The sequence below is a fragment of the Staurois parvus genome, unplaced genomic scaffold, assembly GCF_062004578.1.
Source record: "Staurois parvus isolate SC_StPar_1 unplaced genomic scaffold, SC_StPar_1.0 ptg001719l, whole genome shotgun sequence".
Taxonomy (NCBI): Eukaryota; Metazoa; Chordata; class Amphibia; order Anura; family Ranidae; genus Staurois; species Staurois parvus.
In genome coordinates, this window is record NW_028319515.1 from 189550 (window position 1) to 445520 (window position 255971).

At 48.1% G+C, this 255971-nt stretch overlaps 1 protein-coding gene across 4 annotated transcripts; it reads right to left on the reverse strand.

Annotated features, from left to right (window-relative positions):
- Positions 1-24171: 24171 nt before the first annotated feature.
- On the reverse strand, positions 24172-220787 carry LOC149434651 (protein mono-ADP-ribosyltransferase PARP14-like). Of its 4 annotated transcripts, XM_089663559.1 has the most exons (27): positions 220535-220787; positions 218485-218618; positions 216500-216533; positions 212230-212433; positions 209168-209404; positions 207173-207616; positions 206607-206740; positions 204549-204582; positions 193508-193699; positions 192003-192239; positions 178265-178708; positions 177224-177357; positions 174088-174121; positions 160007-160210; positions 158504-158740; positions 145458-147709; positions 120702-120938; positions 115534-115755; positions 115356-115419; positions 114845-114994; positions 113640-113702; positions 112605-112781; positions 108225-108431; positions 64801-65421; positions 62229-62368; positions 29015-29189; positions 24172-24659 (listed from the first exon to the last, which is right to left on the reverse strand). In XM_089663559.1, the coding sequence occupies exons 1-27, from the start codon at positions 220722-220724 to the stop codon at positions 24370-24372; spliced, it is 7491 nt and encodes a 2496-aa protein (XP_089519685.1). In that variant the 5' UTR covers positions 220725-220787; the 3' UTR covers positions 24172-24369. The 4 variants fall into 4 exon arrangements, with proteins under 4 accessions (XP_089519685.1, XP_089519688.1, XP_089519687.1 ...); XM_089663562.1 differs by lacking the exons at positions 206607-206740; positions 207173-207616; positions 209168-209404; positions 212230-212433; positions 216500-216533; XM_089663561.1 differs by lacking the exons at positions 174088-174121; positions 177224-177357; positions 178265-178708; positions 192003-192239; positions 193508-193699.
- Positions 220788-255971: the final 35184 nt, after the last annotated feature.

A 255971-nucleotide genomic window follows, 5' to 3' on the forward strand; every position in this document is an offset into this window, starting at 1 on the left:
TCAAGAGAACAGCAAATCCTGAGACCGAAAGCAATATAACTCACTTTTACACTCAGGCTGCTTTCAGGGGATTCCAACCATGAATAACCCCAAGAGCAGAGGAAACACTTACATGGCGCCCTCAAAGTGGGTCTAAACGCCTTTACATAAATTTGGCTCTATGATGTCCAAGCAGGAGGAGAGCAGAAGAATGACTCTCTGTGGTGTCAGACTTCTCCCTTCTAACCCCCGACACCACAAGCCCAATAGGCAAACACTGCGCCCAAATGATGCTTAATAGCTACTTTCCAAGGTAAAGCTATTCCCTCACACACCATGCAATATAGAGGCCTGACTACGCATGCGCGTGCCCGTATGGCACCAGTGACTTCAGTCTCTTTGTAACAGGATGAATCTTGGGATCTTCAGCTAGCCACTTTCATTGGTGCACTTAAACTCCTTAACCCCCCTGGCGGTATTCCTGAGTGTTGCTCGGGGTAAGGTTTCAGTACCACAAGCGGTAACCCCGAGCTACACTCGGGAATACCATGCAGCGCTGCTCCACGATCCCTGTATCACTTACCTTGTCCTGCGCTCCCGCGATGTCCCTCCTGCAGTGTCCCCGACAATGTAATCCGGCGGATGACAGCATCTGTCATCTGGGTTCCGTCCCCTGTGAGCGTCGGGACGTACGGGGGACGGAACTGGCGGGAAATTCAAAAATGACAAAAAGTGACATTCACTAAAATCACTAAAATCACATAGTATAACATTCCTGTATCAAACCATTTCACATACATTGTGTCCCGAGTGCTTTGTCCGGCGCCCTGCCTTCATTTTTACTGTTCTTTCTGCCTGGAAACTGAGAAACGTCCATGGCGTCCAAAAAGCGTCCCTTTAGGTCAGACGCGGTTTTAGACCGGCTAGAGAACAGCGATAGTAAATCAGAACCACTTGCAGAATTGAGTGATAATGATTGGTGGGGGAAATTCCTCATCAGACACTGAAAACGATTCTGCAACTGAGCTCAGCGATGTGCCAACTTGGCGCTCTATTTCACATTTCAGTGTTTGTGGTGATTATATTATTAAATTAAATTTATTATTATATTATTTTTATGATTATTTATTAAATTATAATTTATGATTTAGTGTTTCAAGTTTTATCCTCCCCGGGATGTTTACTAGACTCTTGTCCGGACAGATTTCAGGGAGTTATTCCTAAAAATTACAGGCCGACAATAAAAAAAAAACATATTTCCATGCAAAAAAATGGTACCGCTTTCAGCACCAAAAATCTGAAATAATCAGACCGCCAGGGAGGTTAAACACTTAAAGTATAATTGTAATCCTGTGGCAGTATGTGTGCCGTGTTCCTGTCATCTGACAGTGGGAGAAATCCCTCTCACCAGATCCTGTGACTAAGGCCCAAACGATGGTCCTGGAAATGACAGGCTCCTCTGGTCACCTCACCATGAGCACTTCACACTGTCAGTGTAGGCACTGTACTGTAGACCACTTCTCTCAGTTTGGATGTTCCTTTGTCTGATGCAGATCACCAAGCATGCAGTGCACTGCCCATCAGCACTTCTTTGCCAGGTCCAATCTCTCTCCTGCCACATGCAGTCTCCTCTCCTCAGGAGAAACCCCAAGATGGATCCCTTCACTCTGCTCTCCCTAAGCATGATGGCTTTCGTAGTTCTTTTTTAATTCTATCTCCATATCAGCCTATAAGGCCGTTTCAGTTCAAGACTCCATTGTCCACAATGCTTTGCACCTGCACTTCCTGTTTGACAGAGTCCTTGTCATTGGCTCCTTTAATGGCTCTTGTAATTGGCTCTCTCACTCTCTTACAGTCTGAGAGGAGAAGGGGGGGCTGAAATCCCTCACTGCTTTGTCTGTGTCAGGGCGAGGGTCAGGTTACACAGGAGAGGCCAGTCAGCAGATCACAGCCATGAGACAGGATTAATCTCTCCTGCTACATATACACACAGTAGGTACAGTAGGTACAGTAGGTACAGTAGGTGCGCTAGAATCTCCCTCTAAACCAACATTTGCATAAACGATACAGAAACTGCAGTTTGCATCGTTGTTCATACATTCCTCTACCGAACGTAATCATGTAACAGAACGATGTTCGGGACCATGAAAGTCCGAACTCCGGATTACACTTTTCTTAGCACATATGCAGCACAAAATGTACAATTGTTCCCGAAAAAAAGATCACATTAGAACATTTGAAATTTTGTTCCTTTGGATGAGAAATAAGGAAAATAAAAAAATGAGACTTGAATGAAATCCTACCGGTGTATGGCCAGCGTTTGTCTTCAGGACTCAAGCGTCATAAATCCCATAGAACTGAGCGTCCTCAATCATGGGAACCATTGTCCATCCACAAAGTGGGTGACGTTACCCATCTCACAAGCCTGACTCACCCCACCACTGTGTCCTTCTACACCAGTGGTCTTCAAATAGCCGCCTCGGGGGCCAGATGTGGCCCTTTGCTTGCTTTTATCTGGCCCTTGGGGCATTATTTCATCCACTGATTCCAACAATGAGGCATTATTTCCCCCCCCCACTGACACCAAAGATAGAGCACAATTCCTCCCACTGACACCAATGATGGGGCCCAATGACATCAATGATGGGGAACAATTCCTCCCAATGACACCAATGATGGGGCCCAATGACATCAATGATAGGGAACTATTCCTCCCACTGACATCAATGATGGGCCCAATGACATCAATGATAGGGTACAATTCCTCCCAATGACACCAATGATGGGGCCCAATGACATCAATGATAGGGAACTATTCCTCCCACTGACACCAACAATGGGGCCCAATGACATCAATGATAGGGAACAATTCCTCCCACTGACACCAATGATGGGGCCCAGTGACATCAATGATAGGGCACAATTCCTCTCACTGACACCAACAATGGGGCCCAATGACATCAATGATAGAGAACTATTCCTCCAACTAACACCAACGATGGGGCCCAATGACATCAATGATAGTGAACTATTCCTCCCACTGACATCAATGATGGGGCCCAATGACATCAATGATAGAGAACTATTCCTCCCACTGACACCAACGATGGGGCCCAATGACATCAATGATTGGGCACAATTCCTCCCACTGACACCAATGATGGGGCCCAATGACATCAATGATAGGGCACAATTCCTCCCACTGACGCCAACAATGGGGCCCAATGGCATCAATGGTGGGGCACAATTCCTCCCACTAACATCAATGATGGGGCCCAATGACATCAATGATAGGGCACAATTCCTCCCACTGACGCCAACAATGGGGCCCAATGGCATCAATGGTGGGGCACAATTCTTCCCACTGACACCAATAATTAAGTAATTACCAGTAATTACACCCACTGAAACAAGCAATGGGGCGTTATTTTTTCCTGCTGATGTTGGAACCTTTTCCACTCCCACTGGCCACACAGCCCAGCCCTCCAAAAATCTGAAGGAGTGTAAAATGGCCCCTTGTTTAATCAATATTTCCTTCACGCTCCATAGCCCTGGAGGAGAGCCCTTTATGCAGGAATTCACTTAAAGTGTAGCTACACTTTTGTTGTGGGAAAAAATAAAAACAATCCCCTCTGGGTGACGGCCATGTGACCACATTAGGTCAATGATGTCCGCCAGCATCCCCTCCCGTTTGCATGCATGGCGCTGTAGGTCAGGGAATCGCTCGCCCGCAGCTCGTTGGTCCAGCAATGACAGCAAAACTCACAGGTTCAGGCCAAACTCAAGCTCATTACTACTAGGAACCATATAGATCAGGGGTCCCCAAACTTCCTAAACAAAGGGCCAGTCTACTGTCCTACAGACTTTAGAGGGTCCGGACAGTGGCCAGTGGTAATAGGAAATGTTCTAGCGTCAGTGGGAGCAAACAATGCCTCATCTTTGGTATTGGGGGGGAAATAGTGCCCTATCATTGGTGTCAGTGGGAAGAATACTGCTCTTTTGTTGGTGTCAGTGGGAGGAATAGTGCCCCATCATTGGTGTCAGTGGGAGGAATAGTGCCCCATCATTGGTATCAGTGGGAGGAATAGTGCCCCATCATTGGCGTCAGTTGGAGGAATACTGCGCCATTGTTGGTTTCAGTGGGAGGAATAGTACCCCATCACTGGTGTCAGTGGGAGCAAACAATGCCTCATCTTTGCTATTGGGGGGGAAATAGTACCCTATCATTGGTGTCAGTGGGAAGAATACTGCTCTTTTGTTGGTGTCAGTGAGAGGAATAGTGTCCCATCATTGGTGTCAGTGGGAGGAATAGTGCCCCATTGTTGTGTCAGTGGGAGGAATAGTGCTGCATCATTGATGTCAGTGGTTGGAATAGTGCCCCATTGCTGGTGTCAGTGAGAGGAATAGTGCCCCATTGTTGGTGTCAGTGGGAGTAATAGTGCCCCATTGTTGGTGTCAGTGGGAGTAATAGTGCCCCATTGTTGGTGTCAGTGGGAGGAATAGTGCCCTATTGTTGGTGTCAGTGGGCGGAATAGTGAGGGGTGTGAGGCCAGGTGCAAAAACAATGTTGTGTCCACTGGTTGACCTGTGAGCTGAAGGTTACCAAGCTGCAAGGGTTAAAGTTTTTATCACCATGTTTAGCAAGGTTGCCAACTTCTACAGGTCAATCCATATAAAAGGTTCCACTCTACACCCCTAAAGAGTTCCTATGAGTCTTGTCTGAAATAAAACGCCAAAATGCAGCTTGTTACTCTGCTGGAGTGATCACCCCTATGGGGGGTGAGTGATGGGAGCCCAGTCGGGGTTCCTGGTGGGGGTCTTGGGCCTAGGGACCCTCATGGACTTGTAGCTGGCAACCATGGACTGACTGCCTTTGTGGATCATTGCCAACTGATGGACTCTAAAGGACTTGCACTACCTCTTGTGGATTTGTTGCCTGAATGGACTTCTGACCTGCCTTCTCCCTAAGGTTTGCACACTTTATGGGGCACTTGGAGAACATTGTACAGGGATGTATGGAAAATGTCTCTTTGAGAACGGTCACTGTTTCTGCAAACTACATCAGTAAAGGATCTCTGTTTATTCTCTTGCTTTGCCTGGTCTGAAGTCTCTTAAAGGGTGTGCATGCGCAGCGTATCACAAGACCACGCCTTGCAACACAACTAGGGAGCTGAGTTGGAGGAAGATACAGTACATGGGTCTAACACAGAGTGCTCTCCAGAGGAAGCGAATGTGTTGTTGCTAAAGACTACAGTGTCTGTGTCACATGCAATGCAGCCAATCAGCCAGGAGATAGGTGACATGACAAAGGTGAGGGTCACTCTGGTAGTGGAGGGGTTTAAGGGCTTAGCACCTCCACTAGCAGCTGTCTCCCCACTCTTTGGGACCGGACTGAGTCCCTAGGGACATTAAGGCAGGGCAAAAGGGGCAGCTGCCCTGGGCCCAGTGATTTTGTGGGGCTCAAAGCAGCTTTCCCATATTTGCCAGTTGTCCCAGGTTATACCCTTCTCCCTTGAAGTCTTCCTCCTGCGCTGTGTCCTGATATCTCAATGTGAAGCGCTGTCACTTAAACTTCCTAGCTCTGTCCTATTGTAGTGTACAGATGACCCAGACTATGTCAGCATTCACATGTACTGTAAATAGCTGGTACTGATATGTAAATACCGGCGGCATTCATGTGTACAGCATATCATGCCCCCCCCGAGGTTCCATCCACCATCACCTCTGCTGAATGCTTCCCACTGTGGAGGTAAATGGGCATGCTTAAAAGTCCTACAAAAAGGGGGATTTGTGAAAAGAGATTCACAGAAAAGCGGCTACATAGTGAACAGAACGTGACACTCAGAAAAATTTCCAAAAATTATGCTTTATTACACACATATAGATATGACATATGGGCAATCGCCCTGGTTTACCATCACCTCAGTATGAGACAATACACACAGACCTAAAACCATATAAAATGACACCAAAACCGGTCTGAATGCATGTGCAGCAGAAAAATGACTACAAGAGTCTAATGTCCCTGTAGCACAGACACATAGGTGAACACTTCCCAAAGGAGGTGTATCCAAAAATTATACCATAGGCATACCATAATATAAGATATAATAGATTAAGCTATTACCATGATGGTAAATCCCAATCAGGGAATCCAAAAATTATACTATGGATATGAATATCACATGTATGCAATACAGCAAGCACAATATGCGTCAAAAAGAGAACAACATGCCTCAGGCCTGTATGAAGGAAGACATAAATGTCAAATATGTAATGCAATACATTCCTGTGCCGGCACAAGTGGTTGGGGCCCATTCATCTGTAATATAAACAGCTGTTTCCTAGAGCTCTTGAATGAGAATATGCCCCATTTATTCCCAGGATGGAAGAAAAGATGCACAAAGCAGCACTCTGCTTGAAATGGTTTCTTCACCACTATATGTGGACTACACACCACTTTTCGTAGGAAAAACAAGACACATCCCAATAGATCTTCTGCCTGTTGAAATATATATGGTATATCTTGTTTCCTATACAAAGCACCATGATGTCCCCATCCTGTAGTGAAACAAACAATATGTGGGAAGTCACTGACAGAGCTTACACTCTATATAGGATATATAGGTCATATAGATCACAGAGGACCATATATCTAATGTCCTGTAACAGTCCACTCACCACCTGTGCTGTGGATAATAGGAATGAAAGAGAAGTCCTTCATAGGTACTGCCATACAGGGCCAAAGAGGCCAAGGAACCACCGCTGACATCCGCCGATATACCGCGGGTTCCAGCCCCTTCTTGGCGCTTGTGCTGCTTAAGCTTGCCTCATGGCTTGTGAAGATGGCTTCCTCCTTATGGGTCAGCGTGCGTTCCACCTAGTGCGCATGACCGGAAGTGACGTATCTGACGTATGCTTAAAAGTCCTGCCTGTAACTGTGGTCATTGAGCCTACCATCAGTCTGTTCTGCAAAGGTAAGCAAAGTGGTGCGGGTGGGGTGTACAGAGGTAGGCAGAGAAGGAATTACAGTTTGGGGTGCACAGGTGAGCAAGGAGGGGATATACAGAGGTAAGGAAGTAGGGTGAATAGATGAGCAGAGCAGGCATGTAGAGTTAAGGTGGGGGGGGGGTGCAGAGGTTATAAATTGTGAACCTTATTCATGGGCTGTAACCTCTAGAACCAAATCAGTGAGCTGTAATGATGCGCTGTAACCTCTAGCAACCAATCAGTGAGCTGTAATGATGCGCTGTAACCTCTAGCAACCAATCAGTGAGCTGTAATAATGTGCTGTAACCTCTAGCAGCTAATCAGTGAGTGCAAATGATGTGCAGTAACCTCTAGCAAGCAATCAGTGAGCAGTAAGGCTGTGCAGTAAGCTCTAGCAACCAATCAGTGAGTAGTAATGATGTGCAGTAAACTATAGCAAGCAATCAGTAAGTGGTAAGGCTGTGCAGTAAGCTCCAGCAACCAATCAGTGAGCAGTAATGATACGTAACATCTGGCAATCAGCCGCAATCACTGCCGATCTGCTGCAATAAACTGACTTTGAGTCTAACTGCTATTTATTGTTTGTCTCAGAGCAGTTGGAGAGCAAAATTGCATGGGGGGGGGGGGGGGGCAATAAAATGTCCAAGCTATAATAAAGATGTCTCCGGATGTAGAGGAGCCCCGGGAGAATAGGAACAAGCACAGAGAATGGACAAAAAGAGAGCGTCTCAGTATCCCATAGCAACCATGGGATTAGTCCCTGGTAGAGGGGTGACATTTCTTGCTGGATTGGTGGAGACCGGTACTAATATGAAGAGATATTTGGGAATGGTTCTGTATTTGTTGGACAGAACGTTGCATGGAGTTTGTGTACTTTGTTCTTCCTGTTTATGAAGCCATCTTGTACAATAAAAGAGATAAAGAGGGCCGCTTTGCCTCCATGTAATGCTGGGCGTCACCAACCGCAGAGAGTTGGTGCAATTGCTGCAAGGTGGCCGGTAGGTGGGCACAGCGGTAAAGCTCTACAATGGTGCAAGCCCAGGAAATGGAACATGTTGACTCTCCTGCTCCTGGACTTGGTCTCTACCTGGAGGAAAACTGAGAGCAACCGGTTTCGGAGGATAGAGGAGACAGAAAAACAACAGGTTGTACACCAGAGGGGTATGGAGGAGGCATAATAGCAAAAGGTTGTGGACCCAGGGGGGAGGGGGTATATAGAAGGTATAGAAGAGGCAAAATGGCAACAGGCTGTGGACCAGGGGGGTAGAGTAGAGAGAAGGCAGAATGGTAACAGGTTGTGGACCCTGTGTGTGGGAGGTGTATAGAAGAGGCAAATGGCAACAGGCTGTGGACCAGGGGGGTACAGAGGAGGCAGAAGCCAACAGGTTGTGGACCAGGGGGGTACAGAGGAGGCATAAGGCAACAGGCTGTGGACCAGGGGGGGTACAGAGGAGGCAGAAGGCAACAGGCTGTGGACCAGGGGGGTACGGAGGAGGCAGAAGGCAACAGGCTGTGGACCAGGGGGGTACAGAGGAGGCAGAAGCCAACAGGCTGTGGACCAGGGGGTTACAGAGGAGGCAGAAGCCAACAGGCTGTGGACCAGGGGGGTATAGAAAAGGCATAATGGCAACAGGCTGTGGACCAGGGGGGTTATAGAGGAGGCATAATGGCAAAAGGTTGTGGACCTGGGGGGGGGGGGGGTGTATAGAAGGTATAGAAGAGGCAAAATGGCAACAGGCTATGGACCAGGGGGGTACAGAGGAGGCAGAAGGCAACAGGCTGTGGACCAGGGGGGTACAGAGGAGGCAGAAGGCAACAGGCTATGGACCAGGGGGGTACAGAGGAGGCAGAAGGCAACAGGCTGTGGACCAGGGGGGTACAGAGGAGGTATAATGACAACAGAGTGTGGACTGGGGTATGGCGGAGGCAGAGTAGCTGGAGGTGGAAGGTGGAGAGGAGAGACAGCTGACCATGCAACATTGGGAGAGGGAGGAGACTACATGTGAGAGAGGAAAGATAGAAATACAATACACACACAGTATGTTGAAATGAGTTTTTATTACAAAATATATGAAAAATATTTAAAAAAATACATTTTCAAATATACTGTATGTCTTTAAAAAAACATGTAAGCTACATTTTTGGAATGCATTTAAAAATATATGTTAAAATGACTTTTCTATATGTTAAAAAAATTCTGAAGAATATATTAAAAAAAAAAAAATGTTTAAATATTTTTCATATATTTTGTAATATATAAAAATCGCATTTCAACATGCAGTATATATATATATTTAATATGGCCAAAATATGTCCATATATTTGGGAATTATATGTTTTTTAAATATATTTAAAATATATTTTTCTTCCATGTGGGGTGTAGGACAGTGATTGGGCCATGTATGTGGGGGGTGTGGGGGGAGAGGGGGGGGTGTAGCATACACTTCCAGTTATTTCCTATAGCAAACACTAGGATTGTACAACCAGAATCATTACATTTGTGAAAAATTCTTCTCATCTCTTCCTACCATCGCATAAAAAATATCCAACTGTAGAGAAAAGAAATCAGAATAGTGAGGAGCACATTTTAAAAGTCACGGCGAGGTTAAAGGGGGATCTTCAATGAAAAACAAAAATACCTGTGTGATCGGCGTCAGATGGAGGCTGCCACCGTCCGGCTCCCAGATTTTATACAACTTTCAGGACTGTGCAGCTTCCATCGGACCCTCTGCAGATCAAACCTTTCTTTACTCCACATCTGTCCCCCTGTTAGGTGTCATTGATTGCCGATTAGCCATCTATTATTATACAGGATTTATGGCGCCAACAGTGTGCTCAGCGCTGTACAATATAACGGGAGACAATACAGCAACAATACAGATCAATACAAGAGGGATAGGAGGGCCTGATCCTGGGAGCTTACAATCTAAGAGGGAGGGGCTGATCCTGGGAGTTTACAATCTAAGAGGGAGGGGCTGATCCTGGGAGCTTACAATCTAAGAGGGAGGGGCTGATCCTGGGAGTTTACAATCTAAGAGGGAGGGGCTGATCCTGGGAGCTTACAATCTAAGAGGGAGGGGCTGATCCTGGGAGTTTACAATCTAAGAGGGAGGGGCTGATCGTGGGAGTTTACAATCTAAGAAGGAGGGGCTGGTCCTGGGAGTTTACACTCTAGGAGGGAGGGCCTGATCCTGGGAGCTTACAATCTAAGAGGGAGGGGCTGATCCTGGGAGCTTACAATCTAAGAGGGAGGGGCTGATCCTGGGAGCTTACAATCTAAGAGGGAGGGGCTGATCCTGGGAGTTTACAATCTAAGAGGGAGGGGCTGATCCTGGGAGTTTACAATCTAAGAGGGAGGGGCTGATCGTGGGAGTTTACAATCTAAGAAGGAGGGGCTGGTCCTGGGAGTTTACACTCTAGGATGGAGGGCCTGATCCTGGGATTTTACAATCTAAGAGGGAGGGCCTGATCCTGGGAGTTTACAATCTAAGAGGGAGGGGCTGATCCCGGGAGCTTACAATCTAAGAGGGAGAGGCCTGATCCTTGGAGTTTACAATCTAAGAGGGAGGGGCTGATCCTGGGAATTTACAATCTAGGAGGGAGGGCCTGATCCTGGGAGTTTACAATCTAGGAGGGCGGGGCTGATCCTGAGAATTTACAATCTAGGAGGGAGGGCCTGATCCTGGGAGTTTACAATCTAAGAGGGAGGGCCCTGATCCTGGGAGTTTACAATCTAAGAGGGCAGGGCTGATCCTGGGAGCTTACAATCTAAGAGGGTGGGACTGATCCTGGGAGCTTACAATCTAAGAGGGAGGGGCTGATCCTGGGAGTTTACAATCTAAGAGGGAGGGGCTGATCCTGGGAGCTTACAATCTAAGAGGGAGGGGCTGATCCTGGGAGCTTACAATCTAAGAGGGAGGGGCTGATCCTGGGTGCTTACAATCTAAGAGGGAGGGGCTGATCCCGGGAGTTTACAATCTAAGAGGGAGGGGCTGGTGGAACAAAAGGTAATAACTGTCAGGGATGAATGGATGGGAGAAATAGAAAATCTGGTTATTAGCTGAGGGCAGGATAGGCTGAAGAGATCGGTTTTCAGGGATCGCCTACAAGTGAGCAGAGTAGGGGATAGTTGGACAGATTGGGGTAGAGAGTTCCACAGGATGAGAGAGGCTCTGGAGAAGTTCTGGAGGTGAGTGTGGGAGGAGGAGACACCTACTGTGTTTACATCACTCGTAGGGATATATTTATTTTACAAATTGCTGGACTAACGCACAAGCATTCACCCAACCGTCATGAATAATCCCCATAATTCTCCCCAACCGGACCCCGACTGCACTGGGGTATTTCCGTTAGACTCCCACCTCCCTATCCGAACACAGATCCACGGACACCACCGCTGACCATACAAGAGGAGACAGCACCAGACTTGAAGGATTCCAGGAGATAGACTGCTTTATTTTAACACAGATACAAGATATATACACAGGGCGGGGCAATACATTTAGTAACAAGAGATGCACAGCAGACACCCCCCAGCAAGCCAATACACAAACACATACATCCCATAATAGTTTGCTCCCAAGCAAGACACACAATAGAACAATGGGACAACCACATGGCATTGAACAAGGAACAACCCCCACCCCACCTATACATGTCTACTCAATAGCAGGACATTCCACCCTGTACCCCTAACAGGCACAGGGTAACTTACACATAAGAGGTATATGGGGAGCTGAGACAGGGGTCTCCCCACCTCTCTAAAGGGGGCAGTGTTCCATGGGGCCCCCACCCAAAGTGACTCCCGTCACAATCAGCAGCTTCATCTAGTGGCCATCATGAGACTCTTTCTGAATTGAGGGATTTCAGGAAAGTACCCCACTATGACCACTAGTTGGAGAGGACGATCATAGGAAATTTAACACCTCGCCGATGTGACTGGGCGTCATATGACATTCTGTCAAAACGAGCCGCTCACACGGCCGCGGGGCAACGCGATCTGTCACTGGCTGTGTCCTCTGGATGACATATCACTACACCGGCGCGTTGCCAGTGTCATGTGACTGCTGTGACCAATCACACAGATCATATGACAATTGTATACAATGAAGGGCTTCCCGTCATGCCATCCATTGTATACAATTATGTTGTTAGCTGTGACTGGTCAAGGCAGTCACATGATACAGACAGGGCCAATCACAGCCCATCTGTACCATGTGATCAGCTTTGCCCAATCACAGCTCATCACAACAAAAGACTGAATGAATCGGTTTCATTCAGTAACAATGATTGCAAATATCAATGAAATACATCGGTATCAGCAATCATAATGGGTTAAAAAAAAATCCTGATCACTTCCCCAGAGTAGTTCCGTGTTGCTATGGTAACGTTGTATTGCTTTGGTCACAGTGAGCTGAAAAATAAAATGGTAAAAAAAGAAAAAAATGCAATAAAAAACTAAAAATAAAATAGAAACATTTGAAAAATAAAAAAAATACAAATTCAGTTATTATTATTTTCACCAAAGAAATGGAGCAGAATACATTTTGACCAAAATTTATGAAGAAATGTTATTTATTTTCAAAATTTTATAACAGAAACAAAGAAAAGCGCGTTTTTTTTCAAAAGTTTCAGGTGATTTTTGTTTTATTTAGCAAAAAAAAAAAATTCAGAGGTGATTAAATACCAGCAAAAGAAAGATCTATTTGTGTGAAAAAAAAATGAAAAAAAATGTCATTTGGGTACAGTGTTGCACCCTGTGAACCTGAAAATTGCCTGGGCAGGAAGGGGGTAGAAGTGTTCGGTAGGCAGGAAGGGGGTAGAAGTGCCCGGTAGGCAGGAAGGGGGTAGAAGTGTCCTGTAGGCAGGAAGGGGGTAGAAGTGCCCGGTAGGCAGGAAGGGGGTAGAAGTGCCCGGTAGGCAGGAAGGGGGTAGAAGTGCCCGGTAGGCAGGAAGGGGGTAGAAGTGTCCTGTAGGCAGGAAGGGGGTAGAAGTGCCCTGTAGGCAGGAAGGGGGTAGAAGTGCCCGGTGGGCAGGAAGGGGGTAGAAGTGTCCTGTAGGCAGGAAGGGGGTAGAAGTGCCCGGTAGGCAGGAAGGGGGTAGAAGTGTCCTGTAGGCAGGAAGGGGGTAGAAGTGCCCGGTAGGCAGGAAGGGGGTAGAAGTGCCCGGTGGGCAGGAAGGGGGTAGAAGTGCCCGGTAGGCAGGAAGGGGGTAGAAGTGTCCTGTAGGCAGGAAGGGGGTAGAAGTGTCTAGTAGGCAGGAAGGGGGTAGAAGTGCCCTGTAGGCAGGAAGGGGGTAGAAGTGCCCTGTAGGCAGGGAGGGGGTAGAAGTGCCCTGTAGGCAGGAAGGGGGTAGAAGTGCCCTGTAGGCAGGGAGGGGGTAGAAGTGCCCTGTAGGCAGGAAGGGGGTAGAAGTGCCCGGGGGGTAGGAAGGGGGTAGAAGTGCCCGGTGGGCAGGAGGCGGGTATAATTGCCCGGTGGGCAGAAAGGGGTAGAAGTGCCCGGTGGGCAGGAAGGGGTAGAAGTGCTCGGTGGGCAGGAAGGGGGTAGAAGTGCCCTGTAGGCAGGAAGGGGGTAGAAGTGTCCTGTAGGCAGGAAGGGGGTAGAAGTGCCCGGTAGGCAGGAAGGGGGTAGAAGTGTCCTGTAGGCAGGAAGGAGGTAGAAGTGTCCTGTAGGCAGGAAGGGGGTAGAAGTGTCCTGTAGGCAGGAAGGGGGTAGAAGTGTCCTGTAGGCAGGAAGGGGTAGTGTCAGGAATGGACTGGCCAGCAATGGTGGGACTCACCTGCCTTTTGATCTGCAGTACCAGGGCTGGCCAGCGGGTGTTCCCAGCAATCAGAGACTCAACTCTGCAGCCAGCTAACACCTGTAACTGATGATGCTGGGGTATTTAAGGGATGGCCAGACCCACAGACTCTGCCTTGGTGTTGTGTTTGTCCTGGGCCCTGTATCTGTCCTGCATCCTGTTTCTGTTCCTTTGCTACCTGTTCTGATCCCTGGCTTGTGACCCTGACCATCCCTCTGCCTGACCCTCTGTACTACGCTGCTTGCTACCTGTTCTGATCCCTGGCTTGTGACCCTGACCATCCCTCTGCCTGACCCTCTGTACTACGCTGCTTGCTACCTGCTGAACCTGGCCTGTGACCCCGACCATTCTCCGCTTGCTCCCCCTGTACCTACCTGCCCAATTGATATTGACCCGGCCTGCCTGACGACGCTTGCTTGTATGTACTGTTATCTGTGGGTGGTTGGTTGGGTTTGTTTGCACTGTATTATGTTTAGTATTGCACTGCGTTTATGTTTGTATTGTTAGTGTTAATAAATTACATTGTTAATCACATATCTGAAGTCTGCGTTTCCCTGCGTCAGTCACACACCTCTGGTCATACCCGGGAGCCCTGACATTACACCAAGGCCAATCCTGACCAGAAGTGGCTGCACAGGGAAGCCATCTTGGCTTGTTGCTGGGAAGGATGGATCTGGATGAGGTTGTGTATTTATATCTGCTAGTGTTTGATGACAGGGAGTATGCTTATCAGACTCTGAAGGAGTATCCCCGGGATGAACTACTAGAATGTATACGGCTCGCTCATGTTCTAGTAGATCAGGGCACAGTGTTCTCTGAGGTGCAGCCATTGATTGAGGTTTGTGCTGAGTTGGTTTCATCTGGTTCCCCCGAATGCAGGGATGAATTTTTGCCACCATTTAGTGCAGACCAGGTAGAGTCCCTGGTGTGGTTATTAGAGGATGATGTGGGTTACTTTCTGGAGCGTTATTCCACATGTTCACCACAGACACTAAGAGATTGTATAAACGCAGTGCAGTCATTGACCAGACAGGCTTTGTGTAAGCTCAGCTTTGTTCAACCCATACTGCAGACATGGACAGACTTGTTGCACCCAGCCTAAGTCAGCTTACAAAGACCCAGTCCTGCTTCTAATCTATTTCCTCAAAGCTCTATTCCTGCATTCCCAACAGCTCCTCCTGCCCTGCTATCTACCGCATGTCAGTCCCCTGTTCCCACTCGCTGCACCTATCCTGCCTTTAACCCTGTAAAAAAGCCCTCTGTAGCAACCGCTCCCTCCTCTGTTCCATCCTCCAGTTCTTCTCTGTCTCCAGCTGCTCCATTCGTTTGCAGACCTGCGTTTACTTGCAGTGCTCCAGTAGTTAAAACCAGAAAAAAGCGAAAATTCTTTCCAACCAATACCATCCTGCCAGTATCCAAACCGGTGAGCCTGCCTTCCGTGATCCAGCCTGAAGCCTCTACTCGGCCTGAAGCCTCTACTCGGCCTGAAGCCTCTACTCGGCCTGAAGCCTCTACTCGGCCTGATGCCTCTCTTCAGCCTGATGCCGGTACGCGGCCTGATGCCTCTCTTCAGCCTGATGCCGGTACGCGGCCTGATGCCTCTCTTCAGCCTGAAGCCTCTACTCGGCCTGAAGCCTCTACTCGGCCTGATGCCTCTACTCGGCCTGAAGCCTCTACTCGGCCTGAAGCCTCTACTCGGCCTGAAGCCTCTACTCGGCCTGATGCCTCTACTCGGCCTGAAGCCTCTACTCGGCCTGAAGCCTCTACTCAGCCGGACGCCGGCATTCAGCCTGATGCCTCTACCCAGCATGATGAACTGATCCAGCCTGACGATCCTATTAGGCCAGTTGACTCGATGCCCGCTGTTGATCCAGATGATCCGGTACCTGATCCGGTGCCCGCTGTCGTGCCAATTGACTCAGAGCCCGCTGTCGTACCTGGTGACTCGGTGCCCACTGCCTTGCCAGATGACGCGGTGCCCGCTGGCGAGCCAAATGACCTGATGCCTGGTGACCCAGTGCCCGCTGTCATACCTGGTGACCCGATGCCCGCTGTCGAGCCAGACGATCCAATGCCTGGTGACCCGGTGCCCACTGCCTTGCCAGATGACGCGGTGCCCGCTGGCAAGCCAAATGACCTGATGCCTGGTGACCCAGTGCCCGCTGTCATACCTGGTGACCCGATGCCTGCTGTCGAGCCAGACAATCCGGTACCTGATGACCCGGTGCCCACTGTCGTGCCTGTTGACTCGGAGCCCACTGCCTTGCCAGATGACGCGGTGCCCGCTGTCGAGCCAAATGACCTGATGCCTGGTGACCCGATGCCCGCTGTCCAGCCAGACGATTCAATGTCTGCCCCAGTGCCCGCGGTCATGCCAGTTGACTCGGAACCCACTGCCTTGCCAGATGACGCGGTGCTCGCTGTCAAGCCAAATGACTTGATGCCTGGTGACCCGATGCCCGCTGTCCAGCCAGACGATCCAATGTCTGACCTAGTGCCAGCGGTCATGCCAGTTGACTCGGAGCCCACTGTCGTGCCTGGTGACTCGGTGCCCGCCGCTCCGCCGGGGGGCCCGATGCCTGTCGCCCCGCCTGGGGGTCCGATGCCTGTCGCCCCGCCTGGGGGTCCGATGCCTGTCGCCCCGCCTGGGGGCCCGAGGCCTGTCGCTCCATCTGGGGGTCCGGCGCCCGCCGCTCCGCCTGAGGGCCCGAGACCTGTCGCTCCACCTGGGGGTCCGGCGCCCGCCGCTCCGCCTGGGGGCCCGAGACCTGTCGCTCCGCTTGGGGGCCCGAGACCTGTCGCTCCACCTGGGGGTCCGGCGCCCGCCGCTCCGCCTGAGGGCCCGAGACCTGTCGCTCCACCCGGGGGTCCGGCGCCCGCCGCTCCGCCTGAGGGCCCGAGACCTGTAGTTCCGCCTGGGGGTCCGGCGCCCGCCGCTCCGCCTGGGGGCCCGATGCCTGTCGCCCCGCCTGGGGGCCCGATGCCTGTCGCTCCACCTGGGGGTCCGGCGCCCGCCGCTCCGCCTGAGGGCACGAGACCTGTCGCTCCACCCGGGGGTCCGGCGCCCGCCGCTCCGCCTGAGGGCCCGAGACCTGTAGTTCCGCCTGGGGGCCCGGCGCCCGCCGCTCCGCCTGGGGGCCCGATGCCTGTCGCCCTGCCTGGGGGCCCGATGCCTGTCGCCCTGCCTGGGGGCCCGATGCCTGTCGCCCCGCCTGGGGGCCCGATGCCTGTCGCCCCGCCTGGGGGCCCGATGCCTGTCGCCCCGCCTGGGGGTCCGATGCCTGTCGCCCCGCCTGGGGGCCCGAGGCCTGTCGCTCCATCTGGGGGTCCAGCACCCGCCGCTCCGCCTGAGGGCCCGAGACCTGTAGTTCCGCCTGGGGGCCCGATGCCTGTCGCCCCGCCAGGGGGCCCGATGCCTGTCGCCCCGCCAGGGGGCCCGAGGCCTGTCGCCCCGCCCGGGGGCCCGAGGCCTGTCGCCCCGCCCGGGGGCCCGAGGCCTGTCGCCCCGCTCAGGGGCCCAAGGCCTGACGCCCCCCCGCCCGGGGGCCCGAGGCCTGACGCTCCGCCCGGGGGCCCGGTGCCTGCCGCTCCGCCTGGTGGCCCGCTGCCTGCTGCTTCGCCTGGTAGCCCGATGTGCCTCTGCCCGGAGTCTAGCCCGATGTGCCTCTGCCCGGAGTCTAGCCCGATGTGCCTCTGCCCGGAGTCCTGCCCGATGTGCCTCTGCCCGGAGTCCTGCCCGATGTGCCTCTGCCCGGAGTCCTGCCCGATGTGCCTCTGCCCGGAGTCTAGCCCGATGTGCCTCTGCCCGGAGTCCTGCCCGATGTGCCTCTGCCCGGAGTCCTGCCCGATGTGCCTCTGCCCGGAGTCTAGCCCGATGTGCCTCTGCCCGGAGTCCTGCCCGATGTGCCTCTGCCCGGAGTCCTGCCCGATGTGCCTCTGCCCGGAGTCCTGCCCGATGTGCCTCTGCCCGGAGTCCAGCCCGATGTGCCTCTGCCCGGAGTCCAGCCCGATGTGCCTCTGCCCGGAGTCCAGCCCGGTGTGCCTCTGCCCGGAGTCCAGCCCGATGTGCCTCTGCCCGGAGTCCAGCCCGATGTGCCTCTGCCCGGTGTGGCTCTGCCCGGTGTGGCTCTGCCCGATGTGCCTCTGCCCGGAGTCCAGCCCGATGTGCCTCTGCCCGGTGTGGCTCTGCCCGGTGTGCCTCTGCCCGGTGTGGCTCTGCCCGGTGTGCCTCTGCCCGGAGTCCAGCCCGATGTGCCTCTGCCCGGAGTCCAGCCCGATGTGCCTCTGCCCGGTGTACCGCTGCCCGGAGTCCTGCCCGGTGTGCCAGTCTTTGATATCCCACCAGTTACCAGACCCGGGCGGTGGAACATTTTTCCCAGCTAGGACTGTTTGGAGCGTCCTGAGGCCGCTCCTTGAGGGGGGGGTACTGTCAGGAATGGACTGGCCAGCAATGGTGGGACTCACCTGCCTTTTGATCTGCAGTACCAGGGCTGGCCAGCGGGTGTTCCCAGCAATCAGAGACTCAACTCTGCAGCCAGCTAACACCTGTAACTGATGATGCTGGGGTATTTAAGGGATGGCCAGACCCACAGACTCTGCCTTGGTGTTGTGTTTGTCCTGGGCCCTGTATCTGTCCTGCATCCTGTTTCTGTTCCTTTGCTACCTGTTCTGATCCCTGGCTTGTGACCCTGACCATCCCTCTGCCTGACCCTCTGTACTACGCTGCTTGCTACCTGTTCTGATCCCTGGCTTGTGACCCTGACCATCCCTCTGCCTGACCCTCTGTACTACGCTGCTTGCTACCTGCTGAACCTGGCCTGTGACCCCGACCATTCTCCGCTTGCTCCCCCTGTACCTACCTGCCCAATTGATATTGACCCGGCCTGCCTGACGACGCTTGCTTGTATGTACTGTTATCTGTGGGTGGTTGGTTGGTTTGTTTGCACTGTATTATGTTTAGTATTGCACTGCGTTTATGTTTGTATTGTTAGTGTTAATAAATTACATTGTTAATCACATATCTGAAGTCTGCGTTTCCCTGCTTCAGTCACACACCTCTGGTCACACCTGGGAGCCCTGACAGGTAGAAGTGCCTGGTGGGCAGGAGGCAGGTATAAATGCCCGGTGGGCAGGAAGGGGTAGAAGTGCCCGGTATTGAAGTGGTTAAAAAAAAATTTGCACAGCCTATTTTTTTTAGCTAGACCCCTGAAAGCATATATGTATAAAAAGGTGCAGTGCTAAAAACATAAAGAAAATGTATCAATTGGAACAATAAAGTGCAACATATAAATATATATAAAACTTGGGAATATATATAAAAAAAACAGGAAATCAGCAAACGGTAGGAAAATAATGTCCGTGAGTAAATGTGATAATAAGTGCACTAAAAATGACAGGTACCAGGGTGGAGCCACATTGCTGACATCACGCTGTCGCTGCCGAAGGACGGAGCGGCGGCCATTTTGGTACCTGTCATTTTTACCTTTTATCACTCCATGTGGATGTTTTAACTCTGCTTTAAGTATTCAATAAATGACTACACTAAATACGAATTTCTGGCTCTTGTGGTTGAGCGATCTTCCCTCGGACAAGGGTTCCTCCTTCCACCTACAGAGAAGGAAATGTGTATTTGCTCCCCGGCTGATGCTGAATGTTCGCCCCTCACACAGAAATGATCGGTCTAACAATGGAATGTTCGCCCCTCACACAGAAATGATCGGTCTAACAATGGAATGTTCGCCCCTCACACAGAAATGATCGGTCTAACAATGGAATGTTCGGTGTAACACTGAGAGACAGAATACAACAACAAATTCAGCAGAAATGCGTCTAACAAATGATGACGGATCTGCATGTTCATGAGGGAAAGAAGGATTTGATCCCCTATCATTCAGCAGGATTTCTGGCTCCCAGGTGTCTCTCATACAGGTAACAAGCTGAGATTAGAAGCAGTCTCTTAAAGGGAGTGCTGCTAATCTCATTGTGTTACCTGTATAACAGACACCTGTCCACAGGAGCCATCAAACCATCAGATTCCAAACTCTCCACCATGGCAAAGACCAAAGAGCTGTCCAAGGATGTCAGGGACAAGATGGTAGACCTACACAAGGCTGGACTGGGCTACCAAACTATGGCCAAGCAGCTTGGTGAGAAGGTGACAACAGTTGGTGCAATCATTCACAAATGGAAGAAACACAAAACAAGTGTCAGTCTCCCTAGGTCTGGTGCACCATGCAAGATCTCACCTCGTGGAGTGTCAATGATCATGAGAACAGTGAGGAATCATCCCAGAACTACACGTGAGGATCTTGTCAATGATCTCCAGGCAGCTGGGACCACAGTCACCAAGAAAACAATTGGTAACACACTACGCCGACAAGGACTGAAATCCTGCAGTGCCCGCAAGGTCCCTCTGCTCAAGAAAGCACATGTCCAGGCCCGTCTGAAGTCTGCCACTGAACATCTGAATGATGCAGAGGAGGACTGGTGGGAAGTGTTGTGGTCAGAGGAGACCGGTGTGGCTCTGCCCGATGTGCCTCTGCCCGGAGTCCAGCCCGATGTGCCTCTGCCCGGAGTCCAGCCCGATGTGCCTCTGCCCGGTGTACCGCTGCCCGGAGTCCTGCCCGGTGTGCCAGTCTTTGATATCCCGCCAGTTACCAGACCCGGGCGGTGGAACATTTTTCCCAGCTAGGACTGTTTGGAGCGTCCTGAGGCCGCTCCTTGAGGGGGGGGTACTGTCAGGAATGGACTGGCCAGCAATGGTGGGACTCACCTGCCTTTTGATCTGCAGTACCAGGGCTGGCCAGCGGGTGTTCCCAGCAATCAGAGACTCAACTCTGCAGCCAGCTAACACCTGTAACTGATGATGCTGGGGTATTTAAGGGATGGCCAGACCCACAGACTCTGCCTTGGTGTTGTGTTTGTCCTGGGCCCTGTATCTGTCCTGCATCCTGTTTCTGTTCCTTTGCTACCTGTTCTGATCCCTGGCTTGTGACCCTGACCATCCCTCTGCCTGACCCTCTGTACTACGCTGCTTGCTACCTGTTCTGATCCCTGGCTTGTGACCCTGACCATCCCTCTGCCTGACCCTCTGTACTACGCTGCTTGCTACCTGCTGAACCTGGCCTGTGACCCCGACCATTCTCCGCTTGCTCCCCCTGTACCTACCTGCCCAATTGATATTGACCCGGCCTGCCTGACGACGCTTGCTTGTATGTACTGTTATCTGTGGGTGGTTGGTTGGTTTGTTTGCACTGTATTATGTTTAGTATTGCACTGCGTTTATGTTTGTATTGTTAGTGTTAATAAATTACATTGTTAATCACATATCTGAAGTCTGCGTTTCCCTGCTTCAGTCACACACCTCTGGTCACACCTGGGAGCCCTGACAGGTAGAAGTGCCTGGTGGGCAGGAGGCAGGTATAAATGCCCGGTGGGCAGGAAGGGGTAGAAGTGCCCGGTATTGAAGTGGTTAAAAAAAAATTTGCACAGCCTATTTTTTTTAGCTAGACCCCTGAAAGCATATATGTATAAAAAGGTGCAGTGCTAAAAACATAAAGAAAATGTATCAATTGGAACAATAAAGTGCAACATATGAATATATATAAAACTTGGGAATATATATAAAAAAAACAGGAAATCAGCAAACGGTAGGAAAATAATGTCCGTGAGTAAATGTGATAATAAGTGCACTAAAAATGACAGGTACCAGGGTGGAGCCACATTGCTGACATCACGCTGTCGCTGCCGAAGGACGGAGCGGCGGCCATTTTGGTACCTGTCATTTTTACCTTTTATCACTCCATGTGGATGTTTTAACTCTGCTTTAAGTATTCAATAAATGACTACACTAAATACGAATTTCTGGCTCTTGTGGTTGAGCGATCTTCCCTCGGACAAGGGTTCCTCCTTCCACCTACAGAGAAGGAAATGTGTATTTGCTCCCCGGCTGATGCTGAATGTTCGCCCCTCACACAGAAATGATCGGTCTAACAATGGAATGTTCGCCCCTCACACAGAAATGATCGGTCTAACAATGGAATGTTCGCCCCTCACACAGAAATGATCGGTCTAACAATGGAATGTTCGGTGTAACACTGAGAGACAGAATACAACAACAAATTCAGCAGAAATGCGTCTAACAAATGATGACGGATCTGCATGTTCATGAGGGAAAGAAGGATTTGATCCCCTATCATTCAGCAGGATTTCTGGCTCCCAGGTGTCTCTCATACAGGTAACAAGCTGAGATTAGAAGCAGTCTCTTAAAGGGAGTGCTGCTAATCTCATTGTGTTACCTGTATAAAAGACACCTGTCCACAGGAGCCATCAAACCATCAGATTCCAAACTCTCCACCATGGCAAAGACCAAAGAGCTGTCCAAGGATGTCAGGGACAAGATGGTAGACCTACACAAGGCTGGACTGGGCTACCAAACTATGGCCAAGCAGCTTGGTGAGAAGGTGACAACAGTTGGTGCAATCATTCACAAATGGAAGAAACACAAAACAAGTGTCAGTCTCCCTAGGTCTGGTGCACCATGCAAGATCTCACCTCGTGGAGTGTCAATGATCATGAGAACAGTGAGGAATCATCCCAGAACTACACGTGAGGATCTTGTCAATGATCTCCAGGCAGCTGGGACCACAGTCACCAAGAAAACAATTGGTAACACACTACGCCGACAAGGACTGAAATCCTGCAGTGCCGCAAGGTCCCTCTGCTCAAGAAAGCACATGTCCAGGCCCGTCTGAAGTCTGCCACTGAACATCTGAATGATGCAGAGGAGGACTGGTGGGAAGTGTTGTGGTCAGAGGAGACCAAAATCCAGCTCTTTGGCATCAACTCAACTCACCGTGTTTGGAGGAGGAGGAATGCTGCCTATGACCCCAAGAACACCATCCCAACTGTGAAACATGGTGGTGGAAACATTCTGCTTTGGGGGTGTTTTTCTGCTAAGGGGACAGGACAACTGCACCGCATCAAAGGGGCGATGGACGGGGCAAAGTACCCTCAAATCTTTGGTGAGAACCTTCTTCCCTCAGCCAGGGCATTGAAAATGGGTGGTGGATGGGTGTCCCAGCATGACAATGACCCAAAACACACGGCCAAGGCAACAAAGGAGCGGCTCAAGAAGAAGCACATTAAGGTCCTGGAGTGGCCTAGCCAGTCTCCAGACCTTCATCCGATTGAAAATCTGGGGAGGGAGCTGAAAGTTCGAGTTGCCAAACGTCAGCCACCAAACCTTAATGACTTGGAGAGGATCTGCCAAGAGGAGTGGGCCAAAATCCCTCCTGAGATGTGTGCGAACCTGGGGGCCAACTCCAGGAAACGTCTGACCTCTGTGATTGCCAACAAGGGATTGGCCACCAAGTACTAAGTCATGTTTTGTGAAGGGGATCAAATCCTTCTTTCCCTCATGAACATGCAGATACGTCATCATTTGTTAGACGCATTTCTGCTGAATTTGTTGTTGTATTCTGTCTCTCAGTGTTACACCGAACATTCCATTGTTAGACCGATCATTTCTGTGTGAGGGGCGAACATTCCATTGTTAGACCGATCATTTCTGTGTGAGGGGCGAACATTCCATTGTTAGACCGATCATTTCTGTGTGAGGGGCAAACATTCACCATCAGGGGGGGCAAATACGCATTTCCTGCACTGTATGCCTATGATGGAGCAGTGTGATTGACCCCCTGGCTGCCTCTTCACCTCCAGATGTGACATACCATACGCCTGATATCATATACCTTCTGGTGAGTGTACATCCGTCCGAGGTGGAGGATTCCCCTGTGTGAATGATCTCACCTTCACATCCTGCACTTTATGAATAGAAGGACATTATTTGAACGCAGTTGTTTGATGGACTTATTATCACATTTACTCTCGGACATTGATTTCCTACCGTTTGCTGATTTCCTGTTTTTTTTTATATATATTCCCACATTTTATATATATTTATATGTTGCACTTTATTGTCCCAATTGATACATTTACTTTATGTTTTTAGCGCTGCACCTTGTTATACATATACTTGTGGGGATTGTTACCTATACCTTGCATGTTAGCTGCTTTATTATCATCACTATCGCTCGCCTGTATACAATATATTCACATTTACTCCCTGAAAGTGTATGTCAAGACAAATTTTTGGGTAGACTGAGGATGGCTTAGGACCTCCATCAAGTTTTTATCACTCATCCCTCTCCAATAAAGATAGTTCCCTTCACCAGACAGGGTACAAGACAGAAATCTGACTAGGGGGAGGGGAGGGGGAATGGGGGGGGGGGGTAGGGGGGGCACGCCTTCCTCTTCTATTCTGTATTGCTTTTCTGTTGCCTGGCTACAGGTTCACTTTAAAGTCGAAGAGTTCCATGTGAAGCTGATCAGAGATGGATCTAAGGGAGTCAACAGGCAATTTATTGGAATTTAGTGCAAACCAGAAGAAGAAAGAAGGAAGATGCAAGTGGCAGTCAAAGAAAAAAAAAAGGAGTATGCCCCGGGAGGAGTCTTCTTGTCAGGTGATGCCGTGAGCTGCGCAGGGAAGCTGCTGAGAGTCTTGACACTTCCCCGTAGCCCTCGTTGTGCTCTCTGAGGTCACTTGGTGAAGGTGATGAGGTATTCCGGATAGGCCTGGATGTCATTAAATATCACGAACACCGAGGGTCCTGATACACGGTCTGTGACGCTGTCATACAGGTCGGTGGGGTTCGATGGGCTCTTGGCTGGAGGGGCGATCATTGCTTTATTACCAACACAGTACACACCGGTGAGGACACGGGCCAGATACATGTATTTGTATCCATTTGTATCCGGTTTGGAGTACGTGTCATCCGAAGAGTAAATGGCATCAGCAGCGAAATACGTCCCTCTTCCCAACATCGCAGCTGGACTCATAGAAAGAGAAAGGAAATGATTATCCTGAGATCAGAAATACAACACGGAATATACAGGATATCTACATATGAGGGAACACGGAATATACAGGATATCTACATATGAGGGAACACGGAATATACAGGATATCTACATATGAGGGAACACGGAATATACAGGATATCTACATATGAGGGAACACGGAATATACAGGATATCTACATATGAGGGAACATGGAATATACAGGATATCTACATATCAGGGAACACGGAATATACAGGATATCTACATATGAGGGAACACGGAATATACAGGATATCTACATATGAGGGAACACGGAATATACAGGATATCTACATATGAGGGAACACGGAATATACAGGATATTTACATATGAGGGAACACGGAATATTCAGGATATCTACATATGAGGGAACACGGAATATTCAGGATATCTACATATGAGGGAACACGGAATATACAGGATATCTACATACGAGGGAACACGGAATATACAGGATATCTACATATGAGGGAATACGGAATATACAGGATATCTACATACGAGGGAACACGGAATATTCAGGATATCTACATATGAGGGAACACGGAATATTCAGGATATCTACATACGAGGGAACACGGAATATACAGGATATCTACATACGAGGGAACACGGAATATTCAGGATATCTACATATGAGGGAACACGGAATATTCAGGATATCTACATATGAGGGAACACGGAATATACAGGACTTCTACATATGAGGGAACACGGAATATACAGGATATCTACATATGAGGGAACCTGCAGTATCTCCCAGAAGTGAGTCCACCTCTCATGTTTGTAAATATTTTATTCCATCTTTTCATGTGACAACACTGGAGAAATGACACTTTGCTACAATGTGACGTAGTCAGTGTACAGCTTGTATAAGCGTGTCATGTGACTCGTTGGTGTTACAAGGTCTCAGGTGTGAATGGGGAGCGGGGGGGTTACATTCGGTGTTATCGCTCTCACTCTCTCATACTGGTCACTGGACCTTCAACATGGCACCTCATGGCAAAGAACTCTCCCATAGAGCCCATAGAGAGTTGGGGCCCGGGAGTAATTCCCCTTTGGAACGCCAGAGGGGCCCAGTACCTCCTGATTTGAGCGAATCTACCTTAGTCTGGCCAGGGGCCGGGAAGGCAGAAAGTCCGCAAACCAGTGCCCTCTGAGTGGTCGCCTCAGGGGTGCTCTTAGTATCACTTGGGTGTGGGACCCCAACGTGAGAAACGGCACATGGTCACTGTGTTTAAACACTTTCCTGCACAGCGCCCTCGGGACCGGGCCTTCTGGCTAAGTTCGGGGCAATTTTTGCTACAGGCCTCAGGGCCTAGTCTGTGCACATTTGGCACGACCACTTTTTTTATTTATTTATTTATTTATTTACCTCCCACGTTTTGTCACTTTCACTCTTATGTGTGTGTTTTATTTCCTCACAGGATGGAGGGTGGGGGTCCTCGGGCCTGCCCTGAAGTCTAGGGGGAGGATGTGTGGCCTTTTGGTTCCTTCCTCCCCTGTCCCTAGGGGGTTTTCTCTTCGGGAGAGCCCCCTGGCCAAGTACTGTGTGGCTGGCTTCGGCTGGCCACAAGGAAGGGGGTCCGCCAGGCCTTTTGGCTAGGTGGACCAAATGGGAACCTTGTCCCTGTCAGGAGCTTCGTGCCGCGGGGGGATCAGGGTAGAGGTCCATCCCCTTCGGGGGAAGGACAAAGCACACCGCTAAGTGCACGTTTTCGTGTGGTGTTTTGTACTTGCACTTTTTTTGTGATTCACTTACGGGTTTTTTCGTTATTCGCACGTTTGCAGACTTAAAAAAAAAACAAAAAACTGGACGTTCAACATGGCACCTCACGGCACAGAACTCTCTGAGGATCTAAAAAAAAGAATTGTTGCTCTACATAAAGATGGCCGAGGCTATAAGAAGATTGCCGAGACCCTGAAACTGAGCTGCAGCACGGGGGCCAAGACCATACAGCGGTGTAACAGGACAGGTTCCCCTCACAACAGGCCTCGCCATGGTCCACCAAAGGAGTTGAGTGCACGTGCTCAGCGTCATATCCAGAGGTTGTCTTTGGGAAATAGACGTATGAGTGCTGCCAGCATTGCTGCAGAGGGTGAAGGGGTGGGGGGGGTCAGCCTGTCAGTGGTGCCAGCATTGCTGCAGAGGGTGAAGGGGTGGGGGGTCAGCCTGTCAGTGCTCAGACCATACGCCGCACACTGCATCACATTGGTCTGCATGGCTGTCATCCCAGAAGGAAGCCTCTTCTAAAGATGATGGACAAGAAAGTCCGCAAACAGTTTGCTGAAGACAAGCAGACTGAGGACATGGATTACTGGAACCATCTCCTGTGGTCTGATGACACCAAGATCAACTGATTGGGTTCAGATGGTGTCAAGCGTGTGTGGCGGCAACCAGGTAAGGAGTACAAAGACAAGTGTGTCTTGCCTACAGTCAAGCATGGTGGTGGGAGTGTCATGGTCTGGGGCCCCATGGTGGTGGGGGTGTCATAGTCTGGGGCTGCATGAGTGCTGCCAGCACTGGGGGGCTACAGTTCATTGAGGGAGCCATGAATGCCAACATGTACTTTGACATACTGAAGCAGAGCATGATCCCCTCCCTTCAGAGACTGGGCCGCAGGGCAGTATTCCAACATAATGACCCCAAACACACCTCCAAGACCACCACTGCCTTGCTAAAGAAGCTGAGGATGAAGGTGATGGACTGGCCAAGCATGTCTCCAGACCTAAACCCTATTGAGCATCTGTGAGGCATCCTCAAACGGAAGATGGAGTAGCTCAAGATCTCCAACATCCACCAGCTTCATGATGTCATCATGGAGGAGTGGAAGAGGACTCCAGTGGCAACCTGTGAAGCTCTGGTGACCTTCATGCCCAAGAGTGTTAAGGCAGTGCTTGAAAATAATGGCGGCCACACAAAATATTGACATTTTGGGCCCAATTTGGACCTTGTTACTTAGGGGTGGACTCACTTTTGTTGCCAGCGGTTTAGACATTAATGGCGGTGTGTTGAGTTATTTTGAGGGGACAGAAAATTTCCATGTTATACAAACTGTACACTGACTACGTCACATTGTAGCAAAGTGTCATTTCTTCAGTGTTGTCACATGGAAAGAGAGAATCAAATATTGACACAAATGTGAGGGGAGGACTCACTTCTGGGAGATACTGTATATATATATACATTGTATACAGTCCGGGGGAGGGGAGACTCACTTTTCCTCTCTCTGATCACCACCTTATTAGCTCCACCCTCTCCCTGTCTTCCACCTCCTTTCCCTCCAACCCCCGAATGTTTACCCATAGAAACCCTTCCCAGTTTAACCATTCTGCTCTCTATTCTGCAACAGACCTCCTCTATGGCCTCATCCCCATGGGGTGTGTGAGTTCGTACCGGGGCTGTTTTAATGCATGGGCACCCCTGGGCACTGTCCAGGGCCTCCACTTAGCTGCCTACATCTGCATGCTGGTGGGGTCTCTGGTTCCCATGCCCAACTGCTCTAAGACTCCCCCCAGCCTGGCTTATATAGGGGCGCTAACCCACCCATGATATCACCTCAGGAGTGCTCTAGCTAAATGCAGTGGTTGCACAGACACAGTCGCTGATCCCAATGTGACATCCATGTGGGTGAACGCATCCTGGCTCCTGGGGTGATCCGCTAAAGCAGTAAAACTGATTTGCCTATTTTAAGTCCTCATATGGGTCCCAGAAGTTGGAGACTCAAAGAGTTTTTGGTTGGAAAAGGGCCTCCAACCCTGTCTATCGGTACTTTGAACCTGAAAAGGTTAACTCGCCTGCAAGAAGTGTCTGAAAAGGGAAGGAAACAGCCAGCAGGTGTCCATGAGGAGTGATGTGGAGCAGGACACACTTGTGGGAGACGGCTGTGTGCTGTTCGGCTACTAAGACACTGCTGAGCTGTGGTGACTTTATGTAGACCCCTGGAGCAGGCGGGGACACTAATCCCTGTTATGGGACACATTTATGCTGGCGGTGAGCCGAAGTTTTGCTTTGTACCTGAGGTTGGTGGACCATTTTCTTTGATCTATGCTGAAGAAAAACTAGTTTTTGTTTGCCTGTCTTTAAAAGAAATAAAAACTGTTTGCTTTTACAAAACAGCTGGCTAGTGATCCAGACCCCCAAATATCACAAAGCAAACAAACTCCATGCAGATATATTACAGCCTTGCTGAGAATTGAACCCAGAATACCACAGAATCAAGCAGGTATTGTACTGCCCCAATGATATCATACTTTCTGCAATGTGGTGAGGGGAAGGGGGAGGGGGGGTCTCTTCTCACCATTGCTCCCGGCGTAGGCTCTGTTGAACCCATAGTGATTTATATTATCGGTTGTCCCGCTCTCGGTGCCATGGAAGAGCCTCTTCTCATTGGTCCTGGTACCGTTCTTGGTATCGATACTGCTCTTCTTAATTTGGTAATTTTGATACAAATGTTTGTTCTGTATTCTCTCAATCTGGGAGGAAAGGAAATAAAATTGCTGACAAGTTTTGGACAAATTCACCATTAATGTTCCCCAATCCCGGCATTCAGCCGGAAGAGCGTTCACACCAATTTCATCTCATAACATGGGAAATCAGATGTGAAAGGTCTTCTCCTGCACTGTATGGGATCTAACTGGAGGGATCTACAGTATGCTGGATGGGGGGTGACACTACTGAGGTGCTTCCAGGGGGGGAGAAGTACAGATGTGAACTAATCATGGGTGTCCACAGGAAATTTCCTACAAGGTGCACCTAGCAGGACTTCCATTATCTCCTGCACCTCCTCTCCCTGAATTAAATGGCCACTTTAGTAAAAAATATCTATTCTACTACCCGGATGGGGTATACCTGTAATTATATTTAGTATATGAGTTCCTTTTTTTAATTTCAGCCCCAAATTTAATAACTGTCAAAAGATTGTAGACTTCACCTCCGTAACGTCTCTAAAATTTGCTCATGTTTAACTAATGAAACCACCAAGTTCCTCATTGTCTCCCTTGTTATCTTTTGCCTTGACTATTGAAACTGCCTTCTCATAGGCCGACCTCTCCATAGGCTTTCCCCTCTTCAGTCTATGAATACTGCTGCCAGACTCATCTACCTTATCAACTGCTCAGTGTCCTCCACCCCTCTCTGCAAATCCCTCCACTGGCCTCCATTTAGTATCCTCCACCCCTCTCTGCCAATCCCTCCACTGGTCTCTATTCAGTGTCCTCCACCCCCCTCTGCCAATCCCTCCACTGGTCTCTATTCAGTGTCCTCCACCCCTCTCTGCCAATCTCTTCACTGGCCTCCATTCAGTGTCCTCCACCCCTCTCTGCCAATCCCTCCTCTGGCCTCCATTCAGTGTCCTTCACCCCTCTCTGCCAATCCCTCCACTGGCCTCCATTCAGTGTCCTTAATCCCTCTCTGCCAAACTCTCCACTGGCCTCTGCAGTCCACCTAAACTGACAGGCTGGGCAAGGACAGCATTCATCAGAGAAGCAGCCAAGAGGCCCATGGGAACTCTGGAGGAGCTGCAGAAATCCACAGCTCAGTTGGGAGAATCCGTCCACAGGAAAACTATCAGTCGTGCACTCCACAAGCGAACACTGAACATCACCCTGAACACACCATCCCCAAGGTGAAACATGGTGGTGGCAGCATCATGTGGTGGGGATGCTTTTCTTCAGCAGGGACAGGGAAGCTGGTCAGAGTTGATGGGAAGATGGATGGAGCCAAATACAGGGCAACCTTAGAAGAAAACCTGTTAGAGTCTGCAGAAGACTTGAGACCGGGGCGGAGGTTCCCCTTCCAGCAGGACAACGACCTGAAACATCCAGCCAGACCTACAATGGAATGGTTCCGATCAAAGCATCTTCATGTGTTAGAATGGCCCAGTCACAGTCCAGACCCAAATCCAATGGAGAATCTGTGGCCAGACCTGGAAATTGCTGTTCCCAGACGCTCTCCATCCAATCTGACAGAGCTTGAGGGATTCTGCAAAGAAGAACGGGCAGAAATGTCCCTCTCTAGATGTGCAAAGAGACATCCCCAAAAAGACTTGCAGCTGGAATGGCAGCCAAAGGGGGTCCTACAAAGTATTGACTCGGGGGGGCTGAATACAAATGTCCCCACACGCCTCACAGATTTATTGGTCACATTGGAAACCATTTCTCATTTTCCTTCCACTTCACAATTATGTGCCAATTTGTGTCGGTCCATCACATCCAATCCTGATAAATACATTGTAACATGGCAACATGGGGGGGGGGGGGATACATTGTAACATGACAACATGGGGGACTGTTAGGGATCCGAGTATGACCAGAAATGTGTGGACTGACACAGGGAAGTAGCAGGCTTCAGGAACACAGGCATAGTCAGGCTGGAGAGGTGGAATGGTCAGGCAGGCCGTAAGGTACTGTCAGGTGCCACCTGGCAGTGTCTCTAGCAGCCCACAGCACGGAATTCCTCAGGGCGCGGGGTCTAAGTCCCAGCCTGCTATTCACCAGGGCCTCTGATGGTGGGGATGGACTTGGTGTAGACTGGAACCAGGTCGCGACCCCTGAGTGCGTCCAGCTGTGGTAGAGAGTACTGGCAGGGGAGTGCAGTACGGAGTCTGATGGGAAGAGGCAGGCAGACTTACCAAAGGTGATCCGTGTGGGATGGATGGATCGTCGGGTGAAGTAAGCGTAGTCAGACAGGCCGGGTCTGTATCGTGCGGGCAGTGTGGTACAGGAGGAGCAAGCAGAGAATGGTCGGGGTCACAAGCCAGGTTCAGCAGGTAGCGGGCAGCGCGGTACCGAGGATCAGGCAGAAGGATGGTCAGGAAGCCAGGGGTTCAACAGGAGACGGTCAGCAGAGGTCAGGATCAAAGCAGGGTCAGCAACGAGGCAGGAACACAGGATACCAGGTACAGGGGCTTATGGGAAAATATTACACCAAGGCCCTGATCACAGGCCTGGTCATGCCTTAAATACACCTCCTGCAATCAGCCTCAGGTGTTGGCTGACTGCAGGAGTGAGCTTCTGGCTGCTGAGAGCACCCGCTGGTCAGTCCTGGTACTGCAGCCCACACGGCAGGTGAGTCCCACCACCAGTGCTGAGTCCATTCCTGACAGGGACATTTTAGGGGGAGGGGAATACATTGTAACATGGCAACATGGGGGGCATTTTGGGGGGGAGGGGAATACCTTGTAACATGACAACATGGGGGGCATTTCGGGGAGGAGGGGAATACATTGTAACACAACAACATGGGGGACATATCAAGGGGTAGGAATACTTTTTCAAGGCACTGTACATCATCAAATATCTCCCAAAACCATCCTCTCTGCTCCTCTCATGACCTCCTGCTCTCTAGCTCCCTTGTCTCCTTCTGCCATGCTCATTTCCAGGACTTTCATCAGAGCCTCTCCCATCCTCTGGAACTCTCTACTTCAATCTGTCTGAATGTCTCCTACTCTGGCTGCCTTTAGGGAATCTCTGAAAAGTTATCTCTTGATGATGAGCGCACCTCGCCACCTAGACATTGACCCTCGCCACCTAACTACTGAACGTTTATTTTTCCCATCAGATCATTCTCCACAGTTAGGACCTCTTGTACCACTTGCCCCACCCTATTAGATGGTAAGCTCTTATGGGCAAGGCACTCCTAGTGATTGTATTGTAACTGTACTGTCTCCCCTTATATAGCAGAGCGCAGTGCATACAGTTGCTGCTATATAAATCCTGTATTATAATTAGAGATGAGCGAAGTATTCAAAAATTCGATTAGACTGATTCGGCGAATTCGTGGAAAATATTTGATTCGAGTCGAATATATTCGCTGTGAATTTAACTTAAAAAAGGGTGTTTCTAGGCTTCAGAGAGACTTAATATTAGTGCAGAACACTGTACCTTTAATTTAAATGCCCTTGGAGTCTGCTGGGGAAGAGAAATAATACTGTCAGTCAGTATGACATGCAGATGAGTGCCGTCGATCTTAGAATCACCGCACATTTCACTCATTTGGCCAGTCACGGGGCCAAAACCAGAGTGTGGAGCCACAGTGTGGCGGTGGAGGCAGCAGCAATGGGAGGCCATACAGCAAACTATGACAAAATGGAAACCAGCAGGAGTGTGAGGAGACCTCAAAGTGGCACATGGCAGAGTGGGAGCAATGGGAGGCGGTACAGGGACCCATGACACACTCTGGACCCAGCAGCAGCGTGACCATGCGGTACGGGGGCCCATGGCAGATGTGGGGCCTGGCAGCACCTATGGGAGGCCTGTAATCTGCCAGCAACCTATGACAAAATGGAAACCAGCAGGAGTGTGAGGAGACCTGAAAGTGGCACATGGCAGAGTGTGGTGATGGAAACAGCAGCAATGGGAGGCGGTACAGGGACCCATGACACACTGTGGACCCAGCAGCAGCGTGACCAGGCGGTACGGGGGCCCATGGCAGATTTGGGGCCTGGCAGCACCTATGGGAGGCCTGTAATCTGCCAGCAACCTATGACAAAATGGAAACCAGCAGGAGTGTGAGGAGACCTGAAAGTGGCACATGGCAGAGTGGGAGCAATGGGAGGCGGTACAGGGACCCATGACACACTGTGGACCCAGCAGCAGCGTGACCATGCGGTACGGGGTCCCATGGCAGATTTGGGGCCTGGCAGCACCTATGGGAGGCCTGTAATCTGCCAGCAACCTATGACAAAATGGAAACCAGCAGGAGTGTGAGGAGACCTGAAAGTGGCACATGGCAGAGTGTGGCGATGGAAACAGCAGCAATGGGAGGCGGTACAGGGACCCACTGTCAAGGATTCGCTTAAAACGATCACCCTGTCACGTGTCCACCACACGCCACGCCCACAGCGACTAGCTAACCGTGACGCACACGTGTGGCCGCGACAGGGTGGTAAAGAGGGGATAATAAAGGGATTTACACTTGAATATCTCAAACCGTATATAAGATCAGCCGTGATACCTTTTCACAGCCCGCACTACCTCTGGCCACCACCAGATGGAGACTCCACTCCAATCCAGCTGGTCGGCCACACACTGGCAGATACGATCTTACATACAACCTGATGCCCTGATTAGAGTTGAGGACCAGCTTAGTAATCACACCCTTCTAAAGGTCCCTTCAGCTATCCTAGCTTGAACCCCGGTGTTGATAACCCTTCCACTGTCCACACACCCCCACACCAGACGCACCATAAAGGTAGCCTGCCACCACCCAACAGTTTATCCGCAGAATGGTCTGTTGAGACACCACACACATACAGATCTCCGTCTGGCAGATCTGTTACCTTTGCAATCTGCGTGCAATCTGCCCACTCACAGTGCAGTTGCATACAGATTGGCAATGAGCTTAACCGAGCGTTTTAAAGGCACTAAAATACAATACAATATAACCCAATCTAATCTCTCCAATCTAGTCTCTCTGATCTAGTCTCTCCGAAGATATGAGCACGTGCTTAAGTACACAGAAGTTCACCAATTAATTTTAAGATTTAATTTCCCAAAGTGGGCAGTGCATAAAATATGTACAAAAGATAAAAGGTTACAGCAAATACAAAGATATAAGAAGACACACAAATGACTAATTACTATAAAATAAAAGGGAATAAAAAGACAGAATAACACTTTACCCTGCGGCTGGAGCAAGCCAGAAACTTGGCAATCCGCTAGTCAATCGAACCAGCTCCGTACGAATCACCCTGTCCAAATGTCCATGCGTTCAATTTATTGCGATTTGGACATGGGCGGGACATTAGTCTTCGGCCAATTGACTCTGGGGGAGGTGGTCCTGACCTGCCCACAAGAGGTACTGTGTATGGACCTGCCCAAGTTCAATTGGGCCGAGACTGGCCTGAACAGCAAGTCGGGGATTGGATTTCTGACACCAGCGCATCAGCCCGATCGCAACAGTACCAAACACCATCCAACTGTCGCACCCCCGCGTCATCTAATCATTCCATGCATTTCCCTGGCTTCCTCCCCAAGCCACACATATGATTCTTATATGTAAATGTAGCGCACAGAATGGTCTGCACAAAGGAAGCATTTCCATCTCTCTCCAACTAATATTTTGGCTTTTATAAGAGATTAAACATACTTCTTTGATGTGAATATTACTTATAGAGCTTTCCACAAAAGGCAGACCGTCTGTCTGCTGTCACTGGTTTTCCTAGAAGGTGATAACCTGATTGACACACAAAAGGTGTCACCTCCAGGAACCTGGCTTTAGACTAATTAATGCTAAATGATGATTGGGTCTGTAAGGCCTATGGAGTAATTGTGTATACATACACATCTGACCCCAGACCATTTGTACCTTCTATTCATTTCCCTACTGCCCAGGGAGCTCAATGTAAATCCTTAATGACCAGACTGTTCCTGCACACACCTTTGTAATTAAGGGGCCTGACATAATCTAATCTTCTCAACCTGTCATGGCTATGATACCATATTTCCACTCAAATCTTACATGTCCGTTACAATAAATTTTACATGTCCGTTACATCTCCCCTCTTCCAGATGACGCATAGCTGAGCCTAAACGGGTCGGCTAACGCGTCTACATGGAAGGTTCCCTAGGTTGGGGGGGGGAAGTTCTCCCAACTAAAGTTTGACACCGCTGACAGCTCAGCCCATCCCCCTGCCGATGGGGAAGGGCTTCTGCCCAGCTCTCTGACTGATCCCAAAGGGTCTGGGTCACCACTGGCCAGCAGATCCCCCCGTGGATCCATTTCATCTGCTGGCCACCGACTATCGACTGGACGGGTACAGGTAAACCTGTCATTGTGCGCTGTCAACATTTTCAGCCACTGGCCAGGGTCATCTGGTGGTTCTCTATCAGCTGCAACACCCAGATGCCTGAGCCTGACATAAGGTTGTTCCTGGGTGATCTGGACCTGGTTCCATGGCTTGGATACCAGAACCTCCACCCTTGGACCTGTCTCCCACACTTCTGCTCTTTCTGCCTCAGCCAGAGACTGGTCAGCACAAACCCTGACTTCCTCTGGGCTGACATCAAACCTATCAGCCAGCAAGAATACAGGGCTGTCAGCTCCAACCTCTGAGAAAGCAGATTCAGAGGGGGTCAGTGTTCCCCCATCATCCTGTGATCCTTCCCTTGCTGTGCACAGCAATGAGTCCTCAATCATGATACTCATACCTGTGGGGACAAAGGATAAATCCACAGACTTTACTCCACCAGGGGTCATACTCTGACCCGTGCCACACCCTTCTACTCTGTCCTCCTCAGCAGAACATCTGCCAGCACCACACCTGAGCTCCTCCAGGCCAACCTCAAACCTATCAGCCTGGAAGGACTCAGTGATGTCAGCTGCAGCTGCTGAGGTGGAAGACACTGATCGGGCTGAATTTGCCCCAACATCCTGCAGACTTCCCTCTGCAACACACAGAAATGAGTCTGCACTGGCAGCACCCATGACTGTGGTGACAGAGGGGAAGGTTACAGAAGGAAAAATTCCACTAGGGGTTGTCCTCTGACCCAAGTCACACACTTCTACTCCATCCTCAGCAGAGCGTCTGTCACCACCCATGAGTTCCTCTGGGCTGGCATCAGATGTAACAGCCTCTGGAAACTCAGGGCCGTCAGCCACAGCTACTGAGGGGGTAGAGTCAGAATGAATCAGACTTAAACCCTCACCTTGTGGTCCCTCCTCTGTGCACCACAGCCCAGGATCCAAAGTGGCATTACTGGTATCTGTGGTGTCAGGGGAGCAGACAACAGAGAACTTTATCCCACAAGGGGCGAGGGGCACACAACACTGGTCTACTGAAACCCAATGTGCCTTTTCCCCGGGGACTTCAGAAGAACATCCTGTTGCTTTACATAGGGGTAAACAACCAAATTCCTTTTCCCCATGCACCCCCATCCTGCTATCCACCACTGGCGGTCCTTCAGCCAGACCCCTGAGATCCTCTGGGCTGCCGTCAATTCTCACAGCTCCAGGGGACTCAGCGCTATCTGCCACAGGTGCCAGGTGGACAACAGTCTGAGGAGACCTTAGGCCCTCTGGGCCATGTTCACAAGGGTCCAACCCAGCTAGATTGGGCCCTTCCACAGACAGTTCCTCTGTAGCAGTGGGCAATGACTGGTCCGGGGCCACCTGGTGGGCACCCCGAGTCACCACTGCACCAGAAGGAAGGTCTGCCTTGCACCTGTCATTACACTCATCATCACATAAAACATTATCAGTTGCAGAGTCCTCTGCGATTTTAAACTCTTCTCCAGGCCTTGACTCCAGACATCCACTAGAGCCAGGCCCTGGTACACAGTCCTTCACCCCCTCACCCTCCCCAGAATCCCCAGTCTTCATGGAGTCTTCAATCAGTCTTTTACATGAGTCCAGGGCCTCAGGTGGTGAGGTAGGTTCTAGGGGTGCTTGATATGGCTCATAATGGGCTACCAACCGTCCCAGGTCAGTACCCAATAATACTCTCGTGGGAATGGCATCTGTTACACCCACTTTTCTCATTCCTCTCCCAGCTCCCCAGTCTAAATAAACACAGGCCGTGGGGACAGCTGGGTTGATGCCCCCAACCCCCTTCACAGTCATGGTCTTACCAGGAATAAGATCCTCAGGGCTCACCAGTTCTGGATGCACTAAAGTCACCTCCGCTCCGCTGTCCCTCAGGCCGGTGGTAACTCTGCCACCCACAGTGACAGGCTGCAGGTTATCGGCGAGCCCCCTTGCATTCCTGGAAACACACAAAACAGTAGACTCCAGGTGGGTTGTCTTGGTAGAAGGTGGGACAGCCTTCTTTTTCTCAGGGCAGGATACACTGAGATGACCTATCCGGTGGCACAAAAAACATCTCCGGGTATCCACAGTTGTTGGGGCGGCTCCTAAAGGTCTGGATGCCTTGGTCTTCTGGATGTCCGGAGAAGAGCGGCCGGTTTCCTTTCCTCCCTTCCAGCTGCGTTCAGTAGTCCTCCGGGTGCTAGGCATTCTGTTAGCCGCATAGGAGTCAGCTATTTCTGCTGCTTGATCCACTGTCTTGGGATCTCGGTCAAGTACAAACTGCCTGACCTCAAAAGGACATGTCTGTAGGAACTGGTCCTTAATCATGAGTTCCTGTAGGGCGCCAAAGGTGCTTACGGACAGTCCCTTTAGCCATTGCTGGAAAGCAGTGCGCTGACTGCAGACGAGGTCCATGTAGCTGTCATTAGGACCTCGATGCAATGTCCTGAAACGCTTGCGGTACACCTCTGGCGTGAGCTGGTACCGTTTAACAATGGCCTGTTTAAGAGTCTCATAGTCCCTTTCTTGGCCCTCTGGAAGACTCAGAAGCACATCCAGGGCCTTGCCTTTCAGGCCTGGGATAAGGTACTGTGCCCATTGCTCCTTGGGCAGGAGGTATTGACGACAAGTCCTCTCAAACCCTTGTAAAAAAGTGTCCATATCACCATCCACGTCCATGGTGGGGAATTTGTCCAGGGAAACTCTGTGTATCCGTTCTTCCCTGGACTCAGTGTTACCAGCAGACCTGTTCTGCTGCATCCGGAGTTTTTCTAGCTCCAGTTCATGTCGCCATTGTGCTTCCCGATCTTTTCGTTTGTCCTCCCGCTCTGCCCGCCTGTCCTCCCGCTCTGCTTCCCGGCGCTCCGAAATGAACTTGAAGCGTAATGCTTCACTGACTGGGCCCAGCAGCTGTAGATCAGCCTGCAGGGACAACGAATGGGCTTCCAGTTGGCCCTCTCGGATGTCACCACGATCCACATCCAGTGACGGAGAAAGTGGCTGTTCCACATCCTGTGGCTCCACATCCAAGTCTCGCTCCTCCCCGTCTTTCTCGACCAGGGCATGTATCATCTGCTCCTTTGTCTGGTCCCTTGTGGTCGGGATACCTCTGATCTCGCACAGATTCATCAGGTCATCTCGACTTTGCTTCTTGTAGCTGATTACTGTCTCAGCCATTTTGCCAAAATAAAAGATAGAAAAGAAAAACAAAGAAAGGGGGGGGAGCAAATAGCCAAGTATGTCTTCTACAAAACAAAAATTATGCACTGAGTGAGCTTCTGTAGGTCAGTCACTTCTACCAAGCTTCTAACCTTTAGTACATGGGTTAAATGAATAAACCATGCACTAATGTACTAAGCAGATCCCGCACGCTGCCGCCAACTGTCAAGGATTCGCTTAAAACGATCACCCTGTCACGTGTCCACCACACGCCACGCCCACAGCGACTAGCTAACCGTGACGCACACGTGTGGCCGCGACAGGGTGGTAAAGAGGGGATAATAAAGGGATTTACACTTGAATATCTCAAACCGTATATAAGATCAGCCGTGATACCTTTTCACAGCCCGCACTACCTCTGGCCACCACCAGATGGAGACTCCACTCCAATCCAGCTGGTCGGCCACACACTGGCAGATACGATCTTACATACAACCTGATGCCCTGATTAGAGTTGAGGACCAGCTTAGTAATCACACACCCTTCTAAAGGTCCCTTCAGCTATCCTAGCTTGAACCCCGGTGTTGATAACCCTTCCACTGTCCACACACCCCCACACCAGACGCACCATAAAGGTAGCCTGCCACCACCCAACAGTTTATCCGCAGAATGGTCTGTTGAGACACCACACACATACAGATCTCCGTCTGGCAGATCTGTTACCTTTGCAATCTGCGTGCAATCTGCCCACTCACAGTGCAGTTGCATACAGATTGGCAATGAGCTTAACCGAGCGTTTTAAAGGCACTAAAATACAATACAATATAACCCAATCTAATCTCTCCAATCTAGTCTCTCTGATCTAGTCTCTCCGAAGATATGAGCACGTGCTTAAGTACACAGAAGTTCACCAATTAATTTTAAGATTTAATTTCCCAAAGTGGGCAGTGCATAAAATATGTACAAAAGATAAAAGGTTACAGCAAATACAAAGATATAAGAAGACACACAAATGACTAATTACTATAAAATAAAAGGGAATAAAAAGACAGAATAACACTTTACCCTGCGGCTGGAGCAAGCCAGAAACTTGGCAATCCGCTAGTCAATCGAACCAGCTCCGTACGAATCACCCTGTCCAAATGTCCATGCGTTCAATTTATTGCGATTTGGACATGGGCGGGACATTAGTCTTCGGCCAATTGACTCTGGGGGAGGTGGTCCTGACCTGCCCACAAGAGGTACTGTGTATGGACCTGCCCAAGTTCAATTGGGCCGAGACTGGCCTGAACAGCAAGTCGGGGATTGGATTTCTGACACCAGCGCATCAGCCCGATCGCAACAGTACCAAACACCATCCGACTGTCGCACCCCCGCGTCATCTAATCATTCCATGCATTTCCCTGGCTTCCTCCCCAAGCCACACATATGATTCTTATATGTAAATGTAGCGCACAGAATGGTCTGCACAAAGGAAGCATTTCCATCTCTCTCCAACTAATATTTTGGCTTTTATAAGAGATTAAACATACTTCTTTTGATGTGAATATTACTTATAGAGCTTTCCACAAAAGGCAGACCGTCTGTCTGCTGTCACTGGTTTTCCTAGAAGGTGATAACCTGATTGACACACAAAAGGTGTCACCTCCAGGAACCTGGCTTTAGACTAATTAATGCTAAATGATGATTGGGTCTGTAAGGCCTATGGAGTAATTGTGTATACATACACATCTGACCCCAGACCATTTGTACCTTCTATTCATTTCCCTACTGCCCAGGGAGCTCAATGTAAATCCTTAATGACCAGACTGTTCCTGCACACACCTTTGTAATTAAGGGGCCTGACATAATCTAATCTTCTCAACCTGTCATGGCTATGATACCATATTTCCACTCAAATCTTACATGTCCGTTACAATAAATTTTACATGTCCGTTACACCCATGACACACTGTGGACCCAGCAGCAGCGTGACGAGGCGGTACGGGGGCCCATGGCAGATTTGGGGCCTGGCAGCACCTATGGGAGGCCTGTAATCTGCCAGCAACCTATGACAAAATGGAAAACAGCAGGAGTGTGAGGAGACCTCAAAGTGGCACATGGCAGAGTGGGAGCAATGGGAGGCGGTACAGGGACCCATGACACACTGTGGACCCAGCAGCAGCGTGACCATGCGGTACGGGGGCCCATGGCAGATGTGGGGCCTGGCAGCACCTATGGGAGGCCTGTAATCTGCCAGCAACCTATGACAAAATGGAAAACAGCAGGAGTGTGAGGAGACCTGAAAGTGGCACATGGCAGAGTGGGAGCAATGGGAGGCGGTACAGGGACCCATGACACACTGTGGACCCAGCAGCAGCGTGACCATGCGGTACGGGGGCCCATGGCAGATGTGGGGCCTGGCAGCACCTATGGGAGGCCTGTAATCTGCCAGCAACCTATGACAAAATGGAAAACCGCAGGAGTGTGAGGAGACCTCAAAGTGGCACATGGCAGAGTGGGAGCAATGGGAGGCGGTACAGGGACCCATGACACACTGTGGACCCAGCAGCAGCGTGACCAGGCGGTACGGGGGCCCATGGCAGATTTGGGGCCTGGCCGCAGCAATGTGAGGCACGTAATCTTCCAGCATCCTTTGACAAAATGAAACACACCAGCAGTGTGAGGAGACCTGAAAGTGGCACATGGCATGACACACTGTGGACCTTGCAGCAGCGTGAGGAGGCGGTACAGGGGCCCATGGCAGATTAGGGGCCTGGCAGCAGCTATGGGAGGCCCGTAATCTGCCAGCACCCTATGACAAAATGAAACACACCAGCAGTGTGAGGAGACCTGAAAGTGGCACATGGCATGACACACTGTGGACCTTGCAGCAGCGTGAGGAGGCGGTACAGGGGCCCATGGCAGATTAGGGGCCTGGCCGCAGCAATGTGAGGCCCGTAATCTGCCAGCATCCTATGACAAAATGGAACCCAGCAGCAGTGTGAGGAGACCTGAAAGTGGCACATGGCATGACACACTGTGGATCTTGCAGCAGCGTGAGGAGGCGGTACAGGGGCCCATGGCAGATTAGGGGCCTGGCAGCAGCAATGGGAGGCGGTACAGGGACCCATGAGACACTGTGGACCTTGCAGCAGCGTGAGGAGGCGGTACAGGGGCCCATGGCAGATTAGGGTCCTGGCAGCAGCTATGGGAGGCCCGTAATCTGCCAGCACCCTATGACAAAATGGAACCCAGCAGCAGTGTGAGGAGACCTGAAAGTGGAACATGTTTGTGGCATGATTCATGGCGGATTTAGTTAGTTGTGTCAGGAACTGGTGGTTTGAAATTCAGACTAATCCACGCCTGATTCATTTTCACAAACGTGAGTCTCTCCACACTTTGGGTGGACAGTCGTGTCCTCCGCGGAGTTACAATACCTCCTGCCGCACTAAACACGCGCTCCGATGCCACGCTACTGGCCGGGCATGACAGCCTTTCAAGGGCAAATTCAGCTAGTTGGGGCCAAAGGTCAAGTTTCGTTGCCCAGTAGTCAAGGGGATTGTCTACCTCGGTTGGCAGGGTGCTGTCCAAGTAGGCCCAAGCCTGTTGTTTGAGGTCCTGCTCCAGGTCCACCTGATGCTGCTGCTGCTGCTGCGGCTGGTTAGTAGTTTCCTCACTGCGCTGGTGAAGAAAGCTACTCATCATCGACTGCAGACTGAGGCAGCCGCTGCTGGTGGAGCTGCCACTGCTCCTACCACCCCACCCCTCCCCTGCTGCCATGGCAGCGGAACGCGAGCGCACAGGGCCCACAGTGTCTGAGGATGGACGTTGGCGCAGAAAGGCAGAGACCAACTGACTACATAGGTGGTTTTTATAGTACGTTATTTTGGCCTCCCTCTCAGCAGGTGTGAAAAAGGCCACCATTTTGGAACGGTAGCGAGGGTCCAACAAGGCGGACAGCCAAAAGTCATCCCTCTGTCTGATGGTTATTATTCGGCTGTCGCTACGCAAGCAACCGAGCATGCTATGGGCCATTTGTGCCAAGGAATGCGAGGGACTCCCTGCATCCATCTCCACAGCATACTGCCACGGTGCGTCTGGGTCCTCTGTCTCCTCCTCCTCTCCCAGATGCTCCTGCTCCTCCACTCCTGTCCGCTGAGTGGAAAAACCACCCATTTCACTCAATAATTCCTGAGCACCAATGTCCTCCTCTACCTCCTCCTCTTCTTCCTGTCCTGCCCCCACAGGGTCATGTGGCGTTGAGATCTGTGCGCCACGTCTACCGCACCCTGACCAGCCATTGTTAACAGCATTTGTTCCAGGACGTGCAACAGAGGAATGACGTCGTTCATCCCATAGTCCTGCCGACTCACGAATAGCGTGGCCTCCTCAAAGGGCCTGAGCAAGCGGCAGGTGTCACGCATGAGCTGCCAATGGCTGACATCGAAGTTACACAGGGGAGTACCTTTATCCGCTTGTAACATCAGGAAATCGGTGATGGCCTTTCGCTGCTCGTAAAGGCGGTCTAACATGTGTAGGGTTGAATTCCACCTTGTTGCAACGTCGCAGATCAGGCGATGCTGTGCAATTCCGTTCTGCCGCTGCAGCTCAATGAGGGTGTGCTTTGCGGTGTAGGAATGGCTGAAATGCATGCAAAGTTTACGTGACATTTTAAGGATGTCTTGCAGTGGGATGGTGGATTTTAGGAACCGCTTGACAACCAGATTGAACACGTGAGCCATGCATGGCGCATGGCACAACCTTCCTTGACGCAGAGCAGACACCATGTTCTTTCCGTTGTCGGTCAACATGGTTCCGATTTTCAGTTTGCGCGGAGACAGCCATCTGTCGATTTCTCTGTTCATTACACTCAGAAGTTCCTCCCCTGTGTGACTACGTTCGCCAAGGCATACCAGGTGCAGCACAGCGTGACACCGTTGCGCCCTGCACATGTGATATGCCGGTCGGGTAATGGGACTTGGCACGGGGGTGGCGGCTGAGGACACGGCGGAAGAAGAGGTGGTAGAGGCGGACATGTTTGCTGGACCAAGGACGTGCAAACGTGGAGGCAAAAGCGTCGTGACCTGTCCAAGTTGCTGGTGCGGCTGTGCCGGCACCACGTTCACCCAGTGGGCCGTAAATGACATGTACTGTCCCTGACCGTAGTTACAGCTCCACACGTCGGCGCTGCCGTGCACTTTGGCAGAGACCGACATGCTCAAAGACTGGCCCACCATCTCTTCTACATGTGAATGCAGGGCTGGCACTGCCTTTTTGGCGAAGAAATGACGGCTTGGCACTCTCCACCGCGGCGCGGCACAAGCCATCATTTCTCGGAAAGGTGCTGAGTCCACCAGTTGGAAAGGGAGGGACTGCAGCACCAGCAACTTGGACAGGAGGACGTTCAGCTTTTGCACCGTCGGGTGCGTGCTCGCAAACTGTTGTCTCTTGGAAACGGATTCCAAGAAAGACTGTTGACGGAATCCGAGAAGAGGAGTAGCAGGAGAAGGAGCATCTGAACGAGCGGAAGATGCCAACGAGCGACAACTCCCCTCAGCAGAGGTGTTGGAGCCTTGACTGGCTGATAGAGGGTGATTGACGACGTCGGGTGACGGAGCAAGTAACGGAGCGGGTGATGGAGCGGGGGCTGGGGCAGGCAGAACCGCCGTATCTTTATCACGGTTTTCCCAGGCCACCGAATGGCGACGCTGCATATGCTGACGCAACGCTGTAGTCCCAACATGGGCCCCCTGGCCACGCTTGACTTTCTGGCCACATAGTCGACATACGGCTACGTTTACTTCCTCAGGCGGCTTGACGAAAAATTGCCACACCACCGAGTAGGAAACTTTGCCCCCGCTACTCCTCACTGGCTGACTGCTACTTCCTCCGTGCGCACCGGCACCACTACTGGCCGTGGTGGTAGGCTGCAGTGGAGCTGGTGCTCTACTCCGTGGCCGTTTGGCTCCACTGACACTGCTGCGACCCTGCTGCCTCCTGGGCAACCCACCGACTGTTTCGCTCGCTGCCAAGCTGGCACCCTCTTCTCCTGGTGATGCGGAAGAAATTGCCTGATGACGACGAGGCTGCCAAGTGCGATCAACCTCCTCATCATCAAGTAGGGTCTCCGCCTCACTACTAGCCCCCTCGGCTGCGTCTGGGTCAGGAGACAGACCTGTCTCTAGACCGGCTACTGAGCCACTCTCCTCGCCAGTACTTCTTCGTCTGGCTGCTGAAGAGGTGGATGTCTCCCCCCGTTCCTGACCGCCCTCTGTTAGCTCTTCCCACTGTACAGTGGGGCTGAGCCCACAGCATGCGATACTTCGCTTGGTGAGGGAACAGCAAAGGACAGGGGCAGGTAGAGGACACGTGATTTCAGTGGGCTTGCTCCCGGGCCATGCCAACTAACGGTTGTGTCTGACGTACACACCGACCGTTGGCTGTAGGTGTCAGAGGTGACCTGGGAAGAGGAAGACGACCGAGCCAACCAATCGATGACGGCAGGGTTGTCGGTGGAGACACGACCGCTGGATGACACCGGGAGCACTGGCCTCTGGCTGCGACTAGTGCTGCCTCGACCCCTTCCTCTGCTGCCACGTCTGCTCGCTCCTAAAACATTGCCTCCTCTGCCACTCCTCTGCATGTTGTCTGACATACTCTTTAATTCAACGATTCTGTGTCCCTGAGTAACAATTCTGTGTCTGTCCCTGAGTAACAATTCTGTGGCCCTGAGTAACAATTCTGTGTCCCTCAGTAACAATTCTGTGTCCCTCAGTAACAATTTTGTGTCCCTCAGTAACAATTCTGTGTCTGTCCCTGAGTAACAATTCTGTGGCCCTAAGTAACGGTTCTGTGGCCCTCAGTAACAATTCTGTGTCCCTGAGTAACGTTTCTGTGGCCCTAAGTAACGGTTCTGTGGCCCTCAGTAACAATTCTGTGTCCCTGAGTAACAATTCTGTGTCTGTCCCTGAGTAACAATTCTGTGGCCCTAAGTAACGGTTCTGTGGCCCTCAGTAACAATTCTGTGTCCCTGAGTAACAATTCTGTGACCCTAAGTAACGGTTCTGTGGCCCTCAGTAACAATTCTGTGTCCCTGAGTAACGTTTCTGTGGCCCTAAGTAACGGTTCTGTGGCCCTCAGTAACAATTCTGTGTCCCTGAGTAACAATTCTGTGTCTGTCCCTGAGTAACAATTCTGTGGCCCTAAGTAACGGTTCTGTGGCCCTCAGTAACAATTCTGTGTCCCTGAGTAACAATTCTGTGGCCCTAAGTAACAGTTCTGTGGCCCTCAGTAACAATTCTGTGTCCCTGAGTAACAATTCTGTGTCTGTCCCTGAGTAACAATTCTGTGGCCCTAAGTAACGGTTCTGTGGCCCTCAGTAACAATTCTGTGTCCCTGAGTAACAATTCTGTGGCCCTAAGTAACGGTTCTGTGGCCCTCAGTAACAATTCTGTGTCCCTGAGTAACAATTCTGTGGCCCTAAGTAACAATTCTGTGTCCCTGAGTAACGTTTCTGTGGCCCTAAGTAACGGTTCTGTGGCCCTCAGTAACAATTCTGTGTCCCTGAGTAACAATTCTGTGTCTGTCCCTGAGTAACAATTCTGTGGCCCTAAGTAACGGTTCTGTGGCCCTCAGTAACAATTCTGTGTCCCTGAGTAACAATTCTGTGGCCCTAAGTAACGGTTCTGTGGCCCTCAGTAACAATTCTGTGTCCCTGAGTAACGTTTCTGTGGCCTTAAGTAACGGTTCTGTGGCCCTCAGTAACAATTCTGTGTCCCTCAGTAACAATTCTGTGTCTGTCCCTGAGTAACAATTCTGTGGCCCTAAGTAACGGTTCTGTGGCCCTCAGTAACAATTCTGTGTCCCTGAGTAACAATTCTGTGGCCCTAAGTAACGGTTCTGTGGCCCTCAGTAACAATTCTGTGTCCCTGAGTAACGTTTCTGTGGCCCTAAGTAACGGTTCTGTGGCCCTCAGTAACAATTCTGTGTCCCTGAGTAACAATTCTGTGTCTGTCCCTGAGTAACAATTCTGTGGCCCTAAGTAACGGTTCTGTGGCTCTCAGTAACAATTCTGTGTCCCTGAGTAACAATTCTGTGGCCCTAAATAACGGTTCTGTGGCCCTCAGTAACAATTCTGTGTCCCTGAGTAACGGTTCTGTGGCCCTAAGTAACGGTTCTGTGGCCCTCCGTAACAATTCTGTGTCCCTCAGTAACAATTCTGTGTCTGTCCCTGAGTAACAATTCTGTGGCCCTAAGTAACGGTTCTGAGGCCCTCAGTAACAATTCTGTGTCCCTGAGTAACAATTCTGTGGCCCTAAGTAACGGTTCTGTGGCCCTCATTAACAATTCTGTGTCCCTGAGTAACGTTTCTGTGGCCCTAAGTAACGGTTCTGTGGCCCTCAGTAACAATTCTGTGTCCCTCAGTAACAATTCTGTGTCTGTCCCTGAGTAACAATTCTGTGGCCCTAAGTAACGGTTCTGTGGCCCTCAGTAACAATTCTGTGTCCCTGAGTAACAATTCTGTGGCCCTAAGTAACGGTTCTGTGGCCCTCAGTAACAATTCTGTGTCCCTGAGTAACAATTCTGTGTCTGTCCCTGAGTAACAATTCTGGGGCCCTAAGTAACGGTTCTGTGACCCTCAGTATCAATTCTGTGTCCCTGAGTAACGTTTCTGTGGCCCTAAGTAACGGTTCTGTGGCCCTCAGTAACAATTCTGTGACCCTCAGTAACAATTCTGTGTCTGTCCCTGAGTAACAATTCTGTGGCCCTAAGTAACGGTTCTGTGGCCCTCAGTAACAATTCTGTGTCCCTGAGTAACAATTCTGTGGCCCTAAGTAACAGTTCTGTGGCCCTCAGTAACAATTCTGTGTCCCTGAGTAACAATTCTGTGTCTGTCCCTGAGTAACAATTCTGTGGCCCTAAGTAACGGTTCTGTGGCCCTCAGTAACAATTCTGTGTCCCTGAGTAACAATTCTGTGGCCCTAAGTAACGGTTCTGTGGCCCTCTAGTAACAATTCTGTGACCCTCAGTAACAATTCTGTGTCTGTCCCTGAGTAACAATTATGTGGCCCTAAGTAACGGTTCTGTGGCCCTCAGTAACAATTCTGTGTCCCTGAGTAACAATTCTGTGGCCCTAAGTAACAATTCTGTGTCCCTGAGTAACGTTTCTGTGGCCCTAAGTAACGGTTCTGTGGCCCTCAGTAACAATTCTGTGTCCTTGAGTAACAATTCTGTGTCTGTCCCGGAGTAACAATTCTGTGTCCCTAAGTAACGGTTCTATGGCCCTCAGTAACAATTCTGTGACCCTCAGTAACAATTCTGTGTCTGTCCCTGAGTAACAATTCTGTGGCCCTAAGTAACGGTTCTGTGGCCCTCAGTAACAATTCTGTGTCCCTGAGTAACAATTCTGTGGCCCTAAGTAACAGTTCTGTGGCCCTCAGTAACAATTCTGTGTCTGTCCCTGAGTAACAATTCTGTGTCTGTCCCTGAGTAACAATTCTGTGGCCCTGAGTAACAATTCTGTGTCCCTCAGTAACAATTCTGTGTCCCTCAGTAACAATTTTGTGTCCCTCAGTAACAATTCTGTGTCTGTCCCTGAGTAACAATTCTGTGGCCCTAAGTAACGGTTCTGTGGCCCTCAGTAACAATTCTGTGTCCCTGAGTAACGTTTCTGTGGCCCTAAGTAACAGTTCTGTGGCCCTCAGTAACAATTCTGTGTCCCTGAGTAACAATTCTGTGTCTGTCCCTGAGTAACAATTCTGTGGCCCTAAGTAACGGTTCTGTGGCCCTCAGTAACAATTCTGTGTCCCTGAGTAACAATTCTGTGACCCTAAGTAACGGTTCTGTGGCCCTCAGTAACAATTCTGTGTCCCTGAGTAACGTTTCTGTGGCCCTAAGTAACGGTTCTGTGGCCCTCAGTAACAATTCTGTGTCCCTGAGTAACAATTCTGTGTCTGTCCCTGAGTAACAATTCTGTGGCCCTAAGTAACGGTTCTGTGGCCCTCAGTAACAATTCTGTGTCCCTGAGTAACAATTCTGTGGCCCTAAGTAACGGTTCTGTGGCCCTCTAGTAACAATTCTGTGACCCTCAGTAACAATTCTGTGTCTGTCCCTGAGTAACAATTCTGTGGCCCTAAATAACGGTTCAGTGGCCCTCAGTAACAATTCTGTGTCCCTGAGTAACAATTCTGTGGCCCTAAGTAACAATTCTGTGTCCCTGAGTAACGTTTCTGTGGCCCTAAGTAACGGTTCTGTGGCCCTCAGTAACAATTCTGTGTCCTTGAGTAACAATTCTGTGTCTGTCCCGGAGTAACAATTCTGTGTCCCTAAGTAACGGTTCTATGGCCCTCAGTAACAATTCTGTGACCCTCAGTAACAATTCTGTGTCTGTCCCTGAGTAACAATTCTGTGGCCCTAAGTAACGGTTCTGTGGCCCTCAGTAACAATTCTGTGTCCCTGAGTAACAATTCTGTGGCCCTAAGTAACAGTTCTGTGGCCCTCAGTAACAATTCTGTGTCCCTGAGTAACAATTCTGTGTCTGTCCCTGAGTAACAATTCTGTGGCCCTAAGTAACGGTTCTGTGGCCCTCAGTAACAATTCTGTGTCCCTGAGTAACAATTCTGTGGCCCTAAGTAACAATTCTGTGTCCCTGAGTAACGTTTCTGTGGCCCTAAGTAACGGTTCTGTGGCCCTCAGTAACAATTCTGTGTCCCTGAGTAACAATTCTGTGTCTGTCCCTGAGTAACAATTCTGTGGCCCTAAGTAACGGTTCTGTGGCCCTCAGTAACAATTCTGTGTCCCTGAGTAACAATTCTGTGGCCCTAAGTAACGGTTCTGTGGCCCTCAGTAACAATTTTGTGTCCCTCAGTAACAATTCTGTGTCTGTCCCTGAGTAACAATTCTGTGGCCCTAAGTAACGGTTCTGTGGCCCTCAGTAACAATTCTGTGGCCCTGAGTAACAATTCTGTGGCCCTAAGTAACGGTTCTGTGGCCCTCAGTAACAATTCTGTGTCCCTGAGTAACGTTTCTGTGGCCCTAAGTAACGGTTCTGTGGCCCTCAGTAACAATTCTGTGTCCCTGAGTAACAATTCTGTGTCTGTCCCTGAGTAACAATTCTGTGGCCCTAAGTAACGGTTCTGTGGCCCTCAGTAACAATTCTGTGTCCCTGAGTAACGTTTCTGTGGCCCTAAGTAACGGTTCTGTGGCCCTCAGTAACAATTCTGTGTCCCTCAGTAACAATTCTGTGTCTGTCCCTGAGTAACAATTCTGTGGCCCTAAGTAACGGTTCTGTGGCCCTCAGTAACAATTCTGTGTCCCTGAGTAACGTTTCTGTGGCCCTAAGTAACGGTTCTGTGGCCCTCAGTAACAATTCTGTGTCCCTGAGTAACAATTCTGTGTCTGTCCCTGAGTAACAATTCTGTGGCCCTAAGTAACGGTTCTGTGGCCCTCAGTAACAATTCTGTGTCCCTGAGTAACAATTCTGTGGCCCTAAGTAACGGTTCTGTGGCCCTCAGTAACAATTCTGTGTCCCTGAGTAACGTTTCTGTGGCCTTAAGTAACGGTTCTGTGGCCCTCAGTAACAATTCTGTGTCCCTCAGTAACAATTCTGTGTCTGTCCCTGAGTAACAATTCTGTGGCCCTAAGTAACGGTTCTGTGGCCCTCAGTAACAATTCTGTGTCCCTGAGTAACAATTCTGTGGCCCTAAGTAACGGTTCTGTGGCCCTCAGTAACAATTCTGTGTCCCTGAGTAACGTTTCTGTGGCCCTAAGTAACGGTTCTGTGGCCCTCAGTAACAATTCTGTGTCCCTGAGTAACAATTCTGTGTCTGTCCCTGAGTAACAATTCTGTGGCCCTAAGTAACGGTTCTGTGGCCCTCAGTAACAATTCTGTGTCCCTGAGTAACAATTCTGTGGCCCTAAGTAACGGTTCTGTGGCCCTCAGTAACAATTCTGTGTCCCTCAGTAACAATTCTGTGTCTGTCCCTGAGTAACAATTCTGTGGCCCTAAGTAACGGTTCTGTGGCCCTCAGTAACAATTCTGTGTCTGTCCCTGAGTAACAATTCTGTGGCCCTAAGTAACGGTTCTGTGGCCCTCAGTAACAATTCTGTGTCCCTGAGTAACGTTTCTGTGGCCCTAAGTAACGGTTCTGTGGCCCTCAGTAACAATTCTGTGTCCCTGAGTAACAATTCTGTGTCTGTCCCTGAGTAACAATTCTGTGGCCCTAAGTAACGGTTCTGTGGCCCTCAGTAACAATTCTGTGTCCCTCAGTAACAATTCTGTGTCTGTCCCTGAGTAACAATTCTGTGGCCCTAAGTAACGGTTCTGTGGCCCTCAGTAACAATTCTGTGTCCCTGAGTAACAATTCTGTGGCCCTAAGTAACGGTTCTGTGGCCCTCAGTAACAATTCTGTGTCCCTGAGTAACGTTTCTGTGGCCCTAAGTAACGGTTCTGTGGCCCTCAGTAACAATTCTGTGTCCCTGAGTAACAATTCTGTGTCTGTCCCTGAGTAACAATTCTGTGGCCCTAAGTAACGGTTCTGTGGCCCTCAGTAACAATTCTGTGTCCCTGAGTAACAATTCTGTGGCCCTAAGTAACGGTTCTGTGGCCCTCAGTAACAATTCTGTGTCCCTGAGTAACGTTTCTGTGGCCTTAAGTAACGGTTCTGTGGCCCTCAGTAACAATTCTGTGTCCCTCAGTAACAATTCTGTGTCTGTCCCTGAGTAACAATTCTGTGGCCCTAAGTAACGGTTCTGTGGCCCTCAGTAACAATTCTGTGTCCCTGAGTAACAATTCTGTGGCCCTAAGTAACGGTTCTGTGGCCCTCAGTAACAATTCTGTGTCCCTGAGTAACGTTTCTGTGGCCCTAAGTAACGGTTCTGTGGCCCTCAGTAACAATTCTGTGTCCCTGAGTAACAATTCTGTGTCTGTCCCTGAGTAACAATTCTGTGGCCCTAAGTAACGGTTCTGTGGCCCTCAGTAACAATTCTGTGTCCCTGAGTAACAATTCTGTGGCCCTAAGTAACGGTTCTGTGGCCCTCAGTAACAATTCTGTGTCCCTCAGTAACAATTCTGTGTCTGTCCCTGAGTAACAATTCTGTGGCCCTAAGTAACGGTTCTGTGGCCCTCAGTAACAATTCTGTGTCTGTCCCTGAGTAACAATTCTGTGGCCCTAAGTAACGGTTCTGTGGCCCTCAGTAACAATTCTGTGTCCCTGAGTAACGTTTCTGTGGCCCTAAGTAACGGTTCTGTGGCCCTCAGTAACAATTCTGTGTCCCTGAGTAACAATTCTGTGTCTGTCCCTGAGTAACAATTCTGTGGCCCTAAGTAACGGTTCTGTGGCCCTCAGTAACAATTCTGTGTCCCTGAGTAACAATTCTGTGGCCCTAAGTAACGGTTCTGTGGCCCTCAGTAACAATTCTGTGTCCCTGAGTAACAATTCTGTGGCCCTAAGTAACGGTTCTGTGGCCCTCAGTAACAATTCTGTGTCCCTGAGTAACGTTTCTGTGGCCCTAAGTAACAGTTCTGTGGCCCTCAGTAACAATTCTGTGTCCCTGAGTAACAATTCTGTGTCTGTCCCTGAGTAACAATTCTGTGGCCCTAAGTAACGGTTCTGTGGCCCTCAGTAACAATTCTGTGTCCCTGAGTAACAATTCTGTGACCCTAAGTAACGGTTCTGTGGCCCTCAGTAACAATTCTGTGTCCCTGAGTAACGTTTCTGTGGCCCTAAGTAACGGTTCTGTGGCCCTCAGTAACAATTCTGTGTCCCTGAGTAACAATTCTGTGTCTGTCCCTGAGTAACAATTCTGTGGCCCTAAGTAACGGTTCTGTGGCCCTCAGTAACAATTCTGTGTCCCTGAGTAACAATTCTGTGGCCCTAAGTAACGGTTCTGTGGCCCTCTAGTAACAATTCTGTGACCCTCAGTAACAATTCTGTGTCTGTCCCTGAGTAACAATTCTGTGGCCCTAAATAACGGTTCAGTGGCCCTCAGTAACAATTCTGTGTCCCTGAGTAACAATTCTGTGGCCCTAAGTAACAATTCTGTGTCCCTGAGTAACGTTTCTGTGGCCCTAAGTAACGGTTCTGTGGCCCTCAGTAACAATTCTGTGTCCTTGAGTAACAATTCTGTGTCTGTCCCGGAGTAACAATTCTGTGTCCCTAAGTAACGGTTCTATGGCCCTCAGTAACAATTCTGTGACCCTGAGTAACAATTCTGTGGCCCTAAGTAACAATTCTGTGTCCCTGAGTAACGTTTCTGTGGCCCTAAGTAACGGTTCTGTGGCCCTCAGTAACAATTCTGTGTCCCTGAGTAACAATTCTGTGTCTGTCCCTGAGTAACAATTCTGTGGCCCTAAGTAACGGTTCTGTGGCCCTCAGTAACAATTCTGTGTCCCTGAGTAACAATTCTGTGGCCCTAAGTAACGGTTCTGTGGCCCTCAGTAACAATTCTGTGTCCCTGAGTAACAATTCTGTGGCCCTAAGTAACGGTTCTGTGGCCCTCAGTAACAATTCTGTGTCCCTCAGTAACAATTCTGTGTCTGTCCCTGAGTAACAATTCTGTGGCCCTAAGTAACGGTTCTGTGGCCCTCAGTAACAATTCTGTGTCTGTCCCTGAGTAACAATTCTGTGGCCCTAAGTAACGGTTCTGTGGCCCTCAGTAACAATTCTGTGTCCCTGAGTAACGTTTCTGTGGCCCTAAGTAACGGTTCTGTGGCCCTCAGTAACAATTCTGTGTCCCTGAGTAACAATTCTGTGTCTGTCCCTGAGTAACAATTCTGTGGCCCTAAGTAACGGTTCTGTGGCCCTCAGTAACAATTCTGTGTCCCTGAGTAACAATTCTGTGGCCCTAAGTAACGGTTCTGTGGCCCTCAGTAACAATTCTGTGTCCCTGAGTAACAATTCTGTGGCCCTAAGTAACGGTTCTGTGTCCCTGAGTAACGTTTCTGTGGCCCTGAGTAACGTTTCTGTGGCCCTAAGTAACAGTTCTGTGGCCCTCAGTAACAATTCTGTGTCCCTGAGTAACAATTCTGTGTCTGTCCCTGAGTAACAATTCTGTGGCCCTAAGTAACGGTTCTGTGGCCCTCAGTAACAATTCTGTGTCCCTGAGTAACAATTCTGTGACCCTAAGTAACGGTTCTGTGGCCCTCAGTAACAATTCTGTGTCCCTGAGTAACGTTTCTGTGGCCCTAAGTAACGGTTCTGTGGCCCTCAGTAACAATTCTGTGTCCCTGAGTAACAATTCTGTGTCTGTCCCTGAGTAACAATTCTGTGGCCCTAAGTAACGGTTCTGTGGCCCTCAGTAACAATTCTGTGTCCCTGAGTAACAATTCTGTGGCCCTAAGTAACGGTTCTGTGGCGCTCTAGTAACAATTCTGTGACCCTCAGTAACAATTCTGTGTCTGTCCCTGAGTAACAATTCTGTGGCCCTAAATAACGGTTCAGTGGCCCTCAGTAACAATTCTGTGTCCCTGAGTAACAATTCTGTGGCCCTAAGTAACAATTCTGTGTCCCTGAGTAACGTTTCTGTGGCCCTAAGTAACGGTTCTGTGGCCCTCAGTAACAATTCTGTGTCCTTGAGTAACAATTCTGTGTCTGTCCCGGAGTAACAATTCTGTGTCCCTAAGTAACGGTTCTATGGCCCTCAGTAACAATTCTGTGACCCTGAGTAACAATTCTGTGGCCCTAAGTAACAATTCTGTGTCCCTGAGTAACGTTTCTGTGGCCCTAAGTAACGGTTCTGTGGCCCTCAGTAACAATTCTGTGTCCCTGAGTAACAATTCTGTGTCTGTCCCTGAGTAACAATTCTGTGGCCCTAAGTAACGGTTCTGTGGCCCTCAGTAACAATTCTGTGTCCCTGAGTAACAATTCTGTGGCCCTAAGTAACGGTTCTGTGGCCCTCAGTAACAATTCTGTGTCCCTGAGTAACAATTCTGTGGCCCTAAGTAACGGTTCTGTGGCCCTCAGTAACAATTCTGTGTCCCTGAGTAACGTTTCTGTGGCCCTAAGTAACAGTTCTGTGGCCCTCAGTAACAATTCTGTGTCCCTGAGTAACAATTCTGTGTCTGTCCCTGAGTAACAATTCTGTGGCCCTAAGTAACGGTTCTGTGGCCCTCAGTAACAATTCTGTGTCCCTGAGTAACAATTCTGTGGCCCTAAGTAACGGTTCTGTGGCCCTCAGTAACAATTCTGTGTCCCTGAGTAACGTTTCTGTGGCCCTAAGTAACGGTTCTGTGGCCCTCAGTAACAATTCTGTGTCCCTGAGTAACGTTTCTGTGGCCCTAAGTAACGGTTCTGTGGCCCTCAGTAACAATTCTGTGTCCCTGAGTAACAATTCTGTGTCTGTCCCTGAGTAACAATTCTGTGGCCCTAAGTAACGGTTCTGTGGCCCTCAGTAACAATTCTGTGTCCCTGAGTAACAATTCTGTGGCCCTAAGTAACGGTTCTGTGGCCCTCTAGTAACAATTCTGTGACCCTCAGTAACAATTCTGTGTCTGTCCCTGAGTAACAATTCTGTGGCCCTAAATAACGGTTCAGTGGCCCTCAGTAACAATTCTGTGTCCCTGAGTAACAATTCTGTGGCCCTAAGTAACAATTCTGTGTCCCTGAGTAACGTTTCTGTGGCCCTAAGTAACGGTTCTGTGGCCCTCAGTAACAATTCTGTGTCCTTGAGTAACAATTCTGTGTCTGTCCCGGAGTAACAATTCTGTGTCCCTAAGTAACGGTTCTATGGCCCTCAGTAACAATTCTGTGACCCTCAGTAACAATTCTGTGTCTGTCCCTGAGTAACAATTCTGTGGCCCTAAGTAACGGTTCTGTGGCCCTCAGTAACAATTCTGTGTCCCTGAGTAACAATTCTGTGGCCCTAAGTAACAGTTCTGTGGCCCTCAGTAACAATTCTGTGTCCCTGAGTAACAATTCTGTGTCTGTCCCTGAGTAACAATTCTGTGGCCCTAAGTAACGGTTCTGTGGCCCTCAGTAACAATTCTGTGTCCCTGAGTAACAATTCTGTGGCCCTAAGTAACAATTCTGTGTCCCTGAGTAACGTTTCTGTGGCCCTAAGTAACGGTTCTGTGGCCCTCAGTAACAATTCTGTGTCCCTGAGTAACAATTCTGTGTCTGTCCCTGAGTAACAATTCTGTGGCCCTAAGTAACGGTTCTGTGGCCCTCAGTAACAATTCTGTGTCCCTGAGTAACAATTCTGTGGCCCTAAGTAACGGTTCTGTGGCCCTCAGTAACAATTTTGTGTCCCTCAGTAACAATTCTGTGTCTGTCCCTGAGTAACAATTCTGTGGCCCTAAGTAACGGTTCTGTGGCCCTCAGTAACAATTCTGTGTCCCTGAGTAACAATTCTGTGGCCCTAAGTAACGGTTCTGTGGCCCTCAGTAACAATTCTGTGTCCCTGAGTAACGTTTCTGTGGCCCTAAGTAACGGTTCTGTGGCCCTCAGTAACAATTCTGTGTCCCTGAGTAACAATTCTGTGTCTGTCCCTGAGTAACAATTCTGTGGCCCTAAGTAACGGTTCTGTGGCCCTCAGTAACAATTCTGTGTCCCTGAGTAACGTTTCTGTGGCCCTAAGTAACGGTTCTGTGGCCCTCAGTAACAATTCTGTGTCCCTCAGTAACAATTCTGTGTCTGTCCCTGAGTAACAATTCTGTGGCCCTAAGTAACGGTTCTGTGGCCCTCAGTAACAATTCTGTGTCCCTGAGTAACAATTCTGTGGCCCTAAGTAACGGTTCTGTGGCCCTCAGTAACAATTCTGTGTCCCTGAGTAACGTTTCTGTGGCCCTAAGTAACGGTTCTGTGGCCCTCAGTAACAATTCTGTGTCCCTGAGTAACAATTCTGTGTCTGTCCCTGAGTAACAATTCTGTGGCCCTAAGTAACGGTTCTGTGGCCCTCAGTAACAATTCTGTGTCCCTGAGTAACAATTCTGTGGCCCTAAGTAACGGTTCTGTGGCCCTCAGTAACAATTCTGTGTCCCTGAGTAACGTTTCTGTGGCCTTAAGTAACGGTTCTGTGGCCCTCAGTAACAATTCTGTGTCCCTCAGTAACAATTCTGTGTCTGTCCCTGAGTAACAATTCTGTGGCCCTAAGTAACGGTTCTGTGGCCCTCAGTAACAATTCTGTGTCCCTGAGTAACAATTCTGTGGCCCTAAGTAACGGTTCTGTGGCCCTCAGTAACAATTCTGTGTCCCTGAGTAACGTTTCTGTGGCCCTAAGTAACGGTTCTGTGGCCCTCAGTAACAATTCTGTGTCCCTGAGTAACAATTCTGTGTCTGTCCCTGAGTAACAATTCTGTGGCCCTAAGTAACGGTTCTGTGGCCCTCAGTAACAATTCTGTGTCCCTGAGTAACAATTCTGTGGCCCTAAGTAACGGTTCTGTGGCCCTCAGTAACAATTCTGTGTCCCTCAGTAACAATTCTGTGTCTGTCCCTGAGTAACAATTCTGTGGCCCTAAGTAACGGTTCTGTGGCCCTCAGTAACAATTCTGTGTCTGTCCCTGAGTAACAATTCTGTGGCCCTAAGTAACGGTTCTGTGGCCCTCAGTAACAATTCTGTGTCCCTGAGTAACGTTTCTGTGGCCCTAAGTAACGGTTCTGTGGCCCTCAGTAACAATTCTGTGTCCCTGAGTAACAATTCTGTGTCTGTCCCTGAGTAACAATTCTGTGGCCCTAAGTAACGGTTCTGTGGCCCTCAGTAACAATTCTGTGTCCCTCAGTAACAATTCTGTGTCTGTCCCTGAGTAACAATTCTGTGGCCCTAAGTAACGGTTCTGTGGCCCTCAGTAACAATTCTGTGTCCCTGAGTAACAATTCTGTGGCCCTAAGTAACGGTTCTGTGGCCCTCAGTAACAATTCTGTGTCCCTGAGTAACGTTTCTGTGGCCCTAAGTAACGGTTCTGTGGCCCTCAGTAACAATTCTGTGTCCCTGAGTAACAATTCTGTGTCTGTCCCTGAGTAACAATTCTGTGGCCCTAAGTAACGGTTCTGTGGCCCTCAGTAACAATTCTGTGTCCCTGAGTAACAATTCTGTGGCCCTAAGTAACGGTTCTGTGGCCCTCAGTAACAATTCTGTGTCCCTGAGTAACGTTTCTGTGGCCTTAAGTAACGGTTCTGTGGCCCTCAGTAACAATTCTGTGTCCCTCAGTAACAATTCTGTGTCTGTCCCTGAGTAACAATTCTGTGGCCCTAAGTAACGGTTCTGTGGCCCTCAGTAACAATTCTGTGTCCCTGAGTAACAATTCTGTGGCCCTAAGTAACGGTTCTGTGGCCCTCAGTAACAATTCTGTGTCCCTGAGTAACGTTTCTGTGGCCCTAAGTAACGGTTCTGTGGCCCTCAGTAACAATTCTGTGTCCCTGAGTAACAATTCTGTGTCTGTCCCTGAGTAACAATTCTGTGGCCCTAAGTAACGGTTCTGTGGCCCTCAGTAACAATTCTGTGTCCCTGAGTAACAATTCTGTGGCCCTAAGTAACGGTTCTGTGGCCCTCAGTAACAATTCTGTGTCCCTCAGTAACAATTCTGTGTCTGTCCCTGAGTAACAATTCTGTGGCCCTAAGTAACGGTTCTGTGGCCCTCAGTAACAATTCTGTGTCTGTCCCTGAGTAACAATTCTGTGGCCCTAAGTAACGGTTCTGTGGCCCTCAGTAACAATTCTGTGTCCCTGAGTAACGTTTCTGTGGCCCTAAGTAACGGTTCTGTGGCCCTCAGTAACAATTCTGTGTCCCTGAGTAACAATTCTGTGTCTGTCCCTGAGTAACAATTCTGTGGCCCTAAGTAACGGTTCTGTGGCCCTCAGTAACAATTCTGTGTCCCTGAGTAACAATTCTGTGGCCCTAAGTAACGGTTCTGTGGCCCTCAGTAACAATTCTGTGTCCCTGAGTAACAATTCTGTGGCCCTAAGTAACGGTTCTGTGGCCCTCCGTAACAATTCTGTGTCCCTCAGTAACAATTCTGTGTCTGTCCCTGAGTAACAATTCTGTGGCCCTAAGTAATGGTTCTGAGGCCCTCAGTAACAATTCTGTGTCCCTGAGTAACAATTCTGTGGCCCTAAGTAACGGTTCTGTGGCCCTCATTAACAATTCTGTGTCCCTGAGTAACGTTTCTGTGGCCCTAAGTAACGGTTCTGTGGCCCTCAGTAACAATTCTGTGTCCCTCAGTAACAATTCTGTGTCTGTCCCTGAGTAACAATTCTGTGGCCCTAAGTAACGGTTCTGTGGCCCTCAGTAACAATTCTGTGTCCCTGAGTAACAATTCTGTGGCCCTAAGTAACGGTTCTGTGGCCCTCAGTAACAATTCTGTGTCCCTGAGTAACAATTCTGTGTCTGTCCCTGAGTAACAATTCTGGGGCCCTAAGTAACGGTTCTGTGACCCTCAGTAACAATTCTGTGTCCCTGAGTAACGTTTCTGTGGCCCTAAGTAACGGTTCTGTGGCCCTCAGTAACAATTCTGTGACCCTCAGTAACAATTCTGTGTCTGTCCCTGAGTAACAATTCTGTGGCCCTAAGTAACGGTTCTGTGGCCCTCAGTAACAATTCTGTGTCCCTGAGTAACAATTCTGTGGCCCTAAGTAACAGTTCTGTGGCCCTCAGTAACAATTCTGTGTCCCTGAGTAACAATTCTGTGTCTGTCCCTGAGTAACAATTCTGTGGCCCTAAGTAACGGTTCTGTGGCCCTCAGTAACAATTCTGTGTCCCTGAGTAACAATTCTGTGGCCCTAAGTAACGGTTCTGTGGCCCTCTAGTAACAATTCTGTGACCCTCAGTAACAATTCTGTGTCTGTCCCTGAGTAACAATTCTGTGGCCCTAAGTAACGGTTCTGTGGCCCTCAGTAACAATTCTGTGTCCCTGAGTAACGTTTCTGTGGCCCTAAGTAACGGTTCTGTGGCCCTCAGTAACAATTCTGTGTCCTTGAGTAACAATTCTGTGTCTGGCCCTCAGTAACAATTCTGTGCCCGAGTAACGTTTCTGTGGCCCTAACTCTGTCCCTAATACAGAGCGGTCTGCCTCTCTTGAATGACTGGAGGCAAATGGAGAATTCTAAAATGGCCGCCATTTATAGCTCGACCATTACACAGTGCTGGCTGGCTGGCTGCTGATTGGCTAATGCGATCACATGTCATGAATGAATGCATTGTGGGTCAGCGCGCCTTGTCTGCGCGCCTTCCCAGACATCCCCGCTCCGTCGCCGCACATGTCGCCGCCATTTTATGAAAAATTTCGATTCGCGCACCCGAAGTATGCTATTTTTCGGATTCGGCGCGAATCAAAATTTTTCCAATATTCGAAACGAATTCCACTTCGCTTACTTCGATTCGCTCATCTCTAATTATAATAATAATGATACATTTGTTCATCAAAGTGTCATGTAAAGCGGTTGGGATCCTATAATACGACGACATTCTAGTAACATTCACTGTTTATGTACACGGGCTAAACCAACAACAACAAACGATGGAAGCCATTTACAGGAGCAGGGGGACGAGGATTTACAGGAGCAGGGGGACGAGGATGTGTACATTTGCTGTGGCTGCAAAGAAGGAACATTTCCACGGCAGTCATACAAAGTCATAGCTGCTGCAAATTAAAGTGTTGAGGTTACTTCTGATAACTGTTAAGGGCTTCAGTAATAATAACTTCAAATTTCAAAGGAAAGAGAGAGCGGCTTAAATAGAGTTAGTTGGAGGCGGGCTTTAATTCATTGTTCAGTGCATGTGCTGACAAGAAGCATGCTGATAGAAGGAGAGAGCAGAGTGGCAAAGAGATGAGCCTCGTCATTGTGCTGCTTCCACAGTCACAGGCTGGGGAACAGGGTGATCTGGGCTCAGAGGAAGTGGGTAGAATGATGCTAGCCATCAGTCTGTGGACATCTAGTGGCAGAGGAAAGTACTGCAGGGGAAATCTCTGGATTGAAGGTGAACGTTGGGGCAAAAGCTGGTTTTGCTACTTTTTATTTTTTATTTTTATCTTGTTATTTTTGGCTGCGTAAGTAAAACATTACTGCCATTACAAATACAGGCGTACCTCGGTTTACATATTGAATGCATTCTCCGGAACGATTCATATTGTGAAAAATTTGTAAACCGTAAAGCGGTTTCCCATAAGAATGCATTGAAAACCAATGAATCCATTTTGGAGGTCAGAGAAAGTAAAAAAAAAGTCGCTGTCACTATAGGTCAGTGCCGGTAATTACCGGATTTTTTGTTTCTTCACTGTAGCTCAGAGAATCAGCTGTCACTTTCCCCCCACCTAAAAGAAATAGTTTCCTTTTAGTTTGTTTCCCAAGTTAAGAAACAATGTTTCCTTTTAGTTTGTTTCCCGAAATAAAAGAAACAATGTTTCCTTTTAGTTTGTTTCCCGAGATAAAAGAAACAATGTTTCCTTTTAGTTTGTTTCCCGAGATAAAAGAAACAATGTTTCCTTTTAGTTTGTTTCCCCGAGTTAAAAGAAACAATGTTTCCTTTTAGTTTGTTTCCCCGAGTTAAAAGAAACAATGTTTCCTTTTAGTTTGTTTCCCCGAGTTAAAAGAAACAATGATTCCTTTTAGTTTAGAGGGGAAATCTCTGGATTGAAGGTGAACGTTGGGGCAAAAGCTGGTTTTGCTATTTTTTTTATTTTTATCTTGTTATTTTTGGCTGAATAAGTAAAACATTACTGCCATTACAAATACAGGCTTACCTCGGTTTACAAATTGAATGCGTTGTCCGGAACGATTCATTTTGTGAAAAATTCATAAACCGAAACGCGGTTTCCCATAGGCATGCATTGAAAACCAATTAATCCGTTCTGGAGATCGGAGAAAAGTAAAAAAAAGTTGCTGTCACTATAGTTCAGTGCCGGTAATTACCGGATTTTTTTTTCTTCACTATAGCTCAGAGAATCAGCTGTCACTTTCCCCCCAGCTAAAAGAAAGACAGTTTCCTTTTAGTTTTTTTTCCGAGTTAAAAGAAACAATGTTTCCTTTTAGTTTGTTTCCTGAGTTAAAAGAAACAATGTTTCCGTTTAGTTTGTTTTCCGAGTTAAAAGAAATAAAGTTTCCGTTTAGTTTGTTTTCCGAGTTAAAAGAAATAAAGTTTCCATTTAGTTTTTTTCCCGAGATAAAAGAAACAAAGTATCCTTTAGCTCCGGGGAAAGTGACAGCTAATTCTGTGATCTATAGTGAAGAAGAAAAAATCCGGCAATTGCATTTAAAAATCGGAGAAAAAAATTTGTAAAAGATTTGTAAACCGAGGAATTACTTTCAATGGATTTTCATTTGTAAACCGAAAATTCCGAGAACCGAGGCGTTCGTACCCCGAGGTACTCCTGTAATATATAATCGTTACACAAGCCCATTATCTTTCAGAAGTAACCTTTCCATTTTTTTTTATTTGCAGCAGCAGCAGCTATGACTTTATATGACTGCCATGAAAATGCTCCTTTTGCAACCATAGCAAATGTACACTGTCCTCATCCCCCTGCTCATGTGATTGGCTTACATCTTTTTTTTTCTACTTAGTCATCATGTCTCGTTATTTCCATTACAGAAGCGGGAGGGAATGCGTATTCCATTTTGCTATGATCCTTGTAATCTGCATATGTGACGTGGAGGGGATTGTGTCTCAAAAGAATGGAGTTCCACCTTCAGCATTACCTTCATGATTCTCATTTGACACGTCTGTGTAAAGAGTCCCTCCACCTCTGAGTACTCCGGGCTGCTGCTGTTCAGAGGTACCACCTTCAGCTGGATGTTGTCCATGGCATCCCAATATGGAGGGATTACGACGGACTCGGCTGTAATATGAAGAGTTACATTTTGGTTTCCTTGTAGAACATAATTATCACCCATCAGTGTACATTGATAGGAATCTCAGAGACCAAGAGGCCACCATGATTGTCACACCCTGCAGACCTCATTGCACACCTCCCTCAGTCATCCTACTGACCTAGACCTCCACCATGGATGAACTAGTATCGGAAGTACAGGAAGGAGAGTATTGATGTCCAGAAGTCATTTTATCAGGCAAAGTAACAACATCCAATGTGTTCCAGGGATCTAACTTTCATCAGGGCCGGATATTGTTGGACAAGAGAAAATCCTTGGTTTAGCAGGGGGCTGTACCAGAGACAGGATCGGCCCCTTCAGAGGCCAAGAGGGCGCTCTTTACGTCTGGAGGAAAAGAGATTTAATCTCCAAACACGGAAAGGTTTCTTTGGAATAGACTCCCTCCAGAGTTGGGTGTGGTCAACTCAGTGGATTGCTGTAGGAAAGTCCTGGATTCTTTCTTGGATACACAGAATATAACTGGATATACCATTTATAGGGAAAGTTGATCCAGGGAATATCCGATTGCCTCTCGGGGGATCAGGAAGAATTTTTTTCCCCTGCAGGAGCAGATTGGATCGTGCTTTGCTGGATTTTTTTTGCCTCTGGATCTACTGTGGGTGTCGGATTATAACTTTTTTTTTGTAATGGTTGAACTGGATGGAATTTTGTCTTTTTTTTCAGCCAGACTAACTATGTAACAACATCCAATGTGTTCCAGGGTTCTAACTTTCGTCAGGACCGGATACTGTTGGACAAGAGAAAAGCCTTTGGTTTAGCAGGGGGCTGTACCGGAGATGGGACCGGCTTCTTCTTTTCTCCTGCAGTAAATAGATTGCGTCCTCCATTTCCGATGATCTGGATTCTCTCTTGTTCAACAGCAGAGGAATCACATGGATGATGATGTTCCCTGTATGATGATTGATGTTTCTGTAGGATATTGTACTCCGGTTCCTGTACAATGTCTGATGTTAAATAATGTATAAATGGAACCTGCGCAGTGGACCAGAGATAACGTGTAGATGGAGCCGGCTGCTGCTGGCAATACCACAGATGTGTGAATAGGAATGTAAATGAATGCTGCGCTGCCACTAGTGATTAAGTCCGCCACTAGATTCCTGATTGTGGCCCACAGATACATAGACAAAGAAAATAAGTGACTGCATACCATATACAGCATACTATGCCTTGTGTGCACCCTTCCCCCCCAGGGTCTCAGTGCATCCCTGTTATTAGGGGGAAGTTTGCATACCTATATACCGTGTGCACACACAGGCAATGGAAGTGGGGGGGGGGTGTTTAGAAACCTCTACCCACTTCAGCAGCACTCCCTTCCAGCCGATTATCTGCATGGGCCAGATGGGAAGTGGTTAAGTCTACTTGGTATGTCCTCTCATTGCTGCGTGGCAGGGGTCCACCCGTCCAGAATCCTACCAGTCAGCATGTTGAGTGGCATCGTTGAGCAGACCTTTGCCTAACGCCACTCACAGGTGCTCTACTGCAACATGGTGGTTTTGGCCTTTATAGGAAGTCTGTCTAGATTGCATCACACAAGGCAGGCAGCCCTGCGTGGTGTTGGGTTTGGGTTGTCCCAGCTCCAGAATTCACACTGCCAGATGTGGGGGCTCGTAAATGGGGAGACTTAGCCACAAGAAATTGGAAGACCTCTTGCCACTCGTGTCAGGTGACATTCTTCCATTTTCAAGCCCTGCCTTTTCCTGCAGACATGTTAGTATTTATTTCAAGCAGAATTGCCAAGCATGTTTAGACCTGGCACACCATGAAAGTGAAAGGAGATATGGGTGTAGGCCTTTGCTGTCAGCAGAACATTGAAAGTGAGAAGGATGGTGGGTCATTGGAGTAGAGGTGTCTGTTGACTGGCTGTAGACATCAGAGTACAGTCAGACATGCAGGTCATACAATCTGTCTCATGATGTCTTTGGCCTGGGGGCTCCCCCATACAGGATAGGTTTTGTCACCCAACATTCCTGGCTTGGCATTGGGGGGAGCACATACAGACAGTCCTGTCCTTGGCCTTGGATAAATCAATGTTTCCTAACCTGTCCAATCACTTTGTCCCCCAAGATAAGTCAGTCTGACCTTTAGACATTCAATTCTAGTCCATTCCAGCCAGGAGTATCGGGAGACTGCCATGTCATGTCTAGGGACACATGTTGGGGGGGTCTGCATTGCCCTGTATCTTGGCCTTCCAGATTGGTTCTCAGCCTGAAAACATCTCTCCAGAGTAATACAGAATAAAGAGCCCTCACCTCTGTAACCAACAAGGACTCCCAAGGCTGTCAATCCATTTATATTTCTGTTAGCTGGAGCTGTCCAATACTAACTAACTATATTTATTTGATGATTGATAAGGATATGAACAAGAAAGAATGGAATTTACCATTTTTTGGATTTCGTTGAAGATTGATCTTAGTTCCTTTGGCATCCATTGCGGTTTTTCGCTCTATAATTGCCTTGTGTTTTACACCGCCGATATCAATATCCATAGAACTTATCTTGTCATTGAAAGCCTTTTCCAGCTTTAGGTTTGTCATTTTGTTGAAGAGAATAAAGTTGGTGCCTTGGTAATATCCCCACTCCACCACGTTACTGCACAGCTCCGCCTCTCGTTTTTGCGTCTTCTTATCTCGCACACCTTTAATCATCTTCTGGATTTTATTACTGACCTTCAGAACATCCTTGGTGCGGCCCGTCACCTTAATAGTGGACCGTGTTGAGTCAATATTAATAGAAACTCCATTGTCCCTTTGAACCCGAGCCAGGTCACCATGGTCCTTATCATCTAAGTCCTGTATCCAGTTATCTGTGATAGTATCGTCATGCTGATCCTTTGTTATGAAGTCTTGGAGCCAGTCTGAGGCCGCTTTCACAGATTCAGGGCTTTCGGCACACAGGTGGAAAATGGCCGGCTCGATGTTTTCTCTCAGCTCAAAAACTTTGAGTTCTTCTTCTTCCTCTTCCTTGATGTCCTTTTGGTCGGGTTGGATTATACCAAGAAAAGCTGTTATAAAGAGAAGGTGAAGAATATTTACAGAATTTGTGCGCCATGTAGAAGGACAGCGATACATAAAGGAAGACCTCCTGCCTGATACAACATTGTCAATGGTAAAGGAAGTGAGGGAAAAGTTTCTGTAGTCTAGATAGATCAGATCAGGTACAAAGCTGATTCCACCATTAGTATCCTGGGAGAAGCTGCTCTTTTAGGCTCCATGCACACTGGGGGGGAGGGGGGGGGCATTTTAATAACGCTGGTAATGTTAGCTGTGTAAAGTCACATTAAAAACGTGATTTGTTAAGAATTTTTTTGCAACTTTGTATTAGCGTTTTGCAGCGTTTTCGGGTTGTTTCGCTTTTTTTTTACAAAAAAAAATTTTTTTTCTAGTAAAAACAATCCAAAAATGCTAATTTGCTGCGATTTACCTCGTTTTCAGTGTTACAGCATTTTTACAGCTAAAAAACTCCTTAGAAACCCGCTAGTTCTGGGGGTTTTTTCCAGCCAAAAAACGCTGATTCCAGTCTATGTGTGTATGGACACCGAGGATAACATTCTGGGAGGATTACTGGCTGTAGAAAAAAACCATCAAAAGCCAAAAACAGCTGCTGTAAAAACATTCCGTGTGGAGGAGGACTTAGGCTGGCCATACACTATACAATTTTCTTGAGATTTTTGCTTTTGATTTACCAAAAACCATATAATATGAGGTCAAACCCAAACAACACTTTCAGTTGTATCCAGTTAGGCAGACCCTTGAACTGCACAGTTGAAGGTAAATCCAAAGGAAATTGGGAAGAAATTGGACAGAAAATTGTATAGTGTATGGTCAGCCTTACAGAGAAGACATGAGCAGCTCACTATGGGTCAAAACCCAGGGCCGGATCTAGCCTGTCTAATGTGGGGGTGCAGCAAAAATTGTCAGGGGGGCAGAGGGTGGGAGGTCAGCAGGGCAGTGTACGGAGGGTATTAGTCTGTAGTGCGGTGTACGGAGGGTATTAGTCTGTAGGGCGGTGTACGGAGGGTATTAGTCTGTAGGGCGGTGTACGGAGGGTATTAGTCTGTAGGGCGGTGTACGGAGGGTATTAGTCTGTAGGGCGGTGTACGGAGGGTATTAGTCTGTAGTGCGGTGTACGGAGGGTATTAGTCTGTAGGGCGGTGTACGGAGGGTATTAGTCTGTAGGGCGGTGTACGGAGGGTGTTAGTCTGTAGGGCGGTGTACGGAGGGTATTAGTCTGTAGGGCAGTGTACGGAGGGTATTAGTCTGTAGGGCGGCATACGGAGGGTATTAGTCTGTAGGGCGGTGTACGGAGGGTATTAGTCTGTAGGGCGGTGTACGGAGGGTATTAGTCTGTAGGGCGGTGTACGGAGGGTATTAGTCTGTAGGGCGGCATACGGAGGGTATTAGTCTGTAGGGCGGTGTACGGAGGGTGTTAGTCTGTAGGGCGGTGTACGGAGGGTATTAGTCTGTAGGGCAGTGTACGGAGGGTATTAGTCTGTAGGGCGGTGTACGGAGGGTATTAGTCTGTAGGGCGGTGTATGGAGGGTATTAGTCTGTAGGGCGGTGTACGGAGGGTATAAGTCTGTAGGGCGGTGTACGGAGGGTATTAGTCTGTAGGGCGGCATACGGAGGGTATTAGTCTGTAGGGCGGTGTACGGAGGGTATTAGTCTGTAGGGCGGTGTACGGAGGGTATTAGTCTGTAGGGCGGTGTACGGAGGGTATTAGTCTGTAGGGCGGCATACGGAGGGTATTAGTCTGTAGGGCGGTGTACGGAGGGTATTAGTCTGTAGGGTGGTGTACGGAGGGTATTAGTTGTAGGGCGGTGTACGGAGGGTATTAGTCTGTAGGGCGGTGTACGGAGGGTATTAGTCTGTAGGGCGGTGTACGGAGGGTATTAGTCTGTAGGGCGGTGTACGGAGGGTATTAGTCTGTAGGGCGGTGTACGGAGGGTATTAGTCTGTAGGGCGGTGTACGGAGGGTATTAGTCTGTAGGGCGGTGTACAGGGGGTATTAGTCTGTAGGGCAGTGTACAGAGGGTATTAGTCTGTAGGGCGGTGTACGGAGGGTATTAGTCTGTAGGGCGGTGTACGGAGGGTATTAGTCTGTAGGGCGGTGTACGGAGGGTATTAGTCTGTAGGGCGGTGTACGGAGGGTATTAGTCTGTAGGGCGGTGTACGGAGGGTATTAGTCTGTAGGGCGGCATACGGAGGGTATTAGTCTGTAGGGCGGTGTACGGAGGGTATTAGTCTGTAGGGTGGTGTACGGAGGGTATTAGTTGTAGGGCGGCATACGGAGGGTATTAGTCTGTAGGGCGGTGTACGGAGGGTATTAGTCTGTAGGGCGGTGTACGGAGGGTATTAGTCTGTAGGGCGGTGTACGGAGGGTATTAGTCTGTAGGGCGGCATACGGAGGGTATTAGTCTGTAGGGCGGTGTACGGAGGGTATTAGTCTGTAGGGTGGTGTACGGAGGGTATTAGTTGTAGGGCGGTGTACGGAGGGTATTAGTCTGTAGGGCGGTGTACGGAGGGTATTAGTCTGTAGGGCGGTGTACGGAGGGTATTAGTCTGTAGGGCGGTGTACGGAGGGTATTAGTCTGTAGGGCGGTGTACGGAGGGTATTAGTCTGTAGGGCGGTGTACGGAGGGTATTAGTCTGTAGGGCGGTGTACAGGGGGTATTAGTCTGTAGGGCAGTGTACAGAGGGTATTAGTCTGTAGGGCGGTGTACGGAGGGTATTAGTCTGTAGGGCGGTGTACGGAGGGTATTAGTCTGTAGGGCGGTGTACGGAGGGTATTAGTCTGTAGGGCGGTGTACGGAGGGTATTAGTCTGTAGGGCGGTGTACGGAGGGTATTAGTCTGTAGGGCGGCATACGGAGGGTATTAGTCTGTAGGGCGGTGTACGGAGGGTATTAGTCTGTAGGGTGGTGTACGGAGGGTATTAGTTGTAGGGCGGTGTACGGAGGGTATTAGTCTGTAGGGCGGTGTACGGAGGGTATTAGTCTGTAGGGCGGTGTACGGAGGGTATTAGTCTGTAGGGCGGTGTACGGAGGGTATTAGTCTGTAGGGCGGTGTACGGAGGGTATTAGTCTGTAGGGCGGTGTACAGGGGGTATTAGTCTGTAGGGCGGTGTACAGAGGGTATTAGTCTGTAGGGCGGTGTACGGAGGGTATTAGTCTGTAGGGCGGTGTACGGAGGGTATTAGTCTGTAGGGCGGTGTACGGAGGGTATTAGTCTGTAGGGCGGTGTACGGAGGGTATTAGTCTGTAGGGCGGTGTACGGAGGGTATTAGTCTGTAGGGCGGTGTACGGGGGGTATTAGTCTGTAGGGCGGTGTACAGAGGGTATTAGTCTGTAGGGCGGTGTACGGAGGGTATTAGTCTGTAGGGCGGTGTACGGAGGGTATTAGTCTGTAGGGCGGTGTACGGAGGGTATTGGTCTGTAGGGCGGTGTACGGAGGGTATTAGTCTGTAGGGCGGTGTACAGGGGGTATTAGTCTGTAGGGCAGTGTACAGAGGGTATTAGTCTGTAGGGCGGTGTACGGAGGGTATTAGTCTGTAGGGCGGTGTACGGAGGGTATTAGTCTGTAGGGCGGTGTACAGAGGGTATTAGTCTGTAGGGCGGTGTACGGAGGGTATTGGTCTGTAGGGCGGTGTACGGAGGGTATTGGTCTGTAGGGCGGTGTACGGAGGGTATTAGTCTGTAGGGCGGTGTACGGAGGGTATTAGTCTGTAGGGCGGTGTACAGAGGGTATTAGTCTGTAGGGCGGTGTACGGAGGGTATTGGTCTGTAGGGCGGTGTACGGAGGGTATTGGTCTGTAGGGCGGTGTACGGAGGGTATTAGTCTGTAGGGCGGTGTACGGAGGGTATTAGTCTGTAGGGCGGTGTACGGAGGGTATTAGTCTGTAGGGCGGTGTACGGAGGGTATTGGTCTGTAGGGCGGTGTACACAGAGTCAGAAGGGTAGAGAAGTGGGGTCAGTAACCACATGGAAGAAAAATATATTTAAAAATATGTTTTAAAAATATTCTTCCCAAATATATTGACATATATTTGAAATGCTGCAATTTGGGCCATATTCAATATATTTCAAAATATATTGCAATAAGGAAGTTTCTGTAAGGAGGGACTTACAACGTTGACCTATCAGAGGCCTCGTACCATAAAGGTGGTACCACACAGCCATCCTCTATGACTAGGTCGGAAGTGACGAAACGCGTCAGGGCGTGGCTGTGCGGCGACCGGAAGTGACGCTAACCAGAAGTGATGCGGGAGCATCAGAGATGGATGGCCGGCAGTGGTAAGAGCACTGATTCGGCTTTCCTTACACTAAGAGCTCACTAAAGCTAACATCTTATTTTCATCTTGTAAGTGGCACTCTATTGTAGCAATAAATAATCGTTTAGCTGGTACGGCACCATTTGGGCCTTTCTCGTTTTTTTCTTTCTCCTACATGGTCATTTGAGTGTGCAGCATTGGGAGGAGGAGTTTGTGTGTTGGAGTTGGGGAGCGCTTGTCCTAGGATTCCAATGTTTCAAGATTAAGGAGAATAAAACATCACAATGGTCTGATTCATTTCTTGGAAAATCGTCCATTAAAGCCTAGTGTGCCAACCAGGAGAGTGGGGGGAGGCAACACTTTTCCTCGCAGGGTGATCGTTTTGTGGACCGATTCATTTGGACTTTTTGGAATATCATTAATTATTAATTGTTATTTCATTAATTATTTTTTATGTGCAAAATATTATCCATTTTATTTATATATTTTTATAAGAGTTCTCTGCACTGATAATTGATTTATGCGCCACCTGAATACTTTTTGAAGTGTTTTCTTTCTTTGTGTATATATATACAGGTGAAACTCGAAAAATTAGTATATTGTGCAAAAGTTCATTGATTTCAGTGCAGCAACTTAGAAGGTGAAACTAATATATGAGACTCATTCCATGCAAAGCAAGATAGTTCAAGCCGTGATTTGTCATCATTGTGATTAGAGATGAGCGAATCGAAGTATCCGAAGTGGAATTCGAGTCGAATATCGGAAAAATTTCGATTCGTGCCGAATCCGAAAAATAGCCTAATTCGGACGCGCGAATCGAAATTTTTCAGAAAATGGCGGCTGACATGTGCGGCGACGGAGCGGGGATGCCTGGGAAGGCGCGCAGACAAGGCGCGCTGACCCATAATGCATTCCTCAACGACATGTGATCGCATCAGCCAATCAGCAGCCAGCCAGCCAGCACTATGTAATGGTCGAGCTATAAATAGCGGCCATTTTGGAATTCTTCATTTGCCTGCAGTCATTGAACAGAGGCAGACCGCTCTGTACTAGGGACAGAGTTAGGGCCACAGAAACGATAATTGGGGACAGAGAAAAGTTACTTAGGGACAGAGAACCATTACTCAGGGACACAGACTTGTTAATGAGGGCCACAGAATCGTTATTTAGGGACAAAGAAACGCTAGTTAGGGCCACAGAATTCATATTCAGGGACAGACAGAATTGTTACTCAGTGCCAGAGAATTGTTACTTAGGGCCACAGAAACGTTATTAGGGCCACAGAATTTTTACTCAGGGACAGACAGAATTGTTACTGAGTGCCAGAGAATTGTTACTCAGGGACAGACAGAATTGTTACTGAGTGCCAGAGAATTGTTACTCAGGGCCACAGAAACTTTACTTAGGGCCACAGAATTTTTACTCAGGGACAGACAGAATTGTTACTGAGTGCCAGAGAATTGTTACTCAGGGACAGACAGAATTGTTACTGAGTGCCAGAGAATTGTTACTTAGGGCCACAGAAACTTTACTTAGGGCCACAGAATTGTTACTCGCACAGACACAGAATTGTTACTCGCACAGACACAGAATTGTTACTGAAGGCCACAGAACTGTTACTTAGGGCCACAGAATTGTTACTCGCACAGACACAGAATTGTTACTCAGGGCCACAGAACTGTTACTTAGGGACAAAGAAACGCTAGTTAGGGCCACAGAATTCATACTCAGGGACAGACAGAATTGTTACGGAGTGCCAGAGAATTGTTACTCAGGGCCACAGAAACTTTACTTAGGGCCACAGAATTTTTACTCAGGGACAGACAGAATTGTTACTGAGTGCCAGAGAATTGTTACTCAGGGACAGACAGAATTGTTACGGAGTGCCAGAGAATTGTTACTCAGGGCCACAGAAACTTTACTTAGGGCCACAGAATTTTTACTCAGGGACAGACAGAATTGTTACTGAGTGCCAGAGAATTGTTACTCAGGGCCACAGAAACTTTACTTAGGGCCACAGAATTTTTACTCAGGGACAGACAGAATTGTTAATGAGTGCCAGAGAATTGTTACTCAGGGACAGACAGAATTGTTACTGAGTGCCAGAGAATTGTTACTCAGGGACAGACAGAATTGTTACTGAGTGCCAGAGAATTGTTACTCAGGGACAGACAGAATTGTTACTGAGTGCCAGAGAATTGTTACTCAGGGACAGACAGAATTGTTACTGAGTGCCAGAGAATTGTTATTTAGGGCCACAGAAACTTTAATTAGGGCCACAGAATTTTTACTCAGGGACAGACAGAATTGTTACTGAGTGCCAGAGAATTGTTACTCAGGGACAGACAGAATTGTTACTGAGTGCCAGAGAATTGTTACTTAGGGCCACAGAAACTTTACTTAGGGCCACAGAATTTTTACTCAGGGACAGACAGAATTGTTACTGAGTGCCAGAGAATTGTTACTCAGGGACAGACAGAATTGTTACTGAGTGCCAGAGAATTGTTACTCAGGGCCCCAGAAACTTTACTTAGGGCCACAGAATTTTTACTCAGGGACAGACAGAATTGTTACTGAGTGCCAGAGAATTGTTACTCAGGGACAGACAGAATTGTTACTGAGTGCCAGAGAATTGTTACTCAGGGACAGACAGAATTGTTACTGAGTGCCAGAGAATTGTTACTTAGGGCCACAGAAACTTTACTTAGGGCCACAGAATTGTTACTCGCACAGACACAGAATTGTTACTCGCACAGACACAGAATTGTTACTGAAGGCCACAGAACTGTTACTTAGGGCCACAGAATTGTTACTCGCACAGACACAGAATTGTTACTCGCACAGACACAGAACTGTTACTGAGGGCCACAGAACTGTTACTTAGGGCCACAGAATTGTTACTCGCACAGACACAGAATTGTTACTCAGGGCCACAGAACTGTTACTTAGGGACAAAGAAACGCTAGTTAGGGCCACAGAATTCATACTCAGGGACAGACAGAATTGTTACGGAGTGCCAGAGAATTGTTACTCAGGGCCACAGAAACTTTACTTAGGGCCACAGAATTTTTACTCAGGGACAGACAGAATTGTTACTGAGTGCCAGAGAATTGTTACTCAGGGACAGACAGAATTGTTACTGAGTGCCAGAGAATTGTTACTTAGGGCCACAGAAACTTTACTAAGGGCCACAGAATTGTTACTCGCACAGACACAGAATTGTTACTCGCACAGACACAGAACGGTTACTGAGGGCCACAGAAACTTTACTTGGGGCCACAGAATTGTTACTCGCACAGACACAGAATTGTTACTCGCACAGACACAGAACTGTTACTGAGGGCCACAGAACTGTTACTTAGGGCCACAGAATTGTTACTCGCACAGACACAGAATTGTTACTCAGGGCCACAGAACTGTTACTTAGGGACAAAGAAACGCTAGTTAGGGCCACAGAATTCATACTCAGGGACAGACAGAATTGTTACGGAGTGCCAGAGAATTGTTACTCAGGGCCACAGAAACTTTACTTAGGGCCACAGAATTTTTACTCAGGGACAGACAGAATTGTTACTGAGTGCCAGAGAATTGTTACTCAGGGACAGACAGAATTGTTACTGAGTGCCAGAGAATTGTTACTTAGGGCCACAGAAACTTTACTAAGGGCCACAGAATTGTTACTCGCACAGACACAGAATTGTTACTCGCACAGACACAGAACGGTTACTGAGGGCCACAGAAACTTTACTTGGGGCCACAGAATTGTTACTCGCACAGACACAGAATTGTTACTCGCACAGACACAGAACTGTTACTGAGGGCCACAGAACTGTTACTTAGGGCCACAGAATTGTTACTCGCACAGACACAGAATTGTTACTCAGGGCCACAGAACTGTTACTTAGGGACAAAGAAACGCTAGTTAGGGCCACAGAATTCATACTCAGGGACAGACAGAATTGTTACGGAGTGCCAGAGAATTGTTACTCAGGGCCACAGAAACTTTACTTAGGGCCACAGAATTTTTACTCAGGGACAGACAGAATTGTTACTGAGTGCCAGAGAATTGTTACTCAGGGACAGACAGAATTGTTACGGAGTGCCAGAGAATTGTTACTCAGGGCCACAGAAACTTTACTTAGGGCCACAGAATTTTTACTCAGGGACAGACAGAATTGTTACTGAGTGCCAGAGAATTGTTACTCAGGGCCCCAGAAACTTTACTTAGGGCCACAGAATTTTTACTCAGGGACAGACAGAATTGTTAATGAGTGCCAGAGAATTGTTACTCAGGGACAGACAGAATTGTTACTGAGTGCCAGAGAATTGTTACTCAGGGACAGACAGAATTGTTACTGAGTGCCAGAGAATTGTTACTCAGGGACAGACAGAATTGTTACTGAGTGCCAGAGAATTGTTACTCAGGGACAGACAGAATTGTTACTGAGTGCCAGAGAATTGTTATTTAGGGCCACAGAAACTTTAATTAGGGCCACAGAATTTTTACTCAGGGACAGACAGAATTGTTACTGAGTGCCAGAGAATTGTTACTCAGGGACAGACAGAATTGTTACTGAGTGCCAGAGAATTGTTACTCAGGGCCCCAGAAACTTTACTTAGGGCCACAGAATTTTTACTCAGGGACAGACAGAATTGTTACTGAGTGCCAGAGAATTGTTACTCAGGGACAGACAGAATTGTTACTGAGTGCCAGAGAATTGTTACTCAGGGACAGACAGAATTGTTACTGAGTGCCAGAGAATTGTTACTTAGGGCCACAGAAACTTTACTTAGGGCCACAGAATTGTTACTCGCACAGACACAGAATTGTTACTCGCACAGACACAGAATTGTTACTGAAGGCCACAGAACTGTTACTTAGGGCCACAGAATTGTTACTCGCACAGACACAGAATTGTTACTCGCACAGACACAGAACTGTTACTGAGGGCCACAGAACTGTTACTTAGGGCCACAGAATTGTTACTCGCACAGACACAGAATTGTTACTCAGGGCCACAGAACTGTTACTTAGGGACAAAGAAACGCTAGTTAGGGCCACAGAATTCATACTCAGGGACAGACAGAATTGTTACGGAGTGCCAGAGAATTGTTACTCAGGGCCACAGAAACTTTACTTAGGGCCACAGAATTTTTACTCAGGGACAGACAGAATTGTTACTGAGTGCCAGAGAATTGTTACTCAGGGACAGACAGAATTGTTACTGAGTGCCAGAGAATTGTTACTTAGGGCCACAGAAACTTTACTAAGGGCCACAGAATTGTTACTCGCACAGACACAGAATTGTTACTCGCACAGACACAGAACGGTTACTGAGGGCCACAGAAACTTTACTTGGGGCCACAGAATTGTTACTCGCACAGACACAGAATTGTTACTCGCACAGACACAGAACTGTTACTGAGGGCCACAGAACTGTTACTTAGGGCCACAGAATTGTTACTCGCACAGACACAGAATTGTTACTCAGGGCCACAGAACTGTTACTTAGGGACAAAGAAACGCTAGTTAGGGCCACAGAATTCATACTCAGGGACAGACAGAATTGTTACGGAGTGCCAGAGAATTGTTACTCAGGGCCACAGAAACTTTACTTAGGGCCACAGAATTTTTACTCAGGGACAGACAGAATTGTTACTGAGTGCCAGAGAATTGTTACTCAGGGACAGACAGAATTGTTACTGAGTGCCAGAGAATTGTTACTTAGGGCCACAGAAACTTTACTAAGGGCCACAGAATTGTTACTCGCACAGACACAGAATTGTTACTCGCACAGACACAGAACGGTTACTGAGGGCCACAGAAACTTTACTTGGGGCCACAGAATTGTTACTCGCACAGACACAGAATTGTTACTCGCACAGACACAGAACTGTTACTGAGGGCCACAGAACTGTTACTTAGGGCCACAGAATTGTTACTCGCACAGACACAGAATTGTTACTCAGGGCCACAGAACTGTTACTTAGGGACAAAGAAACGCTAGTTAGGGCCACAGAATTCATACTCAGGGACAGACAGAATTGTTACGGAGTGCCAGAGAATTGTTACTCAGGGCCACAGAAACTTTACTTAGGGCCACAGAATTTTTACTCAGGGACAGACAGAATTGTTACTGAGTGCCAGAGAATTGTTACTCAGGGCCACAGAAACTTTACTTAGGGCCACAGAATTTTTACTCAGGGACAGACAGAATTGTTACTGAGTGCCAGAGAATTGTTACTCAGGGACAGACAGAATTGTTACGGAGTGCCAGAGAATTGTTACTCAGGGCCACAGAAACTTTACTTAGGGCCACAGAATTTTTACTCAGGGACAGACAGAATTGTTACTGAGTGCCAGAGAATTGTTATTTAGGGCCACAGAAACTTTAATTAGGGCCACAGAATTTTTACTCAGGGACAGACAGAATTGTTACGGAGTGCCAGAGAATTGTTACTCAGGGCCACAGAAACTTTACTTAGGGCCACAGAATTTTTACTCAGGGACAGACAGAATTGTTACTGAGTGCCAGAGAATTGTTACTCAGGGACAGACAGAATTGTTACTGAGTGCCAGAGAATTGTTACTTAGGGCCACAGAAACTTTACTAAGGGCCACAGAATTGTTACTCGCACAGACACAGAATTGTTACTCGCACAGACACAGAACGGTTACTGAGGGCCACAGAAACTTTACTTGGGGCCACAGAATTGTTACTCGCACAGACACAGAATTGTTACTCGCACAGACACAGAACTGTTACTGAGGGCCACAGAACTGTTACTTAGGGCCACAGAATTGTTACTCGCACAGACACAGAATTGTTACTCAGGGCCACAGAACTGTTACTTAGGGACAAAGAAACGCTAGTTAGGGCCACAGAATTCATACTCAGGGACAGACAGAATTGTTACGGAGTGCCAGAGAATTGTTACTCAGGGCCACAGAAACTTTACTTAGGGCCACAGAATTTTTACTCAGGGACAGACAGAATTGTTACTGAGTGCCAGAGAATTGTTACTCAGGGCCACAGAAACTTTACTTAGGGCCACAGAATTTTTACTCAGGGACAGACAGAATTGTTAATGAGTGCCAGAGAATTGTTACTCAGGGACAGACAGAATTGTTACTGAGTGCCAGAGAATTGTTACTCAGGGACAGACAGAATTGTTACTGAGTGCCAGAGAATTGTTATTTAGGGCCACAGAAACTTTAATTAGGGCCACAGAATTTTTACTCAGGGACAGACAGAATTGTTACTGAGTGCCAGAGAATTGTTACTCAGGGACAGACAGAATTGTTACTGAGTGCCAGAGAATTGTTACTTAGGGCCACAGAAACTTTACTTAGGGCCACAGAATTTTTACTCAGGGACAGACAGAATTGTTACTGAGTGCCAGAGAATTGTTACTCAGGGACAGACAGAATTGTTACTGAGTGCCAGAGAATTGTTACTCAGGGCCCCAGAAACTTTACTTAGGGCCACAGAATTTTTACTCAGGGACAGACAGAATTGTTACTGAGTGCCAGAGAATTGTTACTCAGGGACAGACAGAATTGTTACTGAGTGCCAGAGAATTGTTACTCAGGGACAGACAGAATTGTTACTGAGTGCCAGAGAATTGTTACTTAGGGCCACAGAAACTTTACTTAGGGCCACAGAATTGTTACTCGCACAGACACAGAATTGTTACTCGCACAGACACAGAATTGTTACTGAAGGCCACAGAACTGTTACTTAGGGCCACAGAATTTTTACTCAGGGACAGACAGAATTGTTACTGAGTGCCAGAGAATTGTTACTCAGGGACAGACAGAATTGTTACTGAGTGCCAGAGAATTGTTACTTAGGGCCACAGAAACTTTACTAAGGGCCACAGAATTGTTACTCGCACAGACACAGAATTGTTACTCGCACAGACACAGAACGGTTACTGAGGGCCACAGAAACTTTACTTGGGGCCACAGAATTGTTACTCGCACAGACACAGAATTGTTACTCGCACAGACACAGAACTGTTACTGAGGGCCACAGAACTGTTACTTAGGGCCACAGAATTGTTACTCGCACAGACACAGAATTGTTACTCAGGGCCACAGAACTGTTACTTAGGGACAAAGAAACGCTAGTTAGGGCCACAGAATTCATACTCAGGGACAGACAGAATTGTTACGGAGTGCCAGAGAATTGTTACTCAGGGCCACAGAAACTTTACTTAGGGCCACAGAATTTTTACTCAGGGACAGACAGAATTGTTACTGAGTGCCAGAGAATTGTTACTCAGGGACAGACAGAATTGTTACTGAGTGCCAGAGAATTGTTACTTAGGGCCACAGAAACTTTACTAAGGGCCACAGAATTGTTACTCGCACAGACACAGAATTGTTACTCGCACAGACACAGAACGGTTACTGAGGGCCACAGAAACTTTACTTGGGGCCACAGAATTGTTACTCGCACAGACACAGAATTGTTACTCGCACAGACACAGAACTGTTACTGAGGGCCACAGAACTGTTACTTAGGGCCACAGAATTGTTACTCGCACAGACACAGAATTGTTACTCAGGGCCACAGAACTGTTACTTAGGGACAAAGAAACGCTAGTTAGGGCCACAGAATTCATACTCAGGGACAGACAGAATTGTTACGGAGTGCCAGAGAATTGTTACTCAGGGCCACAGAAACTTTACTTAGGGCCACAGAATTTTTACTCAGGGACAGACAGAATTGTTACTGAGTGCCAGAGAATTGTTACTCAGGGACAGACAGAATTGTTACTGAGTGCCAGAGAATTGTTACTTAGGGCCACAGAAACTTTACTAAGGGCCACAGAATTGTTACTCGCACAGACACAGAATTGTTACTCGCACAGACACAGAACGGTTACTGAGGGCCACAGAAACTTTACTTGGGGCCACAGAATTGTTACTCGCACAGACACAGAATTGTTACTCGCACAGACACAGAACTGTTACTGAGGGCCACAGAACTGTTACTTAGGGCCACAGAATTGTTACTCGCACAGACACAGAATTGTTACTCAGGGCCACAGAACTGTTACTTAGGGACAAAGAAACGCTAGTTAGGGCCACAGAATTCATACTCAGGGACAGACAGAATTGTTACGGAGTGCCAGAGAATTGTTACTCAGGGCCACAGAAACTTTACTTAGGGCCACAGAATTTTTACTCAGGGACAGACAGAATTGTTACTGAGTGCCAGAGAATTGTTACTCAGGGACAGACAGAATTGTTACTGAGTGCCAGAGAATTGTTACTTAGGGCCACAGAAACTTTACTAAGGGCCACAGAATTGTTACTCGCACAGACACAGAATTGTTACTCGCACAGACACAGAACGGTTACTGAGGGCCACAGAAACTTTACTTGGGGCCACAGAATTGTTACTCGCACAGACACAGAATTGTTACTCGCACAGACACAGAACTGTTACTGAGGGCCACAGAACTGTTACTTAGGGCCACAGAATTGTTACTCGCACAGACACAGAATTGTTACTCAGGGCCACAGAACTGTTACTTAGGGACAAAGAAACGCTAGTTAGGGCCACAGAATTCATACTCAGGGACAGACAGAATTGTTACGGAGTGCCAGAGAATTGTTACTCAGGGCCACAGAAACTTTACTTAGGGCCACAGAATTTTTACTCAGGGACAGACAGAATTGTTACTGAGTGCCAGAGAATTGTTACTCAGGGACAGACAGAATTGTTACTGAGTGCCAGAGAATTGTTACTTAGGGCCACAGAAACTTTACTAAGGGCCACAGAATTGTTACTCGCACAGACACAGAATTGTTACTCGCACAGACACAGAACGGTTACTGAGGGCCACAGAAACTTTACTTGGGGCCACAGAATTGTTACTCGCACAGACACAGAATTGTTACTCGCACAGACACAGAACTGTTACTGAGGGCCACAGAACTGTTACTTAGGGCCACAGAATTGTTACTCGCACAGACACAGAATTGTTACTCAGGGCCACAGAACTGTTACTTAGGGACAAAGAAACGCTAGTTAGGGCCACAGAATTCATACTCAGGGACAGACAGAATTGTTACGGAGTGCCAGAGAATTGTTACTCAGGGCCACAGAAACTTTACTTAGGGCCACAGAATTTTTACTCAGGGACAGACAGAATTGTTACTGAGTGCCAGAGAATTGTTACTCAGGGACAGACAGAATTGTTACTGAGTGCCAGAGAATTGTTACTTAGGGCCACAGAAACTTTACTAAGGGCCACAGAATTGTTACTCGCACAGACACAGAATTGTTACTCGCACAGACACAGAACGGTTACTGAGGGCCACAGAAACTTTACTTGGGGCCACAGAATTGTTACTCGCACAGACACAGAATTGTTACTCGCACAGACACAGAACTGTTACTGAGGGCCACAGAACTGTTACTTAGGGCCACAGAATTGTTACTCGCACAGACACAGAATTGTTACTCAGGGCCACAGAACTGTTACTTAGGGACAAAGAAACGCTAGTTAGGGCCACAGAATTCATACTCAGGGACAGACAGAATTGTTACGGAGTGCCAGAGAATTGTTACTCAGGGCCACAGAAACTTTACTTAGGGCCACAGAATTTTTACTCAGGGACAGACAGAATTGTTACTGAGTGCCAGAGAATTGTTACTCAGGGACAGACAGAATTGTTACGGAGTGCCAGAGAATTGTTACTCAGGGCCACAGAAACTTTACTTAGGGCCACAGAATTTTTACTCAGGGACAGACAGAATTGTTACTGAGTGCCAGAGAATTGTTACTCAGGGCCACAGAAACTTTACTTAGGGCCACAGAATTTTTACTCAGGGACAGACAGAATTGTTACTGAGTGCCAGAGAATTGTTACTCAGGGACAGACAGAATTGTTACGGAGTGCCAGAGAATTGTTACTCAGGGCCACAGAAACTTTACTTAGGGCCACAGAATTTTTACTCAGGGACAGACAGAATTGTTACTGAGTGCCAGAGAATTGTTATTTAGGGCCACAGAAACTTTAATTAGGGCCACAGAATTTTTACTCAGGGACAGACAGAATTGTTACGGAGTGCCAGAGAATTGTTACTCAGGGCCACAGAAACTTTACTTAGGGCCACAGAATTTTTACTCAGGGACAGACAGAATTGTTACTGAGTGCCAGAGAATTGTTACTCAGGGACAGACAGAATTGTTACTGAGTGCCAGAGAATTGTTACTTAGGGCCACAGAAACTTTACTAAGGGCCACAGAATTGTTACTCGCACAGACACAGAATTGTTACTCGCACAGACACAGAACGGTTACTGAGGGCCACAGAAACTTTACTTGGGGCCACAGAATTGTTACTCGCACAGACACAGAATTGTTACTCGCACAGACACAGAACTGTTACTGAGGGCCACAGAACTGTTACTTAGGGCCACAGAATTGTTACTCGCACAGACACAGAATTGTTACTCAGGGCCACAGAACTGTTACTTAGGGACAAAGAAACGCTAGTTAGGGCCACAGAATTCATACTCAGGGACAGACAGAATTGTTACGGAGTGCCAGAGAATTGTTACTCAGGGCCACAGAAACTTTACTTAGGGCCACAGAATTTTTACTCAGGGACAGACAGAATTGTTACTGAGTGCCAGAGAATTGTTACTCAGGGCCACAGAAACTTTACTTAGGGCCACAGAATTTTTACTCAGGGACAGACAGAATTGTTAATGAGTGCCAGAGAATTGTTACTCAGGGACAGACAGAATTGTTACTGAGTGCCAGAGAATTGTTACTCAGGGACAGACAGAATTGTTACGGAGTGCCAGAGAATTGTTACTCAGGGCCACAGAAACTTTACTTAGGGCCACAGAATTTTTACTCAGGGACAGACAGAATTGTTACTGAGTGCCAGAGAATTGTTACTCAGGGACAGACAGAATTGTTACTGAGTGCCAGAGAATTGTTATTTAGGGCCACAGAAACTTTAATTAGGGCCACAGAATTTTTACTCAGGGACAGACAGAATTGTTACTGAGTGCCAGAGAATTGTTACTCAGGGACAGACAGAATTGTTACTGAGTGCCAGAGAATTGTTACTTAGGGCCACAGAAACTTTACTTAGGGCCACAGAATTTTTACTCAGGGACAGACAGAATTGTTACTGAGTGCCAGAGAATTGTTACTCAGGGACAGACAGAATTGTTACTGAGTGCCAGAGAATTGTTACTCAGGGCCCCAGAAACTTTACTTAGGGCCACAGAATTTTTACTCAGGGACAGACAGAATTGTTACTGAGTGCCAGAGAATTGTTACTCAGGGACAGACAGAATTGTTACTGAGTGCCAGAGAATTGTTACTCAGGGACAGACAGAATTGTTACTGAGTGCCAGAGAATTGTTACTTAGGGCCACAGAAACTTTACTTAGGGCCACAGAATTGTTACTCGCACAGACACAGAATTGTTACTCGCACAGACACAGAATTGTTACTGAAGGCCACAGAACTGTTACTTAGGGCCACAGAATTGTTACTCGCACAGACACAGAATTGTTACTCGCACAGACACAGAACTGTTACTGAGGGCCACAGAACTGTTACTTAGGGCCACAGAATTGTTACTCGCACAGACACAGAATTGTTACTCAGGGCCACAGAACTGTTACTTAGGGACAAAGAAACGCTAGTTAGGGCCACAGAATTCATACTCAGGGACAGACAGAATTGTTACGGAGTGCCAGAGAATTGTTACTCAGGGCCACAGAAACTTTACTTAGGGCCACAGAATTTTTACTCAGGGACAGACAGAATTGTTACTGAGTGCCAGAGAATTGTTACTCAGGGACAGACAGAATTGTTACTGAGTGCCAGAGAATTGTTACTTAGGGCCACAGAAACTTTACTAAGGGCCACAGAATTGTTACTCGCACAGACACAGAATTGTTACTCGCACAGACACAGAACGGTTACTGAGGGCCACAGAAACTTTACTTGGGGCCACAGAATTGTTACTCGCACAGACACAGAATTGTTACTCGCACAGACACAGAACTGTTACTGAGGGCCACAGAACTGTTACTTAGGGCCACAGAATTGTTACTCGCACAGACACAGAATTGTTACTCAGGGCCACAGAACTGTTACTTAGGGACAAAGAAACGCTAGTTAGGGCCACAGAATTCATACTCAGGGACAGACAGAATTGTTACGGAGTGCCAGAGAATTGTTACTCAGGGCCACAGAAACTTTACTTAGGGCCACAGAATTTTTACTCAGGGACAGACAGAATTGTTACTGAGTGCCAGAGAATTGTTACTCAGGGACAGACAGAATTGTTACTGAGTGCCAGAGAATTGTTACTTAGGGCCACAGAAACTTTACTAAGGGCCACAGAATTGTTACTCGCACAGACACAGAATTGTTACTCGCACAGACACAGAACGGTTACTGAGGGCCACAGAAACTTTACTTGGGGCCACAGAATTGTTACTCGCACAGACACAGAATTGTTACTCGCACAGACACAGAACTGTTACTGAGGGCCACAGAACTGTTACTTAGGGCCACAGAATTGTTACTCGCACAGACACAGAATTGTTACTCAGGGCCACAGAACTGTTACTTAGGGACAAAGAAACGCTAGTTAGGGCCACAGAATTCATACTCAGGGACAGACAGAATTGTTACGGAGTGCCAGAGAATTGTTACTCAGGGCCACAGAAACTTTACTTAGGGCCACAGAATTTTTACTCAGGGACAGACAGAATTGTTACTGAGTGCCAGAGAATTGTTACTCAGGGACAGACAGAATTGTTACGGAGTGCCAGAGAATTGTTACTCAGGGACAGACAGAATTGTTACTGAGTGCCAGAGAATTGTTACTCAGGGCCCCAGAAACTTTACTTAGGGCCACAGAATTTTTACTCAGGGACAGACAGAATTGTTACTGAGTGCCAGAGAATTGTTACTCAGGGACAGACAGAATTGTTACTGAGTGCCAGAGAATTGTTACTTAGGGCCACAGAAACTTTACTAAGGGCCACAGAATTGTTACTCGCACAGACACAGAATTGTTACTCGCACAGACACAGAACGGTTACTGAGGGCCACAGAAACTTTACTTGGGGCCACAGAATTGTTACTCGCACAGACACAGAATTGTTACTCGCACAGACACAGAACTGTTACTGAGGGCCACAGAACTGTTACTTAGGGCCACAGAATTGTTACTCGCACAGACACAGAATTGTTACTCAGGGCCACAGAACTGTTACTTAGGGACAAAGAAACGCTAGTTAGGGCCACAGAATTCATACTCAGGGACAGACAGAATTGTTACGGAGTGCCAGAGAATTGTTACTCAGGGCCACAGAAACTTTACTTAGGGCCACAGAATTTTTACTCAGGGACAGACAGAATTGTTACTGAGTGCCAGAGAATTGTTACTCAGGGACAGACAGAATTGTTACGGAGTGCCAGAGAATTGTTACTCAGGGCCACAGAAACTTTACTTAGGGCCACAGAATTTTTACTCAGGGACAGACAGAATTGTTACTGAGTGCCAGAGAATTGTTACTCAGGGCCCCAGAAACTTTACTTAGGGCCACAGAATTTTTACTCAGGGACAGACAGAATTGTTAATGAGTGCCAGAGAATTGTTACTCAGGGACAGACAGAATTGTTACTGAGTGCCAGAGAATTGTTACTCAGGGACAGACAGAATTGTTACTGAGTGCCAGAGAATTGTTACTCAGGGACAGACAGAATTGTTACTGAGTGCCAGAGAATTGTTACTCAGGGACAGACAGAATTGTTACTGAGTGCCAGAGAATTGTTATTTAGGGCCACAGAAACTTTAATTAGGGCCACAGAATTTTTACTCAGGGACAGACAGAATTGTTACTGAGTGCCAGAGAATTGTTACTCAGGGACAGACAGAATTGTTACTGAGTGCCAGAGAATTGTTACTCAGGGCCCCAGAAACTTTACTTAGGGCCACAGAATTTTTACTCAGGGACAGACAGAATTGTTACTGAGTGCCAGAGAATTGTTACTCAGGGACAGACAGAATTGTTACTGAGTGCCAGAGAATTGTTACTCAGGGACAGACAGAATTGTTACTGAGTGCCAGAGAATTGTTACTTAGGGCCACAGAAACTTTACTTAGGGCCACAGAATTGTTACTCGCACAGACACAGAATTGTTACTCGCACAGACACAGAATTGTTACTGAAGGCCACAGAACTGTTACTTAGGGCCACAGAATTGTTACTCGCACAGACACAGAATTGTTACTCGCACAGACACAGAACTGTTACTGAGGGCCACAGAACTGTTACTTAGGGCCACAGAATTGTTACTCGCACAGACACAGAATTGTTACTCAGGGCCACAGAACTGTTACTTAGGGACAAAGAAACGCTAGTTAGGGCCACAGAATTCATACTCAGGGACAGACAGAATTGTTACGGAGTGCCAGAGAATTGTTACTCAGGGCCACAGAAACTTTACTTAGGGCCACAGAATTTTTACTCAGGGACAGACAGAATTGTTACTGAGTGCCAGAGAATTGTTACTCAGGGACAGACAGAATTGTTACTGAGTGCCAGAGAATTGTTACTTAGGGCCACAGAAACTTTACTAAGGGCCACAGAATTGTTACTCGCACAGACACAGAATTGTTACTCGCACAGACACAGAACGGTTACTGAGGGCCACAGAAACTTTACTTGGGGCCACAGAATTGTTACTCGCACAGACACAGAATTGTTACTCGCACAGACACAGAACTGTTACTGAGGGCCACAGAACTGTTACTTAGGGCCACAGAATTGTTACTCGCACAGACACAGAATTGTTACTCAGGGCCACAGAACTGTTACTTAGGGACAAAGAAACGCTAGTTAGGGCCACAGAATTCATACTCAGGGACAGACAGAATTGTTACGGAGTGCCAGAGAATTGTTACTCAGGGCCACAGAAACTTTACTTAGGGCCACAGAATTTTTACTCAGGGACAGACAGAATTGTTACTGAGTGCCAGAGAATTGTTACTCAGGGACAGACAGAATTGTTACTGAGTGCCAGAGAATTGTTACTTAGGGCCACAGAAACTTTACTAAGGGCCACAGAATTGTTACTCGCACAGACACAGAATTGTTACTCGCACAGACACAGAACGGTTACTGAGGGCCACAGAAACTTTACTTGGGGCCACAGAATTGTTACTCGCACAGACACAGAATTGTTACTCGCACAGACACAGAACTGTTACTGAGGGCCACAGAACTGTTACTTAGGGCCACAGAATTGTTACTCGCACAGACACAGAATTGTTACTCAGGGCCACAGAACTGTTACTTAGGGACAAAGAAACGCTAGTTAGGGCCACAGAATTCATACTCAGGGACAGACAGAATTGTTACGGAGTGCCAGAGAATTGTTACTCAGGGCCACAGAAACTTTACTTAGGGCCACAGAATTTTTACTCAGGGACAGACAGAATTGTTACTGAGTGCCAGAGAATTGTTACTCAGGGCCACAGAAACTTTACTTAGGGCCACAGAATTTTTACTCAGGGACAGACAGAATTGTTACTGAGTGCCAGAGAATTGTTACTCAGGGACAGACAGAATTGTTACGGAGTGCCAGAGAATTGTTACTCAGGGCCACAGAAACTTTACTTAGGGCCACAGAATTTTTACTCAGGGACAGACAGAATTGTTACTGAGTGCCAGAGAATTGTTATTTAGGGCCACAGAAACTTTAATTAGGGCCACAGAATTTTTACTCAGGGACAGACAGAATTGTTACGGAGTGCCAGAGAATTGTTACTCAGGGCCACAGAAACTTTACTTAGGGCCACAGAATTTTTACTCAGGGACAGACAGAATTGTTACTGAGTGCCAGAGAATTGTTACTCAGGGACAGACAGAATTGTTACTGAGTGCCAGAGAATTGTTACTTAGGGCCACAGAAACTTTACTAAGGGCCACAGAATTGTTACTCGCACAGACACAGAATTGTTACTCGCACAGACACAGAACGGTTACTGAGGGCCACAGAAACTTTACTTGGGGCCACAGAATTGTTACTCGCACAGACACAGAATTGTTACTCGCACAGACACAGAACTGTTACTGAGGGCCACAGAACTGTTACTTAGGGCCACAGAATTGTTACTCGCACAGACACAGAATTGTTACTCAGGGCCACAGAACTGTTACTTAGGGACAAAGAAACGCTAGTTAGGGCCACAGAATTCATACTCAGGGACAGACAGAATTGTTACGGAGTGCCAGAGAATTGTTACTCAGGGCCACAGAAACTTTACTTAGGGCCACAGAATTTTTACTCAGGGACAGACAGAATTGTTACTGAGTGCCAGAGAATTGTTACTCAGGGCCACAGAAACTTTACTTAGGGCCACAGAATTTTTACTCAGGGACAGACAGAATTGTTAATGAGTGCCAGAGAATTGTTACTCAGGGACAGACAGAATTGTTACTGAGTGCCAGAGAATTGTTACTCAGGGACAGACAGAATTGTTACTGAGTGCCAGAGAATTGTTATTTAGGGCCACAGAAACTTTAATTAGGGCCACAGAATTTTTACTCAGGGACAGACAGAATTGTTACTGAGTGCCAGAGAATTGTTACTCAGGGACAGACAGAATTGTTACTGAGTGCCAGAGAATTGTTACTTAGGGCCACAGAAACTTTACTTAGGGCCACAGAATTTTTACTCAGGGACAGACAGAATTGTTACTGAGTGCCAGAGAATTGTTACTCAGGGACAGACAGAATTGTTACTGAGTGCCAGAGAATTGTTACTCAGGGCCCCAGAAACTTTACTTAGGGCCACAGAATTTTTACTCAGGGACAGACAGAATTGTTACTGAGTGCCAGAGAATTGTTACTCAGGGACAGACAGAATTGTTACTGAGTGCCAGAGAATTGTTACTCAGGGACAGACAGAATTGTTACTGAGTGCCAGAGAATTGTTACTTAGGGCCACAGAAACTTTACTTAGGGCCACAGAATTGTTACTCGCACAGACACAGAATTGTTACTCGCACAGACACAGAATTGTTACTGAAGGCCACAGAACTGTTACTTAGGGCCACAGAATTTTTACTCAGGGACAGACAGAATTGTTACTGAGTGCCAGAGAATTGTTACTCAGGGACAGACAGAATTGTTACTGAGTGCCAGAGAATTGTTACTTAGGGCCACAGAAACTTTACTAAGGGCCACAGAATTGTTACTCGCACAGACACAGAATTGTTACTCGCACAGACACAGAACGGTTACTGAGGGCCACAGAAACTTTACTTGGGGCCACAGAATTGTTACTCGCACAGACACAGAATTGTTACTCGCACAGACACAGAACTGTTACTGAGGGCCACAGAACTGTTACTTAGGGCCACAGAATTGTTACTCGCACAGACACAGAATTGTTACTCAGGGCCACAGAACTGTTACTTAGGGACAAAGAAACGCTAGTTAGGGCCACAGAATTCATACTCAGGGACAGACAGAATTGTTACGGAGTGCCAGAGAATTGTTACTCAGGGCCACAGAAACTTTACTTAGGGCCACAGAATTTTTACTCAGGGACAGACAGAATTGTTACTGAGTGCCAGAGAATTGTTACTCAGGGACAGACAGAATTGTTACTGAGTGCCAGAGAATTGTTACTTAGGGCCACAGAAACTTTACTAAGGGCCACAGAATTGTTACTCGCACAGACACAGAATTGTTACTCGCACAGACACAGAACGGTTACTGAGGGCCACAGAAACTTTACTTGGGGCCACAGAATTGTTACTCGCACAGACACAGAATTGTTACTCGCACAGACACAGAACTGTTACTGAGGGCCACAGAACTGTTACTTAGGGCCACAGAATTGTTACTCGCACAGACACAGAATTGTTACTCAGGGCCACAGAACTGTTACTTAGGGACAAAGAAACGCTAGTTAGGGCCACAGAATTCATACTCAGGGACAGACAGAATTGTTACGGAGTGCCAGAGAATTGTTACTCAGGGCCACAGAAACTTTACTTAGGGCCACAGAATTTTTACTCAGGGACAGACAGAATTGTTACTGAGTGCCAGAGAATTGTTACTCAGGGACAGACAGAATTGTTACTGAGTGCCAGAGAATTGTTACTTAGGGCCACAGAAACTTTACTAAGGGCCACAGAATTGTTACTCGCACAGACACAGAATTGTTACTCGCACAGACACAGAACGGTTACTGAGGGCCACAGAAACTTTACTTGGGGCCACAGAATTGTTACTCGCACAGACACAGAATTGTTACTCGCACAGACACAGAACTGTTACTGAGGGCCACAGAACTGTTACTTAGGGCCACAGAATTGTTACTCGCACAGACACAGAATTGTTACTCAGGGCCACAGAACTGTTACTTAGGGACAAAGAAACGCTAGTTAGGGCCACAGAATTCATACTCAGGGACAGACAGAATTGTTACGGAGTGCCAGAGAATTGTTACTCAGGGCCACAGAAACTTTACTTAGGGCCACAGAATTTTTACTCAGGGACAGACAGAATTGTTACTGAGTGCCAGAGAATTGTTACTCAGGGACAGACAGAATTGTTACTGAGTGCCAGAGAATTGTTACTTAGGGCCACAGAAACTTTACTAAGGGCCACAGAATTGTTACTCGCACAGACACAGAATTGTTACTCGCACAGACACAGAACGGTTACTGAGGGCCACAGAAACTTTACTTGGGGCCACAGAATTGTTACTCGCACAGACACAGAATTGTTACTCGCACAGACACAGAACTGTTACTGAGGGCCACAGAACTGTTACTTAGGGCCACAGAATTGTTACTCGCACAGACACAGAATTGTTACTCAGGGCCACAGAACTGTTACTTAGGGACAAAGAAACGCTAGTTAGGGCCACAGAATTCATACTCAGGGACAGACAGAATTGTTACGGAGTGCCAGAGAATTGTTACTCAGGGCCACAGAAACTTTACTTAGGGCCACAGAATTTTTACTCAGGGACAGACAGAATTGTTACTGAGTGCCAGAGAATTGTTACTCAGGGACAGACAGAATTGTTACTGAGTGCCAGAGAATTGTTACTTAGGGCCACAGAAACTTTACTAAGGGCCACAGAATTGTTACTCGCACAGACACAGAATTGTTACTCGCACAGACACAGAACGGTTACTGAGGGCCACAGAAACTTTACTTGGGGCCACAGAATTGTTACTCGCACAGACACAGAATTGTTACTCGCACAGACACAGAACTGTTACTGAGGGCCACAGAACTGTTACTTAGGGCCACAGAATTGTTACTCGCACAGACACAGAATTGTTACTCAGGGCCACAGAACTGTTACTTAGGGACAAAGAAACGCTAGTTAGGGCCACAGAATTCATACTCAGGGACAGACAGAATTGTTACGGAGTGCCAGAGAATTGTTACTCAGGGCCACAGAAACTTTACTTAGGGCCACAGAATTTTTACTCAGGGACAGACAGAATTGTTACTGAGTGCCAGAGAATTGTTACTCAGGGACAGACAGAATTGTTACTGAGTGCCAGAGAATTGTTACTTAGGGCCACAGAAACTTTACTAAGGGCCACAGAATTGTTACTCGCACAGACACAGAATTGTTACTCGCACAGACACAGAACGGTTACTGAGGGCCACAGAAACTTTACTTGGGGCCACAGAATTGTTACTCGCACAGACACAGAATTGTTACTCGCACAGACACAGAACTGTTACTGAGGGCCACAGAACTGTTACTTAGGGCCACAGAATTGTTACTCGCACAGACACAGAATTGTTACTCAGGGCCACAGAACTGTTACTTAGGGACAAAGAAACGCTAGTTAGGGCCACAGAATTCATACTCAGGGACAGACAGAATTGTTACGGAGTGCCAGAGAATTGTTACTCAGGGCCACAGAAACTTTACTTAGGGCCACAGAATTTTTACTCAGGGACAGACAGAATTGTTACTGAGTGCCAGAGAATTGTTACTCAGGGACAGACAGAATTGTTACGGAGTGCCAGAGAATTGTTACTCAGGGCCACAGAAACTTTACTTAGGGCCACAGAATTTTTACTCAGGGACAGACAGAATTGTTACTGAGTGCCAGAGAATTGTTACTCAGGGCCACAGAAACTTTACTTAGGGCCACAGAATTTTTACTCAGGGACAGACAGAATTGTTACTGAGTGCCAGAGAATTGTTACTCAGGGACAGACAGAATTGTTACGGAGTGCCAGAGAATTGTTACTCAGGGCCACAGAAACTTTACTTAGGGCCACAGAATTTTTACTCAGGGACAGACAGAATTGTTACTGAGTGCCAGAGAATTGTTATTTAGGGCCACAGAAACTTTAATTAGGGCCACAGAATTTTTACTCAGGGACAGACAGAATTGTTACGGAGTGCCAGAGAATTGTTACTCAGGGCCACAGAAACTTTACTTAGGGCCACAGAATTTTTACTCAGGGACAGACAGAATTGTTACTGAGTGCCAGAGAATTGTTACTCAGGGACAGACAGAATTGTTACTGAGTGCCAGAGAATTGTTACTTAGGGCCACAGAAACTTTACTAAGGGCCACAGAATTGTTACTCGCACAGACACAGAATTGTTACTCGCACAGACACAGAACGGTTACTGAGGGCCACAGAAACTTTACTTGGGGCCACAGAATTGTTACTCGCACAGACACAGAATTGTTACTCGCACAGACACAGAACTGTTACTGAGGGCCACAGAACTGTTACTTAGGGCCACAGAATTGTTACTCGCACAGACACAGAATTGTTACTCAGGGCCACAGAACTGTTACTTAGGGACAAAGAAACGCTAGTTAGGGCCACAGAATTCATACTCAGGGACAGACAGAATTGTTACGGAGTGCCAGAGAATTGTTACTCAGGGCCACAGAAACTTTACTTAGGGCCACAGAATTTTTACTCAGGGACAGACAGAATTGTTACTGAGTGCCAGAGAATTGTTACTCAGGGCCACAGAAACTTTACTTAGGGCCACAGAATTTTTACTCAGGGACAGACAGAATTGTTAATGAGTGCCAGAGAATTGTTACTCAGGGACAGACAGAATTGTTACTGAGTGCCAGAGAATTGTTACTCAGGGACAGACAGAATTGTTACGGAGTGCCAGAGAATTGTTACTCAGGGCCACAGAAACTTTACTTAGGGCCACAGAATTTTTACTCAGGGACAGACAGAATTGTTACTGAGTGCCAGAGAATTGTTACTCAGGGACAGACAGAATTGTTACTGAGTGCCAGAGAATTGTTATTTAGGGCCACAGAAACTTTAATTAGGGCCACAGAATTTTTACTCAGGGACAGACAGAATTGTTACTGAGTGCCAGAGAATTGTTACTCAGGGACAGACAGAATTGTTACTGAGTGCCAGAGAATTGTTACTTAGGGCCACAGAAACTTTACTTAGGGCCACAGAATTTTTACTCAGGGACAGACAGAATTGTTACTGAGTGCCAGAGAATTGTTACTCAGGGACAGACAGAATTGTTACTGAGTGCCAGAGAATTGTTACTCAGGGCCCCAGAAACTTTACTTAGGGCCACAGAATTTTTACTCAGGGACAGACAGAATTGTTACTGAGTGCCAGAGAATTGTTACTCAGGGACAGACAGAATTGTTACTGAGTGCCAGAGAATTGTTACTCAGGGACAGACAGAATTGTTACTGAGTGCCAGAGAATTGTTACTTAGGGCCACAGAAACTTTACTTAGGGCCACAGAATTGTTACTCGCACAGACACAGAATTGTTACTCGCACAGACACAGAATTGTTACTGAAGGCCACAGAACTGTTACTTAGGGCCACAGAATTGTTACTCGCACAGACACAGAATTGTTACTCGCACAGACACAGAACTGTTACTGAGGGCCACAGAACTGTTACTTAGGGCCACAGAATTGTTACTCGCACAGACACAGAATTGTTACTCAGGGCCACAGAACTGTTACTTAGGGACAAAGAAACGCTAGTTAGGGCCACAGAATTCATACTCAGGGACAGACAGAATTGTTACGGAGTGCCAGAGAATTGTTACTCAGGGCCACAGAAACTTTACTTAGGGCCACAGAATTTTTACTCAGGGACAGACAGAATTGTTACTGAGTGCCAGAGAATTGTTACTCAGGGACAGACAGAATTGTTACTGAGTGCCAGAGAATTGTTACTTAGGGCCACAGAAACTTTACTAAGGGCCACAGAATTGTTACTCGCACAGACACAGAATTGTTACTCGCACAGACACAGAACGGTTACTGAGGGCCACAGAAACTTTACTTGGGGCCACAGAATTGTTACTCGCACAGACACAGAATTGTTACTCGCACAGACACAGAACTGTTACTGAGGGCCACAGAACTGTTACTTAGGGCCACAGAATTGTTACTCGCACAGACACAGAATTGTTACTCAGGGCCACAGAACTGTTACTTAGGGACAAAGAAACGCTAGTTAGGGCCACAGAATTCATACTCAGGGACAGACAGAATTGTTACGGAGTGCCAGAGAATTGTTACTCAGGGCCACAGAAACTTTACTTAGGGCCACAGAATTTTTACTCAGGGACAGACAGAATTGTTACTGAGTGCCAGAGAATTGTTACTCAGGGACAGACAGAATTGTTACTGAGTGCCAGAGAATTGTTACTTAGGGCCACAGAAACTTTACTAAGGGCCACAGAATTGTTACTCGCACAGACACAGAATTGTTACTCGCACAGACACAGAACGGTTACTGAGGGCCACAGAAACTTTACTTGGGGCCACAGAATTGTTACTCGCACAGACACAGAATTGTTACTCGCACAGACACAGAACTGTTACTGAGGGCCACAGAACTGTTACTTAGGGCCACAGAATTGTTACTCGCACAGACACAGAATTGTTACTCAGGGCCACAGAACTGTTACTTAGGGACAAAGAAACGCTAGTTAGGGCCACAGAATTCATACTCAGGGACAGACAGAATTGTTACGGAGTGCCAGAGAATTGTTACTCAGGGCCACAGAAACTTTACTTAGGGCCACAGAATTTTTACTCAGGGACAGACAGAATTGTTACTGAGTGCCAGAGAATTGTTACTCAGGGACAGACAGAATTGTTACGGAGTGCCAGAGAATTGTTACTCAGGGACAGACAGAATTGTTACTGAGTGCCAGAGAATTGTTACTCAGGGCCCCAGAAACTTTACTTAGGGCCACAGAATTTTTACTCAGGGACAGACAGAATTGTTACTGAGTGCCAGAGAATTGTTACTCAGGGACAGACAGAATTGTTACTGAGTGCCAGAGAATTGTTACTTAGGGCCACAGAAACTTTACTTAGGGCCACAGAATTGTTACTCGCACAGACACAGAATTGTTACTCGCACAGACACAGAACGGTTACTGAGGGCCACAGAAACTTTACTTGGGGCCACAGAATTGTTACTCGCACAGACACAGAATTGTTACTCGCACAGACACAGAACTGTTACTGAGGGCCACAGAACTGTTACTTAGGGCCACAGAATTGTTACTCGCACAGACACAGAATTGTTACTCAGGGCCACAGAACTGTTACTTAGGGACAAAGAAACGCTAGTTAGGGCCACAGAATTCATACTCAGGGACAGACAGAATTGTTACGGAGTGCCAGAGAATTGTTACTCAGGGCCACAGAAACTTTACTTAGGGCCACAGAATTTTTACTCAGGGACAGACAGAATTGTTACTGAGTGCCAGAGAATTGTTACTCAGGGACAGACAGAATTGTTACGGAGTGCCAGAGAATTGTTACTCAGGGCCACAGAAACTTTACTTAGGGCCACAGAATTTTTACTCAGGGACAGACAGAATTGTTACTGAGTGCCAGAGAATTGTTACTCAGGGCCACAGAAACTTTACTTAGGGCCACAGAATTTTTACTCAGGGACAGACAGAATTGTTACTGAGTGCCAGAGAATTGTTACTCAGGGACAGACAGAATTGTTACTGAGTGCCAGAGAATTGTTACTCAGGGACAGACAGAATTGTTACGGAGTGCCAGAGAATTGTTACTCAGGGCCACAGAAACTTTACTTAGAGCCACAGAATTTTTACTCAGGGACAGACAGAATTGTTACTGAGTGCCAGAGAATTGTTACTCAGGGCCACAGAACTGTTACTTAGGGACAAAGAAACGCTAGTTAGGGCCACAGAATTCATACTCAGGGACAGACAGAATTGTTACGGAGTGCCAGAGAATTGTTACTCAGGGCCACAGAAACTTTACTTAGGGCCACAGAATTTTTACTCAGGGACAGACAGAATTGTTACTGAGTGCCAGAGAATTGTTACTCAGGGACAGACAGAATTGTTACGGAGTGCCAGAGAATTGTTACTCAGGGCCACAGAAACTTTACTTAGGGCCACAGAATTTTTACTCAGGGACAGACAGAATTGTTACTGAGTGCCAGAGAATTGTTACTTAGGGCCACAGAAACTTTAATTAGGGCGACAGAATTTTTACTCAGGGACAGACAGAATTGTTACTGAGTGCCAGAGAATTGTTACTCAGGGACAGACAGAATTGTTACTGAGTGCCAGAGAATTGCTACTTAGGGCCACAGAAACTTTACTTAAGGCCACAGAATTTTTACTCAGGGACAGACAGAATTGTTACTGAGTGCCAGAGAATTGTTACTCAGGGACAGACAGAATTGTTACTGAGTGCCAGAGAATTGTTACTCAGGGCCCCAGAAACTTTACTTAGGGCCACAGAATTTTTACTCAGGGACAGACAGAATTGTTACTGAGTGCCAGAGAATTGTTACTCAGGGACAGACAGAATTGTTACTGAGTGCCAGAGAATTGTTACTTAGGGCCACAGAAACTTTACTTAGGGCCACAGAATTGTTACTCGCACAGACACAGAATTGTTACTCGCACAGACACAGAATTGTTACTGAAGGCCACAGAACTGTTACTTAGGGCCACAGAATTGTTACTCGCACAGACACAGAATTGTTACTCGCACAGACACAGAACTGTTACTGAGGGCCACAGAACTGTTACTTAGGGCCACAGAATTGTTACTCGCACAGACACAGAATTGTTACTCAGGGCCACAGAACTGTTACTTAGGGACAAAGAAACGCTAGTTAGGGCCACAGAATTCATACTCAGGGACAGACAGAATTGTTACGGAGTGCCAGAGAATTGTTACTCAGGGCCACAGAAACTTTACTTAGGGCCACAGAATTTTTACTCAGGGACAGACAGAATTGTTACTGAGTGCCAGAGAATTGTTACTCAGGGACAGACAGAATTGTTACGGAGTGCCAGAGAATTGTTACTCAGGGCCACAGAAACTTTACTTAGGGCCACAGAATTTTTACTCAGGGACAGACAGAATTGTTACTGAGTGCCAGAGAATTGTTACTCAGGGACAGACAGAATTGTTACTGAGTGCCAGAGAATTGTTACTTAGGGCCACAGAAACTTTAATTAGGGCCACAGAATTTTTACTCAGGGACAGACAGAATTGTTACTGAGTGCCAGAGAATTGTTACTCAGGGACAGACAGAATTGTTACTGAGTGCCAGAGAATTGTTACTTAGGGCCACAGAAACTTTACTTAGGGCCACAGAATTTTTACTCAGGGACAGACAGAATTGTTACTGAGTGCCAGAGAATTGTTACTCAGGGACAGACAGAATTGTTACTGAGTGCCAGAGAATTGTTACTCAGGGCCCCAGAAACTTTACTTAGGGCCACAGAATTTTTACTCAGGGACAGACAGAATTGTTACTGAGTGCCAGAGAATTGTTACTCAGGGACAGACAGAATTGTTACTGAGTGCCAGAAAATTGTTACTTAGGGCCACAGAAACTTTACTTAGGGCCACAGAATTGTTACTCGCACAGACACAGAATTGTTACTCGCACAGACACAGAATTGTTACTGAAGGCCACAGAACTGTTACTTAGGGCCACAGAATTGTTACTCGCACAGACACAGAATTGTTACTCGCACAGACACAGAACTGTTACTGAGGGCCACAGAACTGTTACTTAGGGCCACAGAATTGTTACTCGCACAGACACAGAATTGTTACTCAGGGCCACAGAACTGTTACTTAGGGACAAAGAAACGCTAGTTAGGGCCACAGAATTCATACTCAGGGACAGACAGAATTGTTACGGAGTGCCAGAGAATTGTTACTCAGGGCCACAGAAACTTTACTTAGGGCCACAGAATTTTTACTCAGGGACAGACAGAATTGTTACTGAGTGCCAGAGAATTGTTACTCAGGGACAGACAGAATTGTTACGGAGTGCCAGAGAATTGTTACTCAGGGCCACAGAAACTTTACTTAGGGCCACAGAATTTTTACTCAGGGACAGACAGAATTGTTACTGAGTGCCAGAGAATTGTTACTCAGGGACAGACAGAATTGTTACTGAGTGCCAGAGAATTGTTACTTAGGGCCACAGAAACTTTACTTAGGGCCACAGAATTTTTACTCAGGGACAGACAGAATTGTTACTGAGTGCCAGAGAATTGTTACTCAGGGACAGACAGAATTGTTACTGAGTGCCAGAGAATTGTTACTCAGGGCCCCAGAAACTTTACTTAGGGCCACAGAATTTTTACTCAGGGACAGACAGAATTGTTACTGAGTGCCAGAGAATTGTTACTCAGGGACAGACAGAATTGTTACTGAGTGCCAGAAAATTGTTACTTAGGGCCACAGAAACTTTACTTAGGGCCACAGAATTGTTACTCGCACAGACACAGAATTGTTACTCGCACAGACACAGAATTGTTACTGAAGGCCACAGAACTGTTACTTAGGGCCACAGAATTGTTACTCGCACAGACACAGAATTGTTACTCGCACAGACACAGAACTGTTACTGAGGGCCACAGAACTGTTACTTAGGGCCACAGAATTGTTACTCGCACAGACACAGAATTGTTACTCAGGGCCACAGAACTGTTACTTAGGGACAAAGAAACGCTAGTTAGGGCCACAGAATTCATACTCAGGGACAGACAGAATTGTTACGGAGTGCCAGAGAATTGTTACTCAGGGCCACAGAAACTTTACTTAGGGCCACAGAATTTTTACTCAGGGACAGACAGAATTGTTACTGAGTGCCAGAGAATTGTTACTCAGGGACAGACAGAATTGTTACGGAGTGCCAGAGAATTGTTACTCAGGGCCACAGAAACTTTACTTAGGGTCACAGAATTTTTACTCAGGGACAGACAGAATTGTTACTGAGTGCCAGAGAATTGTTACTCAGGGCCACAGAAACTTTACTTAGGGCCACAGAATTTTTACTCAGGGACAGACAGAATTGTTACTGAGTGCCAGAGAATTGTTACTCAGGGACAGACAGAATTGTTACTGAGTGCCAGAGAATTGTTACTCAGGGCCACAGAAACTTTACTTAGGGCCACAGAATTTTTACTCAGGGACAGACAGAATTGTTACTGAGTGCCAGAGAATTGTTACTCAGGGACAGACACAGAATTGTTACTCAGGGACACATAATCGTTGAATTAAAGAGTATGTCAGACAACATGCAGAGGAGTGGCAGAGGAGGCAATTTTTTAGGAGCGAGCAGACGTGGCAGCAGAGGAAGGGGTCGAGGCAGCACTATTCGCAGCCAGAGGCCAGTGCTCCCGGTGTCATCCAGCGGTCGTGTCTCCACCGACAACCCTGCCGTCATTGATTGGTTGGCTCGGTCGTCTTCCTCTTCCCAGGTCACCTCTGACACCTACAGCCAACGGTCGGTGGGTACGTCAGACACAACCGTTAGTTGGCATGGCCCGGGAGCAAGCCCACTGAAATCACATGTCCTCTACCTGCCCCTGTCCTTTGCTGTTCCCTCACCAAGCGAAGTATCGCATGCTGTGGGCTCAGCCCCACTGTACAGTGAGGAAGAGCTAACAGAGGGCGGTCAGGAACGGGGGGAGACATCGGCCTTTTCAGCAGCCAGGCGAATAAGTACTGGCGAGGAGAGTGACATAGGGTGCTGGCAGATTACGGGCCTCCTATAGCTGCTGCCAGGCCCCTAATCTGACATAGGCCCCTATATACCGCCTCCTCATGCTGCTGCTAGGTCCAGAGTCTCTCATGGGTCCCTGTACGGCCTCCCATTGCTGCTGTCTCCATCGCCACACTCTGCCATGTGCCACTTTCAGGTCTCCTCACACACTGCTGGTGTGTTGAATTTTTTGACATAGGGTGCTGCCAGATTATGGGCCCCCTATAGCTGCTGCCAGGCCCCTAATCTGCCATGGGCCCCTATATACCGCCTCCTCATGCTGCTGCCAGGTCCAGAGTCTCTCATGGGTCCCTGTACGGCCTCCCATTGCTGCTGTCTCCATCGCCACACTCTGCCATGTGCCACTTTCAGGTCTCCTCACACTGCTGGTGTGTTGAATTTTTTGACATAGGGTGCTGGCAGATTACAGGCCTCCCATAGCTGCTGCCAGGCCCCTAATCTGCCATAGGCCCCTATATACCGCCTCCTCATGCTGCTGCCAGGTCCAGAGTCTCTCATGGGTCCCTGTACGGCCTCCCATTGCTGCTGTCTCCATCGCCACACTCTGCCATGTGCCACTTTCAGGTCTCCTCACACACTGCTGGTGTGTAGAATTTTTTGACATAGGGTGCTGGCAGATTACGGGCCTCCTATAGCTGCTGCCAGGCCCCTAATCTGACATAGGCCCCTATATACCGCCTCCTCATGCTGCTGCCAGGTGCAGAGTCTCTCATGGGTCCCTGTACGGCCTCCCATTGCTGCTGTCTCCATCGCCACACTCTGCCATGTGCCACTTTCAGGTCTCCTCACACACTGCTGGTGTGTAGAATTTTTTGACATAGGGTGCTGGCAGATTACGGACCTCCCATAGCTGCTGCCAGGCCCCTAATCTGCCATGGGCCCCTATACCGCCTCCTCATGCTGCTGCCAAGTCCAGAGTGTGTCATGGGTCCCTGTACGGCCTCCCATTGCTGCTGTCTCCATAGCCACACTCTGCCATGTGCCACTTTCAGGTCTCCTCACACTGCTGGTGTGTTCAATTTTTTGACATAGGGTGCTGGCAGATTACGGGCCTCCCATTGCTGCTGCCAGGCACGTAATCTGCCATGGGCCCCCGTACCGACTCCTCATGCTGTGACGTTGCAACAAGGTGGAATTCAACCCTACATATGTTAGACCGCCTTTACGAACAGCGAAAGGCCATCACAGATTTCCTGATGTTAAAAGCGGATAAAGGTACTCACTGTGTAACTTAGATGTCAGCCATTGGCAGCTCATGCGTGACACCTGCCGCTTGCTCAGGCCCTTTGAGGAGGCCACGCTATTCGTGAGTCGGCAGGACTATGGGATGAACGACGTCATTCCTCTGTTGCACGTCCTGGAACAAATGCTGTTAACAATGGCTGGTCAAGGTGCGGTAGACGTGGCGCACAGATCTCAACGCCACATGACCCCTGTGGGGGCAGGACAGGAAGAAGAGGAGGAGGTAGAGGAGGACATTGGTGCTCAGGAATTATTGAGTGAAATGGGTGGTTTTTCCACTCAGCGGACATGAGTGGAGGAGCAGGAGCATCTGGTAGAGGAGGAGGAGGAGGAGACAGAGGACCCAGACGCACCGTGGCAGTATGCTGTGGAGATGGAGGCAGGGAGTCCCTCGCATTCCTTGGCACAAATGGCCCATAGCATGCTCGGTTGCTTGCGTAGCGACAGCCGAATAATAACCATCAGACAGAGGGATGACTTTTGGCTGTCCACCTTGTTGGACCCTCGCTACCGGTCCAAAATGGTGGCCTTTTTCACACCTGCTGAGAGGGAGGCCAAAATTACGTACTATAAAAACCACCTATGTAGTCAGTTGGTCTCTGCCTTTGTGCGCCAACATCCATCCTCAGACACTGTGGGCCCTGTGCGCTCGCGTTCCGCTGGCATGGCAGCAGGGGAGGGGTGGGGTGGTAGGAGCAGTGGCAGCTCCACCAGCAGCGGCTGCCTCAGTCTGCAGTCGATGATGAGTAGCTTTCTTCACCAGCGCAGTGAGGAAACTACTAACCAGCCGCAGCAGCAGCAGCAGCATCAGGTGGACCTGGAGCAGGAGCTCAAACAACAGGCTTGGGCCTACTTGGACAGCACCCTGCCAACCGAGGTAGACAATCCCCTTGACTACTGGGCAACGAAACTTGACCTTTGGCCCCAACTAGCTGAATTTGCCCTTGAAAGGCTGTCATGCCCGGCCAGTAGCGTGGCATCGGAGCGCGTGTTTAGTGCGGCAGGAGGTATTGTAACTCCGCGGAGGACACGACTGTCCACCCAAAGTGTGGAGAGACTCACGTTTGTGAAAATGAATCAGGCGTGGATTAGTCTGGATTTCAAACCACCAGTTCCTGACACAACTGACTAAATCTGCCATGAATCATGCCACAAACATGTGCCACTTTCAGTTCTCCTCACACTGCTGGTGTGTTGAATTTTTGGACATAGGGTGCTGCCAGATAACGGGCCTCCTATAGCTGCTGCCAGGCCCCTAATCTGCCATGGGCCCCTATATACCGCCTCCTCATGCTGCTGCTAGGTCCAGAGTCTCTCATGGGTCCCTGTACGGCCTCCCATTGCTGCTGTCTCCATCGCCACACTCTGCCATGTGCCACTTTCAGGTCTCCTCACACTGCTGGTGTGTTGAATTTTTTGACATAGGGTGCTGGCAGATTACGGGCCTCCCATAGCTGCTGCCAGGCCCCTAATCTGCCATAGGCCCCTATATACCGCCTCCTCATGCTGCTACCAGGTCCAGAGTCTCTCATGGGTCCCTGTACGGCCTCCCATTGCTGCTGTCTCCATCGCCACACTCTGCTATGTGCCACTTTCAGGTCTCCTCACACTGCTGGTGTGTTCCATTTTTTGTCATAGGGTGCTGGCAGATTACGGGCCTCCCATTGCTGCTGCCAGGCCCGTAATCTGCCATGGGCCCCTGTACCGCCTCTTCATGCTGCTGCCAGGTCCAGAGTGTGTCATGGGTCCCTGTACGGCCTCCCATTGCTGCTGCCAGGAGGCAGCAGGGTCGCAGCAGTGTCAGTGGAGGCAAACGGCCACGGAGTAGAGCACCAGCTCCACTGCAGCCTACCACCACGGCCAGTAGTGGTGCCGGTGTGCACGGAGGAAGTAGCAGTCAGCCAGTGAGGAGTAGCGGGGGCAAAGTTTCCTACTCGGCGGTGTGGCAATTTTTCGTCAAGCCGCCCGAGGAAGTAAACGTAGCCGTATGTCGACTATGTGGCCAGAAAGTCAAGCGTGGCCAGGGGGACCATGTTGGGACTACAGCGTTGCGTCAGCATATGCAGCGTCGCCATTCGGTGGCCTGGGAAAACCGTGATAAAGATACGGCGGTTCTGCCTGCCCCAGCCCAGGGTTCCATTTTGTCATAGGGTGCTGGCAGATTACGGGCATCCCATAGCTGCTGCCAGGCCCCTAATCTGCCATGGGCCCCTATACCGCCTCCTCATGCTGCTGCCAGGTCCACAGTCTCTCATGCCATGTGCCACTTTCAGGTCTCCTCACACTGCTGGTGTGTTGAATTTTTTGACATAGGGTGCTGGCAGATTACGGCCCTCCCATAGCTGCTGCCAGGCCCCTAATCTGCCATGGGCCCCTATATACCGCCTCCTCATGCTGCTGCCAAGTCCAGAGTCTCTCATGGGTCCCTGTACGGCCTCCCATTGCTGCTGTCTCCATCGCCACACTCTGCCATGTGTCACTTTCAGGTCTCCTCACACACTGCTGGTGTGTTGAATTTTTTGACATAGGGTGCTGGCAGATTATGGGCCTCCCATAGCTGCTGCCAGGCCCCTAAACTGCCATGGGCCCCTATACCGCCTCCTCATGCTGCTGCCAAGTCCAGAGTCTGTCATGGGTCCCTGTACGGCCTCCCATTGCTGCTGTCTCCATCGCCACACTCTGCCATGTGCCACTTTCAGGTCTCCTCACACACTGCTGGTGTGTTGAATTTTTTGACATAGGGTGCTAGCAGATTACGGGCCTCCCATAGCTGCTGCCAGGCCCCTAATTTGCCATGGGCCCCTGTACCGCCTCCTCATGCTGCTGCCAGGTCCACAGTGTCTCATGCCATGTGCCACTTTCAGGTCTCCTCACACTGCTGGTGTGTTGAATTTTTTGACATAGGGTGCTGGCAGATTACGGGCCTCCTATAGCTGCTGCCAGGCCCCTAATCTGCCATGGGCCCCTATACCGCCTCCTCATGCTGCTGCCAGGTCCACAGTCTCTCATGGGTCCCTGTACGGCCTCCCATTGCTGCTGTCTCCATCGCCACACTCTGCCATGTGCCACTTTCAGGTCTCCTCACACTGCTGGTGTGTTGAATTTTTTGACATAGGGTGCTGGCAGATTACGGGCCTCCTATAGCTGCTGCCAGGCCCCTAATCTGCCATAGGCCCCTATATACCGCCTCCTCATGCTGCTGCTAGGTCCAGAGTCTCTCATGGGTCCCTGTACGGCCTCCCATTGCTGCTGTCTCCATCGCCACACTCTGCCATGTGCCACTTTCAGGTCTCCTCACACTGCTGGTGTGTTACATTTTTTGTCATAGGGTGCTGGCAGATTACGGGCCTCCCATAGCTGCTGCCAGGCCCCTAATCTGCCATGGGCCCCTATACCGCCTCCTCATGCTGCTGCCAAGTCCAGAGTGTGTCATGGGTCCCTGTACGGCCTCCCATTGCTGCTGTCTCCATAGCCACACTCTGCCATGTGCCACTTTCAGGTCTCCTCACACTGCTGGTGTGTTCAATTTTTTGACATAGGATGCTGGCAGATTACGGGCCTCCCATAGCTGCTGCCAGGCCCCTAATCTGCCATGGGCCCCTATATACCGCCTCCTCATGCTGCTGCCAGGTCCAGAGTCTCTCATGCCATGTGCCACTTTCAGGTCTCCTCACACACTGCTGGTGTGTTCAATTTTTTGTCATAGGGTGCTGCCAGATTACGGGCCTCCTATAGCTGCTACCAGGCCCCTAATCTGCCATGGGCCCCTATACCGCCTCCTCATGCTGCTGCCAGGTCCACAGTCTCTCATGGGTCCCTGTACGGCCTCCCATTGCTGCTGTCTCCATCGCCACACTCTGCTATGTGCCACTTTCAGGTCTCCTCACACACTGCTGGTGTGTTGAATTTTTTGACATAGGGTGCTAGCAGATTACGGGCCTCCCATAGCTGCTGCCAGGCCCCTAATTTGCCATGGGCCCCTGTACCGCCTCCTCATGCTGCTGCCAGGTCCACAGTGTCTCATGCCATGTGCCACTTTCAGGTCTCCTCACACTGCTGGTGTGTTGAATTTTTTGACATAGGGTGCTGGCAGATTACGGGCCTCCTATAGCTGCTGCCAGGCCCCTAATCTGCCATGGGCCCCTATACCGCCTCCTCATGCTGCTGCCAGGTCCACAGTCTCTCATGGGTCCCTGTACGGCCTCCCATTGCTGCTGTCTCCATCGCCACACTCTGCCATGTGCCACTTTCAGGTCTCCTCACACTGCTGGTGTGTTGAATTTTTTGACATAGGGTGCTGGCAGATTACGGGCCTCCTATAGCTGCTGCCAGGCCCCTAATCTGCCATAGGCCCCTATATACCGCCTCCTCATGCTGCTGCTAGGTCCAGAGTCTTTCATGGGTCCCTGTACGGCCTCCCATTGCTGCTGTCTCCATCGCCACACTCTGCCATGTGCCACTTTCAGGTCTCCTCACACTGCTGGTGTGTTACATTTTTTGTCATAGGATGCTGGCAGATTACGGGCCTCCCATAGCTGCTGCCAGGCCCCTAATCTGCCATGGGCCCCTATACCGCCTCCTCATGCTGCTGCCAAGTCCAGAGTGTGTCATGGGTCCCTGTACGGCCTCCCATTGCTGCTGTCTCCATAGCCACACTCTGCCATGTGCCACTTTCAGGTCTCCTCACACTGCTGGTGTGTTCAATTTTTTGACATAGGATGCTGGCAGATTACGGGCCTCCCATAGCTGCTGCCAGGCCCCTAATCTGCCATGGGCCCCTATATACCGCCTCCTCATGCTGCTGCCAGGTCCAGAGTCTCTCATGCCATGTGCCACTTTCAGGTCTCCTCACACACTGCTGGTGTGTTCCATTTTTTGTCATAGGGTGCTGGCAGATTACGGGCCTCCTATAGCTGCTACCAGGCCCCTAATCTGCCATGGGCCCCTATACCGCCTCATCATGCTGCTGCCAGGTCCACAGTCTCTCATGGGTCCCTGTACGGCCTCCCATTGCTGCTGTCTCCATCGCCACACTCTGCCATGTGCCACTTTCAGGTCTCCTCACACACTGCTGGTGTGTTCCATTTTTTGTCATAGGGTGCTGGCAGATTACGGGCCTCCCATTGCTGCTGCCAGGCCTGTAATCTGCCATGGGCCCCCGTACCGCCTGGTCACGCTGCTGCTGGGTCCACAGTGTGACATGGGTCCCTGTACCGCCTCCCATTGCTCCCACTCTGCCATGTGCCACTTTCAGGTCTCCTCACACTCCTGCTGGTTTCCATTTTGTCATAGGTTGCTGGCAGATTACAGGTCTCCCATAGGTGCTGCCAGGCCCCAAATCTGCCATGGGCCCCCGTACCGCCTCGTCACGCTGCTGCTGGGTCCACAGTGTGACATGGGTCCTTGTACCGCCTCCCATTGCTCCCACTCTGCCATGTGCCACTTTCAGGTCTCCTCACACTCCTGCTGGTTTCCATTTTGTCATAGGTTGCTGTATGGCCTCCCATTGCTGCTGCCTCCACCGCCACACTGTGGCTCCAAACACTGGTTTTGGCCCCGTGACTGGCCAAATGAGTGAAGTGTGCGGTGATTCTAAGATCGACGGCACTCATCTGCATGTCATACTGAGTGACAGTATTATTTCTCTTCCCCAGCAGACTCCAAGGGCATTTAAATTAAAGGTACAGTGTTCTGCACTAATATTAAGTCTCTCTGAAGCCTAGAAACACCCTTTTTTAAGTTAAATTCACAGCGAATTTATTCGACTCGAATCGAATATTGTCCACGAATTCGCCGAATCAGTCGAATCGAATTTTTCATTTCTTCGCTCATCTCTAATTGTGATGATTATGGCTTACAGCTCATGAAAACCCCAAATCCACAATCTCAGAAAATGAGAATATTGTGAAAAGGTGGAATAATCTCGGCTCAAAGTGTCCCACTCTAATCAGCTCATTCAGCCATAACACCTGCAAAGGGTTCCTGAGCCTTTAAATGGTCTCTCAGTCTGGTTCAGTAGGAATCACAATCATGGGAAAGACTGCTGACCTGACACCATCACTGACACCCTACATAAGGAGGGAAAGCCTCAAAAGGGAATTGCAGAAGAAGTTGGATGTTCCCAAAGTGCCGTATCAAAGCACATTAATAGAAAGTTATGTGGAAGGGAAAAGTGTGGAAGAAAAAGGTGCACAAGCAGCAGGGATGACCGCAGCCTGGAGAGGATTGTCAGGAAAAGGCCATTCAAAAGTGTTGGGGACTTTCACAAGGAGTGGACTGAGGCTGGAGTCAGTGCATCAAGAGCCACCACACACAGACGGATCCTGGACATGGGCTTCAAATGTCGTATTCCTCTTGTCAAGCCGCTCCTGAACAACAAACAACATCAGAAGCGTCTTACCTGGGCTAAAGAAAAACAGACCTGGTCTGTCTTCAGTGGTCCAAAGTCCTCTTTTCTGATGAGAGCAACTTTTGCATCTCATATGGAAACCAAGGACCCCAAGTATGGAGGAAGAATGGAGAGGCCCAAGGACCCCGAGTATGGAGGAAGAATGGAGAGGCCCAAGGACCCCGAGTATGGAGGAAGAATGGAGAGGCACAAGGACCCCGAGTATGGAGGAAGAATGGAGAGGCCCAAGGACCCCGAGTATGGAGGAAGAATGGAGAGGCCCAAGGACCCCGAGTATGGAGGAAGAATGGAGAGGCACACACTGCAAGATGCTTGAAGTCCAGTGTGAAGTTTCCACAGTCTGTGTTGATTTGGGGAGCCATGTCATCTGCTGGTGTTGGTCCACTGTGCTTCATTAAGTCCAGGGTCACCGCAGCCATCTACCAGGAGATTTTGGAGCACTTCATGCTTCCTTCCACAGACCAGCTTTATGGAGATGCTGACTTCATTTTCCAGCAGGACTTGGCACCGCCCACACTGCCAAAAGCACCCAAACCTGGTTCAATGACCGTGGGATTACTGTGCTTGATTGGCCAGCAAACTCGCCTGACCTGAACCCCATAGAGAATCTATGGGGCATTGCCAAGAGAAAGATGAGACATGAGACCAAACAATGCAGAAGAGCTGAAGGCCGCTATTGAAGCATCCTGGTCTTCCATAACACCTCAGCAGTGCCACAGGCTGATAGCTTCCATGCCACGCCGCATTGAGGCAGTAATTGCTGCAAAAGGGGCCCGAACCAAGTACTGAGTACATATGCAGCTTCTACTTCTCAGAGGTGCGATATTGTTCTACGTACAATCCGTGTTTTATTGATTACATGGAATATTCTCATTTTCTGAGATTGTGGATTTGGGGTTTTCATGAGCTGTAAGCCATAATCATCACAATGATGACAAATCACGGCTGGAACTATCTTGCTTTGCATGGAATGAGTCTCATATATTAGTGTCACCTTTTAAGTTGCTGCACTGAAATAAATCAACTTTTTGCACCAGATTCTCATTTTTCCAGTTTCACCTGTATATGTGTATAATGCGTGTTGAAATGCGTTTTTTATATATTACAAAATATATATATATTTATTGAAATATATTTTAAAATATATTGAAAATGGACAAAATTGTAGCATTTCAAATATATTTCTAACATGTCTACAAGGCGGTATAAGGATGGTCCCCCTGCGCTACCTCCCTAACTGCAATGACCCCCCACAAAAGTGGCCGCAGACACCTAACTATATTCCAAAATAGTGAAATCAAATAAAAAGTGAATGGGTGTTGCGCTACTTTTAGTGCATGAAGAAAAAAAACATAAAAATACATACAATAAATATATAATGAATACACGTATGCCCCCCATCCGAGTGTAAACACAACATATGCAAAAAAACATGTGAAAGGGTGCAAACAATGACAAAGAACCATAATGGCGGCACAGAATGCTATACCGCGCTGGTGACAGAAGTGAACGTAATAATGATGATGATGTATAATGTGATAAAGTGGCTTAGTTGTAGCCTGTGTGTACAGCCTCCTTGCCAGCCCCCCACGCAAATCTTACGGGACAAAGGGCTTAGGGGGGAGCGGATGGCTTTGGTGGGGCACAAGGGAACCAGCACCCCCTTAGATCCGGCCATGGTCAAACCCGAAGCCTTATCCAAAGAACATCAAAGAGTGATTGGTGCAGTATGTGAAAAAAACGCCGACACTTACATGTGATCCTAGAATACAAGGACTGTTGTTTGGCTGCAGCTGGTGGCTCCTTCTTCTTCATACTGTTGTGGAAATCTTTTAACATGGTTTGCTGGAATATTACCATCGTCACGTGTTGGACGGTCACGGCTGATTTAGATTTGACAAAATCCACCACGGCGTCTAGAATTGCATCGGCCACATCTGCATAAGACACCCTTCCGGCACCTGGACAAAGAGAGAAAGAGCAGAGAGTGACCAAGAGGACATATTATGGAGGACTTCCTCACCCTCCTCACCATTGCTCCACAAACACGTGGCTTCTACAATCAGCTATCACATCATTAACCACTTGCCCTCCAGAGGATTTACCCCCCTTAATGACCACGCCTATTTTTGCTACTCGGCGCTGCACTTATTCAACTGATAATTGCGCGGTCATGCAATGCTGCACCCAAACAAAATTTACGTCCTTTTTTTCACACAAATAGAGCTTTCTTTCGGTGGTATTTGATCACCTGTGCGCTTTTTATTTTTTTCACGCTATAAACAAAAAAAGACCAAAAATTTTGAAGAAAACCAATATTTTTTACTTTCAGCTATAAAAAATATATAGTAAACTCAAAGTTGGTTATAAATTTAGGCCAAAATGTATTCTGCTCCATGTTTTTGGTAAAAAAAAAAATCCCAATAAGTGTATATTGATTGCTTTGTGTGAAGTTATAGCGTCTACAAACTATGGTATAGATACTGCAATTTACGACATTTTTTTGCTATACAGCGCTGCGCTAGTTTAACGGACAATTGCGCGGTCATGCAATACGGTACATAAATGAAATTTATGTCCTTTTTTTCACACAAATTGTATTTGATCGCCTGTGCGTTTTTTATTTTTTGCGCTATAAAAAAAAAAAGGCTGACAATTTTGAGAAATAAAAAACAATATTTTGGACTTTTTGCTATAAAACATGTCCAATAAAAAAAATGTAAAAATCAAATTTCGTCATAGATTTCGGCCAAAATGCATTCTGCGACATGTCTTTGCTGCAAAACAACCCAATACGTGTAATTGAATTGGTTTACGTGAAAGTTATAGCGTTTACAAATGGTGGGAAAGATACTGGGATTTTCAATTTTTTTTATACTAATAATGGCACCGATCAGCGACTTATGGCGACGATCAGCGACTTCTGGGGGCGATCAGTGACTTATGGCGGGACTGCGGCAGACATTCTGACACTGGGGGGGAGCTGACTTAGGGTCACTGACATCCCCAGTGACACCAAGTGATCAGTGCAAAAAAAAAACACTGACACTGTACTAATGGCACTGGGGAGGAAGGGGTTAACTTTTTTATTCACTGAAAGGGTTAACTGTGTGAGGGGAGTGTTTTACTAGGGGGCGGGGTGTGTACTGCACAGGGACACGCTGATCGGGAGAGATAAACTCTTCTCTCCGGATCAGCGTGTCAGGAGCTGTCAGGGAACTGACAGAAAGCAGAGCTACTGCAGCCCTGCTCTCTGTCAGTGATTGCCGCTAATTGGTGGGACACGACTGGCAACGACTGGCTGTGACCCGGCGACTTACACCCGTGGATCAGTGGTGCAGGTAGGGCGGCTGCGCGCCTTGTGCATGCCCCCTACCTGTTTTGCAAAAGCGCGTTTTAAAACGTGCTTTTGCCCAGCCGTGCCGCCCTGCTGCCGTATTTCTACAGTGGCTGGGCGGCAAGTGATTAATCTTTCTTGATTAGTTTTTGAACTTTCCTTCTCCTCGGTCATGTTCTTTGTCTCTGCTTCATGTTGGCAATACTGCCCTTCTGAACGTCATATATTGACAGGATTCAGTCATGTTCTCCCTTTCCCTTCTTTCCTCCAGGCTCCAGGCTGTATATATTAGCTCTCTACAGTCTCTCCTGAAATGTTTTGTCCCTCAGACCTTTCACCATTTTTGTTGTCCATCTCTGGACTTGTTTTGTTTTTTAACAATTGAGGTCTCCAGAATTGGACACAGTATTCTAAATGAGGTCTAACTAAATATCTTTATAGAGGAATCGGGACCTCCTTCCTCCCGCCGGGGACCCCTCTAGTGATATAAAGATGTACAGTGAGGAACAGAAGTATTTGAACACCCTGCGATTTTGCAAGTTCTCCCACTTAGAAATCATGGAGGGGTCTGACATTCACATTGTAGGGGCAGTCCCACTCTGAGAGACAGAATTTAAAAAAAAATTCAGGAAATCACTTTGTATGATTTGTAAAGAATGTATTTGTCTCGCACTGCTGAACAGAAGTATTGGACACCTAAGAAACAGCAAGAATTCTGCCTCTCAGAGACCTGTTACTGAGCCTTTAAAAAGTCCTCCTCTACTCCACTCATTCATCTAACTTAGTAGCACCTGTCTGAGCTCTTTAAAGACACCTGTCCACCCCACAGTCAGTCAGACGCCAACTACTACCATGGGCAAGACCAAAGAGCTGTCAAAAGACACCAGAGACAAAATTGTGGACCTCCACAAGGCTGGAAAGGGCTACGGGGCAATTGCCAAGCAGCTTGGTGAAAATAGATCAACTGTTGGAGCAATTGTTAGAAAATGGAAGAGGCTAAAGACGACTGTCAGTCTCCCTGGGACTGGGGCTCCATGCAAGATGTCACCTCGTGGGGGATCACTGATGATAAGAAAGGTGAGGAATCAGCCCAGAACTACAAGGGAGGAGCTGGTCAATGACATGGAGAGAGCTGGGACCACAGTTTCACAGGTCACTGTCGGTAGAACACTACGCCATCATGATTTCCAATCATGCATTGCACGGAAGGTTCCCCTGCTCAAGTCATCACATGTCCAGGCCCGTCTGAAGGTTGCCAATGACCATCTGGATGATCCAGAGGAGGCATGGGAGAAAGTCATGTGGTCAGAGGAGGCATGGGAGAAAGTCATGTGGTCAGAGGAGGCATGGGAGAAAGTCATGTGGTCAGATGAGACCAAAGTAGAACTTTTTGGTCTAAACTTCACTCGTCGTGTTTGGAGGAAAAAGAAGGATGAGTTGCATCCCAAGAACACCATCCCTACTGTGAAGCATGGGGGTGGTAACATCATGCTTTGGGGGGGCTTTTCTGTGAAGGGGACAGGACGACTGCACTGTATTAAGGAGAGGATGAATGGGGCCATTTATTGTGAGATTTTCAGCAACAACCTCCTTCCCTCAGTCAGAGCATTGAAGATGGGTCGTGGCTGGGTCTTCCAACATGACAACGACCCGAAGCACACAGCCAGGAGAACCAAGGAGTGGCTCCGTAAGAAGCATATCAAGGTTCTGGAGTGGCCTAGCCAGTCTCCACACCTAAATCCAATAGAACATCTTTGGAGGGAGCTGAAACTCCGTGTTGCTCAGCGACAGCCCTGAAACCTGACAGATCTAGAGGAGATCGGTGTGGAGGAGTCGGACAAAATCCCTGTTGCAGAGCAAACCTGGCCAAGGACTACAGGAAACGTCTGACCTCTGTAATTGCAGACAAAGGCTTCTGTACCAAATATTAACACGGATCTTCTCAGGGGTTCAAATCCTTCTGTTCAGCCGTGCGAGACAAATACATTCTTTACAAATCATACAATGTGATCTCCTGAATTCTGTCCTCAGAGTGGGAATGCACCTACAATGTGAATTTCAGACCCTCCATGATTTCTAAGTGAGAGAACTTGCAACATCGCAGGGGGTTCAAATACTTCTGTTCCTCACTGTATATAGAGGAATGATGAGGAACCCCAGAATTCTGTTCACTTTCCCCACTGCCAGGCCACACTGTGAGCTCATTCTGCAAATATCTTAACTAAAAACCCCCAAATCTTTATTTCTCTATAGTTCTGTCCAACACTTTACCCCCAACACTGTGTTCTATGGAAGAATTCTTGTTTTCTAAGTGCATTCATTTATATTTCTAAATTGAAACTGCAGATTCCGTTGCTTGTAACAATTTTAAAGTAATGCTATCACTTCTACAGCAATACTGGCTTACAACAATGAAGCAGAATAAAACATATAAATGTAATTATTATGTATATTTATATCCCGTATGTATTGTGTTTGGAGGGGCACCTCTAGCAGCCGCTATGTCCTACCAGATGATGTGGTTTCTGGTTCTGCACTGGAGTGATGAGAGGAGTGAAAAGAAGATTGGTCAGAGACCAGCGTGCAGAGCAGCTTCAGTGGACCGGTCATCACAACTGGCTGGCAGCAAGATGAACTGTTGATACCGGTCTGACCTATCAAACCCAACCAAAGCTGCCCTAGGAAATTACAGGTGGAACACAAATGTTCGAATACGGTTGGATGGCCATGGAAGACAAGAGGGCAGACAGCTTTTATTTCAGACACAGATAACTCGGGAGCTCTGGGAATCTCTCACCTGTCCCCATGGCCGGGAAGGCCACTGAGGTTGCTTGTTGTCTCTCACATATGTGCAGGGCTTCCATTACACACTTCCTTATTAAATCTGGTTTAGGTTTGACAAAAATATGTATTATATTTTTACAATGAAGGTTTCCTCCTTGCGTCACCACGTACCCATTGTTGGGTTGGGTTCCTGGAAAAAAAAGAAGGAAAATTTGTGAGCAATGATGAAGGAGTTTATCTTTGGATATTGGGGTCATCTGATGAAAAGCACATACATAAAAACATAACCTCATAGAACTCATTGTATCTTAGCTGCTGGAGGTACCAGGAGGAGAAGATACCCCTTTTACCAGCTACCTTTACCTGAGCAGCCAATCAGAACCTCTGCTTCACGCAGATCCTGGCCTGTATTGAAGAAGAGATTGGAGGGACCCAAAAAGTAAGTGCTAAATGCTGAGAATTTATGGCCACATTGAAGAGTAAGGAGGGGGAAATTGCTGCATTCACAGTTCATTTTCAATTTAAACTGGGCTCATTTCCAACACTTAAAAATGTTATATCTCCTAAAAAAATTAAGTTTTGAATTGATATTGGTTTTGTATCATAAAATCTCTTTCTGCCAAATATAAAATGGTCCCATGTTCCTCAAGGAATAACTACACTCAAGATCAAATGGCATGGTGGGGCTTGGGGTGAAAAAAAGTGAAACAGGCCGCCAACTCTATACATGTGCTTCAGATCAGTTGTATATTGGATGGAACATGGATCAGATCTGGTGGCTGTACCGTGTACCAATGACTTTTAAGAACTTCTGATTTGAAGATACAATTCCTGTTTCCTATTAAAATAATTACTTTCTTTTCTCTATTTAACTTATTGTACGGCCATCATCAAATTTCCTGGATTGGTTCCTTGTCATTCACGAGATCTACATTTCTGTATGAATTATTTACCAAAGCTTTCAGGTTTTGTTTCATATATTATAGGTCACATGCTCTCTATCTGGTTCTCTTTCCGCATGTAATAAATTCTTCATAAAATGTCTTACCGAGCCTGGCACATTCACTTTCTATCTCAGGCCCCGCTCCTTCCAGGATGGCTTTAGAAACTCCTGCAACAACACAACATATCAGCTTCAAATTGTCAAAATGGAGTTCGGTATTTGTTTAGTGAATAGAACCAGCAAGATTCCTCCACAAGGTCAAATGAAGCTGAGAAATACTGTGTGAGAAATATTTTATCTCTATGAAGTCATACAAACAACAAGACTTTATATATCAGATCACAAGCCTTCTGCATTTGGAGCAAAACAAAACCAGAGAAGATATGTGAGCCTTTTATGGTTAATATATTTCCTTCAAGCATGATGCATTACGTTTGTCTGTGAATAAAGGGTCCTATGGGAGAGTCTATTATTGGAGATAACTGATGTCAAACAGACCTCGCCACCTGGATATCAAATCTCCAACATGACCCTCCATGAGGTAGAACATACTCTACTCCTGGCCTTCTCTCTTCCTTTTTAATTGCACTAACCACCAGGATATCATACCTTTGACGTGACCCCCCCAATAGCATAGAACATATTCATCCCTTCGCCTTTCTAATTACACTCACCACTGAGATATCATATCTTTCAACATGATCCTCCATAAGGCCGAACATACTCTGCTCCTGACCTTCTATCTACCTTTCTGATTACGTTCATCGCTGGGATGTCACATCCTCCATCACAACCCTCCATATTATAGAAGATAATCTGCTCCTGGCCTTCTCTCTACCTTTTCCAATTGCATTCACGTCTGGGATTTCACACCTCCAACATGACCCTCCATAAGATAGAACATACTCTCTGTTCCTAACCTTCTCTATACCTTTCTGATTACACTCACCACCAGGATGTCACAACTCCAACATGACCCTCCATAAGGTAGAGCATACTCTGTCTCTGACCTTCTTTCTAGCCTTGTGATTATACTCAACACCAGGATGTCACACCTCCAACATAACCCTCCATAAAGTAGAACATACTGTACCTTGCTTCTGATTTCTCTCTACCTTTCTGATTGCACCCACCACCTGGATGTCACACTTCCAACATGACTCTCTATATGGTAGAAAATACTCAATGGCTCAATGGGTTGTACTGTAGGCTCTACTGTGTGTGGTCTTTTGATGAGGTTGTTCTGGTCATCTCACAGTTCTCAAAAAGATTTTCACATTTCATGGTCCCAGCAACATTCTAGTGAATACCTGTTTTGAGGTTGAACGTGTTATTGGTGGAGTTGACAATGATGTCACACTTTTCCTTTGTTATATCTCCAGTTTTCACCTGGTAGGTGAGGGATCCAATCTTCATTTCATAGACATCCTGTGCCAGGCTTTTCACATTGCCCAATAAAGCTACAAAACAGATCACAATTGCAAGAGATAATCACCCGTTATTGTATTCCAGATCATCCAGATTCACTATGAAGTCTGTTTTTGTGCGCCTTTATTTTTAAAGAATAAACATTATATGTTACTGGTTTTGACCAAAAATATACCCTGCGTGACCACAAAAACAGTTATCAGAGTTTTCGCTTGGAATCAATTCCACAGAACCTACTGCTGAAATGTATTGAAGCAACCTGCATTCAGAAAAAGCAGTCCGGGACACTTGGACCCATTGGTGGCTTTGCACATTCCATCATTACAATGAGGCACAATGTCTGCAGTGTAAGGAGTCTATGATGTTCCTGTACATAGCACGGATATAACTTACATTGGGGTTTGTCTTTCTTCTGTCCTCCATTGTTGATCTTTTTCTCCAGCTCAGAGTTAAAAGCCTGAAACCAACAACAGCGGATGAGATTTTCTCATTACAATGGAGAACCATAAAATCGCACAACGCTCTGTTACTTCACTCTTCTAACTACAATCCCATGAAAACTCCTCATTACCTTTATAGTTTCTGTGTCACTCGGGTGCAGCATGAAATCCACTTGTTTCAGATATTGGAGTTGATTTTTGTTACTGAACTCGAGAATTTCCTCAAACATTAAGGCAGCCGCAATATTCCTGGGAAATCCCAGAATCCCCGTTCCGATGGCTGGGATTGTGATGGATCTGTGTTGTTTGGTTTCTGTGGTGATCAGACAGTCACTCACAATTTTTCTCAGAATCTGTCAACAGATAAGATCAGCTAATAATACAGGCGGGTGATGGTGCAGCAGAGTTGTATGAATATGGATGAATCGACAAACAGATGGATAGTGGATGGATAGATGTATGGATGGTGGAAGGATGGATGGTGGATGGAAGAATAGATGGAGGGACGGATGGTGGACAGATGAATGTATGGATGATGGAAGGATGGACAGATAAATGTATGGTGGACTGATGTATGGATGGTGGATGGATGGATGGATAGATGAATGGTGGATGGATGGATGTATGGGTGGTGGAAGGATGGATGGAGGGATAGATGGATGGTAGATGAATGGATGGATGATGGACAGATGGATGGATGGTGGATGGATGGATGGATGTATAGATGGAAGAATAGATGGAGGGATGGATGGTGGACGGATGAATGTATGGATGAATGGTGGATGAATGGATGTATGGGTGGTGAAAGGATGGATGTATAGATGGAGAAATAGATAGTAGATGGATGAATGGATAGATGGATGGATGGTAGATGGAAGGATGGATGGTGGATGGATGGGTGGATGGATAGATTGTTGGATGATAGATGGATGGTGGACTGATAGGTGGATGGATGGATAAATGGTGAATGGATGGACGGTGGACGAATGGATGAGTGTCGGACAGAAGAATGGATGTATGGTGGACAGATGGATGGGTGGTGGACAGATGGATGGGTGGTGGACAGATGGATGGGTAGATGGCAGATGAAAGAATGGAGGGATGGGTGGATTGATAAATAGATGGATGGTGGATGGGTGGATGGGTGGATGGATGGATGGCGAATGGATGGATGTGTGGTGGATGGAAGGACTAATTGATGAAGTATGAGTGTTGGACAGATGAATGGATACATGGTGGACAGATGGATGATGGATGGGTGGTGGACAGATGGACAGCTGGATGGTAAATGGATTGGTGGGTGGTGGACAGGTGGACAGATGGATGGATGTTAAAAGCCAATGGTAACAATTTAATATTTTTTAGCAATGTACATGATTTATAAAGTGTTAATTACACAGATCTGTTACTGGGAATATTTGGGGGAGATGAGGTGTGTGGGGTAATGCAATCAGGTATGGAAATATTCCTCATCAATAAATAATATGGTACCATGGCTTCAAATTAAAGAATGGCAGAGAAAGATGTGGAGGTACAGGCAGGACTTTGCTTCCTCATGTCAGGGCTGGCCCCATCCCCATGACTGGTGATGTGATGACTGGTGGAGTAATGACAGAGGTGGAGGAAGCACAGGTCCACAGAATGGAGGAAGCAGTAGCAAGGAGATTCTTGCACTGTGAGTTCTCAGGTACAGCTTCCTCTGCAGCAAGAAGAACCGTGAGCAGCACAGTTGTGACATCACTAGATTTCACTCCAAATAAGTGCCTTAGATGATCTCTTGCTGCAGATATAAAGCTATGAGTCTACAGAACAGAAGAACCTGGACACAGAAAGTGCACTGCTATCAGGGGTATCTAACTGCTAATTTTCAGGAGGAAATCAAGACAAAAGATATGTTTTCATGGCCATCATAAACCTTTCTAGATGTTCCCTATAACACAGCAAACTCTTACTTTTTGAGTTCAGGTCCATTTTGGAAATACAGGTGAAACTCGAAAAATGAGAATATGGTGCAAAAGTTGATTTATTTCAATGCAGCAACTTAAAAGGTGAAACTAATATATGAGATAGACTCATTACATGCAAAGCAAGATAGTTCCAGCCGTGATTTGTCATCATAGCACGCACACTCCGCTCCTCACAAGACCTCCTTCTCTCTAGTTCCCTGGTCTCCTCCTCCCATGCCCGCCTCCAGGACTTCTCCAGGGTGTCACCCATCCTCTGGAACTCCCTTCCCCAACCCATCAGATTATCACCTACTCTCCTCTCCTTTAGGCGCACCCTGAAAACCCATCTCTTCAGGGAAGCCTACCCCACCCCCTGCTAACTTGCCGACCTCCTCCACTCTTCCTACCACTCCATCCCCCACAGCTATCTCCTCCTGTGCCACCACCCCCTCCCTCCTAGATTGTAAGCTCGAAAGAGCAGGGCCCTCGATCCCCTCATGTATCACATTGTATTGGTATTGTTCTGTCACATGTTCTGTCTCCCTTTGTAATGTACAGCGCTGAGCGAACTATTGACGCTTTATAAATACTGTATAATAATAATAATAATAATAATAATTGTGATGATTATGGCTTACAGCTCATGAAAACCCCAAATCCACAATCTCAGAAAATGAGAATATTCCATGCAATCAATAAAACAAATATTGTACATAGAACAATATCGCACCTCTGAAAAGTAGAAGCTGCATATGTACTCAGTACTTGGTTGGGGCCCCTTTTGCAGCAATTACTGCCTCCATGCGGCGTGGCATGGAAGCCATCAGCCTGTGGCACTGCTGAGGTGTTATGGAAGACCAGGATGCTTCAATAGCGGCCTTCAGCTCTTCTGCATTGTTCGGTCTCATGTCTCTCATCTTTCTCTTGGCAATGCCACATAGATTCTCTATGGGGTTCAGGTCAGGTGAGTTTGCTGGCCAATCAAGCACAGTAATCCCACGGTCATTGAACCAGGTTTTGGTGCTTTTGGCAGTGTGGGCGGAGCCAAGTCCTGCTGGAAAATGAAGTCAGCATCCCCATAAAGCTGGTCTGCGGAAGGAAGCATGAAGTGCTCCAAAATCTCCTGGTAGACGGCTGTGGTGACCCTGGACTTAATGAAGCACAGTGGACCAACACCAGCAGATGACATGGCTCCCCAAATCAAAACAGACTGTGGAAACTTCACACTGGACTTCAAGCATCTTGCAGTGTGTGCCTCTCCATTCTTCCTCCATACTCGGGGTCCTCGGGCCTCTCCATTCTTCCTCCATACTCGGGGTCCTTGTGCCTCTCCATTCTTCCTCCATACTCGGGGTCCTTGGGCCTCTCCATTCTTCCTCCATACTCGGGGTCCTTGGGCCTCTCCATTCTTCCTCCATACTCGGGGTCCTTGGGCCTCTCCATTCTTCCTCCATACTCGGTGTCCTTGGGCCTCTCCATTCTTCCTCCATACTCGGGGTCCTTGGGCCTCTCCATTCTTCCTCCATACTCGGGGTCCTTGGGCCTCTCCATTCTTCCTCCATACTCGGGGTCCTTGGGCCTCTCCATTTTCCTCCATACTCGGGGTCCTTGGTCCTCTCCATTCTTCCTCCATACTCGGGGCCCTTGGTTTCCAAATGAGATGCAAAAGTTGCTCTCAACAGAAAAGAGGACTTTGGACCACTGAGGACAGACCAGGTCTGTTTTTCTTTAGCCCAGTTAAGACGCTTCTGACATTGTTTGTTGTTCAGGAGCGGCTTGACAAGAGGAATACAACATTTGAAGCCCATGTCCAGGTTCCGTGTGTGGTGGCTCTTGATATTGATATTGATGTGGTGGCTCTTGATATCACAATATTCTCATTTTCTGAGATTGTGGATTTGGGGTTTTCATGAGCTGTAAGCCATAATCATCACAATGATGACAAATCACGGCTGGAACTATCTTGCTTTGCATGTAATGAGTCTCATATATTAGTTTCACCTTTTAAGTTGCTGCACTGAAATAAATGAACTTTTGCACAATATTCTAATTTTTTGAGTTTCCCCTGTATTTTTCTATTAGGAAAGGTAAATTGATGTGTCATTGGAGGTTTGTACATGTCACTCTGTGCACACCAGGAGCATCTTTGTTCCAGGTTAGTTGAGTTTGGTTGTCGAAGATGGATATGTCAAATGCCACTTTAAATATCAAAATGCAAAGCACAACACAAGAAATGCAACACCATGACAGCATTATGGAAAGGTTCTATTCTTCAGATCTTGCATGTCTTATCTGGAAAATGTCATATTGAGCGATGAGGAATCAATCAGTCAGAAGGTGAAGGGAGATGATCAGTTTGAAATAATTAAACTGTGACCTTAGGCTGCCATTGTGGCCACTGCAACTCAACAGGCTGCAGAGCAAGATGTCTGCAGGTGTCAGGAAATGGGAAGACTGCTGCGGCAATCGAATCCGCACATGCGTAGAATCCTGACAAAACGTACAGGCAGGCGGGCACTAGGACCCAGGCGCGCCTGTCACCAATGACGGTGCCGGGCAAGCACTAGGACCCAGGAGCGCCTGTCAGGAGTCGGGCAGGCTATTTAAACCCGGCTCTTGCAATGCTCAAGTGCCTTATGGTCTTTCCTGTGTTCCTGTGAGTTTACTTTGCTGCTGACCCTGCCTGATCCTGATCTGCTGACTTCTCCTGCTCTGACCCCTGGCTTGCCTGACCATTCTCCTGCCTGCTCCTGCACTTTTGATCTCCTGTTGCCAAACCTGGACCGTGACCCGTTTATTCTTCTGCCTGCTGTTTTTACTGACCTGCTCCGCTGTTACAGACCTCGGCCTGTCTGACCTCGCTTAGTCTACCTCCTCACATCAGACTCTCACCTGCTGCGTACCACCGACAGGTGCCTCTACCACAGCTGGTTGCACCCAGGGATCGCGACCTGGTCTCGGCTTGCTCCAAGTCCATCCCCACCATCAGGGGCTCTGGTGAACAAGCAGGTCGGAACTTAGATTCCGCGCCCTGGGGAATTCTGGTCTGTGGAATGCTAGAGGCTACCACCGGCTGGTCCCTAACAGCAGGTCAGGCCCTGCTAAGGAATGGACTGGACCTGAGACTGCTAATAACCCGTTATCTGTTACCAAAATAGAAATTGTAGTTTTCCTTCTTTTTAGTTGTGTGTAAGTGTGTCATTATTCACTGCTACTATATCGAGAGGCCTAAATTGCTTATATAATGGTTTCCTAGTGGACTGAATGTTGCCAGGCACTACAGCTAGACCACTTCTGGAAAAACTGTCACACGTTCTATTAGCAGGGAGGAATAATCTCTTCCATTTCCATACCTTCTCAGAAGAACCATTTGCACCATTCCACTCTGGAACCACAGCATGGATAACCATGTCACAGGACAGTTTACAGCCATCAGTAACAAATATGGAGCCGTCTTCCACCTGCTTCCCCTGTCTCTCTGCATTCAGAAGATCCTGGAGGTTGTTTCCAGCCTTCCTGTACAAAGCCTTCGACACAGCTCCAGCACCAAGAATTAGGTCGGTTCCCACACTGTTTACCACCACATTGGTCTACAGAAAGAAGACAGATCATTACTGACAAATCCAATTGGAAGAAGCATTCAGGCAAGTTACAAAGTAAAAGTTTGCCGATTACAGTCATGTAAATTAGTAGGTGAACGCTATGGAAATTGTTGAAATTTTCAACATATTTGAACAGGCAGACATTAGATCTTCATTCAAACAGTGCCTACAGACAAAGGTGACATGCTTGAACAAACGATACATGCAATTAACATGGTTTATTCATTCTTCTAATCTAAATAAACAAAAATGTAGATCTGCCACATGGAAAAAGTAAAAACTGACAACCCTACCACCATTTCAAATCTTTAAAGTTAGAATCAGTTGTTTCTGATTAGGTGATAATGATTAGAACCTTCTTGGACAGTATGTAGGTACAAGTCTTATTTAAACCTTGGATATCTAGGGTCTGGTCTTCTCTATTGGTGTGTGTGGTGTCATCATTCCAATCTCTCCAAAGCCCCCTAAAGGAAGGTTTTGGATGCTTACGAGTCTGGCAAGGGTATAGAATTCAAACATCTTATAGTTTGTTAATAACTCGCTGACCCAGTAAATTCAGCCCAAATGCTGACTGTGTGATGATAGAAGAAGTCTCTAAGGACCCCAAAATTACATCCCTAGATCTGCAGATAACACTTGCAAGAGTTGGCGTTAACAAGCATGCATCTACAACCAGAGAGAGATTGCACCAATTTAACCAACATAGGACGTTTGCCAGCAAAAAAGCCTTTGCTTTCCAATAGGAATATGGAGCAAGTCTACAGTTTGCCAATGAACAGATACAGTAGGCAAAGCTTAGACCTTCTGGAACAATGTGCTGAAGATTGATCAAAGAACAGGTTTTTTGGAACAATGTGCTGAAGACTGAAAAAGCAAGGACCAGGCCTTCTGGAACAATATTCTGAAGACTGATCAATCAAACATCAGGCCTTCTAAAACTATATGCTGAAGACTACTAACTCAAAGACCAGGCCTTCTGGAACAATGTTTTGAAGACTGATCAAAGACCACACTTTCCAGGACAACGTGCTGGAGGCTGCTTTAAGACTGGGCCTTCTAGAACAATGTGCTGTAGACTGATCTATTAAAGAACAGGCCGTTTAGAACAACGTGCTGAAGACTGATCAATCAAGGACTAGACCCTCTTGAACAATTTGCTGAAGACTGATCCATCAAAGACCAAGCCTGATCCATCAAAGTCCAAGAATACGGAGCAAGTCTACAGTTTGCCAATGAACATATAGGCAAAGACCAGACCTTTTGGATCAATGTGCTGAAGACTGATCAATCAAGGACCAGGCCTTCTGGAACAATATTCTGAAGACTGATCAATCAAACATCAGGCCTTCTAAAACTATATGCTGAAGACTACTCAATCATAGACCAGGTCTTCTGAAACAATGTGCTGAAGACTGATCAATCAAAGACCAGACCTTTCAGGACAATATGTTGAAGGCTGCTCATAAATCAGGTCTTCTAGAACAGTGTGCTGAAGACTGATCCATTAAACACCAGGCCTTCTAGAACAATGTGCTGAAGACTGATCAGTCAAGGACCACGCCTATTAGAACAATGTTTTGAAGACTGATCAATCATAGACCAGGCCTTCTAGAACAATATGCTGAAAATTGATCAAAGACCAGGCCTTCTGGAACAATGTGCTGAAGACTAATCAATCAAAGACCAGACCTTCCAGAACAATGTGATTAAGACTGCTCAAAGACCAGGCCTTCTAGAACAATGTGCCGAAGACTGATCCATTAAAGACCAGGCCTTCTAGAACAACGTGCTGAAGACTGATCAATCAAGGACTAGACCTTCTTGAACAATGTGCTGAAGACTGATCCATCAAAGACCAAGCCTTCTGGAAAAATTTAATGAATACTGAACAATCAAAGACCAGACCTTCTGGAATAATATTCTGAAGAATGATAATCCCAAATGTCAGGCCTCCTGAAACAATGTGCTTAAGACTGATCAATCAAAGACCAGACCTTCTAGGACAATATGCTGAAGGCTGCTCAAAGACCAGGCCTTCTAGATCAGTGTGCTGAAGACGGATCCATTAAACACCAGACATTCTAGAACAATGTGTTGAAGACTGATCAGTCAAGGACCAGGTCTTCTAGAACAATATGCTGAAAATTGATCAAAGACCAGGCCTTCTGGAACAATGTGCTGAAGACTGATCAATCAAAGACCAGACCTTCTAGGCAGGGGCAGACTGACAACTCATGGGGCCCCCGGGCAATAGGGGATCATGGGGCCCCTGTGTCCTTGCCCAAACTCAAAAAAGCCTATGAAAAAGGTACCAGGGGCATCTTATGGGCCCCCCTACTGACCCCGGGCCCTCGGGCAGTGCCCGAGTTTCCAAATGGTCAGTCCACCCCAGCTTCTAGGACAATTTGCTGAAGGCTGCTCAAAGACCAGGCCTTCTAGAACTGTGGTGGAACCATTCTGCCTGGGCTTCCTCATGCGGAGCGATGCGTCTCAGCCGATGGTCCCCTTTCTGGCTAGTCTTCCAGTGCTCTGCCAAGGCACTGTCAAGGTCCTACCTTTCTTCAGAGCTTGTGCATCTCCATGTGCTAGCATCCATCTTGGATTTCTGCAAAGCATGGTGGGAACCTTTATGCCTTCAGGCTTCTGCAGCTCCTCCTCAGAAGGGTGTGGTTGAGCACATTTAAACCTGCTGTCTGCAAGTGTGCTCTGCACTTGTGTCCTGTATGTTTCCTTGTTGCAATCTCTTGTGTTGTTCCCGTTGCTCTCCTGGTAAACGACTCGGCTTGGACAAGACTACTCTCTGCGTTAACCCTTTACCTGACCTCCCGTTGCTGAACCCGGCCCGTGACCTGAGTATTCTTTGCCTACCGTCTAGTACTGTCTGCTCCGTTGTTATTGACCCGGCCTGTCTGACTACTCTACACGTGTTCCCATCTAGCTCCCACCAGCTGTACGCCATTGGTGGCAGTCATTACCGCAGCTGGGGTCAGTCGGGGGCCGCGACCTGGTCTCAGGCTGCGTCAAGTCCATCCCCACCATCAGGGGCCCTGGTGAAGGGTAGCCTGGGGCTTAGACTCCGCGCCCTGAGGGACTCTGGTCTGTGGGTAGTGGCTGTCATCAGTCGCGGCGTGACCGTACCATAGGCCTGCCTGCCCATTCCAGCGTTCCTGCCCTGACAGGCAGGTATTAGAGCTCAAAGACAATTGTTCCCTGATATCTCAAACCACGAGTCGGAACTTTGTGTAGAGTGAATGAATGAATCTTTATTGAACACAGCTCAGTATATACAGCTTCACCCCCACCCCCATCAGACAGTCTGGCACCTGGTTTTCCCCACCCAGAACAAAACTCTACAACCCAACAATACAGTATGAAATCTAGAGAAGTGAAAGACTACAAGGTCACATTTCCCTCAACAAACACTGTAGAATGCCTGTCTACATAACAGCTGCTAAACATATACAGCTTTACAAAGAGGAGAACGGGAAGACCACTTACCAAGGGGAGAAAACTGGAACAGAAAGGGCAAAATGTTACAATGTCACAAAGGGACGGTTCGTCACAAGAACAATGTGCTGAAGACTGTTCTAGAAGGCCTGGTTATTGACTGATCAATGTATTGAAGACGGATCAATCAAGGACTAGAACTTCTGAAACAATATGCTGAAAACTGATCAAAGACCAGACTTTCTAGAACAATGTGCGGAAGACTGATCAATCAAGGACCAGACCTTCTAGAACAATGTGCGGAAGACTGATCCATCAAGGACCAGACCTTCTAGAACTATGTGTGGAAGACTGATCCATCAAGGACCAGACCTTCTAGAACTATGTGTGGAAGACTGATCCATCAAGGACCAGACCTTCTAGAACTATGTGTGGAAGACTGATCAATGAAACACCAGACCTTCTACAACAATGTCCTGAAGACTGATCCATCAAGGACCAGACCTTCTAGAACTATGTGTGGAAGACTGATCCATCAAGGACCAGACCTTCTAGAACTATGTGTGGAAGACTGATCAATGAAACACCAGACCTTCTACAACAATGTCCTGAAGACTGATCAATCAAAGATAGAGTTGTTTGGGCGCAGTAATAGTAGATATGCTTGACGCTAACCGAAAACAGCATTTTATGAGAACATCATAACTGTGAATTATGGTGGTACAGATGTTATGGTTTTAGATTGCTTTGCTGCTTCAAGGTCTGTCAGGACCAGTCTATCAAAGACTGGCAGGCAGTTATTCAAACTATATATAGGAGAAATCTTGTTGCGCTGTATGTGCAAATTCCACTATGAACATAAGGGTGTGTGGCAACCAAATGATAGCGCAAGGATCTGGTCCCCTAGAACCATATATGTGTAGAAAATCAACTTTTAAAATCTTCCGTGAAATCCCAGGTGAATACCACCACCACTGCTGCAATCACCCTCCTACCAAACAGGAAGGACCCCAGTATATAGGAGGTTTTAACTCGCATGAGAACTCTTGCAGTGATCATTAGAGATGAGCGAATCGAAGTAGGCGAAGTGGAATTCGAGTCGAATATTGGAAAATTTTCGATTCGCGCCGAATCCGAAAAATAGCCTACTTCGGACGTGCGAATCGAAATTTTTCCTAAAATGGCGGCGGACATGTGCGGCGACGGAGCGGGGATGTCTGGGAAGGCGCGCAGACAAGGCGCGCTGACCCATAATGCATTCCTTAATGACATGTGATCGCATTAGCCAATCAGCAGCCAGCCAGCCAGCACTGTGTAATGGTCGAGCTATAAATGGCGGCCATTTTAGAATTCTTCATTTGCCTCCAGTCATTCAAGAGAGGCAGACCTGTCTGTATTAGGGACAGAGTTAGGGCCACAGAAACGTTACTTGGGGACAGAGAAACGTTACTTAGGGACAGAGAAGCATTACTCAGGGACACAGAATTGTTACTGAGGGCCACAGAATCGTTACTTAGGGCCAAAGAAACGCTAGTTAGGGCCACAGAATTGTTACTCAGGGACAGACAGAATTGTTACTGAGTGCCAGAGAATTGTTACTTAGGGCCACAGAAACGTTAGTTAGGGCCACAGAATTGTTACTCAGGGACAGACACAGAATTGTTACAGAGGGCCACAGAACTGTTACTTAGGGCCACAGAAACGTTATTAGGGCCACAGAATTGTTACTCAGGGACAGACAGAATTGTTACTGAGTGCCAGAGAATTGTTACTTAGGGCCACAGAAACGTTAGTTAGGGCCATAGAATTGTTACTCAGGGACAGACACAGAATTGTTACTGAGGGCCACAGAATTGTTACTTAGGGCCACAGAAACGTTACTCAGGGACACAGAATTGTTACTGAGGGCCACATAACCGTTACTTAGGGCCACAGAATTGTTACTCAGGGACAGACACAGAATTGTTACTGAGGGACACAGAATTGTTACTGAGGGCCACAGAACCGTTACTTAGGGCCACAGAATTGTTACTCAGGGACACAGAATTGTTACTGAGGGCCACAGAACCGTTACTTAGGGCCACAGAATTGTTACTCAGGGACACAGAATTGTTACTGAGGGCCACAGAATTGTTACTTAGGGCCACAGAATTGTTACTCGGACAGACACAGAATTGTTACTCAGGGACACAGAATTGTTACTGAGGGCCACAGAACCGTTACTTAGGGCCACATAAACGTTAATCAGGGACACAGAATTGTTACTGAGGGCCACAGAACTGTTACTTAGGGCCACAGAATTGTTACTCAGGGACAGACACAGAATTGTTTCTTGAGGGACACAGAATTGTTACTGAGGGCCACAGAACCGTTACTTAGCGCCACAGAATTGTTACTCAGGGACACAGAATTGTTACTGAGGGCCACAGAACCGTTACTTAGGGCCACAGAATTGTTACTCAGGGACACAGAATTGTTACTCGGACAGACACAGAATTGTTACTCAGGGACACAGAATTGTTACTGAGGGCCACAGAACCGTTACTTAGGGCCACATAAACGTTAATCAGGGACACAGAATTGTTACTGAGGGCCACAGAACCGTTACTTAGGGCCACAAAATTGTTACTCAGGGACACAGAATTGTTACTGAGGGCCACAGAACCGTTACTTAGGGCCACAGAATTGTTACTCAGGGACACAGAATTGTTACTGAGGGCCACAGAACTGTTACTTAGGGCCACAGAATTGTTACTCGGACAGACACAGAATTGTTACTCAGGGACACAGAATTGTTACTGAGGGCCACAGAACCGTTACTTAGGGCCACATAAACATTAATCAGGGACACAGAATTGTTACTGAGGGCCACAGAACCGTTACTTAGGGCCACAGAATTGTTACTCAGGGACAGACACAGAATTGTTTCTTGAGGGACACAGAATTGTTACTGAGGGCCACAGAACCATTACTTAGGGCCACAGAAACGTTATTCAGGGACACAGAATTGTTACTGAGGGCCACAGAACCGTTACTTAGGACCACAGAATTTTTACTCAGGGACAGACACAGAATTGTTTCTTGAGGGACACAGAATTGTTACTGAGGGCCACAGAACCATTACTTAGGGCCACAGAATTGTTACTCAGGGACACAGAATTGTTACTGAGGGCCACAGAACCGTTACTTAGGGCCACAGAATTGTTACTCAGGGACACAGAATTGTTACTCGGACAGACACAGAATTGTTACTCGGACAGACACAGAATTGTTACTCAGGGACACAGAATTGTTACTGAGGGCCACAGAACCGTTACTTAGGGCCACAGAAACGTTAATCAGGGACACAGAATTGTTACTGAGGGCCACAGAACCGTTACTTAGGGCCACAGAAACGTTAATCATGGACACAGAATTGTTACTGAGGGCCACAGAACCGTTACTTAGGGCCACGTAAACGTTAATCAGGGACAGACACAGAATTATTACTGAGGGACACAGAATTGTTACTGAGGGCCACAGAACCGTTACTTAGGGCCACAGAATTGTTACTCAGGGACACAGAATTGTTACTGAGGGCCACAGAACCGTTACTTAGGGCCACAGAAACGTTAATCAGGGACACAGAATTGTTACTGAGGGCCACAGAACCGTTAATTAGGGCCACGTAAACGTTAATCAGGGACAGACACAGAATTGTTACTGAGGGACACAGAATTGTTACTGAGGGCCACAGAACCGTTACTTAGGGCCACAGAATTGTTACTCAGGGACACAGAATTGTTACTGAGGGCCACAGAACTGTTACTTAGAGCCACAGAATTGTTACTCGGACAGACACAGAATTGTTACTCAGGGACACAGAATTGTTACTGAGGGCCACAGAACCGTTACTTAGGGCCACATAAACGTTAATCAGGGACACAGAATTGTTACTGAGGGCTACAGAACCGTTACTTAGGGCCACAGAATTGTTACTCAGGGACAGACACAGAATTGTTTCTTGAGGGACACAGAATTGTTACTGAGGGCCACAGAACCGTTACTTAGGGCCACAGAATTGTTACTCAGGGACACAGAATTGTTACTGAGGGCCACAGAACCGTTACTTAGGGCCACAGAATTGTTACTCAGGGACACAGAATTGTTACTGAGGGCCACAGAATTGTTACTCGGACAGACACAGAATTGTTACTCAGGGACACAGAATTGTTACTGAGGGCAACAGAACCGTTACTTAGGGCCACATAAACGTTAATCAGGGACACAGAATTGTTACTGAGGGCCACAGAACCGTTACTTAGGGCCACAGAATTGTTACTCAGGGACAGACACAGAATTGTTTCTTGAGGGACACAGAATTGTTACTGAGGGCCACAGAACCGTTACTTAGGGCCACAGAAACGTTAATCAGGGACACAGAATTGTTACTGAGGGCCACAGAACCGTTACTTAGGGCCACGTAAACGTTAATCAGGGACAGACACAGAATTGTTACTGAGGGACACAGAATTGTTACTGAGGGCCACAGAACCGTTACTTAGGGCCACAGAATTGTTACTCAGGGACACAGAATTGTTACTGAGGGCCACAGAACCGTTACTTAGGGCCACAGAATTGTTACTCAGGGACAGACACAGAATTGTTACTCAGGGACACAGAATTGTTACTCAGGGACACAGAATCGTTGAATTAAAGAGTATGTCAGACAACATGCAGAGGAGTGGCAGAGGAGGCAATGTTTTAGGAGCGAGCAGACGTGGCAGCAGAGGAAGGGGTCGAGGCAGCACTATTCGCAGCCAGAGGCCAGTGCTCCCGGTGTCATCCAGCGGTCGTGTCTCCACCGACAACCCTGCCGTCATCGATTGGTTGGCTCGGTCGTCTTCCTCTTCCCAGGTCACCTCTGACACCTACAGCCAACGGTCGGTGGGTACGTCAGACTCAACCGTTAGTCGGCATGGCCCGGGAGCAAGCCCACTGAAATCACGTGTCCTCTACCTGCCCCTGTCCTTTGCTGTTCCCTCACCAAGCGAAGTATCGCATGCTGTGGGCTCAGCCCCACTGTACAGTGAGGAAGAGCTAACAGAGGGCGGTCAGGAACGGGGGGAGACATCCGCCTTTTCAGCAGCCAGGCGAACAAGTACTGGCGAGGAGAGTGGCTCGGTAGCCGGTCTAGAGACAGGTCTGTCTCCTGACCCAGACGCAGCCGAGGGGGCTAGTAGTGAGGCGGAGACCGTACTTGATGATGAGGAGGTTGATCGCACTTGGCTGCCTCGTCGTCATCAGGTAATTTCTGCCGCATCATCAGGAGAAGAGGGTGCCAGCTTGGCAGCGAGCGAAACAGTCGGTGGGTTGCCCAGGAGGCAGCAGGGTCGCATCAGTGTCAGTGGAGCCAAACGTCCACGGAGTAGAGCACCAGCTCCACTGCAGCCTACCACCACGGCCAGTAGTGGTGCCGGTGCGCACGGAGGAAGTAGCAGTCAGCCAGTGAGGAGTAGCGGGGGCAAAGTTTCCTACTCGGTGGTGTGGCAATTTTTCGTCAAGCCGCCCGAGGAAGTAAACGTAGCCGTATGTCGACTATGTGGCCAGAAAGTCAAGCGTGGCCAGGGGGCCCATGTTGGGACTACAGCGTTGCGTCAGCATATGCAGCGTCGCCATTTGGTGGCCTGGGAAAACCGTGATAAAGATACGGCGGTTCTGCCTGCCCCAGCCCCCGCTCCATCACCCGCTCCGTTACTTGCTCCGTCACCCGACGTCGTCAATCGCCCTCTTTCAGCCAGTCAAGGCTCCAACACCTCTGCTGAGGGGAGTTGTCGCTCGTTGGCATCTTCCGCTCGTTCAGATGCTCCTTCTCCTGCTACTCCTCTTCTCGGATTCCGTCAGCAGTCTTTCTTGGAATCCGTTTCCAAGAGACAACAGTTTGCGAGCACGCACCCGACGGTGCAAAAGCTGAACGTCCTCCTGTCCAAGTTGCTGGTGCTGCAGTCCCTCCCTTTCCAACTGGTGGACTCAGCACCTTTCCGAGAAATGATGGCTTGTGCCGCGCCGCGGTGGAGAGTGCCAAGCCGTCATTTCTTCGCCAAAAAGGCAGTGCCAGCCCTCCATTCACATGTAGAAGAGATGGTGGGCCAGTCTTTGAGCATGTCGGTCTCTGCCAAAGTGCACGGCAGCGCCGACGTGTGGAGCTGTAACTACGGTCAGGGACAGTACATGTCATTTACGGCCCACTGGGTGAACGTGGTGCCGGCACAGCCGCACCAGCAACTTGGACAGGTCACGACGCTTTTGCCTCCACGTTTGCACGTCCTTGGTCCAGCAAACATGTCCGCCTCTACCACCTCTTCTTCCGCCGTGTCCTCAGCCGCCACCCCCGTGCCAAGTCCCATTACCCGACCGGCATATCACATGTGCAGGGCGCAACGGTGTCACGCTGTGCTGCACCTGGTATGCCTTGGCGAACGTAGTCACACAGGGGAGGAACTTCTGAGTGTAATGAACAGAGAAATCGACAGATGGCTGTCTCCGCGCAAACTGAAAATCGGAACCATGTTGACCGACAACGGAAAGAACATGGTGTCTGCTCTGCGTCAAGGAAGGTTGTGCCATGCGCCATGCATGGCTCACGTGTTCAATCTGGTTGTCAAGCGGTTCCTAAAATCCACCATCCCACTGCAAGACATCCTTAAAATGTCACGTAAACTTTGCATGCATTTCAGCCATTCCTACACCGCAAAGCACACCCTCATTGAGCTGCAGCGGCAGAACGGAATTGCACATCATCGCCTGATCTGCGACGTTGCAACAAGGTGGAATTCAACCCTACACATGTTAGACCGCCTTTACGAGCAGCGAAAGGCCATCACCGATTTCCTGATGTTACAAGCGGATAAAGGTACTCCCCTGTGTAACTTCGATGTCAGCCATTGGCAGCTCATGCGTGACACCTGCCGCTTGCTCAGGCCCTTTGAGGAGGCCACGCTATTCGTGAGTCGGCAGGACTATGGGATGAACGACGTCATTCCTCTGTTGCACGTCCTGGAACAAATGCTGTTAACAATGGCTGGTCAGGGTGCGGTAGACGTGGCGCACAGATCTCAACGCCACATGACCCCTGTGGGGGCAGGACAGGAAGAAGAGGAGGAGGTAGAGGAGGACATTTGTGCTCAGGAATTATTGAGTGAAATGGGTGGTTTTTCCACTCAGCGGACAGGAGTGGAGGAGCAGGAGCATCTGGTAGAGGAGGAGGAGACAGAGGACCCAGACGCACCGTGGCAGTATGCTGTGGAGATGGAGGCAGGGAGTCCCTCGCATTCCTTGGCACAAATGGCCCATAGCATGCTCGGTTGCTTGCGTAGCGACAGCCGAATAATAACCATCAGACAGAGGGATGACTTTTGGCTGTCCACCTTGTTGGACCCTCGCTACCGTTCCAAAATGGTGGCCTTTTTCACACCTGCTGAGAGGGAGGGCAAAATTACGTACTATAAAAACCACCTATGTAGTCAGCTGGTCTCTGCCTTTCTGCGCCAACGTCCATCCTCAGACACTGTGGGCCCTGTGCGCTCGCGTTCCGCTGCCATGGCAGCAGGGGAGGGGTGGGGTGGTAGGAGCAGTGGCAGCTCCACCAGCAGCGGCTGCCTCAGTCTGCAGTCGATGATGAGTAGCTTTCTTCACCAGCGCAGTGAAGAAACTACGAACCAGCCGCAGCAGCAGCAGCAGCATCAGGTGGACCTGGAGCAGGAGCTCAAACAACAGGCTTGGGCCTACTTGGACAGCACCCTGCCAACCGAGGTAGACAATCCCCTTGACTACTGGGCAACGAAACTTGACCTTTGGCCCCAACTAGCTGAATTTGCCCTTGAAAGGCTGTCATGCCCGGCCAGTAGCGTGGCATCGGAGCGCGTGTTTAGTGCGGCAGGAGGTATTGTAACTCCGCGGAGGACACGACTGTCCACCCAAAGTGTGGAGAGACTCACGTTTGTGAAAATGAATCAGGCGTGGATTAGTCTGGATTTCAAACCACCAGTTCCTGACACAACTGACTAAATCCGCCATGAATCATGCCCCAAACATGTGCCACTTTCAGGTCTCCTCACACTGCTGGTGTGTTCAATTTTTTGTCATAGGGTGCTGGCAGATTACGGGCCTCCCATAGCTGCTGCCAGGCCCCTAATCTGCCATGGGCCCCTATACCGCCTCCTCATGCTGCTGCCAGGTCCACAGTCTCTCATGGGTCCCTGTACGGCCTCCCATTGCTGCTGTCTCCATCGCCACACTCTGCCATGTGCCACTTTCAGGTCTCCTCACACTGCTGGTGTGTTCAATTTTTTGTCATAGGGTGCTGGCAGATTACGGGCCTCCCATAGCTGCTGCCAGGCCCCTAATCTGCCTGGGGCCCCTATACCGCCTCCTCATGCTGCTGCCAGGTCCACAGTCTCTCATGGGTCCCTGTACGGCCTCCCATTGCTGCTGTCTCCATCGCCACACTCTGCCATGTGCCACTTTCAGGTCTCCTCACACTGCTGGTGTGTTCAATTTTTTGTCATAGGGTGCTGGCAGATTACGGGCCTCCCATAGCTGCTGCCAGGCCCCTAATCTGCCATGGGCCCCTATACCGCCTCCTCACGCTGCTGCCAGGTCCAGAGTCTCTCATGCCATGTGCCACTTTCAGGTCTCCTCACACTGCTGGTGTGTTCAATTTTTTGTCATAGGGTGCTGGCAGATTACGGGCCTCCCATAGCTGCTGCCAGGCCCCTAATCTACCATGGGCCCCTATACCGCCTCCTCATGCTGCTGCCAGGTCCAGAGTCTCTCATGCCATGTGCCACTTTCAGGTCTCCTCACACTGCTGGTGTGTTCAATTTTTTGTCATAGGGTGCTGGCAGATTACGGGCCTCCCATAGCTGCTGCCAGGCCCCTAATCTGCCATGGGCCCCTATACCGCCTCCTCATGCTGCTGCCAGGTCCAGAGTCTCTCATGCCATGTGCCACTTTCAGGTCTCCTCACACTGCTGGTGTGTTCAATTTTTTGACATAGGGTGCTGGCAGATTACGGGCCTCCCATTGCTGCTGCCAGGCACGTAATCTGCCATGGGCCCCCGTACCGACTCCTCATGCTGTGACGTTGCAACAAGGTGGAATTCAACCCTACATATGTTAGACCGCCTTTATGAACAGCGAAAGGCCATCACAGATTTCCTGATGTTAAAAGCGGATAAAGGTACTCCCTGTGTAACTTAGATGTCAGCCATTGGCAGCTCATGCGTGACACCTGCGCTTGCTCAGGCCCTTTGAGGAGGCCACGCTATTCGTGAGTCGGCAGGACTATGGGATGAACGAGGTCATTCCTCTGTTGCACGTCCTGGAACAAATGCTGTTAACAATGGCTGGTCAGAGTGCGGTAGACGTGGCGCACAGATCTCAACGCCACATGACCCCTGTGGGGGCAGGACAGGAAGAAGAGGAGGAGGTAGAGGAGGACATTGGTGCTCAGGAATTATTGAGTGAAATGGGTGGTTTTTCCACTCAGCGGACAGGAGTGGAGGAGCAGGAGCATCTGGTAGAGGAGGAGGAGGAGGAGACAGAGGACCCAGATGCACCGTGGCAGTATGCTGTGGAGATGGAGGCAGGGAGTCCCTCGCATTCCTTGGCACAAATGGCCCATAGCATGCTCGGTTGCTTGCGTAGCGACAGCCGAATAATAACCATCAGACAGAGGGATGACTTTTGGCTGTCCACCTTGTTGGACCCTCGCTACCGTTCTAAAATGGTGGCCTTTTTCACACCTTTTTTTTTACATTTTGTCATAGGTTGGTGGCAGGCTACAGGCCTCCCATAGGTGCCGCCAGGCCCCAAATCGGCCATGGGCCCCCGTACCGCCTGGTCATGCTGCTGCTGAGCCCACAGTGTGACCTGGGTCCCTGTACCGCCTCCCATTGCTCCCACTCTGCCATGTGCCACTTTGAGGTCTCCTCACACTCCTGCGTTTTTCCATTTTGTCATAGGTTGCTGGCAGATTAAAGGCCTCCCATAGGTGCCGCCAGGCCCCAAATCGGCCATGGGCCCCCGTACCGCCTGGTCACGCTGCTGCTGGGCCCACAGTGTGACCTTGGTCCCTGTACCGCCTCCCATTGCTCCCACTCTACCATGTGCCACTTTGAGGTCTCCTCACACTCCTGCGGTTTTCCATTTTGTCATAGGTTGCTGGCAGATTAAAGGCCTCCCATAGGTGCCGCCAGGCCCCAAATCGGCCATGGGCCCCCGTAACGCCTGGTCATGCTGCTGCTGAGCCCACAGTGTGACCTGGGTCCCTGTACCGCCTCCCATTGCTCCCACTCTACCATGTGCCACTTTGAGGTCTCCTCACACTCCTGCGGTTTTCCATTTTGTCATAGGTTGCTGGCAGATTAAAGGCCTCCCATAGGTGCCGCCAGGCCCCAAATCGGCCATGGGCCCCCGTATCGCCTGGTCACGCTGCTGCTGGTCCCACAGTGTGACCTGGGTCCCTGTACCGCCTCCCATTGCTCCCACTCTGCCATGTGCCACTTTGAGGTCTCCTCACACTCCTGCGTTTTTCCATTTTGTCATAGGTTGCTGGCAGATTAAAGGCCTCCCATAGGTGCCGCCAGGCCCCAAATCGGCCATGGGCCCCCGTACCGCCTGGTCACGCTGCTGCTGGGCCCACAGTGTGACCTGGGTCCCTGTACCGCCTCCCATTGCTCCCACTCTACCATGTGCCACTTTGAGGTCTCCTCACACTCCTGCGTTTTTCCATTTTGTCATAGGTTGCTGGCAGATTAAAGGCCTCCCATAGGTGCCGCCAGGCCCCAAATCGGCCATGGGCCCCCGTACCGCCTGGTCACGCTGCTGCTGGTCCCACAGTGTGACCTGGGTCCCTGTACCGCCTCCCATTGCTCCCACTCTACCATGTGCCACTTTGAGGTCTCCACACACTCCTGCGGTTTTCCATTTTGTCATAGGTTGCTGGAGAATTAAAGGCCTCCCATAGGTGCCGCCAGGCCCCAAATCGGCCATGGGCCCCCGTAACGCCTGGTCACGCTGCTGCTGAGCCCACAGTGTGACCTGGGTCCCTGTACCGCCTCCCATTGCTCCCACTCTGCCATGTGCCACTTTGAGGTCTCCTCACACTCCTGCGGTTTTCCATTTTGTCATAGGTTGCTGTATGGCCTCCCATTGCTGCTGCCTCCACCGCCACACTGTGGCTCCAAACACTGGTTTTGGCCCCGTGACTGGCCAAATGAGTGAAGTGTGCGGTGATTCTAAGATCGACGGCACTCATCTGCATGTCATACTGACTGACAGTATTATTTCTCTTCCCCAGCAGACTCCAAGGGCATTTAAATTAAAGGTACAGTGTTCTGCACTAATATTAAGTCTCTCTGAAGCCTAGAAACACCCTTTTTTAAGTTAAATTCACAGCGAATATATTCGACTCGAATCGAATATTTTCCACGAATTCGCCGAATCAGTCGAATCGAATTTTTGAATACTTCGCTCATCTCTAGTGATCATATCAAACATCGGGAGCCACAGATAGCGCCAGCAGGGATCAGAACTGATTCTCACCTCCACTCATCCTAAAACATGTATCCAGCAAGAGAACACATAACAAACCTCATAGTGCGAATCTCCAGGTTTACTGCTTTAAAATCGAAAAAATTACTCACAAGCATAGATTTGTATAAGATAAAACTAACATCTCCGCCAGCACTTTCTCCGGCGGCATGATGACGTCAGCACAAGCTCCGCTCCAACGTGTTTCATCACACCACACATTCTCAGGGGGCCAACAAGTTCTGCTAAAGTGGCAATACCAAGGGCCAAGGGTGTACTTACTTTTTCCACATTACGCCATTATAGCTATTGATATTGTTATTGAATAAATAATAGAAAAGGCGAATTTCTCCAGTGTTTTTGTTCAAGTATATCACGTTTTATCTGAAGGCACTGTATGAATAAAGATCCAATCTTTACCTACTCATATTTATCACAAAAAGTCAACAATTTCCACAAAGGGTGTATTTATGTTTTCACATGACCATAACTGTAGGCTATCCAGGATAGTGAAACATTTTCATAAAACATGTACAGTGTGTGTGTAGAGGTACACAGTATATATAAATATAGGCTCGGGGTCGTTATATTCCTTGGCTCACATTTGATATGGAATGGACGTATATTAGAAGTCCTGCATAATGTTACATCTTGTGATAAGTTATTACAGGTGTAGCACTCCCCTCTTAAGAGTTGCTGAAGATTTGGGTCCCCCTATAGTCCTGCACAGCCAGGCAACACACATGTTCTCAGACTTGCATTCTGGAGACAGTAAACGGTCCTTGAGCTTGTTTATTTTTTGTTTTATTAGGGGTATTGAACTTGGATGGTGTAAGGGGTGTATGGGAAGCCCAAGGAACAGCGAACAAACTCCTTAGTAACTATCTACCAGTTCATAGAAAGGTTTCTCTTCTTGGAGAGTTCTCCAGCCTCTCCTAGTATACCCCCCCCCTAGATCCCACATAAATCCTCCTCTTATTCAGCTGCCTGAGGGAATCCCTGGGAAAGGGGATCCAGTACCTGCCACAGTAAGTTGAACAGCCTCGGGTATGGAGCTAATTAAGTTTCCCACTAGAGTGCTCTTTTCCCCTTAACTGGCCCAGGGGGTGTTGGATTACTTACTCCCGTCTCTCACTCCTGTGAGCTGGTGTAGGTAGGTGGCTTCCTTGAGGCCTACTGCTGGGTTGACTTCTTTCCTAGCTCTGCAAGTGGCCCTCGCCAGGGGCGTATTTACCACAAGGCAAACAAGGCATTTGCCTAGGGAGGCATTTTTCAGGGGGGACAACGTCGCCCCCTGGAAGAAGAGACGGAAGAAGGGACGCACACAGCATGGGGACCAGGTGGGAACAGAGAGAGACTGCAGACTTCTTGATGGTGTATGTAGAGCCCAACTCTCATTCCCGGGGATGTCCGGAGCTGTGAAAGTGAGTGTCTTCTCTCTCTTGCCGGGGGTTGGACATCTGGTGTATGAGGAGCAATGATAGTGAAGGCTCTCTTGCATGAGGAGACAGGGGTGTTATTGGTCAGTGTCAGTCTCTCTCCTCGGGGGTTGGGGGTGTGTGTTTTGTTGGTCTGGTGCCAAGCTCTCTCTGCGGGGGAGAGAGGGGGGTGGCCAATTTTTGTGTTGCCTGTGGCAACAAAACCTAAATACACCATTGGCCCTCGCTCTGGGGGGTGGTAAGGCTGAGCGATCCTCCTTTCCAGTTTCCTGCCTGTAGTTAGGCACTTCCCACTGGGCCCCCTCCCAGGCTCCTGCATCTCAGCCTTCCTCACATCTTCCACCTGAACTCTCCTGCAGCTGCGCAGGCTCAATAATTGAGGCCTGCTCTGGTCCCATGCCAAGTCTCCTGCTTGGGGAAAGTCCTTTGAGCATGCAGACCAGCCCCTCCTCACCCCTGTCCACTGCTTCTAGAAACTTTTCCAAGATTCTAGAGCAGGGGAGTATCAAGGTACTGATCTGCAGAGCCTCTCAGCCCTGACTGAATTTGGCCCAGCTGACTATTGCCCAGGATGCTACTCAGCCTGTCTAGAAAAATAATCAGCTAGCTCCCTCTAGCTATCTAGGAGGGCGCTACACAGGATAGAGATACAGTATTTGAGAGAGGTCTCCTACCTTTTAGAGACTCTAATACTGTATTTTTGCACATTTTAGTCATACTTGTAGTTTTGCACCAAACCCCCAAGACCCCATGGTACATATTGTCCACTGATAATCATGAAGGTAGTTCCTATACATCAATACTTTCAGAAATATAAAAAAAACTGGATTATTGTATTATCTGAATGCAGCGAAGGGACTAATACCCAAGTTTTGGAGGAAACAACAGGCACCGAAAATAAAGGATTGGGTAGAAAAAGTGGAGAAGATATATAGAGTTGAGGAACTTTGCCATATAGAGGAAGATAAAATGGAGGTCTTTCGTACAAGATGGGAAAAGTGGGTACAATTTAAAAAGTCAGATTCATACCCAGAATATGTGAAATAGGGAAAAGAAGTGAAAGGGGATAAATATAGAATAATATCAGTATTAATCAAGGAAGAGGATTTTTAGAATGAAGTTAAAAGTGCATAATCAAAGGGTAGTAGGGAGGGGGGTAATAGGGAAGGGGTGGGGTAAAAGGTCACCAAAATTAAGGAAATTTGCGGGGAATGTTATGATAGATAGGTGGAATGTAATTTGTCTGTTTTATTGGCATTTGTATATTTAAAATGGTGATGTGAAAAATTAATAAAACATTTAAATAATAAAAAAAAATACTTTCTGAGAGCACAGAGATAAGATAATAGAATACCACCTACGGACCTTCTTACAGAGTTTCTGTTTTGTTGCACATCTAGTGAGGTCCCGCCTCTTCATACTCCTTGCCTCTCCTCTTCCGCACAGAGTAGTCCATCTAATGCAAACCATGTGTGGTCTTCAGTGGTTTAGGGATTTAAAGCTGAACTCCAGGTATGGATGTTGGTTGAGTTTGGATCAATGGAAGTATGTATGTGCCATACCTGAGGAATTACTGTGGGAGTGGAGAATTACTGTAGTATCCTCCACTGCTACAGTGATCCCCGCTGTCTGCCAGGTCACTTGGCAAGCTGCCCGGTTGCGTAGTAACTAGAGATGAGCGAATCGAATCAGGCGAAGTGGAATTCGTTTCGAATTTCAGGAAAAATTCGATTCGCGGCGAATCCGAATTTTTGCCAACTTCGGATGGTCGAATCGAATTTTTCCTGATCGGCCGTTTTCATCCCTTCAAAAGCCGGCAAAAATGTCCCTGCAGAGAGCTCCGCTATTTCTGACAGCTGTCTGACAGTTCTTTCACATTTCCAGCGGTTGAAACATTGTATGTATTTGTTTCCATTTAGGATACAGATGTTTTTATTAGGAAACAAATAGATACAATGTTTCAACCGCTGGAAATGTGAAAGAACTGTCAGAGAACTGTCAGAAATAGAGGAACTCTGCAGAAACACTTTTTGCTTTTCTGGAATTATTCTTATTTTCATTCTTCTTCTTCTTATTTTCATTCTTCTTTTCATTCTTTTCATTCTTCTTTTCATTCTTTTCATTCTTCTTTTCATTCTTCTTCTTATTTTCATTCTTCTTTTCATTCTTTTCATTGTCAGAAATAGAGGAACTCTGCACATACACTTTTTGCTTTACTGGAATTATTCTTATTTTCATTCTTCTTCTTCTTATTTTCATTCTTCTTTTCATTCTTTTCATTCTTCTTTTCATTCTTCTTCTTATTTTCATTCTTCTTTTCATTCTTTTCATTCTTCTTTTCATTCTTCTTATTTTCATTCTTCTTTTCATTCTTCTTGTCATTCTTTTCATTCTTCTTTTCATTCTTTTCATTCTTCTTTTCATTCTTCTTCTTATTTTCATTCTTCTTTTCATTCTTCTTTTCATTCTTCTTTTCATTCTTTTCATTCTTCTTTTCATTCTTCTTCTTATTTTCATTCTTCTTTTCATTCTTTTCATTCTTCTTTTCATTCTTTTCATTCTTCTTCTTTTCATTCTTCTTCTTCTTCTTCTCATTCTTTTCATTCTTCTTCCTCTTCTTCTTCTTCTTTTCATTCTTCTTCTTCTTTTCATTCTTTTCATTCTTCTTCTTCTCCTTCTTCTTCTTTGGCCCCGTGACTGCCCAAATGAGTGAAGTGTGCGGTGATTCTAAGATCGACGGCACTCATCTGCATGTCATACTGACTGACAGTATTATTTCTCTTCCCCAGCAGACTCCAAGGGCATTTAAATTAAAGGTACAGTGTTCTGCACTAATATAAAGGCTCTCTGAAGCCTAGAAACCCTTTTTAGAAGTAAAATTTGCGGCGAATAAATTCGAATCGAATCGAATTTTTTCGGAAAATTCGGCGAATCAGGCGAATCGAATTTTTGAAAAATTCGCTCATCTCTAGCAGTAACCACAGGGGGTTGCCAGCTCAGCATGGATGCTATCACAGAACACCTTGAATTTTTCTGCACTCCTCTGCCCTGGTTTGAGGAGGACTCTGCCATCTTCACCGGGGGGAAGAGTTGGGGAGAGCGAAGTGTTGCCTTGACATCACCTGCGGGCCCCAGCCAAGCCGTGTCAGGCTGTTCGCAAACTTAGGAAGTAGAGGAGCACACTGAGCACGCCCTCTGAAACGTTGCAGTATGCCTGGTAAACTACACTGCTGCTTCAGGCTCACCGTCCCACAGCTTGCACGTGCTGTGCTGTTTGTATTGTCTGCTGGTTCAGAACACACAGGTGACGGTGATTTCACAGTTACCGGGTGCCTTTACACCCAGGGGCTCCTGCAGTATCCCCAGCCTCTTCTGTGGATTTTCCCCAGCTCAGTCCTTTTTGTCCGCCGCTGGAGGTGTGAGATGGGGAAACAGCTCTCATTGTTTGAACACTGTTTGTGTGGAGTAAATTAAATGTTCTGCACTGACATTCTGCGGTTTAGCCACAAGATGCCACTGTTTTCCTAACACAGCCTCAGACTGCATAGATATTTCTATATTCATGAAGAGGTGGGGTTTTCACTCAGAGTTTAGAGAACAGGAAGAGGAGAGACAGGAGCCATGTTGGAAAGATGGTGAATGAAGGAGCCGTGTGAGCAGAGAATCTGATGGCATCCAGGTGTGAGGGCATCCTTCAGTAACCAGAGCTGCAGCTAAATGAAGCTGATCATGTCCAAGACCCTGATCCTGTTCAGAGAAAGGAAGATTGCTGCCAGGAATGCTGATGAGAGCAGAGGAACAAAGCAACATACACGGCGATACCGCTTGCTTGTTGGAGAGACATTTGTTCTGTTCAGAGTCACCAGCAGATGCAAAGCAGTCTCGGGTCAGTTTTGATTGTGCACGCACCTCATTTCAGTGTAGGCGCCTAGAGACTGAGTCCAGGACTATAGCTTGTTAGGGTCTCTGTTTGTGTCAGGCCACAAGTGTTATTACTGATTATTGGAAGGACTCCACAACTTAAAGTGACATTTCACATTGGAGAGCTGATAAAATCCTACAAACTCAAGCCAGACTGGCGTTTTGCTCAGAAGGAATACTCCGGCACGTGCTACAGGACCAGTTATGGGAGGGGGAATACTGTAGATTTGTGTAAGATTGTAAGCTGTTGTGCTGCACCGCAGGCTAGTCCATACCGTACCCCCATACACTGATTCCTGCTCTGTAGGGTAATAACAGGTAAGGTGTGGCAGCTTAGTTGTGCCCCCCAGTAGGTAAATTACTACACTTTCTACCTTCATCCATCAGAAGGCGCCGTGCTGTGCAGCACAAGGGTCTCAGCCTTTGGGCTGGGTGTATGTAAAGTTATCGTATGTTCCCAGCATTTGTGGTTGTGTTTATTTGCCACATCTAAGTAAAATTCTGTTGTGGCAAAAGCTGGTGTTGGAGTTGCTTTCCTCGTTCGTGACTTCACTGTATCCTGGGGTGCCCACCCCGGTACGCGGCTTACAGAGGAACACTGAAAAACCACGCAGCAGGGATGGATGGATCAGAGGGACACAGACAACCAGCCCTTTGTGACAGGCTTGTGTACATCGGGGAAATGTGAGTCTAATGGACTACTTTATGTTTTGTCCTTAATAAAAAGACGTTTTTACACTAGGGGAGCGCTTTCCTTGGTTTTTCTCTTTTCTCCTTGCCTTAGTGAATAGGCCAACTACGAAATTCAAAAAATTGTGTCTTCTCTTGGAGGCCCCCCATCAAACCCTTTTCACTGTATACAAATCTGTTGTAATTCATACCCATGGGACCCTCCCTACCTTTACCAAAATATGGTCTACAGACCTGAGCTATGGGGTCTCCCCTGGGGACTGGCACACAGCTTTACACTCACCCATAAATCCTCTATTTCTTGGTATGCCCAAGAGAAAAACCTACAAACTGCTCTCCGGGTGACATAGGGACCCAGTCTCTCTCTCACTGTATATTTCCTATGACTTGAGATAGTTGCTGGTGTCATAATGGCGAGGGGATGTATTTGCACGTATGGTAGTGTGACTTGATCCAACCTTTTTGGAAAAAGATATTTAAGATATACGATGAAATCTACGATGTGTCTCTATCCCTGATGCCTACCATGGCCTTGTTGTCTATATTACTGGGATCTGTCAGGCAAGCTTATTGCAACATTTTTTTCTGCTGCCCGGCAGCTTACATCCAGGTTCTGGAAGTCTTCTTCTACACCTTTCTTGACTCTTTGGGTGAACATCGTAAATTACACAATGCTGATGGAGGAAATGCTGACATGAGAGATGGATGCCTAGGACAAATTCACCACTCTGTGGCACATGAGGTACAGTGAAGGAAATGCGCATTTGTTCCCCTGCTGATTTTGTATGACACCTGGGAGCCAGAAATCCTGCTGAATGATAGGGGATCAAATCCTTCTTTCCCTCATGAACATGCAGATCCGTCATCATTTGTTAGACGCATTTCTGCTGAATTTGTTGTTGTATTCTGTCTCTCAGTGTTACACCGAACATTCCATTGTTAGACCGATCATTTCTGTGTGAGGGGCGAACATTCCATTGTTAGACCGATCATTTCTGTGTGAGGGACGAACATTCCATTGTTAGAGCGAACGTTTCTGTGTGAGGGGCGAACATTCCATTGTTAGACCGATCATTTCTGTGTGAAGGGCGAACATTCAACATCAGCCGGGGAGCAAATACGCATTTCCTTCAGTGTAGGTGGAAGGAGGAACCCTTGTCCGAGGGAAGATCGCTCAACCACAAGAGCCAGAAATTCGTATTTAGTGTAGTCATTTACTGAATACACAAAGCAGAGACAAAACATCCACATGGAGTGATAAAGGTAAAAATGACAGGTAGCAAAATGGCCGCTGATCTGTCCTTCACTAACCTGAAAGCACTGCAACTTGCCTCTGTTGATAGATTTTGATAAGTTTGTTCTTTTTTTTAACGCATGTTCATATGAAGCTTTTTCTCTGGAAGTTTAGCTCCATTCCCTCTCTTTCCCTCCCTCCCTCCCTCCCTCCCTCCCCAATCTCCCCCCTTTCTTCTTGGTTCTGGTTATGATTGTAGCAATTGTGCATACAGAGATGGACGCGGTCATCCATCTTGCTAAGGATCTTCCATCTTGTATCATTTCTACTCCCAAATCAGTCTCCCTCCTCCAATTTCCCCCCTCCCTCAGGAATGTGGTCTGTGTGTGTATGCTGAGATCAAAAGCCAACAGGCCCCAGTGGGAGAGCTCCATGGCTATAAATCCCAACCAAGCTGGTGCCCAGATGTCTGTTAGATTCTCAATCTGGGATATCATAAAGCCATAAAACCAATCCTTCACTGAGCTTCAAAGACATTCTAGGTAGACTCACATTTATAAATCCCCTTTTCCATATAATTTTATATCTGGAGATATGGAAGACTTACATAAAAACCAGGAATATATTCAGATCAGTCACTTTAATACAAGTTGTCTGATACCTTACACCCCGGAGCTGAAATCTACAGGAGAGCAGAAAACGATATCTCCTTAACCGTCCCAATCCGGTATGTCATATTTCATGTCTAGACGTTAAGCAGATGCTTCTGCATATTAAACTACAAGTGGCAAGGCTGCTACATGCACCGAGGGTAAGTTATGGATCATGATATAATCTGCAAGGGATTTTGGTTCTAGCTTGGGTCTCCGCCCACAACTCCCTCCCCACATGAGGCGATTGGTACTCTGCTTCAAGGAGACACCCTGCTGAGATCCTAGAAAAGCTGTTATGCTTGGAGCAGAGAGTTAAGGTAAGCTAAGCTGAGTTGAGTGAAGTTAAAGCATTCTCCCTTTTAACATCGGAACCAATTTTGGGAGATAAGGCCCTTTTGCTCTGAAACTTGAAAGCTGCTTAATCCAGGACTTTTGGCAAGTACTCTACCTCCCTAAACTTCTTTCTGTTATCTCTTTGTTGTGTTATTGTTCTCTGTATATTTATACATATATATTGGCTACATCTTTTTCTGTAAATGTTTTTATTGCAACCTTTTGACCTTTTAGTAATAAATCTTACTTTCTGAAAGTGTTGAACTGTTTCTAAAGCTCTTTAATGCAAACTAAGAATCCCTGTCTCTGAAGAGCACTACTGTGTGTTCTAAAACATCTGCATACATCTGTCTGTGGTGACATTGTGTATACAAACAATTATTCAAACTTCATAGTGTTATTGCTGATATTGCCGAGTTTCCTCTTTCTCTGTACAAAAAGGAGGTGGTGGCAGTGTGAAGGGTTAATGGGTTAATTGCGTAATTAACCTGACCCAGTAACAATCGCTCGCAGGCTACAGGTACACAGATTTTGGTCCATTAGCTGGAAAATCGTTGTGCAGAGTGCAGCTGGGTGTGGCATTGTTACGCACGTGACAGCGCGGTTTTAGATTGGCTAGTCCTTTGGTCACAGGTTTGATGAGAAGGGCTGCGATCTGACGCCGCGATCGCCACAATGATGTTTTCTTCCTTTGGTCACCTTTGGGCCCTTGGCCCATTACTTGTTTATGCACCAAGATGGCATATATACCCAATGTGACCAACAGGGGCCCCTCTACTTCCCAGGATGTATCTGTATGCTGTTGTCATCATTTGACTCTTTTTTACCGATACAAATGCTGCCATACTCTTGTGTTGTAGAGTTATTGCCCTTTTTCTTGTTTTGAAAATGCAAATAAATTTATATTCAACCTAATACACCGACTTCCAGCTTCAACGGGGATCCCATACGTTTGGCACATACATACATTGGTCCAAGCTGGACCAATTTACCTATGTACAAATTGTCATACCTGGAAAACAGCTTTAGGTTTCAAAGTGCCATAATCTTTTACTGGATTTAATCAGGTGTGGCCCTCAGCAGACATAATGTGGCCCCATTGAAGATTTAGTTACAGTTCAACCTACGTACAGCCATCTATATCATTACAGAGATTAATATTTTGTTACCTTATATGTTTACTATGATGAGAAAACCTGAACTGAATAGAACTTACCGTCGCATCTTCAATATTTCCTTGTTTTATATTGATGTTCAACCCTTCCTTGGTGGTCACCATTTGATCATTGACTTTGTTCATAATTTCCTCCCTCTTCTTCTTCTTCTTCTTCTGGATTTTCATGCCATGTTTCGAAGGAACTTGGACATGTTTTCCTTCAAACTCTTCATTCACTATTTCAGTGATAGTCTTTAGAATGCCTTCATCACTGTCTACGAGATGGATGTTTTTGATGGTGTTGACGCTTTCTTGGCTTTCTGTGTATGATTTTATGGATTTTACAATGTTTTGGGCACAACGGTCCAAAGGACACCCAGAAATAATGAAATCACCAACAGAAAGTGCAACAGAGCTTTGACCATTATCTGCAGCCATCACCAAGCTCTCTGTTATCACTTTCCATAGAAGACGTTCACATTTTGAATTTTCTTTTTTATCCAGTTTTGGACCAATTGCATGAATTACCTTCTTACATGATAAATTACTCACATCTGTTATGACACACTCTCCCGGCTCCAGCTCTCCTTCCTTTTGAACAATGTGTTCACATTCTTTCTGAAGACTGGGTCCTGCTGCTTTCACCAAAGCCAGCGCTGATCCCCCAGTTGGCTTTAAATTCTTATTAGAGGCAATTATGATGACATCAGCATTGTGTTGGCACAGATCACCTTTATATATAACCATTGTGGCTCCATTCTGGAGGCTGACTTGGCAATGGAGCTCATTTCGATTGGAAATTCTGTCATCGACCTCCTTCTGTAGTTGTATCACACATTTGTGATTGTTCCATACTGTAGTAACATACATATCTTCATTTTCAAAAAAGGATTTTTTGACCCCGGGCTTATCAATGTATAAGGTGTCAGAATACATTTTGGAAATAATTTGTATTATGCTGTTTCTTGCCTCTTCTACATAGAACTTTGGGCCAGACAAGGAGATGAAGTTCTGTTTCTTCACAACCTTCACATTCCGTATTATTTCATTCCATTCCTGCGTTCTTTTTTCCTCCATAAACTGCAACACCGCCACTGACTTCAGCTTGATGTCCTTCTCCACCAAAGTGTTCTTCTCCACAAAGTCATGGATTCGCTGGTAGGATTCTTCTGCAGGTGAGGAAAGACCAGTGATCACCATTTCAACTCCATCCCTCACAGGGAACTCCTCTATGGAAACCTTCATCCCATCAATATTAAACATCTCCTGTAGGAAGCTCTTCAGATTTCCCCACTCCGGACTCTGAGTGATGCTTTTATCCTCAACAGAAATCCGCTTACAGACCAATTCCTTCTTCACAGTTTCTTCACCATTTCTCAGATCTTTATCGGAGTAACCAGTTAACATGACTGCATTATCTTTCATCTGAAAAAATGCTTTTATGTTGTTTTTTATAAGAAGACTACATGACAATTCTTCATTGTCCACTGCCTTCAGAAACTTGATGATGTGTGCATCTAGCTGGATGAATTTGTACTTTAGGTCTTGCATAATATTTAGAATTTTGGATTTAGCAGTGAGAACTTCATCTCTTGGTCCGTAAAGTTTAACTCCCTTAGAAGTTCCATCATAACTAATCTGCACATGTGGACAATCTTTCAGGATGTTTTTCTCCAGACCATGTGCGAACATTAATTTATAAGCTTCAGGTCTAAGAGGCACATGCTCTTCCACTCTGCTGAGTTGTTTAGTGGCTTCTTCTACCAGTTTTCTAAACATTGGCTCAATCTTTGTAACATCTTCTAAAATACCCACAATGAAAGCCTTCTCTGCAACTAAGTCGGGTTTTATGAGGACTCCATCATATGATGCGCTAGACATCTTTTCTTTGATCTCTTCCCACACCGGTGGCTTCAGGTCACACTCTGCAGCCTTATACTTCAAAATAAAAGGTTTAAACTTTTTGTGGACGTTATCGCTCCATGATGGAACTATCTTTGCCAAGGTTCGGAGATGAATGGAGAGGTTCCTGGGTAAAGACAGTTTGATGACAGGAGTGGGGTGGTCTACATTTGGCCAAGTGATATCACAGTAAACATCTGACATTTCTTTTTCAACATTTAGTTTTATCTGTTCATCGTTCAAAATGAATGCCAGTATATGTGGACTGATGGGGATTTCTACGGAATCAGGTATTTCCATATGAGGGCCTTCCTTCCCATACAAGCAATGACCAATGGATGGGTAATATGGGTACACGGATATTGTCTTTTTGTTTAGCATGTGCTGCTTTGTCATCACCGTCCTCAGAACTGCAATAAAAAGAAATAAAATGCTTGTTAGAGAATAAGAGAGGCAGCAATAATCAGGGATACATCAGAAGTAGTGTTAGCCCTCTTGGCAACACATATAATACGATTATTATTTCATATCAGTCATTCTCAACTAGGGCTCCTTGAGAGGCTGCTAGGGGTTCCATGAACTTTGGCTGATTAAACTCACATTCCATGATGCCTGCCTAGTTCCGGGTCCAATGAGACCTGACAGATCCAGCTTCATGATGCCAATTAGAGATGAGCGAAGTATTCAAAAATTCGATTCGGCTGATTCGGCGAATTCGAGGAATAAATTAGATTCGAGTCGAATATATTCGCTGCGAATTTAACTTATAAAAAGGGTGTTTCTAGGCTTCAGAGAGCCTTTATATTAGTGCAGAACACTGTACCTTTAATTTAAATGCCCTTGGAGTCTGCTGGGGAAGAGAAATAATACTGTCAGTCAGTATGACATGCAGATGAGTGCCGTCGATCTTAGAATCACCGCACACTTAACTCATTTGGGCAGTCACGGGGCCTAAACCAGAGTGTGGAGCCACAGTGTGGCGGTGGAGGCAGCAGCAATGGGAGGCCATACAGCACCCTATGACAAAATGGAACCCACCAGCAGTGTGAGGAGACCTGAAAGTGGCACATGGCAGAGTGTGGCGATGGAGACAGCAGCAATGGGAGGCCGTACAGGGACCCATGACACACTCTGGACCTGGCAGCAGCATGAGGAGGCGGTACAGGGGCCCATGACAGATTACGGGCCTGGCAGCAGCATGAGGAGTCGGTACGGGGGCCCATGGCAGATTACGGGCCTGGCAGCAGCAATGGGAGGCCCGTAATCTGCCAGCACCCTATGACAAAATGGAACCCACCAGCAGTGTGAGGAGACCTGAAAGTGGCACATGGCAGAGTGTGGCGATGGAGACAGCAGCAATGGGAGGACGTACAGGGACCCATGACACACTCTGGACCTGGCAGCAGCATGAGGAGGCGGTACAGGGGCCCATGACAGATTACGGGCCTGGCAGCAGCATGAGGAGGCGGTACGGGGGCCCATGGCAGATTAGGGGCCTGGCAGCAGCAATGGGAGGCGGTACAGGGACCCATGACACACTCTGGACCTGGCAGCAGCATGAGGAGTCGGTACGGGGGCCCATGGCAGATTACGGGCCTGGCAGCAGCAATGGGAGGCCCGTAATCTGCCAGCACCCTATGACAAAATGGAACCCACCAGCAGTGTGAGGAGACCTGAAAGTGGCACATGGCAGAGTGTGGCGATGGAGACAGCAGCAATGGGAGGACGTACAGGGACCCATGACACACTCTGGACCTGGCAGCAGCATGAGGGGGCGGTACAGGGGCCCATGACAGATTACGGGCCTGGCAGCAGCATGAGGAGGCGGTACGGGGGCCCATGGCAGATTAGGGGCCTGGCAGCAGCAATGGGAGGCGGTACAGGGACCCATGACACACTCTGGACCTGGCAGCAGCATGAGGAGGCGGTACAGGGGCCCATGGCAGATTACGGGCCTGGCAGCAGCAATGGGAGGCCCGTAATCTGCCAGCACCCTATGACAAAATGGAACCCACCAGCAGTGTGAGGAGACCTGAAAGTGGCACATGGCAGAGTGTGGCGATGGAGACAGCAGCAATGGGAGGCCGTACAGGGACCCATGACACACTCTGGACCTGGCAGCAGCATGAGGAGGCGGTACAGGGGCCCATGGCAGATTACGGGCCCGGCAGCAGCAATGGGAGGCCCGTAATCTGCCAGCACCCTATGACAAAATGGAACCCACCAGCAGTGTGAGGAGACCTGAAAGTGGCACATGGCAGAGTGTGGCGATGGAGACAGCAGCAATGGGAGGCCGTACAGGGACCCATGACACACTCTGGACCTGGCAGCAGCATGAGGAGGCGGTACAGGGGCCCATGACAGATTACGGGCCTGGCAGCAGCATGAGGAGGCGGTACGGGGGCCCATGGCAGATTAGGGGCCTGGCAGCAGCAATGGGAGGCGGTACAGGGACCCATGACACACTCTGGACCTGGCAGCAGCATGAGGAGGCGGTACAGGGGCCCATGACAGATTACGGGCCTGGCAGCAGCATGAGGAGGCGGTACGGGGGCCCATGGCAGATTAGGGGCCTGGCAGCAGCAATGGGAGGCCATACAGCACCCTATGACAAAATGGAACCCACCAGCAGTGTGAGGAGACCTGAAAGTGGCACATGGCAGAGTGTGGCGATGGAGACAGCAGCAATGGGAGGCCGTACAGGGACCCATGACACACTCTGGACCTGGCAGCAGCATGAGGAGGCGGTACAGGGGCCCATGACAGATTACGGGCCTGGCAGCAGCATGAGGAGGCGGTACGGGGGCCCATGGCAGATTAGGGGCCTGGCAGCAGCAATGGGAGGCCATACAGCACCCTATGACAAAATGGAACCCACCAGCAGTGAGAGGAGACCTGAAAGTGGCACATGGCAGAGTGTGGCGATGGAGACAGCAGCAATGGGAGGCCGTACAGGGACCCATGACACACTCTGGACCTGGCAGCAGCATGAGGAGGCGGTACAGGGGCCCATGACAGATTACAGGCCTGGCAGCAGCATGAGGAGGCGGTACGGGGGCCAATGGCAGATTAGGGGCCTGGCAGCAGCAATGGGAGGCCATACAGCACCCTATGACAAAATGGAACCCACCAGCAGTGTGAGGAGACCTGAAAGTGGCACATGGCAGAGTGTGGCGATGGAGACAGCAGCAATGGGAGGCCGTACAGGGACCCATGAGACACTCTGGACCTGGCAGCAGCATGAGGAGGCGGTACGGGGGCCCATGGCAGATTACGGGCCCGGCAGCAGCAATGGGAGGCCCGTAATCTGCCAGCACCCTATGACAAAATGGAACCCACCAGCAGTGTGAGGAGACCTGAAAGTGGCACATGGCAGAGTGTGGCGATGGAGACAGCAGCAATGGGAGGCCGTACAGGGACCCATGAGACACTCTGGACCTGGCAGCAGCATGAGGAGGTGGTACGGGGGCCCATGGCAGATTAGGGGCCTGGCAGCAGCAATGGGAGGCCCGTAATCTGCCAGCACCCTATGACAAAATGGAACCCACCAACAGTGTGAGGAGACCTGAAAGTGGCACATGGCACAGTGTGGCGATGGAGACAGCAGCAATGGGAGGCCGTACAGGGACCCATGACACACTCTGGACCTGGCAGCAGCATGAGGAGGCGGTACAGGGGCCCATGGCAGATTACGGGCCTGGCAGCAGCAATGGGAGGCCCGTAATCTGCCAGCACCCTATGACAAAATGGAACCCACCAGCAGTGTGAGGAGACCTGAAAGTGGCACATGGCAGAGTGTGGCGATGGAGACAGCAGCAATGGGAGGCCGTACAGGGACCCATGACACACTCTGGACCTGGCAGCAGCATGAGGAGGCGGTACAGGGGCCCATGACAGATTACGGGCCTGGCAGCAGCATGAGGAGGCGGTACGGGGGCCCATGGCAGATTAGGGGCCTGGCAGCAGCAATGGGAGGCGGTACAGGGACCCATGACACACTCTGGACCTGGCAGCAGCATGAGGAGGCGGTACAGGGGCCCATGACAGATTACGGGCCTGGCAGCAGCATGAGGAGGCGGTACGGGGGCCCATGGCAGATTAGGGGCCTGGCAGCAGCAATGGGAGGCCATACAGCACCCTATGACAAAATGGAACCCACCAGCAGTGTGAGGAGACCTGAAAGTGGCACATGGCAGAGTGTGGCGATGGAGACAGCAGCAATGGGAGGCCGTACAGGGACCCATGACACACTCTGGACCTGGCAGCAGCATGAGGAGGCGGCACAGGGGCCCATGACAGATTACGGGCCTGGCAGCAGCATGAGGAGGCGGTACGGGGGCCCATGGCAGATTAGGGGCCTGGCAGCAGCAATGGGAGGCCATACAGCACCCTATGACAAAATGGAACCCACCAGCAGTGAGAGGAGACCTGAAAGTGGCACATGGCAGAGTGTGGCGATGGAGACAGCAGCAATGGGAGGCCGTACAGGGACCCATGACACACTCTGGACCTGGCAGCAGCATGAGGAGGCGGTACAGGGGCCCATGACAGATTACAGGCCTGGCAGCAGCATGAGGAGGCGGTACGGGGGCCCATGGCAGATTAGGGGCCTGGCAGCAGCAATGGGAGGCCATACAGCACCCTATGACAAAATGGAACCCACCAGCAGTGTGAGGAGACCTGAAAGTGGCACATGGCAGAGTGTGGCGATGGAGACAGCAGCAATGGGAGGCCGTACAGGGACCCATGACACACTCTGGACCTGGCAGCAGCATGAGGAGGCGGTACAGGGCCCATGACAGATTACGGGCCTGGCAGCAGCAATGGGAGGCCCGTAATCTGCCAGCACCCTATGACAAAATGGAACCCACCAGCAGTGTGAGGAGACCTGAAAGTGGCACATGGCAGAGTGTGGCGATGGAGACAGCAGCAATGGGAGGCCGTACAGGGACCCATGACACACTCTGGACCTGGCAGCAGCATGAGGAGGCGGTACAGGGGCCCATGACAGATTACGGGCCTGGCAGCAGCAATGGGAGGCCCATAATCTGCCAGCACCCTATGACAAAATGGAACCCACCAGCAGTGTGAGGAGACCTGAAAGTGGCACATGGCAGAGTGTGGCGATGGAGACAGCAGCAATATGAGGCCGTACAGGGACCCATGACAGATTACGGGCCTGGCAGCAGCATGAGGAGGCGGTACAGGGGCCCATGACAGATTACGGGCCTGGCAGCAGCAATGGGAGGCCCGTAATCTGCCAGCACCCTATGACAAAATGGAACCCACCAGCAGTGTGAGGAGACCTGAAAGTGGCACATGGCAGAGTGTGGCGATGGAGACAGCAGCAATGGGAGGCCGTACAGGGACCCATGACAGATTACGGGCCTGGCAGCAGCATGAGGAGGCGGTACAGGGGCCCATGGCAGATTACGGGCCTGGCAGCAGCAATGGGAGGCCCGTAATCTGCCAGCACCCTATGACAAAATGGAACCCACCAGCAGTGTGAGGAGACCTGAAAGTGGCACATGGCAGAGTGTGGCGATGGAGACAGCAGCAATGGGAGGCCGTACAGGGACCCATGACACACTCTGGACCTGGCAGCAGCATGAGGAGGCGGTACAGGGGCCCATGGCAGATTACGGGCCTGGCAGCAGCAATGGGAGGCCCGTAATCTGCCAGCACCCTATGACAAAATGGAACCCACCATCAGTGTGAGGAGACCTGAAAGTGGCACATGGCAGAGTGTGGCGATGGAGACAGCAGCAATGGGAGGCCGTACAGGGACCCATGACACACTCTGGACCTGGCAGCAGCATGAGGAGGTGGTACAGGGGCCCATGACAGATTACGGGCCTGGCAGCAGCAATGGGAGGCCCATAATCTGCCAGCACCCTATGACAAAATGGAACCCACCAGCAGTGTGAGGAGACCTGAAAGTGGCACATGGCAGAGTGTGGCGATGGAGACAGCAGCAATGGGAGGCCGTACAGGGACCCATGACAGATTACGGGCCTGGCAGCAGCATGAGGAGGCGGTACAGGGGCCCATGACAGATTACGGGACTGGCAGCAGCAATGGGAGGCCCGTAATCTGCCAGCACCCTATGACAAAATGGAACCCACCAGCAGTGTGAGGAGACCTGAAAGTGGCACATGGCAGAGTGTGGCGATGGAGACAGCAGCAATGGGAGGCCGTACAGGGACCCATGACAGATTACGGGCCTGGCAGCAGCATGAGGAGGCGGTACGGGGGCCCATGGCAGATTACGGGCCTGGCAGCAGCAATGGGAGGCCCGTAATCTGCCAGCACCCTATGACAAAATGGAACCCACCAGCAGTGTGAGAAGACCTGAAAGTGGCACATGGCAGAGTGTGGCGATGGAGACAGCAGCAATGGGAGGCCGTACAGGGACCCATGAGACACTCTGGACCTGGCAGCAGCATGAGGAGGCGGTACGGGGGCCCATGGCAGATTAGGGGCCTGGCAGCAGCAATGGGAGGCCCGTAATCTGCCAGCACCCTATGACAAAATGGAACCCACCAGCAGTGTGAGGAGACCTGAAAGTGGCACATGGCAGAGTGTGGCGATGGAGACAGCAGCAATGGGAGGCCGTACAGGGACCCATGACACACTCTGGACCTGGCAGCAGCATGAGGAGGCGGTACAGGGCCCATGACAGATTACGGGCCTGGCAGCAGCAATGGGAGGCCCGTAATCTGCCAGCACCCTATGACAAAATGGAACCCACCAGCAGTGTGAGGAGACCTGAAAGTGGCACATGGCAGAGTGTGGCGATGGAGACAGCAGCAATGGGAGGCCGTACAGGGACCCATGACACACTCTGGACCTGGCAGCAGCATGAGGAGGCGGTACAGGGGCCCATGACAGATTACGGGCCTGGCAGCAGCAATGGGAGGCCCATAATCTGCCAGCACCCTATGACAAAATGGAACCCACCAGCAGTGTGAGGAGACCTGAAAGTGGCACATGGCAGAGTGTGGCGATGGAGACAGCAGCAATATGAGGCCGTACAGGGACCCATGACAGATTACGGGCCTGGCAGCAGCATGAGGAGGCGGTACAGGGGCCCATGACAGATTACGGGCCTGGCAGCAGCAATGGGAGGCCCGTAATCTGCCAGCACCCTATGACAAAATGGAACCCACCAGCAGTGTGAGGAGACCTGAAAGTGGCACATGGCAGAGTGTGGCGATGGAGACAGCAGCAATGGGAGGCCGTACAGGGACCCATGACAGATTACGGGCCTGGCAGCAGCATGAGGAGGCGGTACAGGGGCCCATGGCAGATTACGGGCCTGGCAGCAGCAATGGGAGGCCCGTAATCTGCCAGCACCCTATGACAAAATGGAACCCACCAGCAGTGTGAGGAGACCTGAAAGTGGCACATGGCAGAGTGTGGCGATGGAGACAGCAGCAATGGGAGGCCGTACAGGGACCCATGACACACTCTGGACCTGGCAGCAGCATGAGGAGGCGGTACAGGGGCCCATGGCAGATTACGGGCCTGGCAGCAGCAATGGGAGGCCCGTAATCTGCCAGCACCCTATGACAAAATGGAACCCACCATCAGTGTGAGGAGACCTGAAAGTGGCACATTGCAGAGTGTGGCGATGGAGACAGCAGCAATGGGAGGCCGTACAGGGACCCATGACACACTCTGGACCTGGCAGCAGCATGAGGAGGCGGTACAGGGGCCCATGACAGATTACGGGCCTGGCAGCAGCAATGGGAGGCCCGTAATCTGCCAGCACCCTATGACAAAATGGAACCCACCAGCAGTGTGAGGAGACCTGAAAGTGGCACATGGCAGAGTGTGGCGATGGAGACAGCAGCAATGGGAGGCCGTACAGGGACCCATGACACACTCTGGACCTGGCAGCAGCATGAGGAGGCGGTACAGGGGCCCATGACAGATTACGGGCCTGGCAGCAGCAATGGGAGGCCCGTAATCTGCCAGCACCCTATGACAAAATGGAACCCACCAGCAGTGTGAGGAGACCTGAAAGTGGCACATGGCAGAGTGTGGCGATGGAGACAGCAGCAATATGAGGCCGTACAGGGACCCATGACAGATTACGGGCCTGGCAGCAGCATGAGGAGGCGGTACAGGGGCCCATGACAGATTACGGGCCTGGCAGCAGCAATGGGAGGCCCGTAATCTGCCAGCACCCTATGACAAAATGGAACCCACCAGCAGTGTGAGGAGACCTGAAAGTGGCACATGGCAGAGTGTGGCGATGGAGACATGGGCCCCCTGGCCACGCTTGACTTTCTGGCCACATATTCGACATACGGCTACGTTTACATCCTCGGGCGGCTTGACGAAAAATTGCCACACCGCCGAGTAGGAAACTTTGCCCCCGCTACTCCTCACTGGCTGACTGCTACTTCCTCCGTGCACACCGGCACCACTACTGGCCGTGGTGGTAGGCTGCAGTGGAGCTGGTGCTCTACTCCGTGGCCGTTTGCCTCCACTGACACTGCTGCGACCCTGCTGCCTCCTAGGCAACCCACGGACTGTTTTGCTCGCTGCCAAGCTGGCACCCTCTTCTCCTGATGATGCGGAAGCAATAGCCTGATGACGACGAGGCTGCCAAGTGCGATCAGCCTCATCATCATCAATTAGGGTCTCCGCCTCACTACTAGCCCCCTCGGCTGCGTGTGGGTCGGGAGACAGACCTGTCTCTAGACCGGCTACCGAGCCACTCTCCTCGCCAGTACTTCTTCGCCTGGCTGCTGAAGAGGCGGATGTCTCCCCCCGTTCCTGACCGCCCTCTGTTAGCTCTTCCTCACTGTACAGTGGGGCTGAGCCCACAGCATGCGATACTTCGCTTGGTGAGGGAACAGCAAAGGACAGGGGCAGGTAGAGGACACGTGATTTCAGTGGGCTTGCTCCCGGGCCATGCCAACTAACAGTTGTGTCTGACGTACCCACCGACCGTTGGCTGTAGGTGTCAGAGGTGACCTGGGAAGAGGAAGACGACCGAGCCAACCAATCGATGACAGCAGGGTTGTCGGTGGAGACACGACCGCTGGATGACACCGGGGGCACTGGCCTCTGGCTGCGACTAGTGCTGCCTCGACCCCTCCCTCGGCTGTCCCTGAGTAACAGTTCTGTGTCCCTGAGTAACAATTCTGTGTCCCTGAGTAACGATTCTGTGTCCCTCAGTAACGATTCTGTGTCCCTCAGTAACAATTCTGTGTCTGTCCCTGAGTAACAATTCTGTGTCCCTGAGTAACAATTCTGTGTCTGTCCCTGAGTAACAATTCTGTGTCCCTGAGTAACAATTCTGTGTCCCTGAGTAACAATTCTGTGTCCCTGAGTAACAATTCTGTGTCTGTCCCTCAGTAACAATTCTGTGTCCCTCAGTAACAATTCTGTGTCCCTCAGTAACAATTCTGTGTCCCTCAGTAACAATTCTGTGTCTGTCCCTGAGTAACAATTCTGTGTCCCTCAGTAACAATTCTGTGTCCCTCAGGAACAATTCTGTGTCCCTCAGTAACAATTCTGTGTCTGTCCCTGAGTAACAATTCTGTGTCCCTGAGTAACAGTTCTGTGTCCCTGAGTAACAGTTCTGTGTCCCTCAGTAACAATTCTGTGTCCCTCAGTAACAATTCTGTGTCCCTCAGTAACAATTCTGTGTCCCTCAGTAACAATTCTGTGTCTGTCCCTGAGTAACAATTCTGTGTCCCTCAGTAACAATTCTGTGTCCCTCAGAATTGTTACTGAGGGACACAGAATTGTTACTGAGGGACACAGAATTGTTACTGAGGGACACAGAATTGTTACTGTGTCTGTCCCTGAGTAACAGTTCTGTGTCCCTGAGTAACAATTCTGTGTCCCTCAGTAACAATTCTGTGTCCCTCAGTAACAATTCTGTGTCCCTCAGTAACAATTCTGTGTCCCTCAGTAACAATTCTGTGTCTGTCCCTGAGTAACAATTCTGTGTCCCTGAGTAACAGTTCTGTGTCCCTGAGTAACAATTCTGTGTCCCTGAGTAACAGTTCTGTGTCCCTGAGTAACAGTTCTGTGTCCCTGAGTAACAATTCTGTGTCCCTCAGTAACAATTCTGTGTCCCTCAGTAACAATTCTGTGTCCCTCAGTAACAATTCTGTGTATGTCCGAGTAACAGTTGTGTGTCCCTGAGTAACAGTTGTGTGTCCCTGAGTAACAATTCTGTGTCCCTGAGTAACAATTCTGTGTCCCTAAGTAACGATTCTGTGGCCCTAAAGTCTCTTTGGCCCTAACTCTGTCCCTAATACAGAGAGGTCTGTCTCTCTTGAATGACCGGAGGCTAATGGAGAATTCTAAGATGGCCGCAATTTATAGCTCGACCATTACACAGTGCTGGCTGGCTGGCTGCTGATTGGCTAATGCGATCACATGTCATGAATGAATGCATTATGGGTCAGCGCGCCTTGTCTGCGCGCCTTCCCAGAGATCCCCGCTCCGTCGCCACACATGTCGCCGCCATTTTTGGGAAAATTTTGATTCGCGCATCCAAAGTTGGCTAATCTTCGGATTCGTCGCGAATCGAATATTTCCCAATATTCAAAACGAATTCCACTTCGCCATGTTCGATTCGCTCATCTCTAATGCCAATGATATTTTTTGCTGTCTGAAAGGGTGTCAACCAAAGTAAGGGACTTTTTTCTGGAGCAGAAATGTTGAGAATGACTGCTCTGTTGTAGGAGTCTCCAAACTGGGGCTATTTGCTTGCTTTTATCCAGTCCTTGGGGCAATATTTCATCCATTGGTATCAACAATGGGGCATAATTCCCCCCACTGTCACCAACGAAGGAGCACAATTCCTCCCAATGACAACAAAGATTGAGCACAAATCCTCCCAATGACACCAACGATGGGGCACTATTCCTCCCAACAACACCAATGATGGGGCGCAATGGCACCGATGATGGAGCATTGTTTACTAATGCTGGGACATTTTCTACTCCCGATGGCCACAGTCTGGCCCCCCTAAAGTCTGAAGGACAGCAAACTGGCCCTTTGCTTAGAAAGCTTGGAGACCCAGCAAACCATTGCGCCCTGAGCAGCCGCCCCTCCCACCCACCACTTGTCCTGGCCCTGAGCGTGACAATATACAGTATCAGGTCTACCCCCTCCTGCCCCAGACATTACCATCCCCCACCCCCAGCGCCCTCAACCTCTATACCTCTCACCTCCTGCCTGGTGAAATGTGACCAACGCGGCTCTTTCATCCGATAACATCTCCACATCTTCTACACTCCCTCCTCTGTTCCTTTTACTCTCGAAGTAAAGTGTGACCATGTCCTCCGGGGTATTGGGGGGGATCCCCTCCACTCGGACACTTCTGGTTTCTTCCAGACTCCTCGCTGTTAGTTTATGCTTTTTTATTCTTGGGCTACTGGAGAATTTTTCAATGAAATCTGCAATATCTGTGAATAGAGACACCACATCCCAGTGAATACATAGATACACGTATATTCCCAACCCAGCCCTAGTATTCTGGCATTTACTTAAAGATCATGGAACTATTGGGTTACATTTATGTGATAATTCCCTCTAGTGTTCTCTAGAATTGTTACATTGTATCTCTTATTACAAAGATGTATGTATTTCCTTTGCTCCCCAGCTCCATCTAATGGCCATAATGTGGTAGTTCACTGTCCGTAATAAAACAATATTTATGCAGGAGCTTTTTGATCATGTGACATCTGGTCACATGATCAGAAATCCCGCCTCCCGGCATCTGAAACCCCCTAAAAGGGCTGCGAGGTGCCAGTGCCAAGGGTTTAAAAAAAAAAGGGAAAAGTGTATGTACTGGGGAGATGTACTGACTATGTTTTGTATTCTATTTTGTCCTGATGTGCATTTTTACATTTTGCTCAGTTTCTCCATCTAGCCTGAGGGCCAGTGCACACCAAAACACAGTGTGTGGGGGCCAATGAATTGTTAATGGTGCCCCAAATGCATCTCACAAATGCAGTGCATTATGGTACGGTAGTTCCATGCAATTTGGTGCAGTGTGTGCTGAACAAGTAGCTCTTGCAGTACTTTTTCCACATTCCAGTGCATTTTGTAGCCCATTCAAATGAATGGGCTGCAACACTGGACCACATGGGAACATGTAGGAAACACACGGGAAGGAGCATGTTCCGGTACGAATCGGCCCTGAAAGTTGCTGTCTGAAGCCTCGGAGAGGTCCCGTTACTGGACCTGATGGGCATCATAAAATGGATAAAAGCCATCACCCTCCCATCTATATACATGCATGCCTCCTGCCTGGTTTGGTACTGGTTGGATGTCGGTGGTAGCGATACGTCAATAGTGATTCCCAATCTGTGGAGTGCAGTTCATATGTGCAATTATTCTATTTATTTTACCCCCATAATGGTGCAAACATCGGCCGCACAAGGTAAGGCCTGTTAGGGTTGGACGCCTTCACAAGACTGTCTAGCGTGTTAAAGAATTAGTGAGCAGTTCACAGGAGGGTCCTTCTCCAAATGTTGGCCCTGCAACTTCCCTCACATCAAGTCACTGATTAATGTAAAATGGAGGAAAAAGAGAAATATTTCCACAGCCCAAACCAACCAATCACATGTCATCTTCTGCTCTCTAAGAAGAACTCTAAGATAAAACATGGAATTTGATTCGTTGTTATGGAGTTGTTCATAAATCGTTGTCTTTGTTGGGTGTCTGACCTATATCACATGTGAAGGTGATGACGGCAGATTGGATCTCCGGAATCCTCTCTATGTAGAAGTCCGTGTCCATGGATCTGTCACTGATATTCTCCACCAGGAGGTTGAACATCTGAGGAGTGTGTCTGTCCTGGATGTTCTCAATCAGAACCAGAGAGGACGAGTGGCTGGGTGACACCTCTTCTTTCTCTGGAGTTGGTTTCCCTGGAAAAATTGGAAGAAATGATAAAAGTGCATTAAACATGGACATATTACTGCTCTGTCCCAACGATCTCCAACCATCCATAGTTATCCTTCCCATTATGTACATATAAAGCTCAGCCATGGGTCGTGGTAACGTCCTCCTTCCTCCTCCAGAACATACTCAGCTATGTCTGTGTTTCCCATGAGAACAGTTGGCAGTTTATTTTATTTTTTTTGAAGTACATTTTCTACCTGTCATTTGTGGAACCCATTGAAATGTTATTACTTGCAATACATTAAAATGGACATTAGATGATGGTGGCCTGCAATTCAGGGTCACTCACATGGACAGAACATCCCTCTGGGACTAGTATGCTAAATAACAGAACTCAGCTGGTGAGCAGGGCAGTCAGGAACTACATTTCCCTGGAATAGTAGCGTGTGGGCGGCGGCATTTAAATATCAAATGCCCGGGAGATTGGTCAGGAGAGTGCGGGGAGAGACAGAAGGCGAAGAAGGTGTGCTGATGGCTAAAGTGCTGAACTTGGCCGCTTAGCCAGGGTTGGAGAGAGAGGAAGAGCTGAAAGAGCCTACTGAACATCCGGTCTGCCATGCTGCCCAGCAGGCCAACCTGACGCCGAGTCTGAGCCAGAGAGTCCATGGACTGACCCTGTTTGCAGAGAAAAACAGATGGACTACTCTGACCGGGTGAGAGACCCATGCACCCACTAATCCAGTGAATACTGACAGTTTGCCACCTCAGCTATCTGCCTACACATAGTTGTGAACATTACATATAGTGACTTCAGTTTGTGGCCTAGTTCTCCCAGCCACCATTGTTGGGACACATCTGCATTACAGTTTATTTCGACAAGCTGAATGCAGGACATAAGGTTGCAGGCCAGGATACAGCATTTTGCCTTTGATATTCAGAGGGAGTTGTCTTTTGCCCATTTACACTTGTGCCAATTGTTGCTATTCATTACTTCATGCCTGCCCAGTGTTTAGTGCTTTAAAGGGGACCCCACCCTAATTTGCTACCATCAAGAGGAAAAGTGTTAAATCCCCTTTGTTCCTTCACTATCTTTGTGTTGCCATCCAAAGGAACTACAGTATATTTCACACCTTAACACAACTTCATACCAACTGGGCCCCAGTGAGCGCACAGAAGACACTTTAGTGTTCTTATCCAATTTCCAACCACACTATAGCTGAAATACAGCTACAGCGCAGTTGTCTAGTTCTGGGAGGGTGTCCATGGACGTCCTCCCAGAACACACCCCCTGCGCGCACCCAGCGCCGCCACTGATTGCTGTGTCCTACAGACACAGCTGATCACAGGATACAGTAAATGGCCAATGTGACGAACCGTCCCTTTGCGATAACATTTTGCCCTTTCTGTTGCGGTTTTATCCCCTTGGTAAGTGGTCTTCCCGTTCTCCCCTTGGTAAGTGGTCTTCCCGTTCTCCCCTTGGTAAGCGGTCTTCCCGTTCTCCCCTTGGTAAGCGGTCTTCCCGTTCTCCCCTTGGTAAGCGGTCTTCCCGTTCTCCCCTTGGTAAGTGGTCTTCCCGTTCTCCCCTTGGTAAGTGGTCTTCCCGTTCTCCCCTTTGTAAAGCTGTATATGTTTAGCAGCTGTTATGTAGACAGACATTCTACACTGTGTTTAAGGTAATGTGACCTTGTAGTCTTTCACTTTCATACTGTGCTGTTGTGTTGTAGAGTTTTGTTGTGGGTGAGGAAAACCAGGTGCCAGACTGTCTGGTGGGGATGGGGGTGAAGGGGGCAGGGATTACTTCCAGCATGTGCTATATAAACTGAGTTGTGTTCATTAAAGATTCATTCATTCACCCTACACGAAGTTCTGACTTGTGGTTTGGGATATCGGGGAAGGATTGTCTTTGAGCTCTAATACCTGCCTTGGCAGAATGCTGGAAGACTTGCCGGAAAAGGGGACCATTGGCTGAGACACATCGCTCCGCACGAGGAAGCCCAGGCAGAACGGTTCCGCCACAACTGGTTGGCAGCGGTGGGATCTTTCCTCATTGCGGAGGAAGTCCAAACCACCAACCGGGACCCCATCTTTTTCACGGAGACGTCCCTGCTCGGCCAGAAGGATGTACGGGACCTCTGGAAGCCAGGTCCCCAAAGCCTGCTTGTTGCTCGGGGATATGGCTCCAAGACCATAGAGGAACTGTTGGCCGAGATTATGGCCCTGGACCAAGCGGATGCGCACCTTGCTTCACCTGATGCATACTCCGCTCTGCCAGAAGTGGAGTGGTGTTTGGCTCTGTTCGGCAATGCTCCCACCCCCGAACAGATTTCCAAGGCCCTGGACGATGCCACCCAACTGCAGCTTAATCATTCCCGGTCATCCACGGAGGGCTCGGTCTGGGAGGGGATTACCTCCCGCCTCCTCCAGACTGCAACCAGACCAAGGAAAATTCCCTATGCTGCTTTTAAAACTTTCTCGGAGGCGGATGGGGACATTGACAGCTTTCTTCAGGACTTTGAACGGTTGTGCACCATCCATGGTGTGGCAGCCCAAGACTGGGTCCCCATTTTGAGCAGCAAGCTAACCGGTCGGGCTGCAGACGCATTCAGGACTGTACCTGACAGCTACTGCTTGGATTATGATTATGTTAAGGAACACTTGCTGGACCGCTACACTCTCACCTCAGAGGCATGCCGCTTAAAGTTCCGGGCACTCAAGAAGAAACCCCAGGACACCTTCACTGAATGGGGACATCAGTTACAACATGCTGCCCGCAGCTGGGTCTGAAGGTGTCAGATCACCAAGCTGGAGGTGTAACGGAACCGACCCCAGACTGTAATTGGGTACTTCCGTTATAATACCGTTTCCCAGTCCAAACACCGACAACAGACACCACAGCTGACCATACAAGAGTAGACGACACCAGACTGTCTGAACATGGAACTCTTTATTTGAAACTCGAATTGGCTTTTTATACACTCAGGGGACAGTCCCCCCCCCCCTGCATAATGACACAGGGCGGGGCAATCTACATTTAGCAACAAGAGACACACAGGTATTCAAACTTCACACACGCAGACAGTCCCATCAGGAGGGAGGGCTTCTGAAGACAACTAAGCTAATACACATAAGCACATACATCCCATAATAGTTTGCTCCCAAGCAAGACACACAATAGAACAATGGAATGAAACCACATGACATTAAACAATCAACAACCCCCCACCCCAATATTAGGACAGATCACCCTGTACCCCTAACAGGCACAGGGTGACTTACACATAAGAGGGATATGGGCTGAATTTACAGAAGCAGAAACTCTGACATTCTTCGAGAAATGGGAAGGAGAATTGGGAACAAAAATAGATGAACAACAAAAGAGTAAAATGTTAAAATTAATACATGGGGTGAGGATTATTAACACAGTTGAAATGAATTATAAATGTATGTCTAGATGGTATTGTACGCCGAGTGTAGCACATAAACACAGAGAGGAAATATGACCATAATGTTGGAGGGGATGTGGGGGAATAGGTACAATGTCACATAATTGGTGGGAATATCCAAAAATTCAGGTATTCTGGCAAGAAATAATTCAAAATATACAGGAGATTGAGGGAATCCAAATTCAGAAAGATCCATGGGTTCCTAGATTGTAAGCTCGAAAGAGCAGGGCCCTCGATCCCCTCATGTTTTGCATTGTATTGGTATTGTTCTGTCACATGTTCTGTCCCCCTTTGTAATGTACAGCGCTGAGCGAACTATTGGCGCTTTATAAATACTGTATAATAATAATAATAATCATATGTCTCTTTTATAAAACAGTAAAACAATATAAGAACAATATAATATACCATTTGCTTGGTGCAGCAAAAAGTCTAATCCCTAAATTCTGGCAGACCCAAGAGTCCCCATCAATGAAAGATTGGATGAATAGAATTGAGTATATTTATAAGATGGAGGAGTTGTGTTATATTGAAGAGGATAAAGGGGAAGTATTTAAGGAAATCTGGAGAAACATCAAAGAGATATTTACAAATAAGAGGTGATACAATAGTAGAGGTGAGGAATTTAAACGGCTTAAAGGAATTTAGAGAAATAATATTGTTTACAGGAGAGGAAGGAGAAGTTTAAGATTGCTATGGACAAGGGGTTTTCTAGGGGGAGGGTAGGTTTTTTTTGGGGGAAAAAGAGGGGATGTGTTTGAATAATAATGCTGATATTTATGTATTTTTGTCTTTGTTATATATGTTGTCAATTTTTTTTTATATAAAGGAAAATTATTAATAAAAGAGATAAAAAAATAGGGATATGGGGAGCTGAGACAGGGGTCTCCCCACCTCTCCAAAGTGAGCTGTGTTCCATGGGCCCCCCACCCAAAGTCACTCCCGAACTGTTGCAACTGCTGTTACTGGAGCAGTTTTACAATGGACTTCCAGGGGATGTTAGACATTGAGTCCGGGACAGACACCCCCTAACCTTAGCTGACGCTAGTCGCTGGGCAGATGAGTACCTGGACAACAGGAGGCTAACTGAGCCCGCCATTCCCCCTGCACCTCATCCACAACCAATGGTGCCCACGCCGGTCACCCGAGAATGCCTCAGACCACCCTCACCTTCCGACCCAAAGCGGTCTGGCCCACGCTGTTATGGCTGCAACCAAACAGGGCACATCTGCATTCATTGCCCCCGGAATCCACCAAGGCCCCAGACCCTCGGGGCACTTCCAACCGACCCACCACTCCCTATGGCCGAGCCTCTGCCTACTCCCTACAGGACCACCACAGTGACACTGCCTCTTAATGGAGGAATTTTACAACGAAGGATGAGGACATCCGGGTCTTTTACGAGGCTAACCCTCTCCAGGCTGCCACCCCGGACAATCGCTGACATCACCAACAGGTACTCCATGTTAACGGCCGCTGGGCCCAAGGATTATGGGACACTGGGGCCACACTCATCATAGTCCAACCCCAACTTGTACCAGACTGGGCCAAGACCGGGTGGTCTGTCTACCGGATTCCTACCCAGGTTCGTCTGGACTGGGGGGTCGGGGCTAGGGACATTGAAATTTTAGTAATGCAGAACCTGCCGGCTGAGGTTCTCCTTGGAAATTATCTGGGAGTCCTGGTCTCCACTTTTGGCACCGAGACCCCTGTCAAAGCTCATCTGGTCACCACTCTCCACCAGACTAGAGAGCACACTGCCGCTCCACCTGCCGAGGTTCAGATAAGAATTGAATACCCACCCCCTTCTGAGCTTGTCCCTGCCCTGACCTGGGATTCCCCCGCTGATTTTGCTAAAGAAACAGCCAGTGACTGGACCTTACACCCCTATAGACGGAGGACTGGGAGCAGGGGTGGACTGACAACTCATGGGGCCCCCGGGCAATAGGGGATCATGGGGCCCCTGTGTCCTTGCCCAAACTCAAAAAAGCCTATGAAAAAGGTACCAGGGGCATCTCATGGGGCCCCCTACTGACCCCAGGCCCTCGGGCAGTGCCCGAGTTTTCAAATGGTAAGTCCACATGGTACTGGTAAGTCCAATGGTAAGACTGGGAGTGATCCTGGGGGATTTGGAGATGCAAGGTATGAGTGGGACCAGGGCAAGTTGTACAGGGTATATGGGAGACCGGGGGTGTGCGCTGTCCAAATACCTCACCAGCAGATGGTAGTACCGAGGAAGTATCGGCGTGATCTCCTCCAGATTGCGCATTATATTCCCCTTGCTGGGTGTCACGATTGCGGCGTCAGACCCCAGACCTTCTCACCAAACTCGTGACCGAAGGACTGGCCGATCTAAAACTGCGATGTGACGTGCGTAACAATGCCACACCCAGCTGCACCCTGCACAACGATTTTCCAGCTGATGGATAATGATCGACGTGCCAGCAGCCTGGATCGATTGTTACTGGGTCAGGTTAATTAGGCAATTAAGAAAAAACTGGCATTTTTCTTAATTGCCTAATTAATTAGGCAATTAACCATTCACACTGCCACCACCTCCTTTTTATTCAGAGAAAGAGGAAACTCGACGTTCAGCTATAACACTATAATGGTTGATATAATTGACTACAAAACCCGGTCATAATACAGGCCTGTTATACAGAGGGTTAAAACAAACAGTAGCGTCTCTTTAAAGGCAGGGATTCGTAAATTGCAATTAAAAGCTATAGAAACAGTTCAACACTTTCAGAAAGAGAGATTTATTACTAAAAGGGTCAAACAGGTGGAATAAAAATATTTACAGAGAACATGTAACTAAGACATATATATATATATATATATATATACATACAGAGCATAACAGCACAGCAAAGAGATAACAGAGAGAGGTTAAAGGGTTAAGGTACTTGCCATTAAGCCTTGGGTGTAAGCAGATCACGTTTCTGAGCAGAAGGGTGCTTTTTGATCTCCCTATGTTACGATGGTAAAGATGGGAGAATTCTTCAACTCTACTCTTATGCTTGACAGCCTGTTTTAAAGTTTCCCAGCAGGGGGTGGTTCTAAAGTAAAAGACCAATCCCCTGTTTAGGGAGGAATCGTCAGGCGGAACCCTAAACTGGAACCAACATCTTTCATAATTCATATTCTGGTCCATAACTTTCCATCTGCACAAGCGACAGTCCACCCGCGGGTATATTATTATGCAGACAAGTCTGAGGATTATTTAGATATTAATTATGAAATGATATATTGCATGGTTCACGAGTTCTATGTTTCGGCTTCCCTGATGGTCTGAGATAAGCGAGTGACCCATCAAACTGTTCGCCTGCTCATTGGCTATCTGACGAGGTTATTAGCTCAGAGTCCCTTTCAACTCTTGGGAAGGCTCCGTTATCTTATTACGAGGTGTGAAATTACATAGGTACTTTGGTCAGTGAGACTCCAACTATCTTGGGAAAGCTGCCTTATATCTTCCTAGGTGAGAAAGGATACAGCTTCCACAGACAGCTCGGCACCTAGCTAGAGATTCCTTGGCAGGCCAGTGACCCATAAACAGTACACACACACACACTAGCCAGATGTCTCCTCTCAGTGAGAGGGAGGGGTAGGGGAAGGATAAGGGAGAAATGGATACCCTTAGCAAGATGGAGTCTGCGTACTTCACTGTGTGTTGCGCATGTTTGCGACACTAGGCATTTGGGCAACCGACGGACCCTGCATCACTTAACCCAAAGTTTCTTCTGGCCAGGAGTATCGGGGGACATTCGGGACTACTATCGGTCTTGTGAGGTCTGCCAAAAGGTAGGGAAGCAGGGAGACAGGCCCAGGGCTACTCTGAGGCCCCTACCCATAGCCGGGGAACCTTTCAGCCGTATCACCGTGGACCTAGTGGTGCCCCTGAAATGGTCTAGTCCCACGGGCAAGAAGTATATCTTGACCATTGTCGACTACGCCACTCGGTATCAGGAGGCCGTAGCGCTGATAGATGTGCAGGCAGAAACAGTTGCTCAAGCCCTGCTGCAGATCTTTACTCGGGTAGGATTTCCTCGGGAGATCCGGACCGACCAAGGCACGCAGTTCACGGCCGAGCTTACCCAACAACTTTGGAAGTTGTGTGGGATCAGACCACTGTACAGCTATCCCTACCACCCCCAGACCAATGGGCTCTGCGAACAGTTTAAAGGTACGCTGAAACAACTCCCTTGAATGTTCACCATGTCCCATAAGGACTGGGAGTGGCATCTCCCCCACCTCCTGTTCGCCTACGAGAGGTACCGCAGGATTCCACTGGGTTCTCTCCCTTCGAGCTGCTGTATCGCCAGAGGGTTCAGGGACCCCTGGATCTCCTAAGTGAACACTGGGAGGGAGCAGTGGCCGAGGAGGGGACTTCAGTGGTAGCCTATGTGCTGGAGCTCAGGGAGAGGCTACAGTGGTTGATGACCCTAGTACCGGACAACCTTGAGGCTGAACAGAGCTGACAGAAATGGTGGTACGACCAGTCTGCTCGAGACCGAACATTTCACTTAGGACAGAAAGTGTTGGCCTTGAAACCAGTCCGGCATGACAAATTACAGGCTGCCTGGCAGGGCCCGTACCAAGTGGTGGAGCAACTCTGTGTTACCACATACATTGTAGCTTACTTTTCTGATCGAAGGATCCGGCGGACCTTCCATGTGAATATGCTGAAACCGTTCATCGAACGACAGGACAGTGTAGCTGCTATTTGCGCTCCCGCTACCAATGACTCAGAAACGCTTCTTCTGTCGGGGCTGCCGGGGGGACGGACAGTCCCAGCTGAGTGTAGTGGACGTAGATAACAGCACACGGCTGTCTCCTGAGGCCCAGGAACAGGCCCGCCAACTGCTCTAAGAGCGCCGAGGGCTGTTCTCATCCCTACCCGGGTACACCATCACAACTGCCCACCAGGTAGACACGCAGGGTCAGGCCGCCCTGAAGCAGGCTGCCTACCGAGTGCCCAAGTCCATCAGAGAAGGGATGAGGAGAGAGATTAAGGAAATGTTAGATTTAGGTGTGATAGAACCCTCTGACGGTCCCGGGGCCTCCCCAGTAGTCCTGGTACCCAAGAAGGATGGAACCGTCCAGGTCTGTGTGGACTACCGCAGGATCAATGAACGGAAAGTGACCGATGCATAACTCCATGCCCCAGATAGATGAGCTGCTGGACCCGATGGCCAGAGGTAAATTTCTTACCACTATTGATCTCTGCAAGGGGTACTGGCAGATTCCGCTGGATGCGAACGCGTTACCAAAGTCAGCATTCATCACCCCGTTCGGCTTGTACCAGTCCAGGGTCATGCCGTTTGGGATGAAGAACGCCCCGGCTACCTTTCAGAGAATGGTAGATAAGCTGCTGAATGGGCTGCAGGACTTCTCCTGCGACTTTCTATACGATATAGCTATCTACAGTGATAGTTGGGAGGATCACCTCCGACAACTCAGGGAAATGCTTGATTGCATCGGGCAAACATGGCTGACCATCCGACCTGACAAATGCCATGTTGGGGTGTCCAAGGTCCAATATCTAGGACATCGGGTAGGATGTGGGAAGCAACGACCAGCACCGGCAAAGGTGGAAGCGGTAGCAAATTGGCCCACTTCCCGGAGCAAGACCCAGGTCCTTGCCTTCCTAGGCACTGAGGGATACTACCGTAAATTCATCCCCAACTACAGCGCCATTGCTAAACCCCTAACGGATCTGACCCGGAAGAATCTGCCCCGACAGGTCATGTGGTCCCCAGAGTGTGAAACGGCTATCTAAAAGCTCAAACATGATTTGATCCATGCTCCCGTTTTCGCTGCTCCTGACCCTTCCAAACAGTTTTGTGCTCACACCGATGCGTCCAGTTTTGGATTGGGTGCTGTTCAGAGCCAAATCGGGGACGATGGGAACGACCATCCAGTGGCCTACCTAAGTAGAAAGTTGTTACCCCGGGAGGTGGCCTACACTTCTGTGGAGAAAGAGTGTCTTGCCTTGGTATGGGCCCTCAAGAAATTGCAGCCCTACCTATACGAGCGCTCCTTCACCATACTCACCAATCACAACCCCCTGGTATGGCTAAACCGGGTCTCCGGGGACAATGGTCGTCTGCTGCGGTGGAGCTTGGCCCTCCAACCCTATAACTTTATCATCCAGTACCAACCAAGGAAGCAAAATGCCAACGCGGATGGGTTGTCCCGGCAAGCCGAGTTGGTGAAGTAACCCTCTGAACCGGCCAGCCCTAAGCGGACCCGTTTGAAGGTCTCGCCAGGTCTGGCGAGTCGTACGCAACGGGGGAGACTTGTGACGAACCGTCCCTTTGTGATCACGTTTTGCCCTTTCTGTTCCGGTTTTATCCCCCTGTTAATTGGTCTTCCCGTTCTCCCCTTAGTAAGTGGTCTTCCCGTTCTTCCCTTTGTAAGTGGTCTTCACGTTCTCCCCTTTGTAAAGTTGTATATGTTTAGCAGCTGTTATGTAGACAGGCATTCTACACTGTTTGTTTAGGGAAATGTGAACTTGTAGTCTTTCACTTCTCTAGATTTCATATTGTGCTGATTGCTGTTGTGCTGTAGAGTTTTGTTGTGGGTGGGAATAAACAGGTGCCAGATTGTCTGGTGGGGATGGGGGTGAAGGGGGCAGGGATTACTGCCAGCATGTGATGTATATACTGAGCTGTGTTCAATAAAGTATTCATTCATTCACCCTACATGAAGTTCCGACTCGTGGTTTGCGATATTGGGGAAGGATTGTCTTTGAGCTCTAATACCCGCCTTGGCAGAGCACTGGAAGACTTGCCGGAATAGGGGACCATTGGCTGAGACGTATCGCTCCGCACGAGGAAGCCCAGGCAGAACGGTTCTGCCACAGCCAATCACAGAGGCCTTTTACCATGTGATCAGCTGTGTCCAATGGCACAGCAGATCACCGAGTAAATACAGTTGCCGGTTATCGGCTGCACTTTCCTCACCCTGTCACAGAGTGAGGAAAGTACTGCTGAGAACCGGCAATTGTCAGCAAAGAGATTGGCACTGATCATCAGCAGTGCCGCCCACCTGTGCCACCCACCTGTGCCCAACAGTGCTTCCCACCTGTACCCATCAGTGCTGCCCACCTGTACCCATCAGTGATTCCCACCTGTACCCATCAGTGCCGACCACCTGTGCCCATCAGTGCCACCCACCTGTGCCCAGCAATGCCTAGCAGTGCCACCCACCTGCGCACAGCAGTTCCACCCATCAGTGCTGCCAGCAGTGCCGCCCATCAGTACCCAGCAGTGCCGCCACTCAGTACCCAGCAGTGCTGTCACTCAGTGCCGCCCATCAGTGCTGTCCATCAGTGCCGCCTATCAATGCCACCTTTCAGTGCAGCATCATCAGTGCCAGCTCATCAGTGCAATCTATCAATGCCGCCTATCAGTGCCTCCTATCAGTGTCCATCAGTGCTGCCTATCCCTGTCAACTCATCAGTGCCAATCAGTGCTGCCTATCCATGCCACCTCATCAGTGCCCATCAGTGCTGCCTATCCATGCCACCTCATCAGTGCCCATCAGTGCAGCCTTATCCAATGCACATCAGTGAAGGAGAAAAATTACCTGTTCGCAAAAGCGGCAATTAAATACCACCAAAAGAAAGCTCTATTTTTGTGAAAAAAAATTATAAAAATTTGATATGGGTACAGTGTAAAGGGGGACAGCGCTGAAGGCTGAAAATTAGCCTGGGCAGGAAGGGGGGGAGGGCCCGGTAGGCGAGGGGTTAAAGGGACAGTGCTCAATTTCAAATGAGAATTCTCTTTCCTTCACATCTAATCCTTGCCATCTAGTTCTGAGGACCCTCAGTGAGCTCACCTATATCTTGTTGGTTGTTTTCCTGCTCTCTGGGGGATTCAGCACTCCCCTCAGATTGGAGGTAGTGGATTATTACTGAAAGCCGGCCTGATAACAGTTATTGTTGCTTTATGATGAACGTTGTTACTTTTGCTCACAATTACTAAGAGTGATTATATTTGCTGCATATATCAGTGTCATTTTGTTCTTTTTGACCAAGTTACCTTTAATTCCAATATAAAGTTTATATTGGTCTATACTGACTTGTGTGTGAGTCCATCTTACAGGTGCCATTTACTTTGGTCACAAGAGCACGGGGGTGTCAGCAGAGGTTGGGCTTTCAACAAGAGGTCCAGATTGACAAAGAACACAAAAATGACTAAGCAACCCTTGAGGAGGTAGTTCTACATTTGTTACCCCAACCCGCTTCCAACCACCCTGACCGTATGTGGACAGCTCAGAAATATTGCCCATTTGCTTGAAATTTTCAGATATTGAAGGGCCCCATGACCACTGCTGATAATTATGGACGAGTGATAACATTCAATGGTGTATGAAACGTGATAACAATGTGTGGATTCCAATACCATCTCTATGCTGATGACACGCAAATCTGACATATCAGTATGGAGGTCACACACTGAGCTCATGATATTTGCCCCCTCCCCCAACATTTTCATGAAGATCAAAATCAAAACCTATTAGTCCCTTCTCTAATGCCAGGATGTTACATGTAACCCTGGACTCTGATCTCTCCTTCCAGCCTCACATCCAATCAATGCCGAAACCTTAACCTCCACAATCTTCCAAAATACGTCCCTTCCTAACCAACTCCACCAGCAATATACTAATCTGCTCACCTGTTATCTCTCACCTTGACTATTGCAGCTCCCTCCTTACTGGCCTCCCTCTACACAAGCCATCCCACCCTCAGTCCATCATGAATGCTCCTGCAAGTCATCCACCTCACCAACCATTCAGTGTCCGCTTCTCCTCTCTGCCTATCCCTCCATTGGCTTTCCTTTGCCCAATGAATAAAATTCAGACTACTAAGAACAACATACAAAGGCTTCCCCGATCTACATCACTAGCCACATCTACAAATATCACTCAAACCATCCTCTTTGTTCCACCCAGTACCTCCTGCTCAGTAGTTCCCTCATCACCTCCTTCCATGCTCATCTCCAGGACTTCTCCAGAGCCTCTTCCATTCTCTGGAACTCTCTACCGCAATCTGTCCTACTCTGTCCACCTTTAGTGGATCCTTGGAAATCTCTTTAGGGAAGTCTATCCTGCCTCCTCCTAAAAAAAGGAAATTACACTTTCACCATTCCTGACAAAATATTCTTCTTCTACAAGGGTTAGTATTTCAAACGGTCAGGTTTTAATTGGATAAGAAGAGGTTTGTCCAAGATGGCAACTGGGGGGCCATTTGCCCATTGTGACATGTGACTTGGCCAATGGACATAAGTGGTGCACAAGATGGGTGGCCAACCATCTCTTAGCACACAGTCTTAGGAAACACAGCCTTTTTTGTGTATTTGTAATCTACATAATTAGTCCATAAAATTGCTACTGAGGTTCCAGAGGAAGAAGGACAGCACGGGGATTGTCGCCAAAGCTCCTTGGGGAACTTCTCCACTACTTGTGCTTACTGCATTTGACTCTAAGCCTCTCTCTGCAGCTAGGCACTACCAGCCTCTGTTCACCGCTCTCTCTCTCTCTCCATGCCATCCCTCTGGGTGTTAACTTCCAAATATTCCAAGGTAGAGAAGACAGAGATGGTGGCATTGACCTTTGGTCTCCTCCAACACCTCACTGTGGCCACAGAGATGATATGGAGCGAGAGGGGCTTAGTGGCTCACACACTGCCCACAGTTCCTTGAGTACAGGGAAGGAATGATTGGGGGTTCATGAGGCATGCTGGGCTTCCTTGTACTGCCATTATCACCTGGATATTGCAACAAATGATCACATTATTTTCAATGGGGTATTGTTACATTTACATATTAACTTCCTGTACATTGTCATAACTGCCAGTGTGTTGACTGTATATTGCCCTTTTTACCCAGTGTTTGTTTTGGGGACCATATTACCCTCCAGAGGATTGTCTTTATTTCATATGCACACCACAATACAGCCTTCCTCAACCTTTTTGCCATGGAAGAACCCTTGAAAGAATTTTCAGGTTTTGGAGAACCCCCTTCTAATATTGATAATAGCTACAGCTTCGTGGTACCTTTTCCACCCTACGTTAGTGAAGGGCTTCCTTGCACTGGTGGTCAGTGATAAGAATGAGTTGTGTTGGTGGCAGAATTATATGGGCACCATCATCCAGGAGATCAAACCATCACTGTTCATAAGTCAAGAAACCCCGGGAAACCTCTGGAAGAATCTTGGGCAACTTCTGGAAGAACCCTGGGAAACCTCTGGAAGAACCCTGGGCAACTTCTGGAGGAACCCTGGGCAACCTCTGGAGGAACCCTGGGCAACCTCTGGAGGAACCCTGGGCAACCTCTGGAGGAAACCTGGGCATCGTCTGGAGGAACCCTGGTGAAGAAAGGCTGCTATAGACACTTTCCTATGGAGGTTTATAAGTTGGAATGCACCCCTCTGTAAATTCAATATTGTTCAGTTACCTGGGAGTTTCTGGCTCTTCTCAGTTTTGCAAGCCTGCAAAAGAAAAAACATACACTCATCATATTAGATCTAGATCAGTGATTCTCAGCCTTTTTTCAGTCAAGGCACCCTTTACAATTATACATGTCTCGAGGCACCCCATTCTTAAATATTGTAATGCAATGCTGGATGCAATAACTAAAAGCAAGTCATATACACACAATAGACAGGTAGTCACACAGGTACTTTTAACCAGCATTTACACCGTTAATTATTCTAAGCACGTGAAAGACCCTCTACCAAATGAACACCTTCCCTGGCACATCATAGCATTCACTCGGCACTCCAAGAAATAACAGAATCCAACTGCAATATTCTTGCACTGTCAGAACCTCCACTTTTATTATCACACGACACACAGGAGGATATATCTTATAGTCATCACAATCTGCATAATAACACACCAATAATAATGTGAGCATTATTTATTTATTTATTTATTTATTTATCGAGTTTATATAGCGCCAAAGGGATTGCTCAGCGCTGTACAATAGAGGGGGGGACAATACATGAAACAGTACAGTAACATCAAACAGTACACAAGGGGTAAGAGGGCCCTACTCTTTCGAGCTTACAATCTAGGAGGGAGGGGGTAGAGGCACAGGAGGAAGCGGCTGTGGGGGATGGAGTGGTAGGAGGAGGGAAGGGCAGCGGCTGTTAGGTGAGGGTGGGGTAGGCTTCCCTGAAGAGGTGGGTTTTCAGGGAGCGCCTGAAGGTGAGGAGGGACGGTGACAGTCTGATGGATTGGGGTAGTGAGTTCCAGAGGATGGGGGAGGACCTGGAGAAGTCTTGCAGTCGTGCGTGGGAGGAGGAGACCAGGGAGCAAGATAGAAGAAGGTCCTGTGAAGAGCGAAGGGTACGGGTAGGGTGGTACCTGGGGATCAGATCGGTGAGGTAGTTAGGGGCAGTGTTGTGAATGGCCTTATAGGTCAGGGTGAGCAATTTGAATTTAATGCGTTGGGCAATGGGGAGCCAGTGGAGGGAGAGGCAGAAGGGGGTGGCAGAGGTGGAGCGGCTGGTGAGGTGGATGAGTCTGGCCGCTGAGTTCAGGATGGTCTGAAGCGGGGAGAGCCTGCACTGGGGTAGGCCGGTGAGGAGGGAGTTGCAGTAGTCCAGGCGTGAGATAATCAGGGAGTGTACTAGTAGTTTAGTGGTGTCTGGGGTAAGGAAGGAACGTATCCTGGCGATGTTCCGGAGGTGGAGCCTGCATGTGTTTGTGAGAGATTTGATATGAGGTTGAAAGGAAAGGTTTGAGTCCAGAATGACGCCAAGGACCTTGGCTTGCTGGGCGGGATTGATGGTGGTGTTGTTGGTAATGATGGAAAGGATGGGGGGGGGGGCGCGGGCTGGGGGGAAGATGAGAAGCTCGGTTTTGGAGAGGTTGAGTTTGAGGAAATGGAGCGACATCCAGTCAGAGATGTCGTTTAGGAGGTGAGTGATGCGGGCGGAGAATGAGGGGGTGAGGTGAGGGGTGGATAGGTAGATTTGAGTATCAACAGCATGAAATAGACACATCATTGGACAGCGTCACAGCATAGAATTAATACATTACCAAAACTATGAGAAGACGGGAAGGAACAGACCCCAATGGAACCATACTGCACAAGGGGTCACGGGGAAGCCCTAAATGCGACCAATTGATGAGCCCATATAGCACTGGCAAGAGTCCCAGCGTCAGAGCGTCCCCTGCTGCTAGGAAGGCTCTCATCGATCCCGTTTAAACTCTCGGCTTTTAAACCCTTTTTCCTGGCAGCGTTCCCGAAGTGGGTGGGTGCCATACTCACTCTAGGAGGAGCTAGCAGAAAAGTTCCCTAAGTATAACAGAGTCACGCCCAGCCACTATATTGAATGAACAACGTTATCTAAGGAGTCACATTTTTGGTTGTTAGGACACCAGCAAGTGGAAGGCTGCAGCGGTGGACAATAAAGACCTCTGGCTTTTTGTAACTAAAAGGCAGGATTTCACCCCGCTGGCTTGTATACAAGTTTTTGGGCATTTTTTAGGCATTTTTCCAAGGCCCCCCTGAAGAAACCTGAAGGCACCCCATTGTGCCTGGGCACCCTTGTTGAAAAAGGCTGGTCAAGATATCTACTTTTCTTTCCCAAACCTCGAGCCTTCTCAGGGGTCTAGTATATCTTAATAGAAGTTGAGATTGCACTCCTGAGGGTTGGGTCCACCACCCATCCACTGAGGGATTTATGTATGAAGGATCAGACTAAAGACGACTCACATTTACATTGCGATGGTGGCCCCATCTTCTACAAAGTGACATTTTATGACTGGCCCATATCTGTCTTCGTATGAAGGGTCGGGACAAAGCTGAACTATATGATATAAAAAGAACATTTCTTGTCTGTTGCCAGAAGTATTGGAGGGTTCTTATACCCAGTCAGGTGTACGCCCTCAGTGAGCATGCTCAGATGCTCTGTCTGCTCCCTCTCCGTGTTCACACCCTGTCCCAGCTATCCTTCTGCTCCCTGGCACTAGAAGACCCCTCTACCATTCATGGTTCAGGCAACACGTCTCTCTCTGCTCTCCTCCTCAGTATTGGACAATTTCCTCCTGCATGTCTACTTCACTTCAACAATTCGCACAGCGCTATACATGTATATATTGTACATTCACATCAGTCCCCGCCCCCGAGGAGTGTATAGTGTAAGGTCTTTAACTCACATTGATACATACACATATTAGGGACAATTTAGACCAGAGCCAATTTTCCTCCCAGCATGTCTTTGGAGTGTGGAAGGAAACTGGAGTAACCGGAGGAAACCCACACAGACACAGGGAGAACATGCAAACTCCAGGCAGGTGGTGAAGTGGTTGGGATTTGAACCGATGACCCGATTGATGTTGCCTGATGTTTGGTGCACAATGTGGTCAGCATCATCCATGAGAGGAGTGCCCCCCTCTGACAGATATACAGAATGAGCCCCTTCCATACATGGGCCATAAAGGTCTTTAATGTGGTGACATTTAGTTCTCATATATATGGAAGATGTGAGCTCAGAGACCGGAGGTGGCATCAACATCGGCCGAGACTGAAACCTGCACCCCTGTGAGCCCCTCTCCGCCCCCCGTACCCCAAAACTTACCTCAGGCTTGTCCTGTGGGGGTGGGGAGGTCGTTGTACTCTGTGTGTCTTCCGATAATCGGACTTCCAGATGCAATGTCGTTCCATCTGGTAATTTCAGTTGAAGAGTCTTCCTCTGCAGAACCCGATCTCGTGCTGCGATAGAGAAGATTCACCGATATTGTATATTGGACCATCCAGACAGTCCTGTCCTTCCTACATTCCTCTATTCCCCCTGTACTTACCTGCCCCCTCCTTGTAGTATATGGGGATCCCCTCCAGTCCTCAGTACTTACCTGCCCCCTCCTTGCAGTGTATGGGGTCCCCTCCAGTCCTCAGTACTTACCTGCCCCCTCCTTGTAGTGTATGAGGATCTCCCTCCAGTCCTCAGTACTTACCTGCCTCCTCCTTGTAGTGTATGAGGATCCCCTCCAGTCCTCAGTACTTACCTGCCTCCTCCTTGTAGTGTATGAGGATCCCCTCCAGTCCTCAGTACTTACCTGCCTCCTCCTTGTAGTGTATGAGAATCCCCTCCAGTACTCAGTACTTACCTGCCCCCTCCTTGTAGTGTATGAGGATCCCCTCCAGTCCTCAGTATTTACCTGCCCCCTCCTTGTAGTGTATGAGGATCCCCTCCAGTCCTCAGTACTTACCTGCCCCCTCCTTGTAATGTATGAGGAGCTCCTCCAGTCCTCAGTACTAACCTGCCCCCTCCTTGTAGTGTATGAGGATCCCCTCCAGTCCTCAGTACTTACCTGCCCCCTCCTTGTAGTGTATGAGGATCCCCTCCAGTCCTCAGTATTTACCTGTCTCATCCTTGTAGTTTATGAGGATCCCCCTCCAGTCCTCAGTACTTACCTGCCTCCTCCTTGTAGTGTATGAGGATTCCTTCCAGTCCTCAGTACTTACCTGCTCCCTCCTTGTAGTGTATGAGGATCCCCCTCTAGTCCTCAGTACTTACCTGCCTCCTCCTTGTAGTGTATGAGGATCCCCTCCAGTCCTCAGTACTTACCTACCTCCTCCCTCTAGTAGTATGTTATAATGCCCCCACCCCAGTACCTACCTGAGCTAGACATCTTTTCTTTGATGGCTTCCCACACCGGTGGTTTCAGGTCACACTCTGCAGCCTTATACTTCAAAATAAAAGATTTAAACTTTTTGTGGACGTTATCGCTCCATGTTGGAACTATCTTTGCCAAGGTTCGGAGATGACTGGAGAGGTTCCTGGGTAAAGACAGTTTGATGACAGGAGTGGGGTGGTCTACATTTGGCCAAGTGATATCACAGTAAACGTCAGACATTTCTTTTTCAATATATAGTTTTATCTGTTCATCCTTCAAAATGAATGCCAGTATATGTGGACTGATGGGGATTTCTACCGAATTAGGTATTTCCATACGAGGGCCTTCCTTCCCATACAAGCAATGACCAATGGATGGGTAATATGGGTACACGGATATTGTCTCATTGTCTAGCACATGCTGCTTTGTCATCACCGTCCTCAGAACTGCAATAAAAAGAAATAAGATGCTTGTTAGAGGATAAGAGAGGCAGCAATAATCAGGGATACATCAGAAGTAGTGTTAGCCCTCTTGGCAACACATATAATACGATTATTATTTCATATCAGTCATTCTCAACTAGGGCTCCTGGAGAGGCTGCTAGGGGTTCCATGAACTTTGGCTGATTAAATTCACATTCCATGATGCCTGCCTAGTTCCGGGTCCAACGCCACCTGACAGAGCCAGCTTCATAACGCCAATTATATTTTTCGCTGTCTGAAAGGGTGTCAACCAAAGTAAGGGACTTTTTTCTGGAGCAGAAAGGTTGACTGCTCTGTTGTAGGGGTCTCCAAACTGGGGCTATTTGCTTGCTTTTATCTAGTCCTTGGGGCAATATTTCATCCATTGGTGCCAACAATGGGACACTATTCCTTCCACTGTCACCAATGAAGGGTCACAATTCCTCCCAATGACACCAATGATGGGGGCACTATTCCTCCCAACAACACCAATGATGGGGCGCTATTCCTCCCAATGACACCAACGATGGGGCACAATTTCTCCCAATGACATCAACAATGGGGCACTATTCCTCCCAACAACACCATTGATGGGGTGCAATGGCACCGATGATGGAGCATTGTTTACTCTCACTAATGCCGGGACATTTTCTACTCCCGATGGCCACAGTCTGGCCCCCCTAAAGTTTGAAGGACAACAAACTGGCCCTCTGCTTAGAAAGCTTGGAAACCACCTGTCACAATCATGCCCACAGGGAGAGGCGCGGTTCTCCATTTTCTCCAAACTTCTACATTTTGGTATTGCTCTTAAACTCATATGCCATCACCTAAGGGGGGGGGGGAAAGGTGTAGTAATCATGCATACAAGAGCCAGGCACGGCTCTCACTTTATTAAGAAGTCTCCATGTATCCCCTCATTCCCTCTCCCTCAGGAATGCGTTCAGTGTAGCTGTCTATGCCATCCTTTTCCCAAATAAGGCAATAGGCTTGTCTGTTGTAAGAAGATACCAATTGATTTTTGTAGAAAAGAAGCTGTTATGCTTTGTGTGTAGTCAGTAGAGATGAGCGAAGTATTCAAAAATTCGATTAGACTGATTCGGCGAATTCGTGGAAAATATTCGATTCGAGTCGAATATATTCGCTGTGAATTTAACTTAAAAAAGGGTGTTTCTAGGCTTCAGAGAGACTTAATATTAGTGCAGAACACTGTACCTTTAATTTAAATGCCCTTGGAGTCTGCTGGGGAAGAGAAATAATACTGTCAGTCAGTATGACATGCAGAGGAGTGCCGTCGATCTTAGAATCACCGCACACTTCACTCATTTGGCCAGTCACGGGGCCAAAACCAGTGTTTGGAGCCACAGTGTGGCGGTGGAGGCAGCAGCAATGGGAGGCCATACAGCAACCTATGACAAAATGGAAACCAGCAGGAGTGTGAGGAGACCTGAAAGTGGCACATGGCAGAGTGGGAGCAATGGGAGGCAGTACAGGGACCCAGGTCACACTGTGGACCCAGCAGCAGCGTGACCAGGCGGTACGGGGGCCCATGGCAGATTTGGGGCCTGGCAGCACCTATGGGAGGCCTGTAATCTGCCAGCAACCTATGACAAAATGGAAAACCGCAGGAGTGTGAGGAGACCTCAAAGTGGCACATGGCAGAGTGGGAGCAATGGGAGGCGGTACAGGGACCCAGGTCACACTGTGGACCCAGCAGCAGCGTGACCAGGCGGTACGGGGGCCCATGGCAGATTTAGGGCCTGGATGCACCTATGGGAGGCCTGTAATCTGCCAGCAACCTATGACAAAATGGAAAACCGCAGGAGTGTGAGGAGACCTCAAAGTGGCACATGGCAGAGTGGGAGCAATGGGAGGCGGTATAGGGACCCATGTCACACTGTGGACCCAGCAGCAGTGTGACCAGGCGGTACGGGGGCCCATGGCAGATTTGGGGCCTGGCAGCACCTATGGGAGGCCTGTAATCTGCCAGCAACCTATGACAAAATGGAAAACCGCAGGAGTGTGAGGAGACCTCAAAGTGGCACATGGCAGAGTGGGAGCAATGGGAGGCGGTACAGGAACCCAGGTCACACTGTGGACCCAGCAGCAGCGTGACCAGGCGGTATGGGGGCCCATGGCAGATTTGGGGCCTGGCAGCACCTATGGGAGGCCTGTAATCTGCCAGCAACCTATGACAAAATGGAAAACCGCAGGAGTGTGAGGAGACCTCAAAGTGGCACATGGCAGAGTGGGAGCAATGGGAGGCGGTACAGGGACCCATGTCACACTGTGGACCCAGCAGCAGCGTGACCAGGCGGTACGGGGGCCCATGGCAGATTTGGGGCCTGGCAGCACCTATGGGAGGCCTGTAATCTGCCAGCAACCTATGACAAAATGGAAAACCGCAGGAGTGTGAGGAGACCTCAAAGTGGCACATGGCAGAGTGGGAGCAATGGGAGGCGGTACAGGGACCCAGGTCACACTGTGGACCCAGCAGCAGCGTGACCAGGCGGTACGGGGGCCCATGGCAGATTTGGGGCCTGGCAGCACCTATGGGAGGCCTGTAATCTGCCAGCAACCTATGACAAAATGGAAAACTGCAGGAGTGTGAGGAGACCTCAAAGTGGCACATGGCAGAGTGGGAGCAATGGGAGGCGGTACAGGGACCCAGGTCACACTGTGGACCCAGCAGCAGCGTGACCAGGCGGTACGGGGGCCCATGGCAGATTTGGGGCCTGGCAGCACCTATGGGAGGCCTGTAATCTGCCAGCAACCTATGACAAAATGGAAAACCGCAGGAGTGTGAGGAGACCTCAAAGTGGCACATGGCAGAGTGGGAGCAATGGGAGGCGGTACAGGGACCCAGGTCACACTGTGGACCCAGCAGCAGCGTGACCAGACGGTACGGGGGCCCATGGCAGATTTGGGGCCTGGCAGCACCTATGGGAGGCCTGTAATCTGCCAGCAACCTATGACAAAATGGAAAACTGCAGGAGTGTGAGGAGACCTCAAAGTGGCACATGGCAGAGTGGGAGCAATGGGAGGCGGTACAGGGACCCATGTCACACTGTGGACCCAGCAGCAGCGTGACCAGGCGGTACGGGGGCCCATGGCAGATTTGGGGCCTGGCAGCACCTATGGGAGGCCTGTAATCTGCCAGCAACCTATGACAAAATGGAAAACCGCAGGAGTGTGAGGAGACCTCAAAGTGGCACATGGCAGAGTAGGAGCAATGGGAGGCGGTACAGGGACCCAGGTCACACTGTGGACCCAGCAGCAGCGTGACCAGGCGGTACGGGGGTCCATGGCAGATTTGGGGCCTGGCAGCACCTATGGGAGGCCTGTAATCTGCCAGCAACCTATGACAAAATGGAAAACCGCAGGAGTGTGAGGAGACCTCAAAGTGGCACATGGCAGAGTGGGAGCAATGGGAGGCGGTACAGGGACCCAGGTCACACTGTGGACCCAGCAGCAGCGTGACCAGGCGGTACGGGGGCCCATGGCAGATTTGGGGCCTGGCAGCACCTATGGGAGGCCTGTAATCTGCCAGCAACCTATGACAAAATGGAAAACCGCAGGAGTGTGAGGAGACCTCAAAGTGGCACATGGCAGAGTGGGAGCAATGGGAGGCGGTACAGGGACCCAGGTCACACTGTGGACCCAGCAGCAGCGTGACCAGACGGTACGGGGGCCCATGGCAGATTTGGGGCCTGGCAGCACCTATGGGAGGCCTGTAATCTGCCAGCAACCTATGACAAAATGGAAAACCGCAGGAGTGTGAGGAGACCTCAAAGTGGCACATGGCAGAGTGGGAGCAATGGGAGGCGGTACAGGGACCCAGGTCACACTGTAGACCCAGCAGCAGCGTGACCAGGCGGTACGGGGGCCCATGGCAGATTTGGGGCCTGGCAGCACCTATGGGAGGCCTGTAATCTGCCAGCAACCTATGACAAAATGGAAAACCGCAGGAGTGTGAGGAGACCTCAAAGTGGCACATGGCAGAGTGGGAGCAATGGGAGGCGGTATAGGGACCCAGGTCACACTGTGGACCCAGCAGCAGCGTGACCAGGCGGTACGGGGGCCCATGGCAGATTTGGGGCCTGGCAGCACCTATGGGAGGCCTGTAATCTGCCAGCAACCTATGACAAAATGGAAAACCGCAGGAGTGTGAGGAGACCTCAAAGTGGCACATGGCAGAGTGGGAGCAATGGGAGGCGGTACAGGGACCCAGGTCACACTGTGGACCCAGCAGCAGTGTGACCAGGCGGTACGGGGGCCCATGGCAGATTTGGGGTCTGGCAGCACCTATGGGAGGCCTGTAATCTGCCAGCAACCTATGACAAAATGGAAAACCGCAGGAGTGTGAGGAGACCTCAAAGTGGCACATGGCAGAGTGGGAGCAATGGGAGGCGGTACAGGGACCCAGGTCACACTGTGGACCCAGCAGCAGCGTGACCAGGCGGTACGGGGGCCCATGGCAGATTAGGGGCCTGGCAGCACCTATGGGAGGCCTGTAATCTGCCAGCAACCTATGACAAAATGGAAAACCGCAGGAGTGTGAGGAGACCTCAAAGTGGCACATGGCAGAGTGGGAGCAATGGGAGGCGGTACAGGGACCCAGGTCACACTGTGGACCCAGCAGCAGTGTGACCAGGCGGTACGGGGGCCCATGGCAGATTTGGGGTCTGGCAGCACCTATGGGAGGCCTGTAATCTGCCAGCAACCTATGACAAAATGGAAAACCGCAGGAGTGTGAGGAGACCTCAAAGTGGCACATGGCAGAGTGGGAGCAATGGGAGGCGGTACAGGGACCCAGGTCACACTGTGGACCCAGCAGCAGCGTGACCAGGCGGTACGGGGGCCCATGGCAGATTAGGGGCCTGGCCGCAGCAATGTGAGGCCCGTAATCTGCCAGCACCCTATGACAAAATGAAACACACCAGCAGTGTGAGGAGACCTGAAAGTGGCACATGGCATGACACACTGTGGACCTTGCAGCAGCGTGAGGAGGCGGTACAGGGGCCCATGGCAGATTAGGGGCCTGGCAGCAGCTATGGGAGGCCCGTAATCTGCCAGCACCCTATGACAAAATGAAACACACCAGCAGTGTGAGGAGACCTGAAAGTGGCACATGGCATGACACACTGTGGACCTTGCAGCAGCGTGAGGAGGCGGTACAGGGGCCCATGGCAGATTAGGGGCCTGGCCGCAGCAATGTGAGGCCCGTAATCTGCCAGCACCCTATGACAAAATGAAACACACCAGCAGTGTGAGGAGACCTGAAAGTGGCACATGGCATGACACACTGTGGACCTTGCAGCAGTGTGAGGAGGCGGTACGGGGGCCCATGGCAGATTAGGGGCCTGGCAGCAGCAATGGGAGGCGGTACAGGGACCCATGAGACACTGTGGACCTGGCAGCAGCGTGAGGAGGCGGTACAGGGGCCCATGGCAGATTAGGGGCCTGGCAGCAGCTATGGGAGGCCCGTAATCTGCCAGCACCCTATGACAAAATGGAACCCAGCAGCAGTGTGCGGAGACCTGAAAGTGGCACATGTTTGGGGCATGATTCATGGCGGATTTAGTCAGTTGTGTCAGGAACTGGTGGTTTGAAATCCAGACTAATCCACGCCTGATTCATTTTCACAAACGTGAGTCTCTCCACACTTTGGGTGGACAGTCGTGTCCTCCGCGGAGTTACAATACCTCCTGCCGCACTAAACACGCGCTCCGATGCCACGCTACTGGCCGGGCATGACAGCCTTTCAAGGGCAAATTCAGCTAGTTGGGGCCAAAGGTCAAGTTTCGTTGCCCAGTAGTCAAGGGGATTGTCTACCTCGGTTGGCAGGGTGCTGTCCAAGTAGGCCCAAGCCTGTTTGAGCTCCTGCTCCAGGTCCACCTGATGCTGCTGCTGCTGCTGCGGCTGGTTAGTAGTTTCCTCACTGCGCTGGTGAAGAAAGCTACTCATCATCGACTGCAGACTGAGGCAGCCGCTGCTGGTGGAGCTGCCACTGCTCCTACCACCCCACCCCTCCCCTGCTGCCATGGCAGCGGAACGCGAGCGCACAGGGCCCACAGTGTCTGAGGATGGACGTTGGCGCAGAAAGGCAGAGACCAACTGACTACATAGGTGGTTTTTATAGTACGTAATTTTGGCCTCCCTCTCAGCAGGTGTGAAAAAGGCCACCATTTTGGAACGGTAGCGAGGGTCCAACAAGGTGGACAGCCAAAAGTCATCCCTCTGTCTGATGGTTATTATTCGGCTGTCGCTACGCAAGCAACCGAGCATGCTATGGGCCATTTGTGCCAAGGAATGCGAGGGACTCCCTGCCTCCATCTCCACAGCATACTGCCACGGTGCATCTGGGTCCTCTGTCTCCTCCTCCTCCTCCTCTACCAGATGCTCCTGCTCCTCCACTCCTGTCCGCTGAGTGGAAAAACCACCCATTTCACTCAATAATTCCTGAGCACAAATGTCCTCCTCTACCTCCTCCTCTTCTTCCTGTCCTGCCCCCACAGGGGTCATGTGGCGTTGAGATCTGTGCGCCACGTCTACCGCACCCTGACCAGCCATTGTTAACAGCATTTGTTCCAGGACGTGCAACAGAGGAATGACGTCGTTCATCCCATAGTCCTGCCGACTCACGAATAGCGTGGCCTCCTCAAAGGGCCTGAGCAAGCGGCAGGTGTCACGCATGAGCTGCCAATGGCTGACATCGAAGTTACACAGGGGAGTACCTTTATCCGCTTGTAACATCAGGAAATCGGTGATGGCCTTTCGCTGCTCGTAAAGGCGGTCTAACATGTGTAGGGTTGAATTCCACCTTGTTGCAACGTCGCAGATCAGGCGATGCTGTGCAATTCCGTTCTGCCGCTGCAGCTCAATGAGGGTGTGCTTTGCGGTGTAGGAATGGCTGAAATGCATGCAAAGTTTACGTGACATTTTAAGGATGTCTTGCAGTGGGATGGTGGATTTTAGGAACCGCTTGACAACCAGATTGAACACGTGAGCCATGCATGGCGCATGGCACAACCTTCCTTGACGCAGAGCAGACACCATGTTCTTTCCGTTGTCGGTCAACATGGTTCCGATTTTCAGTTTGCGCGGAGACAGCCATCTGTCGATTTCTCTGTTCATTACACTCAGAAGTTCCTCCCCTGTGTGACTACGTTCGCCAAGGCATACCAGGTGCAGCACAGCGTGACACCGTTGCGCCCTGCACATGTGATATGCCGGTCGGGTAATGGGACTTGGCACGGGGGTGGCGGCTGAGAACACGGCGGAAGAAGAGGTGGTAGAGGCGGACATGTTTGCTGGACCAAGGACGTGCAAACGTGGAGGCAAAAGCGGCGTGACCTGTCCAAGTTGCTGGTGCGGCTGTGCCGGCACCACGTTCACCCAGTGGGCCGTAAATGACATGTACTGTCCCTGACCGTAGTTACAGCTCCACACGTCGGCGCTGCCGTGCACTTTGGCAGAGACCGACATGCTCAAAGACTGGCCCACCATGTCTTCTACATGTGAATGCAGGGCTGGCACTGCCTTTTGGCGAAGAAATGACGGCTTGGCACTCTCCACCGCGGCGCGGCACAAGCCATCATTTCTCGGAAAGGTGCTGAGTCCACCATTTGGAAAGGGAGGGACTGCAGCACCAGCAACTTGGACAGGAGGACGTTCAGCTTTTGCACCGTCGGGTGCGTGCTCGCAAACTGTTGTCTCTTGGAAACGGATTCCAAGAAAGACTGCTGACGGAATCCGAGAAGAGGAGTAGCAGGAGAAGGAGCATCTGAACGAGCGGAAGATGCCAACGAGCGACAACTCCCCTCAGCAGAGGTGTTGGAGCCTTGACTGGCTGATAGAGGGCGATTGACGTCGGGTGATGGAGCAAGTAACGGAGCTGGTGATGGAGCGGGGGCTGGGGCAGGCAGAACCGCCGTATCTTTATCACGGTTTTCCCAGGCCACCGAATGGCGACGCTGCATATGCTGCCGCAACGCTGTAGTCCCAACATGGGCCCCCTGGCCACGCTTGACTTTCTGGCCACATAGTCGACATACGGCTACGTTTACTTCCTCGGGCGGCTTGACGAAAAATTGCCACACCACCGAGTAGGAAACTTTGCCCCCGCTACTCCTCACTGGCTGACTGCTACTTCCTCCGTGCGCACCGGCACCACTACTGGCCGTGGTGGTAGGCTGCAGTGGAGCTGGTGCTCTACTCCGTGGCCATTTGGCTCCACTGACACTGCTGCGACCCTGCTGCCTCCTGGGCAACCCACCGACTGTTTCGCTCGCTGTCAAGCTGGCACCCTCATCTCCTGATGATGCGGAAGAAATTACCTGATGACGACGAGGCTGCCAAGTGCGATCAACCTCCTCATCATCAAGTAGGGTCTCCGCCTCACTACTAGCCCCCTCGGCTGCGTGTGGGTCAGGAGACAGACCTGTCTCTAGACCGGCTACCGAGCCACTCTCCTCGCCACTACTTCTTCGCCTGGCTGCTGAAAAGGCGGATGTCTCCCCCCATTCCTGACCGCCCTCTGTTAGCTCTTCCTCACTGTACAGTGGGGCTGAGCCCACAGCATGCGATACTTCGCTTGGTGAGGGAACACCAAAGGACAGGGGCAGGTAGAGGACACGTGATTTCAGTGGGCTTGCTCCCGGGCCATGCCAACTAACGGTTGTGTCTGACGTACCCACCGACCGTTGGCTGTAGGTGTCAGAGGTGACCTGGGAAGAGGAAGACGACCGAGCCAACCAATCGATGACAGCAGGGTTGTCGGTGGAGACACGACCGCTGGATGACACCGGGAGCACTGGCCTCTGGCTGCGAATAGTGCTGCCTCGACCCCTTCCTCTGCTGCCACGTCTGCTCGCTCCTAAAACATTGCCTCCTCTGCCACTCCTCTGCATGTTGTCTGACATACTCTTTAATTCAACGATTCTGTGTCCCTGAGTAACAATTCTGTGTCCCTGAGTAACAATTCTGTGTCTGTCCCTGAGTAACAATTCTGTGGCCCTGAGTAACAATTCTGTGTCCCTCAGAAACAATTCTGTGTCCCTGAGTAACGTTTCTGTGGCCCTAAGTAACGGTTCTGTGGCCCTCAGTAACAATTCTGTGGCCCTCAGTAACAATTCTGTGTCTGTCCCTGAGTAACAATTCTGTGGCCCTAACTAACGTTTCTGTGGCCCTAAGTAACGGTTCTGTGGCCCTCAGTAACAATTCTGTGTCCCTCAGTAACAATTCTGTGTCCCTCAGTAACAATTCTGTGTCTGTCCCTGAGTAACAATTCTGTGGCCCTAAGTAACGGTTCTGTGGCCCTCAGTAACAATTCTGTGTCCCTGAGTAACGTTTCTGTGGCCCTAAGTAACGGTTCTGTGGCCCTCAGTAACAATTCTGTGTCCCTGAGTAACAATTCTGAGGCCCTAAGTAACGGTTCTGTGGCCCTCAGTAACAATTCTGTGTCCCTCAGTAACAATTCTGTGTCTGTCCCTGAGTAACAATTCTGTGGCCCTAAGTAACGGTTCTGTGGCCCTCAGTAACAATTCTGTGTCCCTGAGTAACGTTTATGTGGCCCTAAGTAACAGTTCTGTGGCCCTCAGTAACAATTCTGTGTCCCTGAGTAACAATTCTGTGTCTGTCCCTGAGTAACAATTCTGTGGCCCTAAGTAACGGTTCTGTGGCCCTCAGTAACAATTCTGTGTCCCTGTGTAACGTTTCTGTGGCCCTAAGTAACGGTTCTGTGGCCCTCAGTAACAATTCTGTGTCCCTGAGTAACAATTCTGTGTCTGTCCCTGAGTAACAATTCTGTGGCCCTAAGTAACGGTTCTGTGGCCCTCAGTAACAATTCTGTGTCCCTGAGTAACAATTCTGTGGCCCTAAGTAACGGTTCTGTGGCCCTCAGTAACAATTCTGTGTCTGTCCCTGAGTAACAATTATGTGGCCCTAAGTAACGGTTCTGTGGCCCTCAGTAACAATTCTGTGTCCCTGAGTAACAATTCTGTGGCCCTAAGTAACGGTTCTGTGGCCCTCAGTAACAATTCTGTGTCTGTCCCTGAGTAACAATTCTGTGGCCCTAAGTAACGGTTCTGTGGCCCTCAGTAACAATTCTGTGTCCCTGAGTAACGTTTCTGTGGCCCTAAGTAACGGTTCTGTGGCCCTCAGTAACAATTCTGTGTCCCTGAGTAACGTTTCTGTGGCCCTAAGTAACGGTTCTGTGGCCCTCAGTAACAATTCTGTGTCTGTCCCTGAGTAACAATTCTGTGGCCCTAAGTAACGGTTCTGTGGCCCTCAGTAACAATTCTGTGTCCCTCAGTAACAATTCTGTGTCTGTCCCTGAGTAACAATTCTGTGGCCCTAAGTAACGGTTCTGTGGCCCTCAGTAACAATTCTGTGGCCCTAAGTAACGGTTCTGTGGCCCTCAGTAACAATTCTGTGGCCCTCAGTAACAATTCTGTGGCCCTCAGTAACAATTCTGTGTCTGTCCCTGAGTAACAATTCTGTGGCCCTAACTAACGTTTCTGTGGCCCTAAGTAACAGTTCTGTGGCCCTCAGTAACAATTCTGTGTCCCTGAGTAACAATTCTGTGGCCCTAAGTAACGGTTCTGTGGCCCTCAGTAACAATTCTGTGTCCCTCAGTAACAATTCTGTGTCTGTCCCTGAGTAACAATTCTGTGGCCCTAAGTAACGGTTCTGTGGCCCTCAGTAACAATTCTGTGGCCCTAAGTAACGGTTCTGTGGCCCTCAGTAACAATTCTGTGGCCCTCAGTAACAATTCTGTGGCCCTCAGTAACAATTCTGTGGCCCTCAGTCACAATTCTGTGGCCCTCAGTAACAATTCTGTGTCTGTCCCTGAGTAACAATTCTGTGGCCCTAACTAACGTTTCTGTGGCCCTAAGTAACAGTTCTGTGGCCCTCAGTAACAATTCTGTGTCCCTGAGTAACGGTTCTGTGGCCCTCAGTAACAATTCTGTGTCTGTCCCTGAGTAACAATTCTGTTGCCCTAACTAACGTTTCTGTGGCCCTAAGTAACAGTTCTGTGGCCCTCAGTAACAATTCTGTGTCCCTGAGTAACGTTTCTGTGGCCCTCAGTAACAATTCTGTGGCCCTCAGTAACAATTCTCTGTCTGTCCCTGAGTAACAATTCTGTGGCCCTAACTAACGTTTCTGTGGCCCTAAGTAACGATTCTGTGGCCCTCAGTAACAATTCTGTGTCCCTGAGTAATGTTTCTCTGTCCCTAAGTAACGTTTCTCTGTCCCTAAGTAACGTTTCTCTGTCCCTAAGTAACGTTTCTCTGTCCCTAAGTAACGTTTCTCTGTCCCTAAGTAACGTTTCTCTGTCCCTAAGTAACGTTTCTGTGGCCCTAACTCTGTCCCTAATACAGACAGGTCTGCCTCTCTTGAATGACTGGAGGCAAATGAAGAATTCTAAAATGGCCGCCATTTATAGCTCGACCATTACACAGTGCTGGCTGGCTGGCTGCTGATTGGCTAATGCGATCACATGTCATGAATGAATGCATTATGGGTCAGCGCGCCTTGTCTGCGCGCCTTCCCAGACATCCCCGCTCTGTCGCCGCACATGTCGCCGCCATTTTAGGAAAAATTTTCCAATATTCGAAACGAATTCCACTTCGCCTACTTCGATTCGCTCATCTCTAGTAGTCAGAGAAGTGCGGACCGTCTGCATTTTAACATCTAGCAGACCGAGAGAAAGGGGAATCGCGCTGTACCAACGAAACTGAGTGCGAGACCAGAAATCCCTTTTAACTCATCAGACTTGAAACTGCTTAACCCCAGGCATTTATTTACCTAAACTTCTTCCTGTTCTCTCTTTGCTGTGCTGTTGTGTTCTGTATATTTATATATATATTGGTTACATCTTTTTCTGTAAATATTTCTACTGCAACCCTTTTTTACCTTTTAGTAATAAATCTTACTTTCTGAAAGTGTTGAACTGTTTCTATAGTTCTTGAATGTAACTTACGTATCCCTGCCGCTGAAGAGCGCTACTATGAGTGTTTAACCCTCTGTATAACCGGTCTGTAGAGATAGCGGTATACCGACGATTAACTAATCATCCTAGTGTATTGCGGGAGTTTCCTCTTTCTCTGTACAAAAAGGAGGTGGTGGCAGTGTAAAGGGTAATTGCGTAATTAACCTGACCCAGTAACAATCGCATTCAGGCTGCCGGTACATAGATTGTGGTCCAATTAGCTGGAAAATCGTTGTGCAGGGTGCAGCTGGGTGTGGCATTGTTACGCACGTGACATCGTGGTTTTAGATTGGCTAGTCCTTCGGTAAGGAGTTTGGTGAGAAGGACTGGGGTCTGACGCTGCGCCCGTCACACCACCCTGCCCTTTTTATAGCAAAACAAGCTGAAAATGAAGAAGGTGGAAAATATCGGCTTTTTTGTATTGGTGAAGCTTTTAGTAAAGTTTTGGAATAGTAATACAAAGTCTAATACAATGAAGCCTCTCCGTTTTCTCTCTAGCCTTTACCATAGCACTTCTGGGAGGTTAGGCTACTAGAGATTTAGGTGTCCTTTGCAGTGATGTTCTGGGGAAGTTAAAGAGAAAAGGAACATAAAGTACAGCTATGGCTTCTCAATAAAGAATGTGCTCAGCACTTAAATATACAGTAAGTAGGTGGAACTCTGTGGCCCTCTGTGGCCCTTGCTGCCAGTGCTTGATTTCTTGCAGAGCATCACCAGTGCCGGGACATGGTCATCCAGTGCCAGGACATGGTCATCCAGAGCCGGGACATGGTCATCCAGTGCCGGGACATGGTCATCCAGTGCCGGGACATGGTCATCCAGTGCCCAGGGCAAAGATGCCAAAATGCACCCCCTCCCCCCTTTCATGATGTACAAGGTTAGGGGATCCAATGCACAGCTGTCAATTGTCAAAATCGCTGTGCAGCTCCTGATCAGGTTTTGCATCGACCTGGAAGTGCAGTTTTTCACAATGCGGTCCCACCACAAGAGGTAGGAAGGAGTGGGAGAGAGAACACAGCCCGTGCTGCCTCTTGGCTCTCCCTTTGACACTCCCAGTGCTGGGCTGACAGGAGTGGTGATGCCGCTGTCACTACTCCTGTCAGCCTTGTAACAGAAGGAAGGCATCCCCATCCCTACAGCAAACCATTGCGCCCAGAGCAGCCACCCCTCCCGACCACCCCTTGTCCTGGCCCTGAGCGTGACAATATACAGTATCATGTCTGCCCCTTCCTGCCCCAGACATTACCATCCCCCACCCCCAGTTCCCTCAACGTCTATCCCTCTCACCTCCTGCCTGGTGAAATGTGACCAGCGCGGCTCTTTCATCCGATAACATCTCCACATCTTCTACACTCCCTCCTCCATTCCTTGCGCTCTTGAAGTAAAGTTTGAGCATGTCCTCCGGGGTATTGGGGGGGATCCCCTCCACTCGGACACTTCTGGTTTCTTCCAGACTCTTTGCTGTTAGTTTATGCTGTTTTACTCTTGGGCTACCGGAGAATTTTTCAATGAAATCTGCAATATCTGTGAATAGAGACATCACATCCCAGTGAATACGTAGATACACATATATTCCCAGCCCAGCCCTAGTATTCTGGCATTTGCTTACAGATCATGGAACTATTGGGTTACATTTATGTGCTGATTCCCTCTAGTGTTCTCTAGAATTGTTACATTGTATCTCTCATTACAAAGATGTATGTATTTCCTTTGCTCCCCAGTTCCATCTAATGGCCATAATGTGGTAGTTTACTGTCCGTAATAAAACAACATTTATGCAGGAGCTTTTTGATCATGTGACATCCGGTCACATGATCAGAAACCCCTCCTCCCAGCATCTGAAACCCCATGAAAGGGCTGGGAGGTGTCAGTGCCAAGGGTTTTTTTTAAAAAAAGGGAAAAGTGTATGTACTGGGGAGATGTACTGACTATGTTTTGTATTCTATTTTGTCCTGATGTGCATTTTTACATTTTGCTCAGTTTCTCCATCTAGCCTGAGGGCCAGTGCACACCAAACCACAGTGTGTGGGGGCCAATGAATTGTTAATGATGCCCCAAATACATCTCACAAATGCAGTGCATTATGGTACGGTAGTTGCATGCAATTTGGTGCAGTGTGTGCTGAACAAGTAGCTCTTGTAGTACTTTTTCCACATTCCAGTGCATTTTGTAGCCCATTCAAATGAATGGGCTGCAACACTGGACCACATGGGAACATGAAGGAAACACACGGGAAGGAGCATGTTCCGGTATGAATCGGCCCTGAAAGTTGCTGTCTGAAGCCTCAGAGAGGTCCCATTACTGGACCTGATGGGCATCATAAAATGGATAAAAGCCATCACCCTCCCATCTATATACATGCATGCCTCCTGCCTGGTTTGGTACTGATTGGATGTCGGTGGTAGCGATACGTCAATAGTGGTTCCCAATCTGTGGAGTGCAGTTCATATGTGCAATTATTCTATTTATTATACCCACATAATGGTGCAAACATCGGCCGCACAAGGTAAGGCCTGTTAGGGTTGGGCGCCTTGACAAGACTGTCTAGCGTGTTAAAGAATTAGTGAGCAGTTCACAGGAGGGTCCTTCTCCAAATGTTGGCCCTGCAACTTCCCTCACATCAAGTCACTGATTAATGTAAAACGGAGGAAAAAGAGAAATATTTCCACAGCCCAAACCAACCAATCACATGTCATCTTCTGCTCTCTAAGAAGAACTCTAAGATAAAACATGGAATTTGATTTGTTGTTATGGAGTTGTTCATAAATCGTTGTCTTTGTTGGTTGTCTGACCTATATCACATGTGAAGGTGATGACGGCAGATTGGATCTCCGGAATCCTCTCTATGTAGAAGTCCGTGTCCATGGATCTGTCACTGATATTATCCACCATCTCATGATTGTGTCTGTCCTGGATGTTCTCAATCAGAACCAGAGAGGACGAGTGGCTGGGTGACACCTCTTCTTTCTCTGGAGTTGGTTTTCCTGGAAAAATTGGAAGGAATTATAAAACTGCATTAAACATGGACATATTACTGCTCTGTCCCAACTATCTCCAACCATCCATAGTTATCCTTCCCATTATGTACATATAAAGCTCAGCCATGGGTCGTGGTAACGTCCTCCTTCCTCCTCCAGAACATTCTCAGCTTTGTCTGTGTTTCCCATGAGAACAGTTGGCAGTTTATTTTATTTTTCTGGAAGTACATTTTCTACCTGTCATTTGTGGAACCCATTGAAATGTTATTACTTGCAATACATTAAAATGGACATTAGATGATGGTGGCCTGCCATTCAGGGTCACTCACATGGGCAGAACATCCCTCTGGGACTAGTATGCTAAATAACAGAACTCAGCTGGTGAGCAGGGCAGTCAGGGACTACATTTCCCAGGAAGGGTAGCGTGTGGGCGGGGCATTTAAATATCAAAAGCCCGGGGGATTGGTCAGGAGAGTGCGGGGAGAGACAGAAGGAGAAGGAGGTGTGCTGACGGCTGAGGTGCTGAACTTGGCCGCGGAGCCAGGGTTGGAGAGAGAGGAAGAGCAGAAAGAGCCTACTGAACATCCGGTCCGCCACGCTGCCCAGCAGTCCAACCTGAAAGACAGCTACAGCGCAGTTGTCTAGTTCTGGGAGGGTGTCCATGGATGTCCTCCCAGAACACGCCCCCTGGGAGCACCCGGCGCTGCCGGTGATTGTTGTGTCCTACGGACACAGCTGATCACATGATACGGTAAAAGGCCAATCACAGCGGCCTTTTACCACATGATCAGCTGTGTCCAATGGCACAGCAGATCACCGGGTAAATACAGTTGTCACAGCGTGAGGAAAGTACTGCCGAGATCCGGCAATTGTCAGCGAACGGATCGGCACTGATCATCAGAGCACTGATGATCAGTGCTCAACAGTGCCACCCACCTGTGCCCATCAGTGCCATCCACATGTACCCAGCAGTGCCTAGCAGTACCACCCACCTGTGCTCATCAGTGTTTCCCACCTGTACCCATCAGTGCTGCCCACCTGTACACATCAGTGCCACCCACCTGTGCCCATTGGTGCCACTCACCTATGCCTAGCAGTGCCACCCACATATGCCCAGCAGTGCCACCCATCAGTGCTTCCCAGAAGTGCCGCCTATCAGTGCCCAGCAGTGCTGCCAGTCAGTGCCCATCAGTGTCGTCAGTCAGTGTTGCCCATCAGTGCCACCTATCAGTGCTCATGATTGCCACCTATCAGTGCAGCATCATTAGTGCCAGCTCATCAGTGCTGCCTATCAATGCCACCTATCAGTGCCTCCTATCAGTGCCCATCAGCGCTGCCTATCTGTGCCACCTCATCAGTGCCCATCAGTTCTGCCTATCCGTGCCGCCTCATCAGTGCCCATCAGTGTTGCCTATCAGTGCAGCCTCATCAACGCACATCACTGAAGGAGAACAATTACCTGTTTGTAAAAGCGGCGATTAAATACCTCCAAAAGAAAGCTCTATTTTTGTGAAAAAAACTGATACAAATGTGATATGGGTACAGTGTAAAGGGGGACAGCGCTGAAAGCTGAAAATTGTCCTGGGCAGGAAGGGCGGGAAGGGCCCGGTAGGCAGGAAGGGGGGGAAGGGCCCGGTAGGCGAGGGGTTAAAGGGACAGTGCTCAATTTCAAATGAGAATTCTCTTTCCTTCACATCTAATCCTTGCCATCTAGTTCTGAGGACCCTCAGTGAGCTCACCTGTTTCTTGTTGGTTGTTTCTGAGGGGATTCAGCACTCCCCTCAGATTGGAAGTAGTGGATTGTTTCTGAAAGCCGGCCTGATAATTATAATCAGTTATTGTTGCTTTATGATGAACGTTGTTACTTTTGCTCACAGTTACTAAGAGTGATTATATTTGTGATGGATATGGTAAAATGCCTATTCCGTTTCCTAATACTATTTTATATTCTAAATGTTTTGTATGAATATATATATAAATATATATATATATATTAGAGTAAAAAAACACTCTCTTTAAAAATTAAATTCAATTCCCCACAGCACCACCAACACCTTCACCCCAGAAGATGTACAAAAAATCAACAAACAGAAAATGCTGTACAATAAACCCTTAAAAGCTATGTGCAGTCCAAAAACTATAAGTCCAATCTTTAAATCTTTAAATCAAATTCTTCTCGTGTTCAAAAATTCCTCCGATAATATACCTCCAAAAGAAAAAATATTCACATAGTGCATTATCTTTTTTCATATATCCAAATAATAGTGACTTCATTCAAGTGAATACCCAATCACATTAATCAGTGAAAAAGTGAACAAAGTGAAAAAAAGTGAAAAAAACTGTGAAACCAAAATAATGAAAACCCTCGTGAGTGTGAATCACTCTTCAGTGCTCTAATACAAACAGCACTGTGTCACTTCTAAATAGGGAATGCATACCCTTACCAATATTCAGAAAAAAAGGAAGCTTTTTCATATATCTTTCCAAAAGGAAGGTGGGAGACAGTCCTCCTGTTTATAGCGCAAAAAAATAAAAACCACAGAGGAGATCAAATACCACCGAAAGAAAGCTCTATTTGTGGGAAAAAAAGGCCGTAAATTTATTTAATTTGGGTGCAGCGTTGCTTGACCGCGCAATTGTCAGTTAAAGTAATGGAGCACCGTATCGCCCCAGGCCTCTTCCCTGGTGACCACATTGCCAGACCCCGAAAAGCAGCCCACGTCCTTTTATCGCAGGATAGCTCAGATCCAGAAGACATACTCGGCACCCTTCAAGATATTACCCAAGATAAGGCAGAGTCAGTAGAAAAATTCTATACCAGATTGTTCCAGGTCTTCTCAGACCTGGGATTCAGTGCATACAAGAAAGTCCATAATCAGATGCTGTCATCAGCCTTTGTTGCGGGGCTGAGGGAACCAGTATGGAAGGGTCTTATCATGGCTAGGCCTGAGTATCGTGTGGTGCCCTTAGACACTCTGCTGTTGGTGGCAAAATGCCTTGAATCATCAACAAGCTACCAAGAAGTCCACCCCTATTATGGAAGCAGATCCCTGGACACACACCTGGCCAATGGCCTCGGAAGAAAATAAGCCCATTTGCTTCAATTGCGGCCGCCCAGGACACTACAAGAGGAACTACAGAGCCCCTCCCAGACGTCGATGGCCACAGTGGAACCAGGACACACACAACCAGCAACAGTCACAACAGCAACATCAAGCCTCTGGGCCCAGCGCGGATCACCTGGATCTTCTGCGCTAGGAAGTGGGCAAGCCTGTGTCATCCCCTATCCTGGCAGTGTCTTCAGCGGGTTCAGGGGGCCCATTAGCAAAAGTGACCTTACCTATTGAAGGGCACCCAACGACATTTCTAATTGACACAGGTGCAGCCAGGAGCGTGATCAGATCAGAAGACCTGCCAGACCACTCATACCTTTCTGATATAGATATATCCTGTGTGGGGGTAGATGGAACCCCACGGTCTAATCCTCTTACCCGACCTTTACAGGTTGGTCCATTCCCAGACTTGCTGGCCCGGTTCATCGTGTATTCGACGTGTTCCCTGAATCTCCTGGGAGCTGATGTGCTATCTAGGCTCCAGGCCTCTATCACATTCACTCCTGATGGTAAGGTGGTCATCTCATCACCACTAGAAGAGGACACGTCTGCACTGTGCTCCATTCCCCTTCTGATGGCACTGCAAGAGACCCCTACCACCAGCATCCCAGCGGATGTGCTGAGCAGAATCCCAAGTTGCCTATGGTCCACAGGACTCGAAGATATTGGACATTTAAAGGTACCCCCAATTATGGTGGAATTGAAGCCTGGAGCTCCCCTACCCAGGAAACCACAGTACCCACTGAAACCAGTGCAATCCGAGGCCATTTCAAAGCAGGTCAAGTCCCTTGTGGCAAATGGTGCATTCATACCTTGTACCTCTCCATGCAACACACCTTTGTTCCTGGTGAAAAGGAAGACACCCAAAGGGGAACCAGAGAAGTACAGGATGGTACAGGACCTCCGAGCAGTGAATGAAGCCACTGTCTTAGAGACACCTATCGTCCCAAATCCCCACACTTTACTCACAGGGGTACCTCCAACAGCAAAGTACTTCACCGTGGTGGACCTGGCAAATGTATTCTTCAGCGTTCCCTTGCATCCTTCCTGCAGATACCTTTTCGCTTTTACCCATGAGGGGCAGCAATACACCTAGGCAGTTATGTCAAAATTCTCTGAGCCAGTTCACCAAGGCCATGCCACAGGAATATTGGCCCAGTCCCATGGCGACCCCCTATGACCCATAGGCTACTACTCATGTCGTTTAGACCCAGTGGCTAGAGGAGCCCCCTCATGTCCGCGTGCAGTTTTCACTGCTCAAGCTCTGCTGGATAAGACCTCTAATATCATTCTGGGACGTGAACTTGTCCTTCTGGCGCCGCATGATATTGCTGCCATTTTAAACCAAGTCCAACCTAAACATTTGTCCACAGCGAGGCATCTCAGACTACAGTGTTCCCTCCAACTTCCTGATAACGTCACTCTCTACGTTGCCAAACCTTGAACCCGGCCACTCTCCTCTCACTTGCTGAGTGGGGTAATGAAGGTAATGAAGAAAGTGGAGAGGATAATGGAGCCACTGAGCCTCATAACTGTCTTGAAGTGATGAAAATAGAAAACCTTCCATCTCCCCACAGTGAGTGAAACACCTCTGCAGGACCCAGATTTCACCTTCTTTGTTGATGGTTCCAGATATGCAGATTGTGGAGGCAAATATCATACAGGATTTGTGGTCACTACTGCAGACACAGTCCTACAGGCAAGAGCCCTATCGCCAGCAATATCTGCACAAGGAGCAGAACTCCAAGCACTCACAACAGCATGCCAGATGGTGGAAGGAAAAAGGGCCAATATCTACACAGACTCCAGATATGGCTTTGGGGTGGCCCATGATTTCGGACCCATGTGGAAGGCGAGAAGATTTATGACTGCGGCAGGTACGTCCATAAGACATGGAGCAGCCATTGGACGATTGCTGGAAGCACTCCTTCTACCCACTCAAGTGGCTATTCTGAAGGCAAAAGCTCACGGGAAATTAAACTCCCCAGAAGCCAAAGGCAATAATCTGGCAGATTTGGTGGCAAAACGAGCAACCATGGAACCACCAGAAATGGAAGGAGAGGTGACCGGAGAGTGGGAACTAATATTCACCCTACAGACCTTACCTGTGGACAGAAGCTACCTCAAGGAACTCCAAGAAGAAGCAAGTCCAGAAGAAAAAGAAAGCTGGAGACGGAGAGGAGCTATTCTCAAAGACGGTCTGTTTGAGTGCAACAAGAGGCTTTGTTTACCCAAGAATATGTTTCCAGCTGTAGTCCAGTGGGCACATGGAGCAGCCCATCTGTCAAAGGACCTCATGAACTCTCTCATCAACAAGTACTATATAGCGCCTGGAATCACCACATTGACGAACAATTTTTGCAGAACATGTGCCATCTGTGCAAAATGTAATCCGGGACGCACAGAGAAGACACCACAGAAACATTTGGCCAAACCCCTATACCCCTTTCAAAGAATACAAATTGACCATATCCAGATGCCAAAGAGTGGGCGGTTCGAGTACGCCCTAGTGGTGGTGGACATGTTTTCCAGTTGGCCAGAGGCCTTTGCTGTAACTAACATGACTGCTAAAACAACTGCGAAGAAACTCCTCACTGAGGTTGTATGCAGATATGGGCTTCCAGAGGTGATAGAGAGTGACCAGGGCCCCGCCTTCACAGCTTCAGTAACCAAAGAAATATGGGCGGCATTAGGAGTCACTCTGGTGTTCCATACCCCCTATCACCCCCAAAGTAGTAGAAAAGTAGAAAGAATGAATGGTACACTGAAAGCCAGAATTCTAAAAATGGCCCAAGAGACTGGCATGAGTTGGCCAGACAGTCTGCCTATTGCCCTACTGTATTTAGTGTCAGATACACACCAAGGGGAGAACACTCCCTATCCCCTTATGAGATTTTGTTTGGCTCAGCCCCCAGACTTGGTTGTTATTTTCCACAACAGTTGCAATTACAATCTGATGTGTTAACTGATTATGTGACTGTATTATCACGTGAATTAACCCGTATCCATGTCCAAGTGTTTTCTTCCATTCCAGATCCTGAGTCAGATACAGGAACTCACAGCCTATTACCCGGAGATTGGGTATTAGTAAAGAAATTGGTGAGGAAACATTCCCTTGAGCCAAGATATGATGGTCCATTCCAAGTTCTGCTGACCACAGACACTTCTGTCAAGGTGGCCGGGAAGAACACTTGGATAAATGCCTCCCACTGCAAGAAGGTCCCAACCCTTGAGGAAAAGGCGTCATCTACACCATGACAACTATGTTGTATATCCTTTTTCTAATGAGTCTGACAGAGGCTCAACAGGTGGCTATCACCGAAATAGGAGACACCACTATATTTTGGTACAACTCATCCAACACTCATGTAGCAATTTTCACCTTTGATTTCTGTAGTATCTGTGATCTATACGATCTTGACACAACGAGTATGTTCCGATGGTAGTGACCAGGTATATATATGTGTCATGGATGATTACTGGGGACCAAAAGATTAGAACCAGATTGGAAGGGATTTGGACGGGTGAGTATGCTCTTGCAAAGGCCATTATGCCTCTCCACATCCTAGCAGAAAATACCCCTGACCCAACGCCTGGCCATAGGAGGAAGTGGAAAGCTCCTTCTGGTAGTTTTGACCCACATGTGTATATAGATGCCATTGGAGTCCCAAGGGGGGGTGTCTAATGAATTTAAAGCCAGAGACCAAGTAAAAACAGGTTTCGAATCCCTGATTCCAATGATAACTGTGAATAAAAATGTAGATAGGGATAACTATACTAATAATTCTGATTCTCCTGGCCCTGGTTGTATGCTGTGTTATACCATGTGTGAGGAAATTGATGAGCAAAGCTGTAGACAACAGAACACCTACCTTTCTGAACCACCTACCTTCCTGATCTCTATACGATTGATGAAGAAAAACCTTATACCCCATTACGGTCCCTCCCCTCCAACAGTAATCTCACAATTTTGTAGGGATAGCATCTGACTTCCTTATGTACAAAGTCTGTGGCAAGGGGGGTGATGAAATAGTCATCACCTGTCTAACGTGCAGCATAAAAGAGTTCCAAGGTACATAAGGACAGATGAGCGAGGTCTTATAGGGACAGAGTAAAATAGTCATTTTAAGGGGGGACTGTGATGGATGTGGTAAAAGGCCTATATAGACTAATATAATGCTGATGCTGTTGTCACATGACTCTCGCATCATTTTGCATATATAAGCTCACTTTCTCATTATAATAAACTAGAAGTGTTCATAGACTGAACTTGTGTGTCAGCGTGAGTCTCTTCCAGTGTGCGCACATTCCAAAGCTAGCTAGAATGATTAATTTGGACAGGAGCAGATAATCAACGGACATTTTTAGTCCTTAACCAAATCATGTTTGCTGCATATATCAGTGTCCTTTTGTTCTTTTTGACCAAGTTACCTTTAATTCCAATATAAAGTTCATATTGGTCTATACTGACTTGTGTGTGAGTCCATCTTACAGGTGTGATTTACTTTGGTCACAAGAGCACGGTGGTGTCAGCAGAGGTTGGGCTTTCAACAAGAGGTCCAGATTGACAGGGAACCCAAAAATGACTAAGCAACCCTTGAGGGGGTAGTTCTACATTTGTTACCCCAACCCGCTTCCCACCACCCTGGCCGTATGTGGACAAATCAGAAATATTGCCCATTTGCTTGAAATTTGCAGATATTGAAGGGCACCATGACCACTGCTGATAATTATGGAGGAGTGATAACATTCTATGGTGTATGAAACGTGATAACAATGTGTGGATTCCAATACCATCTCTATGCTGATGACACGCAAATCTGACATATCAGTATGGAGGCCACACACTGAGCTCATGATATTTGCCCCTTCCCCCAAATTTTTATGAAGATCAAAATCAAAATTTATTAGTCCCTCCTCTAATGCCAGGATGTTAGGTGTAACCCTGGACTCTGACCTCTCCTTCAAGCCTCACATTCAATCAATGCCGAAAACTTGCCGCCTTAACCTCCATAACCTTCCAAAATACGTCCCTTCCTAACCAACTACACCAGCAATATACTAATCTGCTCACCTGTTATCTCTCACCTTGACTATTGCAGCTCCCTCCTTACTGGCCTCCCTCTACACAAGCCATCCCACCCTCAGTCCATCATGAATGCTCATGCCAGTCATCCACCTCCCCAACCATTCAGTGTCCGCCTCTCCTCTCTGCCTATCCCTCCACTGGCTTTCCTTTGCCCAATTAATAAAATTCAGACTACTAACAACAACATACAAAGGCTTCCCTGAGCTACATCACCAGCCACATCTCCAAATATCACTCAAACCATCCTCTTTGTTCCTCCCAGTACCTCGTGCTCACTAGTTCTCTCATCACCTCCTTCCATGCCCATCTCCAGAACTTCTCCAAAGCCTCTTCCATTCTCTGAAACTCTCTACCACAATCTGTCCTACTCTGTCCACCTTTAGTGGATCCTTGGAAATCTCATTAGGGAACTCTATCCTGTCTCCTAAAAATTGAAATTTCACTTTCACTATTCCTGACAAAATATTCTTCTTCTACAAGAGTTACTATTTCAAATGTCAGGTTTTCTTTGGATAAGAAGAGTTTTGTCCAAGATGGCAACTGGGGGGGCATTTGCCCATTGTGACATGTGACTTGGCCAATGTACATAAGTGGTGCACAAGATGGGTGGCCAACCATCTCTTAGCACACAGTCTTAGGAAACACAGCATCATTTGTGTATTTGTAATTTACATAATTAGTCCATAAAATTGCAACTGAGCATGTGCAAGTTCTTTGCTTGCCATGTAGGCAGGTGCAAGTTGACTTCCCTACACAGATGGTACTGTTGCATCCACCTTGCAGGGAGAGTGGAGGACTGGAGGAATATCCATTCTCTTAGGTCTATGTATGTATCATGAGGTGGACTGCTGTTGGATTGGACACTTCCACCCGGGTGACCTCTGTGGCCATCTTTAGTGAGGGCACAGCTTACAAAAAGCTCTGGCTCACTGCAGTTGGCATGCATTCTGCATGTGGCTGGGTTAGGGACAGGAGCTCACTTGACAGGGTGAGTGTGCTTAGCGTAGGAAAAGGTTCCAGAGTGTGACGGGAGTGACTTTTGGGGGTGGGGGGAACTCTGTGTCGGCTCATGTTCCCTTCATTATGTTTAATCCACCCTGTGCCTGTTAAGGGGTACAGGGTGTGAATGTGTATTGGTGTGGGGATTGTCCTTGTTCCCTGTCATGTGGTTGTCCATTGTTCTCTGCCATGTACTACATCCCATTGTTCTGTGTCTTGGTTGGATGGGGCGGGCTGATGATGTGTTTCCTGTAGTCCTTCCCACTGATGGGGAGGGCTAATGAAGTGTTTCCTGTAGCCCTTCCCACTGATGGGGCGGGCTGATGATGTGTTTCCTGTTCCTGGTTGTGTTACCCCGCCCTGTGTATATAACTTGTGTTTTGTGTAGAAATAAAAGAGTTGACTTCCTGTCTTAAGAAGAGACTGGTGCTGTCTATTTCCTGCATGATCAGGAGGTGGTGTCCAGGGATCTGTGTTTGAACAGGGAAGCTGCAGTATAACGGAAATACCCAAGTGTGGTCTGGGTCCGGTTCCGTTACACAGAGGAAGAAGGACAGCACGGGGACTGTCGCCAAAGCTCCTTGGGGAACTTCTCCACTACTTGTGCTTACTGCATTTGCCTCCGAGCCTCTCTCTGCAGCTAGGCACTGCCAGCCTCTGTTCACCGCTCTCTCTCTCTCTCCATGCCGTCCCTCTGGGTGCTAACCGTCTGGGCCTTCCCCCATCCCACAGCCTACAGCCATACACATTTTTATTTCATAACTTCCCAATATTCCAAGGTAGAGAAGACAGAGATGGTGGCATTGACCTTTGGTCTCCTCCAGCACCTCACTGTAGCCACAGAGATGATATGGAAGGAGAGGGGCTTAGTGGCTCACACACTGCCCACAGTTCCTTGAGTACAGGGAAGGAATAATTGGGGGTTCATGAGGCATGCTGGGCTTCCTTGTACTGCTATTATCACCTGGGTATTGCAACAAATTATCACATTATTTTCAATGGGGTATTGTGACATTTACATAATAACTTCCTGTACATTGTCATAACTGTCAGTTTGTTGACTGTATATTGTCCTTTTTACTCAGTGTTTGTTTTGGGGATCATAATACTCTCCAGAGGACTGTCTTTATTTCATATGCACACCACAATACAGTCTTCCTCAACCTTTTTGCCAAGGAAGAACCCTTGAAAGAATATTCAGGTTTTGGGGAACCCCCTTCTAATATTGATAGTAGCTACAGCTTTGTGGTACCTTTTCCACCCTATGTTAGTGAAGGGCTTCCTTGCATTGGTGGTCAGTGCAAAGAATGAGATCAACCCATCACTGCTCATAAGTCAAGAAACCCCAAATAACCTCTGGAAGATTCTTGGGCAACTTCTGGAGGAACCCTGGAAAACCTCTGGAAGAACCCTAGACAACGTTTGGAGGAACCCTGTGCAACCTCTGGAGGAACCTTTGGAAACCTCTGGAGGAACCCTGGGCAACCTCTGGAGGAACCCTGGGCAACCTCTGGAGGAACCCTGGGCAACCTCTGGAGGAACCCTGGGCAACCTCTGGAGGAACCCTGGTGAAGAAAGGCTGCTATAGACACTTTCCTATGGAGGTTTATAAGTTGGAATGCACTCCTCTGTAAATTCAATATTGTTCAGTTACCTGGGAGTTTCTGGCTCTTCTCAGTTTTACAAGCCTGCAAAAAAAAAAAAAAAATACAATCATCACAATAGATCTAGATCAGTGATTCTCAGCCTTTTTCAGTCAAGGCACCCTTTACAATTATACAAATTTCTCGATGCACCACAATCTAAAATATTGTAATGCAATGCTGGATGCAATAACTAAAAGCAAGTCATATACACACACAATAGACAGGTAGTCACACAGGTACTTTTAACCAGCATTTACACCGTTAATTATTCTAAGCATGTGAAAGACCCTCTACCAAATGAACACCTTCCATGGCACATCATAGCATTCACTCGGCACTCCAAGAAATAACAGAATCCAACTGCAATATTCTTGCATTGTCAAAACCTCCACTTTTATTATCACACGACACACAGGAGGATATATCTTATAGTCGTCACAATCTGCATAATAACACACACAAATAATAATGTGAGCATTACAGCATGAAATAGACACTTCATTGGACAGCGTCACAGCATAGAATTAATACATTACCAAAACTATGGGAAGACGGGAAGGAACAGACCCCAACGGAACCATACTGCACAGGGGGTCACGGGGAAGCCCTAAATGCGACCAATCGATGAGCCCATATAGCCTTGGCAAGAGTCCTAGCATCAGAGTGTCCCCTGCTGCGAGGAAGGCTCTCATCGATTCCATTTAAACTCTCGGCTTTTAAACCCTTTTTCCTGGCAGCGTTCCCGAAGTGGGCGGGTGACATACTCACTCTATGAAGAGCTAGCAGAAAGGTTCCCTAAGGATAACAAGCCCAGCTACTATATTGAATAAACAACATTATCTAAGGAGTCACATTTTTGGATGTTAGGACACCAGCTAGTGGAAGGCTGCAGCGGTGGACAATAAAGACCTCTGGCTTTTTGTAACTAAAAGGCAGGATTTATTCACCCCGCTGGCTTGTATACACCTTTTTGGGCATTTTTTAGGCATTTTCCCAAGGCACCCCCGAAGAAACCTGAAGGCACCCCATTGTGCCTGGGCACCCTTGTTGAAAAAGGCTGGTCAAGATATCTACTTTTCTTTCCCAAACCTCGAGCCTTTTTCAGGGGCCTAGTATATCTTAATAGAAGTTGAGATTGCACTCCTGAGGGTTGGGTCCACCACCCATCCACTGAGGGATTTATGTATGAAGGATCAGACTAAAGACGACTCACATTTACATTGCGATGGTGTCGCCATCTTCTACAAAGTGACATTTTGATGACTGGCCCATATCTGTCTTCGTATGAAGGGTCGGGACAAAGCTGAACTATAGGATATAAAAAGAACATTTCTTGTCTGTTCCCAGAAGTACTGGAGGGTTCTTATACCCAGTCAGGTGTACACCCTCAGTGAGCATGCTCAGATGCTCTGTCTGCTCCCTCTCCATGTTCACTCCCTGTCCCAGCTATCCTTCTGCTTCCTGGCACTAGAAGACCCCTCTACCATTCATGGTTCAGGCAACACGTCTCTCTCTGCTCTCCTCCTCAGTATTGGACAATTTCCTCCTGCATGTCTGCTTCACTTCAACAATTCACACAGCGCTATACATGTATATATTGTACATTCACACCGGTCCCCGCCCCCCGAGGAGCGTACAGTCTAAGGTCCCTAACTCACATTGATACATACACATACTAGGGACAATTTAGACCGGAGCCAATTATCCTCCCAGCATGTCTTTGGAATGTGGGAGGAAATTGGAGTAACTAGAGGAAACCCACACAGACACAGGGAGAACATGCAAACTCCAGGAAGTTGGTGCAGTGGTTGGGATTTGAACCGATGACCCGATTGATGTTGCCTGATGTTTGATGCACAATGTGGTCAGCATCATCCAGGAGAGGAGTGCCCCCCTCTGAGAGATATACAGAATGAGCCCCTTCCATACATGGGCCATAAAAGTCCTCAATGTGGTGACATTTAGTTCTCATATATATGGAAGATGTGAGCTCAGAGACTGGAGGTGGCATCAACATCGGCAGAGACTGAACCCCCCCCCCCCTCCCCCCGGAGCCCAACACTTACCTCAGGCTTCTCCTCTGGGGGTGGGGAGGTCGTTGTATTCTGTGTGTCTTCTGATAATCGGACTTCCAGCTGTAATGTCGTTCCATCTGGTAATTTCAGTTCAAGAGTCTTCCTCTGCAGAACCCGATCTCGTGCTGCGATAGAGAAGATTCACAGATATTGTATATTGGACCATCCAGACAGTTCTGTCCTTCCTATATTCCTCTATTCCCCATGTACTTACCTGCCTGGAGGATCCCCTCCAGTCCTCAGTACTTACCTGCCTCCTCCTCGTAGTGTATGAGGATCCCCTCCAGTCCTCAGTACTTACCTGCCTCCTCCTTGTAGTATATGAGGATCCCCTCCAGTCCTCAGTACTTACCTGCCCCCTCCTTGTAGTATATGAGGATCCCGCTCCAGTCCTCAGTACTTACCTGCCTCCTCCTTGTAGTGTATGAGGATCCCCTCCAGTCCTCAGTACTTACCTGCCCCCTCCTTGTAGTGTATGAGGATCCCCTCCAGTCCTCAGTACTCACCTGCCTCCTCCTTCTAGTAGTATGTTATAATGCCCCCACCCCAGTACCTACCTGAGGTAGACATCTTTTCTTTGATGCCTTCCCACACCGGTGGTTTCAGGTCACACTCTGCAGCCTTATACTCCAAAATAAAAGATTTAAGCTTTTTGTGGACGTTATCGCTCCATGTTGGAACTATCTTTGCCAAGGTTCGGAGATGACTGGAGAGGTTCCTGGGTAAAGACAGTTTGATGACAGGAGTGGGGTGGTCTACATTTGGCCAAGTGATATCACAGTAAACATCGGACATTTCTTTTTCAATATTTAGTTTTATCTGTTCATCCTTCAAAATAAATGCCAGTATATGTGGACTGATGGGGATTTCTACTGAATCAGGTATTTCCATATGAGGGCCTTCCTTCCCATACAAGCAATGACCAATGGATGGGTAATATGGGTACACGGATATTGTCTCATTGTCTAGCACATGCTGCTTTGTCATCACCATCCTCAGAACTGCAATAAAAAGAAATAAAATGCTTGTTAGAGGATAAGAGAGGCAGCAATAATCAGGGATACATCAGAAGTAGTGTTAGCCCTCTTGGCAACACATATAATACGATTATTATTTCATATCAGTCATTCTCAACTAGGGCTCCTGGAGAGGCTGCTAGGGGTTCCATGAACTTTGGCTGATTAAATTCACATTCCATGATGCCTTCCTAGTTCCGGGTCCAACACCACCTTACAGATCCAGCTTCATGACGCCAATTATATTTTTCAATGTCTGAAAGGGTGTTTACCAAAGTAAGGGGCTTTTCTCTGGAGCAAAAAGGTTGACAATGACTGCTCTGTTGTAGGGGTCTCCAAACTGGGGCTATTTGCTTACTTTTCTTCTTGGGGCAATATTTCATCCATTGGTACCAACAATGGGGCATAATTCCCCCCACTGTCACCAACGAAGGTGCACAATTGCTCCCATGACAACAAAGATGGAGCACAATTCCTCCCAATGACACCATCGATGGGGCACTATTCCTCCCAACAACAACAATGATGGAGCGCAATGGCACTGATGATGGAGCATTGTTTACTCTCACTAATGCTGGGACATTTTCTACTCCTGATGGCCACAGTCTGGCCCCCTAAAGTCTGAAGGACAGCAAACTGGCCCTTTGCTTAGAAAGCTTGGAGACCCGGCTCTATAGTATCATTTTTGTAGCATAACAAGCTGAAAATGAAGAAGGTGGAAAATATCGGCTTTTTTGTATTGGTGAAGCTATTAGGAAAGTTTTGGAATAGTAATACAAAGTCTAATACAATGAAGCCTCTCCGTTTTCTCTCTAGCCTTTACCATAGCACTTCTGGGAGGTTAGGCTACTAGAGATTTAGCTGTCCTTTGCAGTGATGTTCTGGGGAAGTTAAAGAGAAAAGAAACATAAAGTACAGCTATGGCCTCTCAATAAAGAATGTGTTCAGCACTTAAATATGCAGTAAGTAGGTGGAACTCTGTGGCCCTTGCAGCCAGTGCTTGATTTCTTGCAGAGCATGACCAGTGCCGGGACATGGTCATCCAGTGCCGGGACATGGTCATCCAGTGCCGGGACATGGTCATCCAGTGCCCAGGGCAAAGACGCCAAAATGCACCCCCTCCCCCCCTTTCATGATGTACAAGCTTAGGGGATCCAATGCACAGCTGTCAATTGTCAAAATCGCTGTGCAGCTCCTGATCAGGTTTTGCATTGACCTGGAAGTGCAGTTTTTTGCAATGCGGTCCCACCACAAGATGTAGGAAGGAGTGGGAGAGAGAACACAGCCTGTGCTGCCTCTTGGCTCTCCCTTTGCCACTCCCAGCGCTGGGCTGACAGGAGTGGTGATGCCGCTGTCATTACTGCTGTCAGCCTTGTAACAGAAGAAAGGCACCCACAGCGCCCAGAGCAGCCGCCCCTCCTACCCACCCCTTCTCTTGGCCCTGAGTGTGACAATATACAGTATCAGGTCTACCCCCTCCTGCCCCAGACATTACCATCCCCCACCCCCAGTGCCCTCAACCTCTATACCTCTCACCTCCTGCCTGGTGAAATGTGACCAGCACGGCTCTTTCATCCGATAACATCTCCACATCTTCTACACTCCCTCCTCCATTCCTTGCGCTCTCAAAGTAAAGTGTGATCATGTCCTCCGGGGTATTGGGGGGGATCCCCTCCACTCGGACACTTCTGGTTTCTTCCAGACTTTTCGCTGTTAGTTTATGCTGTTTTACTCTTGGGCTACCGGAGAATTTTTCAATGAAATCTGCAATATCTGTGAATAGAGACATCACATCCCAGTGAATACGTAGATACACGTATATTCCCAGCCCAGCCCTAGTATTCTGGCATTTGCTTAAAGATCATGGAACTATTGGGTTACATTTATGTGCTAATTCCCTCTAGTGTTCTCTAGAATTGTTACATTGTATCTCTTATTACAAAGATGTATGTATTTCCTTTGCTCCCCAGCTCCATCTAATGGCCATAATGTGGTAGTTTACTGTCCGTAATAAAACAACATTTATGCAGGAGCTTTTTGATCATGTGACATGTGGTCACATCATCAGAAACCCCGCCTTCTGGCATCTGAAACCCCCTGAAAGGCCTGGGAGGTGCCAGTGCCAAGGGTTTAAAAAAAAAGGGAAAAGTGTATGTACTGGGGAGATGTATTGACTATGTTTTGTATTCTATTTTGTCCTGATGTGCATTTTAAAATTTTTTTGTTAATGGCGCACCCCAAAATGCATCTCACAAATGCAGTGCATTATGGTACGGTAGTTGCATGCAATTTGGTGCAGTGCGTGCTGAACAAGTAGCTCTTGTAGTACTTTTTCCACATTCCAGTACATTTTGTAGCTCATTCAAATGAATTGGCTGCAAAACTGGACCACATGGGAACATGTAGGAAACACACAGGAAGGAGCATGTTCCGGTACGAATCGGTCCTGAAAGTTGCTGTCTGAAGCCTCAGAGGTCCCATTACTGGACCTGATGGGCATCATAAAATGGATAAAAGCCATCACCCTCCCATCTACAGTTGCAAGAAAAAGTATGTGAACCCCTTGGGATTACGTGGAGTTTTGCATGAATTGGGCATAAAATGTACTCTGAACATCATCTAAGTCACAACAATAGAAGAACACAGTCTGCTGAACATAATACTACACAAACATTAGATGTTGCCATGGTTTAATTGCACATAACATGTAAACATTCACAGTGCAGGGAGGAAAAAGTATGTGAGGCCCTAGCTTAATGACTTCTCCCAAAGATAATTGGAGCCAGGAGTGAGCCAACCTTGACTCCAATCAGTGGGATGATATTGGATGTGTTGCTGACAGCTGTCCTGCCCTTAAAAAACACACACCTGTTTTGGGTTTACTAGTTTCAAGAAGCACTGTCTGATGTGAACCTTGCCTCGCAGAAAAGAGCTCTCAGAAGACCTACGATCAAGAATTGTTGACTTGCATGAAGCTGGAAAGGGTTACAAAAGTATCTCCAAAAGCCTTGATGTTCATGTGTCCACGGTAAGACAGACTGTCTACAAACGGAGAAAGTTTAGCACTGTTGCTACTCTCCCTAGGCGCGGTCGTCCTGTAAAAATGACTGCAAGAGCACAGCGCAGAATGCTGCATGAGGTAAAGAAGAATCCTCGAGTGTCAGCTAAAGACCTACAGAAATCTCTGGCACATCCTAACATTCTTGTTGACACATCTACAATAAGGAAAACATTAAACAAGAATGGAGTACATGGGAGGACACCATGGAGGAAGCCATTGCTGTCCAAAAAGAATATTGCAGCACGTTTAAAGTTTGCAAAAGAGCACCTGGATGTTCCGCAGCACTACTTGCAGAATATACTGTGGACAGATGAAACCAAGATGGAGTTGTTTGGGAAGAACACACAACACTATGTGTGGAGAAAAAAAGGCACAGCACACCAACATCAAAACCTCATCCCCACTGTAAAACATGGCGGAGGGAGCATCATGGTTTGGGGCTGCTTTGCTGCCTCAGGGCCTGGACGGATTGTTGTCATTGATGGGAAAATGAATTCCAGAGTTTAGCAAGACATTTTGCAGGAAAACGTACGACCATCTGTCCGCCAACTGAAGCTCCGCAGAGGATGGGTGATGCAACAGGACAATGACCCAAAGCATACAAGTAATTCAATAAAACAATGGCTGGAACAGCACAGAATACACCTTCTGGAGTGGCCCAGTCAGAGTCCTGACCTCAACCCCATTGAAATGCTGTGGCATGACCTTAAGAGAGCAATTCACACCAGACATCCCAAGAATATTGCTACACTGAAACAGTTTTGTGAAGAGGAGTGGTCCAAAAATTACTCCAGATCGTTGTGCAGGTCTGATCTGCAACTACAGGAAACGTTTGGTTGAGGTTATTGCTGCCAAAGGAGGGTCAACCAGTTATTAAGTCCAAAGGTTCACATACTTTTTCCTCCCTGCACTGTGAATGTTTACATGTTATGTGTAATTAAACCATGGCAACATCTAATGTTTGTGTAGTATTATGTTCAGCAGACTGTGTTCTTCTATTGTTGTGACATAGATGATGTTCAGAGCACATTTTATGCCCAATTCATGCAAAACTCCACGTAATCTCAAGGGGTTCACATACTTTTTCTTGCAACTGTATATACATGCACGCCTCCTGCCTGGTTTGGTACTGATTGGATGTCGGTGGTAGCGATACGTCAATAGTGGTTCCCAATCTGTGGAGTGCAGTTCATATGTGCAATTATTCTATTTATTTTACCCCCATAATGGTGCAAACATCGGCCGCACAAGGTAAGGCCTGTTAGGGTTGGACGTCTTGACAAGACTGTCTAGCGTGGTAAAGAATTAGTGAGCAGTTCACAGGAGGGTCCTTCTCCAAATGTTGGCCCTGCAACTTCCCTCACATCAAGTCACTGATTAATGTAAAACGGAGGAAAAAGAGAAATATTTCCACAGCCCAAACCAACCAATCACATGTCATCTTCTGCTCTCTAAGAAGAACTCTAAAATAAAACATGGAATTTGATTCGTTGTTATGGAGTTGTTCATAAATCGTTGTCTTTGTTGGGTGTCTGACCTATATCACATGTGAAGGTGATGACGGCAGATTGGACCTCTGGAATCCTCTCTATGTAGAAGTCCATGTCCATGGATCTGTCACTGATATTCTCCACCAGGAGTTTTAACATCTCAGGATTGTGTCTGTCCTGGATATTCTCAATCAGAACCAGAGGGGACGAGTGGCTGGGTGACACCTCTTCTTTCTCTGGAGTTGGTTTCCCTGTAAAAATTGGAAGGAATGATAAAACTGCATTAAACATGGACATATTACTGCTCTGTCCCAACTATCTCCAACCATCCATAGTTATCCTTCCTATTATGTACATATAAAGCTCAGCCATGGGTCGTGGTAACGTCCTCCTTCCTCCTCCAGAACATACTCAGCTTTCTCTGTGTTTCCCATGACAACAGTTGGCAGTTTATTTTATTTTTCTGGAAGTATATTTTCTACCTGTCATTTGTGGAACCCATTGAAATGTTATTACTTGTAATACAATAAAATGGACATTAGATGATGGTGGCCTGCCATTCAGGGTCACTCACATGGACAGAACATCCCTCTGGGACTAGTATGTTAAATAACAGAACTCGGCTGGTGAGCAGGGCAGTCAGGGACTACATTTCCCAGGAAGGGTAGCGTGTGGGCGGGGGCATATAAATATCAATAGCCCGGGAGATTGGTCAGGAGAGTGCGGGGAGAGATGGAAGGAGAAGGAGGTGTGCTGACAGCTGAGGTGCTGAACTAGCCAGGGTTGGAGAGAAAGGAAGAGCTGAAAGAGCCTACTGACCACCCAGTCCACCACGCTGCCCAGCAGTCCAACCTGACACACTGCTACAATCTGCCGGACTACTCTGAAAGGGGAGAGGGACCCATGCACCCACTCACAGAGTGAATACTAACAGTTTGCCACCTCAGCTATCTGCTTACACGTAGTTGTGAACATTACATATATCACTTCAGGTTGTGGCCTAGTTCTCCCAGCCGCCATTGTTGGGACACATCTGCATTACAGTTTATTTCTACAAGCTGACATAAGGTTGAAGGCCAGGATACAGCAGTGCCAACAAAGCAGGATTCCTTCTACTGATCATTTTGCCTTTGATATTCAGAGGGAGTTGTCTTTTGTCCATTTACACTTATGCCAATTGTTGCTATTCATTACTTCAAGCCTGCCCCGTGTTTAGTGCTTTAAAGGGGACCCCACCCTAATTTGCTACCATCAAGAGGAACAGTGTTAAATCTACTTTGTTCCCTCACTATCTTTGTGTTGCTGTCCTAAGGAACTATATACCACACCTCAACTCAACTTAATACCAACTGGGCCCCAATGAGCACACAGAAGACACTTTAGTGTTCTTATCCAATTTCCAACCACGCTATAGCTGAAAGACAGCTACAGCCCAGTTGTCTAGTTCTGGCAGGGCGTCCACGGACGTCCTCCCAGAACATGCACCCTGCACGCACCCGGCACCGCCGGTGATTGCTGTGTTCTACGGACACAGCTGATCACACGATACAGTAAAAGGCCAATCACAGCGGCCTTTTACCATGTGATCAGCTGTGTCCAATGGCACAGCAGATCACCGGGTAAATATAGTTGCTGGTTATCGGCATCACTTTCCTTACCCTGTCACAGCGTGAAGAAAGTACTGCCGAGAACCAGCAATTGTCAACGAAGGGATCGGCACTGATCATCAGCACACTGATGATCAGTGCCCAACAGTGCCGCCCACCTGTGCCACCCACCTGTGCCCATCAGTGCCGCCCACCTGTACCCATCAGTGCCACCCACCTGTGCCCATCATTGATGCCCACCTGTAGCCATCAGTGCTGCCAACCTGTATCTATCAGTGCCACCCACCTGTGCCTAGCAGTGCCACCCACCTGTGCCCAGCAGTGCCACCCATCAGTGCCCAGCAGTGGTGCCAGTCAGTGCCCAGCAGTGCCATCAGTCAGTGCCACCCATCAGTACTGCCCATCAGTGTCATCTATCAGTGCCACCTATCAGTGCAGTATCATCAGTGCCACCTATCAGTGCCTCCTATCCACCTTTAGTGGATCCTTTAGGGAAGTCTATCCTGCCTCTTTCTAAAAATTTTAATTTCACTTTCACTATTCCTGACAAAATATTCTTCTTCTACAAGGGTTACTATTTCAATGGTCAGGTTTTCCTTGGATAAGAAGAGGTTTGTCCAAGATGGCGACTGGGGGGGGCATTTGCCCATTGTGACATGTGACTTGGCCAATGCACATAAGTGGTGCACAAGACGGGTGGCCAACCACCTCTTAGCACACAGTCTTAGGAAACACAGCATTATTTGTGTATTTGTAATTTACATAATTAGTCCATAAAATTGCTACTGAGCATGTGCAAGTTCTTTGCTTGCCATGTAGGCAGGTGCAAGTTGACTTCCCTACACAGATGGTGCTGTTGCATCCACCTTGCAGGGAGAGTGGAGCACAGGAGGAATATCCATTCTCTTAGGTCTATGTATGTATCATGAGTTGGGCTGCTGGCGGATTGGACACTTTCACCCGGGTGACCTCTGTGGCCATCTTTAGCTTACAAAAAGCTCTGGTTCACTGCAGTTGGCACTCATTCTGCATGTGGCTGGATTAGGGACAGGAGCTCACCTGACAGGGTGAGTGTGCTTAGAGTAGGAAAAGGTTCCAGAGGAAGAAGGACAGCACAGGGATTGTCGCCAAAGCTCCTTGGGGAACTTCTCCGCTACTTGTGCTTACTGCATTTGCCTCCGAGCCTTTCTCTGCGGCCAGGCACTGCCAGCCTCTGTTCACCGCTCTCTCTCTCTTCGTGCCGTCCCTCTGGATGCTAACCGCCTGGGACTTCCCCCATCCCACAGCCATACACATTTTTATTTTATAACTTCCCAATATACCAAGTTAGAGAAGACAGAGATGGTGGCATTGACCTTTGGTCTCCTCCAACACCTCACTGTGGCCACAGAGAGGATATGGAGGGAGAGGGGCTATTGTGACATTTACATATTTATTTCCTGTACGTTGTCATAATTGCCAGTGTGTTGACTGTATATTGCCCTTTTTACTCAGTGTTTGTTTTGGGGACCATATTATCCTCCAGAGGACTGTCTTTATTTCGTATGCACATGTAACGGAACCGGACCCAGACCGCACTTGGGTATTTACGTTATACTCCCTTTTCCCTGTCCGAACACAGATCCATGGACACCACCACTGGCCATACAAGACAAGACAGCACCAGACTCGTATGAAAGACAGGAAATAGACTGCTTTATTTTAACAAAGATACAAGATATATACACAGGGCGGGGAAATACACACCCAGACAAGAAACACATCAGCAGGCCGTCCCATGAGGGAGAAGGGCTGCCGGAAACATTACATCCCATCCCAAGCAAGACACACAATAGAAAAATGGTATGCAAAACATGGCAGTGAACAATGAACAACCCCCACACCAATACACAAACATTACATCCCATAATAGTTTGTTAGAACAATGAGATGCAGCCGCAAGGCAGAGAACAATGAACAACCCCCACACCAATATTAGAACATTTCACCCTGTACCCCTAACAGGCACAGGGTGACTTACACATAATGGGAACATGGGGAGCTGAGACAGGGGTCCCCCACCCCCAAAAGTCACTCCCGTCACAGCACACCACAATACAGCCTTCCTCAACCTTTTTCCCATGGAAGAACCCTTGAAAGAATATTCAGGTTTTGGGGAACCCCCTTCTAATATTGATAATAGCTACAGCTTTGTGGTACCTTTTCCATCCTACGTTGGTAGAGGGGCTTCCTTGCACTGGTGGTCAGTGGAAAGAATGAGTTGTGTTGGTGGCAGAATTATATGGGCACCATCATCCAGGAGATCAATCCATCACTGTTCATAAGTCAAGGAACCCTGGGCAACCTCTGGAGGAACCTTGCGCAACTTCTGGAGGAACCCTGGGAAACCTCTGGAAGAACCCTGGGCAACGTCTAGACGAACCCTGGGCAACGTCTAGACGAACCCTGGGAAACCTATGGAGGAACCCTGGGAAACCTATGGAGGAACCCTGTGCAACCTCTGGAGGAACCATGGGCAACTTCTGGAGGAACCCTGGGCAACCTCTGGAGGAAACCTGGGCAACCTCTGGAGGAAACCTGGGCAACCTCTGGAGGAAACCTGGGAATCCTCTGGAGGAACCCTGGTGGAGAAAGGCTGCTATAGACACTTTCCTGTGGAGGCTTATAGGTTGAAATGCACTCCTCTGTAAATTCAATATTGTTCAGTTACCTGGGAGTTTCTGGCTCTTCTCAGCTTTGCAAGCCTGAAAAAAACAAAACAAAAACATACAATCATCACATTAGATCTAGATCAGTGATTCTCAGCCTTTTTTCAGTCAAGGCACCCTTTACAATTATACACATTTCTCGAGGCACCCCATTCTAAAATATTGTAATGCAATGCTCCCATCCATCCCGTCTTGGATTTTAAACCCTTTTTCCTGGCAGCTTTCCGGAAGTAGGCGGGCGCCACACCCACTTCAGGAGGAGCTAGCAGAAAGGTTCCCTAAGGATAACAGAGTCACGCCCAGCCACTATATTGAATAAACAATGTTATCTAAGGAGTCACATTTTTGCTTTAGATCAGCTTCTTATCTACCCTAAAATTCTTCTCATCTACCCCAAACTTAAAAATGTCCAGCTTCTCAGGCAAGTAGACATCTTTAAACAACTTCTTATCTTCTAATCTAACATTTCTGGATGTCATAAACACGTTCAATCCCACAAACATGTTCTTATCTTGCTTTAAGCAGTCTAATGTCTTGTGACTGTTCCTTTAGCCTAGAAAAATTACATCAGTCACTTCTCATGCTCCTGGCATTTGGGCAACAATGCTTTTGACCCACGAAACAAAGGGTCCAAGGCCGACACATTTCATAGGCATTACAAATATAAAAAGCAAAATGAACAGTTTTACCTACATCAGACCACGTAGGACATCCAACATTAGATGTGATTTTTTTTCTTCCAAAGCAAATACACCTTTGCACACTGGTACTGACTAGCATTCCATTATTTCTCTTCTCCCTCACTCAGCTAATGTGACCCCAGTGCTGATGGAGAGGGGCAGGGGACGGGCAAACAAGGATGCTGTGCCCGATGTCTTCCTTATCAACAGATGACATCATTGGTTGTTAGGACACCAGCAGGTGGAAGGCTGCAATGGTGGACAATAATAACCTCTGGCTTTTTGTAAATAAAAGGGAAGATTTATCTACCCCGCCGGCTTGTATACAACTTTTTGGGCATTTTTTAGGCATTTTCCCAAGGCCCCCCCAAAATAAACCTAAAGGCACCCCATTGTGCCTGGGCACCCTTGTTGAAAAAGGCTGGTCAAGACATCTACTTTTATTTCCCAAACCTCGAGCCTTCTCAGGGGTCTAGTATATCTTAATAGAAGCTGAGATTGCACTCCTGAGGGTTGGGTCCACCACCCATCCACTGAGGGATTTATGTATGAAGGATCAGACTAAAGACGACTCACATTTACATTGCGATGGTGTCGCCATCTTCTACAAAGTGACAGTTTATGACCGGCCCATATCTGTCTTCGTATGAAGGGTCGGGACAAAGCTGAACTATATGATATAAAAAGAACATTTCATGTCTGTTGCCAGAAGTACTGGAGGGTTCTTATACCCAGTCAGGTTTACGCCCTCAGTGAGCATGCTCAGATGCTCTGTCTGCTCCCTCTCCATGTTCACTCCCTGTCCCAGCTATCCTTCTGCTTCCTGGCACTAGAAGACCCCTCTACCATTCATGGTTCAGGCAACACGTCTTTCTCTGCTCTCCACCTTAGTATTGGACAATTTCCTCCTACATGTCTGCTTCACTTCAACAATTCACACAGCAGTATACATGTATATATTGTACATTTCCATCAGTCCCCGCCCCCGAGGAGCATACAGTCTAAGGTCCCTAACTCACATTCATACATACACATATTAGGGACAATTTAGACCGGAGCCAATTATCCTCCCAGTATGTCTTTGGAATGTGGTCAGCATCATCCAGGAGAGGAGTGCCCCCCTCTGACAGATATACAGAATGAGCCCCTTCCATACATGGGCCATAAAAGTCCTCAATGTGGTGACATTTAGTTCTCATATATATGGAAGATGTGAGCTCAGAGACTGGAGGCGGCATCAACATCGGCCGAGACTGAAACCCTGCACCCCTGTGAGCCCCTCCCCCCCTCTGCACCTCAACACTTACCTCAGGCTTGTCCTGTGGGGGTGGGGAGGTCGTTGTACTCTGTGTGTCTTCCGGTAATCGGACTTCCAGCTGTAATGTCGTTCCATCTGGTAATTTCAGTTCATGATCCTTCCTCTGCAGAACCCGATCTCGTGCTGCGATAGAGAAGATTCCCAGATATAGTATATTGGACCATCCAGACAGTCCTGTCCTTCCTACATTCCTCTATTCCCCCTGTACTTACCTGCCTGGAGGATCCCCTCTGGTCCTCAGTACTTACCTGCCTCCTCCTTGTAGTGTATGAGGATCCCCTCCAGTCCTCAGTACTTACCTGTCTCCTCCTTGTAGTGTATGAGGATCCCCTCCAGTCCTCAGTACTTACCTGTCTCCTCCTTGTAGTGTATGAGGATCCCCTCCAGTCCTCAGTACTTACAGTGAAGCAAATGTGTATTTGCCCCCCCTGATGCTGAATGTTCGCCCCTCACACAGAAATGATCGGTCTAACAATGGAATGTTCCCCCTCACACAGAAATGATCGGTCTAACAATGGAATGTTCACCCCTCACACAGAAATGATCGGTCTAACAATGGAATGTTCGGTGTAACACTGAGAGACAGAATACAACAACAAATTCAGCAGAAATGCGTCTAACAAATGATGACGGATCTGCATGTTCATGAGGGAAAGAAGGATTTGATCCCCTATCATTCAGCAGGATTTCTGGCTCCCAGGTGTCTCTCATACAGGTAACAAGCTGAGATTAGAAGCAGTCTCTTAAAGGGAGTGCTGCTAATCTCATTGTGTTACCTGTATAAAAGACACCTGTCCACAGGAGCAATCAAACCATCAGATTCCAAACTCTCCACCATTGCAAAAGACCAAAGAGCTGTCCAAGGATGTCAGGGACAAGATGGTAGATCTACACAAGGCTGGACTGGGCTACCAAACTATGGCCAAGCAGCTTGGTGAGAAGGTGACAACAGTTGGTGCAATCATTCACAAATGGAAGAAACACAAAACAAGTGTCAGTCTCCCTAGGTCTGGTGCACCATGCAAGATCTCACCTCGTGGAGTGTCAATGATCATGAGAACAGTGAGGAATCATCCCAGAACTACACGTGAGGATCTTGTCAATGATCTCCAGGCAGCTGGGACCACAGTCACCAAGAAAACAATTGGTAACACACTACGCCGACAAGGACTGAAATCCTGCAGTGCCCACAAGGTCCCTCTGCTCAAGAAAGCCCATGTCCAGGCCCGTCTGAAGTCTGCCACTGAACATCTGAATGATGCAGAGGAGGACTGGTGGGAAGTGTTGTGGTCAGAGGAGACCAAAATCCAGCTCTTTGGCATCAACTCAACTTGCCGTGTTTGGAGGAGGAGGAATGCTGCCTATGACCCCAAGAACACCATCCCAACTGTGAAACATGGTGGTGGAAACATTCTGCTTTGGGAGTGTTTTTCTGCTAAGGGGACAGGACATTTGTACCGCATCAAAGGGACGATGGACGGGGCAATGTACCCTCAAATCTTGGGGAGAACCTACTTCCCTCAGCCAGGGCATTAAAAATGGGTGGTGGATGGGTGTTCCAGCATGACAATGACCCAAAACACACGGCCAAGGCAACAAAGGAGCGGCTCAAGAAGAAGCACATTAAGGTCCTGGAGTGGCCTAGCCAGTTACCAGACCTTAATTCAATTGAAAATCTGTACCTGCCCCCTCCTTGTAGTGTATGAGGATCCCCTCCAGTCCCCAGTACTTACCTGCCCCCTCCTTGTAGTGTATGAGGATCCCTTCCAGTCCTCGGTACTTACCTGCCTCCTCCTTGTAGTGTATGAGGATCCCCTCCAGTCCTCGGTACTTACCTGCCTCCTCCTTGTATTGTATGAGGATCCCCTCCAGTACTCGGTACTTACCTGCCTCCTCCTTGTATTGTATGAGGATCCCCTCCAGTCCTCGGTACTTACCTGTCCCCTCCTTGTAGTGTATGAGAATCCCCTCCATTCCTCAGTACTTACCTGCCTCCTCCTTGTAGTGTATGAGGATCCCCTCCAGTCCTCAGTACCTACCTGCCTCCTCCTTGAAGTATATGGTGATGTACCCCGGGCTGCAGTCGCTGTCTCGGATCTCACACTCTCCTCCGTCTGATTTGCTTTTACTCCCGAAATACATTTCCAGTGTATTCTTCATCTTTTTCAGTTTCTGTGGCCCCTGGCTCCAGGTTAGGGCCACAGGGTGCAGGTACTTGCTGTCCCCCATGGTGGGGGTCGGTTAGCAGTAGGTGAGGTCGTACAGCCAAGCGGGGAGTGAAGGTGTTTTCTGGGTGAGGCACAAATATTTCTGTAAAAGTCTGTAAACTGTTTCTCTTTTATATTACTGCAGGTCACATGACTTTCTGTCTCTGATGGAGAGTTCCAGGAAAGGTTCCGTGTCAGTCCTGCAGCCGGCATTGACTTTCTATGAGGGATTGCTGGGACTTGCTGTTCCATATTGTACATTGGGGGGGAGGGGTGCAATGGACAGGTGGAGGAGATCTCTCAGTATTAGTACACAGAATCCTCATCCATCCTCAGACACAGGAAATAGAAGTATTGTTTCCTCTAAAGTTCTATTTTTTGTTACAAAGTTTCAAGTTACAGATAAAGAAGAGAGAGGAACTAAAAGGCGACATATTCTGGGATACAGACAAGAACAATAAACCGGATGGACCCATTTACACGGCATGCTGGGAAGTCTTCCCCAACACACAGACAAGGAAGTTCTCTGAATGTCCCATGGTGTCACCCCACACCGTACGTCCCATGGTGTCACTCCACACCATACGTCCCATGGTGTCACCACACACCGTATGCCCCATGGTGTCACCCCACACCGTACGTTCCATGGTGTCACCCCACACCGTACGTCCCATGGCGTCCCCCCACACCGTACGTCCCATGGCGTCACCCCACACCGTACGTCCCATGGCGTCACCCCACACCGTACGTCCCATGGCGTCACCCCACACCATACGTCCCATGGTGTCACTCCACACCGTACACCCCATGGTGTCACCCCACATTGTACGTCCCATGGTGTCACCCCCACACCGTATGCCCCATGGTGTCACCCCATCCCATATGTCCCGTGGTGTCACCCCACACCATATGTCCCATGGTGTCACCCCACACCGTACACCCCATGGTGTCACCCCACACCATACGTCCTATGGTGTCACCCCACACCATACGTCCCATGGTGTCACCCCACACCGTACGTCCCATGGTGTCACCCCACACCGTACGTCCCATGGTGTCACCCCACACCGTACGTCCCATGGCGTCACCCCACACCGTACGTCCCATGGCGTCACCCCACACCGTACGTCCCATGGTGTCACCCCAGACCGCACACTACGTTGCATAGAGATGAAGGAAATATCATTTTGTGACCTATAAATACAAACAGATAAGCAGTTCAATTCCTTCTACCAACAAATGTCACCCCCTACACAGCGCACACCTGCGGGCTCACATTGTACCGTGCATCACGCACGCTGGTGTGAATGGGCCCCAACTGGATGGTTCTTAGCTTGTTCTGTGCACTGTGTGTCATGGAGGATTGTCAAAACAAATCATGTTGTCACCTTTTGTTTGTTACATCTCGGTGTTGCTGATCTCCTGCAGCCACTTTGCAGCCACTTCCTTCTTCCATGCACTCCAGTGATGGCTGCCTGGCATTTCTCAGGGTGGGTTTCCTGATGGTGACAACAGCGGACAAAGTCTGTGTCATGTGAGCTGAAACAGCCACTTGTCCCATAATCCTCTCCTGTCCTTCCTTCATAACCCCGCCTTCACCCCAGCCTGGACATCCCCTTCTGCCTCCCACAATTGGCCCTCAACAATCTCATTCGGGCCCACAAGCTAACGACCACAGATCCTTCTAAACCAGTGGTGGGCAACTGTGATCCTCCAGCTGTCATGGAACTACATGTCCCATGAGGCATTGAAAGGCTGACAGTTGCATCATGACTCGCAGAGGCATGATGGGACTTGTAGTTCCACAACAGCTGGAGGGCCACAGTTTGCCCACCCGTGTTCTAAACCTGTAGCTGTGTGTTTCTTATTACTACCGTAACCGACCACCAAAGAAAAAAACAAAATATATTCTCCAGCTCTTGATGATCGCAGCGATATATATATGTGTGTTATTTGTTGTGTGTACCCGGAGTACGGCCCAGAAACAAGAGTGCGCAATTTGTTTTTCTAACCTAAAATACACTGACACCAAATAAAATAAATAAAAAAATCCTGACCTTTGACCCTGACCTTGACCCAAAAACATACCCTGGCACTAAGCTAGAACAAACCTTCATCTAGGTATTTTTCTTTATTTTTTATTTTATTTTTCTATATATATTTATTTATTTATCTTTTTTTCTTTCTTTTTTTTTTAACAAAAATTTTTTTTTTTGCCCTCGATGCCAGGAGTTAGAGAGATACAATGTATAATAGAATGTATATAATGACACAATGTATAATATGATCTATATAATAATACAATGTATAATAGGATGTATATAATGATACAATGTATAATAGGATGTATATAATGATACAATGTATAATATGATGTATATAATGATACAATGTATAATATGATGTCTATAACGATACAATGTATAATGGAATGTATATAATGATACAATGTATAATAGGATGTATATAAGGATACAATGTATAATGGGATGTGTATAACGATACAATGTATAATGGAATGTGTATAACGATACAATGTATAATGGAATGTGTATAACGATACAATGTATAATGGAATGTGTATAACGATACAATGTATAATAGGATGTATATAATGATACAATGTATAATGGGATGTATATAATGATACAATGTATAATAGAATGTGTATAACGATACAATGTATAATGGAATGTATATAACGATACAATGTATAATAGAATGTATATAATGATACAATGTATAATGGGATGTATATAATGATACAATGTATAATAGAATGTATATAATGATACAATGTATAATGGGATGTATATAATGATACAATGTATAATGGAATGTGTATAACGATACAATGTATATTGGAATGTATATAACGATACAATGTATAATAGGATGTATATAATGATACAATGTATAATAGGATGTATATAATGATACAATGTATAATAGGATGTATATAATGATACAATGTATAATAGGATGTATATAATGATACAATGTATAATGGGATGTATATAATGATACAATGTATAATGGGATGTATATAATGATACAATGTATACTAGGATGTATATAATGATACAATGTATAATAGAATGTATATAATGATACAATGTATAATAGAATGTATATAATGATACAATGTATAATGGGATGTATATAATGATACAATGTATAATAGGATGTATATAATGATACAATGTATAATAGGATGTATATAATGATACAATGTATCTCTCTCTTCCATTCATAGAAGGAAAAAAACAAGGGGGGCGGGCTGTACAGTGACTGATCACTGTGATAGTCACAGCGATCATGTGACCCGGAATCAAGAGTCCCAGGTCCCGATCATTAGAACGGAATCGGGGTTCTCAGTGACATCCCAGTCTCTGTGCTGGGAGCACAAAAACAGCAGAAAGACAAGTACACAAATTTGTGGCCCCCAGAGAAAAAAGCCCAGTTCAGGATTATTTTCAATGGATTTTCATTCATAAACTGAAAGTTACATTAACCGAGGTGTCCGTAAACTGAGGTACTCCTGTATTTCTGCCCTCACTGCCAGGGGCCCCCACCATTTATGAACGTCTTCCAGGCACACTACCGCTCTTCTCTCCTGTTCTGGTCGTCAGCCAGTAATCTCTACACCTGTCATTGATATTCCGCATTTGTTACCTTCCATAAAATATCTGAACAAGAAAAAGCCACTTGTAGTCTCCATTGAGAGCCCATGTGACAGGGTGACAACGCAGGGGCACAATAGGGAGACTGGGACAGAGCGTTGTCACCCTATCACAGGAACGAGGACCTTCATAACAGGATCACCAGAGAGCAGATTTAATAAAGATTAAAAATGACTTTTGAAATGACATTCACATGTTCGAGCTTTGAGGAGAGTTCGGTGATTGAATGATATCTCCTTCAACAGCTTATTAGGGAGAGAAAAGTGAGCTAAGTGACAGTTCATGGCGGGGTGTGACGGGGTGTGACGGGCTGCATTCTTCCATTTTCTTTCATTTTCCAGATTTCAGCTGTGTTTTAGGTCACAACCCCTCCCCCGCTCACAAATTATTTCACTGTTTTCTATTCAAAAATGTTTTGGTTGGAGCCAATGAAGGGCGCACAGGAGCAGCCCCTATAGGTGGCCGTTCATCAATGGAGCTGCAGAGGACTATAAGTCACCCTAAAGCTGCCCTTCAGTCTTCAGTAAAAGTACCCCGCCCCCCTCCTCCACATTTTACTGTGCAAAAGTTTTAGGCAGGTGTGATGCCACGCCTCCCAGAGCTAAGTTTTTGGCAGGTGTGATTCCACGCCTCCCCTATGGTATGGCATGATGGTAAGTATCCGCCAGTATTTCTCAGCATTGAGGACACCATTGATCCTGACCAAATCCCCAACTCCAACTGCAGCCCCAAACTGCAAGGAACCTCCACCATGCTTCACAGTTGGCTGCAGACACTCACTATTGTACCGCTCTCCAGCCCTTCCTCCAGCAAACTGCCACCTGCTACAGCCAAATATTTCACATTTTGACTCATCAATCCAGAGCACTTGCTGACATTTTTCTGCCCTCTCCCCCCAGTTCCTATTTTGCAATGGTTAGCAGCTCAACTATGCAGGAAAACAGAGGAATACATAAAGTATCATTTTTTCTTTAGTTATATATTTCTTGCCATTCCCATCCCCCACCACACAAAAACAACCACTCCTGACGTGTATGGGGACACCACATATGTGAGCGATATTTGTTTGTACCCATAGTGGGGCTAAGGAACTACGAGGTGAAATTTGTTTTTTTTTTCGTTTTTCTTTTGTCTTACCTGAAACGCTGACAATAAAGAGTCTATAAAACAAATTGCTGCGCCAATGTCTCAGCATTCACACCGCCATCACAAACAGTCCTGTAATGTGTCCGTTACATTTATTTCCTCGGACCACCAGCTCCAGCTAGTGGCCACCATGTGGTATTTTCCTGCAATACCCCAATAATGAGAAATCCCTGTAATGTGCCTGACATGTTTGTAACAGAATACCGCTTCCCCGTCCAAACACTGACCACAGACACCACAGCTGACCATACAAGACTAGACGACACCCTTCTGTCTGAACATGGAACTCTTTATTTGAAACTCGAACTGGCTTTTTATACACTCAGGGGACAGTCCCCCCCCCCCCCTGCATAATGACACAGGGCGGGGCAATCTACAATTAGCAACAAGAGACACACAGATATTCAAACTTCACACCAGCAGACAGTCCCATCAGGAGGGAGGGCTGCTGGAGACACACACCCCCCACCAAGCCAATACACACAAACACATACATCCCATAATAGTTTGCTCCCAAGCAAGACACACAATAGAACAATGGGATGCAACCACAATGCATTAAACAATCAACAACCCCCCATCCCAATATTAGGACAGATCACCCTGTACCCCTAACAGGCACAGGGTGACTTACACATAAGTGGGATATGGGGAGCTGGGACAGGGGTCTCCCCACCTCTCCAAAGTGAGCTGGGTTCCATGGGGCCCCCACCCAAAGTGACTCCCGTCACAATGTTTATTTCCTCTGATCGTCACCTCCGTCCATAATGCAGTATGCTCCTGATTGAGGTATTGCAGGAAGATACCACACTGTGGCCACTAGCTGGAGCCGGTGATCAGAGGAAAAAATATATTAGATGCATTACAGGATTATTCATGATGGCTGCACAGCAATTTTTTTTTTCTTATTGATCTGAAACTGAGCCTCCGGCAGCACAGCGGCTAAATGGTTAGCTCTCCCGTCTGGAAGTCCTGGGGTTGTTGGTTCGTATCCCAACCACGGCACCACCTGACTGGAGTTTGCATGTCCTCCCTGTGCCTGCGTGAGTTTCCTCCGGGTATTCCAGTTTCTCCCCACATAGAAGAAAAATATGTTTTAAATATATTTTAAAAATATCCTTCCCAAATATATTGACATATATTTGAAATACTACAGTTTTGGCCGTATTCAATATATGTTGAAATTCGTTTTTTATATATGCCAAAATATATGACAAATATTATTAAAAATACATTTTCAAATATACCGAATGTCTAAAAATACAGTTAATCTACATTTTTTTAATGCATTTACAAATATATGTAAAATATATGTTAAAATTACTTTTTTATATGTTAAAAAAATCTGAAGAATATATTTAAAAAATATATATTTTAAAAAATATTTTTCATATATTTTGTAATATATAAAAACGCATTTCAACATGCAGTGTGTGTGTGTGTGTTTACAAATATATATATATGTATAGTGAAATATATTGAATACGGCCAAAATTATAGCATTTCAAATATATATATCAATATATTTGGGAAGAATATTTTTAAAATATATTTTTCTTCCATGTGGGTCCAAAGACAAGCTGGTAGGTAAATCGGCCCTAGTATGTGTATGTATGAATATGAGTTAGGGAGCTTAGATTGTACGCTCCTCAGGGGCGGAGACTGCATGCCGCCCTACCCACTCTGCCATTGGTGTCTAGGGATGTCAATCACCGGGTCCCGGCTGGAGATCCCCCGCTGGTACCCGGCGATTGTCAGGCAAAGCTGACGGGGGAGAGACCTGTGTGTAACCAACAAAGATCTGTCAACTGTCATCAAGGACATGCTGCTTTGTATCTCTCTGCACAGCATGTCTCCAGAGTAACACAGCACACAGTTAACCCTTTGATGGCCTCAGATGTTAACCCCTTCCTGCCCAATGCCATTATTACAGTGTCAGGGATTTTTATTAGCACTGATCACTGTATTGGTGTCACTGGGGATGTCATTGACACCAAGTCAGTTCCCCCCCAGTGTAAGAATGCCCGCCGCAGTCCCGCTATAAGTCGCTGATCACTGCCGTTACTAGTAAACAATAAAAACCTCAGTATCTATATCACCATTTTCAGACGCTATAACGTTCACGTAAACCAATTAATTTACACGTGTCGGGTTTTTTTTTTCTAGCGAAGACACGGAGCGGGAGACATTTTGGCTGAAATTTATGAAGAAATTCGATTTTTTAATATTAATTATTTTTTTACTGGACATGTTTTAAAGCCAAACGCCCCCAAAAAATTTTTTTCAAAATCAGCGGTCTTTTTTTATTTATAGCGCACACAAAAAAGTGCACAGGGGATCAAATACCATCAAAAGAAAGCTGTATTTGTGGTAAAAAAGGAAATACATTTAATTTGGGTGCAGCGTTGCACGACCGCGTAATTGTCAGATAAAGCAACGCAGCGCCGTATCGCAAAAAGTGGCCGGTCAGGAAGGAGGGGGTGAGGGGGAAATCCTATTTACTTGCTTTTCTGATGGAAAATGATGTAAAAATCTGAATTCTGAGTGAAAGTTGTGTGAATCTTGAGGGAAAACGTTGATGAATAGACTTTGTAGCGATGAAAGACATTGTTGGGGATTTCCTGACACGGGAGGAATGTGTGAAGCTGCCAGAATGCCGACTGTTGGCTCTCCTGTCAGTGACACCTGAAGGCAGTTCTAGTAATAGGCAGAAAAGCCGCATTCCTCGCCACACTCAGAAACAACTTCAACACAAAAGTATCCAAACAAAATGGAGGCAGAACAGAGATCATATCCCCCCTTATGTATTATACATGGAGATCATATCCCCCCTTATGTATTATACATGGAGATCATATCCCCCCTTATGTATTATACATGGAGATCATATCCCCCCTTATGTATTATACATGGAGATCATATCCCCCCCTTATGTATTATACATGGAGATCATATCCCCCCCTTATGTATTATACATGGAGATCATATCCCCCCCTTATGTATTATACATGGAGATCATATCCCCCCTTATGTATTATACATGGTGATCATATCCCCCCTTATGTATTATACATGGAGATCATATCCCCCTTATGTATTATACATGGAGATCATATCCCCCCTTATGTATTATACATGGAGATCATATCCCCCTTATGTATTATACATGGAGATCATATCCCCCTTATGTATTATACATGGAGATCATATCCCCCTTATGTATTATACATGGAGATCATATCCCCCCCTTATGTATTATACATGGAGATCATATCCCCCCCTTATGTATTATACATGGAGATCATATCCCCCCCTTATGTATTATACATGGAGATCATATCCCCCCCTTATGTATTATATATGGTGATCATATCCCCCCTTATGTATTATACATAGGGATCATATCTCCCCCTTATGTATTATACATAGGGATCATATCTCCCCCTTATGTATTATACATGGAGATCATATCCCCCCTTATGTATTATACATGGAGATCATATCCCCCCTTATGTATTATACATGGAGATCATATCCCCCTTATGTATTATACATGGAGATCATATCCCCCCTTATGTATTATACATGGAGATCATATCCCCCCTTATGTATTATACATGGAGATCATATCCCCCCTTATGTATTATACATGGAGATCATATCCCCCCTTATGTATTATACATGGAGATCATATCCCCCCTTATGTATTATACATGGAGATCATATCCCCCCCTTATGTATTATACATGGAGATCATATCCCCCCTTATGTATTATACATGGAGATCATATCCCCCCTTATGTATTATACATGGAGATCATATCCCCCCCCCTTATGTATTATACATGGAGATCATATCCCCCCCCCTTATGTATTATACATGGAGATCATATCCCCCCCTTATGTATTATACATGGAGATCATATCCCCCCTTATGTATTATACATGGAGATCATATCCCCCCTTATGTATTATACATGGAGATCATATCCCCCCTTATTTATTATACATGGAGATCATATCCCCTCTTATGTATTAAACATGGTGATCATATCCCCCCTTATGTATTATACATGGAGATCATATCCCCCTTATGTATTATACATGGAGATCATATCCCCCCTTATGTATTATACATGGAGATCATATCCCCCCCTTATGTATTATACATGGAGATTATATCCCCCCTTATGTATTATACATGGTGATCATATCCCCCCTTATGTATTATACATGGAGATCATATCCCCCCCCCTTATGTATTATACATGGAGATCATATCCCCCCCCTTATGTATTATACATGGAGATCATATCCCCCCCTTATGTATTATACATGGAGATCATATCCCCCCTTATGTATTATACATGGTGATCATATCCCCTCTTATGTATTATACATGGAGATCATATCCCCCCTTATGTATTCTACATGGAGATCATATCCCCCCCCCCTTATGTATTATACATGGAGATCATATCCCCCCTTATGTATTATACATGGAGATCATATCCCCCCTTATGTATTATACATGGAGATCATATCCCCCCCTTATGTATTATACATGGAGATCATATCCCCCTTATGTATTATACATGGAGATCATATCCCCCCTTATGTATTATACATGGAGATCATACCCCCCCCCTTATTTATTATACATGGAGATCATATCCCCCCTTATGTATTATACAAGGAGATCATATCCCCCCTTATGTATTATACATGGAGATCATATCCCCCCTTATGTATTATACATGGAGATCATATCCCCCTTATGTATTATACATGGAGATCATATCCCCCTTATGTATTATACATGGAGATCATATCCCCCCTTATGTATTATACATGGAGATCATATCCCCCTTATGTATTATACATGGAGATCATATCCCCCCTTATGTATTATACATGGAGATCATATCCCCGCTCATGTATTATACATGGAGATCATATCCCCCCCCCCTTATGTATTATACATGGAGATCATATCCCCCTTATGTATTATACATGGAGATCATATCCCTCCTTATGTATTATACATGGTGATCATATCCCCCCCTTATGTATTATACATGGAGATCATATCCCCCCTTATGTATTCTACATGGAGATCATATCCCCCCTTATGTATTCTACATGGAGATCATATCCCCCCTTATGTATTCTACATGGAGATCATATCCCCCTTATGTATTATACATGGAGATCATATCCCCCCTTATGTATTATACATGGTGATCATATCCCCCCTTATGTATTATACATGGAGATCATATCCCCCCTTATGTATTATACATGGAGATCATATCCCCCCTTATGTATTATACATGGAGATCATATCCCCCCTTATGTATTATACATGGAGATCATATCCCCCCCCTTATGTATTATACATGGAGATCATATCCCCCCCCCATTATGTATTATACATGGAGATCATATCCCCCCTTATGTATTATACATGGAGATCATATCCCCCCCCATTATGTATTATACATGGAGATCATATCCCCCCTTATGTATTATACATGGAGATCATATCCCCCCTTATGTATTATACATGGAGATCATATCCCCCCTTATGTATTATACATGGAGATCATATCCCCCCTTATGTATTATACATGGAGATCATATCCCCCCTTATGTATTATACATGGAGATCATATCCCCCCTTATGTATTATACATGGAGATCATATCCCCCCCCATTATGTATTATACATGGAGATCATATCCCCCCTTATGTATTATACATGGAGATCATATCCCCCCCCCCATTATGTATTATACATGGAGATCATATCCCCCCTTATGTATTATACATGGAGATCATACCCCCCCCTTATGTATTATACATGGTGATCATACCCCCCCCTTATGTATTATACATGGAGATCATATCCCCCCCATATGTATTATACATGGTGATCATATCCCCCCTTATGTATTATACATGGTGATCATATCCCCCCTTATGTATTATACATGGAGATCATATCCCCCCTTATGTATTATACATGGAGATCATATCCCCCCTTATGTATTATACATGGAGATCATATCCCCCCTTATGTATTATACATGGAGATCATATCCCCCCCCTTATGTATTATACATGGAGATCATATCCCCCCCCCATTATGTATTATACATGGAGATCATATCCCCCCTTATGTATTATACATGGAGATCATACCCCCCCTTATGTATTATACATGGAGATCATACCCCCCTCCTTATGTATTATACATGGTGATTAGAGATGAGCGAAGAAATGAAAAATTCGATTCGACTGATTCGGCGAATTCGTGGACAATATTCGATTCGAGTCGAATAAATTCGCTGTGAATTTAACTTAAAAAAGGGTGTTTCTAGGCTTCAGAGAGACTTAATATTAGTGCAGAACACTGTACCTTTAATTTAAATGCCCTTGGAGTCTGCTGGGGAAGAGAAATAATACTGTCTGTCAGTATGACATGCAGATGAGTGCCGTCGATCTTAGAATCACTGCACACTTCACTCCTTTGGCCAGTCACGGGGCCAAAACCAGTGTTTGGAGCCACAGTGTGGCGGTGGAGGCAGCAGCAATGGGAGGCCATACAGCAACCTATGACAAAATGGAAACCAGCAGGAGCGTGAGGAGACCTGAAAGTGGCACATGGCAGAGTGGGAGCAATGGGAGGCGGTACAGGGACCCAGGTCACACTATGGGCCCAGCAGCAGCGTGACCAGGCGGTACGGGGGCCCATGGCCGATATGGGGCTTGGTGGCACCTATGGAAGGCCTGTAATCTGCCAGCAACCTATGACAAAATGGACAACCGCAGGAGTGTGAGGAGATTTCAAAGTGGCACATGGCAGAGTGGAAGCAATGGAAGGCCGTACAGGGACCCAGGTCACACTGTGGGACCAGCATCAGCGTGAACAGGCGGTACGGGGGCCCATGGCCGATTTGACCTCATTCATCCCATAGTCCTGCCGACTCACGAATAGCGTGGCCTCCTCAAAGGGCCTGAGCAAGCGCAGGTGTCACACATGAGCTGCCAATGGCTGACATCTAAGTTACACAGGGAGTACCTTTATCCGCTTTTAACATCAGGAAATCTGTGATGGCCTTTAGCTGTTCGTAAAGGCGGTCTAACATATGTAGGGTTGAATTCCACCTTGTTGCAACGTCACAGCATGAGGAGTCGGTACGGGGGCCCATGGCAGATTACATGTCTGGCAGCAGCTATGTGAGGCCCGTAATCTGCCAGCACCCTATGTCAAAAAATTTAACACACCAGCAGTGTGAAGAGACCTGAAAGTGGCACATGGCAGCAGAGTGTGGCGATGGAGACAGCAGCAATGGGAGGCCGTACAGGGACCCATGAGAGACTCTGGACTTGGCAGCAGCATGAGGAGGCGGTATATAGGGGCCCATGGCAGATTAGGGGCCTGGCAGCAGCTATGTGAGGCCCGTAATCTGCCTGCACCCTATGTCAAAAAATTTAACACACCAGCAGTGTGAAGAGACCTGAAAGTGGCACATGGCAGCAGAGTGTGGCGATGGAGACAGCAGCAATGGGAGGCCATACAGGGACCCATGACAGACTCTGGACTTGGCAGCAGCATGAGGAGGCGGTATATAGGGGCCCATGGCAGATTAGGGGCCTGGCAGCAGCTATGTGAGGCCCGTAATCTGCCTGCACCCTATGTCAAAAAATGTAACACACCAGCAGTGTGTGAGGAGACCTGAAAGTGGCACATGGCAGAGTGTGGCGATGGAGACAGCAGCAATGGGAGGCCGTACAGGGACCCATGAGAGACTCTGGACCTGGCAGCAGCATGAGGAAGCGGTATATAGGGGCCTATGGCAGATTAGGGGCCTGGCAGCAGCTATAGGAGGCCCATAATCTGCCAGCACCCTATGTCAAAAAATTCTACACACCAGCAGTGTGTGAGGAGACCTGAAAGTGGCACATGGCAGAGTGTGGCGATGGAGACAGCAGCAATGGGAGGCCGTACAGGGACCCATGAGAGACTCTGGACCTGGCAGCAGCATGAGGAGGCGGTATATAGGGGCCTATGGCAGATTAGGGGCCTGGCAGCAGCTATAGGAGGCCCATAATCTGCCAGCACCCTATGTCAAAAAATTCTACACACCAGCAGTGTGAGGAGACCTGAAAGTGGCACATGGCAGCAGAGTGTGGCGATGGAGACAGCAGCAATGGGAGGCCGTACAGGGACCCATGACAGACTCTAGACTTGGCAGCAGCATGAGGAGGCGGTATATAGGGGCCCATGGCAGATTAGGGGCCTGGCAGCAGCTATGTGAGGCCCGTAATCTGCCTGCACCCTATGTCAAAAAATTTAACACACCAGCAGTGTGAAGAGACCTGAAAGTGGCACATGGCAGCAGAGTGTGGCGATGGAGACAGCAGCAATGGGAGGCCATACAGGGACCCATGACAGACTCTGGACTTGGCAGCAGCATGAGGAGGCGGTATATAGGGGCCCATGGCAGATTAGGGGCCTGGCAGCAGCTATGTGAGGCCCGTAATCTGCCTGCACCCTATGTCAAAAAATTTAACACACCAGCAGTGTGAAGAGACCTGAAAGTGGCACATGGCAGCAGAGTGTGGCGATGGAGACAGCAGCAATGGGAGGCCGTACAGGGACCCATGAGAGACTCTGGACTTGGCAGCAGCATGAGGAGGCGGTATATAGGGGCCCATGGCAGATTAGGGGCCTGGCAGCAGCTATGTGAGGCCCGTAATCTGCCTGCACCCTATGTCAAAAAATTTAACACACCAGCAGTGTGAAGAGACCTGAAAGTGGCACATGGCAGCAGAGTGTGGCGATGGAGACAGCAGCAATGGGAGGCCATACAGGGACCCATGACAGACTCTGGACTTGGCAGCAGCATGAGGAGGCGGTATATAGGGGCCCATGGCAGATTAGGGGCCTGGCAGCAGCTATGTGAGGCCCGTAATCTGCCTGCACCCTATGTCAAAAAATTTAACACACCAGCAGTGTGAAGAGACCTGAAAGTGGCACATGGCAGCAGAGTGTGGCGATGGAGACAGCAGCAATGGGAGGCCGTACAGGGACCCATGAGAGACTCTGGACTTGGCAGCAGCATGAGGAGGCGGTATATAGGGGCCCATGGCAGATTAGGGGCCTGGCAGCAGCTATGTGAGGCCCGTAATCTGCCTGCACCCTATGTCAAAAAATTTAACACACCAGCAGTGTGAAGAGACCTGAAAGTGGCACATGGCAGCAGAGTGTGGCGATGGAGACAGCAGCAATGGGAGGCCGTACAGGGACCCATGAGAGACTCTGGACTTGGCAGCAGCATGAGGAGGCGGTATATAGGGGCCCATGGCAGATTAGGGGCCTGGCAGCAGCTATGTGAGGCCCGTAATCTGCCTGCACCCTATGTCAAAAAATTTAACACACCAGCAGTGTGAAGAGACCTGAAAGTGGCACATGGCAGCAGAGTGTGGCGATGGAGACAGCAGCAATGGGAGGCCATACAGGGACCCATGACAGACTCTGGACTTGGCAGCAGCATGAGGAGGCGGTATATAGGGGCCCATGGCAGATTAGGGGCCTGGCAGCAGCTATGTGAGGCCCGTAATCTGCCTGCACCCTATGTCAAAAAATTTAACACACCAGCAGTGTGAAGAGACCTGAAAGTGGCACATGGCAGCAGAGTGTGGCGATGGAGACAGCAGCAATGGGAGGCCGTACAGGGACCCATGAGAGACTCTGGACTTGGCAGCAGCATGAGGAGGCGGTATATAGGGGCCCATGGCAGATTAGGGGCCTGGCAGCAGCTATGTGAGGCCCGTAATCTGCCTGCACCCTATGTCAAAAAATGTAACACACCAGCAGTGTGTGAGGAGACCTGAAAGTGGCACATGGCAGAGTGTGGCGATGGAGACAGCAGCAATGGGAGGCCGTACAGGGACCCATGAGAGACTCTGGACCTGGCAGCAGCATGAGGAGGCGGTATATAGGGGCCTATGGCAGATTAGGGGCCTGGCAGCAGCTATAGGAGGCCCATAATCTGCCAGCACCCTATGTCAAAAAATTCTACACACCAGCAGTGTGAGGAGACCTGAAAGTGGCACATGGCAGCAGAGTGTGGCGATGGAGACAGCAGCAATGGGAGGCCGTACAGGGACCCATGACAGACTCTAGACTTGGCAGCAGCATGAGGAGGCGGTATATAGGGGCCCATGGCAGATTAGGGGCCTGGCAGCAGCTATGTGAGGCCCGTAATCTGCCTGCACCCTATGTCAAAAAATTTAACACACCAGCAGTGTGAAGAGACCTGAAAGTGGCACATGGCAGCAGAGTGTGGCGATGGAGACAGCAGCAATGGGAGGCCGTACAGGGACCCATGAGAGACTCTGGACTTGGCAGCAGCATGAGGAGGCGGTATATAGGGGCCCATGGCAGATTAGGGGCCTGGCAGCAGCTATGTGAGGCCCGTAATCTGCCTGCACCCTATGTCAAAAAATTTAACACACCAGCAGTGTGAAGAGACCTGAAAGTGGCACATGGCAGCAGAGTGTGGCGATGGAGGCAGCAGCAATGGGAGGCCATACAGGGACCCATGACAGACTCTGGACTTGGCAGCAGCATGAGGAGGCGGTATATAGGGGCCCATGGCAGATTAGGGGCCTGGCAGCAGCTATGTGAGGCCCGTAATCTGCCTGCACCCTATGTCAAAAAATTTAACACACCAGCAGTGTGAAGAGACCTGAAAGTGGCACATGGCAGCAGAGTGTGGCGATGGAGACAGCAGCAATGGGAGGCCGTACAGGGACCCATGAGAGACTCTGGACTTGGCAGCAGCATGAGGAGGCGGTATATAGGGGCCCATGGCAGATTAGGGGCCTGGCAGCAGCTATGTGAGGCCCGTAATCTGCCTGCACCCTATGTCAAAAAATTTAACACACCAGCAGTGTGAAGAGACCTGAAAGTGGCACATGGCAGCAGAGTGTGGCGATGGAGACAGCAGCAATGGGAGGCCATACAGGGACCCATGACAGACTCTGGACTTGGCAGCAGCATGAGGAGGCGGTATATAGGGGCCCATGGCAGATTAGGGGCCTGGCAGCAGCTATGTGAGGCCCATAATCTGCCAGCACCCTATGTCAAAAAATTCTACACACCAGCAGTGTGTGAGGAGACCTGAAAGTGGCACATGGCAGAGTGTGGCGATGGAGACAGCAGCAATGGGAGGCCGTACAGGGACCCATGAGAGACTCTGGACCTGGCAGCAGCATGAGGAGGCGGTATATAGGGGCCTATGGCAGATTAGGGGCCTGGCAGCAGCTATAGGAGGCCCATAATCTGCCAGCACCCTATGTCAAAAAATTCTACACACCAGCAGTGTGAGGAGACCTGAAAGTGGCACATGGCAGCAGAGTGTGGCGATGGAGACAGCAGCAATGGGAGGCCGTACAGGGACCCATGACAGACTCTAGACTTGGCAGCAGCATGAGGAGGCGGTATATAGGGGCCCATGGCAGATTAGGGGCCTGGCAGCAGCTATGTGAGGCCCGTAATCTGCCTGCACCCTATGTCAAAAAATTTAACACACCAGCAGTGTGAAGAGACCTGAAAGTGGCACATGGCAGCAGAGTGTGGCGATGGAGACAGCAGCAATGGGAGGCCATACAGGGACCCATGACAGACTCTGGACTTGGCAGCAGCATGAGGAGGCGGTATATAGGGGCCTATGGCAGATTAGGGGCCTGGCAGCAGCTATAGGAGGCCCGTAATCTGCCAGCACCCTATGTCAAAAAATTAAACACACCAGCAGTGTGAGGAGACCTGAAAGTGGCACATGTTTGAGGCATGATTCATGGCGGATTTAGTCAGTTGTGTCAGGAACTGGTGGTTTGAAATCCAGACTAATCCACGCCTGATTCATTTTCACAAACGTGAGTCTCTCCACACTTTGGGTGGACAGTCGTGTCCTCCGCGGAGTTACAATACCTCCTGCCGCACTAAACACGCGCTCCGATGCCACGCTACTGGCCGGGCATGACAGCCTTTCAAGGGCAAATTCAGCTAGTTGGGGCCAAAGGTCAAGTTTCGTTGCCCAGTAGTCAAGGGGATTGTCTACCTCGGTTGGCAGGGTGCTGTCCAAGTAGGCCCAAGCCTGTTGTTTGAGCTCCTGCTCCAGGTCCACCTGATGCTGCTGCTGCTGCTGCGGCTGGTTAGTAGTTTCCTCACTGCGCTGGTGAAGAAAGCTACTCATCATCGACTGCAGACTGAGGCAGCCGCTGCTGGTGGAGCTGCCACTGCTCCTACCACCCCACCCCTCCCCTGCTGCCATGCCAGCGGAACGCGAGCGCACAGGGCCCACAGTGTCTGAGGATGGACGTTGGCGCACAAAGGCAGAGACCAGCTGACTACATAGGTGGTTTTTATAGTACGTAATTTTGGCCTCCCTCTCAGCAGGTGTGAAAAAGGCCACCATTTTGGACCGGTAGCGAGGGTCCAACAAGGTGGACAGCCAAAAGTCATCCCTCTGTCTGATGGTTATTATTCGGCTGTCGCTACGCAAGCAACCGAGCATGCTATGGGCCATTTGTGCCAAGGAATGCGAGGGACTCCCTGCCTCCATCTCCACAGCATACTGCCACGGTGCGTCTGGGTCCTCTGTCTCCTCCTCCTCCTCCTCTACCAGATGCTCCTGCTCCTCCACTCCTGTCCGCTGAGTGGAAAAACCACCCATTTCACTCAATAATTCCTGAGCACAAATGTCCTCCTCTACCTCCTCCTCTTCTTCCTGTCCTGCCCCCACAGGGGTCATGTGGCGTTGAGATCTGTGCGCCACGTCTACCGCACCCTGACCAGCCATTGTTAACAGCATTTGTTCCAGGACGTGCAACAGAGGAATGACGTCGTTCATCCCATAGTCCTGCCGACTCACGAATAGCGTGGCCTCCTCAAAGGGCCTGAGCAAGCGGCAGGTGTCACGCATGAGCTGCCAATGGCTGACATCTAAGTTACACAGGGGAGTACCTTTATCCGCTTGTAACATCAGGAAATCGGTGATGGCCTTTCGCTGCTCGTAAAGGCGGTCTAACATGTGTAGGGTTGAATTCCACCTTGTTGCAACGTCGCAGATCAGGCGATGCTGTGGAATTCCGTTCTGACGCTGCAGCTCAATGAGGGTGTTCTTTGCGGTGTAGGAATGGCTGAAATGCATGCACAGTTTACGTGACATTTTAAGGATGTCTTGCAGTGGGATGGTGGATTTTAGGAACCGCTTGACAACCAGATTGAACACGTGAGCCATGCATGGCGCATGGCACAACCTTCCTTGACGCAGAGCAGACACCATGTTCTTTCCGTTGTCAGTCAACATGGTTCCGATTTTTAGTTTGCGCGGAGACAGCCATCTGTCGATTTCTCTGTTCATTACACTCAGCAGTTCCTCCCCTGTGTGACTACGTTCGCCAAGGCATACCAGGTGCAGCACAGCGTGACACCGTTGCGCCCTGCACATGTGATATGCCGGTCGGGTAATGGGACTTGGCACGGGGGTGGCGGCTGAGGACACGGCGGAAAAAGAGGTGGTAGAGGCGGACATGCTTGCTGGACCAAGGACGTGCAAACGTGGAGGCAAAAGCGTCGTGACCTGTCCAAGTTGCTGGTGCGGCTGTGCCGGCACCACGTTCACCCAGTGGGCCGTAAATGACATGTACTGTCCCTGACCGTAGTTACAGCTCCACACGTCGGCGCTGCCGTGCACTTTGGCAGAGACCGACATGCTCAAAGACTGGCCCACCATCTCTTCTACATGTGAATGCAGGGCTGGCACTGCCTTTTGGGCAAAGAAATGACGGCTTGGCACTCTCCACCGCGGCGCGGCACAAGCCATCATTTCTCGGAAAGGTGCTGAGTCCACCAGTTGGAAAGGGAGGGACTGCAGCACCAGCAACTTGGACAGGAGGACGTTCAGCTTTTGCACCGTCGGGTGCGTGCTCGCAAACTGTTGTCTCTTGGATACGGATTCCAAGAAAGACTGTTGACGGAATCCGAGAAGAGGAGTAGCAGGAGAAGGAGCATCTGAACGAGCGGAAGATGCCAATGAGCGACAACTCCCCTCAGCAGAGGTGTTGGAGCCTTGACTGGCTGATAGAGGGCGATTGACGACGTCGGGTGACGGAGCAAGTAACGGAGCGGGTGATGGAGCGGGGGCTGGGGCAGGCAGAACCGCCGTATGTTTATCACGGTTTTCCCAGGCCACCGAATGGTGACGCTGCATATGCTGACGCAACGCTGTAGTCCCAACATGGGCCCCCTGGCCACGCTTGCATTTCTGGCCACATAGTCGACATACGGCTACGTTTACTTCCTCGGGCGGCTTGAGGAAAAATTGCCACACCACCGAGTAGGAAACTTTGCCCCCGCTACTCTTCACTGGCTGACTGCTACTTCCTCCGTGCGCAACGGCACCACTACTGGCCGTGGTGGTAGGCTGCAGTGGAGCTGGTGCTCTACTCCGTGGACGTTTGGCTCCACTGACACTGATGCGACCCTGCTGCTGTCTCCTGGGCAACCCACCGACTGTTTTGCTCGCTGCCAAGCTGCCACCCTCTTCTCCTGATGATGCGGAAGAAATTGCCTGATGACGACGAGGCTGCCAAGTGCGATCAACCTCCTCATCATCAAGTAGGGTCTCCGCCTCACTACTAGCCCCCTCGGCTGCGTCTGGGTCAGGAGACAGACCTGTCTCTAGACCGGCTACCGAGCCACTCTCCTCGCCAGTACTTGTTCGCTTGGCTGCTGAAAAGGCCGATGTCTCCCCCCGTTCCTGACCGCCCTCTGTTAGCTCTTCCTCACTGTACAGTGGGGCTGAGCCCACAGCATGCGATACTTCGCTTGGTGAGGGAACAGCAAAGGACAGGGGCAGGTAGAGGACACGTGATTTCAGTGGGCTTGGTCCCGGGCCATGCCAACTAACGGTTGTGTCTGACGTACCCACCGACCGTTGGCTGTAGGTGTCAGAGGTGACCTGGGAAGAGGAAGACGACCGAGCCAACCAATCAATGACGGCAGGGTTGTCGGTGGAGACACGACCGCTGGATGACACCGGGAGCACTGGCCTCTGGCTGCGAATACTGCTGCCTCGACCCCTTCCTCTGCTGCCACGTCTGCTCGCTCCTAAAACATTGCCTCCTCTGCCACTCCTCTGCATGTTGTCTGACATACTATTTAATTCAACGATTAGGTGTCCCTGAGTAACAATTCTCTGGCACTCAGTAACAATTCTGTCTGTCCCTGAGTATGAATTCTGTGGCCCTGAGTAACAATTCTGTGTCTGTGCGAGTAACAATTCTGTGTCTGTGCAAGTAACAATTTTGTGTCTGTGCGAGTAACAAATCTCTGGCACTCAGTAACAATTCTGTCTGTCCCTGAGTAACAATTCTCTGGCACTCAGTAACAATTCTGTCTGTCCCTGAGTAACAATTCTCTGGCACTCAGTAACAATTCTGTCTGTCCCTGAGTATGAATTCTGTGGCCCTGAGTAACAATTCTGTGTCTGTGCGAGTAACAATTCTGTGTCTGTGCAAGTAACAATTTTGTGTCTGTGCGAGTAACAATTCTCTGGCACTCAGTAACAATTCTGTCTGTCCCTGAGTAACAATTCTCTGGCACTCAGTAACAATTCTGTCTGTCCCTGAGTATGAATTCTGTGGCCCTGAGTAACAATTCTGTGTCTGTGCGAGTAACAATTCTGTGTCTGTGCAAGTAACAATTTTGTGTCTGTGCGAGTAACAAATCTCTGGCACTCAGTAACAATTCTGTCTGTCCCTGAGTAACAATTCTCTGGCACTCAGTAACAATTCTGTCTGTCCCTGAGTAACAATTCTCTGGCACTCAGTAACAATTCTGTCTGTCCCTGAGTATGAATTCTGTGGCCCTGAGTAACAATTCTGTGTCTGTGCGAGTAACAATTCTGTGTCTGTGCAAGTAACAATTTTGTGTCTGTGCGAGTAACAATTCTCTGGCACTCAGTAACAATTCTGTCTGTCCCTGAGTAACAATTCTCTGGCACTCAGTAACAATTCTGTCTGTCCCTGAGTATGAATTCTGTGGCCCTGAGTAACAATTCTGTGTCTGTGCGAGTAACAATTCTGTGTCTGTGCAAGTAACAATTTTGTGTCTGTGCGAGTAACAATTCTCTGGCACTCAGTAACAATTCTGTCTGTCCCTGAGTAACAATTCTCTGGCACTCAGTAACAATTCTGTCTGTCCCTGAGTAACAATTCTCTGGCACTCAGTAACAATTCTGTCTATCCCTGAGTATGAATTCTGTGGCCCTGAGTAACAATTCTGTGTCTGTGCGAGTAACAATTCTGTGTCTGTGCAAGTAACAATTTTGTGTCTGTGCGAGTAACAATTCTCTGGCACTCAGTAACAATTCTGTCTGTCCCTGAGTAACAATTCTCTGGCACTCAGTAACAATTCTGTCTGTCCCTGAGTAACAATTCTCTGGCACTCAGTAACAATTCTGTCTGTCCCTGAGTATGAATTCTGTGGCCCTGAGTAACAATTCTGTGTCTGTGCGAGTAACAATTCTGTGTCTGTGCAAGTAACAATTTTGTGTCTGTGCGAGTAACAATTCTCTGGCACTCAGTAACAATTCTGTCTGTCCCTGAGTAACAATTCTCTGGCACTCAGTAACAATTCTGTCTGTCCCTGAGTAACAATTCTCTGGCACTCAGTAACAATTCTGTCTGTCCCTGAGTAACAATTCTCTGGCACTCAGTAACAATTCTGTCTGTCCCTGAGTAACAATTCTCTGGCACTCAGTAACAATTCTGTCTGTCCCTGAGTATGAATTCTGTGGCCCTGAGTAACAATTCTGTGTCTGTGCGAGTAACAATTCTGTGTCTGTGCAAGTAACAATTTTGTGTCTGTGCGAGTAACAAATCTCTGGCACTCAGTAACAATTCTGTCTGTCCCTGAGTAACAATTCTCTGGCACTCAGTAACAATTCTGTCTGTCCCTGAGTAACAATTCTCTGGCACTCAGTAACAATTCTGTCTGTCCCTGAGTATGAATTCTGTGGCCCTGAGTAACAATTCTGTGTCTGTGCGAGTAACAATTCTGTGTCTGTGCAAGTAACAATTTTGTGTCTGTGCGAGTAACAATTCTCTGGCACTCAGTAACAATTCTGTCTGTCCCTGAGTAACAATTCTCTGGCACTCAGTAACAATTCTGTCTGTCCCTGAGTAACAATTCTCTGGCACTCAGTAACAATTCTGTCTGTCCCTGAGTAACAATTCTCTGGCACTCAGTAACAATTCTGTCTGTCCCTGAGTAACAATTCTCTGGCACTCAGTAACAATTCTGTCTGTCCCTGAGTATGAATTCTGTGGCCCTGAGTAACAATTCTGTGTCTGTGCGAGTAACAATTCTGTGTCTGTGCAAGTAACAATTTTGTGTCTGTGCGAGTAACAATTCTCTGGCACTCAGTAACAATTCTGTCTGTCCCTGAGTAACAATTCTCTGGCACTCAGTAACAATTCTGTCTGTCCCTGAGTAACAATTCTCTGGCACTCAGTAACAATTCTGTCTGTCCCTGAGTATGAATTCTGTGGCCCTGAGTAACAATTCTGTGTCTGTGCGAGTAACAATTCTGTGTCTGTGCAAGTAACAATTTTGTGTCTGTGCGAGTAACAATTCTCTGGCACTCAGTAACAATTCTGTCTGTCCCTGAGTAACAATTCTCTGGCACTCAGTAACAATTCTGTCTGTCCCTGAGTAACAATTCTCTGGCACTCAGTAACAATTCTGTCTGTCCCTGAGTAACAATTCTCTGGCACTCAGTAACAATTCTGTCTGTCCCTGAGTAACAATTCTCTGGCACTCAGTAACAATTCTGTCTGTCCCTGAGTATGAATTCTGTGGCCCTGAGTAACAATTCTGTGTCTGTGCGAGTAACAATTCTGTGTCTGTGCAAGTAACAATTTTGTGTCTGTGCGAGTAACAAATCTCTGGCACTCAGTAACAATTCTGTCTGTCCCTGAGTAACAATTCTCTGGCACTCAGTAACAATTCTGTCTGTCCCTGAGTAACAATTCTCTGGCACTCAGTAACAATTCTGTCTGTCCCTGAGTATGAATTCTGTGGCCCTGAGTAACAATTCTGTGTCTGTGCGAGTAACAATTCTGTGTCTGTGCAAGTAACAATTTTGTGTCTGTGCGAGTAACAATTCTCTGGCACTCAGTAACAATTCTGTCTGTCCCTGAGTAACAATTCTCTGGCACTCAGTAACAATTCTGTCTGTCCCTGAGTAACAATTCTCTGGCACTCAGTAACAATTCTGTCTGTCCCTGAGTAACAATTCTCTGGCACTCAGTAACAATTCTGTCTGTCCCTGACTAACAATTCTCTGGCACTCAGTAACAATTCTGTCTGTCCCTGAGTATGAATTCTGTGGCCCTGAGTAACAATTCTGTGTCTGTGCGAGTAACAATTCTGTGTCTGTGCAAGTAACAATTTTGTGTCTGTGCGAGTAACAATTCTCTGGCACTCAGTAACAATTCTGTCTGTCCCTGAGTAACAATTCTCTGGCACTCAGTAACAATTCTGTCTGTCCCTGAGTAACAATTCTCTGGCACTCAGTAACAATTCTGTCTGTCCCTGAGTATGAATTCTGTGGCCCTGAGTAACAATTCTGTGTCTGTGCGAGTAACAATTCTGTGTCTGTGCAAGTAACAATTTTGTGTCTGTGCGAGTAACAATTCTCTGGCACTCAGTAACAATTCTGTCTGTCCCTGAGTAACAATTCTCTGGCACTCAGTAACAATTCTGTCTGTCCCTGAGTAACAATTCTCTGGCACTCAGTAACAATTCTGTCTGTCCCTGAGTATGAATTCTGTGGCCCTGAGTAACAATTCTGTGTCTGTGCGAGTAACAATTCTGTGTCTGTGCAAGTAACAATTTTGTGTCTGTGCGAGTAACAATTCTCTGGCACTCAGTAACAATTCTGTCTGTCCCTGAGTAACAATTCTCTGGCACTCAGTAACAATTCTGTCTGTCCCTGAGTAACAATTCTCTGGCACTCAGTAACAATTCTGTCTGTCCCTGAGTAACAATTCTGTCTGTCCCTGAGAATGAATTCTGTGGCCCTAAGAATTCTCTGGCACTCAGTAACAATTCTGTCTGTCCCTGAGTAAAAATTCTGTGGCCCTAATAACGTTTCTGTGGCCCTAAGTAACAATTCTCTGGCACTGAGTAACAATTCTGTCTGTCCCTGAGTATGAATTCTGTGGCCCTAACTAGCGTTTCTTTGTCCCTAAATAACGATTCTGTGGCCCTCATTAACAAGTCTGTGTCCCTGAGTAATGGTTCTCTGTCCCTAAGTAACTTCTCTCTGTCCCCAATTCTCGTTTCTGTGGCCCTAACTCTGTCCCTGTCCCTAGTACAGAGCGGTCTGCCTCTGTTCAATGACTGCAGGCAAATGAAGATTTCCAAAATGGCCGCTATATATACCTCGACCATTACACAGTGCTGGCTGGCTGGCTGCTGATTGGCTGATGCGATCACATGTCGTTGAGGAATGCATTATGGGGCAGCGCGCCTTGTCTGCGCGCCTTCCCCGACATCCCCGCTCCGTCGCCGCACATGTCAGCCGCCATTTTCGGAAAAATTTCGATTCGCGCGTCCGAATTAGGCTGTTTTTCGGATTCGGCACGAATCGAAATTTTTCCGATATTCGACTCGAATTCCACTTCGGATGCTTCGATTCGCTCATCTCTAATGGTGATCATACCCCCCCCTTATGTATTATACATGGAGATCATATCCCCCCATATGTATTATACATGGAGATCATATCCCCCCTTATGTATTATACATGGAGATCATATCCCCCCTTATGTATTATACATGGAGATCATATCCCCCCTTATGTATTATACATGGAGATCATATCCCCCCTTATGTATTATACATGGAGATCATATCCCCCCTTATGTATTATACATGGAGATCATATCCCCCCTTATGTATTATACATGGAGATCATATCCCCCCTTATGTATTATACATGGAGATCATATCCCCCCTTATGTATTATACAGGGAGATCATATCCCCCTTATGTATTATACAGGGAGATCATATCCCCCCTTATGTATTATACATGGAGATCATATCCCCCCTTATGTATTATACATGGTGATCATATCCCCCCTTATGTATTATACATGGAGATCATATCCCCCTTATGTATTATACATGGAGATCATATCCCCCCTCATGTATTATACATGGAGATCATATCCCCCCTTATGTATTATACATGGAGATCATATCCCCCTTATGTATTATACATGGAGATCATATCCCCCTTATGTATTATACATGGAGATCATATCCCCCCTTATGTATTATACATGGAGATCATATCCCCCCTTATGTATTATACATGGAGATCATATCCCCCCTTATGTATTATACATGGAGATCATATCCCCCCTTATGTATTATACATGGAGATCATATCCCCCCCTTATGTATTATACATGGAGATCATATCCCCCCCTTATGTATTATACATGGAGATCATATCCCCCCCTTATGTATTATACATGGAGATCATATCCCCCCTTATGTATTATACATGGAGATCATATCCCCCTTATGTATTATACATGGAGATCATATCCCCCCTAATCTCCTCTTCATAGTTGAGTTACTTAACCTTTTATCCATTACCATGTACACCTTTTTTCACACCTCAGATCACCCCAATTTCTGTACCTTCACACCTCAGATCACCCCAGTTCCTGCACCATCACATTTCATATCACCCCAATTTCTGTACCTTCACACCTCAGATTACCCCAATTCCTGAACCTTCACACCTCAGATTAGTTCAATTCCTGCACCTTCGCCTTTCAGAACACCCCATTTCCTGTAGCTTCATAGCTAAGATCACCCCAGTTCTTGCATCATCACACCTCAGATCACCCCGATTTCTACACCTTCACATCTCAGATCACCACAATTCCTGCATCTTCATCCCTCAGATCACCCTAATTCCTGCACCTTTATACTTCAGATGGTCCCAATTACTGCACCTTCACCCCTTAGATCACCCCAGTTCCTGCACCTTTACCCCTCAGATCACCCCAATTCCTGCACCTTTACACTTCAGATGGTCCCAATTCCTGCACCTTCACCCCTTAGATCACCCCAGTTCCTGAACCTTTACCCCTCAGATCACCCCAATTCCTGCACCTTCACCCCTCAGATCACCCCAATTTCTGCGCCTTTACCACTCAGATCACCCCAATTCCTGCGCCTTTACCGCTCAGATCACCCTAATTCCTGCACCTTCATCCCTCAGATAACCCCATTTCCTGCACCTTCACACGTCAGACAGTCCCAATTCCTACACCTTAACCCCTCAGATCACCCCAATTCCTGCATCTTCACCCCTCAGATCACCTCAATTCCTGCATCCTTAAACCCTAGATCACCCCAATTCCTGCATCCTTAAACTCCAGATCACCCTAATTCCTGCATTCACACCTCAGATCTGCCCTATTGGTTCCTGTACTGGGAGGAGGGTGGGCACCTGGACATCAGTGACTATAGGGAGTTAAGTGGTCCTCAGAATGGCAGGACAGGCCTAGTGAGCTGTCTTCTACAGCCTTCTGGGTTCCACAGACAGATACATTGAGTGCCGGCCTGGCATGTGTACAGTAGGTGGCTGATCCCCGGGTCATGGGCCAGTTTAGATACAGATGGGTATTCACAGAATAAATGAAATCATACATACACGGCTCCAAAAATGAAAGGAAGACTCTGAAAACCCATCAGACCTCAATGGGGAGGAATCTCCTGCTGGATCTCTATACTGACATGGACGGGGGATGGGTGAGGAACGTAAGGACGCCCCATCATTTGATGGAAATGAAAATGATCGACCTACAGAGGACTGAATTCAAAGACACCCCGAAAATCAAAGTGGAAAAAATGATGCAGCAGGCGAGTCCATTTGGTGAAATGTCATTGCAGCAACTCAGAATGGTCCTCAGTAGTCTGTGTGGCCCCCATGTGCTTGTATACATGCCTGACAACGTCGGGGGAGGGTCCTAATGAGACCACGGATGGTGTCCTGGGGGATTTCCTCCCAGATCTGGACCAGGGCATCACTGAGCTCCTGGACAGTCTGAGGTGCAACCTGGAGGCGTCGGATGTGTTGTCTTTTATTAATGTGGACGGATGACGAGTGACAATGTTGTCATGGTGTGCAGGCTGCCTGTCTCTTGACTGTCACGGTGTGCAGGCTGCCTGCCTGTTTTGCCTCTGGAACAGCCAGAGGGAGAGAAGCAGGGAGAGAAGCGGTCCCCCGCTGAGAAGCCCCCCCCCCACAAGTCCCTGGCCACTTGGCCAGGAAGAGGGCGGGCGACCCACCAGGGTGTCTGGGCCGCGGCCCTCACACTGACGCCGCATGGCCCCGACGAGCACTCGTCAGAAGACAAAGTCCACGCTCCCGAGAGCGCGGCCCGTGTCAAGGGGGAGTGCCTCATTGCCGGGTGACGAGGCACGCCGCCCCCGGTTGCTAGGGCGACCAGGGACACTCCGTACGGGCCTTAAGAAGGCCTGTGGGAAGGGTCCCATGTCGTTAACTACTGTGCCAGGAAAGGTCTGCGCTGAGGCAAGACCCCTGCAGCACTCTGCAAAAGACCCCAAAGGACTATTTTTGCCGCCCCTGAGCTGGGGGAATTATTAGTAGTACTGCTTGCCCTGGTGTGGAGATAGAGAAGATTATTCCCACTACTGACACGCTGCAGCAATACCCAACGCTTGGGAGGATTCTTACTACTTCTGACAGCGATGCAAAGATTGCAAGGATTATTCCCCACGGAGTACACTGCTGGTGCTCAGGACTGGTACCTGTTTTTAGGACCCTCTGCTGTGTGCTGAGGAGGGTCGCCCCCTGGTCTGTCGCCTGCTGAGAACCCGGGACCATCCCTGCTGGAGCCGTGAGTGTGTGCCCCCCTGCTTATTCCCCCTGGACTGTCCTTGAACCCTTTTCCCCCTCTGCTCCCTACTTGGATTAAAAATTGCTAGAGACGCTAACTTACCCCCCCTTGGGGACGGATTACAATTATTTTGAGCCCTCTCCTTGCTATTCCCCTAGACTGGGTGCTGCCATGCTCCCTGCAGACCCCAATTGAGTGACTGTCAGTCCTCTAATGAAGCTCTGTGTGTTTATCATCTGCTCTGTGTGTTCTGTCCTGACTACGCCCCATCACAGATGTGTATAATTATAAATGTACTTTTCCCGGAGCAACTAGTCCAACAGTTCTTTTCCAGAGAGATGCATTTATTCGGATACAGATATTTGAAACAGATGACAGAAATCCAGCTGAATATTTGTAGATATTACAAGGAACAAACAGCCCTCAGAGTCCCATTGAAGATACTTCATATCAAACATGGAGATCCAATACCGTCCATCATATGTCCGATCTGTAATATGCACCCAGGTGGCTTCCATGCGTGCAATAATGTGTGCGATAATCTAATGTCTGTCATCTGCTGTAAATATCTGTATCCGAATAAATGCATCTCTCTGGAAAAGAACTGGTGGACTAGTTGCTGCGGGAAAATACATTTATAAATATACACATCGTCATCCGTCCACATTAATAGAAGACAACAGATTTCATATTTTATGTGATATATGAGCCATTATGAAGCATTCAATACCTCAAATCATGAATGATTGCACCAACTGTTGTCACCTTCTCACCAAGCTGCCTGGAGATCATTGACAAGATCCTCACGTGTAGTTCTGGGATGATTCCTCACTGTTCTCATGATCATTGACACTCCACGAGGTGAGGTCTTGCATGGTGCACCAGACCTAGGGAGACTGACACTTGTTTTGTGTTTCTTCCATTTGTGAATGATTGCACCAACTGTTGTCACCTTCTCACCAAGCTGCTTGGCCATAGTTTGGTAGCCCAGTCCAGCCTTGTGTAGGTCTACCATCTTGTCCCTGACATCCTTGGACAGCTCTTTGGTCTTTGCCATGGTGGAGAGTTTGGAATCTGATGGTTTGATGGCTCCTGTGGACAGGTGTCTGTTATACAGGTAACACAGTGAGATTAGCAGCACTCCCTTTAAGAGACTGCTTCTAATCTCAGCTTGTTACCTGTATGAGAGACACCTGGGAGCCAGAAATCCTGCTGAATGATAGGGGATCAAATCCTTCTTTCCCTCATGAACATGCAGATCCGTCATCATTTGTTAGACGCATTTCTGCTGAATTTGTTGTTGTATTCTGTCTCTCAGTGTTACACCGAACATTCGATTGTTAGACCGATCATTTCTGTGTGAGGGGCGAACATTCCATTGTTAGACCGATCATTTCTGTGTGAGGGGCGAACATTCCATTGTTAGACCGATCATTTCTGTGTGAGGGGCGAACATTCCATTGTTAGACCGATCATTTCGGTGTGAGGGGCGAACATTCCATTGTTAGACCGATCATTTCGGTGTGAGGGGCGAACATTCAGCATCAGCGGGGAGCAAATACACATTTCCTGCACTGGGTATGTATATATGTGCAATATTCTTTGACAGGCAGTTAAATATATTATCTGTAAAGTGATTATAAACAAAGGTTGCTGATTGAACTTTGTCTCTATGAAAGGTGACAGGTGAGAGGTGACTGTTGATGATCCTTTTCTTCCCTTCTGAACTTCTTCCAGGAACTATACAGGAATAGGGCGTGGCAGACATGTGAGCAGCAGTTAGTGGTGTCACCGACCCTTTCCAGTATACAGGTACACTTCACAGCAAATAGCGAGTGATAAATTGAGTCCTTGGATCTCTGCATTGTTGTATAACTAGTGCATACTTCCCAACTGTCCCTGATTTTGAGGGATCGTCCCTCACTGGGAACAAAGTCCCTCTGTCCCTCCTTCCTCCTCATGTGTCCCTCATTTTTCTGCTGCGTTTGTAAATTTCAAAAAGCCAACATAAAGGAATAGAAATGGTAAAAAAAAGCACTTGTTGGTTTAACCCATTCATTTTTTAAATGATAAAGTTCTCCTTTAAGGGAGGCGTGGTAGGGGGTGTGTCCTATGGCTGCATATTTTTGCTAATAGATGTTCCTCATTCCCATCTCAGAAAGTTGGGAGGTATGCTAGTGGCCTGGGTGCGTGCCTTATGATCTGGAACTGTCAGGGGAGAGGCTCGGAGGCCAGTAGCTATAGCAGTAGAGAGGCTCCTACCAACCAGCAGGATAAGTACAGATGCAGGTCACCCTGGTGGATCTCCTGAGGTCTGGGCATTAATAGTATGCACCAGAACCCCTGAAGGTGGGGATGGGTTTTGCTGCATGTTAGTGCCAGGTCATGGTCCTCAGGATCTCCCCACCAGGAGATGAGCAAGCCGGGGGTCCAGTAGCAGATATAGCAGGTAGGGATCAAGCAGGATTGTAGTCAGTGAACAAGCCAAAGGTCGGTAACAAGTGGTCGCAGGTTGGGATCAAGCAGAAGCGTAGATGAGGGACACGCCAAAAGGTCAGTAAAAAGTGGTCACAGGTTGGGATCAAGCAGAAGCGTAGATGAGGGACAAGCCAAAGGTCTGTAACAAGTGGTCGCAGGTTGGGATCAAGGAGAAGCAGAGATAAGGGACAAGCCAAAAGGTTGGTAACAAGTGGTCACAGACAACTCATGGGTGCCCCTTCGGGCAATAGGAGATCATGGGGCCCTCCGTGTTCCCGCCCACACTCAATCCGCACCCACACAAAGCCCCACTTATATATTGCACTGACCGCATTACATGTGTTTGTCACAGAATTTCTCCACAGTATGTTCAAAATAAATGTTTAACCCCCTTGGCGGTATTCCCGCGTGTAGCTTGGGGTAGAGTTTCAGTACCAAAACTGGTAACCCCCCCGAGCTACACTCAGGCTTACCATGCGGCGTTGTTCAGGGATTCCCTGCAGCACTTACCTTGTCCTGTGCTCCCGCGATGTGTCCCCTGCAGCATCCCCGACCATCTCATCCAGCTTCCGTGTTCCGGTCCCTGTGACGTCGGGACGTACGGGCGCCGGAACCGGCAGCAAATTTAAAAATTGTAAAAACTGTCATTTTTGACAACAAATATTACATAGCAAAACATTACTGTTTCAAACCATTTCACATACATTTTGTCCCGAGTGCTTTGTCCGGCGCCCTGCCTGCATTTTTACTGTTCTTTCTGCCTGGAAACTGAGAAACGTCCATGGCGTCCAAAAAGCGTCCCTTTAGGTCAGACGCGTATTTAGACCGGCTAGAGAACAGCGATAGTAAATCAGAACCACTTGCAGAATTGAGTGATAATGATTGGTGGGGGAAATTCCTCATCAGACACTGAAACCGATTCTGCGACTGAGCTCAGCGATGTGCCAACTTGGCGCTATATTTCACATTTCAGTGTTTTTGGTTTGAATATATTATTAAATTATTATATTATTTTTTTTATGATTATTTATTAAATTATAATTTATGATTTCATGTTTCAAGTTTTATCATCTCCAGGATGTTTACTAGACTAAAAATGACAGGCCTACAAAAAAAAAAACTACATATTTCCATGCAAAATAATGGTACCGCTTTCAGCACCAAAAATCTGAAATAATCAGACCGCCAGAGAGGTTAATATAGAAATTGAAGAGAAAAAAAGAGCGCAACAATGAAGGTTTTAATGAACAAACACAATATAACAGGTGCAACAAATGTCTTCTTAGTTGAAGATTTTATTGAAAAATAAACAAAAAATGAAAGAAAAAAAAAAAAAAAACTCTAACAAGCATGTTACCAAAGCATTAAAGAGCGAAGTTCAGGTGACGTCTTGGCAGATCTGTCCCCTAAATAGTACAAAGAGTCCCCTGTGTGTCATGTGATCTCAGTATAAATCCAGCTGTTCTGTGAAGCCCTCATAGGTTTGTTGAACAAACAGCATCATGAAGGCCAAGCAACACACCAGACGGGTCAGGAATAAAGTTGTGGAGAAGTGTAAAGTAGGGTTAGGTTATAAAAAAATCTCCCAAGCTTTGCCCATCTCACGGAGCTCTGTGTTCAATCCATCATCCGAACATGGGAAGAGTACGGCACAACTGCCAACCTACCAAGACATGGCCGTCCACCTAAACTGACCGGCTGGGCAAGGAGAGCATTCATCAGAGAAGCAGCCAAGAGGCCCATGGGAACTCGAGGAGCTGCAGCGATCACAGCTCAGAGGGGGAATCTGTCCTCAGGACAATTAGTCGTCACTCCACAAATCTGGCCTTTATGGAAGAGACAAGAAGGAAGCCATTGTTGGAGGAAAGCCATAAGAAGTCCAGTTTATAGTTTGTGAGAAGCCATGTGGGGGACACAGCAAACATGTGGAAGAAGGGGCGGAAGAGGAGACCAAAATGGAACTTTTTGGCCTAAAAGCAAAATGCTATTTGTGGCGGAAAGCTAACACTGCCCATCCCCTGAACACACCATCCCCACCGTGAAACATGGTGGTGGCAGCATCATGTGGTGGGGAGGCTTTTCTACAGCAGGGACAGGGAAGCTGGTCAGAGTTGATGGGAAGATGGATGGAACCAAATACAGGGCAATCTTAGAAGAAAACCTGTTAGATTCTGCAAAAGGCTTGAGACCGGGGCGGAGGTTCCCCTTCCAGCAGGACAACGACCTGAAACATTCAGCCAGACCTACAATGGAATGGTTCCCATCAAAGCATCTTCATGTGTTAGAATGGTCCAGTCACATTCCAGACCCAAATCCAATGGAGAATCTGTGACCAGACCTGAAAATTGCTGTTCCCAGACGCCCTCCATCCAATCTGACAGCTTGAGGAATTCTGCAAAGAAGAACAGGCAGAAATGTCCCTCTCTAGATGTGCAAAGAGACATCCCCAAAAAGATTTGCAGCTGGAATGGCAGCCAAAGGGGGTCCTACAAAGTATTGACTCCGGGGGGCCGAATACAAATGCCACCACACTTTTCAGATAATTCTTTGTAAAAAAAAAAAATTTAAAACCCTTTGATTTTTCTTCCACTTCACAATGATGTGCCACTTTGTGTTGGACTATCACATCCAATCCCGATAAATACATTTAAGTTTTTAGTTGTAACATGACAACATGTGGGAAATGTCAAGGGGTATGAATACTTTTTCAAGGCACTGTATATACAGTTGCAAGAAAAAGTATGTGAACCCCTTGGGATTACATGGAGTTTTGCATGAATTGGGCATAAAATGTGCTCTGAACGTCATCTAAGTCACAACAATAGAAGAACACAGTCTGCTGAACATAATACTACCCAAACATTAGATGTTGCCATGGTTTAATTGCACATAACATGTAAACATTCACAGTGCAGGGAGGAAAAAGTATGTGAACCTTTGGACTTAACTGGTTGACCCTCCTTTGGCAGCAATAACCTCAACCAAACGTTTCCTGTAGTTGCAGATCAGACCTGCACAACGATCTGGAGTCATTTTGGACCACTCCTCTTCACAAAACTGTTTCAGTGTAGCAATATTCTTGGGATGTCTGGTGTGAATCGCTCTCTTAAGGTCATGCCCCAGCATTTCAATCGGGTTGAGGTCAGGACTCTGACTGGGCCACTCCAGAAGGCGTATTCTGTGCTGTTGCAGCCATTGTTTTGTTGAATGACTTGTATGCTTTGGGTCATTGTCCTGTTGCATCACCCATCCTCTGCGGAGCTTCAGTTGGCGGACAGATGGTCGTACGTTTTCCTGCAAAATGTCTTGATAAACTCTGGAATTCATTTTCCCATCAATGACAGCAATCCGCCCAGGCCCTGAGGCAGCAAAGCAGCCCCAAACCATGATGCTCCCTCCGCCATGTTTCACAGTGGGGATGAGGTTTTGATGTTGGTGTGCTGGGCCTTTTTTTCTCCACACATAGTGTTGTGTGTTCTTCCCAAACAACTCAATCTTGGTTTCATCTGTCCACAGTATATTCTGCCAGTAGTGCTGTGGAACATCCAGGTGCTCTTTTGCAAACTTCAAACGTGCTGCAATCTTCTTTTTGGCTAGCAATGGCTTCCTCCGTGGTGTCCTCCCATGTACTCCCTTCTTGTTTAATGTTTTCCTTATTGTAGATGTGTCAACAAAAATGTTAGCATGTGCCAGAGATTTCTGTAGGTCTTTAGCTGACACTCTGGGATTCTTCTTTACCTCATGCAGCATTCTGCGCTGTGCTCTTGCAGTCATTTTTACAGGACGACCGCGCCTAGGGAGAGTAGCAACAGTGCTAAACTTTCTCCATTTGTAGACAGTCTGTCTTACCGTGGACACAGGAACATCAAGGCTTTTGGAGATACTTTTGTAACCCTTTCCAGCTTCATGCAAGTCAACAATTCTTGATGGTAGGTCTTCTGAGAGCTCTTTTCTGCGAGGCATGGTTCACATCAGACAGTGCTTCTTGAAACCAGTAAACCCAAAACAGGTGTGTGTTTTTTAAGGGCAGGACAGCTGTCAGCAACACATCCAATATCACCACACTGATTGGAGTCAAGGTTGGCTCACTCCTGGCTCCAATTAGCTCTGGGAGAAGTCATTAAGCTAGGGCCTCACATACTTTTTCCTCCCTGCACTGTGAATGTTTACATGTTATGTGCAAATAAACCATGGCAACATCTAATGTTTGCGTAGTATTATGTTCAGCAGACTGTGTTCTTCTATTGTTGTGACTTAGATGACGTTCAGAGCACATTTTATGCCCAATTCATGCAAAACTCCACGTAATCCCAAGGGGTTCACATACTTTTTCTTGCAACTGTAACACTGATGTCTGTACACTGCATGCAATTTCCTATATAAAACAATGGCACTCAGTGTACAGATATCAGTGAAATGCAGGCGTACCTCGGATTACGAATTTAATTTGTTCTACGGAACTTTTTGTATAGCGAAAAAATTTGTAAACCGAAATGCTGTTTCCCATAGGAATGCATTGAAAACCAATTAATCCTTCCTGAGGTCAGAAAAAATTAAATGTTACTAAAATATCGCATTAGTTATTTTATCAAGTCATGCGGTATGTTAGTAGTGACAACCATGTGTTAATGTTTCAGCTGTCAGCGGGGTTCCCCACTGACAGCTGACTGTAAAAGAATTGCCGGCAATTAAAAAAATAAATCAAAAACCAGCGTGGGAGTCCCCCCCCCCCCCTCCCATCCATGCTGTAACAGAACCGACCCCAGACTGCACTTGGGTACTTCCGTTAGGATACCGCTTCCCTGTCCGAACACCGACAAACGACACCACCGCTGACCATACAATACTAGACGACACCAGTCTTGAAGTAAACCAAGAAATAGACTACTTTATTTTAACACAGATACAAGATATATACATTCAAGGGAA

Excerpts from the sequence above, each read along its gene's own strand:
- LOC149434651 (XM_089663559.1), bottom strand. The coding sequence starts at position 220,724 with ATGGGGGACAGCAAGTACCTGCACCCTGTGGCCCTAACCTGGAGCCAG. Across the intron at positions 193,700-204,548 it reads GAAGAGCCAGAAACTCCCAG|GAAAACCAACTCCAGAGAAA; the intron begins GTAACTGAACAA and ends CAATTTTTCCAG. Across the intron at positions 115,756-120,701 it reads CAAATGGTTCTTCTGAGAAG|ATTCTGAGAAAAATTGTGAG; the intron begins GTATGGAAATGG and ends ATCTGTTGACAG.